The following is a 252,956-nucleotide window of genomic DNA, read 5'->3' as shown; positions in this document are numbered from 1 at the left end:
CAGGTCAAATATAACAGATAATAAATTCCTATATGCAATATTAATTAAGTAAAACTTTAAAATTCTAAAGCAGCCCCCCCGGTGAGGCAGATAGTGCAAAAACAGTATGCAAACGGTGGCGAGGAACCCAAAACTCTAATCGAGAAAAAAACCCTCAGGAGAACCCAGGCCCAACCAGGGGATTCCAGTTCCCCTCTGGAAAAAGCTGCTGCCTCTGCACAAGCTCCAGAGAACTTGCACAACAAGGCTAAATAAAATAAATAAACTTAACAAATAAGGTAAATTATAGTTTTAAGATTATCATTAATAATCTAATAGCATTTGAAATTTTGTGAAGACGTGTCAAGTGACCGCGTCCTTCTTTATCCAGCTCTATCATCTCAGCTCTTGTCAGGTCCCCACTTCCCATTCTCCGCTCTACCATCAGGTCAGGCCATGAACTGCATCCTGCTCGCTGTGGTAACCTTGGAACAATGAGACAAGACTGGCTGAGAGTAGAGTACTGTTCTGTACTCTTTGATGCAACAAGTACATCAGTTGTGTTTTTGGTTCCGGTTGATCTAACTAATGCAGCCTAAACCCTCTGAAGATTTATATTATGGAAGAGTAGTGTATGCAAGATTAAAAAGATGCGTCTTTAGTCTAGATTTAAACTGACAGAGTGTGTCTGCCTCCCGGACAGTGCAGGGAAGACTATTCCAAAGTTTAGGCGCTAGATAGGAAAAGGATCTACCACCTGCACTTGATTTTGAAATTCTAGGTATTACCAACTGACAAGACGCCTGAGAGCGTAATGCACGTGAAGGACTGTAATACAAAAGGAGTTCATTCAAGTACTGAGGAGCTAAACCATGTAAGGTTTTATAGGTAATAAGCAAGATTTTAAAGTTAACGCGATGCTTTATAGGTAACCAGTGCAAGGTTGACAGAACCGGGCTAATATGTTCATACTTTTTTGTACGTGTAAGAACTCGAGCTGCCGCGTTTTGGACCAATTGGAGTTTTTGTAATAAGCCTGCAGGGCAACCACCTAACAGTGCATTACAGTAATCTAGTCTTGATGTCATGAATGCATGAATTAACTTCTCTGCATCTGAAATTGACAGCATATGACGTAGTTTAGATATATTCTTAAAATGGAAAAACGCAATTTTACAGGTGTTGGCGACGTGGCTCTCAAATGACAGATTACTATCGAATAGAACGCCAAGATTCTTTGCTGACGAAGAGGGTTTTATGGAACATCCGTCAATAGTTAAACAGTATTCTTGGTTGTTACTTATAGCAGTTTTCGGTCCAATAAGTAACACTTTCTGTCATTATTTATTCACATCCATGTTGTTTAAAACCTGCATGTGACTCTTTCTTCTGTGGAACACAAAAGAAGATATTTTGAGAAATGTCTCAGTGGTTTTGTGTCCATAAATTGGAAGTCAATGGGGGCGAGTGTTGTTTGGTTACCAGCGTTATTTAAAATATTTTCGCAGAAGGAAGTAAATCATACAGGTTTGGGTTGAGTAAATGATAAAAAAGAAAAAATCATTTTTAGGTTAACTATCGCTTTAAAAACTCAACAAATTAAATGTATGCATGCATTTGAAGACTATAGACATCATGGTTACCGATGTAACTCTGATATCAGGGGAAAGATTTAACCAAGAAAATATTCTTGAGCTTGGAAACTAGAAATTTGCATATTAAAGGTGCAGTGTGTAGTTTCTTGGACGATATATTGACAGAAATGTAATATACTGTAATATACGTAACTGTGTTTGCAGAGGTGTATAAAGCCCTCACACAATGAAGCGTTATGTTTTCATTACCTTAGAATGAGCTATTTCTATCTACATTCACCGCAGGTCCACTTGCATGGAATTCGACATGTTGTTTCTACAGTCTTCTTCAGCAAAGAAACGCAAACGTGACGACATCTTTGTCCTGTGAGAGCTGCCATAAAGTCATTTTGAGCCCCCTGGTGAACACTGGACACCTTGTAGAGAAATACTGTGCCGGTTTTTATGCTTCATATCACACACACGCAAACACACTCACCCACATTCATGACATCAGCTTACCTATCCACATGCACTAATTGACATCCCCCTGAAGCGCGCATTGAATTGCGTCCTGATGTGTGATCCCGCGGCCCGGCTCCACGTCAGTCTCTGTTAGTTGAGCTGACAGTCTCCCTGTCGGCCGCCTTGTGTGCACTTCAACTTCCCGTCAAACTCCAGCCGAAAGGCAATCCGTTTTGCTCTCCTGTCACTGGGACGCCTTGTTAAGTGCGCTTGCCTCTCTTTTCGACAAACTCCTGTTACTTTGAACTGTAGATGTGATAATAGTCTAAATGAGACAGGGTTAAGTCAGCTCATTCTAAAATATAAAATCTGTTATCAGTAACTTATTTATTTTTTCCTCAGCCGTCGATCAAACGAGTGCTGTCTAGGGCCAACAAATACCAAATATAACATAAAAGCACCATTAGGCTATATAAGTCATATGTAAATTTCAGATCTTCTAAAGATAAAGCATGGCTTTGTGTAAGGAACAGACCAAAACTGGGATCATTTTTTGTTGCCATATTGCCACTATTACGATAATTAAAAATAAAATACAACTTAAAGTTCAGTATGACTTGTTAGATGAAATAAAACAAAATAATTTAAGATACAAATGTTAGTAAAAATAATTCAATACAAAATTTGCCTTAGTCTTTCTTTGGAGGAGGCAGGGGCATTGCTAGACCTAAAGCTCTACTGGGGCACAGGCCCCCATTACTTTTTCTATCACTTTTTATTAAAAACCTGCTGTGTGCAAGAAGTATGCAACACAATGCACTATACAAACTTCTCTTGCTTAAACCACTGTTCCTACAGTGCTGCAATACTGGGGAAGGTAAACATTTATGTATTTAAAAATACTTAAGTATCTTCAACATACTTAACATAAACTTTATTAACATGGTTGCATGCACTGTATGGAAATAATGAAAGCAGAGATACATTTTTCTTGCACATCTGCATTCATTCTACATTGCACAATGATAACAATCAATAATTACATCTTTTCAAGAATTTACAATTACAATATTTCAAGAAACCAGTCATTTTATGGCTCCAACTAATATAAAGAGCATACAGCTTAGAGCATGGCACTAGCATTGCCAAAGTCATGGGTTCGATCCCAGGGGATTGCACATAGTCAGAAACAAAATGTATAGTACAAAGCAATGCAAGTCGCTTTGGATAAAAGCATCTGCCAAATGCATAAATGTATTTTATCTAAAAACACAGTTTCACAGCCAAGTCCAAACAAAGTTTGTTCATTTTTTAACCAACTGTATTGCATTAAACGGTCTATAATAGCACTTAGTTATCTCAGCCATCTTCCAACTTTTTATGTAATGTCCTTAACTAGAGCTAGTAAATTAAATATTAATTTAATTTTTGAAAGTACAGAACACAAATGTTTTTCGAAGCAACAATGCAGTTTTACAGACATGACAAAGGTTTTCCTTAAACACTTGTCCAGTGCTCGAATTGAAGGGGCGCCGGGGGTTCCAGGACCCCCCATAATGCATAAGATATTTTTTTTATTTGAGTAAAAATGATAATGACAAATGTGATTAAATTCATGCAAAGGATATAGTAAATTTCGTGAATTAATTATTTACAATAATTTATATTAAGTTTGTTTATGGGCTAGTTGTCATGTCTCTTTAAATTTTAAACGCCCCGCCCCACGTCTAAAGACCGCTAAGCACAGCGGTTGACATGACTCCTTGATTGGTGTCGCTCCGGTGAAGCAAACTTCAGCTAAAAAATGGAGTATAATAAACCTCCACAGTCAGGAAGAGGAAGCTTCTACTTTTTTGAGGGGTAATTTTCTATGCAGTATAAATCAGTAGTTTTCTATTTTCTCTCTCTATATAGGCTATCTTTCCACTATATTTATCAACTCCATGTCGGAGCTTTTGTATTCCTTCCGTAAATTATTATTAGGCCTGGTTCTGGGGTGCTAGAGATCTCGATGAAGATGAGTGACAGCTTTTTAGTAATTATAAAGGGAGTGTTCGTTGTGCGGTTTCTGTGCTATATATAGAATTGTATACATTTTGTTTTTCATGTTTCTAAAACCAATGGCCACATACAAGCTGCAAAGTTTCTGGAATTAGATCGGCGTATAAATGCGGGATTCACTATTGAAATAGCTATGATTGACTTATTGATAGACATAGTTAGTTCCTGAATAAAGCAGACTTTTGGACTGAAATGGTTGAATAGTCCACCTACTGGACGTAACTATGTAAACTGAACTGAAATCATTGAAAAATCCCCACAACACTAACACACAGACTGACAGCTGGTCTTGTCACAATTTATATTTTTAATATCTAATTAACTAGTTTCTTGCATTTAAACAAGTATTTTGGAACAAACATTATTATCACAAAGTGTCAATCATTTGTTTTAGGGAAAATAGTAAATACTACATTGGTAAATAATGCTAGAATTATACTCTTGGACGTACACTACTGTTCAAAAGTCTTTTCTGTTCACCAAGCCTGCATTGATTTGATCCAAAATACAGTAAAAGAAGCCTGTTTTTTTATGTAAGCCTGTTTTCAATAAGTAGTATATAGTTAAGCATATTATGATCAATTATATTGTGTATTTTAAAAAAGGTCTTATGGTGGGGACCCCCATATTCGAGCACTGCATTCCGCTGGGAATGTACTGTAGTTTGTTTATCAAGTCTTACGTCCCTCAAACTCATCATCTCTCCTTTCAGCTTCCATTTCCCTGCTTTGCACAAACAAATTCTGATGTCTATACGCAGGGGCTATTAATGATAGAGTCAAAATAAGATGATCGGTATTATTTAGAAACCTACTTTAGTTTCATCATGTTTTCATAGCCTACATCAGTCGCGTGTGTCGTCACCCTTGTGGGCCTGCGTGCTGCAGTTGTTGCAAGGAAACACACAGACATGCGCGGACATGGATTTCTTCGCGAAAGACTTTGTGTTTTCGGACCGGTTAGTGCGCGACTGCGTTGCTTTTACAAGCGTGAATTAAGTTACTACGTTGCATATAGATCCGTTTTTACCGCTATTTTCAATGTAAATGATTACACTGACAAATAAAGTAAATTGTTAAAACTTAAAATTCTATGGAACAGCAGATTTATACTGGGGCACGTGCCCCAGTAAAAGGGCTCTAGCGACGCTCCTGGGAGGAGGTCTGTCAAACGATTAATCACGATTAATCACATCCAGAATAAAAGTTTGTGTTAACATAATATATGTCTGTGTACTGTGTACATTAATTTTGTATATACATGCATATATTTAAGAAAAATATTAAAATGAATAAACATTTGGTTCCAAAATGAGAGAACTCCGTTTTTCAAATTGTTCAAAAATCATGTTTTTTTACTGTGCATTCCAATTAATATCAATCAAACTGCAGTTGGTTGGTTTTGATTTAAACCATAATAACTAAAAAAATACAGCTAACTAACACAATAAAACATATCAAAAGCATGATAGCATAATAAAAAACATGTTTTTTTATTCTTAAAAATGGAGTTATCTCATTTTGGAACCAAACTCTTCATATACATGTGTACATATATACATACGTACAGTATGTGTATGTGTTTATCAATACAAAATTCAGAGCATGACATTATGGAACATAAATCACACTATTTTTTCTTCACAGTAAATAAGGAAAAAAGTCATTTTGAGACAAACTAAGCTTTGAAGGGCATGAACAACGATTTTCTTAATTAGGTAATTTAAGTAAATAAATGCTCAGTCGTGCTTTGTTTTTTTAATTTTCTCTCTGTCACTCTTTAAATTTGCCAGAATTTAAATGACCAAATGCCAATTTCTGCTACAAGTCATTTAAAAAATTGCGCTTGCAAGTATTATTAATCCAGATTCGCTCGGCAGCCTATTTAAAAATGTCAGACAGGTATTTCGTGACATTTAAAAAGACTTAATGATGTATTTGTGTGAGCTCGATTATTATGGCAGGATTGTGTGAGCATGTGGGTTAGACTAAAGCTATCCAATCTCATAAAAAATTGGTTTAAGCAAAGCTTTACTGAGCTCAATGTTACATTATACCGCAGTATGACAACTCGCTAAAATTGACTTTAATCCCCATGTTAATAAAACGTAGCATACTGTGAACAAGCTGACAGGTTTGGCTTCCTGGAGTTCAGGTAGGCTTTGAGTCACACTTTGGAGAGATGTCGGTCTTATTAGCTGCATGGGCGGCCTCGGTGTCATCGTGGCACAAACTGCATTTGCTGATAAGAGGCTGCCAAATCCAACCTGCCTCACAAACACAAAAACACACACACACACACACACACCTACAGGAAGAAGGGTTTAAATAAGAATTTTGCGGGGGGAACAGAAGCACAGATAAACTGCGAGATTAGATATAGTATAAACTATAACTTGTTGAAAAAATCTCAACAGGCAATTTAAGAAGAGAAATAAAGTGTGAAGTTTTTTGTTTGACCTGGGTATTATTCACAAGAGCTCCAGCATCGATGTTTGGAAAGTGGCTTTTCTTTAACCTCGGCTTAGTCACAGGGAGGGGGTGAGCGGAAACAAAGCCAAGGGAGAGAACATTCTGAACACCTACCTGAATGTACAATATCAATAATTCGACTGGCAGCGCCATCCATGACGGCTAGGGAGGCTAGGGAGATGATGGGTCATGGGAGGTCAATGTCAAGTGTCTAAGTCAATGCTCTGTGTAAATATCTGATGACTATAACCTCATTAAACTTTGTGTATCGTTTAAATTAGAGGTATTGTCATGAAATTCCAATTGAAATATTCCCATTCTTCTTAAGCAAGCAGCAGTTTTATTGTGTATATTTAGGGTTAGTAGCTTCTTCAAGATCCCCTTATGAAAGTTAACCATGGTTTAACTATAGTTGTCATAGATTTTAGTTTTTTGTTTATAGTAAAACCACAGTAACCACAAATTTTGGTCTCACCCCAATAAGAAAAGTATAGCTGTGGTAGTAAAACTACCTTAATACAAATGGTAACTAATTTGCCAAAACATCATGTTTATTACATTTGTAATATATTAAAATCATTGTTTATTTTCTTAAAGTGATTTCTAAAGTTTTTTTCACCCAAAAATAAAAATCCTGTCCTCATTTACTCATCCTCTTGTCATTTCAAACCTGTATGACTTTCTTTCTTCCGCAGAACAGAAAAGATAATACTCTGAAAAATGTTGTTAACTGGCCCCCATTGACTTGCATTGGTTTTGTGTCCATACAATAGAAGTCAATGGATGCCGGCACTGTTCGGTTGCCAACATTTTTCAAAATATCTTTTTGTGTTTTGCGAAAGAAAATCAGTCATAGGTTTTATATGACAAGAGAGTGAATAAATGAATTTTCATTTTTGGGTGAACCATCACTTTAAGGGTCTCTAAACTCAAGTATTCAATTTGGTGTTTACTTTTGTCTGCCACCGTTGGTAAATCTCACAGCTTGTTGACATGAGGTGAGCTTTAACAAAGGATTTGGATTTAAAATTTTCATCGGTTGGCTGAAAAAATTCTGTTGACATGCATTGAAAAGGAACCAAATCCATATGGACCAGAATATCATGCAGACCAACCATGGGCTTTGTTACTGAGTCCAGTTAGTAGCCTAACCACATTGCAACAACCCAGAACACCCTAGCAACACGCTAGTAACCTCTTAGACTGATCCATTAATGAAGCGTAACGTCACAAAAATCATTCGGTTTTGCACAGGTAACCACTTGCCAGACTTTTTATCAATTACTCTTTATTTAGGAACCAAAATGTCTCTCCATCTTTCTCCATGCAAACAGACACACAAATGCACCTGGTTTGGGGCTATTAATTAGATTGAACAAAAACTGCTAAGGGCTTTTAGTTTATTAATGTGGAGAAACAGCAAACACAAAATGTTCCCAATTAAAATGAAGATGAATGGCAGAGCATGTCCCCTGTTGAGCGTCTGCGTCTAAATTGTAGCAGCGCAGACGAGCCATTAAAATACACAGCCCTCGCCCTGTTCCGACAGACTACACCCCAACCACCCATCCCTTCTCTCTATCTTGTTGTCTATTTATGTCTCTTTCAGTCATTGTTCTCCCGTAGGTGACAAGTGGACAGTGCAGTCATAACAGCTTAAAATATTCGTGTTTTGTAAAATAGGTGTATATAAATAGAATGGGTGTCAATTAAATGCATCAGTTCAACATATAAAGACAGCGATCACAAGTGTACACAATTATTCTTGTCCCCCTGACTCAAACGAAAGAGCTTTTGCACTGCTTCTTTGCATGGATGAATTTGGGTTGCCAGATCTTTGTATGTAAAACCGCAGACATGCAACAGTCTGGCGGCCGTCTCCTCGTCTTTCTGTTTATAGGCATTATTTACTTCATCAATAGGTGATTTTTATTTAACCTATTTTAACTTAAAATCAAAATATTGTAGCATCAAATCTAAATAATTAATTGGCTTGACAGCCATAAAAAGGTAACGATGGACAATGAGATATGCAGAATGTAATGCCTTTGATGAATAATAAATAAAATATCAAGGAGAATAAACATCATTTGTCTCAAAAGAAGTTAAAAGGATTTGGGACAAATTAAGAACACGCATAACTAAAAATACAAAATAAACTTCAAATCAAATCAATTGGGATGTTTCATCAACATTTTCCCAGTCAAAACAAAAGCATTAATTTCCTTTATCTTCTCAGCAGTTTTATAATTAAACAGCCACGTGAATAAACTCTTCCAGCAAACTGGGAAATGATTTGCGAATAAACTGCTACAACTGTTGACACAGGTGCATGTCATTGGAAAAGTAAACTTACAACAGAACAAAACGGAGCCATCACGACATCTGATCACTTGCTTCAGATCCAGAGATAGAGATGCAGACAGAAAGAATTAGAGTTTTATCTGCTTCTCTGTTGCCTTGAGGGGGAATCTGTTTTGTGCAACTGTAACTAGTGTGCAGAGGACAAGATCAATATTGATAATCCAAGCTGAGACAAAGCAAAAAGCAAGAAATTGAGCTATTTAATGCAATGCACACACCCCTCTCCGTTTCAGTCATGTTCCGGTTAATAGATTTCATTTTTGTATTCATCAGTGCATTGCAATAAATTATAAGCAGAAGCAATAAAATGATTAACTGTGGTGGTGTTTTCAAAAGCAGATATTTGAACACATTTCTAAGCAAATCGTTAACAGAATAAAAAATGCTGCATACAAACATCACATATTTTTATACCACAAACTAATAATATGTTGCAAAGTTTTACTAAAACTAAAACATTAAAAAAATGTTAGACCTTGGCCAGGTAGACATAACTTGGAAAATACAGTAATTTATTTACAAATTTAATGTTGCTGTAATGTATGCACACTATCCTGGGGTGGAGGGTGGTTTTGTTTGTACGTGTTTTTCTACTCTTTTTCTACTTTATTTTATTAATAATATTTTATTTTTTGTTTTTATGTTTTTAATGTATGTGATTTTGATATACGTTAAGTTGTATGCTGTTCTTGTTATAAACCAATAAACATCTAGTCAAAAAAAAATATTGGACTAAATATTATAGGAAAAACTTTAAATAAAAAACTAGAAATATTGCCTCAGCAATAATTAAAATAAGTTGAAAAAAAATTACAAAATTAAATTCATGTTGAAACAAACAATAAATTTAACTAAAGCAATATAATATAATAAATAAAAAAAATAAAAAATTTATACAATTTAAGACGATTCAAAGCTATTCAAAACATTAAAAATACATAATCTGCACTATTTTCACTGTAACAAATAAAAAACAATGAATAATCTTGCATGATGAATAAGTACTTGCAAAACGACAGCGGAGACAATCAGTGCTAACTGATTCATTTCCGATTTGAAAAACAAATCGGACATGGGGGCTGGGTAAACAAAGCCAAAAGCCTTTTGATTTCCCTTTGTCCCGTTTTTGTGACACAAATCCCACTCTGGAAATCAATCCTACTAGGTGTTTGGACAAAGCCATCACGTCATTGGTTGGAAAGAGTGAGCTCTTGTATTTCCATATTGCATATTAATGAGTGTTTGATTTGAAGGGGTGAACGAGACTGACCTTTCCTGCCATGCTTCACCAGTGATGAAACCCACACGCACAAAGACTAATTGTAATCGAGAGTCACCATTATGGACATAAACAAAATACTGGCAATGGATTTTGGACATGCCAGTTTAGAAATGAAGACAAACTGCATGCACGCAGACACTTTACAGTATGCTGTTTACTGCAAACTATAAGCATAAGACATGACAAAACTCTTAACTAATTGATGAATTTGTTTACATTCAATTGGACAAGCCAGAAAAACATGCTACAGTCATAAAAATGATCGGTTGTTTTTAGCCCGTGGTTGGGTAACATATGGACAGAACAAACAGATGGATTATACTTAAGCCACTCTCTAAACAATTAATTATTTTCATCCCAGCATTGGGTCAAGCAGGAACAAACCCAGCCGTTAGGTTAAATAACCCATACAATGATTTATATTTGACCCAACAATGTGTTAAAACAACAGCATTTTGGGTTCCAACAACCCATCAAAGGTTCATTTACAACCCACCCATTAGGTTTGTCCATCTTTGATCCAATGCTGTGTTGGAAATGTCCATATTTTACCAAACCATGGGTTGAAAACCATTCATGTTGAAAACCATCCATCGTATGCGGATGGAAATCATCTTTACCTGGTCAACCCTAGTCATTTAGAGCCAATAGCTCCTTAAAATAATCTAGATTAAGGATGGTTTCACATTTAGTTCGATTGCCTGGTCCGAACCCTAGTTTGATTGCTCCACCCTCCCCCTGCCCCCGCTGGACTGTGTTCATATTTTTTGGGTCCGAACCATGGGTCGTTTGTTTCATCAAGCCTGCAGCTGTTTACCTTGTCGCTTGTAACGACGAAGCAGGAGAAGGAGGCAAAATGCATAACATTTCTCTCTTCACTTTTATACATTTATGTTTTTGAACCGTTAGTTTTGTTTCCAAAGCTTCAGTACATAACGGCACTTTCGTCTGTCTTATGAATGTACTGCAAATGCTCTTAAGAAAGCTGAAGGTGAACAGAAACACACACACAAGCACACGTTTATACCAAATAATACTTCATTTATAGAGGGCTTTATTGAGGGTCTCCAATGATTTGTTACTCATTGCGGACTCGAGTAGTTGTGGATCTGTAATTATGCTTGACCTCAGCGTGGCTTTTGATTTGATTGATCATGATATTCTCATTCAGCGCTTAGAACATGTTGTGGGTTTGAGAGGTTGTTTTGAAATGTTTTTCTTCTTATTTGAAGGACAGGTCCTTTTCAGTGAGGGTTGGAGATTTCTCTAGTGTCTATTGATTGTGGGGTTCCTCAGGGCTCTATTTTGGGGCCTATTTTGTTCTCTCTATTTTTGTTACCTTTAGGTCTTGTTTTTAAGAAATACAATATGTCATATCATCTTTATGCTGATGATATTCAGCTCTATCTACCGATTCGATCAGGAAGACCATCTTCTCATTTATCTTTGTTATTATGTCTTGAGGAGGTGAAATGCTGGTTAAAGCAAAATCGTCCTCAACTTAATATAACTACATCTGAGGTTATTATCTTTGGGCCTAATCAGGTTGACATAGATTAAAGGCTCTCTTAGGACCATGGTCAACGAATGTGCAGTCACAGATACGGAATCTAAAAATCATCTAAAAATCTGATAAATTGTATGGTTAAGAGTTGCTTTTATCAGTTGAGGACTATTGCTAAAATTAAATCTTTTTTGTCACCTACTGATCTTGAGATAGTGATTCATGTGTTTATCTCCTCCCGCTTGGATTACTGTAATGCGCTGTGGATGGGAGTAAGCCAGTCTTTAAATTCTAAGTTACAAGTGGTTCAGAATGCAGCTGCGAGGCTCCTCACTAGTACAAAGAAAAGGGAGCACATCACCCCTGTTTTGGAAAAGCTGCATGGGCTGCCGATAAAATATCGGATTCAGTATAAGGTGTTGTTATATGCTTTTAAAGCTGTTTATGGAATGGCCCCAGAATATATTTTGAAACTGATCCACGTGAATTCTTATAAACCTCAAGGTTGTTTATTACTCTCAGTCCCGAGAACTCGCTTGTAAACTAAGGGAGATTTTTCTGTTGCTGGCCCAAGGTTGTGGAACACGCTTACACCTGACATTAGATCTGCCCCCTCTATTGGTGCTTTTAAATCTGAAAACGTATTTATTTTTTATAAATATAATATATAAATTTATATTTTTATAAATTTATTTTATGATTTTTGATGTCTTGGTTTTAATTGTGTTTGCTTTTTCTTGCGTTTATGTTGTTTTATTCTTGGTTGCTTCTAAGTTTTACTTTATTGTATTATGTGTATTGACTTCTGATTTTGTACAGCGTATGGTCTACTGTGTAGAAGAAAGGGCTTTGATTTAGTACGATTGCATTCATATCAACAGCGAAGCGTACTGGAATTCACATGAACCGCACCCCAGACCTCCCTTTTTAAGTGGACTCGGGTACGTTAATCGAACTCGGGTGCGCACCAAAAGTGCTAATGTGAAACCGCCCTAAAATGTATATCTTGAATGCACTGTAACTAGCTTTGGATAAAAGCGTCTGCCAAATCCATAAACATAAATTTTGCGAACAAATCAAATGCCAGATTTGTTGCAGATCAAATTTCAAAGAATCCGATCTACCAAAAAAGAAAGGAGCCATAAATATGCGCACAAAATACATCAATATGTATAAATACACAGAAACTCAAACCCTCCACACATTTACTTCCAGACACCGAACAGGAGAAATTGAATCTAATCTGTACATTGCGAGTAATTTTCTTCTTGATGGACTTCGGAGGTTAGGTGAATGTGCTGTAATGTATTCTGTAATTTCTAGGCTGATTCTGTCAGTAGGTCTGCGGGATGCTTAAAAGCCCGGTTGACCTTTCCGATAATACATTAGCTGGCACTTACAGTGATGGGCTGCAAATTCAGGATGTTCACAGACAAGCAAGATATCAGCCTTGGAACATTGGCAGACGGCAAACTAATAAATGGTTAGTGCAGTTAGAGTAGAGACAACAGGGTCAGAACCACCACTGAAGTTAAAGGACTTTTATGGTAAGTGGAAGACATGGGTGTTTAAACCCACCCTTTGGCCACAGGAGATCTCACATTCACCTGGCTGAAGGGAAAACTCCTATTTCAGAGTCCAAAGCCCTGCTGGATATATCATGCCTGCAGTGTTTGAAATGAATTTTTTTACTCACCAACCGCTATAGCTAATAAATCAGTAATTGGCCATTCAGAATTTCTATCAGCAAAAATTGCTTTAATATATCACGATGGCTTATGTATATACTAAACATATGAGGGAAATTATGATGAGCTAGTAATTTCACAGCTGTATCTGCCACGGTTGATTTTTATGCACATTTTAACAGGTTGAGGTTATGACTGAAAGAAAAAACGAACCTACAAAAAGACAGTTCACGTTAATGCACGCATAGTGCGTAATTGCATTATGAATTGCAAACTGAAAACACCTTTCAATGGCCTGCAAAGTGGACAATTGAATGTAGTTTTATGATCCTCAAAAGAACAACAAGAATTATGAGATGGCCACAATAGGACATCAACCAGTGCACAAATGTTTTGGGATTTCTTTCAGTATAACAATATAATTATGGTAATAACAGTATTCCCTGGAAATCAAAGTATTCCCATAATGATTCATTAAACACTGCTAATAGAAAATAATGATCAAATGAAAAATATACATATGCACATAATTAAACCCCCAGCCATTAGCACTCAAAATGTTAAAATTTATTACTTCCTTTAATTATAATTTTCATGAGAATAATGTAACTATAATCTTTCTCCTCCTGCAGCGAATATTCCCCAGTCGATTTTCTTTCCAGAATAAAAAAGCCATATGATGAAATAATGAGCCAGGACACATGGCCACACACACAGACTCGCATAAAGGCCCTTTCATCTCAAGAAATCTAATTAGTCAAATGTTATTTGAGAGAAGAACTGCAGCAACTTTATCTTAAGACGCATTCATCCTTGGCATGTAGATACAGCTCTGCCACATGGGTTGATGTTAGCGTAGAAAAACGACACCAAGGCAATTACAGACGAACATTTTTTTGTCTGTCTACATGAAAACTGTATAAACAAGACCATCTAAAGAAAAACGCAGAAACGCCTAAGAAGAGCATCAACAAAAGCTTAGACTCTGGGCTGCAACAGAGATAACTAGTCACATGCCTGGATTCCTTCCATCTATGTCCATCCAACACTTCTGTGTCCATCTCTCTCTCTCTCTCTCTCTCTCTCTCTCTCTGATTTTTGTCTTTAATGACAGCTCTACTGAAGCACAGAGAAGCATCTGTGGTTATGATGTTTATTACTGGTGTAAGTCCTTAGTTGAGATTAGAAAAACTGTTGGACAAACTACTATTTTGTATTTTTAACAACATGTATGGGCAATGTTTTGAATATTTCTATTAATGTATAGGAAAATGGAAGTCATTCATTTCTGTAGTGGATTTGTAAGGCACTACATTGTGGAAAGCGCTTTACAAATAATATATACTCAAGTTAAAAATATCTACATTTCGTCAGTAACTTACATATAGTACATCACTTATTGTCACTCCATTGACCTGAAATGTCCACTTGAGATGTCACACTTTCTGCCTTTTCTGCTGCCATTCGGAGATGATAAAAGCAACAAGGCCTGGTGAAGAGATACAAGACATTAAACTTTATTACATAACAGCAGATATAAAATGATTTCAGTACAGTTCCTTCTATTGGTCTTTCTAGCAAACCATTCTCTAAACGTTCAGCATCTAACACGTTTATATAGCCTCTTAAAGACAGGCGAATAAGTGACCAATTTGTGTAAATTTCTATGCCATGTCTGTTTAAATTATACTAACTAATATTTTAATTGATTTACTATAGCAAAACTACAGTTTGATCATTGTAAAATTCTTAAAGTGACCTTTTTTAAATCATATTTTGTACAAATACTTTTTTGGCTAGTCACAACATATTAAGGCTCTTTAAAAAAAAATCCGTATAGGTTTGAGAAAAGGTAACATTAAGTTTCCAAAAAGACCAACATTACATTTGTTGGTTAAAAAGTTCAAGAACTTTAATATTTCATATAGTTTTACTTGAGGTATCTGATTTTCAGACTCCTGCTTTAAAAAAGGTCATTAAAGGGTTAATGGATTGCCTCGAGGGGTGTTTTGAGAGATTTCATATCACATTGAGATTTGTTCTGTTCACTTGAAGCAAAGGGTGGATCATAAGATGGGGTGTGAAATTACTGGAATGAAACAGTAATGGTCAGTTGGTCCCAGAGGACGATGAGAGGTAATGACTGAGAGAGAAAGGGACGAGAGAGACGACAGACAATTGAAGAAGCAGGTGATGGGTTTTCAACAGATATTCTTTTTTTTTGGTAAATAAGATGGAAAAAAGTTCAGAATTCACATTCCATGCTCAGAATTTCAAGTTGTTGTGGTTGTATTAAAAAGCACACCACATCTCACAAGTTCTTAAGACAGTTGGCAGAAAGTTGTTCCAGTTATCTCATACAGAACCTTCTCGCTAGGGTTAGTGTGGATTTACTATAGATCACAGGCTCAGTTAATTCTGTCTCTTCATATAATTCCAGACTGACTCGATGTTGAGTCCAGGGGTCTTTGGGGGACACTCCATCTGTTGCAGGACTGTTTATTTTCCCATTAAAATAATTCTTCATGTCTTGAAAAAAATTGTCACACTAAAACAAAAGATATGAGACAACCGTATAGAGACAAATATTTCTATAAAACATCCAATGCGCTTGCACAGACTTAGACAGTACTGTAATATACAGCTGGAAAAAAACTTTTTTTCTAAACTTACAGTTCATAAATATGTGTTTAGGTAAAACTTGACATTTTTGTTTCATTCTGTGAACTAATTCAAATTTGTCTACCAAATTTTAAATAAAAATATTATTTCTTTTTGCATTTATTTGAAGAAAATGAAAACTGGAGAAACAGATCAAAATAACAGAAATGATGCTCTGTATTTTTTCAGACCTTAAATACTGCAAAGAAAACAGGTTCATATTCACTTTTAAGCAATACAACTGTAATATTTGTACACGTATTTAGGAAAAGCTCAAACATGTTTTTTTTATGTGATTTTTGTCACAGACTTCTTATGCTGTCAGTCTTTCACATTGCTGTTGAATGACTTCATGTCATTCCTTAGGTTTGATTTTGGAATGGTCTCTATTTCCCATGGCTGTATACTGGAAAGTGTGTACTTTCAACTATATTTTTACAGTAGCAAAACAGGGTAGTTAAAGACAAAAAAATATTAATTTTGTGATTTTGTAAAAAACAGGACCATTAAAAATAAGTGTGACTTACCTTAGAGTAGAACCTGGTTGTTGAAAGAGAGTTTTAGATTACCTTTTGATAAAACATTATGATAAATGATAAAGTGATATGAAAAAGAAACCAATTGTAGTGCTTCTTTACAATGTACAAAGAAAAACATAAGTTTTCATAACTATACTACAAAGGAGGGAACAGTCAAAGACAAACATGAATTACCTTCAATATACTACATATGACTCAGAGAACATGACATCTATATTAGTACATTAGGGCTAACAAGCTAGCATTTGACATGAACCATTAACATGGAGTTACACAAAGGAAGAGAAGACCGAAGGACAAGACCAATGAACATGAAGTTCAAAATAAAAGACAATCAAAAACAAGAACCCACGATGACGTGATGTATATAAATAGTATAGTGCACATCTGTCACTCACTGATGGTTCATGTCAACTCGTCATTGTCCATCAATTGTACATATGGCCATTTCTATTGCTGACAGGTGCTGTAAATCATGGAGGTAAGTAATGGGGCCAGGTCAACATGAGGGCTTTCTGTATCTGCTCTTGTGACTGTAACACAGATGTCCAACCCCAAGACGCTCTGGAAACATCTAGAATGGCTCAATTTGTTCTTAAGCATATCTTCTGTATGCCTGAAAACATTTCACCCAAAAATGTTCAATTCTAAACTTTTTCCATGAAGACGAACACAAATGAAATGATCAATCATTCTTTGAAGAGCATCTAAGACCAAAAGAACATACTGAGAACCAAAGAAAGCAGGTGAGAAGGCACAACAATATCTCGGCACTTACCTTAGAAGCCGACATAAGAGTTTGACCACATGTGATCAGATGTTGCCCCTTGAGAAAACACTACAAAGACAAGAGCAATCAAATGGATATTTTCCTTTGTGTGTCTTATGGCCGCGATGAAAAGCCAAGTTGTTATTGGTCATCTCATCGGCGGGACACCGCAGTGTTTCCGTAATGGAATGGAAATCAATACAGCTGCCAGCAGGGTGCACATGCAGCCAATGGAGGGAATGGTGAAATAAAGGTAATCCTCTCGTAGCGGCTGAAAAGTTGCTAAAAAAGGACGTGAGATTCTGAGGTGAGATAACAGTCAATACAAGAGGGGAGCAATGATAAGAGATAGATTAAAAGGTCTAGACAGATAAAAGACTGATGAAATAACTTTAAGGTATCAGATCAAGGAAATACAATGATAAGTTAACGTACATACAGTCAGTAAGTGGAAAAATACACTGAAAATACACATAAAAGAAGATATTTTTCATAGAAAACTGGAAAAACAACACAGAAGGTGAACGCTCACCCCCAAATATTATACCCGCAGTGCTTCAAACTGATCCATGGAGAGGAAGTCAGAGCTCCGTTATTGTGAGCCTGTGGAATCATCTATAGAGACCGACGTGAGTGACAGTGGGAAATCGATGAGATTTGAAGAGAAAAGGAAACAGATGGGTAGCAGAGATTGACGAGAGGACTTCGGAGGAGAGCATGAAACCTGACCATTCCTCTCCCTTGAGCTCTCTGAGGTGAGAAACCTTGTGCGGCATGGTACGATTTCATTACGAGCCATGGGCTCAGTGCAGATTCTCATTGTTAGCAAGATGAAAAATGCACCTGTGGCTTCAGACATTGCCGGTCTGCATTAAGCAAACTTAGCTGCTGATGCTCTTGAGTGGATGTGCTCAAGGTACCAGTGACCTTTGGGGACATTGTGGGACCACCAGAATGTAATTTAAGACTCACCTTTGATTTGTTCCAACAATTGAGAAAATATAAGTTACTTCATGGGGTGCAGGGAGACACGTTTCATTCCTGTCAACTGTTTACCTTCAAATTATAGCTCTAGCATATTCATATTTCGGTGACACTTTACATTAAGGTTACCCTCCTAAAGCATTTATAAATGTGTTCATTAATAATTAATAAGTCATTTACAAATGCCTTATAAAGCAGTTATAACTGCATAAATAAAAAGGGGGTTTCTAACGTAATACCTCCCAAATAGTAAGCCATTTTTAACTCGCATGTTATAAATGCTTAATACATGTATTTATTTGTTATTTATTTGACTCAAAAGCAGATTCATTATTAACTTGATGTTGTTTGCAAAATAGGCTGTCAGACGGGAGACTGTAGGGTGTTATGTTGTTTTTTCTTATTATTATATATTTCATATCTTATGTCACTTTTCAAACCATGTTGCTTACCTGATCCGATTCCGAGTGTCTTACGGTACCCTCCAGAATGTCTTCAGATCATGCTTATCCAAAGCAGTTTTTTCTTGCTTACCAATATAAATTAATCAAACTTTTGATCACTTTTTAACACTAAATTCACAAAGGTTGTTGTAAACTTGTTTGTTTACGATGTTTTATTAATGATTCAATTACTTCCAATAGTTAATCAAAACCAGAAAACATTTATTTATTTTTTATTGTAGAAACAGAATACTTGCTCACAAGGCTACATCTCTGATGTGAATCATATATTTAGAAGTATTAACAGCCCGTGAAAGTGCACTTTAAAGAAAAGTGGATGCCTGTGAAGTATTACTAAAAGACTAGAAACACCAAGGATTTAGTCAGATCCAGCAAGCCACGCCCACATGTCAGACGCAAAACAACTTAGTGAGAGCCCCAAAGTAAACTGTTAGCAAGGTTGTTTAAGTCAGTGGTTCTCAAACTGGGGCCCCCTAGATGGATCCAGGGGTGCCGCAGATTTTGTGCCATTTTATGAAATATAGCAAAATATCATACATTTTATGCAATCAAACAACCAAAAATTAGACCACCAACCAAACGAATTGATGTTCCAGCATTGTATAACTGAATATCTTTTTGGTTTAATTAAAATTCTAAGTTTAAGATTCTGAAGATTCAAAGTCTTTATTTGGGGGGCCGCAAAGCGATGCAACCTACACAGAGGGGGCCTTACAACGAAAAAGTTTGAGAACCACTGGTTTTAAGTAACACTATAAACATTAGCTATTAAAACATTTTAATTAAAAATAAAATAAAATGATGGTATTAAAAACTTAAACTACACGAAAATTAGAAATTTTGACTCCGCAATTAATTGAAATAGTAAGTTTAAAGTCAAATTAAAATTGACAACTCTCTTTTTAATATGCAGTATTGTAGTGTTGTTTATAAATGACTTATCTGTGCACTTCATTAACATTTTTATGTGCCCTCAAAATTTGTAATAAAAAACATTAACCTCCCCCGCGAAACGACCTGTCTTCACTTCCTGTCATGAGTAATGGCGTGAGGCTATCGAGATTTGTTTCTGCCTGGGAAAATTCAACGATTAGCAAGTAGCAATGAGCGATTAGCAATTAGCAGTTGGCAACAATTCAATCAGTTCTCGATGTATGAAATCAAGTCCCTCCCTATATTTCACTCGGATGTGTCACGATACGGAAAAGAAGACAATCGCTACTTCTGTTTCAAGCTTCTGTTTAATTCGCTAAAATTGTTAACAAAAAATAAATAAAAACCAAACTAAAACTGAAATCAAATTAATTAAACTTATGTAGCAACATACACAAATAAATAACAAAATGACAAACATATAAAATGTATAAAATATAAAATAAAAATTAAGGTCCAGTGTATGAAATTTACTAGCATCTAGCGGTGAGGTTGCAAATTGCAACCAACGGCTCTCTCCCCCTACCCTTCGAAGCACTACCATGGCTGACACAGGACTAAGATGTCATCACGTTTTCACTTCTTTGCCAAAGGAGATAACATATTTACGAAATGCGCTCTGTAGAGCAGTTTGTCTGTTTAGGGCTACTGTAGAAACAACATGTCGAATTCCATGCAAGGGGACCCGCGGTGTATGTAGATAGAAATAGCTCATTCTAAGGTAATAAAAACATAACACTTCATTATGTAAGGTCTTTATACTGTACACCTCTGAAGACATAGTTATGTAAATTATATTGCATGTCTGTCAATAGATCCTCCCGAAAATTACACATTATACCTTTAACAATAAAAAAACTCATTCAAAATGGTAATACAATTACAATAAAACTGAGAGAAAAACCATAATAATTAAATAAAGTCACTTTGAATAAAAGCTGAAGTCAGTCAGTCAGTCATCTTGGGTCTCAAGAACGGTTACGGAGAAAGCATCTTTCTTTACCAAAAGTCGTCATTGTTGTGTTAATTATCTCTCTGCATTGAGAGCGAACACACACACATGCACGCAGACACACACACTGCCTGCCATATCATAGTCAAACAGAGCAGAAATTAGCCTCTGTATGGCAGCAAAATAATGACATGGGGAGGCAAACATCTCCTCTCTAGAATGGCGCTTCGCCAAACGTCCTTTCAATAAAAATGAACATTTACCTCACCGACACCTTTTCACTTGAATGGGCTATTTTTATTCAGTGGCAATTTGGGGGAAATTAAATTTGTTTTCTTCCCTCTCTGCTAAATAAGGGCCGGCATTAGCAGGCGAAATCAAATCCTCACCTCTATTTGCGTTTCCATATTACAATAAACTGTTTTTGTAGCAAGTTCGTGCGAGTCCACGGATATTGTTTTCTTCTGATCTTTCTATATGGGTTATTAAAAATGGGCGTCAATATCCCTTTAGTTTATTGCTGACGCATCCTAGTGTTTCTCGGTTCTGTATTCCCAGAAAGGGAACAAAACAGCTGCCAAGACTCAAATGAAACCAATTTTTTGTTGAACACAACATCAGGTCGTCTTGATATTTCCACTCTCCAGAGGAGACTTCACATCAGTCGCATCGCAGCTGCACACAAGCTGTTTCAGTGTTTTCCATAAAAGATAAAATGTCAACGCTCCATGTTGACGATTATGATGGCAATGATCATAAAAGCTTCTTGGTGATATATTGTAGGCCATTCTCCTACCGAACTCAGCAACGTTCTGTCATAAATAAGAGACATTTGTTTTTATGTAAAAGCTCCAAAAGTGCTTGTTAGATTTTGTTGTGTTTAAAGCTAATGTTTGCAATTACCATTTACCCAGCCTCATGTCATTCCAAATCTGTATGAGGTGCATTCAGAAAAGAAGAACAAATGTCTCTTTTGCTGTCTTCTATACAAAGCATGTGGATGAGGACCATCAAGCTCTTAAACTGACAAGAAAAATCACCATTATTTCACACAATTTTTAAATTATTTTTGATAGCAGTGGTCACCATTTATTGCCATAAATGGTTATTGGAAAAAGCCAACAACCCAAAATAGAAGATTTTTAAGTGAACTATTCCAGTAGAAATATATCCACAGTGTAATTTTAAGTAATCTTGCTTATAAAAGGCCACAAAGAAGTCAAATCGAATGAAAAATAGCAACTCGAGAGATTTCACACGGGAAAGCAAAACATATTTTTCGAACTCCGCAGTACTCTATAATTTTCATGGCTTACCTGCAGCATGAAAATGAATAGCGGGCTCTTGATAAGGGGTTGTAGAAAACACCTGTCGCTCTTCCTGGCAGATGCAATGAAAGATTCCATGTATATAATGTATGACGTCAAAGCCGCCAGTCACAATGTGTCTTTGCCATAAATAAATCCCATTCACTGGCTTTTTTTTATGAAAGCCCAGAATTTTCATTTGCATTATAGACTGATTTTCATGTTCGCAACATTGCAGCCAATTTAGAGAATTATAGTGGAGATGCAATGTAATACAGTATTGTGCATATACTGTATGTGGCAGCAGTACATGGTGATATTACCACATTTTAGACTTACAAGAAAGCCTATATAGGCAGCTACCTTCCAAGGCATCCTAACTGAAACGAAATCTTATACATACATGTACAAAAATGTTGGTAACCGAACAACGGCAGTACCCATTGACTTCCATTGGTTTTGTGTCCATACATTAGAAGTGAATGGGTACCGCCGTTGTTCAGTTACCAACATTTTTCAAAATATCTTCTTTTGTGTTCAGCAGAAGAAAGTCATACAGGTTTGAAATGACATGATGGTGAGTAAATGATGACTTATTATTTTTGGCTGAACTATCCCTTTAATTATTTTTTCAAATGAGTTTTGTGGGAAGTATTGCCACATATGTGATGTTGCAACAACAAGAAAGTTTGGAAGGTAGCTTAACTATGGTGCTTATGTTTTGGAACAAATTGGTTTACTACGTTTTGGAAAAGAGTTATAACATTTAACTTCACACAGAGAAAAAAAAGAGAGAAAGAGGAAACACGAGAGCCGCTTCTGAATTACCCCTTGCAGCATGGAATGAATTAGAGGTGCACCAAAGACAGACACCTGACATTTAACAGAGGTGTTAGTACTTTTGAATAACATGAAAAGATTGAGAGTTTATAGCCCTGGCACTCTGAGACCCCAGACACCTGTTCAATTGTGAGATAATTCTCTTTGATTTTATGGAAGCAGTGCGTTAAAAGCGATGCCAAAATACATTTGGCTGTTCCTCGTGCTCTCCCTCTCTCGCTCTAATTAAAGCTTCGTCTGTGTTGTTGCTCGGCGGCGAGAGGTTATTAATTCACAGGTGTCAGCGTCGACTGCGTCTCCATGGCAACCGAGAGGTATCCCATTAATCCCCCCGCATTTTATAGATGCTGATTAATCCCGACTGCAAACAATGTCTGCGTCCTTACCTCAACCCGTTTCTCGACAAAAAAAATAGGAAAGAGCTGATTGCAATTTGAGTGCATTCAAGTGAAAACACTGGAGGGTCCGAATACTATTCTACTGAGTTCGGAGCTGGAATCTGATGCGAACGATTCATGTCCAGTTTCTGATTATTATTATGACGTGTAAGAACACGTCCGTGACGTATAATATCCCACAAAATCTGATGCGTTGAGATGAACAATGTGCTCCATTCAAATCAATGGAAAGTTGCCTTTAACTTTTTGACTATAATGTTTTGCCTCCATTAAATGTCTAAGGTTTCTCAATCACTGCAGGTCATGATAAAAGAAGACTTAACCTTCTTCACTCAGACAAGGTAGGGGGCCTACATTTTTTTGGTTAAAAGTCCTTGAAATGGTCTTGCTTTTAAGTTTATTTGTCATGTGTATAGATCTCATATATATTTATAATATTAACATCGACTAAGTGCAGGGTTGCCAGATCTTGCGTAACAAAACTAGCCCCAACCTAGCCCAACGACTCCAGCAAAGTTTCAAGTTTAAGTTTATTTATCATGTGTATGTGTCATATATTGCATATTTATAATGTTAACAATAAAAAATCACAAATAATTAAGAAAAAGGATAGTATACAGATGTTATAAAATGAAATACAATATCTGAAAGTGTGGGTGCTAAAGTAGATACCAATACTCAAAATATGCCACTCCTATACCTAAAAAAATACATATTTTACAGTCACTTCTATGCATTACACAGTTTCTTCATGACCCCTGATAAACAAAATCTTTCTCTCTTTTAACCTGCAAAATAAAAAGCAACTCGTGGCAACAGCTTAAAAGTTATCCAATTCCACTAAATACCTTGGCAACCCTGCCATCAGAGAAGGATCGCAAGCAGATTTTCTGATTTTGATTAAAGGGCATTATAGGGCACATGAATTAAAAAACAAATGACCTGCACAGATAAATTATGTATAATAAACACTGCATTACTCCATAAAGAAATAAAAATGGCCAGTGAAGGTATATTGTTAGTTTTGGCACTATTTCACATTCACATTTGTTGTTGTAAAATGTATTTTTTATAATTATGACTAAATGCTCATTTGGTTCAATCATTTGTGCACACTCAATAAGTAGCACATGTTTCCATTTTTGGAAATGACCAACTTCTTATTCATAAGAGCAAGTTTTGCATAAAATAAATCATGCGCAGATTGACGAGTGACGACTATACATAGAAACTCCAAAGCGCTTGTGCAAATGCCAAGTTCACTCAAATCAGTGCTTTCCTGAACACAGGAATATTCTTCTACACAATAAAGAACTAGCATGGTTTTATTCATTTGCTAAAATGTATTTGGCTTCAAGAAATCATGCACAGTAATTGTAAATTTGATATTCAAGCACTGAAAGCAGCACCATATGTTTTTTCTCTATTATCATCGGGGCAGATGTTCAATGGGTTTCCATGGGAACACGTGTCACTCTGATTTAGATTGGCCGGATGGTGCCTCTAGGTGCAATAAACCTGAACTGAGTGAACTGTGATCACTGAGCTGAGCTTCATTGCTCAGGTTGGAGAGTGCAACAAGAGAAGACCATCTAAGACACTACAGATGGTCTTAAAGGTCATGGAAAGATTATCAAGACAGTCAAGTGAAATATCCCAAGCCACCATTTGTAAGTGCATCCATGATGTAAAACCTAAGAATAAATTAATTCTAAGAATACCATATATTGTGTTGTCATCATGATCCAAAAAACATAATAGTAACAAGATTTAAAGAACATAAAAAACATGCATATTTCAGTATGTCAAACAAAAACATATAGACTTATACACTATTTTCTATTCTATTCTATTCTATTAATAGCAAATAAAATGCTACACTATACATCTTATAAAAAGGAACAATGTACTGTGGTATCAGATCATTCGGCATGGTTTGTCAAAGCATGTTGGACCACGTTTCATTCCAGCACATGAAACAGACAGGCAGCAGCACATCCACTTGCTCCCCGTCTCAGTGGTTGCTATAGCAATCCCCCAACCAATAATAGCCCTTACCTTTAGCTCCCTGAAACCGAAGGAAAACTGACGGGCTGTTTCAACCAAATAGAGATTATGTCGGGTCTCTGATTTCCAAAGTGGCCTTCCAAATCCAAGCGTATTAACTGTATTGAAGTTATCTGAAAGATCTCTTTAGAAACAAAAACTTTGAGTACAAAAAAACATCTGTGATTTCAATACTGTATATTAATATATAAATGTATTTTTATTGAAGTGTCTCAAAATAACCTTAAGGTTACTAAAGGAACTATTGAGAATCATTTGAGTTCTTTCGGAACTTACTCTGCACCCTTGTGACTCCTTGATGTGGAAAACAAAACTGTTGCCAGGGTGTTGCCGTGTTAGTTCCATTCGGATGCAGCTGCTTGTGAAAAGCTGGAGTCAAAAATCTTAAATCAAATGGAAGGTAACAGTACAGAATTATCATTCTTGTTTATACGCACAAAATAATGATGTGTGACCAAGTACATACCAAAGCTTATCACTTGGGGGTTTGTTCAATTCATAGGTGTGATCAAAAATAAACATCACTAATGCCATAATGCCACACTAAAGTCATAAGTAAAATGTTTTGTAAAATGAAGCAGCTCTTTAGAAACGCATCTCGATTGAACAAATCACCATGTTGATAAGGACTGAAGGGCTTTTAATCACAACAGATCTTCATGAAGTATGTGTTGTCGTCCCCTGAAGAATGTGCCATTTCTGGTGACAAATTAAATTGTTTCTTTTCAGACATTTAATCAAGATTAACAGTCTAGACATTAGACAACAAATGAATTTACATATATACTGATTAAACTCGCAAAATTAAACTTGAGGTGGCTGAAGATAAAGTGAAGATAAATTAGCATTTTAGTGGCGCTTGCCAATTAGCAACCTCTCAGAATACCTGTTAGCAACCTGCAATGTCCGGGAAAACACCTCAACCTTGTGAGTCCAATAGCTTTGTCAAGCTTTAGTTCAACCCTGTTATGGAAAAATATCAAACATTATTGTTATTATATTACAAACGTAATATTATTCTTTGCCCAAAGAACATTTATAAATAATACAATGCTATTTGAAAAACATTTGTTTGTTGTGAGTGTCATTTTCACAGATCTTTCACCTGGTGATGTTCAACCCCAAAACAATGTACCGTAACAGTGTTCCTCTAGCTCAGTAGGTAGATCATTACATAAAGAGCCCTAAAGTCTTGGATTTGAAACCCAAGGAACACACACACTGAATAAAATATGTAGAATAAACACACTGTAAGTTTTGAAGTGTATAATGAATTTAATGTATGTAACACGGCGGAACACAATGTAACTTAAAAAAAGCCATAATGTTGTTTGTGTCTCATGTTATATAGGAATGGGTCAAAAAGGGCAATAGGACAGGCTGTGTGTGTGTGTGTGTGTGTGTGTGTGTGTGTGTGTGTGTGTGTGTGTGTGTGTGTGTGCGTGCGTGCGTGCATGCGTGCGTGGGTGGTCGGGAGTGTAACAGGCGTGCAGCTCTATTTCTTTCTTCCTTTCCCTGTTCTGCTCTCTCGCTCTTTTATTTCTCTCTTGTAATGAGGTGGTGGCCTGGCAGCACCCACTGCTGTTACCTGTTTACCAGAAAGTGATGCCTGATCTTTCCAGCCTTTTTTGAGACAAACCTCAGAAACCTCTGGAAAGGTTTCTCATGGTGACTGTAGATGTGTAAAGCGCTAAACTTTGACCTCGCGCTCTTAAACGGCTCACTGTCTGTTTAAAGGACCAAAATCTCTAATTTTACATACAATTATTTTTTAGTTTGTTAAATATTTGTTGCATTGAACATTTTAATTATGGATTTATATAACAATTATAAGTCTTTTGAAAATTTGGTAAAACATGTACAAATGGGGACCCAGCAGAGTTCGACTGCTTGACATAGACCCAGTAGTATTAAAAACAACAGCAAAATGGCCACAAACTTATTTTTATTTTTCCTCAAGTTGCAAAAATACTCCAGACCAGACCCCAACAAAACCCATGCACCCCCCCACCACAATTGTCCACTTAAGATACAAGTACACCAGTTGAACAATCAGTTAAATAACCGTGCAGGAAAAATCAGAGCACATTGAATCTCTATCAAACAGGCTGATAACCACAGTGAAAATATTATCCATGCACACGGGTTACAAACACCAGAGTTCTGCAGGAGCACACTAAACAGCCAGTGAACAATTCACTTATACATCAAGTACACAGGATTGGCACTTTCTTCATTTTGCAAAATACACCTGTGAAAACAGGGAGACTCCAGCATTCGAGTGGTTTTGGAAATTTTAAAGAAACACTTGAAATAATGAAAAGCTTTATATGCTTTAAGCACTCAATAATTTACACCACAATCAACATTTTATTAATATAGAAATGCTGGTGGTCCAACTCTGGTTACTCACTTGTGTAACTCACCATCTATTATTCACTAATGAGGAGCTCTTAGATTCTTTTATTAATTATGTTAATGAGCTTTAGCAAGCACTTCAAAGATTATCTTTTGTTGTTTTTCTGTGAAATGGAACTTGATTCCTAAATGTGTAAAAAATTTAATATGAAGAAGCGGGAATAAATAAAATATTGCTTTTTCACTAATTTACATTTCTTTTATTGTTTTCAGAGGAGTTTGGTTTTAAGTACTATTGTATTTTTATTATTTTTTGCTTGTTTGTTTATTGTAGTTTATTGTTTTTTGTTCATTTTTGTTTTTAGCGATTTTGTTATGTCCTTTTGTCATTTTATTATTTATTTTTAACATAATACTAAAATAAAAATAAATTCAACGTGTATAAGTAATAGTTTATATGGTTTAGCTTTTGTTTATTTATAGTTAAGTTTAGAGCCTCAACTTAAATTTATATTAGTTTATTGCCGAGGAAACGTTCTAATATTCATTTAGTTTAAGTTTTTCAAATAATAGTTTGGCTAATACTTTTATTTAAATTGAAAGAAATATTTAAAGAGTTTTAGTATTAGTACCTCATGCATATTACATATCAACCATTTTTCTGTTCTACAGGTGAAATGCAGCGTGTATTGGCAGTGTACAGTAAGTTAATATTCCGATAAGAAACTTTTGTAAGTAGACTTTAGTGAGTAGAGTCTTTCACATACACCCCTTTTATAAAAGGCTCTTGTCTAAGGTCTGTGCCCAAACATTCATTCAAAATACCCAACAAATAGACACTGCTAATAATTAGGGTCAGAAATCAATTCCATCAATAACGCTCAGTCAAACAATGAATCCAATCTGAGCAAGCAAAATTACACCACCTCCCATTAGTAAGGCTTTTGGGTTTCACCAAATGACATTCTGGCATTGCAAGAATTCAGAACATCATCGCATTTACAAGTTTAAATCAAAGTCTGACAAAGAGATGCGCAAGTGTGACGTAACGATTTTCCATTCTGGTTGTTTATTCTCCAAATTACACACCAGATGCATCCAGGATCAAAGCTAACATTAGCACCGAGAGCCATTGTGTATCTTCAAAGGTCTGCGACGCTGTGAAAAGTCTTTACAATTGAAAAGGTAAACACAGTGTCTCAAAAATACAGAACATAACAAACAAAATACTTTTTTTGTAGGCTTTTCTAGATATACTGACGAAAAGTTCAGAACTATCCAAATATCTTGATGCCGAGCAGGTGGTTGTTGTTGGCATTTTTTAAAATCTCTGACTACTAAATCAGCCACTGCACCAAAGACAACAAAGCACAAATCTATTACAGAAGATGTTACTCCACCTTTGAAGAGAGTGACCCATGTCAGGCCTCACTGAAGTCCTAAGATCTTGCACAAAGGAACCTCGCGTTCCCCCAACAGCGTGTCTCTTTTTAAGCTAGTGCCTTTATTCACAACCTTGATCTTCAGAGCTAGGTTTTTTACCTGCACCGAAGTCACCGAATCGAAAAAGAAGTCCTCGTTGAAGACGGGATTGCGACTGTTCTTTATAATCGTGCTCCTCTGCTTCTGCAACTTGCCCGGATTGAGGTAGAGTGATACGCAGCAGTTGATGCTCTTGATGTCAAACATGGGCTCGTACAAGTCCTCAGCCGCCATGATGCGGATTCGCAAGCGCACCGTGCTGGCATCGTAGTCCGCACAAAGCCGGACGGTTCCTCCTTTGTGCATGTTGATGGTGTGTTCCTTGTAGTGACGGTCGGCACCGTGAAGGTGTTCCAGAGCTCCACCGGCATGTAAGGATGAACAGTGGCTACGTCTAGGAACGTTGGGGCTGGGCTCAGCAGAGCTGTACTCGTCTGTAGACACCGAACTGTGCCTGGCGAATGTCCGCTTGCCTTTGGCTACCTTGGCTTGCGTCTCGTGGGTAAAGATCTTCAGCAGGGATGCGGAACGGGAAAGCAGCGGGGAACTGAATGGAGAGGACTCTGCGGAGGAGCAGGTGTCGCTCTCGCCTCCGCTGAAGTAGCGGTATGGGTTTATGTGAGACGTGTTGAAGTCCGGGGGGTTAAGATGGTTCCCTTCATTGCTGATCTTGTTTTGGGACTTGCGTTGAGTGTTGGGGGAGGTTACCGGGCTGGTGTGGTCGCAGTGGAACAGGGATTCCTTACGCCTGGTGTGGGGACTTTCCATCAGCGTGGCAAAGCCGTATGAAGTCTGAGTCTTTGGGATGTAAGGGAGTGACATGGCGGTCTGTGATTGAGGGTCAGCGTTGGTGTCGCCCGCTACGACATCGTCGGCGCTCTCAATCTGAATGATGTGGCGGTTGGCAGCCCTAAGAAGGTTCTTGGTGTCTCCGGCCAACTTGCTGACCAGTCGAGGGCTACGGGGGCTGCTGATCTTCTTGTTGCTGATGGTTTGCTCAGACGTGGAGGGTCGTAAACTTTCTTTGGACTTGACGTCGGATGCCTCAGTCTCTGGTGGGCAGCTTACCAGCTTTGGGGGGATAAAGAATTCTGGGATCTTATCAGGTGTGAGGACGTTGCTGTAGACAGGTGCCTTGCCTTGTTTGTCACCCGCCTCTCCTTGTCGGAGGACATTCGTTTCGACCGAGTCCCGGATCTTTTCCAGAACCCACATGATCCCTCTGGGTATAACCCACTGAGTGGTGATGCGCTGTCGTCTGTAACCATAAGCAACAGAAATCTTCCATTTCAACAATGAGCCTTATTTAGAGACACACACACGTTTATGAGTTTGGTCAAACACAAACAGAACGACAAGCCCACTAATCACACTTCAGCTAATGCAACCATCATGATACATTCTAACAATATGTAAAGTCAGAGGGTAAATAAGCTTTTTACGATGATTGTAACCCCAACATCTCAAACCAACAAAATAACATGTGATTGTGATGGAGCAAGAAATGCAAACATTAGAGCTTAAGTGGCCCACATTTTTCACCCTACACATACTGCAAAAAGAAAAACTGTGCAGTTGATACCTTAAGGAGCTATATGTGCCTAATTGTATCCTTACAATTTACTTATGTTGGTATTATTTATGTTTTAACTTGAATGCAACCCATTAAATGTACCTGAAGCACAAAAACTATATAATTGTAATTTTCAATCATTTATAACATATATATACATTTACGTAAAACTTCAAATTAAAGTGCCCTTGTAATGCATCATGAGGAGGATCTGACATCATACATACTTTACCATGCGCACCTTATCAACATTGCTGATATTTGTTTGATACTTTAAGATATATTTTATTCTGTCAAAAAATCCTAAAGGTTACGCTTAACATAGAAAGTGACTGTATTTTGTTAATATCCAAGCAAAGTCTGATTTGAAAAGGACACGAGCTTCTCTGCTCACTCACTATAACATTAACTTGCCTTTGGAATTGACTGATAAAACAATATCATTGGCAGTGTTAAGAAATATATTTCAGTCAGTATAGAGTCCCTTTTATGCAATTAAAAAAACTGTCCAGCAATTTCAAGAAAAAAATCCTTGCTGTGTTATTAAACTGTCTATTTAAGAAAAATGATATTCTTGCCTGCAAACGGCATGTGCCGTTACCATGAGCGCATCTTAAATATGTGTTGTCTTTTCCCACTTGTTGAGGCATAAACGGACTCACTAAACTCGTTCGAAAACAAGAGAAAGAAAGGCTGCTCCCTTTTAATTTACTTTTACAATGTGGGCAGATTTCGTTCCTTTTGTTTTACTTTTAGAGTCAAAGCGGAAAACGCGTCAAAATTCTCTTAAAACGGACATATTAATCATCTATGGTAGATTATCAATAGTCTATCAAAGTCTAAATTAAATCATTATTCCATTTGAAACGGGATTTAGCTAATATTTGTATTTATTCAATGGCTCTAAACTTGAAAAATATTAAAGTTTAAGAACTTTCAAACCTGTTGCATTCGTAAATTACTCACTGGGTTTGGAAAGGGTTTTCCTCTTATCAAATCCTCACAGACGTTCACGTTTACAGGCACATCGATGTTCAATAGAGTGCGTTGTCTCTCCCTCACGCTGCGTTGAGAGGATCACATCCACAGGTCGCGCCTGTTGCGCTTATATACTCCTGCAAGACACGCGCGCCTGAGCCAACCAATCAGAGGACACGATGAGCTTCCGATCCGAGTCGAAATAAGTGGAGATGCCGACCATCGGGTTCGACACGGGTGTTTAAAACAATGCAAATATCGACTTGATTTAAACTAGAATTAGATGCGTTTGACTTTATACGGCGCTGTGAAAGAGATCAGCGTATGACATCAAAGTACCGCGAGAGCAATTATAAAGCACAGCTTTCGAAAAGCTCTCGCGGTACTTTAATGTCAAACAGCGATCGGTGAAATTGAATGTTTTAAAGTGTATGTACACAGTATTGTTAGAAATGTTTAGGTTTGTAGGGCTCGTAATTGCTTTATTAAATTAGCTCCAATATGACGCAACCCCCAGAGTGGACGAAGTAGGCTACGTGGAAAATTAGCGCTCGGTAGTTTGTTGCTCAGTCATTTCTAAAAATGACTGTTCGAAGGCTATAAAAAAAAGTGAAGTCAGGGGAGCGCGAAAGCACTTGACATGATTTAATTTAAATCACTTGCCTATCTCGAGCCACGATCTGGCTATTAGTTTCCCTGGAGACCTCCCCATATCTATGGCAACAAATAGAGTTTTACAGATGCAGAAATAGAACAGGATACAAATAGTGACCCGGGAGGATGGAAACAGACATTTTGAGGACTTTAAGAAAGGCTTCATTTAAAGGTCCAGTGCGCAAGTCTAATGTTTTGAACAGAAAAGTTACAGAAAAATATAAATCGAGCCAAGAAATTAGAGAACATAATTTCCAAAAACTGTTTGCAATGCGAGTCACATAGAAGGACAAGTAACCCAAAAATAAAAATTCTGTCATGATTTACCCTCCCTCAATTTATTTGTTGTGTCTGATGAACACAAAGATATTTGAAAGAATACTTGTAACCAGTTATTGGCCACTTCTAACCACCATAGTAGGAAAAATGACAATGGTAGTCAAAAGTTCCTCAGAACTCTTTGCTTTCTTACATTCTTCAAAATATCTTCTTTAGAAATTTATAAAGCATTTTCCTACTGTGGTAGTCAATGGTGGCCAAGAACTGTTACAAGCATTTTTCCATATATTTATTTCTGTGTACATCAGAACACAGAAATGTATACAGATTTGAAACAACTTGACGGTAAGTAAATTAATACAGAATTTTCATTTTTAGGTGAACTGTTCTTTTAATTTAATATCAAACGGCAAGAACTGTAGATACATTTAGAATGAAATGCCCAGATCAGACCATCTATTGTTATAAGGAACCTGCTCGTCATCTGCTCGGATGTACGTCAAGTGCATTACCTGGTCACAATTTGTTCCTCTATTTCAAGCGTTCAGTTGCATGGAGAACGGAAACAAAGAAGAATACCAAGAAAATAGGCTTGACCTGGAAAATGAGGAAAGGTCACAGTTGTACAGCTAAAAGACTCCGGGTACTCTGTATTCCAACAAGTTACATGTAGCTCACATGGCTCATGTTTTTCACAATTCACAGCTTGATGGAAAAGCAGCGGAATACACATCACACACTCATTGGACAGTAAGTTTGATTGTTATACTCCATTCGCCGTCATGGGTTTCCTTGACAACTGCATCAGACATGCACACCCTCCTGGGAGACTACAAGTTTATACCCACCACCCTCTTGTTTGAATCTCTCGACCTACTAGAACAACATTTATGATTTAAAAAACATGAAATTTACTGGCTTCACATCATTTTTGACATTTTTTCACAACTTGCTGCTGAAGTGTCATTAAAGAGACAGTTCACCCCAAAATGAAAAATGTGTCATTTACTCATCCTCTTGGCATTTTTAACCTGTATGACTTTTTTCCGCAAAAAAACAAAAGAAGATATTTTAACGAATGTCTATGGTATGGACATGTGTAAAGAATGTCTACTGTACAGTCACAAAACCAATGCAAGTCAATGGGTGCCCTCCCTGTTCGGTTAACAACATTCTTCAAAATCTTTTGTCTTCTACGGAAGAAAGTCAGATGGGTTTAAACTGACAAGAGGGTGAGTAAATACACAATTTGAATTTTTTGTTGAACTTTCCCTTTAAAACCAAAACGCATCATTATGCACATAAATATCACTGGCTGGTACTTTATCCTGTGGTGCTCAAGAACATTTCCGTTCGACTGACCTTCAAGTCATGTCTGTTGACATCATAACCAAGCAGCAAGAACCCAGACTATTGTGCTGTATTGTCAAAGGCCCTTCATAATAGCTCTCGGTATGAGACTGTCAGATTTCTTTCATTCCTCTTTCATTAAAAGGTCCACCACCTACAATCTGAATACGATCAAGATTTATGCCTTTTCCATGCAATCTATTGACTTAGGGTGCTGATGGAGTGACTGCGTCACATGAGCTTTTTCAACAAAGTACTATGAAACACTGAGCTCATTCTAAAGTAATAAAAACATAACACTTCATTATGTACGGTCTTTATACACCTCTGATGACAGTTATATATATTATATTGCAGTTCTGTTGATAGATCCTCCAAAGAAATTACACAATGGACCTTTATCTTTTGGCCCTATAGGTATGACACTAAAGATGATGTCATTGGTTTTTGTTCTCACCCTCTTAGAATATGTCCTAGAATAGAACTATGATCCCTTTATAGTCCTCATTTTCAAACATTTAAAGTTAATGGAGAATAGAATGGTGATGAAGATGTTTTCAAGCAGACATGAGGTAAATCCTATTTGTTACAGTGAGTCTGGGCTGGAAATGTAATACCCCTGTGACTATAAGAAGCCATCCACTGCCCTCTAGTGGCTACTTTGGTACAGACAGGAAATACATACAGTATACACAGTTGTGGTCAAGTTTACATACATGCAAAATCTGATTTTTTTTAACGTTTATTTAGTTTAAATAACTTTCATTTATTAGCACCCTCCAAATGCTACAAAAATATAGACATGTTAAAATAATAACCATTGACACCAATTATCATTTTTAGAGGTTTATACCGACCTGACTTTAAATGTATCGAGTTGCATTCTTGAGCATTAAGGAATGTTTGTATCTACTGTAATAGCGGTGTATGAGTCTGTCCTTAGTGTAAAAAGAAGAATCTCAATATTATATAGTCACTGTTGAACTGGGGTCCAATACGCAGAGGACCCTGAAAAAGCAAAGACAGTTTAATGGTTCAGGACAAACAACGATCACAAAACATAAAAACATTGAAAGTTCAAGTAACATTGTACAGTATTAAGAATCACGTGTATGCAAACTTTTGAACGGGCTTATTTTTATAAATATAGTTTTTATTTTGAGCCCGAGCCTTCATTTTCAAAATTCCACTTATTTTTTTTAACATTCTCAACATTTCCAGATTCTGCAAGGTGTATGTAAACTTTTGACCACAACTGTACATTCAGATTGATTGGGACACTGACATCGAGATGAATATTCAAGTATCCAAAGTACCAACCTAAATATATCTTATATCCATCCACACGCGCACAAGCAAGCACATACGTACACAAAAACATTTTGTCTCGCTTATGTTTGTGAAAACGCACTGAAGGAGTTAAATATGCTTTTATAGTTAAGGAACAGATTGAGAACTAAAAACAGTACAGTAAAGCAGACTAAACTGACTATGCTGTTTTTTTACAATCTTTAAATACACAATAAAAAATCCAAGCAATCCCAATAAAGATCTTTATTCAGACTTTAAATAGATTTACAAGGAATACCAAAAAGAAAAGAAAAATACAAACAAGAGGGGAAAGTGACCCAAAATACCCCCAGTGTGCATATGAATTTGATAAAAGAGTCTGCTGGGGTCAAAGGGTCGGCCACAAACATACAGATCTCCCAAACAGAGTTCATTTTCCTGAGGAGATTATGAGCTTTTAAACGTTAGTCACTGCAAAGTTTAAAATGAAAAAGACAAGAGAACAAAATCTAAAATATCCTAAACAGAAAGAGCAGCTAATTTTAACATACACAAATCTACCTCAACAAACAAAATGACACGTTTGTGAATAAAATGAAAGACTGAGTGGGAGGAAAGAGCTTTATGTAACTCATCAGGCAAGCGTCTGGAGGAGAAAACGTTATCCGAGAAGCTTCTTCAGAAACACAATCCTTGGCCGAAGACGCGTCGCACTGCATTTTATTGAAAAAGCAGTAGCCCTGAGAATGTGTATTAGCTACTTTAACCACCTTAGACACCAATATGGTTATTCACAGACATTGAAAACCTGAGATCAGGTGCCTTGGAGAGGCAAGTTGTTTCTAAATAAAGACGGATGCACTGAACAGGACTCTAGCATTTATCGGTTGAACCCCACCTGACCCCCAAAATGAGACCAAACAAAATAAGAAAGAACAAACCCTCAAAAATATCTGAGGGCTGACTGCCATATTTAGTTCAAGCTCGAACAGAAGAACAGGAACGGTTCGCCGATAAATCAATAACCTCCGCAAATTCATACCCGAAAGCCTCATATCACAAAATCTCGAGTCAGCGCGACGCTGTCTGCTCAGTCAGTGATCTTAGGTAAAAAGATCCTCAGACGTCTGAGACGGAAACCAAAAATAACCAGAAAATATTCCTCTTGAATTGAAGATTTAAAAGCAACTACACCACAAGGTCAAGAAACAAGGGGGGTGAAAAGTTCAGGTTTGGAAAGTTCGGATCACGACTCTTCCGTCCCGGAGTCATCTTCATCATAGCAACAGTCCTCACCTTCCTCCTCTTCGTCATCCAAGTCATCATCATCATAATCATCATAGTCATCATAAAATAGGGTGCATTCATCGGCAGGTGGGGCACGGGTACGAATGCAATATTCTGCCAGCGTGGTGGGCACCTTGACACCGTCCCGCTCAGCGTCTGCTTTGGTGCCTTGTACTTGCTTCCTGTGTATGGAGATCATGAGCACAACCCTCAAAACACCATCATGAAGGATGCATGCAATGTTTAATGTAAATTAATTTATTTTGAAAATCGCAAAGCCATGTCTGGACAAATGAATTAACAGTTTGTGGTCTAGAAATATCGAAAAATCATCTTTTAATTTGTAAAAAAAAAAAAGGACAAGAGAACAGTTTCTCTAACCTGATAATTTCTGCGTACTCGCGATCTTTCCCTTTACTGTCTCTCCATTTGCGATACATGACCGAGGCGTCCACGTTAGCCGGCGAAAACGTGTTGGGCTCGTTCAGCAGTGAGATAACGCTCAACAAAATAGTCCTGAAAGGCAAGTCATCACAGTATCAACTGATTATATTTAACTAATCACATCATTCGTCTTCATTATTGATCTCATACTGCCGAGGGAGATAGCATGCAAACTAGGGATGCAACAATACAGCTCACCCACAGTTCAATATGCACCTCGGTTTTTTTACCCACAGTTTTTGGTTCAGTTCGGTTCTGATGGCTTGGCACATTAAAGTGTTTTTCATTATTCTATGCTTATGTGACAGGAACAGTAAAACGTTTTTTTGTTATTGCAATTCTCTTTATTTTACTTGACTTATTTTATTCTCTTTAAGCAAAAATCAATTTGTACAAATTCCTGGTGTATTGAATAAATGTAAAGATTTACACTGGCAGCTCACAGCAGATCTTGGTTTACCGTTCAACATGTCAGTAAAATAAAATAAGTTTCTTGAAGAGGTTTTGCGCATCAGAGTATTTAAAATAATGTAATGCAAACATGCGATTGCTGTAATGGAAGTAAACAGACAAATGTGCAGTGCACGTTTAACACTGCAAACACTAGCGCTCAATGGGCAAAGATAATACATATTAACAAGACGCGCAACTCACTGCCATTACAATAAATGGGAAGAAATGCAATGGTGCTGGGTGAGAGCAATGCGAACGTGCTGCTTTCGTATGCAGTGTAAAACAGACAAAGTACATTCTTGATCTGCCAAATTCGGACATTATCACTTTGGTACAACGGGCATACAATGCTAGGCTAGGCCAACCCGCGTCTGTTCTTCAGCATTAAACTCAACAGCACATTGCTTCTCGCATTGCAGACAGCCTCGTTTCACCGCTCCACCACCACTCGCCATTAGATATTTACTCGTGGGGATGCGTTAATCTGTCTCAGCGCACAGACATACAGACAAATATGGACAGTTCAAAGAGTTAAGCGCACGGAAATAATTTAAACGCAAAACCGGAAAACCACAATTCACTTACACGTATTGAACCGTGGAGGTCGTACCGAACGGCTCAATATTATATTGAGAATTGTGGCATCCGTAATGCAAACAATTACAAACCATTCACAAAAGTCATAGATTTTTATAAACATTATAACGATCAAGTAGTGATGCACCTGGAAAAAAACGATCATGCTATTCGTATAAGAAAAATGAGTTTTGAGGAGGTTGTACCTGACGTTCTGTGTGGGGTTCCACCTTTCTGATGGCAGTTCTCCACTCTGTGGATCATCTACCGGTGGGTGCAGTATGGAAATACACACATCTCCATTCTGAAAAACAATAAATAGTTAAATATGTATCAGTCTTAACTATTCCATTATTACAGGTGTCATTATTAAATAAACAATTAAAATAACTTGTTTTTTTCATTCCATTCAACCTGAATTGCATTACATATTAGTGCGTTTATTTCTTAGACGGCATGAAATCAAAATTGAAAAATCATACCATATTAGTGCATTTATTTCTTAAAGACGGCATGACATTTTTTCTCATTTCAGAAGCTGTTCACTCGAATATAAGTTGCGATACGGAAAAGAATATGACCATTTTACTTTTGTTTCATGCTGACTAAATTTTTCATTTAATTAATCTGACAAGATAAAACGGTAACACTTTACGATACATTTATATTTGTTAACTAGTTAAAAAACTATTTGCTCATTGTTAGTTCATGTTAGCAAATGCATTTGGTCAAAGACGTTAAGATGTCTCCATCAAAAAAAATGTACAAAGGTGACTTTATATCCATATAAAGCACATTAAATGTAAGTAAAATGTCTACTTTATGGTTTCAACTAAGTTTTGGAGAATAAAATGTCAAAATTTGGTTGAAATGTTACATTGTCATTCAGTGTAACACAATATTTATGCAAATTCAAACAACATGCTTATTCTGACTTGTACATAATAAAAAAGAATAAGGGAGCATATTACATTTTATAGTGCTTTAAAGGAGTAAAAAATTTTACTGACAAATGGGCAAAACCTAGGATAGTTGCAAATTTAAAAAAATGTAAAATTACAACTAATTAGCATTTGGGGTGAAAGTAATTAGTCTTTTAATATGTCATAAATTGATTTTTGTTGTAAAAATGCCTGACAAGATTGTTACACTGAATAACATTTTAGTGGGCATCTTCTGTAAATCAGGGAAAAATGTATCATATTTATTTTTTACTTAGAAAAACAAAAATGCAATTAAACAGGTTGTTTGCAATGACTTGGTTTTTATGACGCGCGAGGCGCGTTTTCCTCCATAGGAATTCACCATCACAAAATGAAAGTACCTATGTTTGACGACCTGAACAACAACCAGGTAAACCCAAATTTATGTCAAACCTTACTTGTAATAAACACTAGCTTCCGTTAAAAGACCGAGCCCTTTTTAAATGCATAAAGTGAAAATCTCGCGTTAATCGTTTCTTCCCCGTAGAAGTCCATTATAAGGAAACAGCTTAACGTACCAAAACAACAACCACGGAACACCAAAATAAATACATTTGTTTATCACGGATATCAAACCTAAACATGATAACAGAAAAGTTTTACTCAGTTTGGTCGCTGCCTTGAGCCACGTTATGTGGTTTCTCTACAATGAACTTCAATGAAGAACAAGCTTAACGTGAGACTATTCTTATCCCTGGAATAAGTGCTTGTTCTTTTAACAGCAGCTAGTGTTTATTACAATTAAGGTTTAATAGAAATTTGGTTTTACGTGGTCGTTGTTTCGGTACGTTAAGCCATTTCATTATAATGGACTTCTATGGGGGAGAAATGCTTAATGCGGGATTTATCATTTTATCTGTTTAATCAGGACTCGGTCTTTGCAGTTAGTGTTCATGGCAAGGTTCTTGAGCAGTAAATTAGAGCTCACCTGGTCATTGTTTAGGTACGTTAAACCTCATTAAGCTTTTTAGAAAGTCATCCGGCTCGGCTTATCCCAACCGTAGATTCAGGTTTACAAGCCACTTTTATCTCCGTTTCTCAGTCAATACTCGCATTTCCCCCCTTCATGAACATCAACTTTTGCTACACAATAAAAACACCTTTCATGGTTTAATCGATTTGAACGGTCAAAAACGATGCAAAACGCACTCAAAATTGAGTTTGTTATAGTGGATTCCTATGGAGAAAATCACTTGCTGCCCTCCATCGGCACTGTGACGATCTATTAACTCGAAAACGTTTTACTTTTGTTAACAACAATTTAAAGCAGTATTACACATTGTTTTTATGCTCAAACCCTTTTTTGTCTTTGACCCATTTACTAATGTTAACCCTAATATTGTAAAGTGTTACTGATAAAACTCATAATGCAGAAGAGACGTTGTATTAACATAACAGGAATGCTACCTCATAGATGTTGGGGTGCCACATCTTGGTGAGGAATCTGAAGGCAGGGGGCGAGTATGGGTAGTCAACTGGGAACTGGATGCGGGCCTAGAAAAAAAAAACATTCATCAGGTTTAGAGATTAAAAGCACATTGCCAGGAATTGTGCAAGATGAAATATCGAGTTCATATATGGAGCAAATAAACGTCACTGAATGGAAACCGAAAACCAAAATCCCTACGATACCTTCGCTTTTTAACATAAATGCTTATCAAAACACAATTATACAAACAAAAAATAAACAGATACTTGTAATTATGTATTCTTGCATTTATTTTATAATTACATAGTTGGTTGCATAAATCAACAAATTTACACATATTTCAAAAGCTTCAGTATGTATTTGAAAGGCAAACAAACATGCATTAAGTGATTTCTGGAACAGGTTGATAATTCGCCTTTCATTTGCATTCTCCATTTGAAACATATGTAGAAAAATGTGTATGCGTATGCTTTCAACATGCACAAATAAATTCAGCTAAAACATGCATGTGTTATTACATTTACATGCAGAACCGAGTATCCAAGTTATTTGAATCCTCTACTATTTACTGCACACTTTTCCCAAAGGTCTTAAGTATAGAGTTGAACCTCCAGGACCGCCGCTGAAACTCATGAGGCCCTGCATAGACAAAATAAGAAGTGGGCCTCTTCTCCCATAAACCCAGCAGTGTAAAAACATGTTGAGTTGGCAGTTATCCACCCCTAATAAAGGCCCCGTGAACCTCAGTGATGTGAAATGTTAATTCGATGTTTAATGGAACCATGTCTGACATCCCTATGCCTGAATACATGTTGCATGTATGGACATTCAACGAGTCCTTCACAATCTGTAGCAAGCAGAGCCTGGTGCCTTTCACTACAGCGGGTGGTGGGCAACAACCATACAGACGTACAGAGCCCTCCGCAACCCCCACACCACACATTTGCTGATTTGGCATGGTCAGCTGTCGCGTGCTTCAGAGACAACTCTTTGGGGAAGGGTAGGGAGGAGGACAAAACCAGAAAGCAAACACACACACATGCATACAGTGGCACCTGTACATACAGTGATACTCAATTGTGATACTCAATTCCTGAAATCCAAGAAGTGCGGTGCAACTTTCAGGCAAGCAAACCTATTAAACCTCAAGTAGGAATCCGTGTAAGAAGGGGACGGTGTTACATTTCACCAGGCCAGCTTGCAGAAGCTCTTCGACACCGTGCATGACCCGACACACAAGAGTTCCTGTGGGGGCGTCACTCTCTATCTGTACTACCTTAAAGGGACAGTTCACCTAAAAATGAAAATTAATGTCATTCCAAACCTGTATGCATTTCTTTCTCCAGAAGAACACAAAAAGATATTTTCAAGAATGTTGGTAACCAAACAACACTGCCCCCCCATTGACTTCCATTGCATGGACACAAAACCACTGAGACATTTCTTGATATATCTTTTGTCATATACAGGTTTTGAATGACCGTTTTTCCATCTCTATATAGGTTGTTCACTGCCTTGAACATGGTGTTTATCTGCATTTACAATTTATGATTCCTAACTAGCAACTCTATTGGCAGGGAAAGGGTTGTAAGTTGCATAGCTTATCGTTCTTTAAACAGCTGGAAAAGCGACTCATCTGTACATGTTAAACACGAGTAACCGTTTCGGGAATTCTCCGATACGTTCCTTTACATCATGTATTTCTTTGACGCCAATGCAAATGACAGTGTAAGACGCCTGGAATAAACAATACATTTTTGCTCTACAATCCCTATCTTGGAGCGCGACCTAAAAATAAATCTCTCTCCTACATTCCCATCTGACAGGAAAAGATGAAGAGACTCCCATGGAAACTGGGCTGGTAAGGGAAATAAACCAGGTCATCGCTGTTGGAACTCCTTGAACACACCGTTGTATTCTCTCACAATTCTTTACATCAGCCTCCTCGCCTTCTGCCGCCTGTCCTTGTTCCTATCAATCCTTGCTGAAACATTAGATAGGATGAGGGAGGGTCAAGTCCTTGAAGGGAAGCATTTCGTTGGAGAGACTGTCCCTGACGCGCACTAAACCGCGTTTTATAAACAGTCTCAAGTACACAGAGCAAGAGTGAGAAAGTTGTTCTGTTAATACCAACCATTGCATCAGTTGATACCAAAAGCTTGTTAAGAATGAACAGGGGTCTACTTGATGCTGGTAATTAGCATAATTAGAAGGCCATAAAGTTCTCTATGAAGAACTAGAGCACTTGCCAAAACAAGGCCTTAAAGGGATTGTTCAACCAAAAATCATTATTTACTCATCCTCATGTCATTTCAAACCTGTATAAGTTTCTTTCCTCTGCAAAACACAAAAGATATTTTGAAGAATGTAACAAAACAACACTGAACCCCTTTGACTTCCATTGTATGGACACAAAACCACAGATACATTTCTCAGAATATCTTTTGATATACATCACAGTAAGAAAGTCATTTGTAGGTTTTGAACAACATGAGGGTGAATAAATGATGACATACTTTTGGGTGAACTTTGCCTTTAACGTCAACCAATATGGCAATAAGTGTTTGTATTACAGGGTTGTCATGATGGCAAAATGTTAGTCGCCCAAGTAAATTGAAGTAAACATTATTATTATTATTTGAAACGTTCAGCAATTACCAAGTAATTATTAAACAAATTAGGGATGTCCCGAACCGATCGCAAAGATCGGGATCGGGGGCCGATCAAGGCATTTTAAGCTGATCGGGATATATTTTGCCTGATAATTTACGATCACCTCTGCCGTCACGCAAGTTTCGTAAATGAGAGCGCGAGCTGTGTCTACAATGTGGAAATGTGCAGCGGTCAGCGGAACAGCAGTTTGTAATGTCAGCAGCACGTGCATTCTGCAACACGGTAGCAACGGAGCTTCGTTCGATAATAACAATTTAATACCAAACCATCAAAAAAATGGACGTTTTACAGCGAGTTCACTCAGCTCTGTGACGCTGAGATAGAGAACACAGGTTAGCGTCTGATTTCTTCCTTCATACAGCGCTCTACCGGAGCTTGACAACAAACTTAATGACACTGATGAGAAGCATATTATCGGATGTCCGCTAACAAGACAGAGATGCTGTTTTCCCTTTATTTCAAAGTGTACCACAGAGCGAACTTGCAGTATTGTGTCCAGTGTCTTAGTTTTAGTTAGTGTCAAATGAAGCTCTGTTATTCTGTCTCATGAGGACTAACTCCTGTCCAGCTGCAATAAAAGCATTTAAACTATACGTCATTGATAAAGAGGGCCATTTTAATGTTTAATCTAATCCTGCTATTTGAATTCGTTGAAAAGACTAAAGGTCATTGCACATACAGCATTTTTTGAATGCGTTTTTTCTAGGGGTGTAACGGTTCAAATTACTCACGGTTCGGTCTGTGTCACGGTTTTAGGGTCACGGTTTCGGCTAGGTTCGATTTGTGCTATGTTCAGGGAAAAGGGACTACTGACAAATAAAAATAAGAACAAATAATCAAGCTACAAGTAACAGCACCAATAAAACAACAGAGCAAAGCAGAAAATGAAATAAGATACTGTATATATACCTTTCAAGGTAGAAATGGATTAAAGTAATCAAATAAAACATAACATTGCATATGTACAAATTAAATAAAGACAAATCATAATTGAAGTTACAGAAGCTATTGAGTCACAAGCAGTGAGTGATTTCCTTGACTTTTAACAGACAGCAGGAATATGCTGCTGTCGCTTTAAGAGGAATGAAACAGATCCAGTACACTGATACTGTACACATGCGTTGTTTTTCATCAGTTTCATCCATTCACTTAAGACATAACCTACTATGTTTGTTAAGATACTCGACAAGAGGGGCATGTTGACCTACTTCGTGTGTGAATTTGTCCGTTTAAGCACTTCAAAGACAACTCAATATTTGCGCCATGTCTGAGACTTTCCTTATGCGCGCTTCGGATCGTCTCACAGCGCGCAAGCGAGTTTTCTTGTGCATCATCTTGCACTTAAATGTTTAAATTGGCAAGGCTTGAATGAGTTTAGTTTAAACAGCAACATGTGCTGTTCAGGTCTCACCTGCACTCGCGCGCTCAACACCCGGGCGATGAAAGCAGAAATGACTGATCATATTAAACATACGTCAATCCTATTGAAATTTGTCTACGTTATTTGATTTGTTGTAGGTATTAAATGTGTATCCATCGACAAACATACATTAGCTGAACTTTGTCAGTCTGTTTTATGCATTATAATTTTTAACGAACCATATTATAAATGCGTCGTCAGATTTAAGATGAGTCGCGGTCCAAGCGCATTGGACCGTGTGCCGAACCTTTGGTGGAGAACCGTGCGGTTCAATTATTTACCGAGAACCATTACACTCCTAGTTTTTTCGTATTTGGCGCTCGTTTGTGCGGTGTCTCTGAATTATCAAAATGCCCCTCTCAGAATGCTTGCTACAGATGCGGAAAATGCAGAAAATCGAACACAGTCAGATTTTTTTATGACGGACAAAAATATCAGAGACAGTGTGTAAATGTGACTGACACAACGTGAGGTCGTATTTATTTTTTAACGTGAGGAAATTTCGGAAGCAAATTTCGGACTCAATGTGCAATGACTTTAATTCTGTCATTATGTTTGCTACAATATGTTAGGCTACCATTTATAGTATGCTGAACTGTTAAATAGTAATATTTTAATAACCTTAATATACCTGGAGCGTGCACCTATAAGTATCGGATCGGGACTCGGATCGGCAGATTCTTAAAATAAAATGAATCTGATCAGGGGCACATGATGATGTATTTCTTTGTGAGACTCATTCATAGCTCATACGCGGAGCGAAAACAGGAATGGCGGAGGGTGGACATGAAGCAGACGTTGCACTAAAAGAGGAGCTCTAACTCTCGTGAAGGATGGCACTGTAGATGCATCAGAGTTAATGTTTAGTTTCACTTTCGTTTGAATTAATTTGTTTGTTAATTATTTGTTGATAGTCATAATACATTAAAACACCACAACATTTAGTTTGGCTAAAAGTCTTTATTTAAACATTTGTTAGATGTTACGCGCATGCACATTGCACAATTTGTTTAATAAGATTTCTTGCCTGTTAAACAGTATACAGGATGCATGAACGGGAGCACCCCGTGCGCAGCTCGCGCCCACATGTACTTTCATAGCGATACAGCGCGGACCGCTCAGCTGCCTGTTTACATCCAGTACAAAATGCAAGTTTCTATTACGTTATTTCAAATACGTTTATGAGTGTATGACAGGCAGCGTAGATTATTTAATTTGATTTCTTTTATCCGCATTTTTCTGATCTCTTTCTGTAATGCAAGTCATAGACCGATACAGTATATGTTTCTGTGAGAAGAGAAGGTTCACACAGTTCAGGAGAGAGTGATTGACCGCGTGATACGATCGTTTCCACCCAACAATAGGCTATATACAGTTTAGGTATGACATGATGTGTATATGGAGTTTTAGTTAATTTAATTCATTCTTTCTTACAACCTTTTTAAGTCTAATGTCACCATTATATTTAATATTTACAAAAATACTGAAGGTATATTTTAGGAGCCTGATTGACTTGGGGTACGTTTTACTTTTTGATTAATGTTTGTGTTTCTGAGGCTCTAGACCGCATGCAGCTACTATTACTTGTAGCAAAAAACAGCGGTGGATGGTGTTATAGTTATATCGTCATTTGTATAGTTATCACAACAAATACCCAAAAATATCATAAGAGTTTTAGGGCCATATCGCCCATCCCTATACCGCGCCATCTTTAAATAATTACCATGTGACTTTTTCATGCGCCGCTTGACCTGTAAATGCGACAAAAACTGTTTCCATTGCAGTTTTGCTAAATATTCCATTATGGAATTGCCTGAAACACCTCATGTGAACGTAACAATGTTTTTGCGATAAATGAGAGTTTTTGCGAAACTGACGTGTTTCCATTGGGCGTATTTTTAATTTGCTCAATTTAAAAGGGTAATGGAACACAGCTAGTGAAATACCTACTAACTGGACACCGATTTGATAAAAACACATGCGACTAAAAACCTTTTAATTCCAAAACAAACAACCTAAAACTCATCAAAGGGGTTAAATCGAGTTTCTGTGGATTGAGGCAATGCTGACTCACTTCTCCAAACACATTCTAGGTTAGAGTGTCAGTCTCTCATTTCTCTGTGATACTCTGTCAGCCTCCGGAGAGGAGGGGGTAACATGACTCGAGCTTGTGCACGAAGTCAAGCCCAGTCAAGCCCAGCCAAGCCCAGCACTCATCACCTGCCAAGAGCCTGGGCGTGTGCCTGCTCCGGTGGAACTACAGGGTGATCAGGGGCAAACCTTGCACCTGTCAGCTCAATGCCATGTGTAAGAACTCGAATCCAGCTTTAAGAGATCCCACTCATGACAACTTGATGACTGTGCCAAATCTCCTTTAATTTACGGAAGAAAAAGACAGAAGGAACAGGTATGACTAAATTCTCATATCACGAGTCATGAATCATTTTCTATCAGCGGGTAATCACAATAGGTTTTTTACTGCCCAGCCCTTAGATTTCAGTTTCGGTGATTCTGGTAGAACACAGGTTTGATTCTCAGGAAACGCATGGAGCTGGTTTACCAACGTACACTCTGGATAAAAAAAAAGAAAGAAAAGGGGAAACCTCTGTTTTGACTGGGTAACTAAATGTGCAGGAAGACACGGTTACTCATCTCTTCCTGTTGGAAGGGATGCTGAGAATGTGGCGGGGTGACCTGCTTCCTCCCTCCTCACCAACACACAGACAAGGCTTTTCCGCATCAACACAGGCACACAAAGTATTTCGTCCCTCGAGAGATTTTTCACAGCTCATTCAGAGACAATCGACAACAAGAAGACTCTACTGGACAAATGGGGAAATATAGTACCTTCTTTTTAAGAGTACAGCACGCGAGTGCCAAGGCTCACTGTTAAGGTTTTGATTGAACTATGGCAGGTCACATTTGCTTTTTGTCCAACCCTGGCTTCAACAAACAGTAACTCTGTATCCAAAGCACCCAGCAGGTTGGTGGCCACTTACTAATGGCATTGCTGTGTGCAGTAGTTGGTTGGCCAGCATTCAAGCCAAACAAAAGGACATAGCTATGAAGCCAGGCTAAATATAACTGCTATTGTTGTGTTCCAACAGAGTGACTTTGGACAGTGGATAAAACAGTAAAATCCCATTCACATACAAAGAAAGGTCTTCAGTGTTACTCAGGACTAGTTCAATAAATAGGTTTCAACACCTAGGGATAGTTGACCCCCAAATAGACCTTATGTCTTTTCAGACCTTTGTAGAACACAAAAGATATTTTGAAGAACGTTGGTTACCAAACAACATTGGCCCCCATTGTCATTGACTTCCATTGTATGGACACAAAACAACAGAGACATTTCTCAAAATATCTTCTATTGTGTTCCACATAAGAAAGAGTCAAAAACATGTTTTGAACCACATGACTAAATAAATGACAATTTTGGGGTGAACTTTCTATACCTTTAAAACTTTTTACAGCAGTTTCAGAGAGTGAGGTCAACTAAGAGGTTTCATTTAGTTTAGTATCTTTGAGTTTTTGCTAGTAATTATGCACATTAAAGCTACATTTTGTAAAAACCGCTGCTAGAGGGCGCACGATCAAAACAACAACAATGCCGTAGTTTGATGACGCTGTGAAGGAGCGTGGAATGATGGGATCTGTTGTCATCAACACCACCGCAGATGGCCATCAATCAGACGGGAACGAGAAATCATGTTAGCGGATGAGGTAAAGTTTTATAATTGTTGCGAATAATTGTGGTCCATAAATAAGTGACTGCTTGAAACAAGCTAGTGGCTTGCTAGACGCTACTTCCGATTTTGTCCACGACACTGTTGTCATGCAGTTTCTACGTCAGTAAAGGCGGTAACAAAGGGGAACGCGGATATGACGCCATTGACAGGCGACTGCACAGCCCCGTGTCACTGTTTAGAATGGCGATTTTCTCACGATTTACAAGTAGTTGGAAACATTTGAGATATTTTAAGTACTCCGCAGAACAAAATATATAACACTAGCCTAGTGGTTTTTGTATATTTTACAGCAAAATTATTACAAACTGCACCTTTAAGTAATGGACAAATTACAGGCACACTTGAAAAACAGGAAATCTCTTGTACAATAGTAGAGCATATTTAGCACTAATATGTTAATATAAGTAATTAGGCTAACTGGCTTGGATTTTGGAATAAATTTTGTGCAATGTGGCAGTTTGTTCTGAATTAGACAATTCAGGGTCGACAAGGCAATCTTGTAAAGCTCTTACAAACAACCTGCTAAATTGCATGGAAACTGTAAAACATACTGTTACTGTACGAAGATGAAAAATGCCGATGGGGATAAAAGTAGAGCACGATGAGAAACAATAGAGCAGTTCTTTCATCTAGTACAGACCAAATGTTTGACAAATGGATCGTTTGCGTTCAAAATGAGAACGCCGAACGTGCGAACGACACAATCTAGCGCTTAATACGTCTAGTTTCTACTTTTACTCGCATCTCTAACAAAACAATGATCCGCCCTCGTTTTCGAATGTTCGATTAAGACGCGTGTAAACGTCAGGAATAAATGCGAATTTTACCTCACAAGTTCAAAAATTACAACAAAAAAGTGAGCCTGACGTCAAGAGATCAATAGCTGTAACGTTAGTAAATGTTCACTCACCTTAAAATAACCCCCTTCATAATGAGTGTTAGGAGGTCCAAAAATCGCAACTTCCCAATTGTACAAGTCCGACTCGTCGACTAAAGTTATTTTAAAGCCTTCCACCGGCTCGTCCTGGAGACCTTTCAGCTCCAACATTAACGCTTTTTGAGAACTCGCAACATGATGCGGTCCACGCTGAGCCATATTACCCCAAACAAGCGATCAGCCGGGCTTGTTCGACACTCAGGCTTTAGGAAGAAGTCGCAAATCACCCCGCAAACAACTTTCGAGGGTTTGAAAACACGCTCGAGCTGCCTGCTATTGCGTTCAATAGCCAAACAAGCTAAACTCGTCCACGATGAGCCAACAGACCCGATCAATCACACGGTGACAATATACGATTAACGAGTACGAGCTTCTCTCGATGATTACTCGTTCACGTAACGTTAGCAGTCGTTTGAAGCTCCACCACGTGCCCCCGATCCAAGGACATTAAACGTGTTTTAAATTAAGCTATGGTAAACATATCCAATACATGGCAGCTTGCTCGAGGTATCTCGCTCTCCCTCCCCCAGCAGTCACACTATAGGACACTTTGCCAGCAGCTGTAGTTCACGTCCCTCCTAATACCCCTCCAGCAACCAATAGGAAGCAGCGCTACACTAGTCCTGTACAAAGTTGCTCAATCCGACGAGTAAAAACACAAACAATACCGTCAACATGACCATGCTTTCGCAATACAAACGACTAAATACGTAAACGTTTTTATTTTTAAATGGCATGCATGAGAATATGGCACGCCATATTAACAATTATCCCTTACGAAAATTAACCACCGTACTATGGTCTCACTAGCCGGGTTTACATCCAAAGTTGCGAATTTAGCTCATGCGCAAAATTGGAATATCGCATAAAACATGTTCGAATAAGCACCGTTTCCATCCAAATAGTCAACCGTCACTTCCTAACAAACTGCCACTAAATATCAGTAAGAAAAGTAAGAGAAGCCACTGAATATAATAATTTTCATATAGAATAATACTTGCGCAAGCAGACGATTACGAAACACAATAAATGCGGTGCTTTTGTGGATGACTGCTGTTTGGGAAACACAGTAGTGACAGTTATAAGAGGCAATTACAGAAATACTTTGACGACTTTGCTCAGGCATTTAAGAATGACCATAACAAAATTTCTGATGCTGTGTAACAAGATCAGTACTCTGGTTAGTCAGGTTACGCCGTCTCATAGTGAAATTACGTGACTTTTTGAAGGAATTTATTCGGCAAATGCGTTTCCATCTCTCATTATTCGCATTAACCCTTTTTCGCAAAAATGAAAAACCACCTCAAGCGAGCGTAAAAACTTTATGCGAATTAAGGGTTTTTAATTTGAAATTTGGCGTTTCCATCACTCGTATCTGATGCGAAAACCAGAGTGATGGAAACCCGCTTAATGTCACTGGGCTGTCACAATATCAGATTTACACAAAGTTGTCACGGTCAATACATTTCAACATATTACTATTATTTTTTATATTCTTTAAATTAAACTTGAATTTTATTTTGTGGTTTCTACTTTTTTGGCCAATGAATCACACTCAAAGTATAAGTTGGTAGAGTTTGTAACCATTGTGGCTCTTAATGGGTTAACTTAAAAATAAAAATGTATTGCAACTTCAAAAGGCTCTACACGACACCAGCCGATGAATAAGGGTGTTGTCTAGCGAAACGATTAGTCATTTTTCCAAAAAAAAAAATATATATATATGACTTGCACTGCCTCGGAGTGGGTTGTTGCTAGAAGGCATACAGCTACGTCCGGAAGTGGTGCAAAATCTCGCCATATAATTACAATAAATTACATTAGCTAATGCCTACACCTACCCCAACCCTAAACCTAACCTTACAATAATAAAAAACATATTAATCAACTGTTTTCAGCGTGACAAAAATAATGCGGTATTGAAGTGCGCATGCCCAGTGGAGGTAGCTGTATCCCTTCTAGTCAAAACCCTGAGTGCCTCCAGGATGCGTGTCCACGACTTCGTGTTACGCAATCACGTTGGAAGGGTTAGGCGTGACGTAGATTTCAAAAGATTTACGCTGCGTCCCAATCCGCATACTATCCGCCCTATTACCATTACTGCATTTCACTGCATGAAACTGAAATTTGGACCTTAACCAACAGCCCCCCGTGGAAGTTCATTATATGGAGAAGAACCCTGGAAAGCTTTCCTCATAAGCCTCAATTTGTTTTTGACAGAAGAAATAAACACACGGACAGCTTGTATGACATGTGGGTGAGTGAATTAACTACTCCCTTAAGGCAAAATTTTAAATGCATGCTTAATAATTTTGATTAAAAGAATCATATGTGCAGTATTAACATTAAATTTGTAATCCTGGTTCACGATTATTGTCAATCCGGGTATATTGTGACACTCAGTCTCACTACAATAACCATAGTGTTTGTAGTAAAACTATGGCAATACAAACAGTAATCAATATGTCAAAAACATGGTTACTATAATAAAATTATGGTTGTCCTAAGGGATATGTGAGTGCCATGACATTTCTTACGTTCAGTGCATAACCCCTTGCAAAAATGACCATAGTACCCACAATTTCGTTGTACACACAGCACAATGTGTATGTCATTCAGACACAAATTCTTTTTGGATCTAACAAATAAGAACTACTTAAAATAAATCCATAAAATCTAATACAATTCAATACACTGTACATAAGAACACCCTTTTAATGTTAACAGGTAAACAATCAGATAAACAAAATAGAAGGTAATTTGTGGCCCATGACAATGTTAATGCTCAAAATTATGTAAACTAAGAAATGCTTTGTCAAATAATGAATATATAACAGATTCACAACATCAACCCTGTTTTACTGCCTGAACTCGAGGTTCAGACGTGATGATAAACAGGAAAGATATGAAGTTGCTAAAATAGAGGCAAACACGACCAAACATTGGAATATACAGTATTTATATGAATTTATTGGTACACACACAAAACTACAGTATCCTTGCCGAACTCTTTTAAATGCACTTCTCAAGAACGGTAGGAGCAAATGATCGGTCATTCGTTTTGCTCATTTATTCATCTCAAAACATTATATTACATCATACAGTCGGAAAGTACATATGAAGAGTCGGACAGTACCGTCAAACAAAGAGCAATGAGAGTATATTTATTGATAAGCCAAATCCAGCAATATCTGCACTACAACTTGCCAGACGGAAAACCTTATTAGATTAGCTGGGCCACTTCACTTGAATCACATTTGACGGCTAAGTATTCATGTCTATATGGACCCCTAAATCTCTGCTTCTTTGATGTCAAAGACCCACCCCATCCCAAACCCCCTTTATTGATACGTATAATAATTTAATGCAAAATGAAAATTTTTAAAAACATTCCAAGACATTTTTCTGAAGTACTCATAACAAATAAAAATACATTACACCATCAAACGATGTAACATGGTGAAGACAACTTTTACGTAAAAAGATTAGAAAAAAATCAAGAATCACAGAATGACGAGGGATCTTTGAAAATGTTAATGTATCGATAAAAAATGCATGTTATAAACCCATGCATGTTATAAATCTGAATGTGACTTACTACAGCTGTTTTTATCGGCCTTAATAAAACCCATCAGTGATGTTAAGCTTCCCGAAACGTTCCCTTTAACCTCATTATACTTAATTCTTGTTGAACTCTTTTAATGGAAAACAGGTTACCCTCTTTGGTTGCGTCCTTATAGAGCGCTACAGCGTGCTGGATCAGACAGTTAAACACCATACACACAGCATGTGCCTGAATTAGTCAGTACAAGTTCAGTAGTGTGAAAAAAGGCATTTAACAGCTTAATAAAAAAAGCGAACGATTGCAATTGCCAAATATACAACATGGCAGTCAGAAGAGCTGAAGAACACATGAATTGTGAGTTTGGGTGAAGAGGAAGTGCCCATTTTACATATTTTTAGGTTCCCTTTAACAGTATATTATTTTAAGTCACATAAGAAATACAGAAGGGAACTGTTTAATATAATACTGCCCAGGGAACAAACATAAAGATACTGTTGCGTGGTCAATGGGATGGGCTATTATGCCATATGTTATGCCATGTTTCTGCCATAGACAGTAATTCAGACTTGAAGGGATAGTTAACTCAAAAATGAAAATTGTTATCATTTATTCACCCTGTTTATGACACGTTCTTCTGTGGAACACCAAAAATGATTTGCGAAACATATCAGTAGTGTCTAAACAAAGGAAGTCAATAAGGTCCAATGTTGTTCGGTTAACATATTTTTTTGTGTTCTGCAGAAGAAAGTCATACAGGTTTAAAATAAAAGATACAATATTTTTTGGGTGAACAATGCCTCTACTTAGAGTATTCCTTTACTTTTGGAGCTTTAAATTCCATTTAACTGGATCCACAGAGATGTCCATCACTGGACCAGACTAAAAACCATTTTTGTTCATTTGACAGGTTTTTATCAACTGCTATTATCCTGAGCAACATGTTAGTGTGCAATTAGAAATATTTGAATTGTATGCTATCATAGTTAGCAATGTAATATTTCCTCACAATATTATCAAAATTGTGTCTGGTTCACTTTTACGTCAGCATTAGAATGCTGTAGTAGTGGGGCGTGACATTGTCTAATAGAGTATTTCAATATCACTCACACACTGTGGTACAGGTGTGGTACTAGAATGCAACCCTGTGTTCTTGTATTTACTAGCGTGCATCGAAATGTGCATCTGGGTGTAAAGTTAGTGCTCAGGGTCTCTTCAAAGATTGAGGGTGGGATTTCTGGTGTGATACGAGTAACCAGTCCTGTAAGGGCAAGTCTTCAGGATAGTAACACACACACATACGCTACAAAACTGGGAAGGAGCAAACACGCTGATGTTTAATGCGAAGAAAGGCGCTAATGGAATTCAAGAAAAAAGAAAACAAACAACAACGCAACACAAAGAAAAAACACAACTCAAGCATCGATGAACAATCCAGTTCTCAGGATGAATGTCATGGACCATTAATACAATGGCAGAATGTCAGCGGGACGAAGCGCGGCGAAACGCATTAATTGCGAGAAAAAGCTGAGGAAGAGCGGGATGAAGTATGAGATCAGATAAGAGGAATGCGTGTCGGAAGTCGAGAAGAGACGAAAAACACAAAGGCATGACATTTATGGTCTTAAAAGAAAACAGCATGAGAGATCCAATAAATACAAATGAAGAAGTTCAGAGGAGTGGGGACACGAGTGTCAGAGCACGTGACACGATTCTGAGCGTGTTTTGTTTCAGCCGGAAAGGCTGCGGTGGGATTTAGGGGGTTTTCAGGGTGGTGAGGGGTCCTCTCAGACTCGATCAGCATTTCGAGAAGGTCTCCTTGATTTCATCCAGCACGTTACCCAGCAGAGATGGCTCGTCGCACTTGGCGTCAATGGAGACTGTCTGATCAGCCTGAATGCAAGAGGACAAAAGTGAAGATGCATGATGGTGTAGATTTAAAGTTGGAAACCAAAAGCTGCTTCGTATTCATATCTGGTTCCAGAAAAAAAAATACTGGGAGCTTCCATTCATAATAAATGTATTGATGTTCCCTCATGAACTGTCAAATTAGTCAATTTCCATCTCTAACCATATTCCAAAGTCTCATCAGAGACTAACTTACGGTTTTAACCAGCAAACAGACATGGTGACCCTGGATCGACCTGCTGTACATGGAGGCGCAGGAGTCGATCCTCTCCACAACTGCAAAACAGGAAAGCAAAAGGAGATTTAAGATCGTCCATGTTTTGAAATGTATTACATATACTCTCTCGTTTTCTCATTCCAAGTTCGTGTACCAGAGAAATGATGGTGGAAACAGATCCTGGCCAGCAGGTGATGGAAGGGCATGTTGATTCCTTCTAGCCGTAGAGAGCTCCCCTTCAGGTCGCCCGACTCCAGCAGTTTAGCGTATGCGTCACTAGAGTCACATATGCAGGGTCAACAACCACAATCTGTTATCAAGACTGACGCTGGAAGTTTGTTTCTGCAGCTTTATTTCCAAAAAAAGGAAAAGTCCTAAAGAGGTTTTGAAAAGCTTCCTTTTCCATCTTTTATCATTTGCTATCATTGCCATAACCTTTTGTTATTCACATCAACAGGGTTTTCACAAAAGAAAAGAACCATGGCATGAATAAACAGATATTTGGCCGGTGCTAAACATTAACCCACGTGGCCTCACCTGTAGCAGGGAGTGGTGATCAGGTATGATGTGCATGTAAAGTGCAGTTTGAAGTCCAGTTTCTCGTGAGTGGAAGAGTCATCCGACTAAACCAGAAGACATAAATCAGACCAACAATTCGGTAGAATCCTTGAACTAAAGTATGGCTGTCAAACAAATAATCGTGATTAATCGCATTCAGATTACAAGTTTGTGTTTACATAACATGCCACAGTATATACTGTGCATATTTGTTTTGTATTTATGAACACACACATACATGCATATATTTAAGAAAAATATAAAATAAAATTAATAAACCTCTATAAATGATTTCCATTATTGGTAATGGATTATTTAGATTATTGGTAATCAAAATATTTCCTATATATATACAGTATATATATATATATAATCACATATATAAAAAATAATCACATTTTGTTGCTTTGCAGCTTGAAATGAAGATGGACACAGTTTTTGTTTTATTCAGCTACTCAGTGCAATTTATAACATCAAGCAAAAGATATAACACCAACATGTAATAAAAAAATAAAAACCAGAATCACCGAGTTGGAAAAAGGATTGCCCCCTCCTACAAATGACTTGTAAACTCCATCAGGTGTAGCTCATCATCTTACTAAATGGCACACAAAGCCATTTGACTTTCAACTGTGGTAATTTTGGTTAGCTCGGCATGAAAAGAGCTTTTCCTAAAGAATTTCGGTCCTTTGTAGTGCAACTCAAGCAAACAATCAACTATGGGTGGCAAGGCACTGTCCAAAGATCTCCGGGATAACGTTGTGAGCAGATCAAGTCAGGAGATGGATGCAAAAATATATATCAATGCCTAGAAGCACAGTGAAGTCTATTATCAAGAAGTGGAAGGTGTTTGGTACAACACAGACCCACCCTGGGATCAGGACGTCACTCCAAACTGGATGAAAGAGCCAGGAGGAAACGGGTCAGAGAGGCTACCGAAGAGGCCCACATCAACACTGAAGCAGTTGCAGGAATATATGACAAAGAGTGGTCATTTTGTGCATGTGACAACAATATCACAAATTCTACACAAATTTGGCTTGTATGGGAGGGTTGCAAGAAAAACGCCACTCCTCAAGAAAGGCCACATGCAGTCACGACTGAGCTTAGCCAAAACGCACCTTGAAGATTCTGAGGCCGCATGCATGGAAAAAGGTGTTAGTTATGGTCGGATGAGACTAAAATTGAATTATTTAGCCTCAACACTAAACGATATGTCTGCGGAAATCCAGCTCACCATCCAAAAAACACCATTCCTACCGTAAAGCATGGAGGTGATATTATCCTGTTATAGAGGTGTTTCTATGCATCAGAGTCTGGAGCACTTGTCAGAAATACCATCAAATTCTTGAATAAAATCTACTGCCCTCTGCCAGAAAGTTGTCTACGGGAAGAAGGAAGAATCTTCCAGCATGAAAACGACCCAAAGCACACAGCAAAATTGACCACAAAGTGGTTAAAGCAGAAACGGGTGAATGTCCTTGCATGGCCTAGTCAAAGCCCAGAAACCCATTGAAATTCTGTGGAATGACTTTAAGACCACAAAAGGTCACCAGCAAATATTGCAAAGTCTAGATGTGCAAAGTTAGTAGAGCCATATCCCAACAGACTAAAGGCTGTAATTAAAGCAAAAGGTGGTTCAACACAAGGGGGTGATCCTTTTTCCAACTCAGTGATTCTTGTTTTTTATAGTTTTAATTTTTTTCTGAAATGTTGGTGTTATTTCTTTCTCTTGGATGTTATAAGTTGCACTGAGTAAATACAGCTGGATAAAACAAAAACTGTGTCCATCTTCATTTCAATCAACAAAATGTGATTATTTTAGGGCTGTCAAACAATTAATCGCGATTAATCGCATCCAGAATAAAGGTTTGTGTTTACATAATATATATCTGTGTACTGTGCATATTAATTTTGTATTTATAAAGACAAAACATACACATACTTGTCTATATATTTAGGACATTTTAAATGTATTAATTTATATTTACCAATAATTGAAATTGTAAATAAAAGTTTATTAATTGTTATATTTTTCTTAAATATATGCATTTATGTGTATGTGTTCATAAATACAAAATTAATATGCACAGAACACCGGCATATATTATGTAAACACAAACTTTTATTCTGGATGCGATTAATCGCGATTAATTGTTTGACAGCCCTAAACTAAGGTATCAAACATGAGAAATATGAGATTCCCAACCTTAACAATAAAGGTGAGGGTTCCCTTTAACTTCTGGGGCATGACGATACTTTGAACTGTGAAAACGAATCGGGCCTCATTTGACACCCCTGTAAAAAAATATACTTAAGAGAATTTTGAGGAAAATCTGCCTTCATATAATAAATGTCAATTCATATGATCTAATACATGTGGCCAAAACTCCCGTTAGCAGGTCAAAAGATTGATGGTTCTTCTGACCTGGTGGCAGTTGGAAGGGGACGGTGAGGCTATCGTGGGGTCCGGCTCCCTCCGGCCTCTGCAGTTTGCTGTTGAGGGAATCCAGCACGTTGAACTCCATGGACTTGAGGAAGCTGCTGCACTTGTTCTCGAAGATGACCGACACCACGACTTTACTCTCATCCTGGTGATTTCCCTGGATGTCACACACCTGCAGAAGTGAGGAAAACACAAATGTACTGTATGAGAAAGAACCGATAAAGGAATGCAAAAGGATGCAGATCACAATAGCGGAAATTGACACTGGCAGAATGCATTGAAAAGAGTCAGGTAAAAAAGATTTTGGCTAAAGGTCTGTGATAACAGCCACGAAAACAGGAAAAATATCACAACAGACTTATTAACACCATATAGGTGTGTGAACAATGGCGAACAGATCTTTTCAGTTTTACAGCACTCAAGAGTTTAGTCAGAGTAGATGTCACATTTAATGTGATGGGGTTCAAGACACAAGACTGTGGTACAGAAGGCAGAATTTTACAATGTGGATCTTTTCTGTTGGTTTTACATATGCAAACTGTGCTATTTGTCACTAGCACCAATAAAATTTAAAAAAAAAACTCACACCCCAAATGCTTTGCGTTTTTTTTTTAGGACATAAGGTCTTATACTCCCCACCTGAGTTTTCTTTTCAATTTGTTGAAGGACATTAGCACAACATTGTAACATACTCGCCGAACCTCTAAGCCTGTCATTTGTGTCAAATCAAATGTGCCGTCTACTTTGACTAAAGTGTACATCACTGCAACGTATTAGCAACATCAGCAGTGTGTTGCTATGGTTACCTGATCAACATCTTCCTTCCTCTTAATACATGCAGAGACAAATAAGACAATATTCAAAAATGAGGTACCATAATAACTTAAACTAATGACTGAGCCGAAAACATTGAACAACGTCTGTGTCTCAGCATTTCGGATCTCAATTATAGCGTGTACAGGGGACCAACAACTTGTTGACTCTAAACCCAACTCACCATCTTGATGTAGGCGTTCTCAGCCAGCAGAGAGAAGTTTGACATGGGCTGAAACAAGATGGATGTTTGATAAGTAAGAAAATTTAAATGTAACAAATTTAACAAAATAACAGATTATAAAGAATTATAAAAGGCTTAACAACGTTTTATTCCGTTGTTTGATAATATGTTGGACAAAAACAGTTAAATGATGAGTAACTTAGATAAGGCTTAGTGAAGGGCAGACATGTGCCGTGTTCGGTAATACAGGTACACCACGGTAGTGAAAATGCACGGTCACGTCAAATCACCTTGAAGAAAAATGTGCCTTATCTTTCCTTTGACTGGATAAAATAACACTCAGTTTATGCTGCGTAAGCATCATATGCACGAGCAAACGCACGCTCTGATGTAAACAGCCTGGACAACCCTCAGTTGGAGAAGAATGGGGAAGGCCTTAGGTGAAATATGAGTTATGTCATGCCACATCTCATATTAACCTGTTTCTGAATACCACAAAGAAACAAATAGCCGAACTAAAGCGCCAAAATTGCATGGATTATATTGCCATTTGCAAACCTGACATTTGAAGAGTTAGCTTGGTCCGCTAGCTACGCAACAGTTTGCATCTCGTAATTTAAATCTAGTTTTGAGTAAAATATGTTTTATCATATTTAATTAAACACCTGACAAATGATCAATTTCTATTGACTTTATTGTACTTTCTATTTATTTCTTCTTATTGGTTGATATTTGAAAAAGTTATTAAACTAGGTTGTGACACTCTGACACTGATATTGGCTTATGTTTTTGTAATGCATTTCATCACTGTGATACTACCGTCTACCGTAATAAAAGCTTAATCAATTACCGCCACATAAAAATGTACTACCGGCACAAGCTGATTGGTTAGTTTGACACAACACTGCTGTGATTGGCTGGTTAGATAAATACTGACTGGCAGAGGCTCCTCCTCCTCCACAGTGCCATTCTGCACTGAATCTTCTCCTACGTCACTGTGATGATGATGATGATGGTGGTGGTGGTGGTGCCGTTTCTTCTTTTTCTTATCTTTCTCCTCCTTCTCTTTCTTTTGCTTCTTCTTCTTGTGTTTGGATGATTTCTGAACAGGAAATGAACAGACATAAGTCATAAAAATCCTCATATGGCAGAACAAAAAAGTATTAACAATTTGCAACAATTGACGTTTACTGCAATACACATTAGGGATGCATATCAATTAATCGCGACTAATCATTTGCAGAATAAAAGTTTTTATTTAAATAATACATGTTGGTGTACTGTGTATAATAATTATGTATATATAAATACACACACATGCTTGTATACATTTAAGATTTTTTTATTTTAAAAAGAAATACTTAATATATACACATTTATTTTTTTATAAATTATACATGCATACGTTTTAACATAAACATAATTATTATACACAGTACACCAACATATATTATGTAGAAAAAAAAATTATTCAAACGATAAGTCACGATTAACCATTATGCAGCCCTAACATACAGAAGTAGCAGACGATTATGTCATTCGCAATGCATTATGGGAGTGTGCAATAGAAGCTAAAATTACAGAGCTGACTGTAAGTCCGTCTATTAAAGATTATATAATATAAATAAAAACAAGATATATCTGGAGATATAATAATGAGAAATAAATGAGAAATTTGTTGCGTTTTACTGAATACAGAATAAGTAAAAAAAAAAACATTGTAACAACAAACACAGCACAGGTGAGTAAGACCCACTGTGTCCTCCGGTTCTGTGTCTTTGCGCTCATCTGGTTCAGATTCTAGAGCGGCCGCAGAGCTCGTGTCTTCAGCAGCGGCTGATGGGGGAGCTGTCACTTCCTGTGAACAAACAATTTATTAATAAATACTAGCAGAAAAGATGACGTTTAACTGTCCACAGAGACCGAAGAATGACCATCTACACTACAGAGCATGCAGGATCAACAATATTATGATTAACAATAAAAGAAAAAACAATTCAGATCAAAGTGAATTGATGTTGTTGGATCATCACATTGGGAGAACACAATACACAAATTACCATAATGTCTCCCACCACATGGCCTAGAGGACATCACTCGAAAATTAGATTGTTTGAGAGGCGGTGCAAGTTATTCAATTTTGATGAAAGATTATACCGGAAGAATAATATTTCAATGATGAATTATTCAGAGAAAAAGCAAAAAGATCAATTTATGTTGACCTTTCTGAAGTTTGGTTTAAGTGGCAAGCGTGAGCTGTTTGACTGGAATCCCAGGAACTGTCAATAAAGTCCTGGCGGATTATGATGGTACAGATACCAGTGGATTCAAAGATGTGATCATACAAACAAAGTTGTTGTTTGGAAGTTACGTTGATTTATACCACTGCACGTGCACGCATGCATACCGTACAAAAACAGGCAAAAAACAGACAAAAATGTGTGAAACCTGTGGAAACCAGTGAAAGGACACGTGAGGCACAAGGAAATTGGTATGTGAAGAGGACAAAGAGCCCGGAGGAACGCAAGAAGAGACGCTCATTAAACACAACAGTGACATGAGTATGACTAGAGGGGAAAGAGAGAAAAAAGAGAGAGAGAGAGAAAGAGAGGGAGAGAGACCGGACCTGGGCAACGTGGGGTACGGGAGCGCTAGAGAGCCAGAAATCCAGATCGGAGGCCTAGAACAGAATAGGACGGGGAAAATGAGTCTACTCCTGAAAAGCTCAAACAGAAACCCAATAATTCGCTTTTTGACTTCGTCAAAAAGCAAAAAAGAAATAAATAAATAAATGCAAAACGTATTCCATCACCATGTCAATATTTCAAATCACAAATTTTGAAATGTGTATATAAATTGCTCATATTTAAATGTTTACATTTAAGCATTTGGCATGGGTTTTTCTCCAAAGCAACTTTCAGTGCATTTAAGTATTAATTTTTTATGATGTGTGTGGGACTCAAACCCTTTGCGCTGCTAATGTAATGCTCTACCAACTGAATAACAAAAACTCCTATAGTTGCGATTTGTTTAAAATAAACAAATATCAGTTACTGAGCAAGTCACCGTGATTCACGATAAGCTTATAATATTTACATTTTTATATATGACATCATTTGAGTTTAACCCACATAAAGTAATCTGCAATTTTATGTTTCAGACAGAGATGGCGATAGAGAGGCAAAAGTTATGGACTGCATCTTTACAATACTTTTACATTAAGAAACCACATTTACAGTTGAAAAGCACATTTTTTTTATTTTTATGGCAGATTTTTTTTAGAAAAAGTTGCTCTGGATAAAAAAACGTATTAAGCACGTCACTTTAACATAGCAATGGAATACTTCATAGCCAAACAATAAAGCCACCAAGTCACCTGCTGTTAGCGATGGGAAGTAAGTAAGACACGTTATTTTATTATTAGCACCAACAACGAAACGCAACAAAGCCTTGAATGCCAATATCACACCTCAGCGGATGTTGATGTTGGCGGGGCTGACACTTCTTTGGTCTCCTCTGATTGGACGGCCTCTTCTGGCTGGGACTCCACAGGCTCCTCCTCCACCTCTTTGTGTTTCTTCTTTTTCTTCTTTTCCTCTTTGCTCCTCTAAAAAAAATTAAAACCAGCATCACCACAACAGAAACTTTTCTGAAGTTACAGTGTGTTTCGTTCTGTCTTTTGACAAAAATCTCACCTTCCTGTCCTTCTCCTTCTTCTCTTTCTTGTCCTTACTGCTCTTCTTCTTGGACTCCTGTGGGGCGGCCTCGCCGTCTCTGTCCTCCGCAGGGCTCTTGAGCATCTCGGGACGGTGGGTCCTGACAGGAAGTTTCTCGCTGTCGGCGAGTGGCCTGGAAAAAGCATGAAAATGGAGAGATTAGACAAATGGATAGAGAGAGATTGCAGGACGCACATATGGGAGCTGGGAAAGGCTTCTGCTTATACAAAATACGAAAGGCCTGTTCACAACACCTCTGATGTTACAAGATGGTACATGGTTCAGAATTCACATTTTTTCAAACCACTGCAGTTCAATATCAAGAGATGTATTCTGGGCTCATGCTGAAAATTCAGGCGTGATGCGAAGAGGCCTTACAGCACAAATACAGCTCTTACACAGTAAAGCCGAAACAAGAGGCAACAAAATCATAACCTGCGCTCAGGTGTTCAAAGAGAAAAACGATTGGAAACGATTCCAAACCAATTGGAAGCTGGGCAAGGCTGGTGAACTCAATATTTATAACAGCAATACTTCCACAGCCAAGGCTAAACTGACAGGTGGTCTATCATGCCTCATGTATTCTTACAAACATCTTCTCTGGTGACACACTGTAGTTGCGAGGTGAGGTATCAGGAGTTGGAAAGCTGGTTCGGTTGGGTCACGAGACCAGAGAAAGTACTCACCTTGAACCGGCACCAGAGAGCAGACTTTCAGGAGGACGGAGATGCGTGCGTGCATGAGGGAAAGAGAGACGGAAACAGCAGAAGATGAAGGCAGGGTGCGTGAGTGTAGAAGATACAGGAGAACTTCAGGAATCAAAAATCCCAAAAGATGCAAAAGATTTTACACTTGCTGTCGAAAATGTGGGTGGTGCTTTATGGTTGCCAGGGTACTGCTTTGTGATTTCTAGGATGCTCTGGGGGTTGCTTTTCTAGTTTGAGTATTTAAAAAGACAAGAAACTGAAAACTTGAGGAAAAACATCTTAACGATGTCATTTGGTGAGGTCCTTGGTGAGCTACAGTTCATCATGAACTCATTGCTATGGACCAAAAGGATTTGGACGCATTTAGATCAACAGAAAATCAACTATAGATGTGATATACACATACTTGTCCAGATCGATGTCCAGAGCTTTGTGCGGGTCGTTGGGATCTTTGTCATCATCATCACTTGGTAAGGCATTCTGGGAAAACATATGCACATGCTTGTCACTTTTGTTGCACAATTGACTTTTTGAAAGACAAAACTGTCCGGTCTGTCTTAACATAAAACACTAAATGTGACCCACCTCTGGCATCTCCTCTGTGACTATATCCACCTGGTGAGCAGGTGTGATGTCTTCTTCGCTCTCTGGACCCGAATCTGCCTTTCTGCCCTTTCCTCGCTTCTCTCTCTTTTTCTTCTTCTCTTTCTTCTTCTTATCCGCCTTATCCTTCTGCCGGCGTTCCTCCTCCAGCTTCACGTACTGATCTGACATGGGCATCCCTGGAGAGATGGTACCAATAAAGGACCATAAAATAAAAAAACGCCTAATTCTGCAACAATTTATCCTGATTTTTACCCCCGATTTTCTAACCTGGGACTTTGAGAGGCACGCTAAGGTCAATCTGCACAACTGGAATGTGTTCGACACCTGGTGCGTCGAACCCCTGCAAGTGAAGACACATATGCACATTTCAAATCTGCATTTAATGAAGTTCCAGCGTATGTCTTTTATGATCTTTGAGAACTCATACCTTTTGAGATGATGGTGAAGCTTTAATGTAGAACGGGTTGTTGGCCTGTTCCTGCTTCCTGGCTTCCCTTCTCTATTTGACAAAGATTTCAGAAGACACCAAAGTAAATAATGTGTGCAAAGCATTGTGGGTAAAAAGGATTCAAATACGTCGGAATGGTATAGACAGAACGTCTTAAATAAGTTATAAATGTGTTTGTGTGTTCTTGCTCTACACACCCTGGCCAGCTCTTTCTCATCCACTTCAGTGTGTTTTGATCTGGAATGCTTAGGTTCCTCTTTAGCAAAAATAGCTTTGGGCTTCTCATCCTCAGACTCGCTTTCTGATGGAGGATCATTGATCCAGGCATCCAGGTTCAGACTGGAAAAAATTCGTTATAAGTATAGTAGTTATAACATCTGGAATATAGTGAAATTATAAACACCTACTAAAATTTGAACACCTATTCATAGCAGTAATATTATAATGCCTTAGAATACATGAAACGTGCTTGCATGCAAAAGTAGCAGTCTTGCGTGTTATGTTGAAAAAATAATCATACAGTCGATAAAGTGGAAAAAACAGACTAACCCTTCTGGTATAGGCACTTTCTTCTGGGCCTTGGGGGCCACGGGGTTAAGTTCTCCAGCGAAGAGAGCCGTCACTTCATCGGCCACCTCAACGTTTTTCTGCTGCAGCTTCTGGATGTACTTCACCAGCTGTAGGATGCAGGACGCCTGCAGGCGAACGTCACAGTTAATGCTGCAGCCTACATATCTATATCTCTCCACATGAGTGATACTGTTATGTTATGACGACCACAGATGTGTCCCAGAACATTGTGAGCCACCTTAAATCTTATCTGATATGGACCATGTAAATGACTGCTTCTAAAAGCACACAAGTCTTATAGTTGATTAGACGTGTAATGATATATTTCAAAACAAAAAGTTATATATTATATTATAGAGCTGTAATATAATAATGTTATACAATATATAATATAATAATATTGTTGTATCGTTGAGCTATGGCTGTTATTTCAAAGTGACGTCCGTTTAATCCTGTTGGCTGAGCTTCTAACCTGTGTAAACATACTGTATATAATGTTTTATTCTACACACAAAAGGTTTAATTATGTTGTCACGTTGTATGTAACAAACATGTTACTGAAAATTGTTCACGTTTTGGACATAAACCTGTTATTTGAATATCAATTTCATTTTCGTTGTTTAAAAATATTGTGATATTTTTTAACAGTATTGTTAACCTCTAACAGCTAATTCCTATTGTTAGATGTTAGCATGTCGCTAAACTAACATCTTAAAAAACACTGTTTATTGTACAAACAAGTTGGGTGAAATATTGATTTTTAATTTATGGAACTGTTTTTGACCCACACTACAGTAGTAAACATAATATATTCATAATCAACAATTTCATGGACTCTATCCACCATCTTAAAGAAAAATTCGTACATATCCTGGATTCTGGGATTGTCTTCTTTGGTAAAAAATCTTAAACATGAACTACTTCAGACTGCTACAACTACTACGGAGTTTTGGCTAAACTGGTTGCGTGTTTCTCCTTACCCTCTCCTGCACTTCCAGGTTAGCGCTCTGGACAAACAGCGGCAGTCTTTCAACGAGCAGTTGGCTCGTCTCCTGTGCGACCTGACTGTCAGTCTCCCCTTCATGTTTCTGCAGCACGGTGGCGAACAGCTTTGCAGCATTTTGCACGTACACCGCCTGAATGTGACCAGGCAGGGTTGCCACCTTGGGTCTAAGCATGGCCTCCAATGTCTGCATGGGGTCCTCCAGATGCCTGGGAGAACACATATATGGGGTCAAGTGTCAAGCCCACAATGCTTGAACCCAAACCTACAACCATTTAGATACCAGCCATGCTAGTTTACGTCATGACTTACTCCGAGAACTCTCCGCAGATCCATGCGGCGGCATAAAGCACTTCACAGATGCCGTTTCTCTGCGTGTTGCCGGTCAGCAGGTGTGCGTTGTCCAGCAGAGTGGCCATTTGAGCTACTGCAAAGCATCGGATGGCTTTGACTCGGATGGCGACATCCAGCATCTGTGAGGCGATCAGGTGGCCGTGCCTGGTGCCCTCCAGACGAGTCAACTCCACCAGAATACTAATATACCTGAAAGACCAAAGAGGCTCATTAGTTGCTACATTCGTATGACAACAAATAAGTATGTGGCACACCTATATACGTTCATAGATGTCCTTCGGTGTTGCATTGGTCTTACCACTCGAAGTTGGTGATGTACTGGTAGTTGCTCTGGCTGCAGATGTCAATGATCTTGGTGAGCAGTTCGTCTCGGTAAGTTGTACCCTCCGCTTTGTCCACGTGAAGCATGAGCTTCTTCACGATCTCCATTAAGTTCTTCTTTGAGACCTAATTGAGATGATTTACCAAAGAGACTTAATCCACCTCAACCAAGCTTCAATTCCACATTGGATTCAATTCAAATGTGGATTCGGTTCAAATGTGGTGTACCTTAGAGGAACCTTAAACGGGCAAATGCTGAAGATGCTATACGCACCATGCCGTAGAGAAGATCCAGGGCTCTCAGACGAATGGACTCATCTTTATCATCCAGACACTGCAGGATAAGGTCCTTGTGTGACTGCACAGACTTGGGGTGCGTCTTCAGGATCTTGGACATGGCCAGCAGACCCAAGTACTTCACTGCAACACACCACAGCATCTTAGAGACTCTTGCAATGAAGGGCAGTTCAAGGGAATAGTCACTAACTGGCAAATAATGTTGTAGCTATGCTGATATTACACAAATTATTGATTATCGTTTGAGGTTCTTAAATTTACGATGCACACATCATACAACTAAATGCAAAAATTTGACCAAATTAATGTGAATCTACAAAGTAATATGAATTCAGGTTCTAGACTTCTGGCTTAGTAAGAAGCTAATGCAATCTTAATCTAACTATTATATCAGGAACAACAAAACTGTGCATTCTGTCTATAGCAAATTATGACACAGAGGACGAAAAACACAAGACAATGGGAAAAGAAACACAAAGGACAACACACACCCTCACACAAACACACACACGTAAACATACACCCTCACAAAAACACACCCCCACAAAAAGGACTTCAGTTTTGTTTTACTCCACACACGACTGAATAAGATTAATTGTGTTATATGTAATCGATTCAATCGTATATTTGATACGATGCAATGAATGTTTCAGATAATAATATTCCATAATATAAAAAATAGATGCTACTGTATATATAGAGAGCTAATGTGTTCTGGGCTTTGTCTGCGCTGTCTAGCTTTGTTAATGCCAAAACAAAAATGTACAAACAGACTGATATATTTAAAGTACGGTTGGTTTTTCAGAATTGACAGATTGCCAAAACTGGAAGTAATATCAAATGGCCCTTCGAGGTTACTCTGTGGTTTTTGAGAAACAAAACATGGCAGTCCAAGATTCACATAGCTACTCTACAGCTGGCTGTCAATGGGACACTGATAACTCGAACTCCTGATAATTCAGAATACTCAATGCACAGGTCTTGACAAATATTGTAATAGTGAAAGTGCTTTGAGGAGTTTTTGGGGGTCTGGAAGATCCTAAAGCCAATTCCATTTTTGCAGAACTGAGGTTGCTTCGAGTTATCCAGGACGGAGATCTACACAAGATCCATCTATGGGTCAGGCAGGGGGCTCAGAAAAAGACAGACAATGAGAGAATGACACACTGCAGGCATTGACAGAAGGCTCACAGTTCTGGTCCGAGTCTTCAATCAGGATTCGCAGTTTCTGCACACAGAGCTATGGAGATAGAAAGAGAGAGCGAGAGAGAGACGAGGGTACAATCCATTAATACCATATTTAAAACCTTTCCACGCCAGCTTACTATGTCAAATCGGCAGCCTTGAGTTAAGTTTATTTGTACATATTTGTGAAAGCCACCATGTGAAAAATGCTTATTAAGTAATAGTTGTCAGTAAAATGCTGAACAGTTTGTTCCAACTCGGACTGGAGTGGAAAGGGCAACATATTTGCTGATAAAGTGACAATGGCCCACCTGTATGCTAGCACTGTGGTTGGGCATCCCAGAGGACAGTGAGATCAGTACTAAAGTGCAACAAATGAGAATAAATGAGAAATAAAAATTAACAGTGTTGTTCAGAAATACGTGCTTTATTTCAATACCGGGTCACGGCACCACTAATACTGACCTGCTATAACGGTGTTGACACACTCATACAGAAGCGACATGGCTGAGGTACTGAGGAACCACGAAAAAAGATAATTTACTTTTAAACAAAAGCAGTTTCAGTCTGTTTTGGTAAGTTTGTTGGTTATTGCTGTTTGTACCTGTGAATGAGGTTGGTTAGGGGCTCAATTAGTTTCTTTCCCAAACGAGGCTCCAAAGGAGTGAGAGCACCAAACTGAATCACAAACACCCAAATAAAATGGACATCTCAGGATGCAATTTTTTTTACTTTTTAAGAGTTTAAAGGGGGTGAAAAGAGCATGACAACCACAAAAACAACTTTTAACACACCAGCTTAATGATCTTGATGAGCACCCAGTTGTTGGTGGACGAGGTCATAAGCTTGAAGAACAGGGGTGCCAGGGAAAGATAATTCTTAGGGTTCCTTCTTGCTAGTTCACAGATGACATTCACAGCAGCTGATTGGACGCCTGCAAGATGAACGAATAAAGACTGCGCTCAAGCCAAAGGCCGAAATGTTCAAGAACGCATTCTGCGAAATTAGCGTCCATACCGGGATCTGGGTCCTCCAACTTCTCCTTCAAACGCGGGAAGGCCGGACGAAGGGACTCGGGATACTTCAGGAATACTTTATACATGATTAGCACCGCCTTCTTTCGAATGTACGGCTTAGTGTGGGACATCTGAGATGGAGGAAGGGCAAGAGGGAATGAACGAGAGCAGAGTGTCAATATTTGCCAAATGTAAACACTCTGAATGAGTATCAGCTTAACGCTTTGTTTACAGATCTCTAATACAACTCTACACAAAGGACTTACCAACGTCATGATGTCATTGGCTAGGTCACGGGCAAGGTCAGGGGTCACGAAGCAAGAAAGTCCAGTCAGCGCCACGCCAGTGTCGTACTGGTTGGGACTACTGAGATCCTGTTGAGACAAATTATACAACGGTGATCAGTACACCCAAAATATATATATTTTTTAACACGCTTCTGTAGTAAACCGTTGTACAGGAAGTTGCCAACTCACCTTGCGGATCTGATTGGTTGTCAGCATTATGACATCAGTGCCCTCATGAAAGCACTGTGATGCTGCAAGGTAACCGATTCGCTGAAAGAGAACAAGAAGAAACGATGTGAACCTCTGAACAAAATCATCAAAATGAGTGCTTAATGTATTTTTTGTAGCTTCTCACCTTGTATGTGAATTTGGAGGAGCTCATCACCTCCACAATGTTAAATGCAGCCCAGCTGACATCATAGCCAAGCATCTGCAACTGTAAGGGAAGATGCATCAAAAGAATAAGTGACGGATGAAAGATCATAAAAGAGATAAACTGTGTGTACGAGTGGGCCAGGGGTCTTACGTAGGTGAGTTTGCAGACTGCATTGGCATTAACAGCGATATTGTCCTGTTTGAGTTCTTGTTTGATCTCATCGATGCAGGTAGAGATGTATTTGGCCTGTACAAAGGACAAGAGATATTGTTAGAACGACTGAGCTAAAAATAAAGCTGTACTTTACAACAGCCTGGGGGAACATTTAAGCTCTGGTTTTTAGCTGTATATCTGTCAAATCCCCGTTTGACCTCAACTGAGAAGAGGAAAAATGGACATCAAATTGTGGAGATTTTACACAGACTGTAAAAAGACCACAATCACATCTTTAAATGCGCACATGACTACCTCAAGAATGACATTAAGTCTGTTCAAAACTGTCTCTTTATCTTACCAAGATTCGCAACAGAAAGCGTATAATAATGATTTATAAATGGAGCTGTCGAGTAAGATTTCACAGGAAATGTCATTGGTGATACACATGTAGCTCAAATGGTAGCATTTAATGGGCTAGTTGCACAAGATGGCACCGGCGAGCTTTAGCGATGCCAGGGTCGGCAAACTAATTTATGGTCGTATAAAACTATCGACTTGTTTTGACTTAGGAATGTAAAGAGGATCTGTCTTATAGTGATATATTACTTTCTACTTTATCTAAAAAACACTCATATTTGCCGGCCAAAAATCCTCCTTTTCCTATTCAGTGTTACACGACCTGAAATTAGTCTGCCGACTTTGGCGTCCCAAAAGCTCACCAGCGCCATCTTGTGCAACTAGCGAATTTGATATAGCAGCGCAAAGGGTCATGCGTTCGATCCCCTTGAAACATACCTACTGATTTAATGCATCACTTTGGCACACTGTAATTCGCTTTATATAAAAGTGACTGTCAAATACATACATGTAAATTGTGCTTGTTTAGTGTTTTTTGTGGGATTTTTGTTGAAAGTTGATAGGAAGACAAAAACTTGATGTTCTAAGATTAAATATAAACCACAATTGAAGAGTTTGTTTCCAAAATGAGATAACTCCGTTTTTATTTTATTTTTTCAAAAATCAAGTTTTTGTTGTGTTTTATTGTGTTAGTAGCTGTATTTTTTTATTATGGCTTAAATCAAAACAAACCAACTGCAGTTTGATTGATATGAATTGGAATGCACAATAAAAAAAACAATGTTTTAAATTGGAAATAATTCAATTTGGAAATAAACTCTTCAATTTATGATAGACGATCAAGACCCCAAAGCTATAATTAAAACCTTTAAAAGTAGGCGCGTGTGTATTCAATCACTGTGACTGCCATAAAGAGTTTATAATACACTGGTATTGTGACAAACAAGGTAGATATGTAAAAAAAAAAGAGACCTTAGATAGTATATTAACAACACACTTTCTGAGCGCGCACGCACGCACAATGTGCTGTTGTATGAAGTGAGTGTGGTGGTCATGTGTCTTTAGTCATGAGACAGTTAGAGCATGAACGGGGATGTGATCTATTACATGGGCACAAGCCCTTGTTTGCCAGATACATGGACAGCAAGATGAAGTTAAAATATGGAACAGATCCCCCCTCAAAAGGTTCTTCTGTCACATCTGCAATAAATTCCTGTGGGTAATTTCCACACATCTAGGATAAAAATGTGAGGAAAGGTGTAGTTACATGATCTTTACAAAACCCATGAAAAAATGCATTACAGGTAATACCATTCCAGTAAAAAAAATAACATGAGGCTGTCCCGAAGGTGTCTCTGTGAATCTTCATGAAGTTCAGGGTATTAAGCCAATTGCCATGACTGAAATATTTGTGTGTTAGCCAATACTTGGATTTGACCAGCTCAGCAAACCGTAAGTGAAGTATGAAGTTGAACTCAATGTCCTTCTCAGTCAGACAAGAGAGCACAGTCCAAGAAAGGATCTTCACCTAGTACTCAAACGCTAGCGGTACAAATACACTTAAACAAGGCGATTTTATAGACATTACAGCAAAAGTCATGTATTTACACATACATACATAAATGATCCAAACCATACATTCAAAAGATTCGTTATTTTGTGCAAAATGCAACAATGATGCCCAAAAATGCAGTCTTAGTAGGCAGCCCACTAGGTTTGAGACAGAGTTGGTGCTTTTACTAAGTAAAGCCACCTCTTGTGGAAAACAAATATAGAGGTCTCACATGAAACCAGGCAGAAAGCAAACAGACCAGTGAACGAACACACACACGCACATGTCTGGTTTACTATCTCCGTGGGGACAGTCCATAGGCGTAATGTTTTTATACTGTACAAACTGTATATTCTATCCCCTATCCCTAAACCTAAAGATCATAGAATACTTTTTGCATTTTTAGATTTTTAAAAAATATTGTTCTGTACAATTTAGCTTTTGTGCCCATGGGGACCTCAATTTTGGTCCCCACGGTGACACGAGTCCCCATGTGTTGGTGTGCATTCAGGTTTAGGTCCCCACCGGGATATACAAACATGAACACGCACACGCGCGCGCACACACACACACACAATTCATTCAGGAGGATATGAATATTTCACAGCACTGTCCGCTGTTGACTGGGCAACAGACACGATTATCTAGGTACACTGGTACAGGTTACATTGACGAAGACTTGCTGATACTTGACTCCAGATGCAGATTAAACAGGGCACAGAGAACATGAATTGGATGCTACTGTGGTGTTAAAGCAGCATGTTATTAAATGTGTTTGTTTTAAAGGGATAGTTTGTGCAAAAAATACAATTCTGTCATTTCCTGTATTTTAACCCTCAAGACAAAAGTTTTATTAAAGTAAAAGTGTAGTAACCATAGTTTTTTTTAAAGATGGGTTACTATTAGTAGTAGGGGTGTAACGATACACTCAGCTCACGATTCGGTACATATCTAGATGCTGAGTTCACGATACGATACACATCTTGATATTTTGAACAAAATTCAAAAATGAAACTGAAATTCAAATAACATTTATTTTCAAAATATTAACAATTTCAGTAACTTATTTTGTTGCACATACAACTTAATAAAGAATTTTAACATTTTAAGGCTTAACTAAAATTAGAATTAAGATCAGTGTCAATTTTGACAGCAAATTTTGATTTAGTTTTAGTCAGTCTTTTGACTAAAATGCAATTTAGTTTTAGTCATCCCAATTTTTCATAGTTTTAGTCTATTTTTAGTCGACGAAATCTACATTATATTAGTCTAATAAAATCTATCTGGATTAACTCATTTAATTGGTGTAATTAAATGTTCCATACAAATATTTAACTGTTTCGACATAATTTACTTTACCTTGGAATTAAATTAAACCAGGTCATTACCTTTATTTTTCAGAAAAGTTGAGTAACTACTGGATATGCATTGTTGTAACACAGAGAATATTAGACCATGAACGACATGTAGTAGTTCATTCAGTCTCATTTTGACTCGTTCGTTCAGTGAAGGGCGTGTTCATTCAGTACATTCAACCAATGAAACGCTCTGACAGAGCTCACGCTCGAGCGCTATTGGCTCGTGTCTCTTTGAAGCTGCGCTGTCTTTGCTTGAGACAGTAATGAATGAGAAAAATCTTTCAAAAAGACATTGTGAAGGAAAATATGACGCTTTGTAAACCACTTGGAGACGCAGATTGTGTCTTGTGCTTCTCTCTCTACCGCATATGTGAGATAAGCACACGTGACGCGCTGGCGCAGAGTAGGTAGCGTCTTGACCGCTGAACGAATAGAATTAAACATATCGTAAAATATCCCCATCTCTCTACGATGCGCATCGTAACATTTTTGCATCACGAAATATCATAATACGAAGTATCGTTACACCCCTAATTAGTAGTATTATCATGGTTATACAACACTGTAGCGAGACTATGGGAAAAAAATTGTGTTTAGTGCTGTTTTACAACAAATGAAAAACCTACTATAGATAAACCACAGGCATTTTTTGAAAGAGCAGGTCCAAACTACCCTTCTTATGTAATACATGATGGCATCATTTATTATTGATTGAATTATCCCTTTAAGAATCTGACAATGTTTCAATTTAGGACACAATTTTTGATGCAAATAAAACAGTTTATATTAAATTAGAGATGCACCAATACTACATTTCTCCACCAATACCGGATTATTCAGAGTGATATCAGAAGATTAAATTTATATTACTAACTTTCTGAATGTTATTAATTCAAATAATGACTATAAATATTGAACATCAAACATTGCATTTTCAGGCTATATCAGGATATATCGTCACTGATCATCGGTCCGTTTTTAAACTATCGGCCGCTGATAGCATAAAAATTGCTTTTATCGACCAATACCGATTACTGGCTGATCGTTGCATCTCTATACTTAATGCAACGAAAACTAAAGAAGGTGACCACCGCAGGGCCAGTAAGAGCAGCCTAAAAATTTCAGCATGAAGTCGTATTTCAAACAGTTTGCACTCGAAGTATAACACAAATGTCTTTTTATTTTTGGTTTCATATCCTTTTATTCACACATTGTTTGAAGGAAACCATTGGACAAGATGTGAAATCACTTGCTTTTTAACACAAGCCTAATAATCAGATTGAACCTGTCATAGATATGGGTTGTTACTTGTTGTTACAATGCCTTAATGCCACACCTTTGGGTGCGCTTGAAGATTTATACAAAACCAATACACCGCATAGAAGAACATCCACCAACCCTGTGATTTCCAACAACATTTAACCTATACGGATAAAATACATTTGCATCATAAGTTTGGATATTGCAATTTGCAATTACAACAACACATAAGTGATGAGATCACGACGCTACAATTTTTGCCACAAACTCAAGGCCAGATCGGACAAACGCTGGTCATTCATCTTTTACTAGTTTTGGCACATCATGACATCATGTTTAGTGTTTGTTTGTCATAACACATAAATTACACACCTGATGTGTCCCGAAAGGGCAAACCGGTGACTAAAATCAATATGCTCTTTATTTAAGTCTTGGTACAAATGGTAAAAGGGAACAGCATGTTTATGCCATAATGAAATACGAGAGGGGAAACCCTGTTTCAGATCATAAACGCTCTGTCACAGCATCTTGTTCCCTTTTTCCAGAGGGATGGGCAAGGATAGAGCATATTGCAATTGAAAATTCAGCATGTCATTATAGGTTAGGTAACCAAGCAGCCTGAGGCCTACACCAGCATCTCTAAACCAGCACATCTCATTCAGTTCACGTTTCATGATTAAATAAAATGTTACAGATTGCAAAATGAATCGCAAATAGCCGATGACACTGTGATCAAACTGACACACTACATAGACAGCATTTTTGAGTATCACTAGGGCGTACAAACAATCGGGTTTTATGACGTCATATGCGTCCAAACTGAACACTTCGGTGTATCGTTAGCGAGTTTTATTTGAATAAAACATTCTTGAGCATCACTCGGTCGCTTTCTGAGATCGGCTATGATACTGAACAGTGCAGTCTAGGTAGGCAGCTCACTAGGTTTTGACACACCGCCAATCTCATGACACACATAAGTGTGGCAGGCTATGTTCAATTGCCATCTGTTCTTCAGCGAACCGAATCTGTTCGTTTCATTCGCAACTACTCGGTTCGTGTCAAACGCAAGACGTCATCGCAATTTAATGACATTTGCGATTCTTTTGCAGAATGAATTGATGGAAGCACGTTAACCGTTAGCAATGCTAACTGGCCTCATCCCCGATAAACAAAACGATGACAGACTATTATCACGGGGCTAACAGCTGGTACCAGCCAGAAAGACACAACTATGAAATAAAAATGCTTGATATAAATACGAGAAGAGTCTGTCACGAAGGCGCATTTGTCAGATTGTGTCCGGTTAACGTTAGCTCATCTCAAATCAGCTGATTTGCGATCACCGACATCCGATCAACTTGATCAATTTGTAAGTGCCACATTTTATGCAATTTATTTGAAAGGTAACCTATGCTGGTTTTGAACATATAAGTGCAAATAAACGCTTACCTCATCTTCCTTATGGTTTCTAATGCCACGTACTAAATCCTGCAGGTTTTTATCGAACATCCGATCGATGCTTCCCTTCACGATCTTCAGAGCCATGATGATTTCCCTCCTGTCCGACCGGACCGAACCGCGAACACGGGCTTTATCCGAGTACTGACCGGCCCGTTAGAGCGCTAACGTTAGTCTCTCATTCAGTCCCGAACAGCGGCCTGTGCAGGAGGGGGTTCGCTCTTTCTGTGTGTGCTGATCTGCGGCGGACCCGTCTAGGAAATGGCTGACAAAATGGCGGACTAGTCAGCTGACTGACAAACCCGTCTACACTGCAAGTGAAAGACGCGACGCGTCAAACGCTCCAGAAATGAGGACGTTCAGTATTCTAGTTTTCAATTTTCCATTTTGATTTTGTGGGAATACGTGTTCATTGTTTTCACTGGTTATAAAAGTTTAATACTATAATAATAAATCTTACATTAATTTAATATACTATAATTTATTTACATATGTCGTTTATATGTTCGTATATTTAACCTTATTATTATTATTTTACGTATATTTTTCTAAAATCAACGAAGCGCTCTACACTGACGCGACGCGTCTTCGGAGATGCGTACGGAATGACGTGTCACATAGTTGACCAATCACAGCATGCGGCAGAACGCATCGCTCCAAGTAGAGTACAGGTAGATGTGATGTTTAGTATCGTTACAGGAAGAATCAATTCACAGTTCCTTCCCTTCGACAAAAATTTCGATATATATATATATATATATATCTATAAAATATTTTTTCATAAAAAAAGGTTTTTGATTACATTTTATTTTTAATTATGTGACTAATATGTAATATGCATTACTCTAATGCTATGTACAGTCTATACTCTATAGTATGCACCAGACAGTATGTAAATATTGTTTCAAACATCCCAACTCAAGAATATGATTCATTAAAATATGACACTCATTTACAGACATTCAAAGTTGTAGCCATCATGCGGATTTTTATTGAATCCTTTGCAGATGCTAAAAAAACTTGGACCGTGTTACATAGTACTAGAAACATGTTAATAATATGCATGATAAGCATGTTTTATAACATCCAACAAAATGATTGAGTCAACCTATATTATACATGTGCCTCGGTTTTTGTCCTAATATGCTGATGTGAGAGGACCAAACAATGACCAACTAACAGTACATCTACCTAATTTAGTGAAAGTCCATAGACAAGAGTTATTGAAAACCATACCAAACAAATCAAAAGTATATGTGTGCACCAATGATACCATGTGGTATGGCTTAATCATAGCGGGTCTTGATCAGCGCAAAACCAAATAGCTTTTTATAAACGGTTTTGTTTTTATACAAAAACAAAAAGGAAAGAAAAATCTGAGTTTCACTCATAAAAAGGTGACGACATAATATAAGCAGTCTTCAAATACATCCAGGCATTGCTGTTCTCCCCTAGATGTCAACGTGGTTCCAAAACAAAACCTTTCCCCTTGATGGACCAAATGTGGTTAGTGCAGAATCGCATCCAACGTTTACATTAAGGCGCCTCGGGACCTCATGATTCAAAAGTGCTAATAATGTTCATATCACATTTTATGTACAACACGAAAAACTCATGTAGCTCACAAAGTTGGGCGGACAAAAACGTAACACAGTTGAACGAAGGAAGGAAGCCAGAGTGTAAAAGAGGGATGCAGTTCAGAATCCATTCTTCACTGACAACGGTTCTCCATTCAGCTCTCGGAAGACATCTGCTCTTCCTGTTCTCTGCTGGACTCTTTCATTGGTTCTGTGTCTGCTGTCAGATTAGACTCTGTAGGGTCAGTTGTGGGTGTTTCTTGCTCTGTTGGGCTGTCTGGATCAGGCCTGAGAAGAAAATAAAACAGCTGAATGTCCCAATTCTGGTGTATGGTTCACATGATCTTGCAAAGTTCTTGGAACAACGTTCCCATCCAAGACACAACACCATAACACATGTTAAAATAGAATGAAAGGCAGGCGATGTTTACCTGATAGAGTTTGGAGATTTGTTCTCATCCTGGTTCTCTCGGTCTGCAGATTTTGGATTCTCTTCAGAGTCAGAGCCCTCTTTTTTCTCACCCTCCGACTCACCGTTGACTGGTTTTGAATCTGAAGATTAAATGGCAGATTTAAGATACATGATCCAAGCAGTAAGGGCATTTTCAATTTTAGGTGACAAAAGTAGTTCACCTGTGTTTTGTGCCTCTTTTGTATCGTTTTCTTGGTTGTTTTGATCTGGTTTTGAGTTATTGGGTTCAATCTTGCCAATAAACTGCAGTTTTAATTTGTTGTAGACTGAAGTGGCCTTTTCCATAACTGCACCGCTTGCCTTGTACCGACGTATCTGCAAAGCCCAAAACACACGACTGAGGAAAATCCTGAAATTTGTGGTTTGCAAGTTTTGTAAATGATGTCAGTTCAGTTGTATTGGTTTCTGAAAGCTTCACACCTTTTTGAGTGTGGCAATAACATCTGCATTTTTCTGTAAGATGTGAGAGGTGACTTGCACAGAGCCGAGCTCCTCCAAGGCCTGTAGACACTTCTCAATGTCCTGGAGAGTGAAGATTAGCAGAAAATAACAATGATATCAGGCGACTTTCACCCATACAGTTTTGGCTAAATACAACGGATTTAGCTTCATTTAATGCTAAATCAAACACAAAAACTTTAGGGCTGTCAAACGTTTAATCGCATCCAGAATAAAAGTTTGTGTTTACACAATACATGTCTGTGTACTGTGCATATTAATTTTGTATTTATAAACATACACGTATACATATTTAGGAAATATTTACATGTATTTATTTATATTTACCAATAATTTAAATTAGATATAAATGTTTATTCATTTTTATACTTTTCTCAAATATATGCATTTGTGTATGTTTTTTAAATACAAAATTGATATTCACATTACACAGCAATGTTATGTAAACACAAACTTTTATTCTGGATGCGATTAACAGCCCTAAAAAAACTTACATGGAGTAAAACAGTAGTAAAGCGAAATGACATTGTGAGACTTGTGAAGACTTGGAAACACAGAAAGCTGTTGCTTGTTTGAAAACCAGTTTGATGTGTTTTTTGTTGTTGTGTGAATGTCTTAAATCTTTCAAACAAAACAGAATGGTACTAAATACAGAAACAAGGTTGATGATGCCACAACTAACCGGGTTGTCCACCTTCAGTGCAAACTTGATGTCTGTGTGGAGCTTCTGTAGTTTTTCTTCAGGAGAAGGTTCTAAATTTGGGAGAGCAACGATGGTTTAAGTTTGTATGCGTAACATCTGACTGACTGTAAAAATGATGAAAAAGTATGTAAACTACTATGCCATGCAAAAGCTTTATTAGACCTTTTTTCTTCTCGACTTTCTTCTCAGGTGAGCGCACTGGTCTACGCTTGGGCTTCTCTGGTTTAGACCTTTCGAGAAACGGTGAAATTAACATCAGATTAAAAATCAACAATAGATTGGAGAAGTCTAGTCAGATTGCAAAGAAAAGCACCTCGCTGCCCACATAAACAGCATCTTGACCATCATGGAGTAAAAACAAAGCCAAAACTCAAACGTTGTTTACCTCGTTTTGTGTTTCTCCTCCGATCTCTGCTGTTTTTTTTCTTTAATCTGCCTCTCCCTTTTCTCTTTCAACTCCTTTTCTTTCTTTTTTCGCCCTTTCTGGCTGTCTTGGCGTTTGCTTGATTTCTTTACCTAAAGAAGTAACAACACTTTTAACATTTTGAGTACTGACACACTGTAATTAAATCCAAACCAAAGTTCTGATGACTCGCCTCTGCAGGAGGCGGAGAGTCGGAGTCAGACGGCGCAGGTATGGGACGAGGTGGAGGTTTCTTGGATTTCTTGAGAGGGTGATCGTCCACGTCTTCATTGGAACTGCTGCTGCTGCTACTACTGCTGCTGCTGCCTCTCCTGGTCTTGTTCTCCTTCTCTTTCTTTCTCTTTTCCTCCTCCTCTTTCTCTCGCTCTCTGAGCCGGCGCAGCTCCTCGGCTTCCTCCTTCTTCCTCTTCTCCTCCAGTTCCCTCCGCCGCTCCTCGTCTTTCTTCTTCCACTCGCTGACACGGTCTGGTTCACTGTCGCTGCGAAAAAAACAAACGAGACGAACACAAAATATAAAAACCGGTCATCACAACTAAATTATGACTACACTGTACATTAAGGAAAAACTTACCTATCACTGTCTGATGAAGAGGAAGGAGCCCTCTCTGGAGCCGGCTTGGGTTTTCTTCCTCGTGGCTTTGGAGGAGGTTTCTCAGCTTTGAAAATGACGCAAAAGTGTCCTTTAGTATTCTCACGTGCTTGTATAAGATTCCTGATAGTCGAGTCCTAACAACTCAGATCAGATTACTACCCATTGCCGCTATTTAACAGAATCACGGCTGTTAAAACTGATTATAACAGGTTAGCAGCGTGCCGGGTTCATGTCACAAAGGATGTGTTCTCACCTTTCTTGCGACTTTGCGGCTTCCTGGGTGGTGGCTCAGAATCGGAGTCGGATTTGGATCCAGATTGCGATTCGGATCCAGAGATGGCCGGTCGCGGCTTCTCGTCTTCTGAATCGCTCCGGGCGGCCCTCTGGTCTGACTTGGAGCCAGAGTCTGAATCAGAGCCCGATGATGCTTTCTGAAACAGCATAACATAAAAAAAACATAAGCACACAAGTTTGCACAAATTGATTGACAGATGCCAATGGATCTCATCTCACCTTCTGCCTGCCTCTGGCAGCTGGTTTTTTACCACCTCGACCACCCGATTCCTTCTGTGGTGAGAAGTCCTGTGAAAATACATGGACTTTATTAAAGTTGAATTAAGCAATCTCATCAATCCTCATTTAAATGTTATTTTATTAACAAATTTTATTATGTGCATCCTTCAGCTACAACATATAGACCCTGACATGTAATCTAGGGGTAACGGTTGATCTACACAGTAATCTACACAACTTTAATAAAGCACAATACCTGGTCACTATTTTTGCCAGAGTCAGAATCTGAACTGGGTGATGGTTCTGGTTCTGAGGGAGATCCACTCTCCTCTCCCTCTCGATCGCTGGATGATGCCCGTGTCCTCTTCACTGGCGGCCTCTGCGAAGTTTGACAAAGATTCTTTAAAGTTTTAACATAAACGCACTTCACCTAAACCTTTTAAAATCCTGGAGACCTGTAATATTGTGACCTGAAAGTACACCGTACACAATTCAGATGATACCTCGGGATGGTTTGCAATAAAATGTTTGTTTTGGGTTTGGATACCTTTGCGGCTGGAGCTTTCCGCTTTGCGGCTGGCCTCCTCTGATCTTCACTCCCAGAATCAGAATCCTCACTTCCCGTTTCAGCTTTCCTCGGTACCACTGCTTCCTCTTCATCTTCTTCTGCATCACTTCCCGCTGCAGGTTCGTTTTCCTCGCTGTCGGACGATGATGCAGCCTATGAGAAAACCATTTAGATGTGACAGATGTGTTTTTCGCCGTGAAACAGTGAATGATTTCAGATGTTTAAACAAGGCTTAACTCACTGCAGGTGCACTGTAAGAGGCGTGAGGATTGTTTTTGATTTCCCACAAGCCTTCGTTGAAGCCTTTCCTTTTGTTGGGCTTCCCATACCGATCAATGCACTTTTCATACGCAAAAAGGTCCTTGGGTGCAAGGAATGCTCTGAAACAAAAGAAAAAACAAGGTTTTATGAATATTATCAATGCGTGTACAACATTGAAGGGACCTATTTACGTAAAAGCAGACTGAGTATAGTGTAAATAACATACAAGAGAAAATCTGATATGGTTTGATTCTTCAATTGGCTTTCTAAAGAATTGTGTTAATCTGATCCTAGTTTAGTTTTGTAAGGCAGGGTGCTACTGTCATAATTTTACGAAAATGTATAGTAGTAAATGACCAAATACATGCATCATATATCATATTGTTACATCATATAATTTAACATACCTGTGTTATCTACACGTAGGCAAAATCTGTCAACCACTAGAAAGATCAGTTTACTTACGTTTCATGTGTCCCAAAGAAGAAAATGGGGATCTTGTTGGGTGGGGGTTTTACAGCCCCCTCTGCTACATCCTCAATCTGGAGAAAAACACAAACTGGTTACATAAAAATGAAAACACAGTTTCTATCCAGTGCACTTAAAAGGCACATGTATACAGTACGTTATAAAAGTTGTATGAATTTACATTACAATTGCTTACACTATAAAATATATATAAACTCACAGATATATAAATTCTGTAAACTGCACTAAGGAGAATTTAAATGCACGTGCAAAAACGTACGAATGCATCATGTGTTATTAAACATGACATTTGAGACACTTTCAATTATTGTGACAGAATCAAAAAAAGTTAAAGAATTACAGCACAAAGTAAAGCAACCCGTTCCCAATATGAACCTTAAACAAATCCCAAATGCATATATTATCAAAATAATCAGTAACTGCGATCACGCGACCCTAGCAACACCTAACGTTACAGAGGTCCAAGTTAGCAAGGCAGCTAACCTCATACATTAATTTCTACGTGAATTATCTGAAAAAATACAATAATACAAAGGCTAAAGTCGCAGATAACAGATCTTTTTAACAGAATATCTTGTTAAACGTCATGCACTTAAAGAAAGCGGGTCACGGTGGGCTGATGGGGGTGTGTGCTGGATGCAGCGCGAGCCTTGCGCGAGCTCCACCGCTGCGCTTACCCGGGCCGGCCAGTGAGGATATCCCTTCATTTTAGCGAAGACAAGATCCCCGGGCCGAAAATTGTGCGGCATCTTGTCGTCCCACTATGTACCGCTCCGCGTTCTGCTCGGTTGAGTCCGTTTCACGGGCCAACGGTAAGACCTGCTTCGGATACAGTATGCAAAAGCGTTTTCTGCAGCAGTTTCCGCTCATTCCATTTCTGCCAGCGGAAGTCCTGCCTCCAACTCGATCGCTGGTTGGATGAATGATGTGTCATTGTTACCGTCTACCAATCGAAATGTACAATGTGTACAGAGTCCAATTTATTAGTGTTGTTTTTTATTCAGTACCACAAGAACGCGATATAAAGAGCTTTCTGATCATTTGGCTTACTTTGGACTTTGGTCTAACAATATGGAATGGTTAAATTGAAAAGAGCGCTCGTCTTTTTCTAGAAATGAACAAAAAATACAACTGTACGAGATTGACTTAGTTTTAAAAACAACAACAACAATTCGTATATAATTGTTTTCAATGTGTATTTCTATTTAATTGACTGAAAATCGAATTGGTTGTAATTTCACACCCCGTCCGCACGATGTCACCACAACGCAATGTGTGCAATCGCTTTACGAACTTATTTCCGTTTCAGAAGCTGTCCTTTTTCCGTTGTAAACATCGCTTGGGTGGTAGTCTGACAGTTAAACCAAAGACAACTTTTTTTATTGTCAGGTCAAACATTTTTAACGCGTAGTCTTGTATCATGAAGAAGTTTTTAGAGGACTTCAAGAAGGATATAAAATTCAAATCGGCGGGACCAGGAAAGAAACTTACAGAAGACAAAAGGTATGTTTATCACGTTCATGAGATCTGTTATCGCTTTTCTGAACCTCACGTCCCATCTTCACACAACATTTGGACCAATCTTTCAAAATGTAGAGTAATGTAATAGAAAGATGTACAAATTATATTCATAACTATCTGAGCTCTCGTTGCGTTTCCTGCATAATCATAAGTGACAGGTCGGATACATTTAAGATTAAATTGATGTTTATGATTTTTATGAATCATCTGGACAGCCGCCAACACAGGTTACGATCTGAGGTTTTAATCATAAATTTAATCTCATGTCTATATTTACTCTGAGGTCAACAGGCTCAGTCCAGATTTTCTGTTAGTCACATGGGATAGGTTTACACTAAACCCATGCAGCTTCAGTGATGTTATTGGTTGCAACAATGCTCTGACCGCAAACGTGTGAGCAATCTCTGGACTTTCCAGCAACTCTAAACCTGAGGTCTCGCAGTCGACCGCTCATGCCGCATCCAGAAAACCTCCAACTAAAGGTGCGCAGATGGCAGGGGCCGCCGCTCTTGCCAGGATTGACCAACAGCATCGCCCGAAAGTCCAAACATCACAGGATGCTATAAGAAATCAGGGTGAATAATGTGTAGTTTTACAAAAATCCTACAAAATATGAAAAAGATATGGGTTGGTTTATTTCAAGATGCATGTTGTTATATTTCAGTCAAGCGGGAACTTGAAGCGGAGGCGGCCGCCACTGCGGCCAGTCAAAAGAACACAGAGTTGGAAGTGAGATTTAACTTCATAAAGTTGTGCTGTATATTCCAAGTCTTTTGGAACCATGTAATAGGCTGAAATTGTGATTATATTTACCTTTAAGGGCTCCAACGTTCCACAGAAGGATCCATCTTCTTTCTCAGTGTCGGGGGTGTATTTTATTTGTCCCCTTACTGGCAAAACCTTAACAAAGAGCGAGAGAGAGCTTCACATCAAGGAGGCCATTCTGATGGTGAGTTTACAGACCTTACAAGATCTTGAAAAAAGTCAAACTTGAGATTTAGACGATACGTATTTATTCACAGAGGTTTTCTGAGGATGCGCTGGAGGCCTCCATTATGATGGTTCACACCTTCAATAAAGATAAAGAGAAAGTTAAAGCTGCCGTGGAAATTATCAGCAAGTAAGGGCTGTTAAATTTGCAAATTAAAGTTTACTACAAACGTATCGTGATGACTGTGTAATATAGAACTAATGTGCGGGCAGGTACATAGATAACATCTGTAAGAATCCAACAGAGGAGAAGTATCGGAAGATCAAAGTCAGCAACAAAGTGTTTCAGGTATGAGTGTTTACTTTTAGGACAGCAAGACGTCACAGCGAGCATGAATAAAACCAATTCATGTGTTGTTTTGTGACCAAAGGAGAAGGTCAGTGGAGTCGAGGGCACTCGGGAGTACCTGCAAGCTCTGGGGTTTGAAAGCACTATGATGCCAGTAGAATGCGAAGGTAATAGGTGTTCATCTTGCATTGGTTCATGCATCTTCAAAACAAACCAGTCCTGTTTCTTGGATGTTTACACCTGTTTCTGACACGCCTCTCCGTTCATGAATAACTCCTAGATAAGACTGAGGAGTACCTGGTGTTGCCGCCACAAGAATCAGAGGCCCTGGAGCAGATGAAGGTTCATCTGGAGTGTCTTCAGCAGGGAGAGCCAATCAGAGCAAAGCTGGACCGTCAGCCGCAGGTCTTCAGACCATCTCAGCACGCCACGCATTTCGAACTCCCCCCTGACTTTTACAATCTGACCCCAGAGGAACTGAAGAAAGAACAGCAGCTTAAGTAAAGAAACACATTTAGATCTCCAAAAAGCCTCTGTCTATCATAATAACTCTTATTAGAGTGATAACAAAAGTTTTTTTTCCTTAATTCAGGAGTGAAATTGTGGAGAGAAACGCAATGCTGAGAACGAAAGCCATGCGTGAAAAAGACGAGCAGAGAGAGAGAAGAAAGTACAACTACGCCCTTCTGAGAGTTCGGATGCCGGATGGAATTATACTTCAGGGTTGGATAATGCAATATTAAGCAAATTAGCATTTCTATAAATTGACAAAATAAAAATTAAATAATACATTATTTATAATGAATTATTCAAGATTAATTATAAATTATTATAATTTCACTACCAATTCATTGTTTTAGGAAATAGTTTAAATGTTAAATACTGTAGTAATTGTTATGAAAGCATTATATATCACAGTACTGTAAAATTATTTAACTATTAACTTCAAAGTCATAGATTTGTTTATAACATTACCAATAAATGTCCTGCAGGTACTTTCCTGGCCTGGGAGAAGGTGGCAGCGTTGTACCAGTTTGTGCGTGATACGCTGGAGAATGGCTGGCAACCCTTCGAGCTGATGGCACCTGGAGGACAGAAACTGAAGGATGACGAGTCCATGGTGCTAAATGAGTGTAACCTGGTAGGTAAAGAGCCTGTAAAACATTCAAAATAATTCATGCAAACAAATGAAAATTCTGTAATTGTAGCATTATTTTAAAACCAATTCCTACCATTGGAGTTCCCATCAGTCGACTTTGTTCTTCTCCTTTTAGGCTCCAGCAGCTCTGCTAACCTTCTCATGGGACGCCGCAGTGCTGGCAGATATCGCTGCTGCTGGTGGGAAAACTGCCATTTTGCTTAAACCAGCACTATTGGAGAATATAAAAACCCTGAGCTAAACGTATAATCCTGTTGTTTCTCTCCGGTCACTGCTGTCCCTTACCTGCATCCTGCTGCCACTCTCCTATCCTCCCCCCACTGCTAGAGTTCCAACAATCCCATAAATGCAAGACGAGCCTAATATGTTGGTTGTATCCACAGCATGAATTAAATGGATTTATAGTGCTGTATGATTAAAACTGTGGGATCAGAAACAGCATTTTGCTGTGGGTAGTATGTTTGAGGAGTTTTTGCACCTTAAGGGCCACGTCTAAACATTCTGTACTATTATAACACATTGTTGCTTTATGACTGGTCACAATTATAACGTCATGCTGTTGTAGGCATCTACACTAGCTCCTAAATGACTCCTGCAGCGCTGATTGGAACTGTTCAGGTCTCGGGTGAAACCATTGCAATGCAGCAAATTAAAAGTACGTTTTAGCCACTGTTAATGATAAAGATGAATGTACCATAAAATCTATATTCCGCAAAGACTGTTTGAAATTTAATTGTCTAATTGGAGCACTACATGTGTCAGGTTTGTGTTGTATTTTTGTTTGCCTGCTTAACTAAAACGAAGGTTCACATGAATGTTATATTGCAACTAGATTTAGGCAAAATCTCTTTTCAACAACAGTCTACCTCCTAACACGGATGTATTTTGCACATTTGTTTTTCAAGAATATCCCACTTCAGTTAAAAACACTGCTTGTAGTTAGTCCAGACTGGTTGGTTGCATATGACATTGTCTAATGACTAGCTTGTGAAACATTTTTATTAAACCGTGTTATATTCTTAAAATATGAAGTGCTGTAATTTACAGTTATCTTTCAACCTGTATTGTTCTGTTGCTTGACATAACATGAAATAAAATGCATTGCCTGATCAGTTAATGGACTACACATTAAAACCAGAGAACAATTTCGCAGTAAAAGTGAGGTTTCATTCAAACAATGAAAACGTTTTCGTTACCATCAACGTTTAATCATTTTTAAATAATGCTTTATTTCAGCTTTGTAGAAACCCAATACAACTGCAAACTATGGCGCAATTTATTCAAAACATTGAAGAAAATAATTAGCCAAAAATTGCTTGTTTTACTGTGTTGGACAGCCAGCTACTATTTCAGCCTCTATACCATTCTTCAAAACAAACCGAAAAGACTTGAAACAGTATTTACACCTGGTTTAGCAGCCTGCGAGACGGAAATGGCATGTGTTGTTTTTATACAAAGCCTTTTGAAAAAGAAAAAAAACGAAGGGCTAAACAGAGAAGTCGAGAAGAGGGAGGGTGGAAGAAAAGGGCAGAAACAGAAAATAAAAGTGCAATATATTTCAATTGTCATTATGTTTGAGAAATACACCAGTTCAAGTATTCTGAGAAAAGCAAAATTAACTTAAAACAAATGGCACTGAGCACAGCATACAGCAACAACCTCCAGACTGGAGCCAAAGCTGATGAATGTGTCAGCTTATGTACCAGCAGAGCATTTGCACACTTTCAGAAAATGACAAGGGTGTCACACCCTCCTTATTAGAACAAACAGGATACGATCTAGTCCACTGACAGTGTGTACTGGTAAGGTTTTATCCGACCTCCAACCTAATGGAGGAAAACAAGTAATTCATTCTGGGGACCTTAATACTGTGTTCCTTTGAAACGTTGATCAGATGTTGAACCCCGGTGAACACGAGTGCAAACTCGACATGGGATGGATCTCAGGCGGTGGCTGAGGTTGGGCAAGGGAGGTTAAGAGCAGCAGTTTCAGATGCGTTTGTGTCCATGGGCTCTGCGTTTTCCTCGGCTTGTGCCAAGGATGTGTTGCCGTCCTGTTCAGATACTTGTGAGGAAATAATATAACGTTATCATCAAGCTTTCCCACAATAAGCTGTAAAGACCGTAATGTTGATGTAACGTTAACTAACCAGACTGTTCCCCGACAATGACACAGTCGTCATCTTCATCGTCCTCAGTGTCTGCTTGAAAGCCATCAGTCTCCATTGCTTCAACCTAATAAACAATCATTAAACCAAAACCCTTAAATCTTATTCTTATATTACAATTTTGCATTCATTTAAAAATAAATATTCAAAATCATAACACGAAGTTTTCCACACCTGTTCTGATTCGCCACATTTCTTCATGTATTTAGTAATAGAGTGGCTGCTGGCGCTCTTCCTCTTGTTGGAGGGGGTGCTGGAGGTGGATTGAGACGTAGGGGAGTTGCCCTCTGAGCCGGCGGGCTCTTCGCGGGTGATCTGTGCACCGGAGGTGAGGTAGGTCCACTGGCAGGGCACGGGCAGAGCCTCCTGAGAATGACGGGCCAGAACGTCTGCATGCACGTACCAACAGCATCGTCTGTAGGTTGAGCGCTTCTCATAGACGCCGCTTTCCTTTATGAGACGCCGGACTTGGATCCTATTACCAAACACAGATAATGTCTCAGAATATTGCAATGCGTATAGTGCTGACAAGCTACCAAAATCACTCCCTCTCAAGTGCTGGAAACAAAGTCATTCACAAAGAATGCAATTTCCCAGCAATAGAGAATTGAGTCATCCAGTTTACATCAGAAATACACACGAACATTTCTTTTAAAAACGGAAACGAAAAATACATGCGTGTAAAAAAAAAACTAAGTATGGTTCTATGATGGCTGGATTACCTGGGTGGGATGTGGTTGGTAGAGGTCAGTGGGCTCTCTGTGGGTGATGTTTGCTGGCGACAAAACTCCAGGAACTCATTGATTATCAACTTGCTGCTATTTACATTCCCATGCAGCAACGGCAGCAGCTGTGATAGCACTGAAAAATACATTAACATCACATAATGTGTTAATCAATCTCAGGACAACCCCCCCAAAACCACACAACATTCTTTTAAGTTGTAGCATCCCAGAGTGCAAATTACCATCTTGTCTCAAGACACACTACTTGACAATCCACACTTGCATACTGATTTGATGACAAATACCCAACATTGTAAAATTTTGCTATTCATCAAAGATGTCAGTTATCATAATTCCACACTGACAGGTTGTTTAGGGATGCATGGTAAATTATCTGCCAAATCGGTATCAGCCAATAAATGGTCCTTTTTAATGTTATCGTATCGGCCGATAATAAAATGTGGGCCGATATATTACAGCCTATAAATCATTTCCTCTGGTTAAACTTCTTCAGCTGCACGCTGCTCACAGTTCAAATACAGCACAGTACTGTCTTTCTGTCTTGATTATATACTTACTGCTATAAGCAAAACATTGTTGATGTAGGTAATAGGTATAGTGTGTAGATACAGTATTTATGGAACAAAAGCATATTGTTTGAATCAGACTGCTGTCTGAATGCTTTCTGTCTTGAGACCTGTTAGACTATGTGGCTATTAAAAACATTTTCCTGGGTTGCTCCGGAAGAACATCTTTAATTTGTTTATTAAATAAAAAAAATACCAGAAAAGTTTGAAGGTTAAAGAATCGTTAACTAGTGTAAAGTAGGCTTGGTACATGATTTTTAGGGGGAAAAAAGAATTAATAGTCATGTTGTTTTCTGCAGCCAATGTTTTCAAATAAAAGCAGTTGTCCACAGTTTGCCTTTTGTTTCAGTCATGGGGAATTTTATATTAATATTTAGATACTGTATATCGGCCAATATATTGGTTATCGGCTACCAACGTCGAAGAATAATCGGTCATCATGATTGGCATAAATTTACATATCGGTGCATCCCTAATTTATTCTCCCTAGATCTTAACAGTTTCACTGATGAGGTAATTTAATTTCCTGTGTTTAGGTGTACATTTCCACAGATGATTTGCATCACTTTGTTGCACTAATGTGAGTGCGAGCAGGCCTAATTTGGCATTGCTTTGTGAACCGAGAACTGGCATTAGAGGCTGTGTCTACCGAAGCATTTACGCCTGCAGCCTTGCGTGTTTTTTCAATTGTTTTCAACGGAAACGCCACGCTTTTAAAAAAAAGCCATCAGTTGAAGTATTTTTCCACGCTCAGCACTGGTGCCATGCGTTTTTCCCACGATCAGCACCAGGCACCCAGAGTTGAAAAATGCTCAACTTTGGGCAGAACGCTGCGCCTGCAGCGGGCGTTTTCAGCCAAGCTCCTGCCATTTTCAGCCGCGTAAATGCGCCTCGGTGGACACAGCCCCTAAACATAACTTATTCACAATGCAAGTATGCTGCGTCACTACACACGTTTCCATTGAACACTATTTGTAGAAAAAATGTCACGGTACACTCAGCTCAAGGTTTGACACAATACAAGATACAAGGTTCACGGTACACCAGTATCACAATATAATGAACAATATTTTTTAACTAAAACTAAAATTTAAATAACTGAATGTATTCCAAATCGCACATATTGTAACGAATTATAAATATTTTGTGGAAATGTGAAACCTAAGCTCCCAACTATATCTCTGACGTCTTAAACATACATGGGTCACATGCTGTACTCACATTTCTCGTTCCTCATTTGACGTGACAGGTCCCGTTCAGGGGTGCAGGCCTCATCTTTAGGTAAAGGCTCCAACATGCAAACAGCATACGGCTGCAAGAAATCCACTGTAGGCTCCTCCCCCTCCCACCAGCAGCCTCGCACCACCGGCTCCAACACCTTCACCTTCCCTTTAGACATCAGCTCGTTCTCCCACTCGCGAGCTTTTATCTTCTGACGCACCTTCAGCTTCTCTGGATCTCCACCCTCCTGCAGGAGAAGGTCATTATTATCATAACGTGATGCCGTGAATCAAATAAAGCACAAATTAAAAGAGTGACATCTGACGTACCTCATCTTCCTCAAGTGCTCCTTCCCCCTCTGAAAGGTAACCGTGGGGTACAAAGAACCCATCATCGTCATCGTCATCATCTCCGGCTTCATCATCATCATCCTAGTGAGAAAAACAAGAATGAAACTCTTCCCACAATTATAATTTCCTGTTAATCCTATTTTTGACTGTAATAACCAAAACAATGTGATGTCATCGTTCTCACCCCCTCACTGTGAGAAAGAGACTCTCCTGGCTCCTCTTCCTCCCACTCCTCGTCACTGTCCACCTCATAATCCAGCAGATCCTAATGACAAAATAACACCATTGCATTACCATCACCCCTCCTTAATCATTATGAACAACCAGTGCAACATCTCAAAAGCAATCAATTCATTTAAAACGTTTTTGAGAAGAAATATTAGATTGTTGTTGTAGACTGTTTTACCTTGTCTTGTCGTAGTGGGCAGCGTGGAGAGATGTGCTTGCTTTTTTTGCTATAGGTGCCCCAGTAAGCCGGCCGATAGTTGTCTTGGAAGTGCAGGAGTTTCATGCGGCCGTATCTGTGTCGGTCTGGGACGCCATCTGCCTTTACACTTTCAGTTACAACCGAACAATCTCTGAGGACAGAGAAAATGAACAGTCTGAACTAAAGACAAGCTTTCAACAGCATCTGAATATCTAGAACAATAAATGCTAACGACAGCTGGTGTTTTACATGCTCATATAATGGGTACAAAAAAAGTGTATCTAGGCAACTGTTAGTAATACAGCTCAGTTTGTCCTTCCTTACCTTACTGAATTGATGCGATGGGGCCTGGTTGGACCTGATCTGCGAGGTTTGTGCTTTGTCCAATCCTTCAGTCCATTTAGAGTGCTGTCTGGCTGGGCAAGATAATGGTCCAGCTCCTCTAGAACAGCATCCTCACATTGTACTCGAGTCAGTGGTGCCAAAGACATGTGCTCTTTAATCTCAAAAGGGGCGAACTTTCCACAAGCAGATGCTAAAGTCTGAAGCAGAAAACAACACAAAAACATGTTCAGAACAACATGAAATAATAGAAAACTGCAATCTTTCATAAACCCAGAACACTAAAGAATGCCACTCACAAAGAAACTAAATTTGCTAAAACACCATGTTACAAAAAAGTTCTGCTAGACACAGACGAGTATGTTTGCCAGCAAAAATGTCAAAAATATTAATATTATAAATATGTTTGTGACTTATTGTCATATGATATTTCATCACAAGACATACAAGAAACAAAGATATTCTGATATGCATTTGTTGTTTTCAATTTTACTTCAGGGTGAAGTATACCTTTTAGTAGAACAAAATAACTTCAAGTCCAGAGAGAAAACATCTTAAATCTACACGATGATTAAAGACATTTACCTTTGGTGCCAGCTGGGTCTTGGGATTCTGTAGAAACCGGGTAATCTCAGCCTTTTCAGCTTTGAGGCGCTAAAATGATAACAATCAATGAAAACCTGTACAGCTCATAAAACAACAACATATATTAATAGTTTCCACATTTCAGCAAGATAGAAAACTAAATCAAATATGACGCCTTAGAGAAAGTAAACCACTCACTTCTTTCTCTTCATTCAACCGTTTTTCTTCCTCTTTCTTTCTTTTCTCCTCCAGTTTGGCCCTAAATAAATTACATCATGGTTTAAAGTACATTACTATTTATGCATTACAAGTTACTACTGAGATGCTATAAGCACTCACTCCATTTTCATTTGCCGCTGCTCTTCTTTAGCACGTTGTTTCTCCGCCTTCTCTTTCTCCTCTCTCTCTTTCTTCTCCCGCCGCTCCTTCTCCTCTTTCTCCTTTTTCTCTTTCTTCTCTCTCTCCTTCTCTTCCTTCAGCTTGCGAGCCTCCTCTTTTTTCTTTTCCTTGGCAGCTTTGGCCTCCTGTTTGAGCCGTTCTTTCTCATCCTTGAGTCGCTGTTTCTCCTCCTGTTCTTGGACACTCTGAAGGGACGATTGTTTTCCCCATATTAATTTAAACAGAATCTTTATTGAAAACCTTAAATATGCCAATATTGCTGTCTGTGTTAGGCTATGTTCAGATTTGACTTCTTTTTTGAAGATGCTAGCATCTGTTTGACATTAGAATCCTATGGAGTAAACCGTGTTTACCGCTTTTTTTAACGCTCAGAGCATCTTCTGAAGTTGAAAAAAGTTCAACTTTTCTGAAAAAAGCACCCTGCACCAAGCACCTTCTTCACGGCTAACCAATGACAAGCAAATAGCGAGACCTGTCATTTGCATAATAACATGCGAAGAAAGTGATTGGTCGAGCAGGATCAAGCTAGAAAAAATAAAATGGTGGTCGAAACGCCGGTTGGAGCATAGTTTTGTATAAATGTAAGTTTAATTTTTACTTTCAATAACTTTTGATTGCATTTCTAGCAAGAAATTATTATTGTAGTTTTTAAAAATGGGATTGGTTATTGCAAAGACGATCTCTGTTTATAATTCAAAATAAACTTCCATTACGCTGCCTATAAAGCCTGTCTGAATCTGTTTCTCTGATCTACCTTCATGCACAAATATTTCCTCCTTTTTTTTACAAAAGAAGTGTCATTGTCAACTTTTTCTAAAAGAAGTCAAATGTGAACCCAGCCTTAGTAGGCAATTACTTTGAGCGACCGCCTCTTCATCTTATTTTCTGCTGCATTTGTCTGTAGAGCCTGCATAAAGAAGAGTGCTTAATTAATGTGTTGAGCATTAAACAAAACCTCTGTATATGTGATAGACATAAACAATACAGTAACACTTAATTGTCCACTCACCGAGGCAGGGTTGCTGGGTGCACTTCTGCTGGGCTCTGGTGAGCTCTCTGCCGCTGAGAGGGAGCTGGTGGATCCAGCCGAGAGCACAGACTCATTCTCCCGGCTGATTTCAGTCTCCTGTTGCTCCTCTTCCTCAGTATCGGACTCCAGAGTGGTGTCCAACATTGGGAGGGTCTCTCCCTCCATCTCCTCATCCGTCTCCTCGTCTTTAAGTGGTGTGGTGGGTTCTACAGATTTCCGTGCATTTTCTCTGGTCGTTGATTTTTCTGTAATGGGGCAGATGGCAGCAACCGGAGGCACAGGTTGTTGTTTGACAGCATCAGTGGAATTGTCTTCTGTGAGGTCGATGGTAACTTTAGGGGTAGAGCGGCTAGGAGAACGCATACGTCGACTCATAAAGGAATCGAGAGGACCGCGGCCGTTTACCAGAGCCTGGCCACGCCGCTGTGGCAGGGGAGAGTGTTCAACATCGTTTTCTCCATCGGAGGCGCTGGGTTCAGAGCACTTGGGAGCAACCGGACCCTTGGTTCTTTTAGGCTCACTGCATTCCTTGAGTTCCGGGTTCAGCCTTTTGAAAGGAAGACGTGCTGGAGGGGAGGGTCATTGATTAGTCATACTGGCTAAATGACATTAGGCGATTTGACAAAGGATTTAACCTTCCTGTGGTTCCAAACCCATTTAATTTTATTTAATTTATTTAACACTTGTTTTACTGGATATAAACCACAGTAATGGTCACAACATAATGAAACGCCATATATTTTTTATCTTACTCATTGATTGTCTCAAAACAAAATTTTGGTGGGTGGGGACGGTTGTATATTAACTGTGATGAAGCAAACAGGATTACAGTGATTTTTACCTTGAACAAGCTTCTTGTTGGCAGTATTAGCTTTGCCCACACAATCCATGCCTGAATTATAAAGACAAAAGTATTCATGTTAAGTCTTGATCCTTTGTGAATGTGCAAACAATAAAAACGAATCATTCTGCATTTAAAATGTAAATACTAATACAAATACCAGCGTTTAAGAAACAGCACCCATTGTCAATGGATGTCTCGTCATAACAAAGGTCATAACTAACGTTACGCCTTACCAGTACTTGACAGTTCACGTTCAACCAAACCCGGTGAGTGTATTTTCAAATAACGTGAATCTTTTAAGCCAAAATGCTTTTTATACCCATCTTGAGGGCAAAGCATAGAAACTTTAAATGAAATAGTGTATGCCAACTCGGTGACTAATGTTTATTTTCGATCTCCCGCCTTTCTGTGAATGATGGTTTGTAGGCCCTTGGCTAGTGAGAGTTCGGCGACTGGTAACGTAACCTATGAATATGGAGCCACTAGACTTACATGCATTAGCACAATACAGAAAAACAAAGCTTTATAATTCATAACAGCCCAAATGGATGTCGATGCATGTCAACGTATAGAAAAGCAGCAAACATTACACGCGATTAAAGTCACGCACTTTGTAGTTAAAATTATAACGTGGAAAAACAATCAGCGCCAATAGCTCGTCGGCTAACCATGAACTTAGCATGCTAATTAAGATAATAAAACCACCGAGCACCCAATGCTATTTGAAACTGACGTCAAAAATAAACTTTTCATTGTTTCTCAAAGAATAAGACGTAAACTTAAGCTGTCTCTAGCTGTTTCTGAATGACTCTCAAATCAAAATGGAGATTTACATAAAGTTAACGTTACTTCTACCTGGAAGCCCCGTTAGCCATTAGTCAAACTTTCAACATCATTTCTATTCATTACGGGACAATAATACTGACAGATTAAAGATCAGACGATTTCAAAGAAATAACCTCTGCGTGGAGTAGAGGCAAGGGGCTCTTCTGCCGCGAGCATCACCACCACCATCCGCGCGCCCTTCAGCTCCTTTCGCTCGCGCTGTCCTCACACTGGAAACTTGACGTTAAACGGAAACGGTGAGGACTTGTTTGGACTCCGTACACAACTCCTGAGGGCTAGTCATCGACTCCACGTCTTCACTAATCGCAACATTAACTTGTAAACTACAATTTGTGTATGTTTCTGTCACTTTTGGAGTCGAATATTCTGATTATTTAGTCAGTAATCCTGTTCCGTCTTTCCCCTCACATCCCCGGCCAGACTCCCTCGCGCTCCCCGCTCAGAATTGGCGGGAGCTGGTTGCGGGCCTTGATTCCCGATCGTGATTGGCCAACAGAGTACAACGTCAGAGTAACGAACATTCAAGTTATTGGTTGTTTCTCAACCCCCTGCCTCGCAACACACCCTTTTTGCACTGTCGAGAAGGGTGATTGGTTAGTGGGTGTGAGTCCCTTATGTGATTGGTCCACTGAACATAATAAGTCACAGTTATTTTAAAGAATTGTGTGGCTGAATGTTTACGTGTTTTTTTTCATATGAGCTTTTTAATACCTGAACAACGGTCATAATTTTGAATAAAATTGTAGCCGTAATGTTATGTGTCCCATAAACTTGGATACAGTGTTCAACGTTTGTATTTTGAAGTGGATTTTGTGTACATGGCAAATCTGTAATATATTAACATTTAAAATTAAACTGTTATATACAAACGTAATCGTGGGCGTTTGCGTAAAAAGCAATGAATGTCACGTCGCCTTAAACAAAAGCAACATGTAAACTCCCAACTGTACTGTTTACTGGTTTCTGCAAGTAACAGAAAACTGTCATATTTATCTATGGCCACAAGGCAGGGAAACTGGATATGGAATTTATCTAGTCACACGCACAGAGACCACTACTTTTGATAACGTGTGATGGGGGTTGTAGTCCTTAAAGTTACAACTTCCATCCACTGAATTACAAACAGACCGCTACAGAACTACATTTTCCATAAGTGCACCAAAAATATTCCAGTCCGCCACGGGATTGCCAGGATTCAGTGCGGACAGCGGATGCATCCCTATCAAACTCTTTAGCGGTGTTCTGAAATCTTGTCAACATGTATGTAACGTTAACGGAATATAGATCATAAGCAATATTTAATTTTAAAGGTTTTGTTCCTTATACAATCGTCTGAAATGTGCTTCTATGCTGCAGTTATATCTAATAGTATATCAATGCTGGCCTGGCTGTAACGTTACTATGTTGTCAAAACAGCATTACTGTAAAGTTAACATAGGTTTATTATTAATAACGTAACAATAGCAACAGTTGTTTAATGCATTATACGATTAACATTTTATTTACACGCAACGGATGTAATATTACGATATGTGTCTTGTTTACCCTTTTCTACGATTTATAAAAGTTACATTTTTAATCATATAAATGAAGCTTTTGACTGAGTATTACGTATTATCAACTGTTTATCTGTTTAACTGAAATCAACAGTCGATCAGCTCATAAAGAGGAAAGTTCACTTGGATCAGTAACTTACCCACGTTTTCACAAAACTGACAATGACAGGTAAGCTAGATTTGACATTAAATGTATATTGTGTAAATAATAAAAATATATGATCTAAATGTATGTAATGTAAATTCATCATTATACACACAATTTGACCCTCACATTACCATTTTCAGATCGAGCAAATAATTTCCCCCCGCTGCCTAAGTTTCTTCGCATAAAACCATGTTTTTACCAGAACGTGGATGAGGAAATCCCACGACCCCACCAGCAGCTAGTGCGGCGTGTTTACAATCTTTGGATGCGTGAGTAAATAAATGCAAGCCTCACTGCTTATAATTCAGTTTTTCGTTTTAATAAGAAACATACAAACGCACATCTGATGTCTAAACTATTCTTTTTCCAGTGTACTCGATAACACTGTGTGTTAATGTGGTGGCCTGTATAGCCTGGTGGGCCGGAGGGGGGGACGCGATCAACTTTGGCTTTTCGCTCCTCTGGCTTCTGGTTTTCAGCCCATGTAGTTTCACCTGCTGGTTCAGGCCGCTTTATAAAGCTTTTCGGTAAGGAGACCCTGTTCTATACAGAACAAAATGCTAAGGTTGATGTTTTCTTTGATTAAATCGCTTGTTTTCCTCTCCTCAGGGCTGATAGTTCCTTCAACTTCATGGCTTTCTTCTTTGTCTTATTCTTTCAATGTGTTCTTGCTTTCATCCAGTGTCTTGGAATATCCGGTTGGGGTGCGTGGTAAGTATCAATAAATGTTAGTAAAGGCTTTTTGTATCATTTCTGATCTTGGTTTATTTCTGTATGGTTTAATTTGATACCTGTCACCTGTTTTGCTAACTGATATACTAACTTGCTATATATCTCTTATAGTCTCAGTAAATTATAATACTACTCATAATGCATGGTGGTAGACGAGCCATCAGATAAAATGCTATTTCTGACACGCACCCAATTCTTGAAGTGGTTCAAATTTGTTGTCATAAATTCAGTCATCTCCTCTGCAAACAGATTGTAATTATACGATTTATACGGACAATTATAAGATTATAAGAAATAGACAATTATTTTCTTGCGGTTAGTAAGAAAACAGCATACGAAAAATTGAATACACAAACTATAAACCTACATACAAATATTTTCTCTTTTGTCAAAGCACATCCTAGTGAAAAATCTGCAATACCATGCATTATGTATTCTCTATATTTCATAGCTTCCTGGTATATATTTACTTTAAAGCTGCTTTGCAACAGTTTTAAATTGTGAAAAGGGCTGTAGAAATAAAATCGAATTGAATATTCTGCTTCAGTAGACATTTAGGACCTTCTGTAAATAGAGTACAAAACATGAAAATTACGTGTATATAAAATTAATCAAATCTTTAAAAATTGCTATCGTATCAACCCTATAATGATGGCAAATTTAGCTTAAATTATCACTCAGTAGGGTGTTACTCATTTGGAACAAATTTCGGTTTGTGGTTATTGATTGGTTGAAAAGTAGACACTTTTGTAAAAATATAGATTTACTGTCTGTAAAAAGGGTCGAAATTATATTCATTGGCATTACACATTTTAAAGAAAGTTCACATATTTTGTAAACGTCTGAAGTGGGACAGATCGAAATTAATATTAAAAGGGATAGTCAACCTTCAAAATGAAAATTCTGTCATTATATTTACATGCCCTCTTGTCATGTCAAACCTGTATGACTGACTTTCTTCTGCAGAAATGAAAAGAAGATATTTTGAAAAATGTTGTTAACTGAAAACCGTTGGTCCCCATTGACTTAAATTAGTTTTGTGTCCTTACAATAGAAGTCAATGGGGACCAACATTTTTCAAAATATCTTTCTTTGTGTTTTGCAGAAGAAAGAAAGTCATACAGGTTTGACATGACAAGAGGGCATGTAAATATAATGACAGAATTTTCATTTTGAAGGTGAACTATTCCTTTAATGTGTACTTTTATACTAGGTTATTTTATGTTAGTGTTTTTTCATATCTAATAGCATATGCGTGTCATCGAAACATGTTAACTCCTGGTCCGTGTATTTCTTTCTTTCTTCACAGTGGTTGGATCGCCACAGTGGTTTTTTTTGGCAAAAACGTGGTCTCTGCTATATTCATGCTCATCCCTACTGTGCTCTTTACTGTGGACACTGTTTTGATGGCGATTGTTCTCATCAAGGTATGATTTGCACGTGCACACTTTAAACCGTCTATTCATTCGCTTTGCACAATGACTCCAGGGTTAAATAATAATCTAGTTAAAGAATTAAAATGGTGTCAAGAGTGTGGCAAAGTAAGTTTATCATTACTTTTATCCTGAAAGGTTCATCGGCTGTATCGTGGTGGAGGTGGCAGTTTGGAGCGGGCACAGGAAGAATGGAGCACTGGCGTTTGGAAGAACGCCACTGTGAGAGAAGCAGGATTCAATGCCATATCTGAAACCGGCCCCAGTCTCCCACAATACCCTGGTGCTGTGCCCAATTACCCACAGAGCGGCCCGTGGTGAAACCTCTTTTGAACTGTAGATGGTGCCAGAGTGCCACTTGTTGTCTTAACATGAAACAGAGAAAGGCCAATATTATGAATCACTGCATTATGTGCCGAAGACTTTAATAGACTTTTTTTTTTTCACTTTTGTACTATACTTTCCTTTAACATAGCTAAATATATGTTCTAATCTAATATTAATTACCAAAGCATTGCTTGTAGATTCTCGCATGAAAGACATCTTAAGTTACACTTTCATTTTCAAACATGATTTAAGTAGAAGAGGAGGTTTTTCAAAATGGAAATTTGTCATTCTGGGGGAAATTTTAGGCAAACACACCAGTAATATATATATAAACATTTCTTATCTTATTGCTCAGTCAGCTGCTCATTTAAGTCATCTCAATAATTTACATAAAATTCAACAAACACAATTTTGGACAAAGAAGCGATTGTGAAGCATTAATCTCATTTCATCAAAACCTCAGAGGTCTTTTAATCCATTATAGATGCTTACACACAATCACATTACCATTTGAGAGAAAGTGGGGTTTTTTGTGCACAGGACCGATCACATCTGAATATTTTGTCATTTATGGCAGCTTTTCTATTTACCTCATGAAATTAGGTCTTTATTCCTTTCCAGCTTTGCTTCTTGCTTGCTAAACATTCGTTTTTCGATTTCTAAGATTTGTTAGCATGAATTACGTTTTTATACAAAGTGTATTTGCAGCCAAAATATATTTTTCTGACTTGCGCCTTTAACTTGCCAAACATATTGTGCCGAAATGAAGACAGCCTTAATGTTTCATAAAAATTTAGCATGGGTAAAAACCACTAGCTTTCAAGTTTGCCACAAGTGCTACAATTCTATCTGTGGATGTGACTACAGCCTAGTTTTTGCTTATTGCTGTTTTACTACTGGCTTCAGAATATGTATTTCTTTAAATTCCAGTATGTTTTCTTTGTTTAATCTCAGATTAAATGCTTCGAAATGAAGCATTGTTTACACAAAGGTGGCTTGTTGGAGACTATGATCTTTGGTCTGTTTTGTTCAAGATTTGTTTTGTTCAAGATTTCCTTCTACAGAGCCATAGGAGGTGGATTTTGAAACATTCTTCACCTGGACTTGCCTTTAATAATACCGCACCTGCATTAGAAATGTGACTGAATGGCTCAGTAACTGACAGCAGTTAAATAAAAACGTTTTTTTTCAGAATGAAGTCGCTTTTATTTGCATTCATTTAAAAGGCCAGTGCATATTATAACTAATATGGCAGATGTTTGCTCCACATAGTGATGTCACAGCGGTAACACTTAAAGGTCCAGTGTATGAAATTTAGTGGCATCTAGCGGTGATGTTGCAAATTTCAACCAATGGCTCACTCCACCCCTCCCTTTCGAAGCACTATGGTGGCTGACACAGCACTAAGATGATGTCATGTTTTCGCTTCTTTGCCAAATGAGATAAACTACCAAACGCACTCTGTAGAGCAGTTTGTCCGTTTAGGGCTATAGTAGAAACAACATGTCGAATTCCATGTAAGGGACCCTTAGCTCATTCGAAGGTAATAACGCTTCATTATGTAAGGTCTTTATACACCTCTGAAGACATAGTTATGTATTAAATTGCATTTCTGTCAACAGATCCTCCTAAAAATTACACACTGGACCTTTAAGGTTGTAAAGGTGATCTCAATATGAATAGTTTTAAGAATTTGTTTTATACATTTAGAACTAACAATTTGAACATGCACCACTACGTACGCAGCTGATGCTATATGTGTCGCAGACAAGCATCACTCAAATTCTCATTAAAAAACAAAATCTAAAAGATGATTTTGAAGAAAATCAACTCAATTTATTTGTAATAGTAAAAAATAAAGAAATAGTACTATATATTAAATACTGTTTCATTTATGAACAGCAATGTTTTTAATGGACCATAAAGTATTTCTGATATTTTTGAATAGATTTTTTATTTACGTACAAAATAAATAAATAGAAATGATACAAAAGATAGCAAAACATTTATATCCTCAAATTTCAGACTCGTCCGTAATGTACTTAAAAATTTGCGTGTCCATTGGCACGTTCCCATTGGGAGCGTTCCTGTGAAAGTTGGTTGCTTCTACGTCACTGTTCGATGCGAGACGCAACCTGACCGTCTGCGGTTTACCGTCCAAAGAATCATGTTCGGTCCCAACTGTGCACACGTATCCCCTCTCTGTACAATTCCTGGGGGTTTTGCTCGATTGTCTCCCAAAGCACATAAATGGAGATATGTGCCCCATGTACAGATTCCAAATGAGCAGACATCCCATCATAACCGACAACACGGCTAGAGCCACTTGCATCACCACCCACTTACCTTCTCCTGTCTGCGTTTCGGGTCGTGAAGGTTTCCCTTCTAATTCTTGTAAACCCGATGATGTCGTGTAGCTTTCAAGAACGATACCCGAGGTAATCTGTATTTTTTCGGTCACGTCTACTATTGATTTCTCCTGCAGGTCGTAAATGGCCAGCGTCTGGGTGTAGGGTCTTCCCTTGACCCATTCGACTGACGTGCAGGTGTAGCGTCCCGCGTCGGCTGTCAAGGCGTTGTAGATGAGGATGCCGTCGCTGTAGATGGTATACTTCCTGTCGGAGGAGAGCAGCTGCTTCCCAGTGAAGTTCCAGCTTACTTGGGCCAGGTTGGAATCTGGTCGGCATAGCAACCTGATGTTGTTTCCCAGCACAAGGTTTCGGATGTTTGGCTCAGTAGTAACTGGGTACACAGATTTTAGAAAGGTGTTAAATGGAGCCCAGTGATTTAGGTTTTAAGGATATGTTTTTGAAAAAAAAGTGTAATAAATACCTGTTATAGGGCACCGGGTGGCATCTGCATCTTTTAGACTTTGTATTAAATGACTAAAATGCAAAATAATATGTTAGCGGTTAGTGTAAGTTGCTTGTATGAACACATTTATATGAATGCGGAGTCAAGCACGGATCAGATGTGAGAGGTGTTGAAAGGAACGGTTCACACAAAAATTTTATTGAAAAATCTTCAACTTATTGTTCCATACTTGTTCTGTGACACAGAAGGTGTTTTTCATAAAATGAAATTATATAGTGTTTCAAATATAGATAAAAATTACCAGGAAACGCTAGAAATAGTACACAACCAAAAATTTAAGTACGTTTAGTTGAAAATCTATTATGCAGATGTGACATTTTATGTCCTGTTTGTTCTCATAAATAATAAACAAGGTGCCAGGTTTGATGTGAATGATGTGAAAAGCAGGAAAAGTTTCAGTAAAGAACAACTGTCTGCTAGTCACACAAAGATCTCACATGACCTTTTTGTTGCGTTTTGTAGTATTTGTTAGCTTAACAACCCCTGCTTACTGTATGCATTTCAATGTATATGGAAAGGCAACGTGAACCAAATATCTTCAAACGTGTTTTTCAGTGTTAAGAACACAATACGAGGTCGTCCGAATAATACAAATAATGGCAAATAAATAAGGACTATTCTTTCCATGTCAGATTGGACTGGTGTCAGCGAGTATTATGTATAAGACTATGTTCTTACCCATCTGCATCATTAGGTAAACTGGGTAATCTGGAACACCGTTGAGCCGTGGGGTCCCAGGCACAATAAGGGTCTCTGGCCAGAACACAGTCCAGACAGGATATATAGCGACTGCAGTTACTGCTCGGCATTTGAACAACCCCAGACGCAGAGCCTGCATACAACTAAATCAAACACACAATGAAGGTTCACTGTACGGTTTTCACATTACAAATACATTTTTATTGAAATAATTCACATTATAGATCTCACTTGCGTTCTCCTTACCTGACTCTGGTGAAGACGAAGCACATCGACTGGCTCTGCGTTCTGAAAGAGCTTGACTTCCTCAATGACGTGCATTTCTCCGTCATAGTTCACCGCTTTCTGCAAATAACCGTTTTCTGGTGGAAGACAGAAAATTGGGTCACACTTTATATTAGGTGGGCTGAACTGCCATGTACTAACATGAAATACCTGCAAAGCAATAGATTTACTGCTGGATATGTTTGGTTTAGGATTAGGGTTTTGGGGCAAGACTTTAAATGTAATGTCAATGTGCCAATAGGAATGCATTGGCACATAATAAGTAAATGGTATCAAATGGGGAAGTACATTTTTAGTAATGCGACCTACTACGAAGTGCAACTGAAAATTGAACTTTACTGATTTTAAAAGTACAACAAATGCAAATCTTACATTTACTAAGAGAAAAGCACATTCAGTCCAACTTTCTACAAAAAAGCTCAAACAAGTTCAAAGACTCTAATATACCTAACATAATATTATTTTCCTAACCCATTCATGATTCACAATATTAAGAGGCCGTTTACACTATGGGATTACTTTTGCGTCAATAAAAATGAACGCAAACTTTAAAAAAACAAACAAAAATATACAATGAGAAAGAAAAAAAACACTTAATGAAAACAATAAACTCAATTGCAAGAATGCGACATGATTTTCAAATAAACTGCTATTTTTCTTAACAATTTTCTAAATTTCGTTTTTGCAAATAATAGTTTTGAGTTCGCAACTAGATTTTTCATTTGCGCTTTCCGAGTTTTCGTTTACGCTTCTCAAGTTTTCGTTCGCCTTTCTGGCACAAATCTCACGTGTGGGCGGGATTTGTGGCCACTTTACTCTTATTGGTTAGTGAGATTTGGATTGACAGCTCCCTGATCAGGAAGTTGATACTGAAGACAGTGCAGCGGATTAGAGAGCAATCTGCTTGCGGTTTTCTGTATTGTATTGTTTTAGTGTTTGTACTTAAAGGCGGGGTGTCCGATTTCTCTTAGCCGTTGTTAATGTTCAAATCACCAAAACAAACACACCCCTACCCCATCTTTCGCTTTCGTCAGTGCTCGGCTAATGTCCGTCCTGTGCACTGTGCACCTTACTGCCAATTGGCTACAAGGTTGTTTTGGTACTCGGCCCGACTCCGTTGTCTAAAGCGTAATTCGGAAATCGGTTACCCCGACTTTAAATTACGTTCTTATTTTGTTAGTATATTAGCAGGTTTGCCAACTTTCACGCACTTAAAAGTGGGACACACTTCCAGGCTCTATCACACCGTAACAACAAGCCAACATCAAGTAAAGACAGAATAGCTAGCCATATTCACATGCAACTTTACGTGGGTTTAGAGGCCGTCAAGACAGGAGTCTATAATTTATAATTACAATGATATCAGGAAATCGAGATGCCTAGTGAGTTTTGAGGAGATATACAATAAAGTGTTATGCTTCCAGTTCATACTTTTAATTTATAGATTATAATCGTGGTGGCATGTTATGTATTGTTTTTATCTTTAAATGTTTGTTTATATTTTAAGAAGTCTCTCTTCTGCTTTTCTTTAACCTGTTGTATGTAGGTGTGTAAATACATAATGAAATTGTTGTTTGCAAGAGGCAGACTAACATAATAAAACATTCTAAAGGCCTCTAATTGTGTCACCTTATGAATTTGTTTTGTTGTAGCATTTTAAAAAATGTCATTTGAATGTATTGGTAGTGTTTTATGAGGTGTACTTTCTGTGAATGCAAAGAAAGGGGTATAATACTGTACATTCACCATGAGTTTAAAAAGAAAGATACATTACTTTACTTATAAGTGGACTTGGTTCTTTAAAAGGAGACTGCATGCAAGAGCGACATCATCATCCTCCTCCTCAGGTACATTTATGTAACCGAGATAATAAAATCGCTAAAAGTTTTAATCTCTGTACAGTAACTATGCAGCAATGTTTTCATTTAGCACGTTCATTTCTCACAACCCAATAATCTGTAACGTGTCTTTATTGGATGTTATAATACAAGTTGTTCGTTCCTTTTTAAGAAAATAATCTTAATAGTCCATAAAATAATACCTGACAAAAAATATAAAGCACACAATGAACGAGCTAAGTAAAGACAGAATTGCTACTGTACAGGAATAAAACTTTTAGCGATCTTCTTTATTATCTGAATTATATTCATTTACCTGAGGGTGAGGAAGACGCTTGGATCCACACCGCGCATGATTTACCAACTTCAAATACCAATTACTAATATACTAACTAAATAAGAAAGTAGTTTTAAGTACAAACAATAAAGATAACAGCATGCAGATCATTCTCTAAAATTCGTTGCTCTGTACTGTCTTCAGTATCGACTTCGCTATCAATCAAAAGCTCACTAGCCAATCAGGGTAAAGCGGCCATAAGTCCCGCCTACACGTGAGATTTGTGCCAGAGAGGCGAACGAAAACTTGAGAAGCGTAAACAAAAACTCGAAAAGCGCAAATGAAAAATCTAGCAGCGAATTCAAAACTATTATTTGCAAAAACTAAACTTAGAAAATTGTTAAGAAAAATAGCAGTTTATTTGAAAATCATGTCACATTCTTGCAATTGAGTTTATAGTTTTCATTATCAAATTGTTTTCTTTCTTTCTCATTGTATATTTTTGTTCGTTTTTTTAAGTTTGCGTTCATTTTTATTGACACAAAAGTAATCCCATATTACACGAGACCGTTTTCAACTGAAAACGCAAAATAAATTATGCGTTTTGGCTGTCCGTTTACACGGAAACAGCATTTTAGGGGACTGAAAACGCAAACTTTTGAAAACAGGTCTCAAAGTGAAACTTTTTGAAAACGCCGCCGTTTTCGTTTCCATGTAAACTGCAAGACGAAACTTTCTGAAAACGATGACGTCACGCACATGCGTATTACGGGTTCAGTCAGGCGAGTATAGCCAAAACAATATGGCGGCTTCCCTTACTGTGAGCTCTCGCTGCTCGACTATGTATTAACGTTTCCCCAGCAAAATGTGGATTTGCTGCCCCAATAAGACCAGCGGAGACACACTATTTACATTCGCCAGACTTTAAACACTCATATACATCGACCAACGGTATTAAAAAGCACTTTTGCCTTATAACTGTGCATGTGTATGTGCCAAGGCACGTGCTGTTTCTTTACACAACAACATCGCATCCACTGGCCTGGCGTGCACACTACAGCGTTTTTATCAGTTATCCTGGATCCGTGTAAATGCACACCGTTTTGATAACGCTGTCATGTGTACGTGAAACTTCAAAAACGCAAAGGAAAAACTTTTGCATTTTTTATCATGTAAACGTGGCCTTAATATCGCTGCTGTCCTTCTGAAACCTCATATCTCCATGTTTCGTGATTTTTGCCATAAATCATAATTATTAGCAGTGTTGGGTGTAACTAGTTACTAAGTAATTAGTTACTGTAATTTAATTACTTTTCCCTTAAAAAAGTAAAGTAAGGGATTACTCTTATTTGTTCTGTAATTAAATTACAGTTACTTCTGATGTAACTGAATTAAATACTGTGTAATGTATACAATAGTAGAATTGACATTAAAATTCAAAATCTAACTTTAAAATGCATGCATTATTGTATCTTTCTCACATTTGTTATACAATTTCTCACAATTGTACTTTATGTAGTTTTATATGATTTATTTGAATGAATTGAGAGTCGTTTTATGTCTATCCTTGACTCACTTAACTAATCAAGGTTGATATAAGATACAGAAAGTAATTAGTAATAAGTATTTAAATACTTTTTGTAGAGAGTAATTTGTACAGTAATCTAATTACACTATTGAATGTGTAATTAGTAACTAGTAATTTACTTACCCAACACTGATTATTAGTCACCATTTATGTTTGTCACTGGGTTTTGCAAATATCTAACCAATATAAAGTATTAAAAAGTGCTTGTCAACTTTCACGACACAGTATTTAATCACTTAAAAAGAACAGCAAATTTGGACAACAGAGGTTTCGGAAACACAGCGACGATTCAGTATTTAAAACCTGAAATACATGTAAACACACAATTGCTGTAACATTAATGTTTGCTTGTATTATAAGCTACACACACAAACATAAAAGTGTAATTTTTACAGTTGTCAACACGTTTTGTATTACTTTGTATTACAATACAAAAAAACATGTCGTCCGGAACACCAGGAGCTGTCTGCCAGATGACGTGTTTAGTTGACACATCGGCTTTTGACAAATAAACATGCATTTCTCAGTTAAAGGCAGGGTGTCCGATTTTCGAATTACGCTTGTTTAGACAAAGTCGGGCCGAGTACCAAAACAACCTTGTAGCCAATCAGCAGTAAGGTGCACAGTGCACAGGACGGACATTAGTCGAGCCAAACGCTGACAAAAGCGAAAGATGGGGGTAGGGGTGTGACTGTTTTGGTGATTTGAACATCAACAACGGCTAAGAGAAATCAGACACCCCACCTTTAAGGTAACACGGAGAAAAGATAAACATTGTTTTTATCATACTGAACTTAATAATAATTATTATTATTTCTATAACAATAATTATATCAGTATTAATAATTCTATGATTATTTGTTAATTGAAATAACTATTTGGTGAATTGTCATCATAAAACGATACTGTAAATACTGTCCATAAAGAAAAAACACCAGATGTCAGCACATTGCACAACACTGTTAAACAAAGCACAAGCGTTTGGAATTTTGGCCTTGGTCCATAAAGTTGTTATATAATTACTGTTGATTTGCATTGAGTTCAGTGTTTGCATTTCTCATGCACAGAGAGTCTTGTATGTTGTGCACGAGACAGCAACCGATCTGTTTTTTGTCCATACGATTCCATATATAGCTTAAACACAATACAAAATAAAAACAAACAAATTCTGCATTGTTTGCCAGTCTCTTTGCAGACAGCTCAAAACAAAGTACAATTAACATTCCAGTGAATGAGTGTTTACACGCACACCCTCTAACTGACTATTAATGGCTGTTTTGCCCTGGAGGCTGACAGGAACATCTCACCTGTGCCGATAAACATCACAGGATAGGACTGTCCGTCCAAAGCAGTTACGTGGTCTACGACAAGGCGGGTCAGCGACGGCCCTCTGTTGACCAGCAGGGGCTTGCCCGTGATCGGACGGACGGCGTCGTCCATGAGCGGCCGGTCCCGGATGAACTGTAGGGTTTTGTCGGGTAGATCCAGCGAGCGCTCTATTCCCAGACTCCTCGCTGCGTTGTTGATGCACTGTGTGAAGATGTGCGGAGAGATAAAGACATTTGAGATCATTTGCTGTGTTTTAGTGCAAGTAACTTCAATTTAATGGAAAACACACCATGAAAAAAATAGTAAGATGCCTTTTTTAACAGGTATTAATTTCAATACTTCGTGAAAATATAGGTTTATATTGAGTAATTGCAGAATCTATTTTTTTTGTTCATGTTGTGTTATTGTAATAAAATTAAAAAAGGAATGAAAACAAAATAAATAAAAAAGATAGAAAAAATACAATGAAAAGACCATAAAGTACTACAGTACTTTAGTAGTTTTATCATTTGCTGTTTATATTAAGGAATGGTAGAATGTAATTTATTATTTTTTTACTTTATTCTCTTTTATTTCTGTTTATGTTGCGCTTTTGTAATAAAATTAAAAATGATAAAAATTAAAATAAATATGTGAAAAAAATACTCACATCTCCTGGTCGAGGGACAGGAATCTCTCCACTGTATGTGACCCACTTCACATCAGACGTTTCCACGGTTACCGGCGTCTTAAATTTGCCACGAGAGAAAACCTCGCTAATATCGGTCACATTGTACGCACATATCGCCGAGGTCTGGTCTGTTGTGCTCCTACACACACACACACACACACACACACACACACACACACACACACACACACACACAATTAACACAATCTTCAATAGTCCAAGCATGTATTTTGCAGGGTTAAAGTGACTGGACACAGTGACTAAATGGGTGAGGCGTCAGTCTGTCCCCCTTTAATTATTATTGCTGCAATGAAAGAGTCTGTCTCACCTGTGACTCGTGTCTTTTACCTGCTCATACCAGCAGTGCTTCATAGACTACAGCTGTTTCACTGTGAGTTATATTGACGTGTATACTGTGACTATTCATATGTTATATTGAGGTATATGAATCAGTTTAGACAAAAAGTACGAAATTAAAGGATGATCTCTATATAGAGAGAGAAGTTGATCTAGTTTGTGTTGGGTAGACAGGAAGCAGAAAACAAATTTTTAATTTCTTTTTGTAGTCTAAACAGAAAAAAAGATTATAATACAAAATCAGATTCTGCCTCTCTATCGCCATCTCTGTTTGAAACATAGAAATGCAGATTTCTTAAATTTAAAAAAAATGTATTGAAGTCAAATGATGTCAAACTGAAATTTTCTGCTCAAGTTATACATTTTAATTATTAACCTTGCCTATGTAAATCAGCAGTTTTGATCACCAATTTTTATGTACCTGCTCAATAACAAATCTGTGTATTAGTTGCCAAAAGTTACGGATTGCAGCTTTAATAATTTGCAACAAAAAACTGTCCAATTTAACTAAAAATCTGGTAGTTTCACTGGACGAAACTTACGATTGAGATGTAAAGATGGCGTAAAAGATGCTGTTCCTCCATTTCTTGTGGCGCGCGTGGAAAACGTCCTGTATGATGTAAGGCAGGCTGGGCTCAGGGACAGAACAGTCTAAACGCGCCTTCAAAAATGATGTCCATTTCCTCTGGAGTGTCCTCTGGCCACCCATGTCTCCCTGCACAACATAAACTAAGTTTAGAGGTATAAACATATTCAATCCTTCAGCACATTCTGTCAGTGCACTGGGAGTAAATGCTATAATGCCACAGAACCAAAATATAAACACACAAAAAGCTAAGCTGTGGCTGTAAAGACTAAACCATGTGTAACGGGTAAAGAGATTTCAGAGACCTTGCAGACTTTGGCGACGCGAGACACCAGCAGCTTGCTGTAGAAGTCGTATTCTATGGCGTTCTCGTTGAAGAACATGTAGATTTTGTCATCGTCGCCCTCAGGACTATTCTCGCTTTCGGGTACCACGTCCATGTAGATGAAGTTTGGCTCTTGAGAAGATTGAGGAAACAATGTATTATAAGCACTTGTGTATGATGTTTCGTCGAGTTGTTTTAAACATCAGTTACATTTTTTATATTTGAATTAGATGCTATATTAAGTAGGAAAATGTTAAAACAACAATTAAAGCTGCAATCCGTAACTTTTGCTTCTATATCGCCATCTCGGTTTAAAACATAAAAATGCAGATTACTTTACGCGCTTATCTTTACGTATTAATCTTACGTCTTTATGTTTACTTGAAGTCAGATAAAGACAGCTCAACATACTCAGCTCAACATATATTATTATAATTTTACCATTGCGAAGCAAAGAAAGGTAAGGAGACGATTTTAAACACAGATTTTTATGTACTTGCATAACTGATTTTTTTATTTTTAACAATATTTTTTATTTTTAAATAGCTGTAAGGCCTATTTTCTTTGGATTAAGTAGAAATAGTAGTTAGATGCTTTTTACTTATAAATAGTGGCAGATAACGTTACTATTTGCACCTCAGTATTGTTGTGCATGAAACATTATGCAATAATAACAGACAGTAAATCATTATATTTATAAAAATTATTAAAATGATGGCAACTTATTGAGATATTAAAGCCCTATACCTACCCCTAACCTTACCCTAAACCTAAAGTTTATGAATAAAAATGAATTTTAGGTCTTAAATCAATTTTATTGAAAACAAATGCCTTTATGATCTGTAAAGTAATAAAAAAAGGTTACAGAAGGTTTTCAGCAGGATTAGAACCCCAGTCTCCATGCCGCGCTACACAGACTTTACACTTTATGCCACTGGAGTCGCTGTTTGAAATGGCGTCAATCTTACACTTTCTCTATTCCAATCACATATTGGTGGGCGGAGCTAGTGTAAATAGTCTCTGCCAACAAGGCGGGCTATTTGTACTCAGTGTAAATAGACACTACGAATTTCTTTTGATGACGTCACTTTCTGTGTCATTTTTTGGATGTAGTCACTTCCTGTCATAATTTCTGACCTACCATTAAGCCATGAGCTCTTGATCACTGTGCGCAGTGAAACGGGAGAGTTACGAAGTATAACCGGCTCAGATCCCAGAAAGTTATATGACGTGGCTGAATACAATTCTTGATCTGTGAAAGAAATAATACATTTAGGGGAAATCTAGAAACAAAAAAAACGCTAAACCACCCCTAAACCACGGCTCCTACAAACCCACACATCCCAGTCATACATTCAGTGTGAAACATTTACATTAATGCATTTGGCAGTTATGACCTCACATAACTTAGTGTCGCAAGTGCCATGACTTACCAGCTGAGCAACAGAAACCTGTTTTAGTCAATAAAGTAATACATACCAATCATGACGGAAGAGGATCTCTGGAAGGGATCGAACGGGCATTTCCCTCTTCCCTCCTCCTGCTTCTCCTCTAGTTTCAGCTGTCCGTCACCGTACGTCTGTTCAAACAAACACTATGAACACACGGCTCTCAACATTTTGTCTGTTGTTTGTAACAGAGTGCCATCAATGCTTGTTTGAACGCATTAAATTTGATGTTCCTCATATCAGTGAAGCAGAGGATTATGAAATATAAATACACACACGCAACACATCAAGGGCAATGTGGACTGTCTGTACAGTGAGAAATGTGACTTTACGTGGGTACCATCTACCACTGTTCTCTGATGTATGCCATGGTATGGTGTGATTGACATATTCATACTGTATATCATGGTATTAACGTGGTACTCCAAGGCAATTTAAAGAACACTATAGTAGTACTATAACCATAGATAGATGCCTAAAAACATGACTGTATGAGTAAGTAATTGCAAAACAAACTGTTTTCTTTTTGTTTTGATTTTCTGTTTGTTTGTTTTGGTGTCCCGTTATCTGGTCTGGTCACATGTCACTTACTATGTAATCACAGGTGGGGTTAAAGGCATTTGTACCACACACGTACATCACGCTGTCGTTCATTTGATGCAGCATCCGGATGTAGTTATGACAGTCGATCTGAAATTTATAATCGACAAATGATCAACAAATAATAAAATGACTAAAGATAATTCAATAAACATTCTTTTTATTTTTCAATGTTTTTTCATGTATGATATAAAAATTTTTTACAAAAGAGTGGATACATGAAATACTTCTGAAATGTATTTATTTTATATAAACATTTTATATAATGTTAGATTTAGAAGTCTGTCCCTAGTTTTCCTTAAGTGAATGAAAGTTTTTATTCAAATTACAGGTGGTATTGACAAATTTGGAGAGGGTCGCAATAGCGAGCCAAATAGAAATTTACGCTAGTTTCAACTCTTTGTGTATTACATGCACCATGTACATATATGATAAAGGGATAGTTCGCCCAAAAATGTCATCATTTACTCACGCTGTCGTCATTTCAAACCTGTATGACTTTCATTCTTCTGCAAAACACAAAAGAAGATATTTTGAAGAATGTTGGTAACCAAACAACTGCAGTATCCATTGACTTGCATTGGTTTTCTGTCCATACAATAGAAGTCAATGGGTACCGCAACATTCTTCAAAATATATTTTTCTACGTTCTGCAGAAGAATGGAAGTCATGCAGATTTAAAATGACAAGAGGGTGAGTAAATGACAGAATTTTCGTTTTTGGGCGAACTATCCCTTTATAGTGTATTTATGCGTTTATGTGTCTGCAAGCACAAGGCTGAGTTTACTCACATCAGGGTGTTTTCCTTTAGAGATGCACTCCTGTTGTTTCTCCTCTGTCACTTTCCACAGAACCTGATGGGTGGGGACATCCAAAAAACATGATGTTCTGAATTTTGTTACATTGCTTCCAAATATCAAGGGAAGAGACTCAAAACAACACCTTAGACTTGGCAACCGAGATATCGTTTATATCCAGGGCGTATACGGCCTCCCTCGCTCCCAACATCAGCAAGCCCAAATCCTCTCGAATTAGCATTGTGGAGTAATTCCAAATCCCTTTCTCTTTAAATGTGATCGCATGGTTATCTAAGGGCGATAAAAACACAAATGCATGCAGATTTATCATCAATCTGAAGCCAAGCATTACATAAAGAGGAAAATACTTTAATATTAAAAACAACACTGCAACAACTAGACCATATGTTGGCTTACCCAGAAAAATACTGTACATTTTTGGCATGTGATTTCACTTAAAACCTCAAAATTTAAAATTGCATTACCAAAAGCTTATTTCGAAACCAAGTTGTGGAGAATTCAATCTATTCATAAAGATAGACAATCTTTATGAATAACTTGTATAACTGGAAATAGCTGCCCAGTCGTTGACTTTGACATAACTAGATGAACAAGAATCGTACCTTCATATTCAACGGTTTTTCGGGGGGTGAGATTGTTGTGCGCGCTGTAGGCACACGCCACTAAGACTCCATGTAGGATGATGAGGACAAACAATGCAGACATGGCTTTGTTCTTACGTCTTGAAAATAACTAATAAGTAAATGTATCTCTACTTTTTAATAAAGGCTTTCGTGTCATGTTTCGGTGCGTTGGGTTAAGTCGGTGTGAGTTTCCAACATGCACGCTTGTTGTTTATGTGCTTTCGTGGGAATGGATGGTAATCCATGGCGCTAGATGCTCAACGATGTTGAACTCATTTGCTTGGCTGTCTACATCTGTAAAGACAAAAGAAACATTTATTAAAGTGACAGTTCGCCCTGAAATAAAAATTGGCATCATGCAGTCATCCTTGTGTAGTTTAAAACCTGTTCTTTAGTGGAACACAAAAGAAGATATTTCGAGAAATCCCTCAGTGGTTTTGTGTCCATGCAATGAAAGTCAACGGGAGTCAATGTTGTTTGGTTTTCAACGTTCTGTGTTCTGCACAACCAGGAATTACAAGATTAAGCACCTGTGCATTTACCTCCTTTACCTAAACGTCCATCTCAACGTGTTTAACACGAGCAAATTCTACAGCGAGTCATTGTTTTCTCACAAACAGTCTCAGATCACAGTAATAATGTGCACTCCAGAGGTTAAAAACAAGAAAGGCGACCCGTTTTCCCTCCCAGTTGGGGTTGGAGGTGTGCAGCGACTTAAAACACAGCAGGCTGGGGCATGTCGGGGATCGGGCTGGAAGGATACCTGAAATTGCTGATGCCTTAAGGTAAACCTTGTTTCCACGAGGCAGCGCGAAGTAATTCACACAACGTTTGAGATGTTTACATTCCGAAGAGACTCTTGAACGTTACGCTGGATTGAGAGTTGAGCAAGAGCTGAATGTTTAGAAATAATAAATAACAGATTGCAGTCCTTTATCTACACATATTAACTACACACATTAACTTGTGTGTACATATAGTAAACATGTAACGCATTACAATAAGGTTGTATTTGTTAACATTAGTAAATGCATTAGCTAACAATAAACAATATAGTTTTATAAATCTTTGTTAATGTTAGTTAATGTCAATATACAATTGTTCATCTTATTTTATTGTGCATTAACTAATGTTAACAGACACAGACGTTTTGTTCATTGTTAGTTCATATAAACTAATGCACAAACTAATGTTGACAAATACAACGTTATTGTAAAGTGTTACCAGTTAATATAGTCATATCAAATCATTTTATTAAGTGTGTTGCTATGCAGCGCAGTCGCGTCGTGAAGACGTTTTGACTGTTTGTCTTGGGGGGGGGTGTTGGTTACTGTAACTATGCTTGACTATGGTATTTTTAGTAAAACCACAGTAACCATTGTCTCTCTATAGGAACCTATGATGTTTGTAGTTAAACTGTGCTTATTCAAATGGTGATCAACCTGCCAAAAAAAACACTGTTACAATTAAACATTTGTTATATATTTTATTCATAATACTAGGGTGTTGCCTTGCAGTTGCTAAGATGTTATACGTATTTGTTCTGGGGGGTTGTTTCTTGCTCAAGACAGAAGAGCCCACCCAAGGGTTTTATCCTCTGGTCCCAAAATATCACAGTTAAGCTCCCTTATTTAAATGAAATCAACAGGACTTTTTTCAACGAATTAAAATTGTAAGTCATGCAAATGTAACAGCACAACAGGAAACTCAATTTAAGTATTATTAAAGGGGTAATTCACATTCACAGTCATCATTTACTCAACCTCCAGTTGTTCTTAACTTGTGTCAAGTTTGTTGTTCTGCTGAACACACAGAAAGATATTTGGAAGAATGTTTGTAACCTAACAGTTCTGGGGCACTATTGACTATTTTACAAAAAAACTACTATGGTAGTTAATAGTGCCCCAGAACTGTTCGGTTACATTCTTCCAAATAGATTTTGTTTTCAACAAAACAAAGAAATGAATACAGGTTTGTAACAACTTGAGGGTGAGTAAATGATGACAGAATTTTCATTTTTGTGTGAACTATCCCTTTAATATCAATAGCACAGTGTAAGATGAGTTTAATACTTAAAGTATTAAGCTCATAAAATATGTTTTAATACCTAAAACGCATCTACAAATGACAATGGTCACTTAAAGGGATACTTCACCTGAAAATGGAAATTCTGTCATCATTTACTCACCTTCCAGTTGTTCCAAATCTGTATTCATTTCTTTGTTCTGATGAACACAGAGAAAGATATTTGGAAGAATGCTTATGACCAAACAGATCTTGACTCCAAAATACAATGGTAGTCAAAAGTGCTCCAGAACTGTTTGCTGTCCAACATTCTTCAAAATGTCTTCTTTTGTGTTCAGTAATTTTTCCTACTATGGGAGTCAATGGGGGGCAAGATCTGTTTGGTCACAAGCATTCTTCCAAATATCTTTCTCTGTGTTCATCAGAACATAGAAATGTATACAGATTTGGAACAACTCGAAGGTGAGTAAACGATGACAGGATTTTCGTTTTTGGGTGAAGTATCATGTTTAAAACTTCACAGTTCCAGCACCTGAACTTCTTTTAAGGACACTAAAAGAAAAAAGTAGAACATACAATTTTCCTCACTTTTGACTCATTTGCCTACTCAAACTCAGAACAGTTGCACTGGTTAGTCAACTAAGCTTCAGGGAAGAAAGGGAGTAAAATGAATCATCGAGTTCACTGATGTATAAGCAGTAAGCACTGCTCACTGGTGGACTTGTTATTACTCATACCCTTCAAAAGTTTGTTAATCAAACGAATCACTGCCGACTCCAACTCAGAGTAATAACTCACCAGACTGTCCTCCTCCCCCCACCGTTCACAGTCCCATACGGATAAAAAGCACAATATATTTGCTTTTCCGGCTTCCGTTATGTGTTGCTTCACAATGCGATTAGTCTTTCAAAGTTTTACATTAAACTAACATACAGAAAAAGCTTAAAGTCAATTGTGTAATTATGCTAAAATGCTTCATATGATCATATCATAGCTTAATATGCTCACAGAAATGTATTTGATAACCTTGAAAGTGTTACATTGTGTTGATATTAAAACATTCTTTCGATTAATGGTGTGACTTTGGAGTGGGGTGTATCCGTTTTCCGAACAATGGAAGACGAAGGCATGTTTAGGAAAATTTCTGTATTATTTCTGATCATGCCAATGGTGCCGAGGAGACATTTTGTCTTTAAAAAAATGCTGTAAAATGTGTCCTTATACAGTATGTGTACATTCGACTAATAAATGTTCAAAGGTCAAGCAGACAGTAAAAAAACTCTCTTGAAAAGCTATCATCACCCTATGCTCAAAACTAGACGCCTTTTTGTAATGAACTGTCTGATAAGAGCGGTTTATCACGATTCAGACAATGTGACTTGCGGTACAATGGTTTAGTTTGCAACAACATGCTTTGTTATTCATTAACCTGTGCTTTCCTCTGACACTCCATGTGTCACGCATATTGTGAAACGCTCTTTTTATGTTGGAAAACACGCCCAGTTTATAGGGTTAGGCTTTTGTTCGTTCAATTTGATGAAACAAATAGGTTTATTATTGTGAATGCATTGAAGGTAAAAGGTTTAGAGAAAAGATACAGCGCTTTGTAGAACCTCACAAAAGGTGCGAGGATGCCGATACAGTCTTTATTTTGTGAACTAAGAAAATAACAAAAACGTATTTAGGCCGTGTAAAGTACACATGCATCGTATGAAGATCTGGGTAAACATATGGGCGTGAAAATGCAACATTCCCTTCTTACATTCGGGCAAGTCAAAGCAAGACTTTACAGCATGAGTATGAGTGGCTGTTGAGTTGGTCTTGTGTTTACCATAATTCGTCACTTAAACAGTGGCACCAAATTCATTCACACTTAAAATGGATGAATTTTGTAGCACAGGTTGCAACAAATGAAATCGGGTGTCATCTGCAAACAAATGTTACTAAAACTAACATTTTCTGATGCATTTTTTTTCAATTACTTTGAACCACCAGGTCTCAACATTTGTAGTAGATCAGTCTCTCAACATAAAAAAATTGGGACGTCTCTCTAATCTGACACACCCATTTCAAGTTGCATAATACTCTGTTTATGAGTTAAACCAGGTGCTTGGTTAGAGAAGCATCCACATTTTTCGGGGGTCCTCCAGGAACAGGTTGGGGAACCAATGTAGTAGATGCATTCAATTATTTGACTTCAGATTCATAAGGGTGGCAAAGCCTAGTAACCATGTTTTTTCATCTCATTTTTTTCTCATCTTTTGAACACTATTTTCAATATGCATCCGTTTCTCTAAAACAATAGCATCTGATATTACGTTTATTTTTTAAATGCAATGGCATTCAACCAGAATGGCTTTGATATATTTATATATAAGCGAACGCATGATGGAATAACAGATATACCCTTGTTAAAATGAATCGTGGTTTACTAAAGGTAATCATAGTTCTACCATGATTTTGTAATAAAACTATGGTAATAAAACACATTTTTTCACGTGTACACATTTTTTAAAGGTTCACAATGATGTCCAAGCCAATAACCACATCAATACATTATATCATAACAGTAATTGCATGTTTTCTCTATACTTTGAGAACCTTTGTACTCATGTTATAATAATATGTATTTATCTAAAACAATAACAAATGGTGAGAAACTTAATTTAATATTTATAGCATTCAAATTGTGTGTGGGTGGTTTTACTACAGCAATACCAATTGTGATCCATCTACTAAAAACAAAGCTACTTTTCTTTTACAGTAATAAAACCATTGGGTCTTTTAACTCGTTTGAGAAAAACGTAGTGCTCAATTTAAATACCCAGTTCACACATTGTAAATTAGGTCTTATATTGTGCTTAAATTTGGCTCAACTAAATGATCTCGGTTCAGAATAAAACATCACGTAACTCACCGGAGATGTCTGAAATGCCCCTCTGACGTCTGAATTAATGTCGATCCTCATGAAATTGTGGACTCAGCATGAAGGGAGTGCCGCAAAGCACGACCACAACTTATCTGCTCTGTGTGTGTGTGTGTGTGTGTGTGTGTGTGTGTGTGTGTGAAGATTTCACAAGCGGAAAGCCGACGCACACCTGAGGGCGTGACGTAACACCGCGCAGGTGACGTCTCATTACAGCGCAACGGTGCTTGATGCTTATGAAACATAAGTTCCTGTTGTCAACACAAGTTGTCGTTTAAGGTAAGATTCACATTTAATTAATATTAGGTAATATTATTTAATTCATGTTTATTAGTATTTAACGATTTATTTATATTAATCGGCACACACTAGAGTGAAATTGAGTGAAATGTTTCTCATGGTCTTAAATCCGAAGGCGAACTGAATGCTGAAACGTTAGAAATTATTTTCGTAAAAAAAATAGGCTTAGTTGTGCCAACATATTTCTTTTATTCAAATATGAACATTTTATTAAACATTTTTAATGGATGACTTAAAGATTGGACCACAAGAGGTTGCTTGATAAAATGCCAACCAAGAGTGGCCTACAAATTGTGATTAATCTACCCAAAACATGGCTACTTTTGCTATAATAAAACCGTGGTTTATTTTTCCAGGTGTCTTTTAAATCACTTGAGAAAAACGGTCAGGAATGGAGACAGAACCAAAAAGCAGACAGCGGTTACACAGGGATTTTATTGACACAAAAATAGGGAAAACAAAACCCACGAGAGGGTAAACAACAAGCTTGACAAAACACAATAAACAGACTACTAGACTAGACTAGACCAATAAACTTGACAAAAACTAGACTAGATATGGACTGACTTGACTTCACAGGACCTTTAAATGACACAATGTATTACGAATTCATACAAAATGAACCAGCACAAGACAGCAAACACAAGGGTATTAAATAGGGAGCAAATGATGAGGGCAACAGGTGACAAGCATGAAACAATGACAAGATAATTAATGAGGAAATGAGGGGGCGGGGTCAGGAGACAAAGACAGGCACACCAAAAACAAACAATGGCCACGTGCTTCCACACAAAACACATGGGTCTGTCACGATCCTGACACAAGACTAGAAAAGCAAGACTGAGTGAAGCAGGATTGTGACAGTATAATTAATAATAAACAGATTAATAATAACAAGGGCAAAAAAGAGTACATAATAAAGGGGTTGGGGTGAAACAAAAAAAAAAAACAAGGGAGGGGGAACAACAAAGTTCACAAGGGGAGGGCAGGGTGGGGAAGGAGTCCATTAACCAGGGGGTGTAGCAGAAGGTTGAGGGTGGCGAGTCCAGGCAGATTTGGCAGGGGACTTGGGAAAGGCAGGCTTGGCTGAGGGCACGGATGGAGGGGTAGTTACTGGGGGGCGTGGCCAATAAGGGCAAGTGCAAAACAGAGGGAAATTGCTGAGGCAGGAAAGGTCCAGGGGAAACAAACGTAAGGTAGCCAAAGCCTGGGGGAAGTCCAGGGAGGACATAGAGACTGTAGCAGGGGACTTGGCCAAGGAACAGGGTGACGCTGGCACTTAGACTCCCAAGAGACCCTTCTCCCTGGTTTTCCCCAAAGACTGACGCCTGGGGCAGGGCTCTCAGGAGTCAAAGTGGGCAGGGCAGGATCCTCCAAGGACGCGACACTGGGACGAGAGGCAACCGGGCAGGTGGTTCGAGCTTGGTTGGGCCCATGAGCTCTTCACAGTCCTTGGCATATCTCACCAAGTCCACAAAGAAAAATAAATGTATACAGATTTGGAACAACTTGAGGGTGAGATTTATTGTCCCTTTAATAGTCACACAGCATAATTTCCAAAGTCACATTTGGGTTTACCGCTATTGTAAAATGTGGAAAAATGTCAATAACGAAAAAGTAAGTGACCTCAAACTTTTAAGCAGTTTTGTATATTGACAAAACTACCTGTGGAAGTATAGGTTATGGCATGTGTTTAGTTCTACATCTGTTTATAAAATCAACTAGGGCATTTAACATCTTACTTTAGATTATTTTTAACCGATTTGATTTAACTTTCCCATTTATGGTGTACTAGTGTCATTTGTGGTAACTTTTCAGAGTTTCCCTTTAGGTTGGATGTAATGAGTGCTGATGAATGAACAGCCGCACTGCTGTTATACAATCAGATGATGGCGCTATTCCAATCTAAATCCAATCTAAGTCTAATAACATATGACTGTTAGTCCCACCATAAACAAAATCATAGTTTTGGGCTGTTTAGAATGACATGAGTTTGAATAAATGATGACAGACTTTTTTGAGTAAACTATCTCTTAAAATTAAATTGCCTAAACATTCCAGCTTTGTAAGGCTTACAGTATCCAATCACTGTGATCTTTATTGTTTTAATGCATTAAAAGCACCTGCAACAAGGGCAGAGTTGTTTTTCTCTGCGGTTTTTGATGCTTTAAAGATACACATCAAATATCAAGATAACCGTAAGGTCATTTAAAGGGCCAGTGGCCCGCAAAGTTTAACCCCAACCTTACTCAAAAACATCAGCCTGTCAAAACTGCAAAATCAAAAACCGCCGTTTTATCCAAGCTTCACATTTATACAAGCATGGCCCAAGAATCAAACCCACGAACTTAGCGTTGCAAGCGCCTCTTGCAGATGACAACAAAGTGTGATTATGTGAATGAATTATCCCAGTTTCTCTTGTGATTAGTATTACGTGAGAGATTAAACAAAACGCTCTGTCAAAAACTCTTTATTTGCTCCTGTAATGCCGTGTGGTTTGCTATCTATTCATGGTGACCATATCCTTGTATAAAGATTTCAATGTACAAAAAACCCACTGATTTCACAAGATTTCATTGCACAAAGAAACCACTGATGCTGTGCTGTCAGTGTAGATAATAAATTGTGTTTATTTTAAGGGCTGTGAATGTAGCTGATAAAGTGTTTAGGCTTGATTTTAATCAAGCAAAAAATGACAGCTGTGAGAATTCTGAAAAGATTTAAAAGGAAAGCGTGTGACTCTCGTTTAAGATGGTTTTTACGTTTATTTATAACCACAGAATGTTTCAATATGATACAACTGAAAGTCGAACAAGAAAAGTTTTCACCAATTGTCACTAAAGGTGAATAATTCTGAACTTGAATAATGACATGGTTTTCCAGACACTTCTGTCATTGGTTAAACAGACAGCCCGCACCATTGGTTAGGGCCTGTTGACCCAAAAATGAAATTTCTTTCATCATTTATTCACATTCGTGTCATTTCAAACCTCTATGACTTTCTTTCTCTTCTGCAGAACACAAAATAATATATTTTGAAGAATGCTGGTAACCAAACAACATGGGTCCCCGTTGATTTCCATTGTATGGACGCAAAACCACTGAGACATTTCTCAAAATATCTTCTTTTGTGTTTCACAGCCGAAGGAGTCATATTCAGGATTTGAAGGTGAATAAACAATGACAGAACTTTTATCTTTGGGTGAACTATCCTGTATTTCCTATTTTTAACATTGGAAAAAATGAACACATACAGCGTTTAAATTACATTTGTACATTACAAACAAAAAATGTACTATCTACAGCTTTCCATGTAGTGGGAAATGCTACATTACATCATTAAATACATTAAGTATATTATGGTGTAAACACCTATAGCAGGACAATTCAACTCCGGTCTTTTGGTCCAGTGTCCTCCAGAGTTTAGTTCCAACCCCAATGAAATCCATCAGTCTTCAAGATTGAACAGTCCTGACTTAGGGCCTGCGGATTCTGTTTTGTGAAAGCGTGTCATATTTCCTCAGCGGTTTAATAGTTTCGACTTTTTTGGACGCGGGGAGGTTGCATCCGTCCGTCTGACTCCGATCCCGTCTCCAGCAGTCTGATTTTCTCGGTATGGTATTTTCATAAATGATCTCTGGAAACAGCAGTGTACTTAGGGTTACATGAAATAGTTAACATAGCAAAAGACAGGCCAGGCGCTGAGGGTCTGAAGAGAAATGGTTTTGCTGTGCACGCTCGCGCTGCACCTAACTGCTCCAGTCTAACCACAGGCAACGACAGGCATTTGATAGTCATCAACTAGACCTGATTCTCAGAGCTCACAACCACATATGGCCCACCCACACTCATTCAGAGCTCTGCCTGTGGCCCAGGAAGGACAAATGCCTGTATCTGATCTTAAACAAAAACTTAACTTTTCAATCTTTTACAGCTTCAATATTATTCCGACCACTGACATAGAATAACTCATATAAATTGTCTGTAAAAAGTTAAAGACATTGTCATTATGCATAAAGCTAGAAAACCCCAGGCAAAAATTGTATAATATGCGCAAGAATACGAGCAAGAAACAAGCAGTAACTATTTAAAAAGCACTTTATAACTTCAAATATATATACATATACACTGACCAAAATTATAAACACAACACTTTTGTTTTTTCCCCCATTTTTCATGAGCTGAACTCAAAGATCTCAGACTTTTTCTATGTACACAAAAGGCCTATTTCTCTCAAATATTGTTCACAAATCGGTCTAAATCTGTGTTAGTTTTAGGAATCACTTCTCCTTTGCCGAGATAATCCATCCACCTCACGGGTGTGGCATATCAAGATGCTGATTAGACAGCATGATTATTGCACAGGTGTGCCTTAGGCTGGCCACAATAAAAGGCCACTCTAAAATGTGCAGTTTTACTTTATTGGGGGGTCCGAAAACCAGTCAGTATCTGGTGTGACCACCATTTGCCTCACGCAGTGCAACACATCTCCTTCGCATAGAGTTGATCAGGTTGTTGATTGTGGCTTGTGGAATGTTGGTCCACTCCTCTTCAATGGCTGGGTTTAGGGTTAGGGTTATGGCTCACCCACACGACGCCATACATGCTGTCTGCCATCTGCCCTGTACAGTGAAAACCGGGATTCATCCGTGAAGAGAACACCTCTCCAAAGTGCCAGACGCCATCGAATGTGAGCATTTGCCCACTCAAGTCGGTTACGACAATGAACTGCAGTCAGGTCGAGACCCCGATGAGGATGACAAGCATGCAGATGAGCTTCCCTGAGACGGTTTCTGACAGATTGTGCAGAAATTCTTTGGTTATGCAAACCGATTGTTGCAGCAGCTGTCCGGGTGGCTGGTCTCACACGATCTTGGAGGTGAAAATGCTAGATGTGGAGGTCCTGGGCTGGTGTGGTTACACGTGGTCTGTGGTTGTGAGGCCGGTTGGATGTAATGCAAAATTCTCTGAAACGCCTTTGGAGACGGCTTATGGTAGAGAAATGAACATTCAATTAACGGGCAACAGCTCTGGTGGACATTCCTGCAGTCAGCATGCCAATTTCACGCTCCCTCAAAACTTGCGACATCTGTGGCATTGTGCTGTGTGAACACTGCACATTTTAGAGTGGCCTTTTATTGTGGCCAGCCTAAGGCACACCTGTGCAATAATCATGCTGTCTAATCAGCATCTTGATATGCCACACCTGTGAGGTGGATGGATTATCTTGGCAAAGGAGAAGTGCACACTAACACAGATTTAGACAGATTTGTGAACAATATTTGAGAGAAATAGGCTTTTTGTGCACATAGAAAAAGTCTTAGATCTTCGAGTTCAGCTCATGAAAAATGGGGGAAAAAACAAGTGTTGCGTTTATAATTTTGTTCAGTGTATATGCTTGGTGTTTGCTTTTTCAATCAATGTTCTATTAACTTACAGTGAAACACAAGACATTTATTTTTGCACATTACTTGATGGTAATCTCTATAAGCGTGTATACATGGATTTTGTTAAAGGGATAGTTCGCCCAAAAATGAAAATTCTGTCATCATTTCCCAACCCTTCCAAATCTGTATAAATTTCTTAATTCTGCTAAACACAAAGGAAGATATTTAAAAGAATGTCAGTAACCAAACAGATCTCATCCACCATTTACTGCCATAGTAGGGAGAATAAATATGGAAGTTAATAGGGGATGAGATCTGTTTGGTTACTGACACTCTTCCAAATATCTTCCTTCGTGTTTAGCAGAACAAATAAAATGTGTATGGGTTTGGAACAATCTGAGGGTAATGATAAATGATGACAATGAGTAAATGATGACAGAATTTTCAATTTTGCGTGAACTATACCTTTTAATGCAATGACAGACACGTACCTTTAGTTCTGCATGATAAGATACATTTGGCAATAACTGACACTATCAGTACAAAACACCCGACAGCCACTGCTACCCATATCCACCACTGACCAAAGAAAGGTGATATGGGGGTTTTAGCTGTAACACAGAAAAGATTACAAAAAGATGTAAAATAGCAGATTTTTTCCAATACTGGGTTTATAGCTTTATTATTATTTCGAATGTGTAAAAATGTAATATCACAACAAAATTCTTGGATACAAAATCAAATTTAAACTCAATTATAAGTGGAACATTTTAGTTTTAAAATTGATAACAAAACAAAACAACGTTATGATGCGAAACAAATCAATATTTCAGATTTCGTTCTTCACAATTGAAATAATCAAATTTCTGACACGAGGCATTCTACCTGTTTTTTTACAGATTTCCTTGTATTAAAGCTCACAACATTCTTAAATTCCCAAATTGTGTGAATACTTACAGTGTTAACGCCATTGTGAGTGCATGCTATCATTACAGTGAATATTAAGAAAAACTAAGAATGTCATGTTGAATTTTCAACATTTACTTAATTTGTTATGGAGGCAATATAATTTGTGATTTAACTTTGTATTATTGAAGTACTTGTTTATATTTCAAAACCACTGTATGTCATTTTAATGCAAAACCATTTAAGAAACTACTTTCCCCCCTCTATATATCTGAATATCTTTATATCTAGATATTTGTAACACATACTGTATTTTAGTATTCTTAACAACTAAATAAGCATGTGCTTTTTTGCTGAGGCCATACATTCTTCACATTCCATAATTTAAAATGTAGAATATGTAGAGTATTTAAAGGCTAATAAAGTGTATTTAAACAAAATATTACAATACTCACCACCGGGAGAACATATTGTGGATACAGTGGTAGTCTGGTCTTGAGTTGAAGTCTGATTCAGACCCGAGGTGCTGTTGGGTTCTGGGTGATCCAGGTTAGGGTTCGCTTCTGGGGAAAAATATTACTTGTATAATTTTTCTTTTTCTATATAATTTGAATTTTAACAAACAATTCTCTACGTAGTTAGGTATTTCTGTTAACTAAAGCCAAAGTATGCCGTGAAAATTGTCTATATTTTTTCCACATTTTAATATCTGGTGTATTTGCGATTTGAGGATCTGCATCAAAATCTCTAAACATCCCTCTACTTGATGCAGTCTCATCACAGCAAAATCGCCATTGTTAAAAAAAATGTCAAATTAACACCCACAGTGTATATATAATCCACACTATCAAAGTGCGGATTATACACTGTGAGAGTTAATTTGACCTTTTTTAACACTGCCGATTTTGCTGTGTTAACATCTACTTACCAACCAGAACACGAAGTCCATTACTGCAATTGTCTTTGAGTAAAGGAATGTCTCTGGTAACTTTGCAGAAGTACCATCCACTCTCATTAGTCCTGATGGAAGGTTTGCTGAGCACTGACAAATTGTAAGTCTTGTTATTGAAGAAGGATATTCCTTCGGATATCTTGCGTGAGTTACATTTGTCCTCATCTATGTGGTAATTAAAGTGCCAGCTCACTTTATCAGATATGTTCCAATTTTCCAAATTTTCAGGTAGATTCCAAGTGCAGTTCATTTGGAGTAAATCCCCTTCACAAACTTTAATGTCTTTTGTTGGTTTCAGATGGACGTGTAAAGGTTCAAGTGCACTCCCGATTGAGGCTGATCAAAGAAAACAAAACATTTATTGCTTGGCAAATATGTAACTGATCACAGTAATGATCGCAATAATGATCTGAGTGGAAACTCGGCTGTTTTGTTTTAGCTAAAACTTTAAACACAAAAGACTTAACGACATCACTTGAGTTAATAGTCAATACACAACTGAAAGAAGAAACTTTGAGTTTATCATCTAAAGCAACATTTGTAGATGTTGTTGTTTGTAAAACACCATGTGATAGAAAAGACTTTAAAAGGAAATAAACTAATTTAAAAAGTAATTTAGTTATTAAAGTGACTTTTTATATTCAGGGCCATGATGTCACACTATACACTCTTCAAAATAAAGATCCTTTATAAGGCCTGCCATTGAAGTATCATTTTTGTTTTTTATCTTTTAGTCGAAGGTTAAATAAAATAATCCTTAACTTCCACTATAAAGAACCTTTTGCGCAACAGCCGCCCCACATACAGAAACCGTTTTTAGTGTGTAAGATTGTGTAGGAGCTGGCGTTAAACTGCATATTATAGATGGGTTAATGCCTTTTAAGCTTAATGTTAACAGTAAATCAGTTTATATAAAACCAAATAATAGAAAAGTAACATACAAAACAATTAAAAACATAATGTACTGTAAAATATATAAATACAGCATTTAAAACACAACACCGAATAAAACGTGACAGCCTGCCCCAGCCTAAAATGAAAGTTAAAATTTTAAAATTAACATTTCAAGTTTAATCCTTATGTTTAAATCGACCTTAATCATAAAGCTAACCTCAAGTGTGGTTTTATTACGTTCAAATGTTTCCCCAATAACAATTAGAAAAGTACTTTTTCTTTTGAAGGACTACATTCAGAAATTTAAAACAGCTTTTCAGAATCTTTGTGTTTCACATTTGTAGTAGACTTACAAAAAGCAATAAAGAAATTGTTCTTTCAAGAACCTCTGAGTGTATGTTCCTCTGGGGAACCAAAAAAAGTTAATTTATGACATCGCTGTGAAGAACTTTGTAGAACCCTTTTTTTAAGAGTTTAGAGAAAATGTGCATTTATGTAGTTGGACTGGATGCAATTGTCTCCAAACCATAAACTCTAAAAATGCTGGGTTGTTTTTAATTTCAACCGAATATGGACGAGCCCAACCGTTGTGTCAAAAACTAACCTATATGCTGGGTTGTTTCAGCCCAAAATGCTGGGTTGTTTTAACCTATTGTCGGGTCAAATAAAACATTTTCTAGGTTAATTTAACACAACAGTTGGGTTTGTCTACCCAACGCTGGGTTAAAAATAACCCAGTTTTTTAGTGTACAAAATAGCCCTTGGAATGCCCCACGTGACAACTAACAACGGTCTTGTCGTGGTTATAAACACCTACCACATGTACTAATTTCACAAGATATAGATTAAACCCAAACACAATAACAAGTTAAGTTTTTGATAAATTAATGGAAAATCTCACTTACCTGTGACTAGCAGCAAAAAGACACTGCGCAGCCGATACATGCCTAAAGCAAAGTGTAATCTGTAAACAACTAATCCCTTACTGTAAATCCTGTCTGAACAATAATAAAGAACATGTGAATATGTTAAAGAACAGAGTTAAAACTGTAAATGAACAAAGGGACACAACAGCACCTTTAAATGAGTCTTTAAATGAGAATGCATGAAGCTTCCTCATATGCTCACAATGGTTAATTCTCTTGAAGTCTGTTGTATGCCGGTTCCTGTGTGGTCATGTGTTTGAGGTGTCAGAAATTACACTGGGCTCCTGAGACCATGATTCCAAAAAATGCTTTTGTGTTGTTTTCCTGAAGAACATTAAAGTCCACTATGTGTGTTCAGTTGAAGTTAACCTAAATAGAGCTTCAGCAAAAAATATATATATTTAAATAAAAAAAGCAAAACAATAATATTAAACAAATAATAATAAAATTAAAAAAGCACTTTACATGGTAAATATCACTGTGTTGGCAAAGTACGCAAGATTTTGCCAACAAATTAAAACAAATTTTAAAATACACTTACCGCTTCACAAGTGGGAGCAAAAAGCGTGAGAATCACTTTGAAGCAACATGCAATACAGTAGAATTATGAAAGCAGGTCAGGTACACGCGATCATCACAGCTGAACACACAACACAGATCATGACATCTCAAACCACACTTTCAGTTTACTGTAGAAGCAGAGAAGATTTGATAGACAGATATGACTTTCAGGTGAAGAAGCGCAGTGATGCAGGCTGGGATGCGGTCGCAACATTAGGGCAAACCTAACCACGGTTTAAAAGTTAACACCAACATCAGACTGAAACAAAAAACAAACTATGTAACACATTTTGTGTAAATGAAATGAACGCAGGCAGATATATTTCAGTATTTAATTTAAAAACGCAAACATTGTTTTGCATTACAGAAAAGCATAAATACTTTTATCATTAAATATCAGTGACAAACAGTGGCCATCCTCCTTCCTCGAAACTGTAACAGCAGACATAATTCATTTCAAACAGGTCAGTGCAGTACGCATTGCAGACGTGGAAGTCGATAGATTTGAAAGGAAAGGAATTTTATGCCACATTTAAATTCAAATTCCCTGAAACAGGAACAAATAGAATCTTTTATAAAAAAAGGTTCCTAATACATAAAGCTGACGCCTGTTATCACGGCGTCTATGATGAAACCACACCATAATCTGTAAACAGTCATCTATTCCCATGGTTTTGAAGCATGAGATAAATAAAAACGTGAAAGCACTGCAGTGTGACAGAATAAATCACAGTGATCTATTAAAACTACATTAAAGGCAAAGGAAATAAACCGACAGCTACTTCAATCTTATACGTATGTACAGTAAATATAAAACTGTGCAAATTTTCATTGTTTCATAGTCTGTTTCGTTCGGTTTCTTGAATAATGTCTAGTTTAATAAAGTTGAAAATTAAAGATTTCTAAAGAGTATAAATATGATCAATTCACTCTTTCATAATAATATTATTTTATATATGCATCTTTTAGAATCTTTTAGACTGTAAATCTTATTATATTGTATTGTCATTGTGTTGAATGTGTGTACTAGAAGCTTCCAACACCAAAGAAAATTCCTTGTGTGTGCAAGCACACTTGGCAATAAAGCTCTTCTGATTCTGATTAATAATAATGTCATTTGTATTTATTTTCCTCCCTGTTTCTTTTAAAGGATGAAAGCTAGTAGTTGCAATGCAAATCACAATGTGACTGAAACCGTGAGGTCTAAATAATAATATTCACCCAGACAAACAAACAAACAAAAAAACACCATCACATCAAACAGTAAAAAAATAAAATCATTTTGATCATTCAATAAATAGGTATTGACATGAACCCTGTGCTTTGTCTCCCGCTGGTTGTCGGACTATAACTCGTCTTTTGGGTTTATATGCAGGTCGCGATCCCACATGTGCTCGTGATCGAGAGCTTGAATCACCTCGTCCGCTTGAAGCCTCTCCTGCAATTCAATTGAAACAGTTTTCAGACCATTTCGCACGTTCTTGCACATAAATCATGTTTTTGTCGCTGTACCTTTAAAGTTTAACGTAAACACTTCCTTTGCATGAAACAACCCACATAAAGGAATGATAGTGTCTGTCTTACACTTCCTTCACCACCTTACCATGAGTGGGCGAGCCAAGCTTCTCTACAGCAAACAGGCATCATGCGTGTGATCTATATGTGGGTGGTCATGTTTATGACATCATAAGTTCAATGGTTTCCTTGCAAGCTGTTCTTGCAGGGTACTGTATAGTTAAAATAAATGGAGTTTTTTGACTTTTTCATTCTGACTTCTGAAATATGTCCTCTGAAACTTAACTAAATTCACAATATGTATGTTTTAGGTTTCACTTTCATCATTCTTTGTTTATTTATTTAAAGTGGTCGGTGTGCCACATGTGCAGAATTGCACCAGGTGAAAGGCCTTATAAAGTGCGTTTGGTCATGTATTTCGCATTGGCATTATTTCGCCGTGTTGTGAGAACGGGAAGTGGTTTGGCGGTTTGACAGCTCTCATTAGTGGGTATACAGTTCTGTATAAGTAGGTATAAGAAGGTATCGGTGGCTCCGGGCTTGTGCATTATGTAATTCTGCATTCCATATAAACAGATGTTATGTGACCATAAACATTAAATGCAAACTGAAACGGAACCTCAGGTGTGATCGTTTATGATGGCAAATCACAATCAATCAAACAATGTTGCAAAAACATCTTACCAGCTCCCTGTAGAGAGGGTCTAAAGTGAACCAGAGTGCCACAGCGCATCGCTGCCCCCTAGTGACGGCACGCACGCCATGCGGATTCTCTCCGCCTGATGAGAACCCGACCAACCGCCCGCACCTGGGCTTAACCGAGGCCTGCAACAGGAAACATCATATCTATAAATAATGAACTCTGTGGGGTATGACAAAAGATAATAATAAAATAAAAATGTACATTTCCTTACAGTGACAGTTTTGGCATCCATTTCTGTAAAAATGAATTCTCCGCCATCAAAATCTCCATTCAGGTAGAGCAGAGCACTGAAAGATAATTTATTAAGCTTATGTTAAGATATCATTTTTTTTAGCTTATTTTATCATCTGATTGGTCACAATAATAAGTCAGATCGCTCAGAAAAGTGTTAACAGATTTTAAGGTATACAAAGATCTTACCTGTAGTCTCGATAGGTATACGCAGGTGGCTCTTTCCAGCACTCATTGGCCTCTGGGTCTAAAAGACAGTTATCAGCATGTATTGGGTGGCTGAGGTCGTTCCTGTATTCCTGTTGCCCTTTTATCGAAAGAAAAATGACAGTCAAACACTGCTTTAACAAAACAGCATTTCAGTATTCTGTTAACTGTACACACAAGCATCCTTTAATGTCACAATAAACCTCAAAATATTAGTATATGAGTATCAGTATACTTAAAGGGAAAGTTCACCCAAATATCAAAATTCTGTCATCATTTATTCACCCTCGTGTCAGTTCAAACCTGTATGACTATCGTTCTTCTGCAGAACACAAAAGAAGATATTTTGAAGAATGGTAACCAAACCACATTGGCCCCCATTGACTTCGATTGTATGAACACAAAACAACTGCGACATTTCTCAAAATATCTTCTTTTGTGTCTTACAGAAGAAAGAGTCAAAAACAGAATGAATGATGACATCATTTTTATTTTGGGGTGAATTATACCTTTAATAGCTACTGTAGCTGTGGTTTAAGCTGAATTGAGGTCTCGTACCAGATATGGCTGTCCTACACACCAGATGTGTGTATGAGAAATGCAGAGTGGAATTGAGCACGAAGTATGACTCGATGATACTCCTGGCCTTCTCGCTGATGTCATAAAAGAGGCGGGCACTTTTTAAAGGTACACGTCCCTCATATCCATACTGCAGGTGAAAAGCGTAAAGACATGAGCGTGACTATTTGTCCAATCAAACGTGATTAAAAAAACAAAATGAAATGACGTTAAACTGACAACATATAAAATCATTATTGTAGGCTTACAGTTGTGAATATAGGTAAGTTAAGGCTGGAATACACTACAAGACTTCTGAATTGATTTTTTTAAAAACTAGACATCATACACTTGCAGACTTTTTGAACGTTTGCATAGAACACAATATATGATCAAATCTGTAGACTGGCGCAGACTTTCTGCAACATCTCCAGACAGAAAATCTGGGCAAAAGTCTTGTAGTGTATTCCAGCCATTATTAAGACAGATAGACAAGGCAGCCCACTAGATTTTGGAAAAGCTATTTAAAGGGATAGTTCCTCCAAAAATGAAAATTCTGTCATCATTTACTCACCCTTTCTGCAGAACACAAAAGAAGATATTTTGAAGAATGTTGGTAACCGAACAACGGCGGTACCCATTGACTTCCATTTGTGTCCATACAATAGAAGTGAATGGGTACCGCAACATTCTTCAGAATATCTTCTTCTGTGTTCTGCGGAAAAAAGAAAGTCATACAGGTTTGAAATGACAAGAGGGCGAGAAAATGATGACAGATTTTTTTTTGTAAAGTACGTATGCTCTTACCTTTAAGGTTTTCAATACAGTCGCTCCTTCAAATTTCTCATTGGGTGTGTGGGGAGACATTTTCCCCTTGTAGCCGTCACCTGCTGCGGTGACACTCTGCCAATATTACAAATATTTATATATCACATCCCAGTCCATCAATTGCTGTTTTAATTTTAAGTTTAAGTTTATAAAACATGTTACTTATAATACAAAATACACAGTATTTTGAGTAAAAGTAGCTCAACTGGTAGAGCAAAGTGCACCTAAATGCATATATTTAATTGTAATAAGGAGACTCACATGTGCCAGATGACTGAGCTCAGAGCACTCGTCATCAGTGATGACATCATCAAGAACCACCCTCTGTGATCCATTCAAAGCTTGAGAGTTCAGCACGAGCCTCACGTTCTCATACAGCAATGGACCTCCTACACACACAAAATCCTCACCATGGTTTGCAAGTTTTACACATTTACAAAACGTAGATTTGAAGGTTTGAAAGTTCAAATGACCATCTCTAAGGTCTTGTGCTATAGCTGCCGTAATGTTCTTCTTTGCTGAAATCGGCACATAGTCCATCCAGCCATCTGTACCTGAAGGAATCCTACAGACACGTATTTGAGACGTGAGGAGAAACCTTTACAAGATCACACAGGTAACTGACGATGATAAGAGACTGTGTACCTGTTAGCATCTTCTCGACCCCCTGTACTGCTCCAGTAGTTCTGTGGAGAGTGACAAATTAAAAGTCTGCAATTAAAAGACTAATTAAAAGTATGTGATTTGATTTATATGCATACATGAAATCAAAACTTAACTCTATAAACTCAGTCCTGGTTTTATTGTAAACTTTTTATCACTTTTACATCGAATTTAAAAATAATTTTCAATTTTTCTTTTTATTTCTCTCAAACAATTAGACCATTTTTAATTGTTTTCTTGTTTCAGAAGTCTACCACAAGATGGCGATGTCGATTATTTAATCTAAACTATTCTGACCACCTGTTCCCTGTGTCAGCTGGCATGAGCGCACACACTGACACACATTATGTCCATGTCAATAAAAGTCAACACTTTTTGCACTATATATATTTTATTGCTCCTATAAATACAAACCAAACACCGAGTTTGTAATTTTGACCTACCCCTTCAATGTAGGGCACACCGAGGTTGTCGCTGCCAATCAGAAGCAGGTCTGATTCCTGTTTGTGTCGTCTCAGGTACTGTTCAGCTTCCTGTGTAAGAGTGCAGAATCAGATTATTAGATCAATAGAAACCGTTTGGCCAGCCTCTGGTAACCGATTTATTTATAATAAATCAACCACTTTTATTCAATTATTACAGAATCGAGTATTCAAACACACTACGGTATAAATACATTTTCTGCACAGTGCTTGAACTGCTGAATTATGCAAAATAATATTACATCATCATGACATCATCCCATCGTTCCGTTGTACAGTGCAAATGCCAAGTTTGGCTTTTAGCCGCACAGTTATGTTTCCTACTTGCGCTATGTGGAAAATTACGGTCCCCTAATTCTTTATCTACCAAACATTTTGTTTGTGGCTCAACAAAATAAAGACACCCGAAGCATACGGTCACGGTCTTAAATCGAGCCCAGGTCGTTTCGTAACCTGCCGCATTTCTCTTGACCTTCTCCAGCATTTTTATTACCGGTACCTGGCTCTCATTTAAAGCAGCTTGTTCTGTCTGCTGGTTGAGACCGCAATTAATAACAGTCCTGGTGCCCTTGGGAGGAAAAGTTAAAAGCGGAAAAGCGTGGAATTGAAATGTTACCAAACCGTGACGATCGGTAGCATTTGCGGCTCTGCGTTCCCCTCCTTGGCGCGAATGCAAACAGCTCCCAGATTGTTTCAGGCTATTTTTATGTCAATTTTCTACCCACAATATGAGGGCTTTTCTTTCAGCATCTCGGCTCTGGGTTAACAAGGTCTCGGAGGAATTTAGGCGATCAGACGTGACAGCGGGCCAGAAAGATGGAAACATTGCCCAGTGGGGCGGGATGAAATTGATGCGGTTGTTATGAGCTAAAAACCAAAGGGTCTTGTATTGAAAGACATAGAAAGACGTATCCAAGCCTGCTGGACCTCCTTTTGCGTTCCAAAAGGAGGTACAATTTATGAGTTTGGAACAACTATTAAAAATGATGTCTAAATTGTTATTTAGCACCCTTTTCCATAAATGTGAATTAACAGAGGTATATGACAAATGTTACCCATATATTTTGCTTGTTATGCCACAGGCAAAAGTAAACATATTTACATACATTTTCATGGCAGTATTGATTTAACAACCGAATAACGCTGTGAACATTGACTGAGTAACAAAAACATGAACACCATACGAGGGTTAAATAATAATCCTGCATCTCACCTTACGAGGTTGGCCATCATGTTCCAGTATCTCCCTGTAATATTCAACATTCTCAGTCATGAACTCGTCCTCTTCATGGAACAACAGGTATGTGAGTGCACACGCCAAAGCCTCATCAGTCCTGCCCACTGAAAACACAAATCAATAAGGCTGAGTGTAGCATTATACAACATTCCTTTAAAGCTCCAGTCTACGAAATTTAGCGGCATCTAGCGGTGAGGTTGCGAATTGCAACCAACGGCTCACTACCCCCTCCCTTTCGAAGCAGTACGGTGGCTGACACAGGACTAAGATGTCATCAAGTTTCGCTTCATTGCTGAAGGAGATAAACTATTTACGAAATGCGCTCTGCAGAGCAGTTTGTCCTTTTGGGGCTACGGTAGAAACAATATGGCGTATTACATGCAAGGGGACCCGCGGTGTATGTAGATAGAAATAGCTCGTTCTAAGGTAATAAAAACATAACGCTTCATTATGTAAGGTCTGAAGACATAGTTATGTATATTATATAGCATTTCTGTCAATAGATTCTCCAAAAAATTACACATTGGACCTTTAAGTAGATGCGCTTATTAAAAGCAAAAAAGTGCATGTGTGTATTTGCTGTTATTGAAACATAAGTGGCATCTGTTTTCTGGTTCACGCGTCTGATTATTCATCCTACGAGACTGTCTGATTTTTCAGAGTGGTGTTTTCCCACAATCACGTTTATTTCCTCTTGCAGACCTGTGAGCTGAGAAACACTCGCATTCCAAGTTAGTGACCACAATGGAACAAACACTGCAGAGCTGAGCTAGTGGAAATCCTGTGAGACATTCAACAGAGACGGCTAGACACCACACACACACCTGGATATCTGCGACTGATATCTGACATCTGAAAACTTTGAGTAGTGCTGCTGAGTGACGTGTGCGAGTGAATGTGCAGCTGTGATGTTCTTCCAGCTCAAGACTGGAATATTTGTAAGATTCATCCTTTTCTTTAGGGGCAAGTAAGTTATAAATAAATGTATTTCAAATTTTCTAATATTTTCAAACGCGGTCAATTACTGTTTACAATGTTCTTACAGAATGAGTTTATTGGCAAACAAGACACAGTTAATAACAATGTACAATACATGGAGGCTTACTTTGGAAATAGGCAAACTGCAGGTAGTCATAATGCAGGGGCAGGTAGTTCTCCATCGGGGACAGGCGACCGGGACGGGTGGCTAGGTCGCGGACACACTCGTGCTCACAGTGAAGGACTTGCATGTAATGATCTGAAAGATACAAATCAACAGGAATTAGCTCAAAAGATTGTGCCTCTCAAACTATAGAAGTGTAATGTGAATATTTATTCAAATTACTGTTTTATATTTTTGTGAATGAATCACTAATAATACTATTCGTGTATTGTTAGTCTATTTGTATTATATTAATACATTAATAAAGTACACTTAAGTACAGTATAACTAATTAAGTATGAAGTATTTGATAAGATGATATTTATGATGTATGCTATTTATTAAAATGTTTTATTAATGAATTACTGTTTATTTACGTATTTAATTAGTTTATTAATTAAGAAAATATTATTAACACTACTTTTTATTAATTACTTTTTACAGATATTTATATAAATGATTAAGAATATTATTTAGAACTCTTCTAATGAATAAAAACTAGTTTAATAACTGATTTATTTCACCCAGACACACAAGGTTAATACGATTAAGTTTGTATCAGAGTAGCGGGGGTGCTGGTGGATTTCATACAGCAAAGCTCAAGGGCAAAGACTGAATTAAAGAGCTGAGAAGGGGCAGGGCAGGCCTGCCCACTTTAAAGGGCTGTTGGTCTGTTAGATCTGTATTGAAAAGATTCTTTTCACACGAATGTAGAGATAACTTAACAAACAGAACAGATGAGTAACTGTTCCTGTCAAAAGACTTTAGGTTGTAGAATTTGTGTCAAGTTACTCTATTCACATATTAACAAAGGAATATAATTAGTCGTTGACTTTGATCGCACAATGACAATCTAGAAATAGCTCAGGCTGTTTACATCAAAAGACATTTTGTTAATATGGGAGTGAACGAGGTTTGGGTTACACTGTCTAACTCTCTGCAGTTTGTATGTGAAGGAACATTGCCAAAGTTGAAAAAAGTGTGGAAAAAGTAGATCAGAGGACAAACAATGAAATGATCCCACATTCATTGAACATGAACGAAAACAACAAATCCATAACAAAGTCACACATCCCCTCAGTATATCAAAAAACATACACGCACACACGCGAGCGACCTCCTTCACACAATAAATCACTGAGCGAACAGAAAGCGTCAGTGACATCATCTGAAATGTTTTCCAGGGATTCCATACTGATGAACTTTGAGATGTTTCACAACCCCCCGAAGCTCACGTCAACACTGACAAGACCCTCGGAGAACAAGTCCTTTCACGACTGACCGTGAACATCAACTCTTCTCAGCGTTTTCCACATTCATGTCACGCTTCAAACATTTGGAGCAACAGTATTTCACAGTCTTCCACAATTCCCGGGAAATGGTCACAATGTGGATCACAGAGATAATGGTTCAGGATTAATTTTAAGACGTGTAAGGGGCCATTTTGAAAAGAAATATGAAAGTGAAATATGGGACCCTGTGTGACTTTATGGGCCTGGAGTCCGATCACTGACAGCCGAGGATGTTGAAGTTTCTTGAAGTTGAAGTTAAAAAAAACTTTTATTTTGTCTTTTGGATGCACCTGGATTAAGATTTGAGACAAAAAAAAGGTTTCAGATTTATTATAGTTTTATTTTAAGTTTTATTGTAACAAATACATATTTTGAATTCGCTTTTATTTTTATATTTTGAGTTTTTGTTATATTTTAGTTTAATTTTTAGCAATTTAGCCATTTTATTATTTATTTTTTCATTTTTATTTTACTTTTTAGCTTTAGTTTTTATTTATTTTCAGTTAATAATTTGAGTACAAACCTTTATTGCTAAAGATACATCTTTCATTTTGATTTGATTTTTAATTTGTTAATTTCACAGACATTTCCATTAACGCTAAATGCAATGCAGCGCAAAATGTAAAATACAAGTAAAATATCTATAAAAAATAATACAAACAATTCCTACTTATTAATACAGTATACAGTTTATTTACAAGACATTCAACCGGGACGACTCTACAGAAAAATGTCACACCATTTATTAGTATTGGTTGTTGTATAATCATGAACTGCCTGTTAGACACAACAATAACAGATTTTGAGCATGGTTTGGAAAAACAACTTCCTAGTCTCAAAGCTTAGCACAAGGTCACAACACAAGAGGTCAGAGACAGGAAAGATCTCTATTACTGGTGGCATACAAATAGCTTTAGAAATAACAACATTATAACCACAATAGAAAGTCCAAAAAGCCACTTGAGGCCAGCAAAACTCCCAGAATTACCCTTTCAGAAGCCTAGATGATAGATCTACCATGTGAAGACTGAAGAGGAAGTGAAAATGATTAGAAAAGAGTAGAAAAGCATGTGTACCTGAGATCAACTCGTTGAGGCTGTATCTGTACAAAACATGATCCTGTTCCTGAAAGTGATGTGGCCCTTCGCAGAGGGCCTGACACTCCACATCGGCGCGGTAATACTCTTCCAAAGCCCCTTCGAAAAAGGTCACCGCCCCTTCGTAGTTGCCTTCATCGTAGAGCTTTACTCCAGCAAAGAAGGCTTTCTGCAAATACAACAATGTTTCCGGTTCAAGACATTGACTGAGTTTACACATCATTAAACCATTACACTAAAACAAGAGTTTAAATTTTAAACTATGGATTATGAAAGAATACAAAACACACAATGAAACGTGCGATTGAAGATAGATACCGGGTGTAACAAGACCAGTAACAGATGTCGAAGCGTTTAATTCAAGCTTGTGCTCTTGATGTTCAACTGACACTCACCTGATGCGGACGAGCTTCCCGGTCAATTAAATGTTCCTCTTTTACGCCCTGCATGGCTTTGTATTGCTCCAAGTCTTCGCCCATCTCAACATGCTCAGGGTTGGCCTGGAAATACGTGTGAGCGGCGGATGCAGCTTTATCCAGCTGTCCGAGCTGTTTAAAGAGAGACACAAAACAGAAACTTTGAAAAACTATGCATTACACGGCGATGTTTCATGTTGCAGGAAAAAAATGACAGTTTCGTGTTGCGTGCAATGTCGTGAAATGACATGCGTGTTTGTACTTTTTACACGGTCCCTTACTCATCATCATTCCAGTATTAAATTCACAAAATGTGCTTTTTTCCATGCAGCATAAATCAAAAACCCTTGAAATGCAATGCTCCTTCATATCAGGGAGTCGCTTCAACATTTGGCCTCTGATGGTGTTTATGGATTTTAATGAATGAACTAGGGATTGTTTGATATATGAATACAATTCCAGAGAATTCTGTTCAGTTCTGAGAGAAACGTCAAAACAAATTCACAGAAGCCATCAGATGTTGTTATTCCAGCCCTTTATGAAATGCAGACCTAAAATCTGTTTTGCAGATTTGAGGCGGTCGTCACTTGCTTCAATCCGCCTTGAACAATATAGTGTTATGAAACACTCTTAAATTTGATGCCAAATGACAGATGCGTTGCCAAACAATGACAAAGTTACAGATCCTTTACCTTTTGTATTCCAAAGCTTTTAAGCAAAGTACATCAAGATGTGCAATAACACATACAGCAAACACACTGATGAACCAGTTACAACGTGGACGACCTCTACATTTCGCAAATCTCAAATATACAAACCTAAGGTCCAAAGCAGAACATAAAACAAATCAACTTAACTTTTTTCTTTTACCAGACTTGGCCAAGGAATCTGTTATCTGTCAGGAATGAGGTAGGGAGGCTAAAGGCTTAGGGGGACATGCTTGGTTTCCTCTGAAAGGCCAAAGTGCAAACTGGCGTCGACCGCATTCCTTCAAATTCTTTGTATCTCCCTCCTTGCCAACTGAACTGGAAGGACACTGATTGGATACAGGGGATTTTGGTGTCGCATCCAAATGCTGACCTGTTCAGTTTTTTTCCCACCACAGGTCAGATTCCAAAAGCCAAAGAGAAAACTTCTGTCTGACTGAGGTCTGATGTTCAGTCACCTGGCGAGTTTAGTCCACAGAGGCTCCATCAACCTCTCCAAAATATCCTCATGCCCTGACAAATCCTGTAAACATCACAGAACAATGACCAGAGAGTTCACAGGGGAGATGGGAAATGGCCCAGCAAGTCAAAAAAGCTCAAACTGTGAGTTGGATCCACTCCCTGTGTCCCAATTCGCATAATATCCATCCTAAATAGTATTTGAAATTAGAATGAATATGTCCCAAATCATAGTATGTTGAAATTCCCAAAGTCAAAATTTGAGGCGTAGATCAAACGGCTGATATTACCCACAAGCCACCACGAAAGGGCGGAGTTTAGTGATGCTCCACTGCATTAATAAAATTAAATAGAGATGCTTCACTGAATAATGTTAGTAAATACAGTAAACACATGTAAACATTACAATGTAAATACAGTAAATGTTACATAAGAAATAATGAACAAATAAATACTTAACAAAGGACCAGCGTGTAATTTTTTCGAGGCTCTATTGATAGAAATGCAATATAATAGCCTAACATAACTAAGTCTTCAGAGGTGTATAAAGACCTTACATAATGAAGCGTTATGTTTTTATTACCCTAGAATGAGCTATTTCTATCTACATACACCGCGGGTCCCCTCACATGGAATTCGACATGTTGTTTCTACCGTAGCCCTAAACAGACAAACTGCTCTACAGCAAAAACGTAATGACATCTTAGTCCTGTGTCAGCCACCGTAGTGCTTCGAAAGGGAGGGGAGGGTGGAGTGAGCCGTTGGCTGGAATTCGCAACCTCACCACAAGATGCCACTCATTTTTTATACACTGTACCTTTAAATGGATAGAAGAGCTGTATTCTTTATTTATTTAGACTGTTAATGATCACAATGTCTCTAGACCAGGGGTCCCCAAAAGTAGGGTTCGGGACCCCCGGGGGGGGGGGGTCGCAAGGCCGCGAGGGTGGGGGTCGCAAGATGATTTCCAGAAATCTTTTTTTTAATAGGAATATTTAATCAATAAGTGTAACAAACAGTGTTGGGTGTAGCTAGTTACTAAGTAATTAGTTACTGTAATTTAATTGCTTTTCCCTTGAAAAAGTGAAGTAAGGGATTACTCTTATTTTTTCTGTAATTTAATTACAGTTACTTCTGATGTAATTAAACTAAATACTGTGTGTAATATATGTGTGTGTAAAAGTGGAATTGACATCAAAATTCAAAGTCTAACTTTAAAATCTGTGCTTTAATGTATAATTCTCACATTTGTAATACTCTGGTCAGTTAATAAGAGTACTTTATGTAATTTTATATTATTTATTTGAATAAATTAAGAGCCGTTTCGTGTCTTTCCTTGAATCACTTAACTAATCAAGGTTGATGTAGGATATAGAAAGTAATTAGTAATAAGTAATTAAATGCTTTTTGGAGAGAGTAATTTGCACAGTAATCTAATTACATTATTGGATATGTAATTAGTAACTAGCAATTAATTACTTTTTCAGAGTAACTTACCCAACACTGGTAACAAAATATAAAAATATTAGTTAAGTTAAAAATAAAACCATGCAAATAAAAAGCCATCAGCCTTTGGAATTTTCTCCCTCTCGATCGTGACCCCTGAGGTGATTACGTCACATTAACGACATTAGCAACCGCAGATTATTTTTCCGCTCTTTAAGTTTAGGATATTTTTATTTGTTGAAATGAAACGTTGGTTAATATCGACCAAAGACAACGCAGGGAGGCCCGCGGAGGACGGTGGAGAAGCGCTGCAGTCAGAAAGGCTATCGTCCTCAGGTACGAAAAGAGGCACATCCATCATCACTTGAATCAGTTTGATTAAATTTGACCATCTGTAGTAATAGTTCATGGTTTATGTAGGACAACAAGTAAAACAATGAGTAAATAACTATAAAGTCATATTATGTTAGGCTGTGTTCTTGTCATTATGCGCATGTTTCGATAGACATAATAAGTGCAGCTGTGCGCAATGTTTGGATACTTTACCCGCCTCCGAGGATAGTGGGGGTCTCGAGTCACCGGCACTGTTATTTTGGGAGTCGGGGGCTGAAAATTTGGGAACCCCTGGTCTAGACAACAATGACCACTTCTGGTTCTCAATAGTACTGTTTTGCTATGCACTACAATGTATATACTTTTTCATTTAAAAAAACGTAGCCTATATACTTTTTTATTTCACATTATAAGTAACAACTGTCCGGCACAAAAAAAAACAAGACTTAAAACCAGACACCACTAAACTTCTGTTACTATTAAAGTTCTAATACAAAACATTCATTTGGTGATGCTGAAAATTATTTAAAGCTTATTGGTGTTGAAAAAATTTTATGACTATGATGACAGCAAAACAATAAAGGATTTCATCCCACGAGCAGTTTAAAGAGCCTCGCTGAGAGAGGAGTGTTGGGCATCTGCTACCATTTGGAGCTTTACGTCATAAAAAAAGTTTCCAAAAGGTTCATATATGTGACTGAAGAAATGGATGCTAAACAAAGATGTGACTCATCGATCATGTTGAGACACTTGTGTCATGTGGACAATTACTTTAGTTCACATCTAAATGACTTCAACAGATGCTGAAGTAATCCACACACTAATCCACAATGTCTTCTTAAACCAGACCCTCTCGGTAAATCAGTTACATCTTAAAATGTACTTCTTTCCATGGTTCTGTATCAAACATGAACCTCGCGAATTGCTGACAAACAAACTGTGCAACACTTCAGTTCATACGCAGATCGAAATGAACCGCTAGCTAACATTTGTGCCGTTCTGAGTAAATATTTTCCAGAGTGAACACCTGTGGCTCTTGTAACTCGTTTTTAATATACAGAGCCAGTGTACAAGCCATTTACTCGCTGGCTGTAAAAGCCGGAAAGCATTGCTCTTGATGTGGGATACAGCCGTCGCCAAGGTCTCATTTAGAAAGTGTTTTTTTATAGCGAAGCAGTCAGAGAATGTCAACGGGATGTTTTTGGAACAGCAGATGCATTTATGTTCTGAGAAATTCCACCCTGACAGGCAGTTTGGTCCAAACACTCCGAGACCGTAAACATGTTGAGGCAAGAGAGCATCCCTTAGTGTGCTTATTCATACAGACAGCATCATTCATCACGTCGGAATGCATTGTGGGATACAATATTCCATACAGTGTACTCTGATGACTATGCATACAATTTCCTCTTTCCCATTCAAACTGCAACCTATTTATCACGAGAACTTGTTGAACTTTCTCCACCGCAGTCAATCGGCCACAGGGCACTTGTGGGAATCTTGTGTATGATGTCATACTCTTGGGGCGTGGCCTCTTTACACTAGCTCTGGCATTGACAGTACATCACACTAGGTCTTTTCTCTTTGCCCGTGTCACACCCACTCGGCACACATGTTGGTTTAATAAGGTAATGTCTGAAGAATGTCTTTAAACCAGGTGAAACAGACGGCCTTTCATTAACGCGAGTATGTGAAAATATAGCATAACTGGAAAAAGCGCAAAGTTAAAATAGCTCTGTAATAATCCCGCTACTGTATACGTCCAGACCCAAAACCGCAGATGAATGGAAACCTGTGTGCATGGGGTCTGGTTCTCAGACGGGTTCTTTGGTTCATTCTTACTAAGATGAGGTGTTCGGCTTTGGTCTGTTTACTTGAACGTAATTGGAGAAGAAAAGTTACGTGCAAGTACGGTTTAATTCAAAGCAATGTGCAATACACTGAGGCTTTGTTCACACTACACGTGAATCCGGTTTGGTTTTCAAATGTTTTCAAACAGTCCACTCTGTTATTTTGTGTGATTCTTTTGTTTAGATAGCGTAGTCAACATTCAGTGTATCTAAAATGCTTACTATATTAATAGAGTAAAAGTAATGGTATATTTGAATACTATTAAATACTATCAATACTATCAAAACTTTGAATAATGAAGCAATTTGCTTGAGGTACCTCTGTTATCTGAAAGAGAATCTATTGCAACATAAAATGCCCGGGGTTGAAAAACTCTTCAAATGGCTTCATGGTGCTTTATAACATAAGGAAACCCTTTCAGTTTAGATTAATACCCGTGTTTAATTTCAACTCATTTCTTTCTTCCAATTCAATTCATTTCGATTTTATTTATATAGCGCTTTTCACAACGCGCATTGTTCCAAAGCAGCTTTACAGGAGAAAAATAAGACAAGCAGAAAAACACAGAAAGGTAAAACACAGCACAGTGCAAGCAAGATCATTCTAGTAAAAAATATCTAATAAATGCAGTCTCCCGGTGAGCAAGCCAACACGGCCCTGTGGCAGCATATTGTCTTTCATGTTAGCCAGTAGGATCTCTTGGCCTGTAGCTGAGGGGTGAGTCAGCGCTCTCTACACATCCCTCACATTCCTGCAGAAGGGCCAGACCCCTCGGATGAGTGCGGATCAAGCCCTGGACTCATGCTGGCTTCCTAATGACCAGACTCCCCGCTGGGCCATACACTTTAATTCATGTGAACATACAATGCAATAAAATCTGCTAAATCTTATTAAATTATAAACTATATATACTGTATATATGGTGTATATATGGTGCATATGGTGTATATAATCATATAACTATAAAATAGGTTTTTTATGGTTATCCATAACAACTGTTTGGTAACAGAGAAAAAAAAATTAAAGCTGCAATCTGTAACATTTTCCTCTCTATCGCCCTCTGTTAGAAACATAAAATTGCAGATTATTTATTGTTAGTTTAAAAATAACTGGCATTTCCTGTGAAATCAGACCAGGCCACTCAAATTATAAGTCATCATTATAAGTTCACAGTTGCGAATTGTGTTTCGGTAGGGAGGCGCTGCGTACATGCTCAAAAACTGGTTCTGGTTTATTTTTAAGCAAAAAAGTTACAGATTGTAGCTTTAAAGAGAAAACTAAAGAAAACAAAGTTTTTTCCTTATTAGTATTGTTTCCTAAAAGTAGTTAATTATTTATTTAACTGCCACCATCGGTTATTTGTGTAACAAATTTTACAGAAAGAAGTAATTGAGCTATCAGCTACGATTTCGTGGGAAATTTCATTTTGGACGACATTTGACTTCAACCCATATAAAAATAAGTACTAACCTGCAATTTTATGTTTTAAGCAAAGATGGCGATATAGAGGCAAAAATTATGGATTGCAGCCTCACATTTATTTACTAAATAATAAATACGATTAGCTTTTTATATCATTTATTTAAATATTAATTCATTTACTATATTTACTTAATTAAATTGGATTAAGTTAGATTTCTTAGGCCGTTTTCGCAGACACGGTTTAGTTTAAGCCAGAACTATGCCTTAGTTATATTAAGATATTTATGTCGCTTTTATAAAAATCCCTTAGAAGAATACATCACTGGTGTGCATCTTGAGACGAAGATATTTCTGGGCAAGTTATATTCAGTTAAGACAGGTCACATTCATTTTAGTCTGGGACAAGCCTTAAGCCTTGTCTGTGAAACCGGGCCATAATGTTTTTTACTGGAAAAGAACACAAATATACTAGTATTATACATGTTGTTTGCAGTGTACAAGCTGTATTGTTTCAACTAGTAAAATGTTAATCAAATGTACATCAATTAACGCTATCAAATGTTTACGGATGAGTTCTTGTGGAAGTCACTGAGATCATTATGAATCTTGTCAAGTGAAGCATGTCATGCCAACACACGGGTTGGAAACAAAGTCAGTTGGGCTGGGGGGTGTACTAAAGAGTCAAATCTAAAGCAGGCCTGGACTTTGTTCACACACAACAGAGCTTTACAACAAGCATAAAGGAGGTAATGGTATCACTGCGCCTGCACAATGCAAGCATTCATTCTCCACCAAACAGACTAAATCTCCAGCACCCTCATTCCTCCCTGGAGATCTCATGTACTGTATTTTTTCATGTTGCACATGCCCATCTGTGAGTATGAGAGTGCAGGAAAATAAGCAAAAGCTACTCTATTGGCTCATTCAGGTGTGAACTTTTCAGAACAGCAGGCCAGGGACCGCAAAGAATTCTGGGAAAGCAGAGGCTCTGATTGCGCGGTGATGAAAGATTTGTCCACACTATCGTTGACAGGTGTGGGTCTGCGGATGGGAGGTCTTGTTTTCTAAGATATCGTGCTTAAGTGTAAATTAAAAATAAACAGATCTCCTACATAGTAGGTCAATATAAACTGTACTCCGAGATAATATAAATGTACAGATATATCTGCTATAGAAAACACCAAAAAATGGTTCTCAAAGTAAAACTATTGTAATGAATAATTGATTTATATGTTTTCTACATGTACACTTTCTCTTTCTTCCATAACATGCATTAGTAACTATTCATGAAGACTATTTAAAGAAACATTTTGGCACTCATCTGTTTTTGTATTTGGTTCGCTATAAGGTTCCACAGAATCCACACAAAGCAAAACAAACCTCCTGTCACATAATATGCAAAAAGTCTGATTGATGTAAACTCAGTATTTAACATCTCACGCAACAAACACAGTTTAAACCAGACGTGATGTGACACGTTTCACAACGTGAAACAAAAACAGCCAATCAGAACCCAAAGCAAAAAACAAACCATCTGTCTCTTAAAAGGTTTAAATTTGATGAATTTGTCATTAGTTCAGTCATCTTTTCAGTCATAGAAACACTCTTACACTCTTACAGACAATTATTGTATGCAAAACAAAGCGCTATAGAAAAAAATCTAAATTTAAACTCAATTGTGCGGATGAAGATCTTTATCAAGCCAAAATATGTGGCGTGGAAAGAGTTTTATGATGTTTGGTTTACAACCATCTCAATCCAGGCCAATTGTGAACCCATCCAAAGCACACAAAGCTCGGGTCTTAATTTCAGATCACAGTAAGCAGCAGGTTAGTTAACCCAGGGGGACCAAAGAAGGGGGTTCAGGGTCTGTTATCTTTGGAGAAATGTAGATCTTGAAGGTAGCGTATAGCTAGCAATACTCCTGGCTTGGTGCTGCGGCGAACAAGCCAAGTGGAAGCCCCCTTCAGCCCAGGAACCTCATTCAGCATCTCCCTATGGGACCCATTCAGACCCCCTGCCGAAAACAACACCATGCAGCAGTACTCTGACAAGTGAGTAGAAACGGCTGGCTTGGGGCGCTCGGGGGGTTACCTCTTCTGAGATGGAATGAATTAATGAATTTAACTGATTGTTTCCTTTTTTCAGAAAGAACAAGAGTGTAAAAGGGATTTCACCCCCCCAAAAAAATTATGAATTATTTTTAATAATTTAATAATTTATTCACCCTCATGTCATTTCAAACCTGTATGACTTTTGTTTAGAAGATATTTTGAAGAATGTTGGTAACAACACTGGCCCATTGACCAAACTCATAAAACTAGCCAAAAATTGCACAGCATGTAACGAAAAACAAATGTATTTTTTCCCATAATATGTTCCATGTTTTCACCTAATAGCTTTGTGTAAGTCCACTCTCAACCCTATATATGTTGATCAATAGCTACAGCTGAAATGTCAGGAGGTCACCATCATCGGCCCTATTCTCACTCGCTTTCACGGGTCACTCATCAAACGCTTTTGATTTATGACTGGCAAGTGAGTGGATCATTTAATAACAGTCTGGCTGAGGGAGGCAGTCAAACTAAATCCACAGCACATAAATAACATCTGGCTCTCACAGGAACAGCTGATGTAATGAAAACTAGAGCAAATAATGTTTTTGGTGCAGTGACATCAAAATATTGCATTTTGTGTAAATAGACACAAACACATTGCCAAAAAAAACTCTGGCCATTTTGATGTTCCACTCTTCTGTAGAGAAATGTGTAAAACGACTAATTAAAATTGAGAAATATATTACTAAGTATGTTAGCTATTCAGTTTAATATTAAATATTATTTATTTGAACCATTCGAGTTATTGGAGTTTTGATTTTAGTTTTATTAATATTTTAAAATAGCTTTTATTTTTAGATTTTTAGTTATTGTGTTAATTTTTGTTAATTTTATTAATATTTTAAAATAGCTTTTAATAACTTAAGTTTAAATTAATAAATGTACCAATAAACAAACAAATTAATCAGTAAATTGATGAATAAATGAATGAAACAACAGAAATAAAACAGAAATAATAATAAGAACTCCCCATCAGTGCTCTAGTGATGAGTGGGAAACATCATGGTGTATAGGACACTTGTTAGGGAGTCGGAATTTCGTGTAAAAGTCAGACTGATCACCGGTTCTGGGTAGGAACTCTCTTGGACAGCGACGATATCAAAATATTTGTCAATTTGCTTTTCTGACCCCACTGGCAAATTCCTTCTTTTACTATAAATCTAACAAAATGTAGTGAGATTTACACAGAAAACAAAAAACATTTGCTAGTGGGGTAAGCAAAACATACGTGCTATTGTTTATTATCTTAATACCTTGGCTTATATTATTTCAAAGATTGTTCATGTTAACATACTGAGCGATTTGTTAAATCCATAAAGATACATAAAGAATGAGACCTGAAATCACCAAAACAAACATTCTCTGCTAACCTTTGCACTGCCCCTGAATGACTCAGATCCAAGTATGTAAGTTATGTTTGCCTTTCCTTATATTTATGGTAGAAGACAGGCATAATGGGGCAGAAAAACACAACAGGTTATCCGCGACCACACCGTGTGACTCAGAGGATCAGGGGTCTCCTGACAGACAGGGTCCCGAGTCTGTGTCACAGTCGGGAACCCTTCGGACACTTGATCTGGGATAACTGCAGGAGTTCAAAGGTCACGCCTGGCAGGAACTGACACACTTCTCTTACGAAAACAAGTGGAATGACAGTTCCACTGGCCACCCAGACTGGACAGAAATGTGACTTCAGTGACTTCAAGAACTCGTACGGTACAAAATCTATACATTGATTGTTTTGAATTGAGGATGTGAGTTTGTTTATGTCCTCAAAATGTTTGTTGTTTGGCTAATGATGTATTTCTAAACACAAATATTTGAAGTAATTAACAGAATTAAATTTGCAGTGTTTAAGCGGTGCATTTGATTTTCATCCTGCCATTTATAAAAAGCAGACTTCAACAGATTTATGGGTGTATGCAAGCACTTATCACGCCGACATTAGAAAACCGCAACAGCTTTTGTTGTGGCTGAACACAATTCTGGTAACTTCATTAAAACCATCATCTGCTAAAGTGTCAGAAACTTTACAGCTCAGTCAAGACTACAAATATTGGTTTCAATCCGTGTAATTTGAAAGCTTTTATTGTATTGAAACAATTCAAATATCTTGCACATTTAGCTTGAAAGAGGTCTTTCTTCTCTAAAAACCTTCATCCAGAGGTTATTAGAATCATTAGTGCAACCAAGACAGCTAGAACTTCTTAAATCTTAAAGGTCCAGTGTGTAATTTTGGAGGATCTATTGACAGAAATGCAATATAATATACATAACTATGTCATTACATAATGAAGGGTTATGTTTTTATTACCTTAGAATGAGCTATTTCTATCTACATACACCGCGGGTCCCCTTACGAAATTCGCCAAATTGTTTCTACAGTAGCCCTAAATGGACAAACTGCTCTACAGAGTGCATTTCATAAATACATTATCTCCTTCGGCAAAGAAACGAAAACGTGACGACATCTTAGCTCAGTGTCAGCCACCGTAGTGCTACGAAACGGAGGGGGGAGGGGGGGAGCGAGCCGTTGGTTGCAATTCGCAACCTCACCACTAGATCCCTCTAAATTTCATACACTGGTCCTTTAATCTTAATACTAACAAAGCTCAAATTTTTTATTGTAAAGCTTTCATATATTATATGTATTTAAAGCGAGTTAGAAAAAACAGCTGGCAAGCACAAGTTAAGTCTTCTTGTAAAAGTTAAGCTAGTAATCTGTTTCATATGTCTTGTATGATCTCCACAATGACTGGGACTTCAAGAGTCAAGGGTAAATCAAACCATGTCAATTTGCTTCCTTTGTTGATGGAAAACGTGTTGTGATGGCTCTACTTGAAACTTGAAACTATGGCCAAAAGTCCTTTCTCCTACCAATGAAATCAACCTAAGACGAGTTTAAATTGGTAGCTGTTATGGTTTGTTTCTATCAGGTCAATGCTGGACTACCAGACAACCATCAAAACCTGTTTTACAGGTAGCTAGGCTATCAGTTCTATTTGACATTGTTATGATCATTGATACACACAGTTAAAGTGTGACTGATAATAGGATAATGCCATGCTTCTTCACTAAGCAAAACCATGTTTATGAGTCCATCATAGCTGCTTACATTCTCATCCGACTTGGGCTGAATCCCAACATCTGGGAATAGTTTCCTAAAGCTGTGTTGTGGGGAGACTTCTAATGAGAATGACACAACAGATTTACTCTAGAAGAGCTCCACATACATCCAAATAGTAATAACAAGCTCTTACAATATTGAAAAGAACATCATCATGCTGGTCTCCTCTAATTCTTTAATATTTTTGACTAGTATTTTCACATACATGTACTTAAAGCATCACTGCAAACAAAATTGCTCAAAATCATCTCATATTTATGTATCTAGCAATGCAAGTTTCTAGCAATGCATAATATACCTGGCCACAATTAAAGTGTGGAGTGGGATGGTGGACCAATGAGAATTCACAGTGGGCGGGGCTACATTTGGTTGCTCTACTATAGCATTACCCATGATGATGACATGTGTATTTAAGCTAACTCAATTCTGTATGTCAAAATCAACTAGACGACTTCACAAGCTAAACAGGAAGGAAGAATAAATAACACAAGCACAACTCTCAAACACGGCCTGGTGACGTTACACAAATATTTGAAGATTCTTTCTTTAAATGTCAACACCCCCTCCCCATCCATGAGGCCAGTGAACTCAAAATATCATGTTCCTGTTTACTTTCACGCAGTTATTTCACTGGTAAATAAAACAGAAAGTTTGTTTAGCAAACACAAAGCTCCTCGAGTTGACTTAAATATTTATACAATTAAAGGGTATTTTTGGAAATGTGTTACAATTTTAAATGTGTATTATCACACCATCAAATATTTCCTGGCCATTTAAGCTTTCACAATCACATACTCTGGAGATGTGGAGACGTGTTCTCAAGAGGAGCTTTCAGGGATGCACGGCTTAATCTTCAAGCGATATGGAGTAAAACTGTTTACAGCTTTGGCAGGGCAAAATGAACAGCCCACCACATTCCTCAGCTATACAGCGTGTGCTATAAAATGGCATTCATGAGCACAGAGTTTACAATAAAGTATCCGTTTAATGTAAAGCAGCATTTGTTTTCTTGCTGAATGCGATTTCCGGCCCAGTGCTTTAGGGGGTTTATACATCTGTTTAGATGGAAAATGTGAAGTATACAGCTACTAAACCCAATTTCAGAAAACAATAGGTTTATCCCACGTCTGTAAACGTTAAACTATGTAAGACACTGTGGTGTCTTGAATTTTAGACATTAACCAGGTAGGTCCGCAGTAAAACACCATTAGAAAACTCCTGAGGGTTTAAAAAGAGATTCACCTCACTGATGCCCTAAATATATGTCCTACAAGAAACATTTACAAGAATATAATTATAATTTTATTTAGGACTTCTAACTACACTAAACACCCATGAATGAGTTGCTTTCAGCATCAGAATAATCACTAAAACAAGTCACAGACCGACTTTTTGCATTCTTTATATAGCCTGTATTCTCCTCAAATACTGGAATAATGAGTGAAATAAAAACGATTTGCATTTCCTGAAGGAAATACCAGTGCTCAAAAAGAACAGTGTTCAAGTATGACATCAGATGATCAAGGGCTGGGCAATATATCGTACGATTCTTATGCTCTCAGTTTCTCAATGATTTACCGTTAAGTACAGCCACATCCGAAAGCCAGAGGGCGCTCTTGCGCAGAAACTCCGAATATGGGAAACAGAAGAAGAACAATTAGTTCCAGGAAATGCCTGTGGTCATATTCTATCGCTGTTCTTCAAACCTTTTCAGGTATTTTCATGATAATAAAGTTGATTTATAGTAATGATGATAGATGAGTGTTGCTTTTTCAAATGTACGATATAAACGACTCAATCTCGTAGTGATTTTAGATCGAGCAGTACTTCCTACTGATCAAAGAGCCTAGTTCACAGAAGTGCTGTGCATAAAACATCAAATCGATTTCAGAATCGATTTAGACATGTATAATTAGCGTGAATCGCGATACATATCGCCCAGCCCTAAAATGATCCATAAAAGCAAGAAATAAGCTGGAGGAATTGGAGACAGAGGCTGTGTTCTTAAAGGGACAGTACAACCAAAAATCAAAATTCTGTCATTATTTATTCACCCTCATTTCATTCAAAACCTGTATATGACTCTTTCTTCTGTAAAACACAAGATATTTTGAGAAATGTCTCAGTGGTTTTGTGTCCATACAATGGTAGTCAATGGGGTCCAATGTTGTCAACCTTCTTTTGTGTTCTGCAGAAGAATGTTTGAAATGAGATGAAAGTGAGTGACAAAACCATTTTAATTTTGGGGTGAACTATCCCTTTAAAAGGGATGACCTAAATGTACTGTACCAACACGTGTTAAAATAGTCTAGGGATGACATTATATCTCTGTATGTACTTCTACCGCATTGTATCCACAACTAATGTGCGTTAGACCAGCGATGCTATTACCAGACTTCAGTCTTACTAAACGCAAACACTGGAAACGCAACTCATGCCCTCAGCAATTTCTGAAAGACTGTTGATCAAACATTGATCATACGCTGCTACCAGACAAATGCACAACGGAAAAAGCACGTTGCAGTCGAGCATGCGTTCACATCATCCATCATCTAATTCTGACAACAAGGTACGATCCAGACAGAAAACTGACGGCTCTGTGCTATTTCCTTTTGCTTGTGTATAGCCCCACGATTTTCCACAGGTGCGGCTTTGGATAAGAACATGTTTCTTTCTCAAATGCAGCCGTAATAAAGAAAAACGACCCTTTGGTCTTATTCGATACCGCTACGGTTATCTTTATGGACCGTAAAACGAACAGCAGCTGGACCCGATGAGTTTTCAGGCTTTGTAGGTAATAGCCGAACATAATAACTGCAGAAAAACCTAAGAGTGATTTCAACCAAACACAGTGATTCAATATAGACATTTCAGACTAATAATGTACCATATGTCTGTCCTACAGGGTCTGAGAGTCTAGCATCCATCAGCGGACTACATCGACTTTAAATGCACCCGCAGGCACAATGACGTACTGTATCTAGAGCTATTCCTTTGAGCTATTCCTTTACGATGAAAACCATCTTTAAATGTGGACTTCATTAGTGGGTATGGAAATAGCAAACACAGAACCATTTATTTCCATAAAGGGAAAATAACAGCCTACATCTGTAAATAAATGGAAGTACTGTATTTTGCAATTTGGCCCTGACGTAAATGTATGCAGGGACACGGTCAGGAGGGTTCATACAACTTTGTTACTCACAATTGTGTCGTTCCAAACCTGTATACCTGACTTTCTTTTTTCTGCAGAACACAAAATAAGTTATTTTGAAAAATGTTGGTAACCAAACAACCCTCATTGACTTCCCTTATATGGACACAAAACCACTGAGAAATTTCTCAAAATATCTTCTTTTGTGTTCCACTAATCATAGAGTTGCATACAGATTATAAATTACATGAGGCAGACCTGCAAACACGGAAGAGGTGAAAAAGTTGAGGGGGGGGGTGTTGGGAATGGGTTTTTTGTCATTTTCTTCTGGAGCAGCAGCTAATCACGTCAATAATTTTGAGCTATATGGATTTTGGTCGAATTTGAGATTTTCATAAAAAATAAATACATTCCCCTCGTCTTGCGATCCCAATGCTCCAAGTCATGATTAAACATCTAACATGATCTTCATTAATGTATTATGAAGCGAATTTATCGGTCTCTAAAATAGTTATTAAATATCATCTGTAAACTTCAGCTTCTGCGACTGAGACTTCAGACGCATATCAATCGCACCCAAGTGCCTTACTCACTTAGAAGGGCAGAGCTCTAGAAGTGAAAATTTGAAAGGTAGACTGGCAACTGTCTCTCATCACATAGCTGTTTCGATCACACAGGTGAACTGAATAATAAATATCAATGCCATTTTCTCTGTGAAAGACACTTTATGTTCATACCTTTCAGCAATGCTTTTCACAGGCGCAAACATGACGTTTAGAACGCGTGATTCTGGTTGGCCAAAGGACCAAAAAAAGACGATGCTGTTATCTTGATTCTGGTCGGCCCAAGGACCAAAAAAAGACGACGCTGTTAGCGGTTATCTTGATTCTGGTTGGCCAAATGAATCCAGGTGCTGGACCAAAGACGTTTCAGACGCTCGAGAGTAGACGCCTCAAGAAGCTGTGCGGACGTGTTTGTGCGCGAGACAGACACAGACGCGGAAAGTCAAGTATACCCGCTGCTTAAGACCTTCCCACGAAAAAAAACTCTTCGGTTTTACACGATTCACATAAATTACCTATTTTTGATTAAAAACTGCAAATTCAGCTGAAAAGCGAATAGTTTGCAGGTATGATGAGGGTAAGTAAATCCTGTCAAAATGTTCGTTTTTGGGTGAACTTTCCCTTCAATTTCCTAATCGGAGGGACTTTGAAATACAGCTCATATAAATAACTTGTTTCATACACTTTAAAAAAAACCTGTAAAAAAAGCATTTTACTGTTTTTTACAGGTTTTTCATGTATTTTTGAAATGCGCTCAAAAAACATAAAATTGCAGAAAAAACGCAAATTTACCAGAAAAAACGAGAACACAATTTTACAGGGAAAAACTGTTATTTTACAATTTATTTCTAGCGCCCCAGCTGCCAGAAAATTTCCTTTTTTTATAGGACAGTGCAATCCACTGTCCAGGAAAAGTGCTTTTCACTCCTATAGTCAGCGTATAGTTTACAAGTTTACAGTTTATTTTTGAAATATGGTCCAAAAAACTACAGAAAAAAGATCTGCAATTTTACAGGAATTCTTTTAATTTTACGGTATTTTTCTGTCGCTCCAGATGACAGAATTTTTTTTTTTTACGGAATTATTTACAGTGCAATCCGCGGTCCAGGAAAAGTGCTTTTCACTCCTATAGTCAGCGTATAGTTTACAAGTTTACAGTTTATATTTGAAATATGGTCCAAAAAACTACAGAAAAAAGATCTGCAATTTTACAGGAATTCTTTTAATTTTACGGTATTTTTCTGTCGCTCCAGATGACAGAATTTTTTTTTTTTACGGAATTATTTACAGTGCAATCCGCGGTCCAGGAAAAGTGCTTTTCACTCCTATAGTCAGCATATAGTTTACAACATCACAACTGCTAAAGCATTTGTCTCTTTGAATCCTCTCTCGGGAGGCCATCGAGACAGTTATGTAGAAAGCTGCCAACATGTGGGAAGATAAGCACAGATGGGAGTATTGGGTTTCCCTTTCTGCAGTGATAATGTCTGTTGCCGAGCAATCGAGCATACACAAGTTTCACAAGAGACGGAGACGTCACCAAATCCTGGTTACAATATTTATTAAAACTGCAGATGAGTAAGACATAGCGTGGTGTTATTTAGCAGGTTATTTAATTAGGAAGAATAGATGATGTGCTATACAGATGGAAAGTCTGCAGTTTTATGTCCAAACTCTCTAGAAAGAGAGAAAGTAACACAGATTGCTGGTCTCATTGTGTTTCATGTTGACAAAAGGTCAAAACAAACTACCATCAGAGTATCTGAAAGGAGAACGGGGAACACAGGGAGAGGGTGTCAAGTAGCTAGGAATGAGATAATTGACCTGTGGTTTTGGATTTGACACCACGGTTTGTAAACTCTTTAGAAACGTGCAGGAAGAAGCATTAGTGAGTTTTTCCACTGGGATAATTTCAGCTTGATTATAAAGCTGTTGAATGCTTTCTTGTAAACGCCTGACTTTCCCTGGAAGTTCAAAAAGTCACGTCTTAGAAAGCTATAGTTATGAGATAACAATACCTATCTTCTGTGCAAAGCCCAGGGGCATCAGTAATTGTTCTGAAAGCAAATTCCACGTCCTGTTCTGACAGTGATTGGGTGAGGCTTCAAGAAACAGGACATTATTTGTTCATTGTCAAGAAGAAACAGTAAATTTAGAATGATGTTTTACCCAAAACCGTGCTCTTAAAGGAACGGTTTACCCCAAAATGAAAATTCTGTCATCATTTACTCACCCTCAAGTTGTTCCAAATCTGATGAACACAGAGAAAGATATTTGGAAGAATGCTTCTAAGCAAACAGTTCTTGGCCACCATTGACTCCCATAGTAGGAAAAAATGCTTTATAAATATCTTTGTTCTGTATTAGAAGATATTTCGAAGAATGTAGGAAAGCAAACAATTCTGGGGCACTTTTGACTATCATTGTAATTTTTCCTACTATAGTAGTCAATGGTGAGAAGAACTGTTTGGTTACAAGCTTTCTTCCAAATATTTTTCTCTGTGTTCATCAGAACAAAGATATTTAAACTGAATTTTTATTTTTGGGTGAACTGTCACTCTTTTCCTCAAAGAAATCTATCAAATGACTTTAAAGACTTAAAATACAGCCCTGAATCTACATTATGCCTTTTCCTTTAGTTTTGGGGCTTGACAGTATCACTATTCGTTGTACTGAAAACTTCAAAAACATCAAGTTTAGCGTTCCATCGTGTTGACTGAATTGTCATATTTCTCTGAGTGAACTACTGCTTTGAAGCAATCCACAGGTCTTCGCATGGGAATAGCATGGGTTCCTCAAACATGTCAAATCTCATTGAGATGCATCATGTCTACAGGCCTTAGAGTCTGGGTGAACTGAAGGTAAAGGCAGTCAGGACTCTGTTGGTGTTCCCATAAGACATCAGTGATTGAAAACACACACAGACTCAGCACGTCCATCAATCTCACATCGTGTGGGAATGACCACATAAGTTCATGTGTAACCTTCTGCACCGCTGTTGCGAATTAGGAAAGTTCCTAGAAAAGGATTTCGTTAGAAAGAGTGCCTTTAATATTAATGAAAATAGTTAGAAAAATGTTTTACTACAGTATCCTCACAGGGATATTATATTTCACATTAGAGATCGCGTATCACAGGCAGTTTCTGCCAATCTCATATTAATCTTGAGTGCCTATACAGTAGTATTGCATACGTCGTATCTTCGAAGAGTATTTAGTTTGATCAAATTTATAAAAGAGAGATACAGCTGTACGATTATTTCTGGAAAAACACGAGCTGTGGGACTAGTGGGGATAGTGAGACGGAACTACAGCACGAGCAACAACACATCGTCACATCATCCCTTCGTGTTTTCTACATTATGCACGTACACGCCGATTGCCAACAAAACACAGACGTATGACTTAGTTTCACTTACCGCATGCAATCCATTGCTGGCATCTTTTAGCACTGGGACAGTGCCATCTTATCAGTTTCAAATGATCTCCAAATCCAGCGTTATATCAACCGTTTATATAACATCCATCACTGAAATGCCGTGAACAAACAGACACACCTCAACTTCACTATCGCAAGAGTAACGAGCTGCAGCGCTGAAAAGCCCATCTTGACACAGGTGCAGATAACCTTAATGGTAAGCGGGTCTCACTCGTGGGCGTGCTCTTTCGCCTTCGCCTTGCCGTGCTTTTGGCCAATAAAAGGAATAGGATCCCTATGACGACACAGGGATCCAGAATTAGAAAAAACTTTCCGAAACAATTTGAAGTGCTGGGGGAGTGTATCAAGTACAGAAATACTACGTCATACATCCAACTCATTTTTTGACAAGTTGACCATGTTAAGCATGAGAAGCCAGCACGTTTACATTGACATTCATGCATTTGGCAGACGCTTTTATCCAAAGCGACTTACAGTGCATTTAGTCTGTATGTCTTTTTTTATCAGTGTGTGTTCCCTGGAATCGAACCCACAACCTTGCATTGTTAGCGCAATGCTCTACCAACTAAGCTACACAGGAACATTTAACAGTGTAAAGAAATCAGAATGCATGACAAAGCATGATAGCTCCGCTTTAAGCTCTTTACAAGACCAATGTCAGTGCGTCCTCCTAACCCAGCCACACAGTCCCCGAGTTTGGCTTCGAAGAGTTTGAAGAATTGGGGAAGGCTGACATGAATCATGCAAAGGATTTGGAAGGGACCTGAAGGAGTTTGCAAACTTTTAAACCCTACAGATGGAAAAAAGCGAGAGCCTGTTAATCAAAAGACCTCCCAGATGAATTGTGAATATCATTTGCTATCTAAATATTGGTTTAACTCACTGCTTCCCGCAGAAGTCTGGGATGCAAGACGTTGTCAGACCAAAAGCACTGACGACTCAAGACCTACCAACATCAAGCATCTGCTCAATGCATCCAACCGCAAGCAGAAATCAGATCCAAACACCTTATGGTGTTTCTGCTGTGTGCTGTGATGTCTTCCAGAAAACCTTTGACGGAGCACTTCATACTCATATTTGAGCTAACCACACCACTCCTGGCAGGACGATCACATAAATCTACAACATAAAACACATCGATTTCTGTCAAAGCTGTCCAAACTCAATGTCTGATAGTTAAAAACATACACAGAGCTCATAAACTACTATAAACCTGTAAATTTGGAATTTTGTGTAGGTAAACCATCTTCCAAAATAATTCCATGGAATTGAAGAACTATTGTTGGGAACCCTGTTGACTAGTTTAACTGCTAGCTAAAGATGTGCACCTCTGACAGCAGGCAAAAACATTCCAGGTCTTCAATTGTTATCAAATGGCAAATTCAATCAGGCACATCTGATGCACCCTACATATATGCACCTTTAAGGCTCCTACAGTATTTCAGCCTGCCATCTGCTCGAAACACACGCGGAACGGAATAAACTTCATCAATGCCCCTTGTAAAAATTCCTTCCTTATGAAGAGATGCCCAAAGCGACCACAGAGAGTTCCCAAACAGTGATTAAGACTTTAATTTAGACTTGGCCTAATAACTGTTTGTAGGGTAACCTATGGAAACATGGCCACCTGCATATGTCTTGTTGTAAGTGTTGGTTCCAAGCATGGAATACTAGCTTGCTAGTGTCTCAATGAAGCATTTTGATTAGCTTGGGTCATCCATCTTCACCAGAAAGCCCATGCTGGTTCAAAAGTATCAACAAGAACTAGCTGGCAAAAACATATGTTGACCGTCCAGACCAACCACTTACCAGTCTTTCCAGGAGGAATATATCAAGTACTGTAGAAATGGCTTTCAGGCCAAATATCTACGTTTTCTACCTTAGTGTAAAATAAATGGCAAGCATTTTTGCAGCACCTAAATGACTAGAATTATGGTTGGTCATGACCCAAAATAACTTAAGTTATTATTATTTGAGAATCCTGCATCATTAAGGAATGTTGTTGATTCAAAAGACTTTAAGCTCTGATGAAAACATGCGTTCTTGTTTGTCATCACAGACCATTATTTCGTCTGACCCCACAAAGCAAGGGAAAGTAATATCTTTACACAATTAAAGGACAACAAATGGCCCAAGGCCAACAGTATTATTTTTTGATACTGTTGATACTCCTTGATGTTTTAAGGAGAAGCCTGAAGCCAGAAATCTGATATGACCGCAAAGATAAAACATTCTTGCTTGTACCGTAGCAAAAGCTACATGATTTAACCTGCAACTAGAAACTATGCATGGCCAAAAAGCCTCTTATCAGAAAAACAAAATTCATAAACCATAAAGTATCTCTGTGCGAAGCTGTAAAGACCACACAAATGTAGCTGAGATACTTCATAAACACTGGAAAGTGCAGCGGTTTATCTTTTGTTGATGGTTCACAAGGTCCCAAATGATTGCTTTTTCTTTTCTTTTCTTTTTGACTAAGTTTACTGTGTGGTTTGAAGATTCCACAGAAGTCTTAAAGATAACTTTGTTGAGTTGAGTCATATTCTTGTGTAGGGGGAGATGGACACATGAGAAACTACTATATTTTTCTCTTTTTAAACCTACAGTTGTTTCAATGGTCCTTGAGCAAACCCAAAGCGAAGGCAAAATTGGTTGACATTTTCCAATTAAGGAACATATTTTGACATGTCAGAGTTGAAAAACACATACAAAATTGAGCAACTATGACCGTGTTACACAATAACATCAAATACAATTTTCCCATATACATTCAGGCTTACGAAAGAAACCGACATGAGAATCCAGGTGTTGGGGCGGTAAAACCAGCAATGTGGAACTTGACCCAACCGAACACAATCACAGCGTTCACGCTTCAAATTGACTTGAGTATCCGCAGATCTGTGATGTTTGTGAATGGGACTCCTGTTTCTCCCGCTACTGGACCATAGGGCTGTGCAAAAATATCGATACATGTAACTATCGCAATATTTTTTTTTTCGATAGTGTATCGATAGTGATAAGTCTACTATCGATATATTTTTTTAAAATCATGTCAAATACATACGGCCAAAAGTAAACGGAAGCGAGTATGGCGAAAAAAATAAGAACGCTTGGAGCTCTCAGAGCTGATTTGTTGGTGTGCTTTGGTTTTCAAAATAAGTAATGGAGTAATGAGTTAAATAAAAAAATGCTGTTTGTAGGCTTCACAAGTCATGAAACAAGTCGCTTGGCTACTGCAGTGCATTAGACAAAAAGTTAATTAAGAAAAGTAACAGTAAAAGAGACATGGATTGTCACCAGCGCATTTACAGCACGGATGAACCAGGGGTTTTATACTGCCCATGTTCAGTGTTTAAACTGTAATGCACCTAAGCTAAGTCACAGCTAAGTGACTTGCGTGAGCCACCTTATTCCCCTGTGCTACCCACTTGAGGGGCGCAATCCACAGTTTGAGAACCCAAACCTCTGATCTAAAGGTCCATGCATCGCACATCATGGCCACTCTGCAGAGGTAAGGGATGTTTTTACACTTATCCTTACAGAAAACCCCCGGTGGTGCACAGCATGTTGTATTTCTAGCTCTGCTTTTTACATTTTCTATTTAAAGTATTGCAATATATCGCAAATGTGTATCGTATCGAAGTGTATAGCAATATATTGTATTGACCCATCTATCGTGATATGTATCGTATCGGAAGGCACTTGCCAATACACAGCCCTACTGGACCAGCAAATCAAAATGTGGCTTCCAGCACTTTAACACATGACTCACATCCTGCAGGAGCCTTCACATCATCTCAGCAATGAGCTCACCTCATCATCTCCGCAGACGTGCTGAGACTACGCGCTGTCTGTGTTTAAAGTCGGTCTACCACAAGGGTAAGACTGTATACTTTTATTCGTGAAATGATACCGAACTCCTGATGATTTCCACATGTGCTTGAAAAAACAAATCTCACCCTAATAGACAATAAAAGACTTCTCTAGAGACCAAAATATCTTGGAGACTTGGGGGTGGGCTTTTTTGACATGTGCCAGTAAGCAACCACTTAGAAACCTCTACCACCCTAGCAACCACTCAACAAGGCCCTAGCAACCACCCAGAACACCCTGGTATCTGGTGGCAAGTTTTGCACAGCTATTGCTATTGAAATTAACTTGAATTGGCAACAATAAATGAATGTTATAGCATTGAAACCTCACACTCCTGATAAGTCCCACTGGAAAGACTAGTGAGGTTTAGACTTACAGGTGTGTAGTGAACATGAGACCCCGGCTTTTAGTCAAATCCCACAAGATTAAATACATGAGAACTTAAGAGCGCAGGAAACTCCCCACTGTAACCATTAACCATCCTCTAATAATAAAACAGGTACTTAACCCCCTTCCCGTGACACACACCTGACCTTTCCTAGAGTAGTTTTGTATTTCAATTTGTTCACCCAACACACCTTTAAATCCCTATACGACAAAACATACTAGTCACTCAGGAACTTGCTGACGCCAATGTGAGAAGTAATAAAAAAGTACAGAGGATTGTTATATTACAAACATATGGACACATGCAGGGGTGTCGCTCCAGGTCAAATAGGATCGAGTAAATGAAAGCCAACCTGTGCAAGCAAATTACCTCTAAAACGACTTAAGGCAGTGACAAAGTTATAAAAAAGTGCTTAAAATCAACAAGGATCAGAAAGATAATGACAGAATGATCTCGGAGTTTGGTACAAAATGTACAAGAACAAAATGTTCCTAACCTGCTTCACTTATTTCAAAGGAACTCAAAATGAAATACAGGTTTGGAAAGACGTGAAGACGAGTAAATAATGACAGAATTAACATTTTGGACACAATACATATTTCTAAAGGTTAAAGCCTTGTTAGAACAAAGGCAGAATAAATAGGAAATAAAACATCTCCATCCAAAACCTCCATTTGCTCGAAATAGAAAGTGTTTCCTGTATTTGCTCTTTGACACACAACCAACCCACATCCGTGGATCATCTGCACACCCACTCTGTACACCCACTGTTTTGATGGATTTTCTGTACCTTTGCACTGCTGGCAGAGGTCTACAGCACAGATCATGTTTAGCACAGAGCTACAAATATTTAGTGTGCACTAAATAAAAATGAATACAGCTGTAAAGTTTGATAGATGTTGAGGAACCTTCTAACAAGTCAGTACACCAATAAAGTAGTGTCCAAAAGTGATGCACAAGTTTAGAAAATTGACATTTTTAATCAAATATGTGACCCTGGACCACAAAACCAGTCATAACCCTTTGAAAAAAACAGCATATGCTGGTTTAGTATGTTTTGATGCTGGTTTGCACTGGTTTAAGCTGGTCATATGCTGGTTTAAGCTGGTCCTTAGCTGGTCATGTGCCCACTCAAGTTTAGTATCTATGTAAAGCTTAAAATTTCAGATTTCCGGTTCATCTGTTCTCCACAACGTCATTACAGAGGTAAGCCAATAAAAAGCGCTAAAACAAACCTATTCTTCTTACCTCTGATGGTAAACTTTAAAGGCGATTATCTCAATATTTGGATTTTTTCAGATTCCAGATCTTGGCCAAATAATGTCCTATTCTAACAAACCATACAATGGAAATCTTATTAATTCAGCTTTCAGATGATGTATAAATCTCAATTTCAAAACATTTACCTTTATGACTGGTTTTGCGGTCCAGGGTCACATATATAAAAAAAATCTTGAAATTGTGCATGGACTGTATTCAAAAACAAGAGGATCAACCAAATATTAATAACTGATAAAATTGTAGTGAATGCGTGCTTTATTTTCTAAGCGCTTTTTGTTTTTCTGTTCTTTATTTTTTCTGGATATACGAATATTAAAAACTCATATTACCTGATAAGCTGTATAGGTTTTTTTTCTCAAATAACTACTGTTCAAAAGTTTAGGGTCACTTGACTGAAATGTATTTTATGATCTTAAAAATCATTTGATCTAAAGGCATTTCCTTACATATTTTTTCGTGGACAAAAACATAATAATTTATTCAATGTAAAGTTTTTGAAATTGAAGATTTGGACTAAATAATGAGGAAAAATAGCCATTAAGAAAAGCATCTCAGCGCGAGACCTGAAGAAACTGGCTAACTGGATAAAATGACAATGCAGCATATACAAGGCATCTTTGAGGACACTAAAATAAAACAAAGCCCACAATGTCAGTACACAACACCCACAAATCAGTACACATCATTCATGACGGATGCTAAACTGAGGAGATTAAACCGTAGATGTCAAGAATGCTCACAAAAGATCCAAGCATTTTACATACAGTACATCGTTGTAATGTTAACCACTTTTTTCATTGAGTATATAAGTGGAAGTCATACTTTCATTGAAAACAAGAGGAACAGCCACCGATGGAAAACTGTTCTAGACTCCAGACAGTCATTCGTCAGAGCAAACAGATGTTTGCCTGGCTCATGCATCCCCTTTTTCCACTCGAGCAGGATCTTTCCCAGGCATTGCCAAAATTCCCCCAAGAGTCCTTCTCTTCAAGAGCTTTGCCAGCTCTGGGTCTTTCCTGTGACCCCAGACCAACACTGGCTTTTCTACAGTATCCTTTTATAGAGTCACAACATATCAAACTGAGTTTTATGAGGGAGAAAAATCAAAGCACTAGCACTGATATGTGGCCAAAATCTGCCACAAAGAGAAAGATGCAACATAAAACAAGATCCTATAGAGTCTACGACTTAATCTTCACGTATGCATATGTCTGCAAGGACTTTTAGCTGAAGTTGATATCTAAACTGCTTTCCGTCCAGGACACAATTGTTGGTCCTGTGATCTGGAAAATGTAGACCCCCAAAGATACAAATCATCTTTACAAGGCCGCTCTCCCTTTGCAGATTCTGCTGCCTCTTGGAAGCAGATGCAATTCAGTGGTAGTGTTTGCTTCAACTTAATCCACAGAGAGTGATTTTTGTGCGACGAAGTAAGGCAACGTGCCCATACATTCCTGCTGTGCTGTTATCCGCTCAGAATCATCCATCCAGATGATGTTTGGCAGAGAAAGAACCATGCTGCCATGGGCATGAACAAAATGACCGAAGAAACCTGACACACTCATGCATTCAATACAGGTGCACTATTCGCAAACATACGGAGAGAACACACAGTAAAAAAAGTTGTAATTTTACGGATTACTGTAAAAACGAAACTATTATTTTACAGTTTTCATGTATTTTTAAAAAAATATCAAATTACACAAATATACTACAAAATTCGGGTGTAAAAATAACATGAAAAACTGTAATTTTACTTTATAAAACAGTTGTTATACAGTATTTTTATATTATATTAGCTTTTTTAACAGTTTTTTTTGTATGAGGTGGCTAATTCGTGTACATCCGTATGATGTGAATCAAACAAAAACATACGACTGTGGAAAAAGCAATAATAAAAACCCCACCTCTTAACCTAATCTTCCCTGGCGTAAAATGACATTCCAACCTGATCTCACAGGAATTCGTAATTATTTTACGAGGTCGCTAATTCGTCGAACATACGATTATTAGAAAAAAGCAATATTGAAGGACCTCCCCTAACCCCACCCCTAAACCTTACATCAATGGCACGAAAGCGAATTGTACTGAAACGTTCGAATAAAGTCGTACGAATTTATACGATTTAGCCACCAAGTAAAATAGTTTGTAATATTGTGTTGGACATTCGTGTGAATTAGTTACCTCATAAAATAGTTTAAAATTACCATTTGAGATTTTGTTGGGACAACAGTCAATGTTTAACGGTGCAGTTCAACCAACACTAAAATTTCAGTCAGAACTGTCATTTTTGGGGATCTGGCAGACTAGACTTCCTAATCTTTAAAAAGTGGCCTGTACCATCAGTGCCGTAGGGTGAAAATGAAATTACTCACATAACATACAAACTTGTCAAGGAGCCACCGCTGAGCGGTTAGCGAACGTACACTGTCAAAATTAAACTGTGGTGCCTGCCTATGGGTGAAGTTTGTATCTAGATTATCGTTCTCTATGCTCTAAATAAAAAGTTCCACAAGCCATATAATTACACTGTCTATGAAAAGATCATTTACTGATCTTCTCTGAAGTTTATGCCAATACACATTTAAAAGGGACCTGTCTGACCACAGACCGAATGAAGCTCTTGCTGAGCTTTGATCCATCTCTCTTGATCGAATCTTTTAAGCTGAACCGCTGACACAAAAATCATCCATTCATAAACCTAAACAAGCTGCTGCCTTTCACTTCAAAAAAACAAACATACTTCAACAAGGAACACAAAATATTTGCCTAGATAAATGCTGATTGAAGTAAGAACACAAACATACAAGCTTGTTAATGGAGAAACAGTTGGCGCCTGTGGACCTTTCGTCCAGGACGAAAAGCCTCAGTATGCCAGGGGCATGCTAGGAAAAAGGGGTGTGTGTGGGTAAAATGTTAGGGAGAGGTGGAATGTTATTTATGTTCACAAACATCACACCATAAACATGAATATATATGCCCTGCTGTATCCACCAATCAGGAGCTTTGACAGGTCTCTCCATCTTTGAAAGGGTTACAGCAGGACAGTGCTGACCTGATTACAGCAGTCAAATGTTAAACAACATTTAATATAGGAAGCTTATTCTATTCATAATTCACTTAAAATTTATTGGGGATACATAGCCGGGTGGTGAGTGTGAATAAAAAATTCTGTTGAACTTTTTCTTTATTTTAACATTTGTTTTCCACTTACAGTATTTTATTTCCAGTAGATTTGATGTAGCACTCCACATGTGACAACATACAAATCCCTTCTAGTGCTGCTCAAAATTGTATTAGAGCTTATCATAAAAATACTATAGCAAATTAAAGTATTTACTACCCCTGCTGAAAAAAAAACAATGGAAACCCATTGAAACATCACAGATTGTTTCTATTTTAATGGTTTTATAAATGGTATACATATGGTAAATGGTATTTTAAAATGTCTATTTTCTGGTATTTTAAGGGGGTGATATGACACGGCTAAAACGAATATTATCGTTTGTTTTCGATGTAATGCAATGTGTATACTCGATTTAAGGTTCAAAAACGCTGTATTTTCCACATCCCGTGCATGTTTGTATCTCCTCTTTGCCCCGTCTCTCTGAAACGCGCAGATTTTTTACAAAGCTCATCGCTCTGAAAAGCGAGGTGTGCTATGATTGGCCAGTTAACCAGTGCGTAGTTATTGGTCGAATACTGCAAGCGTGTGACGGAAATGTAACGCCTCTTACCATATTTGGAACATCAGGTTCCAAAGCAATTGTACTGACAGGTACGCCCACCTTACTTGCGTATACTTTTGGGCGGTCTTAGTCAACTCATACCACGAACTGAGGTAGATTTGTGGGGGTGTGGTTACACGAGGCGTTTCAGGCAGGTCGGGTGAGCATTCGCTTTTAGATAGAATGCATCTTTTGTTCCGACCCTTAAATTTTTGCAATTTTACGTGTATAATACATGCATGGGCAACTTATAACACTCCAAAGACACAGAAAAACACGTGTTCGCACCATATGACCCCTTTAATGTTCTCCATGAAAATACCATTATGAAGCATTCGTTTTTAATCTGGGAGTTAACACCCCACCAATAGATCCATTACATACCAGTAGACACCGTTGTAGTTTGCATTAAAACCAATACAATTCCCATTATAACCATTACATTTTCTTTTGTGTTTTGGCAGCAGGGACAGTAAACTCTGGTGTGTGTGGATAAAAGGCATAGTGTACTATAAAGAACCAATCCCAGTTTATAGTGTTATCAAGCTTTTCCTATAATAAAACCACTGTTAATTTTCTCAAAGGGTGAAATTGCACTTTAGTTGCCCTTGTATTGTGGTAGTTCTGGTATCTATGGCAACTTCGTGAGGAATTCAACATTACATAAAGCGAGAGAACCCTTGTGCGCTTCTGTACCGCGCACGCCGCACTGCATTTACGTGCTTTTTTTATTCACTTTAAATCGCGAGCCAAGGAATGAACATATTGAATTGTAGCTATTGGGCAAGTACGTTATGTGACGTGCGTGCAAACACACTTTCTGGAGTTTTCCAGAGTAACCCGTGGGCTGCTACAGTAGTTCTCAAGATTGCGTAACCGAGAGAAACATTTCAACAACGCAAATTAAATTAAAATGTATTTCCAACCAGCAGCACAGTTCATTAACAGAAAGCAAGAATCGTGTCTAATAAGTTAGCTACCCATCTAGACAACTCCGCATACCTTGAAAGAAAAAAAACATTACAAATTCTAATAGTTTCCATGACCATAATGAGCCCCCATGTTTACCATTAAAACCATTACAAAATTCCTTTATGTGGAGTGGTTTGGGTCTGATTTAACAGTGTTCTACTAGTTCAACCCAAAGATAACGTCCCACCAATACAACCCAACACATTACCAGTAGACCAAATACAGTTTCCATTATAACCATTAAATCCACTGGATTACAACTTCTGTAATGGTTTCTTATTTTTCCAGCAGCAAGAAAATAAATTGTACGCTATACAGTGTAGGCAGCTCCTTATTTATAGTCTGTTGCGCATCTAAGAAGTTGTACCGACCTTTCTGTAGGCCAGCTGCAGGTAGTTGTAAGGAATTCTCCTGTTGAAATCTTGAATGACATCATCACTAACTTTATGCATGGACTGAGCCCCCAGCTTTCTGTCGATGCATTCATTCATGCAATGCGCCCTATGAAGAATCACTTCGAAGAAAGCCTCCTCGATCTGAAAGTCACCAAAGCGATGATGATTTCTGCATCTCAGCCTGCAACTGATCCTGGTCTCGCGCACTTCAGAGAAACTGCTCAGCGCGCTCTCCATGTACCGCACTACATCCCCAAAGTCCCCTTTATAAAAAGCCTCCACTCCGTTATCATAAAGCAGATCGAAGGGCTGGAGGGTGGCCGATGACATTGACAACAGAAGCGCCTGGAGGATACAGGTCAGAACGCCGCAGAGTTTGGAGTTCACATCCATCTTCTGGCGCAGCTGCGCAAAGTAATGCGCGTTGGCTTATCAAACGGATAAAAACAGCTCGTCGGAAGGAGCGTGGGGTGTTTTAAAAGGCTTCAAGGCAGTATTGTTGTCCCTCATTATGAATGACCGACATTTCTGTAATGACCCCCCGTCTCCTCCCCTCTGGTTTGGACTGACTCCTCCCCTAACGCCCACACACGAGGAGATGGCAATTGTTAAAGATGAACTCCGCTTTCTGACTTTAGAGTTTGTTGAAAATCGATGTTACACTTTTTCGTAGCTACATTGTAATAACAAAAGTGTTTTAGACACGAAAACCCTAAACGAGATATCTTAGTTACTGTTTACTTTTTAAACAAACAAAACTTTCTAAACGGCGATGCTCGGACGGCCGCCGGGAACGAGCACGTGTTGCTGGCTTAATGGCTCCCTCTAGAGGATCGGCACCGTTCAAACAGCGCTGCTCATACCTATCGGCGTGTGACAACAAGGTATCGCGGTACTATGATGTCATACGACGATCGGTCTGCGCAACGTCGTCGCATGAAGTCAAAACCTTTTGTGATTTATGCTTCTTTCGGGGACAAGGAAGGGGTTTTATTTCTGGAAGTAGGCTCCCCGCTGGTGAATAAGCAGCTTAAAAATAAATAAAATAAACAATCATAAAAATAACCAAACACATGTGGTGATACCAAACCTTTATTTTGTAAACTATTACAAATGTTGACATTTTTATTTGTTAACCATTAAGAAAGTTATATACCACAGCACTAAGATTACACTCACTAAATTTCTTATTATATATACAGTACATATATATATATATTTTATATATATTTGTAGAGTGTATTTTCTAACTTCAAAGTAGTGCACATAGCCTACAGTATTACTTGCATAATATGAAGTAATTTGCTGCAATGGAATTGTTATTAAAGCAATTATATTCTAGTTTTACTAAAAAGGGGAAAGTTCACTCATACAAAATAAGACTACACAGTTGTTAGTAAAAAAAAACATATTAAATAAGAAGTTCATTTATTTTAAGTAAATATACTTGTGCTGTTTTGTGAGTGTGTTACGGTTTAATTTTTAACACAACCACAACACAAACTGTTGACTGAAATGCAATATACCTCTGCTTGTCTACGAACACAACTCATAAACACACCGAATAGTTTCGTTTTTCCTAACCAGTGTGCATTTTGGATTTTATTCACTCCGCCTTATAGTGAATGGCATAAAATTACATATGACGCCCAACTTTCTATGGTAATTCTTTGTTTTGTTGGTGCTTAAACATAGTCTTTTCCAGGACTCTTGGATGTCGGATGTTTAATAACATTACTGCTGGATTGCATGCGTGTTGCGCTGCAGATGCTTAAGAGCATGCCTCCAAATAAACAAAGCAAAGCAGCAACAAATCCAGCAATCAGTGATCTGCCTACAACATACCTATAAAAACACAGAAACCATAATCAACATTTTGACCCACTAATACAGAAATTACACTAATGAATGTTGGAAACATTATCAGAATGTGTCCCACCTTTGCTCATTTGATTCCTTCGCATAGAAATCTGTCATAATTTCATAAATAAACCAACTAGTTACTATCAAAGCACACAGACCTGGAAAAAAGAAGAATGCATGTTTTAATTAAAAGCTTATTGTAGAATAGGTTAGAATGGGGACAGCTGTTATTGTTAATATAATAATAAGAATTTTTTTTCGATTGCTTTAATAACCCACTCAGTACTACACGTTTACTTATTATATACTTTGATCTAAGAAATATTTACATGTATTAAAAAAGCAAGTACTAAAAAATATATATATTTATTATAGAATTCTAGAAAGATTACAACTTACTATCAAGACCCATTCACACCAAGAACAATAACTATAAAGTTATAAAAATGATCCAAACAACAAATATAAGGACCATTATGTTGGAATCACTTCCAGGACATTTTTATTCCCAGCTGATGAATGATAAAACATCGACAGCCAATCAAAATTCACTTAAATTTACATGGCCTGTTTATTTAAAATGTGAAACTCACCACTGAGGATGAAAAAACTCCCCCCCGTAAGAGCGACTCTGTTTTTCAACCGATTGTCTCCATCCAGACATCTTGTGCACTTGAGGCCAGCGACGGCAACCAGCACACCAACGCCGGCAAGCCCGATGCTGATGATCATCATTGCTTCTGCCACCTGAAGCTTAACTACAACAGCACACACTTCAATTATAACATCCGACTGTGATGGCAAATAAAACATCGCTTTCGAAGTTATAAATAATGACCTGACTGATAAAGGATGGAAGTGTAACTGTTGCACATGAACTGAGGGGAAGAGACATGGGTACTGCACTCCATCCACAGGCCTTCGCTGAAGTCCATTAACACCATATCCTTATTATCGTGCACGGAAACTTTCCATTCATTCGTAAACGTGGCAAAAATCAACCCACATAATCCAACGATGGACAGAATATATCCGAGGAGCTGAACCGCCATGTGTGCCGTTAAGAAAAATACACAATTCAATTTTCAGCTGTGTTAATTGTTTAAAGATAAGCGGTCAGTATGTGGCCACTTCTGAAGTACATCAATGCACACGGTTGTTTAGGCTGGTATTTATAGTCGAGAAAGTAGGTGTGAACCATCATTGATGCAATGGACTGAACGGTCAGAGCACTGAGTCGGTTTTCCTTGAAAGACTCTCTGGTGACTGGTGTGGCTCATGTCTTCTGTGGAACACAAAGGGTCAGTTTCCCAGACTGGGATTTCAGTAGCTTTTACAAATGTACCTTCAAATAAGACACCGATTATCTTATTGGATCTAGCGTTTCATAGACATACAGCAAGCACATTGTTTTGCTTTAGAGGACACTTATTAAGTCTTTCCACACCATTGTCAAGATTTCCCCTCATTTATGACACAACGCTTCCCCACGTTGATTAGTGCTGACGGGAAAGAGTCGAACCAATTGAGTTCTTAAACTAAAGAAATTAAGTTGTTTAATATGTATAAGTAACATACATCTGGAATGGCATGATGAGAGGAAATTATGAAACAAGGTTCATTTTTGGGTGAACTCTTTCTATAAACCTGGTATGTTACAACAGAATTTATGGTGGCATTACGGTTACACGTGTGAACGAGTTTTTGAGGACTGATACTTCCAGCATATAGGCACTCTATCATTTGGCTTTTAATATAGCAGCTTTATAAGATCAGACATTCTGGGGAATTTGGTGTTTCACAGTAGGAAGTCATGAAGCTTTGGAAAAACACGAGTGGGAGCAAATGTTTTACTTTTCTGTGAACTATGAGGATGGAGTTGACATGTGGTTAGTTTTATGTTAAATGACGTCAACACCCTATATTTAAACTCGACAAATAAGCAAATTCCATCTGATGACAAATGTGATGAGCTGATGCAGTATCAGTGCTGCAAAAACACACCTACAGTATTACATCAGAGCACTGCGCGGACATTATGCAACGTTACACATGGACAGTCCAAACAAATTCAAATACATTTCAACGCAAATACAGTATGCCAGATATGATGTGGCTCAGAAACGTATTTGGACACACTTACAAATCTATGCATGTATTAATAACATTATAAGGAAGAATCACACCCTGTAGCATTTGGAATGAAATTATGTTATTTAAAAAAATGGCTTAAAACAGCATTAATTTCCTAAGTGCATGACATCCAGAAACGATCATCATTGTTTTACCATTTAAAAACTTATGAACATTTGTGAAATGTTTTGCTTGCAAAGTGTGCTAAATAAAGGTCACAGGTTTATGTTCTATGATGCAATGATTTCATGGGCTTACGTGTCCAAATATTGTCTTACTCATAATCTTGTGATGTTCCTCATTTTCTCGGTTTTCACGATTGTAATAACTGGGTGGGTAAAAGTGGTTTTTCAAACTTGTTTTTAGACCCACACTAATATATACTAATAATTTTTCTCTCATTAATACTAATATAAGTGACTAATATAACTTTTGAGGTAACACTTTACAATAAGGTGCTATTTATTAACAATTAGTTAATGCATTAGCTAAAATGAACTAACAATGAACAATACTAATACAGCATTTATTAATATTAATTCATGTTAATTTTAGCATTTACAAATACATGTTTAAAATCAAACGTCGTCACTGTTAACATTAGTCAATGCATCATGAATTAACATAAATAACTGTATTGACATGAACTAACATTAACAAGGATTAATAAATGCTGAAAAACTATACTATTCATTGTTCATACTGTAATGTTAGCTAATGCATTTAATAATGTTAAATAATAGCACCTTATTGTAAAGTGTTACCACTTTTGAAATAGTTAGATATTTAATAAATGTTTATTATACTTGTAAGTGATTTAATTTCCTTAGCAGCTAATGTAGGCTATTTCTGTGCATTAACTGCAGTAATGTATGCAAGAGGTATAGCGTAAATATTTCTGTCTGTAGCCTCTTGACACAACAAAAGACATCATCTCATCCAGTTTAAATGACTTCGATTCCGAATATGAGAAGTCATTTCAGCACATCTACACAGAGACTTTACAGCTTGAATGGTTTGTTATGAATGATTGTTGAACTACCAGGCCCTTACAATCACACAACATGACCGCATCAAAATGTATGTTTGGACAAAGTCATGCCTGCTCAAATGCTCTTGATGTCTATACATGCACTTTAGTATCAATTCAAAAATCATAAGGGAATTACATTCTGTGAAATAAGCAATGAGCAAACCGGAACATTTGGATATCCAGTTATAACCAGTTGAAATGAAATTGCACAAGAACCTCGGCTGCACAAATGAAAGTTTCACATGCTATACACATGAACAGCTGTGGGTTGGGTTGGGGTAGGGTGAGGCCTCATTTCACAAAAGACTGAAATGCTTACAGCAGGTTACAACCGTCATTTGTTCAAGGTATTTAAAGGCATAGTTCTTTCTTGTTTAATATAACAAAGAAATGTATACAGTTATTATTTTATACAGAACAACTTGAGGGCGAGTATGATAATAGAATTTTCATTTTTTGGGTAAACTATCCTTTAAGTTGTGTAAAGACTTAATACGAAAAAATAATATTAACAAACATGAGAGTTGCTAACTAGATTTTTGTCGTGGTTAAAGGTAAATAGTTAAAGGTGCTTTACAGAATCTGACTTTACATCAGTTTCTCAACGTCTTTGAATTCAAGGCCCCCAGAGTCCACAACACATTCAATAATGCCCCTTCAAAATTTCTACTCGATAAGATATTCTAGAGCTAGGCATAACCAAAAATGATATAATTAAAATATATTATATCTTGGAATATGTTGTTAACTAAAATTACATTAAAATGATGTATAAATATGACAAATAACCAAAGACTGAGACATATATGGATTTTCAGTTGTGTGGGCAACTTGTTTGGCTTATTTGACACAAGTGATATTGGGGCCCACTTGTGAAAAACACCGCTCTAACGTAATATCTATGTGGCGCCATCTTGTGGTCATTCATCATTCTGCGTAAATGAAAACTGTCAAAGCAAATCGTTTAAATTAATAAGCAATATCACTGCATCATAGAAATTGTTAATGTGGTTTAGTAGTTAAATTTGTTTTTGGCTTTGTCGGAGAAGCTAGAATAGGCACCAAGCAACATCTATAGTAGCCTAAATGACATAACGCTTAACAAATCAGTAAATCCACCTTCAAATCTGAATAAATATTCAAATACACGGTTAAAAGTGCATTACCTAATCAGTTAAGCCTATAATGGCATAGTGTTTCTTAATGATTTAACTAAGTAAAGGTGACTAAAAGTTATTAAAAGTGTTACCGGCAAATCCTCCAGACACCATAGTTTGGCTATAAATTGATGTCAAAACTTTCAGCATGTGCCTCGGGACTCGAACCTGTCTGGTGTCATTCCTGTATGGGAAACAGTGCCCTGGGCCAAACGACCTTACAATAATACACATCGAATGAGAATGCATGCGATTTTATCTGTTTTTTTTATTCATAAACGCATAACACGTGTACAGCGAAACGAAAAATTATTAAGGAAAATGCCGTATTGAAATTATGACGTAATACGGACACTAACTGCAGTTGTTACCGAATTTTATGCGTCTTGTAAGTCACGTACATCGTTACATTTATGCATTTGGCAGACGCTTTTATCCAAGTATGATATTCTGTGCATTATACATTTGATCAATATTCCTACTTGTGTTTAATGGGATTCAAACCCACGACCTTTGCGCTGCCAACGTAATGCTCTCTACCCATTGAGCTAGGCTATGTAAACTTGAGTTACACTTTAATTTTGCAACATTCCAATATAGAAAATAGTAAGGGAAATAAAAAAAGTGTTATAGTGACATATCAATCCCTTCCAAATAACTTTATTTCAAAGTATTTTGAATCCAACAGACTGTGTTTTTACACGCATATCAGAGCTGTTTGAGTTTAATAAGCACTGACTCGACACACCCTCGTGTGACCACCCCTACCGGTTTAACCTGAAGATGCGCCGCAGGCTCATCGGCCCGAAAAAGGGTAAACGATGAGAAATAAAGTAGCTCTATAGAGCCGCACATTCACACCTGCGGAGCGACACGCCTAAACACTTTCACTGCACTCGCATGAAGAGAAAAACTCGACATAAAGTTTAAAACCGTCCTGTGGTGTGTACTGGCCTTGGATTGCTGCGACTGTCGCCTTATATTTCTGTCAGGTAAGTGACAGTAGGCTACTGTCGTCATTACAGGTGTTTGTGTCAACGACTCTGAAGGTAAATGCGCTGCGTTTAATGTAGGCTAACGCATTAGGGCGATTCAAGAGCAACACAGTGCCAAAGTGCTGTGTTAATCCCAACAATGACGTTGATAAATTGGTTAAACTCACGTTTAATCGGACTAACGTTGTCACGTTAAAAGGGCGTTCACGAGGGACGCGTCTTGTTCTCCGTCAGCGCTGTTTATTCTGTAAATTGTCATTTGTTTGAATTGTTAAAGAAAGTATGCCCTAGAGTCTAGAAGCATCGTTCGAGATTTGTGTAGGTCTGCGCATCGAGCGTCGCGTTGTCAGTGAACGCGGACGGACGGACCATACTTCTGCCTTTACACTTGCGCACTGCGTTGTCAATCACGTGAAGAAGTTGATAAAGTAGTTTAAACGATGAAATATTCGTTTTTAATCAATATTAGTGGCAATTTCCTTACGTTTAACTGTAGCAACCAGTTTTCTGCTTTATTTATAGTAAAAATATTTATCACACATTGCTATTGTCGTACCACAATAACCATTATTTGTAGTAAAAATATGGTAATACAAATGGTAATAAATCTGTCAAAATTAAGGTGACAAATTCAAGATAAGGGGATCTAATAAAGGGGAAAAGGTTTATTGGATTTGCGCAACTCACTATACAATATATATATATAATTTTATATAACATAAAAATAATACTATAAAGTTGTTAATCATTTAACTGTTTTGCAGTTTACTTAACAGTACGACAAATAGCCTATCCCATGTAGTTTGCATGTATAATGTCATATGCCACTCTGCTCGTCATTTCCTGTCAGCTGGTTACGCATGACTCCCCAAATAATTGGTATTTAATTTAAGTCGTTAATATTGTTTCCTTTTTTCTTTCAGATGATGTTGTTTACAGTACCTGCAGTTTTGACCTGTAGCGTGCACTGCTGGGAGCCGTGGCTGAGATGAGCGCAAGGATTTCAGTCATTGTTTCTGGTAGTGGGCGCTGCAGATATTCACCTGTATCTCACCACGCATGCGCCGGAGACATGTCTGCAAGCCTTGGAAGAAAGGGGTCTATAGAGGTGGTAATAAACTGTATACATATGGTTATTTCAATATAAACTGAAGTGCATACACGTATAAGAAATAAGGAATAGGGCCATGAGAATGTTTAGTAAGACGCAAAGTATTTAACTGCCACTAGATGGCGGCAGAGAGCAAAGAAAATGACAAAATATAATACACACACGCGTTTCAACATGCAAGCAACTGTCAGCATCTGTGGCATGTAGGTAAACCTGCCCAGATAAAGCAGTTGTTTAGCATTTACATTTCCTCATTCATTTGTAACGGAGACCTTTGTGCTGAAGATAACCACACCATGCATTTGATAAAGTATACTTACTACATGACAAAAAGTCCCACATTCTTCTAAAAAAAAAAGAACAGTTGGCACTGAATACACATACACAAGCTCTTAAACCAGGTTTATGACCAGGGGTTGTTTATTTGAGATGACAAATATGATCTACAGACACAAACATACCCTTTAAAAGTCATTTATTTGGTATTTACAGTTGGCCAGTGGAAGCTATGAGAGAATGTGCAAGATACAAACACTTGTAGCCGGTCACAAAACGTTCCCAGCATCAGCTGATTGTAAAACAAACTGGCATCGATGTCACTTTTGCTAAAATATCTTTCGCGCCGTCACACACACACACACGATGGCATATCAGGTGCAGAAAGATCATTTCTTACAGAATCATTTGTAAACCAGATATTGTTTCTCGGATGTCACAGCACATGACTAAAAATCAGGTTTTACAGCAATACTTTTCATCCCTGCAAGTTAAACATTTGGCACAGGATCTATCCAGCCAATTAGTAGTCAAATTTCAGCATACTGCATTCTTCTCAAACACTACAGTGTGCACCATCATGATATGCACTAGATTGACACAGAAAACTAAAAAAAGAGAACTCTTTGCACATTCATCACTAAAACACACGCACAAAGTGATTCGAAACTGATTCAGTAATACAATTTCACAAGAAATAAAGTTCTTAAATCACCATTTAAGCATAGCAGCATGGCAACTAAATATGTTTTCCCTTAAAAGTTTACTAGACAAATTTCAGGCCATGCCTTTCGTTGGAATGCACCAACAAAAAACTAGCACACCGTCATTCTCGAGAGCGTAAGATGTTTGCGTTTTTTAGCACTAGCGACTGAACACTGGTGTTATAGAGGCACTAATGCGATACAAAAGTAGCTGCTGTCTTTAGTTCTTTATGTACCGGATGCTACATGTAGCCCACACAATCGTATTCCCATACCCAAAAGCAAAATGTGGAACGTACAATGGAATCAACACTTTTGACAGGAAATATGGAATGTCAGCAATGATTGATAAGTAAAGTTAGAAAAAGCCCTGATAGAATGATATGCAGATGGCACTTTCCATAAAAGGGGTACAACACTTTTTATATATAATGATAATATCATTGGTTATTGTAAATTATACAACACAGATTTAATAAAGGAGGAAGTATCAAATAAATAAAGCAATATATAAATAACTCTGAAAAACGTTATCATATACTCCTAAACCCCAGGTGACGATTTTCTGGGGCACTTTTTTTTGTCAAAAGAGGGCACTATTTTCAATCAGAGGTTGCTGTTTTCTTGTTCATGAGACTATAGTGAGCATTCTTTGTGGTTCCATTGAAGTAACTTTTGATCAAATGTTTTTGCTGAAATTGAAGTATGGGAGAAAAATATATACAAATGAGACAGTAACAGTAAAGAGCTATACTATAATAAAGTAGAATCTAGATAGTATAGAAAATATAATGATAATGCATTCAAAATATAATAGTAAAAGGGATCATATCTTTTATTAGTATGCCTAATGTGCAACTGTTACATATTTTTTACATTGTACGAATTCATTTTATGAGTTAAGCATGCACTACATTTTGGTAACAGGGTTGCCGAAACAGCAAACCTCAAAGAAAATAACTAGAAAATAAAACAAGTCTCAGACATATAGTTTGACCTCCTGAGGATGTGTATTGACCGTTTGTTGAATAAACAATTTGACTTCATTTGTCATTGTTCAAGCCCTGTTATTCCCCATTCCTGGAAAGTGCCAGATAAACGCTCACACTTATTCAATGTTTACTGTTATAAATTTGCCATTGCTGGTAAGTTTTATGTCCCAGGTTACCACAAGTTTGCCACCAAATGTAAAGCGCTGTAAATTTAAACACTGAGAATTTCGCATATGAAGATGCAAGCTTTTAAACCCACGTTTAAAAATGTGCCAAAAGCAATGCTACTTCATGCCTGTTGAAACTTTTTATTCTTTTGTCAATTATAAATAAAAGTGTATAAAAATAAAACATGACTTTTTGCAGCCACTGTTTTTGTTTCCAGACAAGATTTGTAAAGATTCAACCCCACAGAGTTCACATTCAGCCAGCATGCACTTGAACACTGGAGCATATCAGTATGTGTCGAAGCACCTACGGAGTAGATGAGAGAATCTTTATGGACACTGCAGGTGAGGGGGCAAAACAACACCACGGCACCCGAGAGCTGGGCATCTCAAACTTGACTTGTATGTGAGCCTACAGCATCCGTAAAGAGTCTCTTCTGAATAACAATGAAACCAACCTTAACTAGCAAATCGAAATCAAAAGTATTCAATTGAGATGTTTAAAGAACAGGGTTGAAACTTTGCATTAAGACTGATTCATTGAGCTAATAGTCTTGTTGGAACAATCTAAAAAAATATTAAAATAAAATATATCCTCTTAAATCAATAAATATATAGAGCAAAACTATGTCTAAAATGTTTTAAGTGAACACATACAGCAAAAAACAAACTTGGAAAACTGCAAGTCTGCAGCATCTAGATCAGCAACGAAACATTGCTGATCTAGCATCAAGAACACATGGAAATGCATGAAACAAATTTCGATCATCTTAGCCTAAAGAGTTGGTTGTTCCAAAGAGCTGTGCAGCAGATTCCCGTCCATCCATCCATAATACAAGAACATCACATCATCAAAGCGACCAGGAACTGCCCCTGTCGCGCAGTAGTTCAAAGCTCCAGGGTAAAAGACTCTTTCATAACACGAAGAGACAACTTCAGCTCACCTGATGTGTTGAGGTGAACACCTCGGTTTCTGACCGAGAAAAAATAAAGTGTCAGTAGATTTCTGTCGAAAGCCTTATGAATAGTTTTTAATCACTTCCTCCTTCATTGATTTGCAAAGTAAAGGGCCAAACTCAAGGGACAACTTGCGATTGGACAGCAGTGGAGGCTTCCGGTCACTGTCTGTAGTAGGCACCTAGAAGAACAGGTAGGTCTCATGAGCAATCTGACTTAAAAATCGTGATACCTCAACTTATTGTGTTTATTTTGAACCTTTGTATGCCGCCTCTGGTCTTGATGGAGGTCGGGGAGAATAGGGGCTCTCCGCGTAAGCGTAGCTCGGGTTTATGTTTTCATACTGTTGTGTAGGCGGAGGCGGCCTGGAACAAAGCAGACAAAATAAAAACAGAGAAACAATGGAAGTTCACTGGGAATGTTCCAGAACCTGCCTTTTATCTAAAGCCTGGTAAGGCCACTACCTTCCAAGGCACCTAAAAATCCTTCCTAAAAAGTGCCTGACACGGTCTTCATGCACACCAAATCTGCATGTCACACAAAAGCCATGTCACACAGAGCTCAGACTCAATAGGTCTAGATTGAATTTGACATAAGCATGTTGCTAAATTATCAATGTGCAGATCGAAAATCACATAGCACACATAAAACGAGCAAAACTGTCAATTTTCATTGAACTGAATTATTATCTGAAATAAAAATGTCTTTATTTTGTCTATCTTAAACGATTAATTAGCTTGTTGCAAAGCATTCTGGGACTGTCAATTCTGTCAAGCATATGTGCAATGCACCATTAATGGCCTTGGTTGAAACTGATACCTCGCCGGTTTGTGGTTCCGTGCTCTCTGGTACTCTTCTTCACTGTTATACACTTCGTCCCGTGTTCTTGGCCGTACAACTTCCTCTTGCACTGGCTAATGCACAAAGCAAAAAAAAAAAACATTTCAGACATAGTGTAGACAGGAGCAAGCAGACTATATTAGTCCTCAGACAAATCCCTTGTTTCACATCACCAACTTGGGACGTCGTGCGATGTTAATTACCACTTCAGCTCGTCTTTTCTCCTTGTCTCTGGATTTCTTGTACTCTCTTTTCTCCTCCTCCATTAGCCGTCGGGCTAATTCCTTAAATAAAACGAATAAGAGATTACAAATCGAACACATTAAAATCAAGGAAAAACCTTTTCAATGCCACCACTCTGAAACCGTCGTACCTCATCTTGCGAAACTTGGGAGTCTCTTTTGTCAATTTGACTTGCCTGTAAAACAGTCAACAAATGTGCGTTTAGTAAAAGTATCACGGTCCCCAAAAATGTTGGCGATTGCAAGGCAATACCTTGATTTCTTCTTCCTGTAGCATGCGCGCCACCTCCAAGTCTTTTGACTCCTGATCTTGTAGATCCAAGTGAGCCAAGCCATGCGTCGCTTCCCTCATTCCATACTCCCCTCGAACCCTCCGTCCTGAACATCACAGTTCACAGATTGACTCTGAATATCACTTTTGTTAAACATAAGCATTTGAATGATTCAAACAGCAGCTAAAGCAGCCTTTTTTGTCTACATGAGTCCAAAAACAGGATTGAATCTGGATTAAGAAGGAATGAAACACCACGCATTTAGTGCACAGAAAATCATTCACGCAAATGATTTCAGAGAGTTCACAACCCAAACCGAAAAGACAGAAAAACACCAGTGCGTGAGAAAAATGAAGCGGCAGAAAAATATGTGATAGGATCCCCAACACCAGAGGGCACTGCAAAATGCCAACACATGGACCTTAGTCCATACCTCTCTCTCTTGGGGACTGACCATCATTTGAGGGACCTCTGAGATTTGGCCCCTCAAACACATCATTGGGGCCTGATGGTAACCTCGGTCTGCTCTTGTGCTCCTCCCACTCCAGACTGTCCTCTGAACATCGTCTACTTGGGTCAAGACTGTCACCGTCAATTTCGCTCTCTCTGCTTCTGTCCCTACTGTGATGTTTGTCCCTGCTTTTGTGTTTCTCTCTCTTCCCATCTCTGCCTCTTTCTCTGCTTTCATGTCCATAGCCATTTCTGTCCATCTCCCTGTCCAAGGGTCTGCCCCTACGTTCAACTCCTCTATCTCCGCTAAACGTTCGATCTCGACTTCTTCCCCTGTGGTCTCCATCCCTTGGCCTTTCTTTGGTTTTCGGTGCATTTTGTTCTCGCTCCCAATCTCTGTTCCTGTCTTTATCCCGTGTAGCAGAATGATCTTTGAGGGGTTTCTCCTTCCTGCGCACTACAGTTTCTTGATCGTCTCTTGAAGTTCGGGGTTCGTCCATTGGATCCTGTTTTCTTCTCCTGCGTGGTTCTATATAGTCAACATCTAATGGTCTATGTCTTTCTTTCGAATAATCTTCAGAGTGTTTTGGTCGCCGCTCGGGTGAATGGTGCTCTGGGAATCTTTCTGGAGGCCTCAAGAGCCCAGATTCAGATGAGTCTGGATATCGACTACGGGTACCGTGACTGTTATTGGGGTTTCGTTTTCTGTGTGGGTCTGGGGAGTTGTACGGGGATCGGCTACTGCTGTGGTCCTGATATCGTTCTTTTCTGTAACCCGGAGAAACGGAACCGGGATGCTGTTGTCGCGGGTCCAGTTGAGGTCGGGAAGCTAAAATCAAGTGTGAGGGGAGAGATAAGGTAAAGAGTAGAAAAGCACATAAAACCTTAACTTTGTTAGTACACAAGGGGGTTAAGTTCATTGCAGATAAGCCCTTCAAATGAAGATGTTACAGCCAGGGTCCAAAATTAACTTTTTGTAACTATTTTGCAATATTTTTGTTTTTGTAAACTTGATCAAATTACTGGCCAAGTAACAAGTGATACACTGTGTTAACTTTGGACTCTGGTTGTAACAGTTTCATGTGAACACGTTAGCAAAGTCAATATTGTCTGTATTATTTAGAAGTTTATACAGTATATTTAAGAATATATAGACCACTTCAGAAAACGTAAACAATGCTGGTTCAATGCTGGTCCACAAGAACTTCCTGTTTCAGTTTTTAACAATAAACAAAAGTTTGAATGGAATACAACCAACAGAACATGTATACCTGAATCATGTTGTAAAAAATATTTTTAAAATGAAACCGGAAGTGCTTCTGGACCAGTGTATGCATCTTGCAAAGTGGTCTATAGACAGTCAAGTATATTATTTTAGGGAAAAACCCACCATGGACGGAACTTTAGGATGTGTTATTTTAAATGTAATGTATGGCTGTAAACATGTTTATCATTATAACGTTAACAGCCAAACACAAAACATACATTTTTCATCAATGCGTTTTACTTTACTTACAATTTAAGCTAATTTGAATGCAAATAGTAGTTATTTACACAAAGGTCACATTTGAAATGTATTTATAATAATAAATCTATAGAATAAGGGTCCATATAAACATACCTGAAAAATGGGAGCTTGGGAAAGAGAGTAAGTAATCACATTTTTGCCAGCTAAAGATATTGTTCAAAGCATTCTCTGAGATGGGTGTGGGTGGCTAATCTGAGTTTATCAGGGCGGTAGGGATGTGTAGATCTTCGTGTTGTTGATCTGCCTGAATGTCTATTCTGGCCAGAAACGGCTAGACAAAGTTCAACAGAATGGAATAGAATGGCCTCTCCATAAATGTTTTTGAAATTTTTAAAACTACTTTAAGCTGGATGCATTATCTTAAAATGCAAATGGCGCAAGCTGCTGATGGAAAAAGACGTGACGTGATGGAACATAAACCAACAATTATAGCATATTGAAACAATAAAGAAAGTCTATTAAAAGTTGCTAATATATAAATATATTAGAGATGCACCGATATATCAAAATAAAAGATAAATAAAAGCAATTTTTCACGCTATCGGCTGATAGTTTAAAAACAGCCGATGATCAGGGCTGATATATCCTATCAATTAAAAGACAGGAAAATGCTATGAAGTGTGCTATTTTAAGAAACGTCACAAGTTTGATGTTTGAAACTTCAGAATCGGTATCGGCAGATTTCACTCTAAATAATCGCTATTGGTGAAGAAATTGGTGCATCTCTAAAATATATACAAATCTACATAAATTAGTTCATCTATTACTCGACTAGTTGGTTGTTAGCTGACTAGTCAACCATCTTCAATCATCCCTACAGGGTAGTGCCCTTACACTTTACATAACAACAAGAGAGAAACAAAAAGTAGACTTCAAACCAAGAGTGTTAAAATGAGTTTTCACTGGCATATAATCAGGGTTGATTTTCTATACGGTACATTAGAAAGCACTTCTCATTAGGCACCTTTGAATAACAAATGAAGTGCCAGATCAGAACGGGCGTTTGTTTAATGATGCACACAGAACCTAAGGGCTTGATACCAGCTAACTGGCCCTAAACACCTGAATTAACACACGAGAGAATTATTACATAACCAACAGATCAAATGCAACCACTGGCACGTGAGAGCAGCCATGCAGGCAAGGCCAGGTCAACAAGATTACGTGTTTAAGAAACGAACGACCTGCGATCCTGCATGTCCAGTTTTGCAGCATTTGTTGCGTGACGAATGCAAGATGTTCTGCTGCTGTGTGAGAAAAGGAAGCCTGAATACCCTGTTGTTTATTAAACAAACGAGATCTTTAAACTAACATGCGATCAAGATACTCCACAATTTGTTTAACTTCACAACAAACAGACGAGAGTATCTGGCGTGAGTGTGGTCTGAAAGGCATTCGGAAATGTGTTAATTACAGTAACGGCGCCTTAAACTGTCTCGTAAAGAGCTGAAACACAACAGCTTGCTCAAGGACGTCAAAATTTGCTCAGGAATGTCAAACGCTCAATGTCAAATGCACCGTTTTTGCCGAGGGGGAAATTGCGAGCCGAAATTGGCATGTTCTAAAGCCAATTAAGATGTATTTTAATCTGTTAATATTGAAATAATGAACAAGTCAAGAATAATTTCTATTAAAAAAAACTGCATTCAATATTTTGAGGGTTGTGTTAAAATGTAGTCGCGTGAGGAGTGATGTTTGTCGTGCCGTGTTCTTTCACCAGGTGGGGCTCACACACACCTTGGTCTTCGTAGTATTCCTCCTCAAAGTTCGAATCCAGCTGCTTATGTCGTTTTCTCTCCTCTTTCATCTCACGTTCCTGCAGTTTGCGGGCAATGGCCTAATCGGACACACACAAAGATCAGCTCATTGGGGGGTTCAAGACAACGTCAATGCCATGTGGGTGTGGTTTAGCCTATGCTCTACCCAGCACTAGCCTACACAGAGCATGTGTAAGTGTGTGTGCTTAAGCGTAAAAAACAATGTTACAACATGAATAATGTATGTGTGGCAAAATCAATGCCGTACCAATGGCCAACATAAACAGAGTGTGAACCTCACCTCATCTTTCTCCTCCTGTTTCCTTTGTTGTTCAGCCTGCCAGACCAGTTGTTCCTGAATCTCCTGAGCCATTTCATTGTCGATGCGTTCGCTGATGGAACAAAGTACAAGAAAACAAAACACCCGTGTTAACAAACCCGAGTTCTCACATCGGCCACCGCGGGCTTCGTTTTCTCTGTGCGAGATGATGACGTTCCTGGAACTTACAAAAGAAACATGTTACTATATTCAGACACATTAATTATCAGTAATCCCATTCATTGCTGTGCTCGTTACAGATAGGTTTCACATACGAGTTGAATTAACTTGCACGTAAACAACAGAAGGTGATGCAAATTTTGATGCTTAAGAACTGTGTTTTGATTTTATTGATATCATGAGTGAGTCCATCATTTAATAAGGGTTCATGTGCTACAGTGGTCACCATAGCGGGTTTTTTAACCATGCTTGAAGTTCTCTTGATTAAAATGTATGTTTTCGGGCTTTTAGTATGAATATGTTGGCTCTAAGGATGTGTATAAACTAGTGTGCTCCAAAACACTGAAAAAATGTACATTTACAAGACATTAAAGTCGTTAAGTTCCTCCCATCCACCAATACGGGTACACTCTACAAGTGCTTGGTTATTTTCAACACAGCGTTGGGTCATAAAGTGACTAACCCAACTGTTGGGTTGTAAATTAACCTATGTTGGTATGTTTCAACCCAAAATGATGGGTAGTTTTAATCCATTGTTGAGCTGGGTTGAAAATAACCATGCACCTTTTTTTTAAGGTGTAGACTATTTTGTGACATCATTCTGCAATTCAGCTTCTCACCTAACTCCAGGCTGTGATGTGAACTAAACATAGCCTGTTTTAAAAAAGGGAGGAAGCACTGCTCAAGCTTCCTGTTTTGGTGGAAATTACATTGCATTAAAAGAGCTGTGCATTTCAATGCACCTCATTGGGTCTTTAAAAGTTTAACACCACCTTAAGATTCCAAACAGCACCGATCACACTACCAGACTGTGAATGCTGTCTGAAGAGCAATGTAACACTTAGGTAAAGAAGCATGAGGCATCATACAACAATAACAGCAAACAAATTTGCAATTGCATGAGTCAGATGTGGACCATCCCAAATGTTTTGTCTAATTAGAACATCATACACGAGTAGTTGGCACGCAGAGTAAGTCTTAATCAAAACTGCATTTATACTCACAAAACTACATTAAACCTAGTACTTTTCCACTAGGTCTTTACATCTGCTGCTTGAAACCTATCCGAGTACATAAACACTCAAGCACATAGCAGCTCCTGTGTTTGAGCTATGCAGCGACTCTCCCCTCGGGCTCATTGGTCTCTTGCTCTGCCATGCACAAACTTTGATGATACGATCAGCTCAGAGGCCTTGAGACATCACCCAGCAGGAAGGAACACTATCCACGGGTGGCATTACTGGACGTCAAAACATTTCTGCACACTATGAGACAACACACGGCCTCTGTGCTCGGTCACAACCTCGTCACTAATCTGGACTCGGCTTATGTTTTCCCCAATGCAATCTGTATTTATGACACCCCTCAATCTCAGTAAAGCAGAACAACTTTACAGGCGACTGAATGTCAATGTCTACGTGACGCAACAACCGAAGAGGATAACAGGTCATTGTGATTTCCTCAGCTCCTACTCTCAGATAGATCAGAGCAGACAGAAAAACAACAAGATTTTCCATTTGGCATTGCACAGCATGAGGCATCTGTGTCCAATGCATGTCATATAAATGAATTATAAGGGGACAGCAATGTTCCATATTGGCCGGTTCCCGAGCTCCAAACGATTTAAATGAACTGTAATGTGAAAAGTAGCAGAGGGGTCAAAGGATAAAAAGGCTCACATGTGTCGTTGCTGTCTCTTGCTCACGGCTTTGGCCCGTTGGTCTTCCTCCTCCTGCAGACGTTTGGCTACCTGCAGGTCCTGCTGCACCAGACGGCTCTTGTGGACGTTGGATGCCAGATGACTCTCGACTGGAGAGGTAAAGACAATGAATGAAACATTATTTGCACAAAATTTTAGGTTAATAGACCACACAGAGGTATGAAATATTTGCTGTTCATTTGCATTAACTTGATGTTGATGTGTACAAAGCAATTAGACCTACAAATGAGACAAGATTTCGAGTGGTGACATCAAAACCGCTATCACCTCAAGGTTGAGTCAATGTGGCAGGTCTGTGCGGCCGTAAATCTTAAACTGTGACGCAATCACTGCATCTTGTTCTTGAAGACTAGATGTCTTTTATTGATCCAGTGACCATAAGATATACAAGTGTTGACGACCAGAGAAAATAAAATAACTTTACCCAATACAGCTGCATGACACAGATATGGCTTATGGACAAATTCGTTAGATCATGCAAGTTTGTCATAATGGATAGAGAACAGTCAGATGCTAAACCTGTCACAAAATAGTGTGTACAACCATACAGAACAAGCCTTTCTCTTTTACTTTTATTCATCACAGTGGATACAGCTTGAAAGGATCGGCACCATCTGCCAGTGGGACGAACACAAAGTTAATGTGCACTTGTGGAACGCAAGCCGTTACTTGGACTCTTGAATGAAAGGTCAGGCATGTTGATTCAATAATCAAAGGAGTTGTTTTGTTTAATTGTACAAAAGCTCTATTGGAATGAAAAATAACTGCAGACTAGCCTACTCACTAACTCGCACATGCAGCAGATAGACGATGGGCTGGTGTGGGTAGTTTGTTGTGGGTCTCTCATGTCTCTCCGGTGCTGATTTATCAGACCATCAAACTTTTGAGACCGCACAGAAACGTAAATGTGCTGGAAGACATTTTTTCCAACCCCATAAAATCAAAATTTAGTCCATGTAAACTTCAAGGCCATCATCGTACTAGTTATTTCTAAAACTTGACAACATTATCTTTACAATTTACAGTCATCCTCTTTTAGGAAACACACCAACAATATCGATGACTCAATTTGCACTAAACAGATTTCTGTCCAATCAAATGCTCTCAGAATGAGAATACTGTCCCTTCAAACTCTAGGAAACCGACACAACAGCAACCTGTTTTTAACCTTGACCCTACAAATATTTTTTTTATTATCAGGACGCAGATACTGAACAAGCTGTTCTTGTGACCTTCCTGCTGACTAAACTTTCAGATGTACTTCTATGCGTGTCCCTTCAGAGATAAACCATAATAACACATTGATAGTACAGTTTGTGCAGACGCTGATGCTTTTTCTTAAAAGCAACTCTGCACCGTGTTATATCAAAAGCAAGGACATTACAACTGTGTTCTTACATTGTGTCCTCATGACCTCAATGTTGAGAAAAACATATTCTAGTGCTATGTATGAGATCATATAACCTCACACTGCCACCAGGGAATTTGCCACCAGACTTTCCGAGCCAAACGTTTCAATCGACAAAGTGATTTACACGCCTTTAATTCTTTTAAAAGAATGGCTATGAGTGACTCCTTTAGTATCGGAAAAACGGCTACGGCTTTACAGGTCGTACCTTTCTTGCATCTACATTCATTAAAATGTGCACAATTGTACGTAAATACTTACTCTCCTGTTCCTGGAGATTGTGGGCCAGGCAGTGGTCCTCCAGCACAGCGAAGTCTCTGCACACTGCAAACACACAAAGAGATATGCAAACCAGATTATTTACCATTAACACAGACCGACGTCAAGAGTTTCAGATAGATGCAGGCAGCTCACAGCACAAAGTCTAGGTCAAGTGAACATTTTTTCCCATATACTACAACAACATATTTGAATGTACATCTACATGAAAATACACACATAGCTAAGTGTTTAAGATAATAAAAACGTATAAAAATAAGTGTCCTAAAGAAATGCCGGGTTAGTTTAGAAACTGCTGCCATTATCGCGTATGCCCACAAATAAATATAACTACAGAAAGTGAAACTTCATCCTCTACATCCGCTTCTCACTTGCTTCTGTGCTGTGGCACATTTTCATAAAGGCCAAGTTTTATAAAGGCCAGATTGTGCACCTGCAATTCTCTATTCGCTGTTCTTAATTTAATACACAGAAACTGAAATCCATCCAGAAGTGCTTCATTTGCAACTATTAAAACCACAGACTTGCGTGAGCTCCTCATAATGTGTTCCAATAGTCTGAATCAGATAAGTGCAAAGACTGCAAATCGATCTGAGATGCATCACTGTTTCTGAGACGTTTCACACAGACGTTGTTTACATGACACATCCATTAAACCCTAGTATAGCTGAATTAGAAATATAATGTGTGCGAGACAGAAGATAAGATGCCAGACCAATAATTAAAGACATTGCCTATCTGCTAATAATCTAACTCAGTGAGGTTCTCAAACTTTTTCGTTGTAAGTCCCCCTTTGTGTTGGGTGCACAGCTTTGCGGCCCACTAAATAAAGACTTATAATCTTAAACTTAGAATTTTAATTAAACCAAAAACATTTTCAGTTGTACAATGCTGGAACATCAATTCTTTTGGTTGGTGGGCTCATTTTATTGATGTTTGATGCATAAAATTTGATGCATTTCTGTATTTCATAAAACGCCACAATCTGTGCCCCCCCCGGATCCATCTTGGGTCCCCCAGTTTGAGAACCACTGATCTAAGTTAAGCAACGTCTTCGTGTTTGTCTCAATAGCCTCAATACAGCCTTATGCAAAATAGAGATCCACAGTTCAGCCCAAGACTGAGATATTCATAGATCCAAATGAGGAACTGAGACTACAATTTTACATTTCCTTTCCAGCGAGTTTACTTTTTGGTCAAATATGGCAATAACAAGCATGGAGACTAATAAATATATATAAAGATGTATGATAGAGGAAGACAGTAAACCACATCCATTTTTAAATAATTTAATGTGGAAAAACAACTAGTGGTATTTATATGTATATTTATATGTATATAGCCCGGTTTCACAGACAAGGCTTAGCTTAAGCCAGGACTATGCCTTAGTAAAATTAGGATATTTAAGTCGCTTTTACTAAAATGCCTTTGATAAAAATATTACTGGTGTGCCTCTTGAGACAAAACAATGGCAATGACATATTTTAAGATATGTCAGGTAGGGCTGTCACGATTATTAAATAATCGTCTCATCGCGATTGTTTGACCTCATCGCGATGGTTTCAGATCATCGCAATTATCGCACATCTCTATAGAAGACACTAGGGGGAGCTGTAGTGCATCTGCATATTGCATATTTTAGTGTATATATGGTTACTAAAGCATGGTAATACTTGTAAAATGTACCACCACAACACAATCACTTAAAAAAAAACTAAAACATACAAATTACCTGCAGTACAATTTAATATTATTTAAGCAAATCTCAGTGTGAAAACCAGTCTACCAAAATTTCATTAACATAGAAATGAACTTTTATTGTAATCTTGCAAGTGAGAAAAAAACAGACTAGAAGCTTTTCTATGACTGGTAGTATTTTAATGGTGGCTTCAATTCACACCTGATCAATTTACTTAATTTACAAGTATTTGGCGGTTGTATTATTGCCAGGTAAAAGCCTAAACCTTAAATATATGATGACCCAATTTTTTCCGATGTATTTCCAATAAAAAAACATAGTCTTGTATTCAGAACAATATGGTCGTTTCAATCGCTGAATCAAAAATGTATGAGAATTAAATGTCAAAGCTCAAAAACAGACAATTAATCGTCATAATCGCCAAAGCCCTAAAACAGACAATTAATCGTCATAATCGCAATGATTTATTAGACAATTAATCGTCAGTCAAATTTCATAATCGTGACAGCCCTAATGTCAGGGCAATTTATTTTTAGTTAAAACAGCTCAAACTTTAATTTTAGTCTGGGACTAGTCTTAAACCTTGTCTGTGAAACCGGGCATATATGTATGTATATGTGTACATGTGTGTGTACAAATATATATGTATATGTGTATATACTGTATATATATTAACCTCACTTACTAGTCAGTTGTTGGGTGACTCATGCAATCGACCATCATGGGCATGGCTAATCCCTACTTAATTTATTCCTATTCAGGTTTTCCTATATAAATTTACTTCAGCCTTATGACATTTGAATGTTCTTTAATCCAATTAAACAGAATACGCCACAGCAAAATTTGAAAAAAAATTGAGAAATGCACTGTAAAGAATGATCACATCTTAGAATTTAAACATGTAGAAGGAAAAGGGTTTGTTATCCCCTGCTGAGAGCAAGCAGCTTGATGCTGACTGTGCATCGGCAACAGCTTAATCTCCTTATGCGTGAAGTGATTTTAGTTTAGTAAATTTATCCTTCAGACAATTGTTTTGTATCAGCATTGTGCAATATTTGCCATCAGCCGCACTAGTCTGTATAATGGCCATTAAAAAAACCATGACTACTATAGACCACAATTAGACAATGTTAATACGCTGAATGTCATGTATTGAGAAGAACAGTATGCAGCTTAATAAATGTGTGAGACAGTGATACCACACACACAAAAAAGTAACCTAAACTATAGCACTAACCGTGCAAACTGCATCAAAGTAAATTTCCATTGCATTAAGATAACTGCGATACGACAGCCATTATTACACATGAAAGGCAAACATTCTGCTCTGTTACACTGAAAGTAGGGAAGTTGAAACCGCTCCACAACAAACACGAAACTAACACTCAATGCATCCCAAGAGGTTTTAGCTAGGCAGCAAAAACAGCAACAAGTCTGAACTATTTCCAGGCCAACATCCTCAGCATTCCAGCCATGATATAAGAACAGAAAACAGTCGCCACTCAAACCACAAAAAAATTAAACATACTTTATAAAAAAAGCAGAAACCAAATAACAAAAAGTGGTATCTGGTTTGTTTTCGTGCTGTCAATTAAAGGTTACACAATAAAACCAAAGTGACAAATTTTAGACCTTTAAAAAGATAACATATTGTTATTATGTCAGAGTAACAAAAAATGGAAAACTAAAGAGTTTTTAATGAATTAAGATTTTCACTATTCCAGTCATGTATTTATTATTTAAATGTTACAATATTATCCGAGGTCGTGGGAATCTCGAATTTTTATGTAGACATTGACTATAACCGTAATACAATAACTGAATCAGGATTTAGAGCAGAAATGACTGGGTCTATACTAATTCTTAAAATAAGGCTAAAATTGGGCCGGGACAGCTAATTTTAGCGTTATAAATAACATTAACGCTGATTTTGCTCAAAAATGACATAAGCGCGTGCCAGCGTTCACCCTGCTTGCCGCCTTCACACACACACAACCTGTACCTGCAATGCTTACGTTACACAGTATGTAAACACCATCTTATCTGTACGATATTTGGTATCGTGAAGACAACACAGGCCGCGATTTAAAGCGGTTTCGGTCTCCATACCACATATGTAAACAGCATTGACACGCCAGTAAGGCTAATTCAACGACCCTGTTTGACGTTAACCCCCCCCCAGTACAGATTTCCCCACACATTATGAAAGAAGGCCAGTCAATTTACAGTGAAAATACCAGTTTACCTTCATAGTTTATCACAACGCCACAATTTTTAAACGTTTCGACGGTTTTTACAGTGACCGTCATCTGACAGGAATCAACCGCCGCTCAAAAGCTCTCTCGTCTCGTGCGTTTTACTGCGTCTCACGCTGCACGAGCCATATACGCACGTTTCTTTTTACGCAGAAACAAAACGTTACAATGCCATAGCACGCGCACCATCATCATCCTCCTCCTCCTCCTCCTCCTCCTCATCATCATCATTATCACTCACCCTCTTTAACGCCAGGCAGGTTTTTCTGATCAATACTGAAATCAGCCATGTCGTCGGCGATATTTCAAAAACGCCCTGATGTTTCTCTGGGGTTTCTGAAGGTTAATGTTTGACAGACTGATGGCGGTTTCCGTCCGATAAATAAATCCCGATCGATGTCTACAGTGAGGTGTCGCTCCGATTGGTTTCTGTTGCCAGCCGTGCCTTTCTTCTCGCTGTCTGTCCCTCCCTCTCTGTAACCACAGCAGATGAATATTATGAGCTAACACACACACACACACCGTGAGGGAAAACGCAAATACGTGTATTTGCTACGGATGGCAGGGTGGGACATACCACGCACGCGCGATACTCTACGACGTCAACACAACACGCCCAATGAACCAGCGCGGGCTTGAAATTCTTTCGGTCTGTACCGGTCAAAACTTTGTAAAACTCAATTATGGTCAATTTTTATATTTTATATGAATACCTGAGTACCTGAATACGAATAATCTTTGTCTCTAAAATAATTATACGTCTTTCCTCCAAAACAGACTGAGTTTGCTATTTGAGACTTAAAGTGATACTTCACCAGGGGCAGACAGGGAGTAAAAAGTGGCCCTGGACTTTTTCAGCAGGAGCGGCCCACAAAACCCAGCTCGCAACATAACATAGCACAACAACGCACTGATGCACAAACCATTCTATAGCACTATAATTCATAAATGTAAATGTTTTTTAAGACCTTTCACGGCACCTTGCAAAGTCAATAAACATTAAACAGTAAAGGCCAGTACAATCCAAGCAACAAACAGAAATCAAAAGGACATAAAAATGTTAATTGTAATATAAGGTAATGTATTTAAACTGACCATGACATGGTGTGACTAGACTTTGCTAACAAATATTGTTTTACATCAGCTATAAAGTCCAAAATCAACATTATACAAGTCTTAAAGAGTTTGTGTTTAGGATTTATAAATCGAGAAGAGAGGAGAGAAAACATAAGTAGTAGGTTACTTATAAGCTTAATACAAAGAGCTTAATAAGCTTTTTAAAACTATACACATTGAATACAAATTTGACAGAAAAATTAAAAGTCATTTCATTACCTGTGATGATGGTTCTGCAGTCTATTGAATTCTTCCATGCTAATAAAATGGACGATATACACACAGTCATATTTTATGCCTCATATGCTAATCTGTTTCAGTGTGTTTTTAGACAGTTTTCAACAGCAAAACTCACAAAAGTTAAGTAGTTTGCATCTCTGTATCTTACCATTTAACATTTTTATTGCAAAACCGTTGGCTTTGTTATGTTTGCCCTCTTAAATCTCACTGCACGGTCATCATTAAAACTGAAACCCCGCATTGGACTTTGCGCACCCGAAACACCCGGTGCTCCAGATGGCCAGTGCGCTGCTGTACTTCACCCAAAAATGAAAATTCTGTCATCAATTACTCACCTTCGAGTTGTTTATAAATTTCTTTGTTCTGATGAACACAGAGAAAGATATTTGGAAGAATGCTTATAACCAGACAGATTTTGTATTTATGTACTACGTAAGAAAAACTTGTGTTTTTTTATTTTTTGAATAATCAGATGATTTTTAAAATAATCAGATTAGTCAAAAGTTTCAAGTTTCAAAAGCTTATGAAATAAATAAATACCAGTTTCACTTAAAAAAATAGATGTTACTGTAATTTGAATCACCCATGTGCAGATATCAATCCCCATATTGGATCTTTATTATTCCAAACATGTTTTTATTTCACCTGCATCACACACGTCAACAGACTTTTAGGCAAATTAAAGGAAGAATGCCAGGAACACTCTACCATCCTCACAGATTAATGATACCCAGTAGTATTAGTGATTTACTCTTGTTCCAACGCGGCCACTCTTGTAACAGTGTGATTGATGTGTGGACATTGGCCCTGAAGATGCTCCAGCCCATCAGTCGAAACTGTCATGGCCCTTTTCAGATATGGCTCTCTGACAACACGACCAACATCATGCTTTGATTTATAGCGATGACACATCTTTATGTCTGCACACCTGATTAAAAGTGTCCCTTCTCATGGCCCTTCAGCAGTAGGCTGTTTGGTTAGAATAGTTCACAAGCAATTCATCTGTGCCATGGACGTAGTACCTTCAGGAAGTTTCTTGCCACGATTTCTTGCTTTTATTCTTCTGATCAGTGCTCTCGATATTCAGACAGGAAGTCTTGCAAGTCCAGGTGAGCAAATGTTTTTCTGGTCATTGTTGTATTTGCATATACTGTAAATGGTTTTATTTAGTATTGAATTTATCATTTGTGGTCATGGACTGTAAAGGCATGCACATTTTAGAAATATATTATTGCATGTATTTGAGGTTAATTTGAGAGAGAAAAATTATTGTGTGCACAGATCTAAACAGTTTGCCATGTTAAAATTCATTGCATATTTTCATGTCTCTTGAATGTAGTCTGAAAGATGTTTAAAGCATTGTATTAACCTGAGTCTTTGTTTTTTTTCTGATTTTACTGATTGTGATCTGAATTGCACATTTCTATTCTATTTCTATTTTTAACAGTCAACCAGATTTACCGTTCAATGGATGATTCAAATATCCAGAACCAGATTGTGGCATTTCTGTTGCGGAAAAATGTTCTGCCCGCCAGAGAAGAGGAAGCAATAGGTAAATGACAAAATGACAATCAATAACAAGCATCTAAAATCAACACAATTCTAATTTCATGTTCTTGATAAATCCCAGGACTGGAGTTGGCCAGCAAAATCGCAGAGCTACAGAAGGTAAAGTTGTTTATTTATGTGCAGTAGATTTTAAAAAAAAGTTAATGATCATTAAATATAACAACAAATTTGGGCAAAGTTTCACCTTCATAAATCCGTTTTAGCTTGGAGTCTTGCAAGATGAACTCAATCTAGAAAGGCAGCTGGTGTCTAATGCAATAGAAAAAGAGAGAACGATACCTAAGAAAAGAAATGACGGTGAGTGTGGATTCATTTTGAAATGTGGTAATAAAAACAATATTAGCAAAAACAATGTCAGGCAACAAGTTATGCTATTAATTAAAAAAATGTTGTTATATTGCTATAGAAATGATATTGTAATAGAAATTAAAGACACAATGTTGGTCAGGCATAACATAATATATTTCATGCTAAATTCACGTATGAGGAGATTGCATTTATATTTCAAATGTCAGTTAAGTGGAAAACGTGTTTTCATTTGTTTTCTGATTAATTTTTTAGCCTGCTTCTGGAAATACTGCATTTGAAGATCTTACGGTGAAGAAACAGGACCATCTGTACTGAGATGTGTTTCAAAAGAGCAATTATATTTACCATAATGTGTCATAATTGTTATGATAGTCATAATGTATTCGTGACTGTTGCAGACCTCTGTGTGTATTAAATGATGTGTTTAAATTAAATGGTGTACTAATAAAACAAATGAAATTTGTTGACTCTTCAAATATCATTGTGCTAAATATTACTTAACGATTTCTGGATATAAATATGAATTCATAATAAATTCATAATATGCATTTACTATATTTAGTCTCTTTAAATTGTAAAATGGGTTTTTCTACCTTACATGATAAAAATGTCTATAGTAAGAGCTCTTGTCTCCCTCTAGTGGTTTGAAGTGCACATTGGCAAGCATGAGGAAAATACCACAGACTCTTACTCCTTTTCTTCTATTTGGGTGATTATAAAGGTAACATATTCTAAATATAAATATCAAACAGCCACAAATACGTAAATGTTGAATTTCATTGAAATTTTCAGCTGTGATGATTTTTTTTAAATTTAATTTTATGATATTTTGTTATTTTATTGCATTCGCAACAGATATACTTCTGTTGTTACTTATAATGCCCACAGAGACAGCAAACAATGAAAACCACAGCGCTCTATATCTTCTCAAAAATTAGTTTTAAAGTGGCAAATTAGATAAAAAACTTTTCATCAATACGGATACAGGCCTCCATGTGGTTTACACTGTAGACAGAGATAAGTGTTGAGGAAGAGCTCTACGCTATGGTTATTAAAAGCCCAACACATCTATTTCAGTCAGACAGTCTTCTGGGTTTGTAATAGGTAAGTTACAACTAATACTAAAACATTTAGCTTTGTACTCACTTGATTCATATTTTGTTTTCTTATTTCGATTGTAAGAATGCAATTTTATTGCAAGATCTGTTGAGTTTGCATCAATTTTACTCTTTTAAAACATGGGAGCATTAGAAGTTACTTCCAGTATGTAAAAAAAACTGTAGAAAAAAAAGGAACAATACTGTGTTATGAAGAAATTTCCCATATATTTCTGTACACGTCTGTATTTTGCACAGCACTGTGTTATGTTTTCAGATAAACAGAAATGTCTGTAAATTTAACAGATAATCATTTGATATTTTTACAGTGTTGAATTATGAATTTGATTTTCACTGTCCGCTGTAAAAAAGTCCTATAAAAAACTTTTTTTTCTGGCAGCTAGGTGTCAGAAAAATACAGTATAATAACAGTTTTGTCACATAAAATTATACGGGTTTCATGGGTTTCTTGTAAATTTACAGTATTTTTCTGTAATTTGTAATTTTTTTACTGTATTTCAAAAATATACAAAAAACACCAGTAAAATTCTGTAAAATTACTGTTTTTTACCTTGTATACTTACATGTAACTACATTCATTCCCCAGTTTGACAGCATGTGGTTCACAATTATTCTACTTCAGCTTCTGCCTCACTTCACCCTCAGCGTTCACTGTCCCGGTGGGTGTGTGTGTGACATTCGGGGCTTTGTAAAATGCACAGGTGACATCACCGCAGTACCTCCCCTTGATCCCACCACCACCTTCCTACTCCTGCTCAATGACACACAAATACAACTTCTCCAAGAACGCAGCTTCCAGCCCTTCCACCTTCTTCTGCGATTGAGGATCACCCACAGCTCTCTCGACACCATCCATCCGGAAGCCTTCTATGATGCTCCTCAGCTACGCTCCATCAAATTGTCATCAAACGCCCTGTCTGTCTTCCCACCCAAGGTCTTCGGCGAGCTGAGCAACCTGGAGCAGCTCCAGCTAGATGACAATCAGATCGTTTCCATAAGTTCAGGATTGTTTGAAGGGTTGCTTAATCTAACCGAGCTGGACATCAGCAATAATCACATTTCCCAGCTGGACGCCGATGTCTTCCAGAGTTTGACTAAGCTTATTTTCCTATACTTGGCGGGGAACCGATTGAGAAACCTTCCAGGGAACGTCTTCCACAACCTTAGCCAACTTGAAAGTCTGGTGCTCACCTCCAACCAGCTGGAGACTCTTGAAAGCGGCTTATTTGATCATCTAAACAATCTGTTGGTCCTCATGCTACAAAAAAATCAGATTTGTGAGATACCTCCACACATTTTCTGGCATATGCCTGCTCTTCACACCCTTTCAATGTCAGGCAACAAACTCCAGTATATTCCACCCAGGAGCTTCTACTATCTACCCAACCTGACCAAACTCACCCTTTACAAAAACCCCCTCATCTCTCTACCTGATCAGCTGGTGGGTCACATGCCGCGACTCCAAGAACTTTACCTTTACGAAACCAACCTAGTCACCGTCCCCTGGAACCTTTTTGCAAACATGACAGGCTTAAAATGGCTCCACTTACACTTGAACGACAACCTGACGTCTCTTCCCAAAGATCTCTTCTGTTGCCTGCCCAAGCTGAACAAGCTCTCCATAAAACACAACAATCTTCTGGAGCTGCATCCTGACATCTTCTCAAGTTTGCCTAGCCTTCAAATACTATTGCTAAATGAAAACAAGCTTCGGACTCTTCCGGAGCAAATCTTTAGGCATACCCCACGTCTACAAACGCTTGACCTAAAAAACAATCATCTCAGGTATCTAACTGGAGATGTTTTCATACATGCTGGTGCCTTGAAGGTTCTCTCTTTGAGTGGCAACCGTTGGAACTGCAATTGCAGCATTATGGGAATCGCGGAATGGATTCAGGAAAACCCAACGATCGTGAACGACTTGGAAAAAGGAGTAGTGTGCCGGGAACCGTATAAATTACTAGATCGTCCATTGCAGTCGTTGACCTACGAAGATCTTCAGTGTGGTCCAACAACTTACATGACCTCGACTTCTGTTGCCACGAAAGTGACTTCATCTCCTCCAACATTGACAATAACAAGAAAAGACACTGGTACTACAGGGACAGCTCCTGTGTCTACATCTATCCTGCCATTTACAAGTACTTCTGCAGTAACCTCTTTGTTTTCTCCTACAGCTGAAGAATCGTATATTATAAAAAAGATTGGCTACAATAACCAACCAGGGTTTTACAATACGATTGTCCTGGACAGTGGACCTGATATTGTGCATAACAATCATTATAACGGTTGGGTGTATCTGTGGACTGTCCCGTCAACTGGTTTGTTCAGTGGCTTCATGGTGGCTTTGTATATTGTTCTCTTGGTTGTTGGTGTAGTTATTATTGCGGCCAGTTTGTGTGCTTTGTATAGGCTCCATAAGGTGATGTGGACATTGGGGGAAGTTGCTATAGAAGGTCACTATCAGAGGATCACAACTAAAAGCTACAAATTCTAAAGAGCATGTCTTGATTAGAAAAATGTTTTTGGTTGTTGCCGGTGGTCCAGACTCCAATGAACTGGCTTGAAAATTTCAGTCATCTTCAACTCCACATTTTCTAGTGACTCACTGCACTTAAATTTTTCAGTTGGCTCATTGGTTAAATTGGCTGTTGAAAATACTTGTTGAGTTGACTTGTTGAATGAGTTTATTGTTTGTATTTTTTAATTTAATAAAAATTTTGTATAGTAAAACCCGAAGACGATTTTCTTATTTTTAATGACTTCAGAATTGGCACTTGGTAAATCTCACTATTTCTTTTAAGGGGTCGCTCAGCCAAAAATGAAAATTCTGTCATCATTTACTCACCCTAAACAAAATTCATTGTTCTGCTAAACACAAATGAAGATATTTGGAAGAACGTCAGCAACCAAACATATCTCATCCCCCATTGACTCCCATAGTATTTATTTTCCCTACTATGGCAGTCAATGGGGGGTGAGATCTATTTGGTTACAATCATTCTTCCAAATGTCTTTCTCTGTGTTCATCAGAACAAAGAAATGTATACAGATTTGAAACAACTCAAGGGTAAGTAAATGATGACAGAATATATATATTTTTGGGTGAACTGTCCCTTTAAAGTAAAATTCAACCTATTTACACTTTAGAAAATACTGTGTTTTAGCCCATGCATGGGTCAAGTATGAGTCTTTTCTAGGATATTTTAGTTTTAGTCCATTCTCGACCCAACCATGGGTTGAAAACAAAACAGCCTTTTTTAGTGCACCCTTTAATTTATGTACCTCATGATTCAAGCATATTATTTTTTATTATTGTCAACGATTTGATAGTTTTTTTGATTATTTAATAGTTTAGATAGTTTGATAATCTTCACTCAAAATATAAACATTTGCTCTTTCACTCCAAATGCTGGTGCATTTGAGTCCATGTGGCAGTTAAACCAATAGCATCCATTTGTACATTCAGTTATTATGAATCATTTGTTTCCATTCCACAAACCTGAATTTACCCTTCTACCTTTCCACATTCCAATGAGTTATATTCAACTGATGTGGGCACACCCTTGGTGGCTGTTGCCATAAATGTCAGACCAAATAAAATGTTTCCACACCCTCTGTAGCATTTCATTGACATGTATGCCACCTGCTGGACGAACAACATACACCTGCTTTTATAGGTCAAAATGCGCATTATGCAGACATTAAAATACACACCATCTTGCTGTTTCAGCCCTGAACAGGAAAGAGCACTCAACACTTATTGTAAATAATATCAATGAGCATGTACTTACTACATAAACAAATTAAAACATTTCACAGGTCCAAGGAAATCATATACACATCAAGGTTATTACAGTTAACTAAAATCATTTCTGTTAATTGAAATCAAATAAAATACAGGCCTACATTTTATTTGTAAACATTATTTAATATCATTAAAATATTCAATATTATTTTATAAAAAAAGCACATACATTTCTTTACTGAATGTAACACGAAAAGCAAACATATACAAGCTACTTTAAAATATCAATAAAACTACAGTGAGATAAAATGATTTTTATTTTAAAACACAAAGCCTTAAGCAAATAGTTTTCTAAGGTTAATTTCTCTAAAACTGTAAACACTGGACCACGTGGTACTTTGAAACACTTTTCTTGGAGCATCCAGACCATCCCAACAAAGCAATGTTGGCTCACCCATGTTGTGATCTGTTTTTTTGACCAATGGTTGACAAAGGCCCAGTTTCATAGTCTTAGCCTAAGCCAGGATTTACTATACAGTAGGCTATTTAAGTTGCTTTTATTAAAATGCCTTAGAAAAAAAACATTACTGATGTGCATCTTGAGACATTGGCACTGACATATTTGAAGTTATTTTCTGTTAAGACAGCTCAAAATTCATTTTAGTCTGGGACTAGCCTTAAGCGCTGTCTGTGAAACCAGGGCTAGGACTACTCAGGTAAACTGGTTTAAAACATAGGCAATTCAACCACCCAATGAACGTTTGCAGCTAAACCCATGTATCCGTATCTCAAAACACTAAATTGAGTTTACACAGCAAGCAAAATCAGATTCTCACCACTCCCACATGACTAATAACAAAACGACAGAGGCCCAACCCTGATGTTTAACCCAACATTAACCTCTCTGATAGGGTGGAGCTCAACTGGGGGCGTGGCTCATCAGCCCACTAAACGTCTAAAGGTCTCGATTACCACATTAACAGGATGTGACATGGCTCAGTTTGACTCAGTTTTAAAGTTTGAAACATGAGATTAGGACAAAAATGTTGATAACATACTGTACTTCAATGCATAGATGTAAATAAAGACAAAAGAAGGACTGAATAAACGGACAAGGTTCACAGTAAACATCACTTTCAAGGCTTAACGGTAGAAATGTTTGTAGTAATTGTACTTCAGTTTTCAGTACTTTACTCCAGTACTGAAATAAAGCAACTAAGCAAATGAAATTCATTTCCTCACATAAACATCTATGGTCATTTGGACTTTAATTATTAAGACTTCATTTCTAATATTACATAAGTTCAAGATACACTTTCCTCTATGCACCAAACTCTAAAGCCAACCTGTTATTATGATCCATACAGTATGAATCACAGGGGGCAGATGGACAACATCGCATTTCCAATGGCATCCAGAAATCTGTATGAACATGTTCAGATATTCAACAAGAGAGGAAGAATGTGTCAAAACCATGAATCTCAACACATAATGCTCGATGCTGAATTATTACCCTCAGTCCAGCGATGCCTAAACTCCTTTTTTCTAAGATCAGAATCTACGAGTTCAAGGACCTCATTCGGAACAACAAACAACCAAAACTGTAAATTGACTCTAATCTTGTTTATTATTGTATATTGTACAGTATGAGCCCGAACGGACTGTGCTGTTAAAACAGTGTTTGTTCAAGTGATGTGGGTGTTGTTTCTGTTGCAAATAATTGTCCTTTTAATTCACAGACTGGATGTTCTGATGAGCAAAAATAAGCAGAAAAACAACATCAGGTGTGTTTTGATTCAGAAATGGACTGACGCTGATTATCAGTAAGTTTACCGGCAGTGCCTCTTTTTACATACAGTACATACGGTACAAAACTGACAATATTTTCAACACAACTTCAATACTGAAACCACAAATTTTTTAATTTACAAGGTATTTTAAAAGCTGCATTTTATGCAGTTTTTCCAACACAAAACATAACTATTTTAGGATGTGTCTAATTTTGGCTAATTCGTATGAATTTGTACGATCTCATTCGCACCTTTTTGTACGATTTGCATGACGTTAGGGGCGGGGCTTCACTATTGTTTTGTTTCTAATAATCAAACGTTTTTGCATGATTCACAACATACAAATTCACACGAATAAGCCACCTCGTAAAATAGTTACGAATTCCCATGAGACCAGGTTTGTTTTTCAATTGTGGCATCAAAATTTGTACAAAAAAATAGTTTTTGTAAATTGTTTAAAGTAAAAAATATATAACTAACTAACATTTCAAAATGTATGAAAATAACATTTTTAAGCCATTTATATATACATTGTCTTGCATATAATTTTTAAGACTACAGGAACATTTAATGCTTGGGCTAAAGCTATCCGATCTGCTAAAAAATCAAGGTTAGTAACATTAACCAACTTTAAAAAAAAGCATTTTTTAAACTTTTTAATGAGTTTAAATATTCCCTCTAAACAGACTACCTGGCTGCTTTTCGCTCATTTCTTGAGACTGAGTATAGTGCAGAGAATGTAGATTTTTGGCTGGCCTGCAGGGAATATAAAGAGATCTCACCTGGCAAGTGCTTATACAGAGCAGCAGAGATCTATGAAGAATTTCTACATCCTATGGCCCAAAAGGAGGTCTGTATACTAATGACATCAGAACAATAAGAGCATTCCTTCACGCATTAAAGTAGAAGCACGATTAGCATGCATGGAAAATCATTGCATCATTGCACTTGCCCATTTATTCTGTTTGTTGTTAGGCTGGGTGGTGTGACTTACTGCAGTTTTATTTAGAATGGCAACAAAACGGTTGCAGGTTTAAACCCTGACGGCTTTTATTGCATTAATAAGTGACACCAAAATAATTAACCAATTAAGTCGAATATCGATTTATTACATAAATACGATATGAATCAATTTAAGATGTATATGACAGTTCTGATGTACATTTTCACAGGTCAACGTTGACCATCACATTCGCGAGAAGATCAAGAGATCCTTGGCAAAGCCTGACCTCACTTGTTTCGACGAAGCAGCGTCACACATATACAGACTAATGGAGGAAGACTCCTGCCCGAGGTTCCACAAGTCTGAGGTGTACCAGAACCTGAGGAACACTGACCGGAACCCTAAATAGACCTGCTGTCAACGACGAATTCACAGAGAAAAGTCCCCGTAAGACCCGCCGTACAGAAAGAGAACATACAAGTACGCACGTGGTTTAGGGGAAGTGATTTAAAAAGAATAGAAAGTATGTGGTGTGGAGTCACAACTTGAATGAGACGATAAAGATTAGAAGATAAACCATGTCGCTGATAACTTACAGTTATAGGAAATGCCTTGGAATGATGAAAAATTACAAAGTTTCTCTTTTTGTATGGGATAGGCTATTTTATAAAGTGACTTTCATTTTAAACAGGTGATTTTTAAAGGGCATTTCTGTACGATGCCAGTAAATAATGTGTTTAGGTGTTAAAATTGTGCCACCTGAATAAAAACATACTGTATACCCTCAGAAAAATACAGTAACAGGGTTGACAGTTTTATAGATTTGACATACAAACCTTGTTCTCAAAGTCGTTAAATTACAAAGTTTTATTTAAAAAAAGAATTGAATTCTAATAGTTCCACCAATTACAACTTTATGGCCAGTTTCACAAACAAGGCTTAGCTTAAGCCAGGACTATGCCTTAGTTAAATTAGACCTTAGAAAAAAACAGTTGGTGTGCATCTTGAGACAAAACAATGGCACTAACATATTGTAAGATATTTCGGGGAAAGTTATTTCCATTTCAGACAGCTCGAACATTCATTTTAGTCTGGGACTACACTAAAGTCTTGTCTGTGAAACCAAGCATTGAACAGTCAACTGAAAGGTCTTCCTCCACTTCCTGGAAAGACTATGCTTTTTGTAGTGGAAAAAGTACTTCAAGTGGGACCTTGATAATATACTGAATATAATGATGATTATAACAGGGTTGAAAAAACCCTCTTTAAATGACAATGAATCTTTATGTACTGTCTTTTTGTTCTATGGGTTCTTCCAGTCATTAAATACCTAGGCCTACCGTGACAGCTTGAGGACGTGAGGGAACATCGCGGCACTTTCTGATGGAGATGATTCAAATAGTAAATGAACTATATTTACGTTGCTGTAGGACATTGAGTGCGTTTACATGCACAGTCTTACTCCGATTATGCTTAATATGCTGATAACGTGTAAAGTCGTGTAAACGCGTAAAACGGTTTTCTTTTATCGGGGAAAGATCATAAACGGCGAAAGCAAAACCCGCTCGGCAGAGGTAGTTTTTTGCCCATTACTCCGATTTTGCGCTGCATGTAAACGCCTTTACCGGTTTTCTCTCAGCTTTGTTTATCTGCGCATGTCTGACAGTGCATTAGTAAAAGTTCCAAATGGAAGTGATACTAAATAACGCATAAACGTCCGCTCTCGAATCATGCAGTTGATGTAGAAACGGCAAAACGAAAAACTATTGTTGCATATGCTGGTTCTGCGGACGATAATAAGAGATATATAAAAACAGCTTCTGACCGTTTTCCCGCTGCATTTTTAATTACAAAACAGACTATCGATGGTGACGTCACTGCATGCGAGAAACCTGTCAAGTCTCAAACTTCCATGTAAACGCGGTTTTCTTCGTATCCGGTTTATTACTATGCATGTAAACACAGGAAAACAGGTTTCTTTTATAAGCTGATTTTTGATAGATATCTGTTTATTTTGTGCATGTAAACGCACTCATTGACAAACACTGGGACGATGTTTTCCGCAGTCTGTGAATAATTGTGTTTTGGTCACATGTTTGACCTGAGCAAATCAATACTGATTAAGGAAAGAGACATAGCCATAAAATATAAAATACATTAATAATCTGTGTAATAAACCTCTTGACCCCACCGTGACAATGACTTATAGTTCATCCAAAAATGAAAATTCTGTCATGAATTACTCAACCTCACGTTGTTTCAAACCTGTATAAATGTCTTTGTTCTGTTAAACACAAAGAAAGATATTTAGAAAAATGTTAGCAACTGAGATTTCTGGGGCACCATTGACTACCATAGTAGAAAAATGTAAATGGTAGTCAAAAGTGCTCCAGAGTTGTTTGTTTTTCACAAATTCTTTAAAATATCCATATGGCGCAACTGTGCCCTGGGAGAGCAGAGTTCAATCTTGGCTTGGCCTCCTTTCCTGATCCTACACCTCCCTGTCACTTCCTGTCTCTTTCCACTATCCTCTAATTAATAAAGGCAACAAAAAAAAATCTAACTTTGTGTTCAACTGAAAAAATACAAAAAACATTTTTCTACTATGGTAGTGACAGGTTTGAAACAACTTGAGGGTGAGTTAATAAAGAGATTCAAGGCTTAAAAAGGCAACCCAAAGCTGCTAAGAATAACTAAATGTCTGATTGACTTAAAACTCCACCATCACAATGTCAGGATGTCTGATGCGTGAAATATTTCCTCAAGCATGTCATTCTCAGCAAAGGTGCAGTTGCTGGGAATTTCTGTCCTCTTTTAAATGAAAAATCACATTGGTGTAATTGTTATGTTATATTATGTTTAATGTTTATTTTAATATAAACATGATGTACACTGTAAGACTTTGCTGTAATTTCGCAGCAGGTTTGCCAGTAACTTACTGTAGATTGTACAATTTTGTTTCAAGCATAAACTTACCTAGTTTATATATTTTTCTTTCATAAAACAAGACTAAATATCTTGGGTCACTTTTCTTGTTATGTAAATGTATCGTAATTTAAGAAGTTTTAAATATTTTTACAGAAAACAAGAGAAAAATGCTTAGGAAGAATGGCATTTTTTGCAGTGTTGCTGTGCTAATGACAGTCTCTTCTTGCTCATTTTGAATCTCAAAAGTCAAAGTGTTTTAATTTTGATTAAAGTAATTGAAAACAGTACTAATTGGAAAGTATATTAAGTAGTAATTAAAGCTACAGTAAGTTACTGGCAAATCTACTGCAAAAACTACAGCAAAGTTTTACAGTGTATACCTACACTTTTGGAGAAACATTTACGAAGAAACATTGGGTCTCATTCACTAAGCATGCGTACGCATAAATTTATGCATGAAACCTGCGTTACCTATCATTTTCACGAACAAACAGCCGGGTAACGAGAACTCCGTAAACTTCGTGTCTGTATAAAAAGTGTTTTATTGTGTATGAACTGATTTTGAGGACTGCGCACTTGGAATTACTTGCGAAAATGTGTCTGTAGACAGCGTCACACGGGGTGAGTATCTTTGACTTAAGTGACGACAGGTGGATAAAGGAAAGGTTATAGGCGGAAAGCCCTAATATGGAAATGGACTGTGTGTTTTATGCAAATGACTAAACTTGTGAATGCGACCTCTCATTTAGAATACTCCAAATTCACTAACATCAGGACGAGGTTAAGAACAAATTCATGTGCGTATACGTATACACGTTGTGAATTAGGCGGAACATTTTCGTGAGAAGTTCAAATGTGCGTATAAATACGAAAAATCTACGCAATTATTAGTGATGAGACCCATTGCTCTTCATTTTATCTCATTTCTGACCTTAAAGAGAAATTTTGGCAATCTTATTTATAATACAGGGTCAACATTAAATTTCGAAATCTTTCAAATATTCACATTACAACACAAATATATAGCGCCCCTATCTTTTCTACACACTTTCTTATCTCAATCTCAATGTTAACTTTTTCCCAAACGTGCTATCACTCAAAGGCAAGACTAATGCAAAATCATGTGTCAACACATTGGCATAAGGAAATGAATTTGCACACAAGGCCGCTCACTTTACAAACCCTCTCGCAACTGCGGTGAATTCAGCGGATGTGCACCATCATTGACTAAAAGCTATACCAGGTTTCAACCTGCGGGCGACCAAACTCTCCCACAATGTGCCCCGGGCTTCCCCTGATGAAATATAAATGCCAAAGCATCCGAAAGGAAATGGGTATATTTCTAAACTGCTGAAATGGCCAGGGGCTGAAAGTTGCTCAATGGAGAAACTGACAGTGTTACTGTATGTCCAGACAGTGGTGAGAAACAGCACGTACGTCATGTGACTCAAGGCGCTAGCCGGCACATGTACTTCAGCATGAATGCTTTACTGCCTATATCCATTTTTGGACAAACTCGAGGAGTCACCACAACCCAGCAAAGTCACGTATCATGGCTTAATACACACTGCTTAACCACAGAGTAGATCCAAAAGCTAAAATGAAAACAACACACTTTAACGCTTCTAATCGAGAACTGTTTTTAGCTGTAGAGGGTTTTTAAGTTGCTGTGGTTCTTCTGGGGTTATTCTAGATAAAGTTCTCGATAATATGTTCCGGCAAATTCAGAATATGGATGTGACATTTTCAGACAAAACTTAAAATATAAACTCTCAGAGCATTTACTACCAATATATTGAATCATCTGTTTATATTTGACTAAACATGAACAAAAATATCAGTCTATGAACGAGTTTACTGTCTTAAAAAGATGGAAAACCGCATGAGTTATGGATGTGACAAAAAAAGCATGCATGTTTTTGAGAGATGACAAACGTTGCAGTATTTCGGTGAATTAAAATGCGCAAACCAGAAGCAATAACACCCAACAAATGAAGAAGGGATGACTCTTCATAGACCAAAAAATGTTATTTTATTAAAAATTTGATGTACCCATTTATGAGGAATATGGACGGTTATGGATGTGACGATACTGTTATGGATGTGACAATTCACTTACCTGACTATGGAAACCTGTGTTTTTGAGACTGCACATGGGTACATTACTTTTAGTGCAGGACTGTCAAACTGTTGACAGCCTGTCCTGCAACTCATTATCTATACCAATGGAGAAAATAATAGTTCACGTAGCTTTCTGCAAAACACTCACATTCAAAACAACGAATGACGGGCCAACCCTAAACATCTCATTTGACTCTTATTTTCATTTGCACGGCATTACAATCTTAAACCCTGTTTGCGTCTGTGCATTTCTCCAAAACACCGAAATATGCAAAGTCTTAATTTGCTTAGCTGTTATTTATTTATATTTACATGTCTAAAAATACGATCAAAATACGCTATGAACACACGAGCAACAACAGTCCTCGACTGCCAGCAAATGCTTCTGGAGGGTGGTGTGTGTGAGTGTGGGGGTGGAGAGTTGTGTGGCTTCCTCTTTGCTGTGGTTCGCCGAGTGCCTGTTGGTGACACAAGCCCCTAGCAACCATCGCAGGGCATAAAAAGAAGAGCCGGACACAAGAGGAGGGAAGCCGGTAGGACACCGAGTGCAGTATGATCACAACCATAGTGCATCCGAGAACTGCCGGGCAACTTTCCCTCCCTGTACCATGCATGGCCTAATCGTGCAGAATCCTCCAACGCAATTCAACATGGCTGGAGATGATGGTGGAAGAAACAAGAACTTGTAAGTGCCAGTTTTACAGAACTTTTACAGAAGTAGGTGGGGATTGTGCTACGCTGGGAGTTGTGTTCAATTACAGCATGCTTTAGCGTACGTTTGCATGTGTGAAGCGTGAAATGCCGACAACAAAGCTGATGTTCTCTCTGTAGAGGAAAGAACCTCATGTGCCGACTAAAGTGCATGTTCTCCGACTCGTCTGCTCCGGAGAGGTAAATGTAGAAGTCCTTCAAACAAATGTGCAAAATTATGAAACTTACGAGTCATTGCTCTAAAACACCTTCCTATCTCAGCAGGCTAAGTTTAGAAGATACCCAACAATGGGCCCACTCTCTGGACCGCCTACTCGGGTCAAAATGTAAGATATTTTTTTAACTGGACAGATAGCTCCATACGGCTGTTCGGTTCGCCGTGATGACAGTAGACTTAAACATTTGTAAATCAAAGATGAGCGTGCTCCGTGTTTCCTAGATGGCCTGGCCACATTCCGTACCTTTCTCAAATTGGAATACAGCGACGAAAACATTGAATTCTGGTTGACGTGCGAAGACTACAAGAAACTAACGTCCTCGCATAAAATGACCGCAAGGGCGAAGAAAATCTTCGAGCAATTCGTTAAAGCCGAATCTCCCAAAGAGGTACAAGACACAATGCCTCAACACTTCGCGTTTATCAAATACTTACCATTTATTTCTAAACTCTCGTTTGCATTGCAGATCAACATCGACTACCACACACGGGAAGAAATCAAGAGAAGCGTAAGAAAGCCGACGGTGCAATGTTTCGACGAGGCTCAGAAGATTGTTTACGGACTGATGGAACGCGACTCTTACCCCAGATTTCTACGGTCGGAGATGTACAAGAGCCTCCTGGAATCCCTCGCCGAAGACGCTGAACGAGGATGACTGGATGGATATACTCAAAGCTCAAATACTCAAAGCTAAAGCTGGAATGTTTTGGTTTATTTCGCAAGAGACTATTTATGAACAGAAACCCAAAGCATCCCTACTCAAATGGATGAAACCATCAAAGAACCTCAAAAAAACACTTTACCATATTGATCTACGACAACGTAATATGTCTGGGACTAGAAGTCTCACTGCACTAACCCTACAGTTAACCCACATGAAAAAAATGTTATTAAAGAGCTTCTACTGGGGAGGCTTCCTGTGCAGATAAGCTTCAATTTTTTCCGGTGGTTTTACGAAGCTACAACATTGGCACAACACTATCAATTCCTGGAACGTCCAGGAGATCTTTAAGAACTGTTTTGCCATAAAGACTTTAGTGACAAAACATTCTACCTCAGCCAGTTGGTTGAGGTGGTTTGGAGATTCTTGGAAAAGGACTGTATTTTAAATAACCTATTTGCCAAAGATGTATCGATAAGTAAAGATAACACTTAACAATTAGGTTGTATTTGTTAGTTAATGAATTAACTAACATGAACTAACTGAACAATACTTCTACAACATTTATTCATCTTAGTTCACGTAATTTCAGCATTTTCTAATACATTTTAAAATCAAATGTCTGTTCACATTAGCTAATGAGCAAAAAACTAACATGAACAATTAAATTGGCATTAACTAACATGAACACAGATAAAAACTATATTATTATATTTGTTAGTTTATGTTAGCTAACGCATTAACTAATATTAACAAATACAACCTTATTGTAAATTGTAACCGGGGTGAAGTTCGAATAAAAATGGAAAACTGTAGCATGTGTGCCACACACAAAAACTGTAGGCATTGCATTTCTTGTAATGTTATGAATTAATTTAAAAGCAAATGTACTACTGTACTACGACTGTTATTTATTAGCTACAGCCACTGGTTGGATGTTGTTGTTTGTTCCGTCCACTTTGATTTTTAAGAATAATAAAATTAACATTGGATACTGTCGAACTTCTTTTTACAAATTATTAAATTTTCATGTATAAAAATGTTTACCTATTTATTGATTAGCTAGCATTTTTTATCTTACTTAGTAAGCTGTTGAGCTATATTGTGCAATAATGTCATTAATTTTCAGAATTTGTTTGTACTTATTGACAGCAAATATTCAAACATAAAAGCAAAATTTACAGTATATATTAGTTTTTTGTTACAAATTTAACAGCCGCTACAAAACAAATAAGTGAACTTCACAGCCAATATCACACTGTAGGCCTAGTTCCTGCAGCTCAACTGGTAGCACATTGCGCTAACAACACCACGGTCATGGTTTTGATTCCCAGAGAACAAACTTGTTAAAATGTGTAAAAAAACATTTGATACACTTCTAAATGCTTTGGATAAAGGCATGCCAATCCACATAAATTTATTTTTAAATGTGAATTCATCAATGTCAACACCACAGGAATGAGTCTGACAGGTCCCATGACTCTTCTAACAAATACATTTGAAACAGGAACATCCGAGTTTCAGTTCCCACAGAACAGAGAATTAGGACAGAAAGACTTCAGAAGTTGCAGAGAAGTGTGTATTGCAGCGGCTGCTGTAAAGTCAGGCCATCTTGCAATTTGCACATTTTTGCTATTGCATGTGAAGTATTGCTAGTCTAGTTGAGGCAAGATTTCCTCCATGTGACAACTAAGATCTACGATGAACTACTTCTGATAACTGACCGTCTGATGAGACTGTAACATTTGTGGTAGTACGTCAGTATTAATTTGAAAAACTTTATTTTAGCATTTTTTCTATTTAGACTTGTTGTAAAATGTCGGATGACACTAATTCCCAGAGGAACACTGCTTAGATGTTGCACTCTTATGTCACCATATTGAGTTCCCAGTTACCCGATGTCAGTGTGTCCCACAACTTCTTAAGACACACATGACACAATTGATGACATATATAAAAATACATCTTAGATTCCATTCAAGATAATAAATTGATAAGCTGGTCTTCAAAGATTTTGATGAGAAATGTAGAAGTTCACACAGAAATCTTGGATTTCCGATTTCAGACTTGGTTGTATGAGCAAATCTAAGCACAGTTTAAGACATTTTCACGAGTTCTTTTATGAAACATATTTTTGAAATACGACTGAATGTTTATCAGTAAGGTGTGAAATACAATGAAAAACATTTTACTCTGCACAAAAGATTTTTTGGTACTGTTCTGAAAAGACAAAAATTGAGAAAACATGACACGTCCCCTTTAACCCCCGCCCCATCTAATCTGATTGCTGTCTAAGAAAAATAACTAAAGATCTCTTTTTTTGTGATCTTACCTTAATTCACATAACAAAACAGGGAAGAGTCTTCAAGTAAAGTTAACCACAGACCTTATTTTACTCAAAAAAACAGAAACCGCTGTTAAAACAATAACACATTTGAAATTCCTGAAGAGAGCTCGAATACTAATTCTCTCCTGGATTTAAAGTCTGAAGCAAACGTCTGTATCCAAAAGATGCCTTAAAAAAACTAACATGAGGGTTATTTCAAGTTCACCAAACACACCGTTTCACCATATATGGTGTTGCTTTTGTGTCAAAAAACACTGTTCTTGTTTTCATACTAAGGTACTTTTGGAGTCCCCTATGAGTACAGAACATGTGTCATTACTGGGAAATACCTTGTGCGCAAAACCTTTGGAGAAGCGTCTGTTTGAATGGAAACTTGGCAAGATCTCGAAGCAAGCCACTTAAGGAGCTCAGTGTTATTTACAGTCTGAACACCATAACAGACGATAAGTCTTTTCAAAACACACAGCCTTTATACCTCCAAACGTCTGGGAGGCTGGATGATGTCTGACAGCTCATAAAAATAAACTTTATGTGGAGTTGCCGATGTATCTGGTAGGTCTCCTAGCATGCTTTTTTCTCTTAGCAAAAAATCTTCTGATTGGCCGAGGTATGCGCAAAACTTGCCAAAGCAGCAGATACTCATGAAAACGGAAAAGATGACAACAAATAGGAAGCGGAAAAAAATAAAAGCTTATGGTTGCAAACGACAACAAGCAACCGTCAAATTTTCTGCCCCAAAAAGTTATTTTTACATTATAGTCATTTACATACATGTATTTTAGGTTTATTGATTCAAATTTTCCTGCGTCAATAGCGTTCCTCGATTTCTTCTACATTAAGCATTTGTGCTAAAATGTTTTTCATAAAGATGCTTCAACACTGCGAAAAACGCAATACGAATTAAAATCGTGTTCAACTTTAAGTTCATGGAAACTTCCACGTCAAAACTCAAGTGCTTATCCTGTTAATAGTCCAATGTCTATGCAAATCAAACCGTTAACCATATCCTTTTAGCGATGCTGTCGAAAACATCACTGACAATCTACATTTGCATTTGCATTTGATTGAATAAACGAATGGAAACATGCATATTTCCGATGCCATGTTGGTTACAGGAACAAACAGCACTGTCTTTGCTATTTAGAGATATTAACTGAAACAGAAACCAGTATTTCATGTTCAAAGTGAATAAGATCATGTGAGCTATGCACGACTCATTCAGTTTAGGAAATGTGTAACAAAATTCTTCATCCTTGTTCTTAGATATCAGTATTTGAGAGGTCATGCTTTTGAGACAATGGTTTGTGTTTATCGATAAAAACCAATAACCACGAAATGCAATAAACCCAATTTTTCATACACAGGGGACCAAAGACTGAGATCAAAAATGCTTACATTTTCTATTCCGTTGCAATTTAATGCAAACATTGTCTTTACAGAATATAATATCAAAATACCGCAATGTGAATGGAAAGCAGAATCAAACCTTTTATTGTTGCACGTGTGCTTGCATTTAATTGAATGACTCAGAATAAATAATACAGAATCTTAAATATTCCGCCTTCAAGTTACAGTACGTCACAATTCTTACTATTCAAAATGTCTCGCAGTCCTAAAACTTTGTTTATTTCTAATTTTAAGTTAAAAGAGTTCCATATTGTGGCTTTACCCATACGTGCACACCCAGAAACATCACTTCACCTTTTAACGCCTAACATGTAATACATCAGAAATGAGTTAGCAGTTGACAAAAAGTCATGCATTTAACTATTCCTGCAAAAACGCACATTTCTAGAAACTTTACAACATTTTTTACTCTTAACCAGCCACAGTTTTGCTTTATCTTTGTGTTAATGTAGGCCTGTGGATTTCTTTGTTAATGTACTGATTTTAAAGCACATAATATCATTTACTGTATGTACATCTTACTGTAAGAGGTTAGTCTCACAACTACAACGATAAACACATTGATCTGACTTGGTGTTTCGCAACATATACTGTATACACCCAGTTGGCCCAAAATGTTTAATGGCAACAATACACTTTTTTTGGCCTTTACAACAGATCTAGCCCAGACATCTTCCGTCAACAATTATCAAGAAAATAAAGGGAGAGAGCTTTTTTTGTCCTTTGAGCAACACCTACATTAATTAAGATGAACTATTTATAGAGATGAGTTTCTATAAATAAGACATTCCTTCTAGAAATAGAAGCAAAAGGAATGTTGGAGGAGAACATACAAGTTTGTTCAGTACTTAAACCGGATATTGCATAATAAGCTTTTACCTTTTGTAAACCATTAATTGTGAGAACATTGCTCAAAAATCCAAACAGGTGTGAACTGATACACCTGTCACGTACACACATTTTCCATGACTATTACTTTTGAATAATGGTGTGGTGATTGATCAGATGACACAATAGAAACTTTAGGGAAATAAAAAATGAACTATATTATATTTCAGATACTTACAATTAGCCACTGTTTGCCTATTATAAAGCCATCCTATATTTTTAAAACTGTTAAGCATGATAAAATGAAAAGGTTAGTTAATGTTCCATATGAAAGTTTTAGAAAACAGTGCTCTTCTTTTATACTGCGAGTCTGGTGTAATGCTCCTGCGTTACATCAAAATCTTTTTAAGACCACATAAACAATCATTCATTTAATTGCACCCAAACTTTTGTCAAACCCATTATTGTAACACCGAATAGACTAAACTCATGATTACTTTGAGGAAAAAAATTAAGTGTTCCTTCCAACAAGACTTGCACAAGCAGACTGCCCCTCACATGCTGACGCAGCGCAACCAATCACGTGCTTCCTCCACTGATAAGGACACGCCCTTAGCACAGCACGCTGAGGTATAAAGCAGCCCAGGCTGAGAGAACCAACATGTTGGATTTGTTTGATACTGATACACACACACACTGGCAACAATGAGAGCTGCTACAATAGACACAAGCATGGAAGGACTGATCCATTCAAAAAACCTTGAGCCGGCCATGGGAAAAGACAACATGAAGTGAGTTTTTTTGCATGTTAAACTTGGTTTTCTGTTGAGTTGTATGCGTGCGGTTGCTAACGTTATGTTGGTTACGATTGACAGAAGGACTTGGAGGTCAAGGATGCTCTTTAAGAGTTTTCCTCTGAGAGAAGCCTCACGTGGCACAGCGCGGAGAAATGCATACAGGTAATGATTTATAATGTACATAAACTTTGTAAATGCTTTGTGAAAGTATTCTGGAAAAAATATCTGAACAATTTTTCTACTTCTGTGTTCTCACAGGCCAACCGCTGAAGAAGTAAGTCAATGGGCAGAGTCTCTGGACAACTTACTGAACAGTAAATGTAAGTATTGCTCACCAAATTGTGGCTCTTTTTAGGGCTTCGTAAATTCAGAAATGGCCAGTTGATCTAATTCATGGTATCCCATCTCATCTGCAGGTGGACTGACCGCATTTCGCCTCTTTATGGAGTCGGAATACTGCGTTGAGAATATCGAGTTTTGGGTGGCCTGCGAAGAGTTTCGAAAGATCAACTCCAGATCAAAACTCAGATCCAAGGCAAAAAGGATATATGAAGAATTCATCAGAGAAGATTCACCAAAAGAGGTGAGGTGAACATCCGGTCTACATCAAACATTAATGTTTGCTTTCATAAAAGCACATTATAATAATTTACTTCCTTCAGGTCAACTTGGATTTCCGCATGAAGGAAACCGTCGACCAGTGTCTTCTGTTACCAACACCGACCAGCTTCCAAGCCGCTCAAAACAAAGTATATTTCCTGATGGAACACAACTCGTACCCTCGCTTCCTGGAGTCTGAACTCTACCGTCACCTTTGTAAATACGCTGAGGGAGAGTGATTTCTTTATTTTTTTAAAGTAAAGATAAGGTCATTGCGATGTTTCATCAGATGTTGAATCAGTAGCATGTGATAGCTCTGATTTCATTTATCGGCTGCACTTTTAGAATTTCAATGTATTTATACTTTGCAGATTTTGCACAAATATGTAAATAGGTATGGTGACATGATCAAATGTATTTGTTTAAAAAACAGTAACTGTTTGTCCTAAAGTTGTGTTACTTTTGGCATATGTTTATATACAGTATATCGTCATGTTGTTGACTGGCTCAACAACAATGTCATACAATGTTTTGTATTTGCTCTTTGTTTTTCTATGAATAAATTTGGATGAAATCATTTTTCATTGGTCAACTTATAACTTTTTTTGTCATTGGTCATGTTCAACCCTTGTGTTATTAATATGAATAAATGGAAAAACAAGAAAAAAACATCATTAGTCAGGAAAGCTACAATGTTTACACTTTTGAGAAAATTAACCTACGAATGTTTCTGCACATTAAGCCAAATGGTATGCTTATAAAAACGACACAAATGTTCTTTAAACGAGCAATGTGGAGATTTTAGCGGCGTCTAGTGGTGAGGTTGCGAATCGCAACCAATGGCTCACTCCACTCCACCCCTCTCTTTCAAAGCACTACGGCGGCTCTCACAGCACTAAGATAACGTCACGTTTTCGTTTCTTTGCTAAATGAGATAACGTATTTATGAAACGCACTTTGTAGAGCAGTTTGTCCTTTTAGCGCTACTGTAGAAACAACGTGGCGTATTACATGCAAGGGGACCCGCGGTGTATGTAGATAGAAATAGCTCATTCTAAGGTGATAAAAACATAACGCTTCATTATGTAAGGTCTTTATACACCTCTGAAGACATAGCCATGTATATTATATTGCATTTCTGTCAACAGATACACAGATAACAGAAAAAATGACACACTGGAGCTCTAAAGATTATTTTCCTGCAAAGTCGCTCAGTATAAGACAACCTGCTAAAACCTTAAATATAAATGATCTAATCTCTATTTTTGACATGACCAGAGATGAACCTACGTATCTCAAAACCAACTCCACCAAATGTCAAACATTTAATGCAAATATTATGCAGAGGTCTGAACATCGTGCTTGTTATTTATGTTGCTAACGTGTTTCACACATTTGATGCAGCCTAATGTTTTTCATGTACGTGAGGACGTACTAACCGCGTGTTTCTTTTCCTGTAGATGATCACATTGCAGGCTGACACTGTCCAGATACCAAACACTCCATCTGTTTTGACTGATCCAACACAGCAGAAAGTGTTCACAGAAAGCACAGAGAGCCAACGTGGCTTTTTACATCAGCGCTGGCTTTCCTCACATCAGGCCTCATTGTTCATCTTCATATCTACAGTGGTGTAAAAAAGTATTTGGACACTAAAGTCACACCTTTATATGGATGTCTGTGCATTATATAAATATAAGTGGCAATTATTACAAAGAAATATGGCTAGAAAGTATCTTTCTAAGCAACATTTTTTATTTTACTTTAAAACACTTATTTAAAGGAAAACAATAAAGAAATCAAGCAAAAGTTAAAGTAGATGAATTACTGTAGACCTGTTGTTACTCTGCTTAGGCACCTTTGACTTGATCCACTAAAAATGTTTTTTGGACTATTTGGTTTAAATGCATCGCAAATTATGTCAAAACTCCACCGCTGATCAAACACGCCTGAACCAGCTTATCAAGGTCTTAAAGATTACTTAAAAAATGTAAAGCAGGTGTGTTACAACAGGGTTAAACCCCACCTAACATGACATATTTCCTGTAGGCTATAGCCTAAGTGTTGAAGTGGGTCAGGTTGTGTTATTATTAAGTAGTAACTATGTAACAGATGACACATCTTCCATAATTATTTAATAATTGTGGTGCTTTAATTAAGTGATAAACAGCTGCATATCTTACATAATGCATAAGTGCGGTCTGCATCAATAAATGTGTAACACGTTTATCAATTGCCAATTAATATAAGTAATATATCATTTATTTAACTTACACTAGCAAGTTTTCATGATCTTTTATGATTATGGGGCACACAAGCTCCTGATGCATGATGGGATACATCTATGGCACTAGCAATGCCAAGGTCATGGGTTATACAATGTATAATACAATGCAATGCAAGTCGCTTTGGATAAAAGCGTCTGCCAAATGCATAAATGTAAATGTAATGTATCAATGTCCATGTATGCGCTCTCAAGTGGCCAACAAAGTGGCCCATAGATGCCATGCTTTTGTTTATAATTGCGGAGACGTTCCTAATTAGCAATAAATATTAAAATCGTTCAATGATTCAGTGGTCAGTTTGCGGTCAATGTTTGTCAATGGCCAAGACTGCAACTTTAGATATTTGGACAGACACTGGGCCGTTTCTCAATTCCGAGCACACAGAGAATGGACTTGTGTTTCCGTGGAGATCGGTCTTGTAAAAGAACAAACACGGATAGACACTTCTCCAAAAGTCTGCATTCGAGGCATCCTTGATATCAATAAAACATCCCGGTACTTTAGTGTGTTCTCAGTATTTGTGTGCTTGAGTATTGCACAGTTGATGATGAGCGAAAACACAAGGACGCAAGATAGCTGAAGAACGCAAACAGCCTGAATATCCCAAGCATCATTTGTTAGCATTTGCCACATGGTTTAATATTCCCTTATTTAATGCAATAAAATTGATACAGCCTATATTATTTGTGCATTAAGTGTCTAAAGCCATTGTACAGTTTATGGACACAATTGCACATAAATGGAAAAAAAATGTTTTTACAGACCATTGCAATTATTTCTCAACTGCTGATAACGCAACTATTTGGAACAGAATGGCCCAAGCATGCATCATTCCTACCATTGTTAACAAAACACGTTTTTGGGCTAGAGTAAGATTTTTCACATTGTTAGGACAGTAAGTCACACTTTAAACCTACGATAATACGTACGTCACAAAACAAACGATGACGACAGCTTTTTTAAAGCAAAAGTCCAGCATGTACTAGATGCAGGTGGCGTCATACAGTATCATGGCTAGTCTCGCGCTTTAGTGTCTTTCTTTAGATCACTGGTCTGGAGAGTCTTAAAGAACGTAAATAAACAGTTCGGTAAAAATAGAGACGTTACACGTCATTGTACTAACAACTGTCATGACACTGCACGTACAGAGTAAAAATAGAAAGCCTCTGCCAAATGTCTGCTTGATTTAAGTGTCTGCTTTATTAAAAACAGCCGTTCACCTCTCTAACGGACCTTTCCATAACATAACGTACGGGAAGGATGGCTTGTGTGGGAAAGGTCACATTAGAAAGAACACACCAATGATTGAAGACCAATTCGCTTAAGCGTTACGTTTATGCCTTTGCAAACAACACCATATTTGATGCTTTGCTAATAACCGTTTAATTACATATTTCAATAACATTTCTTATATAGCCTAGTTAATGTAGCGATATATTGCTCTCTTATCTCATGCGACTGTGCAATAAAATAATGTGCAATACACTTTACACACGATATAAACAATACATTTTTTTTACCACAATTTATTACTGCACCTGGTTTCTAGGAGGTAAAAAAAATATGTGCGCGTGTACTGGCAAAAATAAACACCCATTCATTAATAAAATTTTACATTTATGCAATACATTTTTACTTGTTGCAGCAATAGGCGAAACTGCGAATTGACATAAAACAAACCGTTAAAATACTTTTAAAAATAGTCCATCATTCATAGATTTCAGCTTAAATCAAGCATGGAGTTGTATTTTTCCCACATAACATTGCATTTATATCTCGCTTATTACACGGCTCGTTGGAATGCTCGATTCTGATTGGCCAGCCGCGACATTTGCCAGTTCGTTATTCCCAGATAACAACTGCTCAAAACTAATAACACACGATAACCCGGATGCAGAAAATCATTTTGGCAGTTTAAAAAAAAAAAAAAATTTGTCAAAATTAAATCTTTTAATAACATATATGACATTATATTTACAAAGGAAACCAAAAGTAAACAGTTTTTCCTCGCGGGAACGTCTGCATTCGGTAAAAATGAGCTAATAAAATATTTCAAATTCACATTTAATGTCCAGTTTTTTTCTCATGTGGCAAGTAGCCGTGTAATAAGCGGGATAATGTACAAGCAGCCAGCTGTTATCGCAAAATAAGCCCCTTAATTCTGCCATAACAACTGGCTGCCTGTACATTATCCCTTACATAATATATTCAGCCATTTTCAATCTAGCTCATCGTTTTTGATAACTCGAGGAACCGCACGGCAAAAACACGTGTGACCGCAGTCTGTCTGCAAGTCTGCGTCATGTCCTACATTTAAACATCCCAGACAAACATAACAGACATGAAACTGCTATGTAAAGCAGCCAAATTTTAGGAAAACAAGAAGTGGTTTGGTCTTGGCCTAATAAGTTCCTGTATTTTAACTGGTAGAGCATTGAGCTGGCAACACAAAGGTCATGGGTTCGATTCCCAGGGAACACACATACTTAAAGGCACTGCAAGTCCCTTTGGATTAAATCAACTATCAAATGCATGAATATAGACAGAACTAAAAGACAACATTACTTATAATAAGCGCATTATTAAAATGATTGTTGGAACAGTTAATCCGAAAATTACAACTTCATTATTTATTTACCCTTATTCCGTTCTAAATATAAGTTTCTGCTTAACCAATGATTTGACATCCACCCTCTCCATCTCTTTTTGGAGTGTTCATATGAAGTATCGTCTGATTATTCCGACTCATTTTTTTAAATGACTTAAAGTGATTCACCCATCATTGACTCACCCTCTTGTCATTTCAAACCTGTATGGCTTTCTTCCTTCCGCAGAACACAAAAGAAGATGTTGTTAACAGGACCCCATTCACTTGCATTGGTTTTGCGTTCAAGTGAATGGAGTCCAGTGCTGTTCCGTAACCAGCTTTCTTCAAAAAATCTTCTTGTGTGTTTTGCGGAAGAAAGAAAGTCACAAAGGTTTGAAATGACAAGAGGGTGAGTCAATGATGTCAGAATTTTCATTTTTGGATGAACTGTCACTTTAAGCATGAGTAAATGATTTTCAGTTTTGGTATTAAATATTTGTCCTGCTTACTAAAAAAACATGAAACCACGTCAGTACTGAACAAATGAAATTTATATGAAAATAAGACATTATTTAAACATCTCTTCGCATGCATGCACAAACATGAAGGAAATGACAGCAAACACCACATTCGACTACACTTTCAGGTGCTCCTTTTACGGGATACGGGTGACAACGGCGCGTCAGGTTATTCCGTGGCATAAAATAAAATAGCGTCTGACAATGTGGCTTTACTTTGCTTCTTGTAGTTTTTTGGCACTTTGCTTTTCCTTTGCCTGAGGACAAAGAAGAGAAACACATTCGTAATCATTCTCTAAATTTAGAAAAAGTTGTTTCAGTCAAAGAGAAAGTTATAACAGTTTTATTAAAAATGTTTTTTTTTTTCAGAATAACATGCGCCAATGAATTATCCCAGTCTGCAAAACTCAACAGATTTTTCTATTTCAATGTATAGCGTGATATGTAAATAGTGAGACACAACATGATAAAAAAGGACCCACAGCCGATTCCAAAGCATAAGGAGGAGCGTATTATTAAAAGAAGTGCGACACTCATAGTGCGGACGTGGTTTTAGTCATACCGTCCACCCCTAATGTCAACAAATTTACAAGACCAAAACAGAGATGGTTTAATTCCACTATTAAATGACCCAACACTGCCCTCTAGTGGTAAGTGTAGATTTGAGATCGAAACATGCACACAGTGACTTTTCTATATACATCATTGCCAAGTTACAATTATGTTTCAAAGCAAAAAGTACTTAATTATATTTTGTCTGATTACAATCTGTTCTAAGCGAGTCTGTTTGACTTTGCTGTCACTAATGTGAACTCTTGCCATGAATACAGCTTCTTATCTGCCGTACCTGATCTATCATTGACATCTTAAATATCTCTTACCTTTTCAACCAATGGTATCAGCTGTTGATATTCAGCCAACGTCTTCAGTAACTCCATAATAAAGGGTAGATAGTTGTGCTTCCTTCTAATGTTTTCAACCTACAAATTCCAGCAAAAAACAAACACATTATTTGGTCTATAGTGTTAAAATAATTTGTAAATTGTCCTTCCTATATCTGTTTCTTCCTAATATTATTTTTACCATACAGAAACACGTAACCACATGCGTTAACACAAGCGTTTCAAACTGTAATATACAGATTTTTCAAATAAAAGTAGCAAGACACTGTGACATACTTTATATCGCTTAAGTTTTTGAGTCTCTTCCTCAATCAGGAGCTGAAACTTGGCAATCTCTGACTGGATAGAGCTAAGATGATTTCCACTCTGGTCTGTGTCCATCGGCTCTTCCTGTGAAGAATAAACTGATTCATGAATGAGCTTTCTCATGCAACTACTATATCACAATTAAAATCACTCACCTCTGTTAGCTGAGCCTGTAGTTCATCAATCTTTCTTTCATAAATCATCTTTCGGTCTGATACGATGGCCATCAGGTTGAAACGAATCTCTCCTTCACTGTATCTGAAATTAGTGTAAGATAAAAGAAACAACGAGACAACACAAATTCACACCGATAACATATATAAAGTATGTGCAGTATATATTTAACACTAACTTCTGTATTCTTTTCTCAATAACGGGTCGTACAGCTCCGATCCAGTTATCCTGGTTACACACACCTGAAAAAATGTTAGGAACATGAAAAACAAATGGTGTGGATACACATATTTTAACCTTGAAATAGCTGGAAGATCACGCTATGTGATAAATTATTAAATGATCAAACTGAACAATAATCAAGTTTCTACATACCCAAATCTATGGGTCCTTCACGAAGTCCATCCAGCTCATACAGTCTACCGTTAACAGGAACATAGCTAACAAAGTGAAACGCGTCTTCTTCTTTAGCAGATGATTTGGAATCGAACTCAAACATCTGCTGTCTGAAAAACAAAAAACAAACATTAGTAAATACTGTCAACTATTGAAATATGGTAGCTGAAAACCTTTCATAAAAGCAAATAAACCATACCTGGCAAAGCTGTTGTGGACTTGTCGAATCACTTCAGAGTTACTGAGAGCAAGACCCTTCATCTTGAAAAACAAACAAAAACAAAAGCATTACCATAAACATAAACACCTTCTATTAAAGCTTTTTTCATTGCATTCGTTAAACAAATCTAAAAGTGAACACAGCAAAGAAAATATGATGTAACTTACTGCGGCATCAAAACTGTTTGAGAACTCTTTAAATTCTGTCAGTGTTTCCCCCAAAAGCATATCCGGATGTGTGCAGTTTAACAAAACACTGATGATGGCCTGGGTCGCACAGGCATTATTGATGACCTACAATGTTAAGCAAATAAAAATGAATGGTTTAACATGCCTTCATAGCCGGATTCTGTTAAAACGCGAGAACGCATCACGGAGCACCTGCTTGGCAAAGAAGATCTGCTCCAGCCTTGAGTCTTGAACTATAGACCCTGCTGGCTCCTCACCGGGTTGCCACTTGAAGAGGAAAATCAGACCGTGAACTGGCCTGAAATTAATGACATGCATATTTAATAGCAGTTATATGCGCAAAGTTGAAAAACACTATTTATAATGCAGGATTCTCGGCTTACTTGAGATTTTCTAAGTCACCTGGCTCCATACTCCATATCTCTTCCACTTGTGCACCTTTGCACCCTAATAAAGGCAACATGGAAATTGGAAAAGTGTGTCATGAACGTGCCGTGCATAACAAACAAAGTATTGAGTAAAAACGCTTGCCTGTGTCTTTTAAAATGATAGTTGACCCCCCCAAAAAATAATGTTATGCCATCATTTTTTTTATCATCATGTGGTTCAAAACCTGTATGACTTTCTCTTTTCACCAGAACACAAAAGAAAACATTTTCAAGAACACACCAAACAACATTAGAGTCCATTTAATTCCATTGCATAAACACAAAACCACCGAGACATTTCTCAAAATATCTTCTTTTGTGTTCCACAGAAGAAAGAGTTGTTGACGTCACAAAACCCTGAATCGAAATGTTTTAATATGGATTTTGACGCCACAAAATCCTAAAGCTAACATTTCCAACGTGTCTATCTATGACATCACAAAATCCTGAATAAACATTGCAAACGTGTCTATAACGTCACAAAAATCCTGAATCTAATATTTCGAATGTGTCTATGACATCACAAAATTGTGAATCGAACGACACTACAAAATCCTGAATGAAACGCACCAGTAATAAAAATGTATGATGCCAAGACATATCGATTAGGTAGGCTGCGCACTAGATTTGAAAACGCAGACAATCTATGATTGATGCGCAGGTTAAAAACGTAATAAACGACAGTCAGCTGTCATTCTGAATGAACTAAGTCGCATTTTGCAGATGACTCATGCACTGAACTCAGATAAGAAGATTTGACAGGTAACGTTACAGTCCTGCGATCTGTAAACGACACTACATGCTGGCGATCACCTAAAAACAAGCTTTGTTTAAACTCTAAAACATCGGTTATATTACTGATCCAATCAGTGAACTGGAACCAGCGCCGTTACCCGCACCGCTAATGTATGAAAACATTGAGTGCTTACCGAAGCCTTTTATCAGCTCTGTGAAAACTCCCGGGTCACTTTCCATAAGACACCATTCCCCTGCGCTTCCCGACATGTCTGACTTTGTAAATTAATTTATTGTAAACAGAGAACGTGCTCGTGTAGCGGTTGGACAAGGCTACTCTCATTCGCACAAACAGCGATTTCCCGGCATTCCCTTCCACATGCGTCACTCTTCTGCTTCATATGGAGCGTTCAGTGAACGAAACTCGCTTCTGCCACCGCGTGGACTGGAGTACAATTGTTGCGTCATTCTATACACTTCCCTTCCAAATAAAAGATACATTTTTAAAGCCTGTGGAACATTTGTCTACTCTAGGCAGTCTAGAAACTTCCAGACAGGTGTGTTGAGCCAAGCTGAAGCTAAACTCTGCAAAACACCGGCCCTACAGGACCGACTTTGGACACCCCTGGTCTAGATTATAGATGAACATCTATTTTTTCTTGATGTTTAGAAAATATTTTGTTTGGTTTTGCAAATATCGCCTCAAGTAAGAGAAAAAGATATTTTATTATTCACGTATTCAGCTATTTATTGTAAATTCCATATCCGTAAATGTAAATATAGTAAAACTATAAAAACCTTCGTTTTTGAACAAGAAATTTAAACTTGTATGAATACAAAGAATGAAAATAAGCAATAAGCATTTCTAAAAAACAATAAGCATTTCCACGTAGTTTTTTTAAAAGACTTTAATTAAAATATTTCTGTACACAAAAGAGTGGTGAGGTAGAACTATGTAGCTCCTGTTAAAAAAATGTCCAAATCAGCTAAAATACAGTAGGCTACCAAACGTATCTTTTGAAGCACATTTGAAGTTTAGTTTTTACAGCAGAACAAACAGCAGGAGTGTATTTTAGCTGACTAGTGTGGGACATTTATAACATGAAAAAACAATAATATATACATACTCAATTATGTCAGTTAACCAGAACACTTAGGCAGATGCTATTTGTACCATAGCAGCAATACAGTACATTTCAACAAAACTTGTGTATAACCATGCCAAAAACCTAATTACAGAGTTGACAGAGGTTGGCTATTTCCAGAGCCTTCACAGCACTGTTCAATGAGTGGCAGAAGTCTCCCTTGCTGGTGAAGCTGTTTTGTATCTGATCCCCCTCCAATGCACCGCCCATTAACAAAGACCCTTGGCACCTGAAAGAGTTCAAAAGAAGTTAGTTAATATATTCGTACCGTACTGTTCTGGCACATACTGATCGATTATTAATTACACATTAATTATATGCTGTATATACCTGATAATACATACCTTAATAATATAGCAGTGTGCAGTGAATGATATACACAGATGAACAGGTAGTACCAACTTAAACTATCTATTCTAAATACAAATAAATAAATGACAGCACTTACTGTTCTGGCACCTGTCATTTGCGCCAAAGTCTCCTGAAGGTGTCGACCATCGTTGTGCTCATCCAGTTCAATGACTTTATATGAAGCCCCAATCTCATTAAATACATTCTTAGCCATCTTACAGTAAGGACATGTGGTCTTGGAGAATATCACAACACAGTTCTTCGAGACAACCTCCTATATTGAAAACATTAAAACGGTTATTTATGGAAGACTGTTATTTTTTAGGATGGTTTGTTACGCAGAGGCAAGTTATCACAAGGGCTAGATCTCAGTAACCTTCACAACAACAATAAAAGACAAAGAGAATTGAAATGTTTTTGATTTTGTAATTATTTTACTGTTTAAGCTTTGCTGAAACAACTACAACACACTATTTGTTTTCAGGATTTAAAGTGACAGCTCAATATCTTTCTGTAGCCTCTCTTGTTAAATCTTAAGACACATACTGAAATTGACTAAGTGACAACTAGCCCCGGTCTCTTCACATCATAGTATCAAAGCTTACCTGAACAAACTGAGTACACGCCGAGCTTGACAACCCAGGAGCAGAGGATGTGAAGTTCCCCATTCTAGATAAACGACATAAACTTTGTTATAACACAGTACTATTTACCTAACACAGGCCCAGACTGAAACCAGTAATAACCTTGTGATGATCACTGGTTTGTACAGAAGACATGACGAAGATACAAGGAATGCGAATGCAGTTAATGCGGATAAAAAAGAATGAGGCTGGCTATTTAAATCAGGCATTTTCCAACAACATCTACTGTCTGGTTCTGGCTAAAGCTACTGGAAGTGAAGCAGATAACTGAAAACTCAACAGCTAGACTGTAAGCCGATCAGATCACAGGGGATTTAAACCTCAATGACCTTTTAAACAATGATTTAACAGCTGTCCCGATTTTCTCAAGATTAACGTTAAATGGCAGATATGTTATTATAAACAACCTATAATAATTTAAAATCTAATCTATAATAATAAATAATACTTGTGTTGACCTTAGGATTTGAGGTTTGTATTTGGACAGACAGTCTCTCGTAAACATTTTGACGGGAAGATAACGTAAAGCGCTGCTTGAAAATGAAGACAGATATCAAACGACAATCGATTACTTCTCTAAAATTGATACAATACACATCTTTTGATCATAAGTCCAAAACACACGCATACCTCTCAACCGGAACCTCATTAGTATGACGTTTTAGACTAGCGCTCCACACATAAGCTCCGCCCCTCACGCACTACGTACGTTGCTACCAGCCTATCTGGCCAACAAATGTTTCTAACCAAATGTATTTATTCATTGAACAACACAAGACAGGAAATGACTAACAACGTAAGACACAATAGCCAATTAAATGTTTCAACTGGAAATTTTCCCCTGGCAATTATTTTTTGCAAAACTTTATTGATGAAACACAAACGACTGTGATTGGCCAATGCAGACCAACGCTAATAAAAGTAACAGCAACCACGTGATAATCGAACATTTATTTAAGGATTTGTTCTTCCTAACACCAACAAATACTATTATTTATATCAACAACTGGGATTTTAGCGGTTAAAACCGTTCTCACAAGGCACAACATCAGGACATGATCGTTTCTATCCTCCCTTTTTTTAGATATGCAATTTCTTGATTTAGCCACAAGAGTGCTCTATTGATCAGTTTAGATTAGCTGTTTATCTGATGGTTTTCTGCCCCATCGCTCCAATTTACTGAGCAAAGCTTTAAAACAGATAAAGGTAATAATAACATTTATGTTTTTAGGTGATACCCCTAAATGTGTCCATCATAACAGGGGGAACACATCCTGACAGGCGAGAATGTTGTCATATTGTCATATACTCAAGCCCGTAGACAGCCTAATGAAAGAGGTGGTTCTTTTTCTCAGAAAGGGTTTTCCCAAGTTTTCCCCAACATTTATTATTTAATTATGAGGTTCATTTTGGGTGACTCTTTTGCTCGAATTTTGTGCTGGATGAGCTTGTTGTTGTAACAAGCAGTAATACTGAAATGTTACGCACAAAATATATTTATTTTCATAGCATGTCCCAGAACAACGCAAGGCTGGGTTCTTTCTAGGGACCAGAGAAAATCAATGCCACAAGTTGTTTAATTGATATAACATAAAAATGATTTCTGTAAGCTTTTTTCCCCTCAAAGCACATTTCCAAAAACCGCCACTTGATATCCTAATGATGTAGGGGTAGAAAAGCTATAGCATATAAATTATTTATTTATGTGTGTCTATTAGGGTTACCCTCTTAAGAAGTCTGAATGGCTCATTTTTAGATTCTAAAATAAAAACTAACAAAAAAATTATGAAATGCTCGTAACATGCCGATTAATAATGCTTAATGTAGAAACCTTATGGATCATAACCGGTCACAAACCTGGATTACAGCCCTATAGTTGTAAGATCGGAGTCATAGCAAACAGTAAACCGATTGACAGATACATTTACTTTAAATTTGCTTCATTTCGTGTTACAGCGAAAGTATCAATTTATTTAGGCTACCTGATGCAGTGTCTTCAGCTCAGCGCGTCTTTGGCGGGAGAGATTCGGCGCGTGCATAGCGGAAGGGGTCTCAAGCACGTTTGGCGCTATAAAGATATTAGATCATCAACATTGAAACGTTCCGGCTGGTTTTGAACTATAGAAATGAGCAAAATCATACTGCTTAATGTTGGACATGTTGTGAACGGATTTCAAAAAGGACTTTTCATTTAAATGGGGATAAAACCCTTTAAATGGGTTGTTGACAGACTAGTATGCAAATTTGTCTGGTGTGACGGGAGAAAAATAAAAATAACTCTCTCTTGTGCTTTTTTATTTGATAAAAATAAATATTAATAATATAAAACAATGGTAATATTGACAGTTTGTTTTCTAAAATTTGCTACGTCACAGCATAGGACACAACTACCCAAATGAGGGGAAAATAATGAGTGCACCGTTTTTCACCCATAGGGTGGCGCTGTGACATTCCGTGAAACACTTTAAAACGTAACAAGGGACGTTTTCTGTTATGTGATCGCGTGATATTTCCCCCCTTTTATGACAAGTGATTTAAGGCTGCTCCCTAATCGCTTCTCAAAAGGTGCCACCTTGCCGTTTGCTAGACAGAGCCAATTGATTTTTAACGAAGCCTTATGCATTAACCAACAAGAATTATGTCTGTTCTTGTAACTTTCTAAAGCATCAAGAAAGACCCATTTTATGGTATTTTGTCAGAACAATAATACATGTTGTGAAAACCCAGAAGGAATGCCATAAACATTTTCTTTCTTTCTTTCTTTCTTTCTTTCTTTCTTTCTTTCTTTCTTTCTTTCTTTCTTTCTTTCTTTCTTTCTTTCTTTCAGAATTGAACAAAATAAACTTTGCATTATGTATAAGTTACATCGTTTAAAGTTTAATGGCCTGAACTTGATCCGCATTAATATTGTTAAAGAAAGACGACCAGTGTGTCCTCACCTTTCATTTGCTGTCACAGTACACTGTACTAAAAACGACATTCTTCCGTAGCATTTTTGTCTTGTTTTCTAGTAGAAATATTTGAAACGTCTTAAATTACGGTACATTTACATAACAAGAAAAGTGACCTAAGATATTTAGTCTTGTTTCATGAAAGAAAATATAGCCTAAGAAAAAGGTAAGAATATGTTTAAAACAAAATTGTAAATGAAATCTGTAGTAAGTTACTGGAAAACCTGCTGCAAAACCACAGCAAAGTTTTACAGTATAAGACGTTGCTCGGGGATCATATGATTTGCTTTTTTTTCATCCTCAATAAACTCTCCAATAATACCTTTAACCCTTATCATGCAAATACTAAATACTTTTTCTCTGAACCATGCATACGAACAATGTCTTTTTCTCTGAACCATGTCATTTTTTCCGTCGCCCTTCCCTTCTAGGAAACATGTGTAACCCACGTGTCACAATGACGACAAAATCCTCCTTACCATGCACAGTCTTCTGAAAGTAACGGCCGCCATTCACAAAACTGTGGCACACTTATCGCAACCCCTAAAAACGTAATTCCCCACCCCCACGCAGGGTTTCACACTGCGCGTCAGACGGCCGTCGCCCACACGCTCCTCAGTACGGTGTCATCGGAATACGCCTGGCTGATTTAACGTCTGTTTGCTGCATGCATTCGCGGGCAGCCATGTAATCAAGCAAGAAGCGGCTGCCCTCATAAATCACAGTCCCTGGCGGACAATCAACCCTCGCTATATAGAGGCAGGCAGTAGTGAGGCCACTGATTACATTCACCGCCTTATTAAAACTAGTGCTGGCGAAGGAAAGGCGGGTGTCTTTTTATTTATCGTTGCACGCTCGTTCGGGATCTGCCGCCCGCTCTTAAAATGATGCTTCAATTGGGTTCACTGGCGGAGTGGGTGCTGTCCCAATAATCTCTCGCCTCACTGAGCTGTGATTCCACCCTCCTGTCACAGCCAATAACGTCTCCTTCCAAAGAAAGTCCGAGAAGCTTGTTTCGCCGATGCGATGCGGCATTTCGTTAGAGAAGGTTAGTCTTGAAGGCCGTCATCGCAACTTGCACTTTGAGGTGGGCTTGACCGGCCTTTAACACTATAGACGAACACAAACCTCTTCTGCAACATAAGGGCGTCACCTATTCTTTTATTTTAGTCCTATTGATTTGACATGACCACAGAAATACAACACACCTTTTGACAGCGTAACAAGTGATTGAGCAATCCAATCTAATTCCGAAGGATGAAATCAAGCCACGCCCTACATACTTTATTTTTCCAGAGGCTGTTACACATCACGATCTCAACTTTCATTTACGTTTACATTTCATGCTGACTTTACATAAAATGCAAACCGCTAACTTGTAATCCGAACCCTGATTTCACACATGGGAGACGTCTATTTGATGTCTGCATTTACAGAGATGTTTCCTGTCAGATGTCATATCGGCATCTTGAAGATGTCTGTAAGATGATAGAGGAGCTATTCTTGGCTCTGTTTCGTGAGGCATGTTCAAGGGGGACTTGGAATTTGCACGCCGGAGGGGGGACGGTTGATGCAGGTAGCCTTGGTGTTTAGATCCACAGAAGGCTCCGGAGTAACTGGGCTGTTGCATTGCCATGGTAACCACCATTGATCCGCAGAGTTGTGGTGGAGGGGAGTGGCACCAGCAGAAAAAGTGACAGAACACATCACGGCTCTCGAGAGAGATAGAGAGAGACTGTTATATGAAATAGAGGCAGACACCTGTGGTGGAGTGAGAAAAATAAATGAAAGACTGTTTTTAAATAGATGTTCATGAAAGAAGAATGTAAATTGAAGTCCTTTTAATTAGAAGACTTGTTTAATTCAGAATGAAGAAACTGGCCTTGATCAATACATGACTGAAATGTAATTATTTTTCTATGCATTTAATTTTTTTTTAAATTTATGATTGAAAAACTGGCAAAAAAAGCATTATAGGATGGATTTGGTGCCTGAAATTTACAGCTAAACAACATATAACATACAACAAAATATAAACTGTATATCTGTAACTGATGGAAATATACAAATTTGAATCTACTTTCTTAAAAACGTGCTTTAGGATGCCATATAAGAACCATTTTTGGCTGAATGGTCATATGACGAACCTTTAACATCGGAAGAACCTCTCTGTTTCACAAATGTTTCTTTGTAAGTTTTAAAGTGTTCTTTAGGTGATTAAGTGAGAAAGAAGTGGTTCTTATAAGAACCCTTGAGTGAATAGTTCTTTTAGAACCAAACATGCTTCTTCTATGGCAATGTGGTGAAGAAGCTTTTGTAGCACCTTTTTAAGAGGTCTCTGATTTTTTAAATCAGGACTAAGCCTTAGTTAAACTAGTTTACAAAACAAACATGAGTGTTTCCACTCATGTTTGTTTAAGGTGGCAAAAAAATAAAAATCATGAAATATGGAGATGCAAGGTTTCAGACAACAGCGATGTCTATTTAAATGTTTAAAAATGAAAATGTGTCACACCAGGACGTCCATTCTGAACATCCGTTTTTCTGTTTAGCGTTTTGTTTCTTATACTTTCTGACATGCTAAAGAACCATTTCAGGTGCAGTAAAGCAGCAAAACAGAGTAAATCAGCGTAATAAAGCAATTCTAGTCCAAGTGCGCCAGTCGCCAGACTATGATCATGGTACTTATTTGCATCCTCTACAATCTAGCACACAATCTAGACCCAGCCTGCAAGATGGGAAACAGCGTTAAAGCAACACTTCGTAGTTTTTCTACCTTAAAATAACATCTCTAAAATGATTTCAGTGCTAGAACAACTCTTAACCAGACAAATTCTACTGCCACTGCTTCCTGAGCAGCCTCATAGCGGCTACAACCACACGCTGTAAGTTCTGTGTTCACGCAGTCCCGCCCATCCCCTGCCTGCGGAAGAGTGCGGCATATTTTCCAAACAACTTTTCTGCATTCGCCGGTTCCATCAGCTTAGTAAACAAATTCATGTGTATTGCGCTGCCCACAGGGAAGCTTATACAGCGACATTATTTACAACACTGGTAACAGACAATTGTGCTTATCAACCACATGGGAGAACCGTGAGCAAAAGTTTTATAGTGATGCTTTAAGCGATAAAAGACAGCACAAGCAAAAAAAAAAATGCTGAACAAAACACTGAAAGCCAAATATAGATAATTGAACTATGAAATGACCCCTATTCCCTATATGAGTTCACCAAACACAGATAGGACTGAAACGAGAGCTGTCATTTCACATACAGTGCGATATTCCGTCTAGAGGCAGCAGCTGAACTGTTACCCGTTCAGAAAGACCCGGCAGCGGTGATATGAGGTGACGGGGGAAACTTGTCATTTACCTGTGATGTGTTTTACTGTGAAAAAAGATTACTGAAGCACCGATAAGGAGATGCTGCAAGGTCAGCGTAATTCCTGCCTGAGATAAAGTAGTCAAGCTGTTGGCGGGCAGATGGAGTCTCTGAAGCCAAACTGATAAAAGCTCTCAGGATGAGAAGCTGTAAGGTGGAAAGGTACCGATAACTGAGATGGGTCCTGAGATGCAGGACCACCTATTTGTAGTGGAAATGAAGGTGTGACAAATCAAGTGACAGATTGATAGTAACTAAGAGTACTTTCAAAGTGGTGGTAGATTTTATATTACATAGAGACTTGGATAGGTCTGGATGGTGTCAAATGAAGAGTTGTTTTAGGGGGGAATGAAGTTATGTTTTTTTTAAATAACATTACACAATGTGGATTGGGAAGATAATATACTCAATTTTTTATATTTCATCTTGACTTTAAGGCAGAATGTTTGGCCTATGAACTCATTGAGTCATTTCTTCACGTGGAACTTTTGATTCACCGCAGAACAAGCCTTGTCCTTTTGTATAGCAGTGAAGCCTCCATGACATATTGCCTTTTCCTCCCAATCAAACTATGATTCACACTTTTTTCACACCTGGTATACTGTCCAATTATAGCGTTGCTACACTCGGGTGGAGGTATCTATTTCCCCCAGCGCATCTTTGGGGTGTATTTCATATGCCGTCTTGAATGGACACCAGTGGATTACTAAGATCAAGAAGCTGTGAAATCCCTTCTGAGACCTTGAACAACCAGGATCACTAGTGTGTGCCTTTTCAACAAATGCCACCAAGGGCAAACCATCCTTCCCGAATACAGAGCGGAAACCCCCTCCACACGAGTCCACTTAAACACGCCGGTGGAGAAAGAGCCCTCCTTTGCTACTGTATAGGCTTCAGTCGGGAGCATGTTCTCCATTTTTGAATGAATTTTCAATGCTTTCTAAACACTTTCAATTGATTATTATCATTAATACTAATATTATTTTTTGCAATATTTTTGCATGTGCAATAATGAAGATTATATCATTCAAGTTGCAATCTGTAACTTTTGGAGGTAAAAATATAATAATGATTTATAAGTTGAGCTTCGCTTGGGTAGAGTTTTGCTGGAAACGAAAAGAATGTAAAGTAATCTGCTATTGTATGGTTTAAACAGAGATGGCGATAGAGAGTCAAATGAGGAATGTGATGTAGCACACCATGTAAGACTTCTTCATTGAAATATCCAAAAACCACTAGCACGGTGTTATACTGTATATTTGTTAACATGTGTACTAACATTATCTCAAATGTTTCTAACAATAGCTGGGTTTTCATTACAGATGTGTGCAAAAAGCAATATTTTCTAAATGCCAATGAAAAAAATATTTCGACGTTATGCGACTGCAATCTACAATTTCCATCTCGCAATAAGCCATTCTGGCCAAACTTCTTTGCGTTTTATGGCGGGTTGCCAACCAACTTAAGAGGTGCATACCGCCACCTACTCTGATGAAGTGTGAAGAGAAATCGATCCCAAACATACCACGCCATCTTAAATGAATGTGTGAATTTTTAGACACCACATGACCTGTAAATTCGACAAAAACTGTTTCCATTGCAGTTTTGCGAAATATTCCTCTATCGAATTGGCTGAAAAAACACCTCATGTAAGCGTAAAAACTTTTTTGCGATATATGGACGTGTTTGCGAAATGTACGTTTCCAAACATTAAATTAAACTACCCATCATGTCTAAATTTGGTCAGTGTAATGATTCAGTTCTAACATTTTCAATACTCCTCATGTTACTATATTTGATCTCTTATTAAACATTATGTTTCTCTTTTCCATAAATTAATACAAATAATTTCCCAGATAACTCTGGATAACTAAAGATCTGGAAAACATCTGTTGTGTTAAAACTGTGTAAACGTCTTAGAATAAAGCAATAAGCCTCATGAAGCAGTGGGTTACAGTGCATTTTATAACAGCTAAGGGCATATAGCTGTTATAAAATGCACTGTAACCCACTGCTTATTGCTTTTATAAATGGTTATTCCATATGCGTAGCAAGGTTTCATAAAATAAAGTGATATTTAGGCTATGTAATGCGGTCAGCTGTTATATATCGGGATATTTTATAATGGCTCGGCTCAGCCAATCAGAATCAAGGACAACAACTGACTGTTTTATAAAAGGCAGTTTTACATACATTCTGAATCATAAACATGACACAGACACTTCGCGACTATATCGAACTCTGCGTTGTGATCTTTCCCTAACGCTTGTGATTCAGCACAAGAGGTGTTTTCCAAAAAAGCCACCTTTAGCAGTCCTGACGTATAATGTGCAATGCCGAGAAAGTAATTTGTTTTTCCTGTCATTCCTGGATGCGCCCATCCGAGCTTCCCACCACCGCTCGCTCCCAACACATTGAGTAGATCCGCTTTATTTATGGAATGACAGATGGGCCAATTATCATAAAACCAAGAACGGTGCCTTTTGCTTTTCAAACAGTTGACTTCATTATCCGCAAGAGCGGAGGAGAGGATGGAGAGATGAAGGAGGAGAGAAAAGACGGCGGAAAGAGAAGGGAAAAGATGGTGAGCTTCGTACCTCTTGAGCCTGACCTTGCGAAACAAAGGTTGCCGCGCATAGCAATAAGTTCCACGGTATGGAGAAACAGCGAGGGGCTAGAATACAGCTTGCATTGTGATTGGCTCTTTTAACTGTGTGTGGAAGTCTACCTGGAGCGGAGTGAAGAAATTCATCATTTTTGCAGAAGACACAGATGAATAGCGTTTTCATGCAAACATGAGCAAGTCTATATGAGGACCCGGGGGAGTACTGTATGTTACTGCTCAGGAGACTTAATGGAATTTAACTAAGTTCTTAAGAGGAACTTAAATACAGTAAAATTGAGTAAACTTGATTTTTGACTCAGTAATGTAGAAGAAGGTTTTGGTTAAAACGGCATTGTTGCTGCTAACACACTCTCACGTTCAACGGATCAATTTTAATTTGTTTTCAGTCTAATGCAATTTACTAATAAACTATTCAGCTAAAATAGTTTTAATACAGTCAGGCTGTCCGATATTGAAGAAAATGTGACATGCAATAACTTGCTAAACAATGTGATGTAATATGTGATGCAATAAAGCTTCAAGTTTGCTAAATAAATTTAAATTATACTAAAATAAATATAAAACCTATAAAATTATATTAACCTAAAATAAATAATAATAACCTAAATTAAAAAATGTTTACTATAAAATTATTTAACCAATGTACACTCTCACCAGTATTCGTAAATATTTTACGATGTGGCTAATTTGTATGAATTCGTATGACCGCATTTGTACGTTTTAATACGATTTGCTTTTGCGCAAGTGACATTAAGGGTGGGGTTAGGGGAGGGGCTTCAGTATTGCCTTTTTCTAATAATTGTACGTTTTTGTATGATTCACATACGCATTTATCCGATTCCGAATTTGTTTCAAATTATTTCTAAGAAACAAAAGCATCTCTCTCTCTGTCTCTCCAGTCTATCGTCTCTTTGCATCAGGTTAAAACTTTGACTATATACATTTAAAAATGGCATTATGCAATATATTTCAACATATCCTCGCTGTCCTTCCAAAACATTGTATGAAAAAAACACTATACTTTTGAATTGATAACATAGGCCTACTGTGTTGTCAAAGTTGACAAGGACTTTTTAATACTTTTTATTGGTTAGCAAAACCCAGTGACAAACATAAAGGGTGACCAAAAATAATGATTTTTGACAAAGAATAAAAATCACGAAATATGGAAATACAAAGTTTCAGGACGACAGCAGCGATATATTTGCTATTACTGAGTCAGTTGATTCAATCTTGGCAGTCTTGGCAAAGGAATTATTCAAGCTGTCAGGCTGAAAATATGCGAAAATATAATAATTGAAAAAAAATCAACATTTACTGATTTCAATGTAATGTGACATAAAATACCACATTTGGCGACACTCTATTGTGTAACAATTACCATTAAAAATGAAAACAGACAGCACTCCCACTTTCATGATTAAAATTTGATGCGGTTTAGTGCACGTCTGAACTTGTCTGACCTGTTCTCCATATACCATCCTCCTCCAACTCCCAGCAAGCTTAAGGGAAATCCCTCTAGATCGCATAATGAAAGCTGTGGACATTAGAGGCCTTTTAAAGACCCCAAGGGAGCTACGCGCTGCCTCATTCAAGTTCTGCAAGACACCCCAGACTGACGTGCTGGCTGGTTATATTACACATGCTGGGGCAACCAGTCAACCTTGGAGTCTTGCTCGAGCTGACAGCTTGAATTTGTTGAGGGGTCTGCTGTTACCACGAGTGGCGTTACAGTAGATATAAGACAATGTGTCTTGGGAAGTGAGATGTAGGGGATGAGATCCCTCAGCAATCATTCAGCATGAGAATATGAGATACTGTATATGACAGCTGAGATTGGCAGAGGGCATTTTTGGAGATCTTTAAAGCAGATCTTCTGTCAGCACATGATGTGCACATATTGAGAAGATTTTTGATTTACGTTTGTTCTGGACATTCTCGAACAGTTTGAACCATGATGGTCTTGAAGTTCATACTGTGGATACTGAAGGTCATAAATTATGGATTCACTACAAACCGAAGTGGTCGGGGTTTGTCGCGTTGGCGTGGACCCTGTGGACCACTAAATCAATCAAAAACATGATGAAAGATTCATGGGAACTTGCAGTTTGAACCTCCAATGATAACATGCTAAAAAAATACAAACTCTTTTATAAGATTTTTTGAAAGGAGAACCACTTTTTGAGATGCCACATCCCACTGATATTAAAGGAGCCGATGGTTATGATATAGGACTTTCTTTTGTATAACCCACAATATTTCACAAAAATGAACACTACCGATCGAACACTTACTCTTATCTACAGTAAATATTAAAGTATACTACAGTGTTAACTAGTTTGCCATAGCAAATACTATAGTACACTTTAGTGTTTTTTCATCTGCATTATTAGTCCACAAGCACTTTGCATGAAAGTATTTGATAAATGCATAAACGGACAAACCCAAACGTTGAGTTAAAATGGAGAGGATCAGAGATTACGTATTTTTGTGGGCTAACCCAGTTCCCTCGATTGAAAACCTGTGCATTTTTTCCATAGACGTTTGGAAGATCGCAAAAAATAAGCTCTGTGATTAACAAAGGTTTATGATGTTTACACGTTTTGTCTATCAAGACAATCTTGACAAATTAACACAACATTTGTTACATTTAAAGCCGAAATACAATAGGCAGAAGTAAAAGGCTGACACGATGCTATAAACAGACTACACTTAAGGTCGCTTGATATCAACGTTACCGCCACAAAGCCTCCGACAACTCTTTCAAACTTTATTAAAAATGTGTTCCATGGTAAGTAATTACTGAGTGAATGAATCTGCATTTGTTTCAAGAGATTTGTGCCCATGTTGCATTATTTGCGAGCTTTATATGCGTGATGACGTCTAACGTCCCCGCCAAAGGAAGTAGTCGCTTTTAGCAACTTGTTAGCAACCGCCGTTATTAAGACACAATAACGCTTTAAAAAATCCCAAGCGGGTTATAATTGGTGTGTTTTATGTCATAGAATAAAACGTAAAAATATTTCGAGGTTATGTTTACCACAGACCTTATCTAGGGCGATTTACCAAAAACCCATTCAAAAAACCCATAGACTTTGGAGCGATGGAACCGGAAGTCCTAAAATGCTAACTCGCTTCCGGGTTTTGCATACAAAAATATGTCATCTCTGAGCCTCCCTATTAACGCAGAAAATGTTTGACCCAACAATTAAGGGATTTAAACGACCCAACACTTGGGTTGAAACAACCCAGCATAGAACATCGTGTTTTGACCCAACGGTTGGGTTTGTCCATTTCAACACTGTGTTGAAAATAACCCAGTATTTTTTAGACTGTGTCAAAGTACAACCTCATTTACATTTAGCTTTAAACCAAATGTGTTTTCCTTATCCTGCATATAATGTATCGAACAAAGCCGCTTGGTAAATATGATGAATTATGAAAATGTCACCCATTAATTGTTGTAAATACTCTTGTGTTGTGTTCTTTCATGATACTCGGTTCTATTCTATCATTCTGTCAATCTGCAGTGTTGGAATCGGGGATATAGCAGGTGAGGAATGTTGTTTGGAATATTTACAAGTACAACTAACGGCAGCCATCAATCGTCCGTGACATTTGATTTTTTCAAAAAATGAAATCAATGTGAACATGTCACTGCGTTACAAATGGTTCGTACTGGCAATAAGTCATTTAGCCACTAGTAATAATCGGGCACACGAGGCCATTATGTTGTGTCTAATTCCTGTTTCTTAGTGCTTCCAAACAGAATACAAAGGTAAAAGGCTTTTAAAAGATGGTTCTTTGTTGCCACTAAACATACATCTGTGTTAAAAAACAATGTCTGAGTCTTGTCAGCCTTTTCAAGAGCCTTTTATCGGAGTTACCTTATGAAAGCTAGTCCTTCTCAGCCGCAACACCTCAAAGCAGATCAACACATTGATTTTTCCATTCGGACATCTCCCGGAAAACATAGCCATTAGTGGTAAGAGAAATTGTGGTCTTTAAAGGAGCTGGTCTAGGACTATCTCCCATCACAAAGTTGTACTTCGGCAAATTTCCAAGAGGATATCTAGGTACACTTCAGATCCACCCGAGCCACAATGGAGTACAATAGAATTTAATTTGCAAGAAAGTGAAACGCATAAAATCCTGCACTGCTTAACCGTAGTCATTTCTTCTGAAATAAGTGTTCAGACATTTACATTCGCGTTGATCCTTTTTGCTGGCTGAGTGGTAATGGGGATAGCGGGCTTAGGTAAATTCACCTTAAATTCTTTAGCAAGTTCTTATGCGTTGCACTTTGAGCGGTCTGGTAGCCTTGTGAGGAAACTCGACCTAATCTGACCCAACGTTATTTCAATTAAATAAGCTTACTCATATGAGAAGAAAACGTATTTATTGAAACGCCCGTTATCTGAATGAGGATTAACAAGGGCGGTTATTTATTTGAGGACAATGAAGAGCTTTTAAAGTGATCCTGGAGCATTATCTTAAATTCCTCACCTGTTTCAGCACGAAAAACGAAGTAAGATTGGGCTCTTCTACCTCATAATACCCGACAGATCGCAAAGTTTGGAGGAATTTTTTAGGTGGTGGCTTTTTCATAGCTCAGGACATTCGATGGAGTTTTCAGTTGTGTTTTATTTAAGTAATAACTTAGTCTCGTTTCTTCTAAAAATGGTAAGCAGAAGGTAAAACAGAAACAATGATACAATTGCTTCAGAAAAATATGAAGAGTATGAAGACGCAAATTGAGTGTAGATTGTTGAGGTAAAATAATCTGGATTTGGGTAAATTTCATAAGAATGGATTGAGTTCATATTGAGATCTTCAATAATATTGACGTTGAATGCAAACTTAGCAAATCTGGCTCAGTTTGTGACTAGATCTCTTCTGAAACTAATGGAGACATTTGTGAGATTTCTGGATCTTTTTCTGAGGAGAAATATCGGAGATGAATGAGAGTTGAGCTTCAATCTCATTGCTGTCTAGAAATAATAATACATCTTCAAGAGATCTTATCAGGATTTTTCTTATGAATCTGTTGCTCAGAAAGATCTCCAAACTGCAAACCTTCTCTACAACAGCCATCTATGAGAAATCTGCATGTCTAATAAATGAACATGCAGAATTCACTCATTCAATAATGGCAATTTCCCTCTCTCACCCTTGTTTCTATGTTATAAGGTTTGCTTCAGCGCTGGGGCATTTATCACACTCCAGCACTCACTATATTTCTGGAAATGCGTCTCGCAGCGACCCACTCCATCACGCCGGACATCACAGCCCTTTCCCCGGGTTCACTTTTCACACGTTTAGGAGAGCACAGGTTTTCAATACTGATCAGTCACAGCCTCTTTCCTGTTCATTCATCACCCGCACTCACTTATTTTTCTCCCATTTCTCTCTGGTAAATCACTGTTGTGGATGAAGTGCACTAATCTTTCTCGGTGATTGCATGCCGAGCCACAGAACGGAAGATGGTTGTGTTTGTTATATTCTCTCGCCCTTGGCCACGACTTTGATTTTCTATTAATTGAGGAAGATAAATGTTTAAGAACAGATGAGGATTTAATGGATTGCAATGCACTGGTTTAGCGGGATTGCTGCAAGTTTTTTTTTCCAGAGGGAAGCTCGTTCCTATTAGATGGGTTTAAGATCAAAGCATGACTGTCAATGAAGACATGAATATCTAGATACTCTTTTGACAATTTACTTTTTTTGATAATATATAGAATAATCATTGATAAAATAATATACAGCCGCGGAAAAAATGATTTCAAAATGATTTTCAGTTGTTCTGAATTTGCTCTTTATAGGTATATGTTTAGGTAAAATTATCATTTTTCTTTTATTCTGGGAATTACTAACAATATTTCTTCCAAATTACAAATTAAAATGTTTCTATTTGCATTTATTTGCAGAAAATGAATACTGGAGAAACAGGGTAAAATAACAGAAAAGATGCTCTGTAATCTGCAAGAAAACAAGTTCATATTCACCTTTAATATGTCTTTAGAAAAAGTTCTAAAAATATTTTTTATCTGATAACCTGGATTTTATCACAGTTTTCATGTGTTGTCAGTCTTTCACATTGTCGTAGGTTTACTGTTTGATTTTGTTGAAATTCAACAGACACTGGACTGGAATGGCCACAATTACATGAAAATTTGAAATGGTCTCCTAGGTTGCTCCGCACAACTGTGTTTCAGGAGTTAAATCATTTATTTTGCCTCAGTGGAAAGGACATATTATGTCATTTCCTAAAATGTGGCTGTTATACCTTGACTTCCTGTTTTTGTGACAATATATATAAAGCGGAAGTAATCTTGTGCTGAACTCTGTTCTATTTATGTTCCTTTTCACATTCAGCAGATGCTTATGCAAAGCTGCTTTCAGTGTGTTCATTGTATGCAATTGATCAGTATGTTTGTCCTTTATGAATCAAACTCCAAAAGTCAGTGTTGCAATCATAGCTACAAATTGTAGCTACAGAAACAATACTGTAAACAAAATTTAGGACTAATGTATAATCTCATATATTCTTGCTTCACTTTACTTGGCTTAAGAATCAATCATTCAGCATATAATGAAAGCAACCGTCATACTTCAATCTTTTAAAATAGTTACTGTTTTTTAAGAAGACTGTTTTCAGCATTTAGGCTACTTAAGTACTGTAAAACAAAACATACTGCTATGTCATATTGTAAAGCACACATGCTTGTGTATTTTGTAAGGGTACATTTCGAGTCACCTGTAATTTGATGTGCTGTAATATGAAGTCTGCATCTAGCGGTTATCGCAGTCGAATACACAGTTAATTAAAACTGGACTGACAAATGAGTAATGAATATGATAAATAAACTCTTCAAATGCTGCCCACATCATTTTAATTGGATTACTCTCTGCTAATGTATCGTGAAGCCCCCCCCGCTAATATATATTTTGACCCAGAGCAACACTATCTACTTTATCATTAAAGCATTAGGCTCTGCTTCCATCTGGGGACTGATTGCCAGAATTTCAAGTCTCATTTTAATTTAATGAGTACATAATGGTGATTTAAATGTTGATATTTCTCCATAATGTTTGGAAATTTGCATTAATTATGCAGATGTTCGCACGGAAGACATTTTTAATTTCGCAAATGACGTGTGTGACTGTAAGTCAATTAGAAGTGAATTATTAGAGATAATGTTTATTTTATCGGACTCGCGGTCTTCAATCAAATCTATTTTTGATATTAAGCAGAACTTGTTGTGAATGTGTTCATTCTTGGGCATCTCAAGGGTGACCGATGTTCATCGACTCAATCGTGCGTGGTTTCGTTTTCAAACCAAGTTGTACGGTAGCTAAAATACAAAGATTTGGAATGATGCAAATAATTACATTCAAAAAGACAATGTGCATAAGAAATACATTTAATAAATAGTTTTACCTGCGCCTTCAACAGGGGCAGACCTGTATACAGTATTTAGTCAATGTAAAGCTTTGAAAAATATTATTTTAATCATATCTGACATCTATGCTGCAAGTTTCATATATATTCTTTCAGTTACACATGTTTTATTTTGGTTTGTTTACTGTTAACCATTTGCAGGTCTTAGGTAGATATAAAAACAAACATCTTCTCATAATGCCAAGGGTGGACATATCTGAGAATCAATGAAAAGTGTCACAGTACAGATACACCACCATATGATATTCCCCATTTTTATACAGAAACAGTGAGGATCTCATTAAAATTGGCCCTTCGCTTGAGGAGGAAATTTGACAACCTCTCATTTAATTGGCACCTGAAAATGGTGATGTCACCATCGTTTCCTTTCTGTTGTGCATGCTATATGCACAAAGCTTCCATCTTAAAAAGATTGCAACAGGTTTACAATACATAACATTTCTTTTAAAATAAAAAAATAGTTTTAATTGACAATACCAAAAACACTGTGCTGTTCCCTATCCCGTACACATGCTGTGGTAATGCTACAGCACCCCTGAGCCCTGGCCAATCACCGAAGCCCCTCCCACTGCAACTTCCTATGCCGCGGCCGCCCGCTCTTGTCCTTGGCCATGTTAAGGCAAGGATTGTGCTTGTTGCTTTGCAAGTGATTCCAGTACTTCATGAGTTCATTGGGCTGGAATTGGTGGGAGGTGATCAGGTGACTGTATTTGCAGCTGGAGTAGGACACTCTCCAATGGTTGAAGAGAAACTCGTTCGGTGGTGGCACCGGGTCGATCCGCAGTTTCGCAAGGCAGATCCCCACATACACGTCTTCGAGGTGAAGACGCCGGATACTCAACGAAGCATTGTAGATTTTCCCCGCCATGTCCCCCGAGAACACGTAACCTGTTCCCGAACAAAATATAGGATACCTCTCGCTAGAATACAACTCAGGCGGCATGTACCATTTGCTGTCTTTGTTGCGGTTGGGAGCGTAGCCTCTCATTAGGTAGCCTGTGAAGTAATTTTGCCGAGGCGCCGTGTTAGGCTTTAGCAGTTTTTGAATGAGATATTCGGTGTTGACGAACATGTCGCTGTCTGTCTTCATGACGTAACGGGCGTGCGGACAATACTGAGCCACCCAGCTCATGGCCATGAGCGTCTTGATGGTGAGGTTGTAATAGGTGTCCATGAAGTCCTGCTGGATGATGTCACGGTACTGCGTGCTCTCGTCTTCGATGGAGCTCTGAGGATACACATCGGGTCTCTTTCCCACTCCAAGCAGGAAGAGGCGTACAAACCCATAACCCATAGCCACGCTTTCATTCCCCCAGGTCTGCCTGATGGCATTTCTGGCCTCCAACTGTCTCGGTTCTGCTGCAATTAGCAAAACCAGGAAGGGCCCGCTGTCGTTGCATTTGTACGGTTCATTAAGCACCCAGTGATAAGGCTGGGCTGCCAGCCGACCTCCCACTCCCATTTCCCTGTGCAAGCTCTTGGTGTTGCCGTTGATGTCCGTGTTGTTGGCGCTCGCCGAGGTCTCCAACCCCTCTATTCCCCGTGCAGTGATCTCTACCTGTTGAGAACTAAAATTGAAGTTAACAGATGGTTTGGGCAGCACGTACGCATTGTCTTTCCAGAGGCTTCGCAACGAGCTTTGGTTTCCCTTCGCGCGTTCCTTGTGGGGACGCAGACCCCGCATGGTGTAAACCAGGGGGTTGTCTCGCAACCAGCTCCGGCCTTGCAGCAGGTCCTGGTGGCAGTAGATGAGGAAGAGGGCGAAGAGTGAGGCCAGCGAGAGGAGGCCTGCTACATGTGTGCGGAAGAGCGACCGCTTGACATTCCAGGTCATCTTGATGGGGCAGCAGTGTCGCCGACGCCACTGCATGATGTAAAGCGGGGCTGCTTAGCAAAGCACGGCGGTCACAACCAATCACATCAAACATGTGTCGCAAACAGCCTGAGGGTTATCTGAGCTGGCAGATGGGTGTGTGCAGGACCCTAGGTGGACCTATGAGGGGGATGACAAACTGACTATGGGAGTTGCGGAAATGCGTTTCTCTGACCCTCCCCAGTGACAGGCGATCATGCTTCGGGGCAGTTCCCTTCTGAAGGACGTCTGCTTCCTCAAACTGATGCCTCTGTGATCTAAGAAGGAATTGAGAAAAACAATGAAAAATACTGGACAGCAGTATGTGCTTAAATACACGGCACAGTAGAATAGCATAAACAAATATTAAAGAACAGGATGACCTAAATATAAAAATTCTTGCTAACTTGCTTTCATTTTCAATGGAAAACATCAAAGCTGAATCTTCACATAGTATGTTTTCTATACAATGAAAGTTCATTGTTAGACCGTCTGTCATAAAATTGGACCATGTAATTTGTGCGCACTATTAAAAAATGCTTAATTTTAAGTGCAATCAATTTGGCTTTACAAGTCATTTCAATTTATTAACTTTAAAATGTTTTACATTACTTCAATTAAAGGGGTCATATGGAGCGAATACGTGTTTTTCTGTGTCTTTGGTGTGTTATAAGTTGCCCATGCATGTATTAGACATGAAAACTTGCGTAAAAGTGTCGGAATAAAAGACGCATTCTATCTAAAAGCGAATGCTCACCCAGACCTGCCTGAAACGCCTCATGTAACCACACTCCCACGTATGTACGTCATTTCGTGGTATGACTTGACTAAGACCGCCCAAATGTATACGCAAGTAAGGTGGGCGTACTTGTAAATCTCATTGTATCGTTGCCGCCGCAGCCATGTTGTGGAGACGCTGTGTGTTTCGTTGTGAAAAGAAAGCCTCTTTGTTTGCCCTTCCAAAAGATGAGACAACTAAAAACGAATGGTTACATTTTATTTACAATACTGTTCCAGAACAGTATAATCCGAATATTCAAGTATGTGCAGCGCATTTCACAGATGATTGCTTCATGAACCTGGGAGAGATCAAGGCCGGCTGTGCACAAAAGCTTTGGTTAAAAAGTGGTTACCATTACAAACCATTACATCTTCGCAAGGACAGTCTGGCGCTTTAGATTCGCAGCCTGTAAGTATATTTTCATTGTAAAAGACTTTGTTACGGACTAACGCGAGTTGAGTTTGTCGTGTTTGTGATCTGCAAATTCAGACACACGCGCAACGTGAAAAAAGACAACATAAGTCCTAATAATGAGTAATTATGTTCCAACTAGAGGCAACAAATGTCGTGTTTATAATGGGCTTTATTGTCTTTGTTGAGTCGCGACGAGAGCAACACAACAAGATGATATTTTAAACTCCTTATGTAGCCGAATCTGTGCTGGTTTGTATTGGCCGCCTCCAGTTTTCCCTTTGTTTTGCCTCCAGCTAATGCTGTGACGTAAGCGTGAAGTCAGCACAAAAGGGTCTATAAATAACAGCAACTTACCACGGGACAAAAACAAAACTTTTTTTTAATTCATAAAAATATCATATTTAACATATTCAAAATAAATACTATAATATTATTTTAACATAATATTTAAAATTTGAAGTTGAAATGAGTTGTGAAGCCAATATAATTTAAATATAATACGAATATAAAAATATAATATTAAAAATGAATACTAAAATATTATTTTAAAATAATATGTAAATCAGTCGTAATGACTTGTAAAGCCAATTTAATTTTAAAATCTAAAAAAAAAACTGCAGGATTTCTGCACGATCATATGTAATGCAACTGTTTCGTGCAGACTTAAAAAAGATATAGTTAAAAAAGAGATTACGCATTTTTCTCGATGACTATCAATAAATCATTGCCTACGCAATGCCAAGTAAAAATGTTGAGAAATATTACCAGGTTGATGTTCAATATTAAAAGTCAGTATCTAAATAAATAACATTCAGAAAGTTAAGAAATATTCATTTAATCTTCAGAATCGGTATCGGCATATATCACTCTGAAAAATTGGCTATCAAGATCGGAAAAACCAAGAAATTTAATAGATTTATATTTTTGCACGATTAATTCCTCTAATGACAACAAAACACATTGTTATCATCTGCTATGTTATTTGTTACTTTCACGACTTCGGAAACCTCTCCGAACCACAACATTTTTAATTTTGTTTTGTACGTCTGCCGTATAATGCTGTTGGGCAGATTGCTAACAGGGGTGTCTGCATATCATGAGCTAACCTTTGCTGCCCTGCGTGAGAGTTTAAATTGCAGGTGTGCACAACATGGTATTCAGCGCGAACATTGCTGCCTTGGAAGCCCTCCGAGCCACCTCCTCCCCACCCAGACGCGCTCTTAACAGCCAGAGAGGGGAAGCATCCGTCAAAATGAATTTTCAGGCTCCAGCAAGCAGTGTTGCAGGATCCACAGTCAGGAACGGCGAGTGATAACAGCCCTCACCCCTTATTCACCCTCCACCTTAAACTTATCAACACAGCACCAGAGGGATATGCCTCCCTGCCAGCAATTTCCTCTCTTAACCATTGCTTTCTCACTCACCAGGGGTTATTAGATTCTGCAAGCCGCTCCTCCCAGTAATGGTGATCTAAAAATAGGAGAGGAATTATTACGGAGATAAAGGCGAGGTTTTGTTTTGCTCCGGTTCATTTAGTCAGCATATGTGCAGCTAGGTGGTCTAAATCGCAATCTGTGATGATCGTGAACGCACCTTCCTTCCACATACCTCCTAAATGTTTGTCTCTCAGGATCCATGGCCTGTTTTCTACCAACAGCTGGATCGCAGAACGATAACCTTTTCAACCAAATGTGCTCACCCGGTGTGGGCAATTACAGTAAAATGGAAAGAGGCTAAGCCCGGCTTTGCTTTAAAGGTTAACACACTTCAGAACAGAGCGAATGAAATGCTCCAAAGGTTCCTTTTGTCATCCATTTGATATCCTGTAATGAGAGCCCCACTAGAGAACACTGTGTACTGCACTCGCTCGGTGCTATGCGTTATTGTCATGCACAAAAAACTATCAGATAAGCATAGGATAAATAAATATTGATGTTGTTGCTAACAACAGAGAGGGATTCTCTCATTCACGTTCGTTTTCGGGTTTTCTAGCTACGTTGGCGTTTATTTCATACAGTTAGGGAAATTAGGAGCGTGATGTGACCACAGCGGTCAGCAATTAGAAGAGCAACATGAGACCATTAGACTTCTAATAGCAAACACCTGCAAATAAAGTTAATATGATAGAGATCAGCGGAACTGTGAATCTTACGAGAAGAAAACGCAGGAGGCTTTTCGAGCACAGCTCTTATAGTTTTGATATGCGTGCATGTGTTTTTTGTTTTACGACAGCTAGTGTGTTGTTACAAAAATAAATATTCTGTCATCATTTACTCACCCTCAAGTTGTTTCAAACCTGTATAAATGTCTTTGTTCTGTTAAACACAAAGAAAGATATTTAGAAAAATGTTAGCAATTGAGATTTCTGGGGCACCATTGACTACCATAGTAGAAAAAAAATTGTATAATTGTTTGTTTCTGTTGAAATCAAAATGAGATATTTTAAAGAATTTAGGAAAACAAACAGTTCTGGGGCGCCTTTGACTACCATTTAAATTTTTTCTACTATAGTCAATGGTGCCCCAGAAATCTCAGTGGCTGACATTTTTCTAATCTTTCCTTGTTTAACAGAACAAAGAAATGTATATAGGTTTGGAACAACTTGAGGTTGAGTTATTTTTGGGTGAACTATCCCTTTAACGTTTTCCTGTTTGAAGCATTAACCATTTCGTGTTGACAGAGATTGTTGATTAATAGCTAAACAGTGAATGTTGTTTTCAATTTGCGATTTGTAAAAAGGAAACGTATTAGCAACAACATTTATTCATGAACCTGGGATATAAACCTAGAATAATAATGAATGATGGTGATTAAAAACAATGTTCTCACATTTTTTCTTATGAATTTGGGAAGACCCTCAGGAAGGAGAAAGTGTCTTTTAAGGATACCACATCCATGTCATTCAAAACATTGCATGTGACATTTAAAATTTAAATAAATGGAGGGCAATGAAAGCGACGTACAATCACGACAAATGCGTCGCAGATTCAATAAATCTCCCCGTACGCTGCCGATTCTCCCTGGAGGAGTGATTAATTTGACATTGTGTGTCCTGTGTGAAAACACACATCATCAGTTCTGCATTTGCACTGTGACCGTTCACGTTAGATTGCCGTTTGTTTTAAATACACCACCATCTATCTGACACCACGTTTTCATGTTTTCCTAACCTCTGTGTGCCGTGACCCTCGCCGAGCAATTTTTGGGTCGTGCCTGAAACATAATTGCGTCCATTAGTCAAATGCCAGTGTACTTTATAAACCTCATTCAGAAGTTTGCCAACGCTTCTTGGAAAGGTGAACTGCGTATTTTTCTCAAATCATTTTATTCTCACGCCATCTGTCATCCCATTCTACCCCTTCACTTGTGCTTGAACGGAGGATTGTTTAAATTAAACACACACCACACGAGGGAGAAGCCCTAATGGAATATGCCAACATACATCTTGGCCCTCACATAGTTTAGCAGGTGGTTTCAATTGTTCTTATGTCACATGGCTTATGTGACTAATGTGAAATCTCATTTCGAATAGGTTTCTTGATTTATCCTCACAATCTGTTGACGCTGGCCATTCTTCATGAACAATGTTAGTCATTTAAATGAATACAGGCCTTTTGGGTGCATTAATAACGTCAAATAACACCTGGGTACAAGAATAAACCTAAACAATCTGCGTCGCAATTCGCATACTATCTGTACTAAATAGTATTCGAAAATCGAATTAGTATGTACCAAATCGTAGTATGTTGAACAGAGTATTCCAAAGATTCCCGGATGGTCTGCTACTTCCGGTAGAAATTCGAAGTGCAGAACGATGCACACTCTTACGGCTAATATTACCCACAACTCACCGCGAGTAGACAGAGTTTAGTGATGCTCCACTGCATTAATAAAATTAGAGAACTGATGCGTTACTAAATGAATAAATATAACTATAGAGTTAACATTACATATGAAACAATAAATGAATAAATACTTAAATGGAAAGAAGAGCTGTATTTTGATGTGTGGCCGCAATGTTGTTTAGGCAAGTAGGCAACAACGGCCACTTCCAATTCCTGTTAGTATGTCCCAATATTGTTTTGCTACACACTAAAATGTATATACTTTTCCATAAAAAAACAGTACATACTTTTAGTGCATAGTATAAGTAGGCAAATTGGGATGCAGCATATGCTGGCTAGCTGTATTGACATTTTCCCCTTGTGGTTTGTATAAGCTGGGCAACCGGAGGAAACTCTCTTAATGCTTTGTGGAAAGAAGAGAGGCCTGAGAAGTCCAGTGTGATCTTTTTTGCTATAACCATGGCTAAAAAGTGCTTTTAAGCCGAGTTGTGAGCAGTGGGTGGTGGTCAGCGTGCAAAAGTCCATATCACTGGGCAGCTGTTATGTTTCCATGCCTCAGTGCTCACGGCTTAGTCAGATCCAGGACACTTCACCAGAGCCTCTTCATCACCTGCTAGCAGTCACATGTCCTGCAACATTTATTTCTCTCTCTCAACTACACTACTGTTAGAGTAAGCTTCTTCTCTTTTACCCAAGAGTTGAGTGGGGGAATGGAATGGGTCATGTATTTTTAATCTGGAATGTGCTCTTGAATCAGGACTCCTGCCATTTGGATCAGGTTTTGGAAGTAGTCTGCATTGTCCATTAGACGAGTCTGTACTGTTTACACGCAACTTATTGATAAACAACTTAGTGACCTTTATTTATGTGATCAGCTTACTAGCTTACTTCTTAATATGCACTATAAAGTTAATAGACGACTAAAAATATTTACTTACAGAAACAGAACAAATATATTATCGCAAAATGACGAGACCTACCTCACTCTGTGGAAGAGTGGAAAGATGCGCGCGCCGTCTGCCGACCCGCACCGCGCGCCATCATTACCTCCAGCACCACCAAGAAACGACGAAAAACCCTCTTCAGTTCCTCCCGTGTCACTCACAAGAACTTACGCTCCTCGTTTCCCATCTTTGAATTTGTGCAGCAAGATACCACCGTCCATCTCACAGGGGTGTAGCAAGCTACATATCGGGCTTCATCCCCCTTGTGCTGGATCCTTAAATGTCTAAGGTACTGTCAACGAGTCCGCTACTTTCACCGTTTCTTTCGCCAATGCATTCGAATGCCTGCGATCTCCCCGCAAATAAATAAACAAGCAGCGGGGGGCGGGAAAATGGAATTTAAAATAACGAACTCCAACCGTCTCAACGTTCTATTTCATCACATTCCACCGCGCGCGTCTGCAATCAATCTGAGGCATCTCCGGCGCAGCAGCGGAAAAACAGCGGTGGAGCGCGCGTGGTGGCTGTCGCGGTCTCTTCGCGTCGGAATAACGGTGAACGGATGCAAGAGGCCCCTCCGAGACCGGTCCGACGGAACACGCCCCTGAAGTGGAGCAGAAACCGGGGTTATTTTTTTCCGTTCTCTTCTGCCAATGGTTCCGAATGATGTGTGGGGTGGGCTAGTGGGAGGGGAAGCAGCTGTTGAAATGAGCCCCGGTCTGACGCCGTTCCTCTCGGACAGAACCCCTCCGACGTCACCGCGTACTTAGATGTAAATCCCACGTGATCCATTTAGAATCACTCCCACTCTCTTCACGCAGATCCCCCTTCTCTCGCGCGCGCTCTCTCTTCCTACCTCTCAAGATTCAAAGAAGCTTTATTGGCATGATGAAACACATTTTACATTGCTAAAGCACAGGAAAATCAAATATAAACATTCTGCACAAATACAGATTAAGATAAAAATATATAAAAGTATATAAGTATCTATAAGTATCCATATATACATATCAATATACACAGAGAAAGAGTCTCTCTCTTTCTGTGTTGATGGAGAGAACGGACTTAACTCACAGAGGGGCCATGGTTTGGCAGGTAAGAAAGGTCCAGTTAGCCCCTGCTTGTAGATGGCGCAGATACCACCATTATGGGTGGGGGGTGGGGTACTTTTCTGAGAAAACCAGCAAATATGTTATACTATATTGTAGTATACGTTTTTCCAGTGACTTTTTAGAAGGCTCCTAAAACGTGTAGTTATTTGTTTGCTCTGAGATATCATTTTTCTGTGACGTCACATCTTGTGGTCGCTACTGGAAGTAGGCTACTTGATTTGAAATCTGCCATGGGCATTGAGTTCCTTTACATTTTAACATTGAATTACATTTAAACATTGAACATTTGAACGGCAGAATTTTTGCCTTGTTGTGATATTATAATTAATCAGATTCCATTCCACCAGATGCCATATCACATTCAGTTTATTAAAAAATATTGTGAATAAGCTTTAGCACTTTAGAATAATTGTGCCTCCAAAATCTTTAAAGGG

At 37.9% G+C, this 252,956-nt stretch overlaps 20 protein-coding genes across 29 annotated transcripts; 7 read left to right on the top strand and 13 right to left on the bottom strand.

Moving 5' to 3' along the window:
* Positions 1 to 27,238: 27,238 nt before the first annotated feature.
* Positions 27,239 to 31,956, bottom strand: LOC130548829 (C2 calcium-dependent domain-containing protein 4C). Its single transcript, XM_057325861.1, has 2 exons — positions 31,682 to 31,956; positions 27,239 to 30,400 (listed from the first exon to the last, which is right to left on the bottom strand). Exon 2 carries the CDS (start codon positions 30,355 to 30,357, stop codon positions 29,089 to 29,091), a length of 1,269 nt encoding a protein of 422 aa, XP_057181844.1. The 5' UTR covers positions 30,358 to 30,400; positions 31,682 to 31,956; the 3' UTR covers positions 27,239 to 29,088.
* Positions 31,957 to 35,515: 3,559 nt separating this feature from the next.
* cdc34a (cell division cycle 34 homolog (S. cerevisiae) a) lies at positions 35,516 to 49,804 on the bottom strand. The gene is made up of 5 exons (XM_057326159.1): positions 49,194 to 49,804; positions 40,417 to 40,503; positions 38,233 to 38,330; positions 36,935 to 37,069; positions 35,516 to 36,735 (listed from the first exon to the last, which is right to left on the bottom strand). The coding sequence occupies exons 1-5, from the start codon at positions 49,377 to 49,379 to the stop codon at positions 36,513 to 36,515; spliced, it is 729 nt and encodes a 242-aa protein (XP_057182142.1). The 5' UTR covers positions 49,380 to 49,804; the 3' UTR covers positions 35,516 to 36,512.
* A 2,366-nt stretch (positions 49,805 to 52,170) lies between these two features.
* On the bottom strand, positions 52,171 to 76,304 carry ap3d1 (adaptor related protein complex 3 subunit delta 1). Of its 2 annotated transcripts, XM_057325614.1 has the most exons (33): positions 75,927 to 76,304; positions 69,945 to 70,040; positions 69,774 to 69,854; positions 69,608 to 69,688; positions 69,398 to 69,505; positions 69,133 to 69,262; positions 68,910 to 69,049; positions 68,720 to 68,793; positions 68,581 to 68,630; positions 68,427 to 68,476; positions 68,122 to 68,170; positions 66,908 to 67,053; positions 66,611 to 66,759; positions 66,271 to 66,501; positions 65,936 to 66,167; positions 64,935 to 65,080; positions 64,583 to 64,724; positions 64,365 to 64,436; positions 64,205 to 64,277; positions 63,917 to 64,113; positions 63,738 to 63,811; positions 62,604 to 62,757; positions 62,378 to 62,515; positions 61,535 to 61,588; positions 60,665 to 60,766; positions 59,846 to 60,010; positions 58,909 to 58,956; positions 57,894 to 58,083; positions 57,675 to 57,763; positions 55,445 to 55,530; positions 55,062 to 55,183; positions 54,887 to 54,966; positions 52,171 to 54,675 (listed from the first exon to the last, which is right to left on the bottom strand). In XM_057325614.1, the coding sequence occupies exons 1-33, from the start codon at positions 76,020 to 76,022 to the stop codon at positions 54,580 to 54,582; spliced, it is 3,741 nt and encodes a 1,246-aa protein (XP_057181597.1). In that variant the 5' UTR covers positions 76,023 to 76,304; the 3' UTR covers positions 52,171 to 54,579. The 2 variants fall into 2 exon arrangements, with proteins under 2 accessions (XP_057181597.1, XP_057181598.1); XM_057325615.1 differs by lacking the exon at positions 61,535 to 61,588 and having other exon boundaries at positions 75,927 to 76,302.
* Positions 76,305 to 76,896: 592 nt separating this feature from the next.
* Positions 76,897 to 82,892, bottom strand: hdgfl2 (HDGF like 2). Its single transcript, XM_057325658.1, has 16 exons — positions 82,671 to 82,892; positions 81,970 to 82,046; positions 81,485 to 81,623; positions 81,223 to 81,396; positions 80,932 to 81,054; positions 80,676 to 80,744; positions 80,416 to 80,593; positions 80,142 to 80,226; positions 79,743 to 80,049; positions 79,532 to 79,662; positions 79,309 to 79,376; positions 79,126 to 79,196; positions 78,405 to 78,506; positions 78,146 to 78,299; positions 77,944 to 78,064; positions 76,897 to 77,800 (listed from the first exon to the last, which is right to left on the bottom strand). The coding sequence occupies exons 1-16, from the start codon at positions 82,740 to 82,742 to the stop codon at positions 77,668 to 77,670; spliced, it is 2,004 nt and encodes a 667-aa protein (XP_057181641.1). The 5' UTR covers positions 82,743 to 82,892; the 3' UTR covers positions 76,897 to 77,667.
* Positions 82,893 to 83,294: 402 nt separating this feature from the next.
* ubxn6 (UBX domain protein 6) lies at positions 83,295 to 87,069 on the top strand. The gene is made up of 11 exons (XM_057326124.1): positions 83,295 to 83,496; positions 83,932 to 84,089; positions 84,179 to 84,243; positions 84,335 to 84,463; positions 84,537 to 84,634; positions 84,718 to 84,793; positions 84,876 to 84,960; positions 85,074 to 85,293; positions 85,386 to 85,516; positions 85,786 to 85,934; positions 86,068 to 87,069. Exons 1-11 carry the CDS (start codon positions 83,414 to 83,416, stop codon positions 86,191 to 86,193), a joined length of 1,320 nt encoding a protein of 439 aa, XP_057182107.1. The 5' UTR covers positions 83,295 to 83,413; the 3' UTR covers positions 86,194 to 87,069.
* A 69-nt stretch (positions 87,070 to 87,138) lies between these two features.
* On the bottom strand, positions 87,139 to 95,941 carry chaf1a (chromatin assembly factor 1, subunit A (p150)). Its single transcript, XM_057326123.1, has 16 exons — positions 95,589 to 95,941; positions 94,627 to 94,677; positions 93,765 to 94,351; positions 93,612 to 93,662; positions 92,696 to 92,940; positions 92,555 to 92,615; positions 92,357 to 92,425; positions 91,754 to 91,971; positions 91,409 to 91,580; positions 91,187 to 91,267; positions 90,982 to 91,083; positions 90,653 to 90,899; positions 88,842 to 88,980; positions 88,294 to 88,594; positions 88,102 to 88,186; positions 87,139 to 88,016 (listed from the first exon to the last, which is right to left on the bottom strand). Exons 1-16 carry the CDS (start codon positions 95,641 to 95,643, stop codon positions 87,895 to 87,897), a joined length of 2,586 nt encoding a protein of 861 aa, XP_057182106.1. The 5' UTR covers positions 95,644 to 95,941; the 3' UTR covers positions 87,139 to 87,894.
* A 693-nt stretch (positions 95,942 to 96,634) lies between these two features.
* On the top strand, positions 96,635 to 100,736 carry scamp4 (secretory carrier membrane protein 4). The gene is made up of 7 exons (XM_057326019.1): positions 96,635 to 96,735; positions 97,126 to 97,200; positions 97,320 to 97,448; positions 97,550 to 97,706; positions 97,789 to 97,890; positions 99,221 to 99,338; positions 99,483 to 100,736. Exons 2-7 carry the CDS (start codon positions 97,194 to 97,196, stop codon positions 99,663 to 99,665), a joined length of 696 nt encoding a protein of 231 aa, XP_057182002.1. The 5' UTR covers positions 96,635 to 96,735; positions 97,126 to 97,193; the 3' UTR covers positions 99,666 to 100,736.
* Positions 100,737 to 100,852: 116 nt separating this feature from the next.
* si:ch211-129c21.1 (uncharacterized protein LOC563087 homolog) lies at positions 100,853 to 119,064 on the bottom strand. Its single transcript, XM_057326018.1, has 15 exons — positions 118,931 to 119,064; positions 113,968 to 114,282; positions 113,490 to 113,635; positions 113,339 to 113,401; positions 112,539 to 112,637; positions 111,979 to 112,078; positions 111,641 to 111,751; positions 110,480 to 110,631; positions 110,131 to 110,303; positions 109,211 to 109,370; positions 108,540 to 108,762; positions 103,491 to 103,606; positions 103,224 to 103,387; positions 102,504 to 102,556; positions 100,853 to 102,413 (listed from the first exon to the last, which is right to left on the bottom strand). The coding sequence occupies exons 2-15, from the start codon at positions 114,068 to 114,070 to the stop codon at positions 101,686 to 101,688; spliced, it is 2,391 nt and encodes a 796-aa protein (XP_057182001.1). The 5' UTR covers positions 114,071 to 114,282; positions 118,931 to 119,064; the 3' UTR covers positions 100,853 to 101,685.
* A 302-nt stretch (positions 119,065 to 119,366) lies between these two features.
* On the bottom strand, positions 119,367 to 129,056 carry LOC130548370 (uncharacterized). 2 transcript variants are annotated; one of them, XM_057325093.1, is made up of 7 exons: positions 128,846 to 129,056; positions 128,456 to 128,683; positions 128,284 to 128,376; positions 126,461 to 126,820; positions 125,988 to 126,095; positions 125,118 to 125,237; positions 119,367 to 122,876 (listed from the first exon to the last, which is right to left on the bottom strand). In XM_057325093.1, exons 2-7 carry the CDS (start codon positions 128,496 to 128,498, stop codon positions 122,716 to 122,718), a joined length of 885 nt encoding a protein of 294 aa, XP_057181076.1. In that variant the 5' UTR covers positions 128,499 to 128,683; positions 128,846 to 129,056; the 3' UTR covers positions 119,367 to 122,715. The 2 variants fall into 2 exon arrangements, with proteins under 2 accessions (XP_057181076.1, XP_057181077.1); XM_057325094.1 differs by having other exon boundaries at positions 128,284 to 128,325.
* A 127-nt stretch (positions 129,057 to 129,183) lies between these two features.
* Positions 129,184 to 169,031, bottom strand: p3h2 (prolyl 3-hydroxylase 2). Its single transcript, XM_057325089.1, has 15 exons — positions 168,465 to 169,031; positions 139,215 to 139,367; positions 138,799 to 138,988; positions 136,395 to 136,526; positions 135,266 to 135,393; positions 134,014 to 134,103; positions 133,553 to 133,593; positions 133,381 to 133,472; positions 133,169 to 133,296; positions 132,887 to 132,982; positions 132,080 to 132,230; positions 131,504 to 131,621; positions 131,295 to 131,370; positions 131,065 to 131,205; positions 129,184 to 130,303 (listed from the first exon to the last, which is right to left on the bottom strand). Exons 1-15 carry the CDS (start codon positions 168,879 to 168,881, stop codon positions 130,211 to 130,213), a joined length of 2,046 nt encoding a protein of 681 aa, XP_057181072.1. The 5' UTR covers positions 168,882 to 169,031; the 3' UTR covers positions 129,184 to 130,210.
* An 817-nt stretch (positions 169,032 to 169,848) lies between these two features.
* On the bottom strand, positions 169,849 to 171,936 carry LOC130548371 (claudin-1). Its single transcript, XM_057325095.1, has 4 exons — positions 171,190 to 171,936; positions 170,945 to 171,109; positions 170,428 to 170,509; positions 169,849 to 170,333 (listed from the first exon to the last, which is right to left on the bottom strand). Exons 1-4 carry the CDS (start codon positions 171,401 to 171,403, stop codon positions 170,174 to 170,176), a joined length of 621 nt encoding a protein of 206 aa, XP_057181078.1. The 5' UTR covers positions 171,404 to 171,936; the 3' UTR covers positions 169,849 to 170,173.
* Positions 171,937 to 179,046: 7,110 nt separating this feature from the next.
* On the bottom strand, positions 179,047 to 193,359 carry ccdc50a (coiled-coil domain containing 50a). 3 transcript variants are annotated; one of them, XM_057325090.1, is made up of 12 exons: positions 193,067 to 193,356; positions 188,854 to 188,916; positions 187,144 to 187,273; positions 185,267 to 185,357; positions 184,946 to 185,045; positions 181,664 to 182,509; positions 181,212 to 181,336; positions 181,090 to 181,134; positions 180,920 to 181,000; positions 180,696 to 180,790; positions 180,135 to 180,241; positions 179,047 to 180,057 (listed from the first exon to the last, which is right to left on the bottom strand). In XM_057325090.1, the coding sequence occupies exons 1-12, from the start codon at positions 193,113 to 193,115 to the stop codon at positions 180,038 to 180,040; spliced, it is 1,752 nt and encodes a 583-aa protein (XP_057181073.1). In that variant the 5' UTR covers positions 193,116 to 193,356; the 3' UTR covers positions 179,047 to 180,037. The 3 variants fall into 3 exon arrangements, with proteins under 3 accessions (XP_057181073.1, XP_057181075.1, XP_057181074.1); XM_057325092.1 differs by lacking the exon at positions 181,664 to 182,509 and having other exon boundaries at positions 193,067 to 193,351; XM_057325091.1 differs by lacking the exons at positions 179,047 to 180,057; positions 180,135 to 180,241; positions 180,696 to 180,790; ... (1 more) ...; positions 181,090 to 181,134; positions 181,212 to 181,336 and having other exon boundaries at positions 181,343 to 182,509; positions 193,067 to 193,359.
* A 1,472-nt stretch (positions 193,360 to 194,831) lies between these two features.
* uts2d (urotensin 2 domain containing) lies at positions 194,832 to 196,488 on the top strand. Its single transcript, XM_057326344.1, has 5 exons — positions 194,832 to 195,290; positions 195,629 to 195,733; positions 195,812 to 195,849; positions 195,954 to 196,047; positions 196,312 to 196,488. The coding sequence occupies exons 1-5, from the start codon at positions 195,098 to 195,100 to the stop codon at positions 196,335 to 196,337; spliced, it is 456 nt and encodes a 151-aa protein (XP_057182327.1). The 5' UTR covers positions 194,832 to 195,097; the 3' UTR covers positions 196,338 to 196,488.
* Positions 196,489 to 197,087: 599 nt separating this feature from the next.
* On the top strand, positions 197,088 to 200,040 carry LOC130548261 (platelet glycoprotein V). Of its 2 annotated transcripts, XM_057324903.1 has the most exons (3): positions 197,088 to 197,163; positions 197,764 to 199,270; positions 199,355 to 200,040. In XM_057324903.1, exons 2-3 carry the CDS (start codon positions 197,773 to 197,775, stop codon positions 199,672 to 199,674), a joined length of 1,818 nt encoding a protein of 605 aa, XP_057180886.1. In that variant the 5' UTR covers positions 197,088 to 197,163; positions 197,764 to 197,772; the 3' UTR covers positions 199,675 to 200,040. The 2 variants fall into 2 exon arrangements, with proteins under 2 accessions (XP_057180886.1, XP_057180885.1); XM_057324902.1 differs by having other exon boundaries at positions 197,764 to 200,040.
* A 2,289-nt stretch (positions 200,041 to 202,329) lies between these two features.
* si:ch211-117l17.6 (regulator of G-protein signaling 21) lies at positions 202,330 to 206,682 on the top strand. Its single transcript, XM_057324907.1, has 5 exons — positions 202,330 to 202,528; positions 202,665 to 202,748; positions 203,270 to 203,325; positions 203,402 to 203,565; positions 203,888 to 206,682. Exons 1-5 carry the CDS (start codon positions 202,452 to 202,454, stop codon positions 204,065 to 204,067), a joined length of 561 nt encoding a protein of 186 aa, XP_057180890.1. The 5' UTR covers positions 202,330 to 202,451; the 3' UTR covers positions 204,068 to 206,682.
* Positions 206,683 to 209,114: 2,432 nt separating this feature from the next.
* si:ch211-117l17.5 (regulator of G-protein signaling 13) lies at positions 209,115 to 211,345 on the top strand. 2 transcript variants are annotated; one of them, XM_057324909.1, is made up of 5 exons: positions 209,115 to 209,392; positions 209,539 to 209,598; positions 209,683 to 209,744; positions 209,858 to 210,024; positions 210,103 to 211,345. In XM_057324909.1, exons 1-5 carry the CDS (start codon positions 209,316 to 209,318, stop codon positions 210,289 to 210,291), a joined length of 555 nt encoding a protein of 184 aa, XP_057180892.1. In that variant the 5' UTR covers positions 209,115 to 209,315; the 3' UTR covers positions 210,292 to 211,345. The 2 variants fall into 2 exon arrangements, with proteins under 2 accessions (XP_057180892.1, XP_057180891.1); XM_057324908.1 differs by having other exon boundaries at positions 209,184 to 209,392; positions 209,680 to 209,744; positions 210,103 to 211,344.
* A 4,190-nt stretch (positions 211,346 to 215,535) lies between these two features.
* rgs2 (regulator of G protein signaling 2) lies at positions 215,536 to 216,855 on the top strand. Its single transcript, XM_057324906.1, has 5 exons — positions 215,536 to 215,670; positions 215,755 to 215,838; positions 215,935 to 215,996; positions 216,093 to 216,259; positions 216,339 to 216,855. Exons 1-5 carry the CDS (start codon positions 215,585 to 215,587, stop codon positions 216,513 to 216,515), a joined length of 576 nt encoding a protein of 191 aa, XP_057180889.1. The 5' UTR covers positions 215,536 to 215,584; the 3' UTR covers positions 216,516 to 216,855.
* Positions 216,856 to 219,216: 2,361 nt separating this feature from the next.
* uchl5 (ubiquitin carboxyl-terminal hydrolase L5) lies at positions 219,217 to 225,416 on the bottom strand. The gene is made up of 11 exons (XM_057324905.1): positions 225,210 to 225,416; positions 224,236 to 224,299; positions 224,045 to 224,150; positions 223,832 to 223,957; positions 223,644 to 223,705; positions 223,424 to 223,554; positions 223,227 to 223,290; positions 223,030 to 223,132; positions 222,845 to 222,958; positions 222,548 to 222,646; positions 219,217 to 221,923 (listed from the first exon to the last, which is right to left on the bottom strand). The coding sequence occupies exons 1-11, from the start codon at positions 225,283 to 225,285 to the stop codon at positions 221,879 to 221,881; spliced, it is 990 nt and encodes a 329-aa protein (XP_057180888.1). The 5' UTR covers positions 225,286 to 225,416; the 3' UTR covers positions 219,217 to 221,878.
* Positions 225,417 to 225,906: 490 nt separating this feature from the next.
* glrx2 (glutaredoxin 2) lies at positions 225,907 to 229,185 on the bottom strand. 4 transcript variants are annotated; one of them, XM_057324913.1, is made up of 4 exons: positions 229,138 to 229,185; positions 227,117 to 227,180; positions 226,609 to 226,785; positions 225,907 to 226,389 (listed from the first exon to the last, which is right to left on the bottom strand). In XM_057324913.1, exons 2-4 carry the CDS (start codon positions 227,177 to 227,179, stop codon positions 226,249 to 226,251), a joined length of 381 nt encoding a protein of 126 aa, XP_057180896.1. In that variant the 5' UTR covers position 227,180; positions 229,138 to 229,185; the 3' UTR covers positions 225,907 to 226,248. The 4 variants fall into 4 exon arrangements, with proteins under 4 accessions (XP_057180896.1, XP_057180895.1, XP_057180894.1 ...); XM_057324912.1 differs by lacking the exon at positions 229,138 to 229,185 and adding an exon at positions 227,786 to 227,892; XM_057324911.1 differs by lacking the exon at positions 229,138 to 229,185 and adding an exon at positions 227,614 to 227,768.
* A 14,341-nt stretch (positions 229,186 to 243,526) lies between these two features.
* On the bottom strand, positions 243,527 to 252,440 carry b3galt2 (UDP-Gal:betaGlcNAc beta 1,3-galactosyltransferase, polypeptide 2). The gene is made up of 2 exons (XM_057324904.1): positions 251,447 to 252,440; positions 243,527 to 245,704 (listed from the first exon to the last, which is right to left on the bottom strand). The coding sequence occupies exon 2, from the start codon at positions 245,442 to 245,444 to the stop codon at positions 244,125 to 244,127; it is 1,320 nt and encodes a 439-aa protein (XP_057180887.1). The 5' UTR covers positions 245,445 to 245,704; positions 251,447 to 252,440; the 3' UTR covers positions 243,527 to 244,124.
* Between the last annotated feature and the right edge of the window lie 516 nt (positions 252,441 to 252,956).

The sequence above is a fragment of the Triplophysa rosa genome, linkage group LG25 (assembly GCF_024868665.1).
Source record: "Triplophysa rosa linkage group LG25, Trosa_1v2, whole genome shotgun sequence".
NCBI lineage: Eukaryota > Metazoa > Chordata > Actinopteri > Cypriniformes > Nemacheilidae > Triplophysa > Triplophysa rosa.
This window is presented reverse-complemented; position numbering and strand designations above follow the sequence as displayed.

Bases quoted from the DNA above. Each gene is read 5' to 3' on its own strand.
- LOC130548829 (XM_057325861.1), bottom strand. From the start codon at position 30,357: ATGTGGGTTCTGGAAAAGATCCGGGACTCGGTCGAAACGAATGTCCTC.
- cdc34a (XM_057326159.1), bottom strand. From the start codon at position 49,379: ATGGCTCAGCGTGGACCGCATCATGTTGCGAGTTCTCAAAAAGCGTTA. The intron at 37,070-38,232 runs GTACAACCTCCT...CTTGCCTTTCAG, and splicing joins AACCCCACACAGAACGTCAG to GACTATTTTGTTGAGCGTTA. The intron at 36,736-36,934 runs GTTAGAGAAACT...CTCCATACACAG, and splicing joins GAGTACGCAGAAATTATCAG to GAAGCAAGTACAAGGCACCA.
- ap3d1 (XM_057325614.1), bottom strand. From the start codon at position 76,022: ATGGCTCTGAAGATCGTGAAGGGAAGCATCGATCGGATGTTCGATAAA. The intron at 69,050-69,132 runs GTATGGACGCTA...TTCATCTTGCAG, and splicing joins GTTGGAGGACCCAGATCCCG to GCGTCCAATCAGCTGCTGTG. The intron at 64,437-64,582 runs GTGTGTAGAGCA...TTTGTCAAATAG, and splicing joins ATGAGAAAGAGCTGGCCAGG to AGAAGGGAAGCCAGGAAGCA.
- hdgfl2 (XM_057325658.1), bottom strand. From the start codon at position 82,742: ATGCCGCACAATTTTCGGCCCGGGGATCTTGTCTTCGCTAAAATGAAG. The intron at 80,745-80,931 runs GTATTGTGCTTT...GTATTTTCACAG, and splicing joins CTGGCAAAAATAGTGACCAG to GACTTCTCACCACAGAAGGA. The intron at 77,801-77,943 runs GTAAACATCGCC...TTTTCTTCTCAG, and splicing joins AAATCTCCAAACTCTATCAG to GCCTGATCCAGACAGCCCAA.
- ubxn6 (XM_057326124.1), top strand. From the start codon at position 83,414: ATGAAGAAGTTTTTAGAGGACTTCAAGAAGGATATAAAATTCAAATCG. The intron at 83,497-83,931 runs GTATGTTTATCA...TGGACTTTCCAG, and splicing joins AAACTTACAGAAGACAAAAG to CAACTCTAAACCTGAGGTCT. The intron at 85,294-85,385 runs GTAAAGAAACAC...TCCTTAATTCAG, and splicing joins AAGAAAGAACAGCAGCTTAA to GAGTGAAATTGTGGAGAGAA.
- chaf1a (XM_057326123.1), bottom strand. From the start codon at position 95,643: ATGGTGGTGGTGATGCTCGCGGCAGAAGAGCCCCTTGCCTCTACTCCA. The intron at 88,187-88,293 runs GTGTGGAAAACT...ATTGTTTATTAG, and splicing joins AATGTGGCGAATCAGAACAG to GTTGAAGCAATGGAGACTGA. The intron at 88,017-88,101 runs GTTAGTTAACGT...TTTCCTCACAAG, and splicing joins CATTGTCGGGGAACAGTCTG to TATCTGAACAGGACGGCAAC.
- scamp4 (XM_057326019.1), top strand. The intron at 97,449-97,549 runs GTGAGTAAATAA...TTCTTTTTCCAG, and splicing joins TGTTTACAATCTTTGGATGC to TGTACTCGATAACACTGTGT. The intron at 99,339-99,482 runs GTATGATTTGCA...TTATCCTGAAAG, and splicing joins TGGCGATTGTTCTCATCAAG to GTTCATCGGCTGTATCGTGG.
- si:ch211-129c21.1 (XM_057326018.1), bottom strand. From the start codon at position 114,070: ATGTCTGCATTGTTTGTCCTCATCATCCTACATGGAGTCTTAGTGGCG. The intron at 112,079-112,538 runs GTAAGTGACATG...TTGTTTGAACAG, and splicing joins ACCCCACCTGTGATTACATA to ACGTACGGTGACGGACAGCT. The intron at 110,304-110,479 runs GTCTCTGAAATC...TATGTTGTGCAG, and splicing joins GCGTCGCCAAAGTCTGCAAG to GGAGACATGGGTGGCCAGAG.
- LOC130548370 (XM_057325093.1), bottom strand. From the start codon at position 128,498: ATGAGGAAGCTTCATGCATTCTCATTTAAAGACTCATTTAAAG. The intron at 126,096-126,460 runs GTAAGTAGATGT...ATTTTTCCCCAG, and splicing joins TGGACTTCGTGTTCTGGTTG to AAGCGAACCCTAACCTGGAT. The intron at 125,238-125,987 runs GTGAGTATTGTA...TCTGTGTTACAG, and splicing joins CACAATATGTTCTCCCGGTG to CTAAAACCCCCATATCACCT.
- p3h2 (XM_057325089.1), bottom strand. From the start codon at position 168,881: ATGGATGTGAACTCCAAACTCTGCGGCGTTCTGACCTGTATCCTCCAG. The intron at 135,394-136,394 runs GTAAGCCTCCAT...TTGTGTTTTCAG, and splicing joins GCAGTTTGCCTATTTCCAAA to TGGGCAGGACTGATGAGGCT. The intron at 130,304-131,064 runs GTAAGATGTTTT...ATTGAATTGCAG, and splicing joins ACCCTCTCTACAGGGAGCTG to GAGAGGCTTCAAGCGGACGA.
- LOC130548371 (XM_057325095.1), bottom strand. From the start codon at position 171,403: ATGGCGGTTCAGCTCCTCGGATATATTCTGTCCATCGTTGGATTATGT. The intron at 171,110-171,189 runs GTCATTATTTAT...GTGCTGTTGTAG, and splicing joins TTCCATCCTTTATCAGTCAG to TTAAGCTTCAGGTGGCAGAA. The intron at 170,510-170,944 runs GTGAGTTTCACA...TCTTTTTTCCAG, and splicing joins GAGTTTTTTCATCCTCAGTG to GTCTGTGTGCTTTGATAGTA.
- ccdc50a (XM_057325090.1), bottom strand. From the start codon at position 193,115: ATGGCTGATTTCAGTATTGATCAGAAAAACCTGCCTGGCGTTAAAGAG. The intron at 182,510-184,945 runs GTGTGTGTGAGC...ACTTGATTTTAG, and splicing joins GGAATACTACGAAGACCAAG to CTTCCCGACCTCAACTGGAC. The intron at 180,242-180,695 runs GTATCAGTTTCA...GCTTTGTTCCAG, and splicing joins CGGAACCACAAACCGGCGAG to GCCGCCTCCGCCTACACAAC.
- uts2d (XM_057326344.1), top strand. From the start codon at position 195,098: ATGTCTGCACACCTGATTAAAAGTGTCCCTTCTCATGGCCCTTCAGCA. The intron at 195,291-195,628 runs GTGAGCAAATGT...TATTTTTAACAG, and splicing joins AGGAAGTCTTGCAAGTCCAG to TCAACCAGATTTACCGTTCA. The intron at 196,048-196,311 runs GTGAGTGTGGAT...TTAATTTTTTAG, and splicing joins ACCTAAGAAAAGAAATGACG to CCTGCTTCTGGAAATACTGC.
- LOC130548261 (XM_057324902.1), top strand. From the start codon at position 197,773: ATGTGGTTCACAATTATTCTACTTCAGCTTCTGCCTCACTTCACCCTC.
- si:ch211-117l17.6 (XM_057324907.1), top strand. From the start codon at position 202,452: ATGCCTAAACTCCTTTTTTCTAAGATCAGAATCTACGAGTTCAAGGAC. The intron at 202,529-202,664 runs GTAAATTGACTC...TTTAATTCACAG, and splicing joins AACAACAAACAACCAAAACT to ACTGGATGTTCTGATGAGCA. The intron at 203,566-203,887 runs GTCTGTATACTA...ACATTTTCACAG, and splicing joins ATCCTATGGCCCAAAAGGAG to GTCAACGTTGACCATCACAT.
- si:ch211-117l17.5 (XM_057324908.1), top strand. From the start codon at position 209,316: ATGCATGGCCTAATCGTGCAGAATCCTCCAACGCAATTCAACATGGCT. The intron at 209,393-209,538 runs GTAAGTGCCAGT...TTCTCTCTGTAG, and splicing joins GGTGGAAGAAACAAGAACTT to AGGAAAGAACCTCATGTGCC. The intron at 210,025-210,102 runs GTACAAGACACA...TTTGCATTGCAG, and splicing joins AAGCCGAATCTCCCAAAGAG to ATCAACATCGACTACCACAC.
- rgs2 (XM_057324906.1), top strand. From the start codon at position 215,585: ATGAGAGCTGCTACAATAGACACAAGCATGGAAGGACTGATCCATTCA. The intron at 215,839-215,934 runs GTAATGATTTAT...GTGTTCTCACAG, and splicing joins GCGCGGAGAAATGCATACAG to GCCAACCGCTGAAGAAGTAA. The intron at 216,260-216,338 runs GTGAGGTGAACA...TACTTCCTTCAG, and splicing joins GAGAAGATTCACCAAAAGAG to GTCAACTTGGATTTCCGCAT.
- uchl5 (XM_057324905.1), bottom strand. From the start codon at position 225,285: ATGTCGGGAAGCGCAGGGGAATGGTGTCTTATGGAAAGTGACCCGGGA. The intron at 223,958-224,044 runs GTGCTCCGTGAT...TTAACATTGTAG, and splicing joins AGATCTTCTTTGCCAAGCAG to GTCATCAATAATGCCTGTGC. The intron at 222,647-222,844 runs GTATGTCACAGT...TGGAATTTGTAG, and splicing joins AAAAACTTAAGCGATATAAA to GTTGAAAACATTAGAAGGAA.
- glrx2 (XM_057324910.1), bottom strand. From the start codon at position 227,364: ATGCCTGATTTAAATAGCCAGCCTCATTCTTTTTTATCCGCATTAACT. The intron at 227,181-227,257 runs GTTATTACTGGT...TCGTTTATCTAG, and splicing joins AAACCAGTGATCATCACAAG to AATGGGGAACTTCACATCCT. The intron at 226,390-226,608 runs GTAAGTGCTGTC...GAACTCTTTCAG, and splicing joins AAATGACAGGTGCCAGAACA to GTGCCAAGGGTCTTTGTTAA.
- b3galt2 (XM_057324904.1), bottom strand. From the start codon at position 245,444: ATGCAGTGGCGTCGGCGACACTGCTGCCCCATCAAGATGACCTGGAAT.